This window comes from Limanda limanda, chromosome 15 (genome assembly GCF_963576545.1).
Source record: "Limanda limanda chromosome 15, fLimLim1.1, whole genome shotgun sequence".
Taxonomy (NCBI): domain Eukaryota; kingdom Metazoa; phylum Chordata; class Actinopteri; order Pleuronectiformes; family Pleuronectidae; genus Limanda; species Limanda limanda.
Genome location: NC_083650.1, coordinates 11,021,038 through 11,272,166, shown reverse-complemented (window position 1 = coordinate 11,272,166; position 251,129 = coordinate 11,021,038). Strand labels below are relative to the sequence as shown.

Sequence of the window (251,129 nt, the reverse complement as noted above, 5' to 3'; positions counted from 1 at the left end):
CGGCTGTTTTTTCGTGAAGGCGTCCACCATCATCACAAAGATCTTCTCCTCACAGGAACTGTTTTGCCAGCGGCCTCATTAGAAAGCAAAAACAGCGACAGGACTGCAGACTGTTGGATTTTAACAAGATGTCTAAAAATTGCCAACCCCTTCTGTCGCCGGTAATGCCGTGAAGAAAAGGACAAAATATCCAAAGACAAGGAGTCGTTTGGCATTTTCTCTTTGCATCATGACTGTTTGGATGACTAATTACACGGACTCTCTCCAGCCCTGGTGCATTCACAATAGAAGCGGTGTCTGTGTGTGTTGATATCACAGTCAGGGGCCATGAGTGTGCCATGAGTCACATATTTTAGCAGATGTTACATAATATATGACAGAGATGTATCTATGGGTAGGAATTGTGTGATACGAGGCTTGTGGGTGGGTGTCTGTGTATGTGAAGCTGTCAGCTGCACTGGCAGTGGGAGCCTCGCTGTGAGCTGTGTACTGTGAGCACATTTGTAAACACACCTGATGATGAATACAACCAAGATGACAACTATATCTATTTTCTCTTTGCAAAAATCCAGACCTGTGTTTTTTTCTTTTTCTGTCCGTCTGCGTCACCGCGTAGATAAAGAGGGGAATTTGCTTTTAATGGCAGTGATCATCTGTTACTACACATAACAATTTAGAAGTGAAAGGACAAATAAGGGATACCAAATGGGAGCAACGTCTCGCTGTGAAAGATACAAAACTGCACACACAAAAAAATCAAGCCATTCTGATGTTTCAGAGTTTTGAAATAAATCTGATCGTGTCACTTTTATATTTCTAATGATAATTATAATTTCTATATTAACAATTTAATGAAAAGTGCCCATAATGCATTACTGATGTCAGAACACTTTAAAAATATAGAATATAAAGCTTCACAAGCAGAGGCTTTACTTCACATGTGCTACTGTTGAATGTGAGAGCTGGATGTTTTAACAGTCAACTAGTGTTTAAATTGATGCTAAAACAAGATGAATCAAGATTTGTCTCAATCAGCGCAGCAGATGACCGACATTGATTCATTATATAAAATACTTGCTTTGCAGTGTATGAAAGTTAAGCTACGTGTGCATGCACTTTACAATTTGAACCCGTTCTTGACCAGATTCCTCGTATGACTCACTTCCAACCAGGACGAGAAACGATGGTCCAACAGAAACCTGCCTGTTGGACATTTCCTCCTCCTCCTCCCCCTCCTATGAAAGGCAGTGTGTTTCTCTCTCATTTGCATCGTGAAAGCAAACAAACTTTGACTTCTTCTTCGACAATAACCAGAGCAGACTGGAGGGGCTGACGGGTAAATGCAGTTTGGAAAGAGAAGAGCTTGGGTTTCCGATCATTGGCAGTTTCCTTGTACAACAACGCCTCTAAAATTGCACAGTGTACGCCAAGCTTTAGGGGAAATAGAGACATTATAAAACCTCTTCGTTATTCATATTTTATTAAGATTTCATTAGAAAGGTTATTTACTTGTCGATTTCTAATGGAGAGTCCATGTGATGTTTCTAAATATACATAACTACCAGCACTGGTATATTTGAAACAAGCTAAAAACACTAAGATACGTTTCTTTCTGGCTGTTGCCTCCGGCTCCAAATCCCCATCACCAACCTCCAGGTTCACAACTCACACAGAGTAAAGCAGCAGAACACTGGAGTGTCTCATACACACTCATAATACAGACCTTCACCATGGTGACAACTCATCACTTATTCATACTGAAAAGAACGAGACACGTGAAAAGCAAAGAGCGTTGAGGTGAGAACTGAACTGTGTGTGTGTGTGTTCCTGTACTTATCCCTTTGTAGGGACCACTTAAAGCATAGACCCAACAGAGTGCAGACATTTTGACGGGTCCTCACTTTTTCAATGGACTGTTTGAGGGTTAAGACTTGGTTTAGGTTAAGTGTTAGAATAAGGTTTAGGTTAAGGATTCAGTTTGGATGGTTAAGGTGAGGGTAATGGGCTAGGGAAGGTATTATGTTTACCAGTGTCCTCACCCAGATATACAAATGTGTGTGTGTGCTGTTCTGGGAACCCTGTGCTGACCTGGAGACATAAAAAGTGGATGAAAAAATGTGATGGAGAACTTCTTAAGCTTAAGTTCCCTCTGTAACATTGGTGATTCTGCTTGAAAATGAAAGAGAGAGGCAGAAAGTCACAGCAACACACACAGACACACACACAAACCCAAACACGCGAACACCTTCAATAATATCTGAAATAAATGAGGATAATATCCCACTAACTTCCAACATGAGCACAGTTACACTGAGCAGCATGAAATCGCCGCAATAGAGCAAAATGTTTCTTTGCTTTCCTGTAATTTCCCTGAGTGGAAACTAGAGACGGTCCAATAACAACCAAGCATCAGGAATGCCCTAGATTCTGCGGAAAAGATTGGGCAGGGTATCGGCGAGTATGCTAATTGTTGAAGATTAAAGAATAATGGCTTTAATTCTTCTTTACTGCTCCAAAACAGCAAATTTGTCGTATCCGAACATCTCTAGTGAAAATCACATGTGCAGAAAATCACATGTGCGGATGCGAAAATCGCATCCTTATGTGCAGTTCACCAAATCAGACATTGACGTTTCTTTCTTTCCGTTGCCGAAGGATCCGAGTCACAACCAGCATCAGCGACCTACAGGTCCACCCCTTGTATAGATGTAGGGTAAATACATCAAAACACGAGTACGGTAAAGGGAGGAGAGAGCAGCAGGAGTCAGAGGAAATCAGTGCCAACTGGAGATGCTGTGTGACTCTTAATGGGCCGCTGTAGTCAACAGGAGATGAGCTAAATAAAACATTAAAGCCAGTATTATGTCGTTTCCACCGCGCCTTCCAACCCCTCCGTACCATAAGTCAGTGGGTGTGAGGATACTAGGCCACCGCTCCACTTAGCCCACAGTAGGGCAGATATCTCGGCTCATCCATATTCATGACCCTATCACTGTAACCCCACATTCTGCTGGGATGTGTTTCTGCAAAGGTAATGTCTCTATAGTAGGTGCAGTTAACAACTGGGCTCCTTGAACTCGTTCTTTTGTAAACGGCCTCGCTGTGGAGTTCACACCAAATTAGCTGCGATAAGTGATTGTGTAATCATCCCCAAAACACACGCGAAGGAGAATCCGTAAATCACAGTAATTGTAATGAGAGAGCGAGTAGATTGGATGTTACGGTTTTCTGTGTGTGACCCTCGCACAACCGCATCATTATGAGAAGCATTTGTTGAAAATGTCAGCAAAGGAGATTCGTCTTCAGCTGACATTTTAAAAAGGACAGAAGGGGGCTCAGGGGTCGCACAAAGCAAAATCTCTTCCACAGGAGATAGTGTGTTGTGATGATTTCATACTGTTCGGCACGGTCTCTAAGTGAGTACGAGGCACTTGTACATATCCTGACTCACCCCTCCTTACAACTGGTAAATTAACAAACAGGACCGGCTTTCAGAGGAGAAACAACACAGGCTGTTCAATGTTCTAAACTTCTCTATGATTCAATTGTGCTTTCATTTAGTAGAATAACAACAATGTGTGTGTGTGTGATGGAAAAGGTTACAGCAGAGTGGATGTAGAGAGAGATATTCATTTAGAAAAAACAAAAAACCTCTTGCACTGATCACAAAGAACAAAGAGACAATGAGGCACAGCACAATGTCTCTTTTTGTCTCTTACCAGGGGCGTACAGTAAAACATCCGGGGCTCAGCCCAGAGCCCAGAGTTATGTATCATAACAATACATCATGATATACGTTTAGAGAAACACAAAATACCCTACAAAGAGTCTCAGTTTCACTACATTCCAATGTAAAATAGCCATATATTGGTCCAAACTATATGCATATACATATATATCCAGAAGTAAACCTTGATATTTGGCACACGTATATTGATAATGGTATTTCTATGAGTCAGAATGTGGATATGTTGCAGTATTGATACTTTGTCCCACCCCTACTTGTTACATAAATACATAGTTCTGAGATTGAAGGACAAAAGACGTATAGTTTAAACTTCCCTAACTTCACCTGTCACATCCTGTGTGTTCTCGCTCCTAACCCGACTGTCACGCAGCAGTGGGGATTTGACCGCAGTCAGCCCCGGTAGCGACGAGTTTCCACTGCACCGCTCTGCTCCGTGCAGCAGGATGTTCATTGTCAGAGACTGTCAAAGCGTCACTGTCAGAAATCGTTGTCGCCATCACAATATTCAGCCCCACAGCCCCTGCTGGCATTTGAGGCAGTGGATCGCAAGCTGCTGGGTGGAGACACAAGCAGCTGTAGACGCACAATGCAGCACTGAATGCATCTTAGTTCCCAAACGAACATCATCTTATTAACACAAAGTCGTGATCGGAATGGATCAGAATCTTTCTTCCCGATTTTGTTGAGATTATCCAAATTTGAACCAGACTATGGAAGATTTATTGCGTTGAGGACACTGGCAGATATCATGCATTTGATACAACACTACATCCTCAATCAAATAGAATGTGTCCACCTCAGTCACCTCTTTCAAAGGATGATACGTTTTTATCTGCATTTTGTGGAGATACGGGCAATGACTCGCGTAAGAGGCCATTCAATTTTGAAGCACATCAAGGTTTTGAATATTGGAGCTTTTTCACTTTTTTCTAACGCGGTGAGATAAAGCTTTGGCCTTGACGGGAGGTATACACTCTCTGGTCACCCTTCAATTGATTTGTCTCATTTTGTATTCCTGTAATGTGTCGGTCAAGGATAAACTGGATATTTCACAGTCATCAGGTTCAGCTATTTTCTAAAGTTAATGACAAAATACTGTTACATTTCCTGACAGTTCAGAAATTCAGAAACAAATAATACGTTAACAATTAGTAAAACATCACTTATATTGTTCAACCGTGTGTACTTGGACATCTCTGTTGTAAATTGTCACACTATCCGCTTCTGTGACCGAGACCAGTGGTTATGTAATAATGAAATTAAACCATGAGTAACCCTGGCAGATTACACCATTATTTTTAACCTTGTTTTAGGCTAAAAACAACGAGGCCGTAGCTCCGTCAAGCAGACACAGTTTGGCTTCAGCTCTAATCCAAATATGTCTCTTGCCGTTTTTCCAAATGAGGGAGCTTTGCCAAGTGCCAAACACTCTTTCGGTAAAAAGCCTTTTGCTGTTTATGCTCCACGGCCGAAGATTTAATTAAAAACTCTGATCCGACACGTTCGTTGTTTCAGCCCCTGACTGCACCAACATACAGAGGGGAGTGTGTGTGTGTGTGTGTGAGTCTGTGTGTGTGTGTGTAAGTGTGTGTGTAAGTTGTGTGTGTGTGTGTGAGTGGGTGCACTTACAGGTGGGTGTTTTGCAAACCGTAGTGTATATCTAGATTTATATCTGTGTGCATTTATGTTTGAGAGATTTATGTGAGTGTTTTAGCAAATAGTGTTTTACGGTGTGAAGGAAACCAAAAAGATTCATTACACCTTAAAATCTATTTCACCATCTGGAAACATTCACGGCAAATCAATCAAAAACGGTCATTCCATTTAAATAAAATGGTTTCTCTTCACAAACTGCCGGCAGGTTGACACTTCATTTAAAAACATGACATTTAATTTGTGATTTATCTGATGTAGTTGCTCTATTGCCCCATTTTGTAGAAGAAACATTCCTACGTAAAGTGGATTGGGAGTGTGAAGGGAAGTGAAAGGGATGTCCCACAATCTCTACACTGTTCTAAACTAGGCTACACATAAACTGGGCCAGTGAGGCAACATTTGGCCTAATACCGTATGTATCTGGGCCTCAGCTCAGGAGGGGGACAGAGAACACATTAAGTCTATCTGTCCGCTGACGGCTACATCTGATGCTTCCCCCCTCTGCGACGGCTGTCATCTCCACATCCTGCTCCCTTCCTGCAGAGCACACTCCCAACCACCGATCTAAATCTGGAACCATGCACACAAACACATGCACGGACAGCCTGTCTGCAGCTGGAATTGGGTTGCCAGAGGCAGCAGGTAGCTAATCTGCTGTGAGTTTTCCCTCTCCTGTCAACCAACTGCCCTTCATGTCCATTTGTAATGAAGAATCAATAGCTACCACTGCTGAGGCCAGTGTGCATCGGCCTTATGTCTGTGAATGTAAAGGAGCAAATCGAAGTTGTGATGGAATTAATTTTCTATAGGTCTAATCTCCTGGGCAACAAATCCAGACTCTACTATTCTGTACATATCACTTACTAATCTTTATATTATGATTTATGGAAGATATGTTTTAGGATCTGTGCTTTTAATTACACTTATTTCAAAAATACCATGTTTTTGAGTCTTGATGATGCCGTATCTGAAATACTGCTATATTGCAGCCTGTCTTCATTTTTCAACAAGAAGCCGCTGCTCCATTTCCAGTCTTAATTGCATCTTGAGAGAATAGCGTCAATCAACACCAGCCTCTAGAGCCTGAGTATGCATATAAGCACATCTTTAAGTATGCTTCATTCTTTCAATGTTCTAGTGTTGGCACAATAAATGCTAAAATGTCCAGCTTGAATTGGGACACAGCTTTAAATGTTGAATATCCTATTTTTGAAAAATGTTTTTTTTAACTTTTGCACATGCAAGATCTACCTAATATATGTAATTAAGATCATATCACTTGGAGCCTCCTCTGACTCACAGGATGGGTATAAGCCTGCCAGCGCCTCTTCTTCCACTTCTGACTTGTTTTCACACTTAGCAACAACTTTGATACTGATAACGGCAAGTTTTAATCAAAATTTGAATTGAGAAATGACACAAAAACAAATGGAAATGAGTCTTTTAATGTTCTTTTAGGTTCTGTGCAGATATTTAGCAACTGCTTTGTCATTCCCATTTGCATTTGGCATCCCCAAATGCAAATGATCAACCGTAACAACCCCTACTCCTGTCTCCATACTATCTTGCAGAGGCTTTTTTTTTTTAATCCTAGATTTAGCATTGCCCAGGACAGCTGTGATTGGTTAAAGCCACAGCCTTTATTGCTTAAAAAAGCAGTGTGATTATGGATGCAGCCAGACCGCTGCCGCCAAAGCGCTGAGGAGATCAAAACTCTTTTCTGCAGATCATGTTTAATATCCGAGAAATCAAATGTAAAAAAACTGATCCTCGAGCGGAAACAAGAAATATAATGTCTCAATTAAGAGTTTCAGCTAAGCAGAAAATTACCTTACATGAAGCAACACAGACCAAACCAAAGGCGAGCTCAGTAACAGAACATGACTGCAACTTTTGAATGTATCAGCATAAAGGGAGTGTGTTAGAGAAAGAGAGAAAAGGACAATGTGTAGAGAGAGAAGGTCTAATTGTATAAGTATAATTTGAAAACCTTTTATTTTCAAAAGCTTTTAACACTTTTTACAAACAAATACAGTGCACTCAATAATAATTCAGATAGTGGCATATTTTCTCTTGTTTTCAATTTTGCATCATAACATAAATTGAGTATAAATATTTGATGTTCTGGATCAGGACTCTGAATTAAAGAGAAAGCAGAACGTGTGCACTTTAACCGAAGACTAGTATAATTAAATTTGACGTAGAGAGCCATCGGAATAAAAACTGTGTCATTGTCTCTTCTCCTTTAATGGGCATTTTTACCATGACTGCAGCAACAGCTCTGTTTTATATTTTCGTTCTTTATTTGTGCGTCTTTGTATCGACTGTTTTGAAAGGTGCTATATAAATAAATGTATTTTTAAAAAGCTATTCTATGAAGCATAGTGTAGAGTCCATAAAAGATTTAGTCAAATAAATCATTGCAGTAAGTCAGTGTGACGCCCTATACTATGTGGCCCATATGTTTAAGGCCTTAAAAGTTGCATGACATGAATAATTAAAGAGTAAAATGGATGAACCCTACTCACCTCCTCTAACGATACACAACCCCTCTCCTGTTTACAGGAGAATATCAATGGGTCTTGGCCTTAATCAGTCACTGTTGTGTAAGTGAACAGGATGAAGGGATGAGTACAATACAGATACATTACAACACTAAAACGCACTTAGCCTTCATTAGAGGAGGAGAAAGTGGGAATGAGTGCCTGCAGAGCAAACTCGTCTTTTGTGCTGTTGAATGTAAAAAGGCCGGGGAGTTAAGTTGGGCTGCGGAGCGATATATAATCTTTTAGGTCACAAACCAGAGGGCGGCTGTCATCCCAGCTACTGTGGAGTGAAAAACACTGCGAGGGTTGGAATGGGCTGCTAATATATCTCAGATCCCAAGGGGGGATGATGCCATTCGTCCTAAAACTCGGCGAGTGCTTTGACGTCCGTGCGAGCCAGTTGACAGTTTGCACATGTGACTCAGCACCACAAACCAAGCCAAGATGATGATTCCATTTGGGACTCCATTAGGCAAGAAGTCTGCAAAATATCTTCTTTCGAAATAATGGCAAATGATATCAGCAAACTTGTCCGTGCACTGGCACACACATACTGTCCCCAATGCACACATGCAAACACAAACACACACAAACTCACACTGACAGGTGCCCTCTTTCTTAGTAAAAAGATCCTCAGAGACCAAATCTGACCGCGTCAGCTTAGAGGTGTTATGGCAACCTCGCTGTTCAAAGCTCCGGCAAGGTCACTCCCACCTTGAACAGCAGCTGCACTAACATTAAAGGAAGTCTCATTTGTCACGTATTCTAAATCCTCTTGTGACACAAAAGAGCACTCGTGTAATTTCTCGATTAAAATTTGTACAATAGCCATGTCACTGACAGCATGTTGATGTGATTAGATCCTACTTCCAGCACACACAGGACTAATGGCAGGTATGTTTGGCCAGTGAGCTCTCATTTAAAAGATATCCGTTTGCCAGGGGGCAGTAAACAGATACATTAATCTGGATAGAAACACGGCCTCTAATCTGCTTCCCAGTCCAAACCTGCATAAGAGGCTGATCACACAATTGGGGGTAGTTGCACCACTCCTGAAAGCTTGACAGGTGACAGAGAGACACGGAGTCAGACGGGTGGACGTGGACGGCAGCGAGCCGTCAGTGATTGGACCGGTTGTCCTGCGGGCACCAACAGTAGCCGAGAGCGAGCCTGCGAAGGGAAAAGGAAAGTATGTTTCCGCATTTCGGTCTTGGGCCACACGCCGGTTTTCTATTAGAGGACAGATGACACGCTTCACACCCTGCATACCACAGATATCACTCAGCAAAGCCTTCACCTCCTCCTCCTCCCTCCTCTACCTCACTTCTCCATCTGGCTACTGCCTCATCCTAATTTTACCCCCTACCCACCACCGCCGCCTATACACCACCCCCTATACATGCATCCATACATAGTGTGTTTCTTGTGTCTCCCTTTCTGGCAGTGAAGCTCCTGCCAGGTATATTAATGAAAGTAACCGGATTGTCGCCTGAAGGGAAGCAGCACAACTTTCAGTCAGTTCCCAGTTAATTTTACCTTAATTCAATCAGCAGCTGCCTGTCTCCCTGCACTGTGTGTGAGTGTGAGTGTGAGTGTGAGTGTGAGTGTGAGTGTGTGTGTGTGTGTGTGTGTGTGTGTGTGTGTGCATGGCAGAGCACACGGTGTCTGAGTGCTCGTGTCTATGCATTTGGACGCGTTTCTCTCCCTAAGCCATCTTACCAGCAGTTTGGCAGAAATTAGCGATAATCATATTAGCCGCTCTCCCTCCTCATGTGCCGCGAGCATCAATATGGGACAGAATTAGCAGCAAGTTTTCCTTCCCAGTTATCTCACGGCCGTGATCGACTCTCCTGACAGACACAGCAGCTTAGCTGAGACCTCTCTCTCAAAAGGTTGTGTAAGCGCTGAATTTTGATACTGGATTTTAATGCCACTGAATTGGCACTCAAGACATTTGAGATCTCCGATGAGATGACCTTGTCTGTGCCTGTCACCACAGCCAGTCGGTAATGACACCAAGATGTCAGAGGTGACGAGACGGCGACATTAACTCCGACACGCTGCCATACATCGCTATGAGGGGACAGAACCCTCATGAGGATAATGTGGCCCTGAGAAATGGGTGTCACATATTTCAGTCAGTCACAGGTCACCAACACATCCACACAGCATACCATTGTCTCACCATGGTCCTTCACCCTGTGGCCTTGGATTACTGTGTGTGTGTGTGTGTGTGTGTGTGTGTGTGTGTGTGTGTGTGTGTGTGTGCATAACTGAGGGAGTTCACAGCTTGCCACAGATTAGAAGCAGAAGCAGGTCTCCCCATATTTATTCTCCGCTGATGGTGACCTTGCTGCGCAGCCTCCACACTGTCTCCGCCTCTGAAGTGTGAATGCCAGCGCTGTCGGGCACACACACTCCTCACCGTCCCCCGGCGCCACCTTAGGGATCATTCTAACGAGCTCCGTTTTGGCAATATGGGACGAAAGACTGTCTATAATACTGTTCTGCACCGGGGCAATCATAACCATGTGAAAATAGACAGTGATAGATAGCAACTTCAGTTCAGCTGTTCCGTAGATGAGCCAAGAAAGAAAATATGTTTTTTCGGGGTGGTACAATGGCACTCAGAAGAACACATACCTCCACCAGGGCCCAACAGTCCCCTTGACCTCAATCCAGCTGCACCGAATTGTACTCACTGAAAAAAATCAGTTACCTAAATATGGCTTGTATTCATGGAAAAACAGCCATCAATGCTATAGAAAATGAAATAAATGTCCCTGGGTTGAGCCCCTGATCCAGATTCGCTCCATTATTTAATGGGTTCGTCCTTGACCAGGTGCATTTCTGTCAGTACTAAGGAAGAAGCAAGGTTTGATATCAAGTCCAGTGCTGCAGATAAACATTCCCCTTATCTGTCCACTTTTAACTGAAGTTTAATTTGTTGTGTCCTTTATGACTCAGAGTTTTGCTTCCCAAAGATGTTCGGAGAGACTTGGCATTCGAGCATGTTCATGGATCTGCAGCAACAGTGAGATAGTTGTGCCAGCTGTTTGCAGTCCAGGCATACTGAAAGACAAGCTTTCAGGGAATTAGTGGTCACGCTGGTATAAAACGCACACGCACGTACATACACACACACACACACACACACACACACAGAAACATTCCTCACAGCAAAGTCTGAGACACTCAAAGAGGATTAACTGTTGCAGTGTCAGACCTGCTTCCCTTTCCCCTGAACTTTCTACAATCTCACACATGAACACACACAAATATCACGCATTCTCACACACACACACACACACACACACACACACACACACACAAATACACTATAAACTGCATCTTAAAGGTGGTCGATCAAACATTTAATTTTCCTCCAGTGCTGACAAAGGCCTCTCACTGGAGAACAGAGACAAGCTGCTTTTATCGACTGGCGTCCAGAGGGCCACAGCAGCTATAATAGCAGCAATGAGTGACTGGCCCAGTCAATAGACTTTCTATTAGCGGACTGTTCCCTCAGTCCCATGCCAGCACGCACACACGGAGAGTGAGAGAGAGAGAGAGAGAGAGGGAAGGGAAGAGAGACTTGGGAGCTGTATGAAGGTCAGGAAGGAGCAGCGTGCGCCCTGAGGGAAATACGTTGTGTGTGAGAGAGAGAGAGAGAGAGGAGCGGGAGTGAATCAATAGGAGGAATAAATAGGCACCAACACAAGGCTCAGATATCAGAGACACGGATTCTTGCACCTGCTAAATACGTGGTTAGTCCTTACTCATCACACATGCATTTAAAAACACTGATTATTCAGTTCTGATATATTAATAGAGGATAAATATATTCATCCACAATATCATGTTTAGAGTTCCGCAACAGCAACGGCCTCAGCTCGTATATGTACTGTATATATAGCACACAGTATGCAAATGTGATGGCAAGGCTTCAGTGACCTTGGTCTCGCCAGAGGCAAATTTAGACGGATCTCGACTCGCTGTGGGGTGCTCGTGCTGCTCCGCTCTAACAGAGGGAGTAATAGTGGAGGCAAACACCCTCATTCATCTGTGAGCATCTCAGTACCACCTATCATCGATGACGCTACACGGCTTAAACAGACCGAGATTAATCTGACAGCACCGGAGAGAGAGGGAGTCATTGGGAAAAAAAGGAAGGAACAGAAAAACTTCAGACTTTGACTTTGCAGAAGTGTTCAAGATGTTTTCTGTTTTTTGGGGATAATTCAAGCCGTAGTGTTTCAGTCCACGTGGAGAGGAGTTGGCTGCAAGCATTTGTTTACTAATCCAAAGAAACGCTGATAGTTCAGCATCAAGCTTCATCCCTTCACTCCACACGCCAAGAGCTGGCTCCGGCTGTGGAAAGCAACATCATTTGTTTTGCTTCATATTCTATCAGTTCTCTTGTATTTGTATTTATTTTTGGGCCATTTCCATGCCTGCAGTGAAGGACAGAAAGGAAATGAGATCAAATAGTCTGGCCGGCCAGGAGTTGAAAACCAGATTCCTGCTGCTCAAGGCGAATGTGCCCATATGGTCTACGCCCTAACCCTTTGGCCTTCGGGTCGCCCCATCAACTCATTTCATTGTTGCCAAACATGCTTTCTTGCCGGGACCAGGTGGTGATGGTGGTGGTGCCAATGGTCGCTTGCCAAGCGCTTCAACCATCATTGCATTTACAAGCAACGGGTTAGAGCACGGCCTCTAGGCAAAGCTTTGTCTTCCTCCTCTCATGTTGGACTGAAGCCAGGCTGTCAATAATGACTTTTCATCGTGTTTTTAATTAATTTTGCATCCAACGACTAATTACAGCCAAACACCCCCACAAAATTAACACTTGATCATACATCAGTGCAACAAGAATTGCCCTAAAATGACCATCATGAGATAAATTCGTTTTGACATGCATTTTGACTTTGTAATGTGGTCCACGTCCCATCCACTGGCATGGAGGAGGCAATACTGCAGCCAGCCAGCAGGGGGCTTCATATTTGGGAAGCAGTCATGTTGTCATCTTAACCAGCTCAAACACATAACAAACACTATAATATACAGTTTGAACTTTAACTAACATAAAAAAGCTAATCTAAGTATGAGAGGCACTAAAACAAGACAACGTTTGGACTTGTGATACCAAGTACATGTGAACATTTGGAAAAGCACAGATCGGCTGAATCCTTGTGACACTGCCGTCTCTCTGTAGCTTCTTGATCTCTCTGTGTTCAAGACAGATGACCAAAGTCTGACCAACGCTTTTAGTCTCTAGCTTTAAAATGTCGAGGGGATTAAGATACAAAGACACAAGCGTCTTGATCTTCTTGTAGTTCCCTTCCTCTCTGAAGCCTGAAGCAGCCGCTCAGAGCAACGAGCATTGAGACGTCACAAAAAGCACGTTTCTTATCATTTTTTTATACATTTTAACCGCTGCTTACTTCTGTGTGCAGCGATCCGTCTAGTGCTGAAAATGGGAACACCACAACGATGTTGTTCTTGATGTAATAACAATGAATATGCATTTACTTTCAAATGCCATGTGTGTTCCTTTCACGCATAATCGGTTGGGGCAGCAGTGTGGCTGAACACAAGGACAAAGTAAAAACGAGTGAAATTAGGAAAGACGTGGAGGGGAAAGCTTTCACTTCCATTTAAATTTGTTGCGACAGCCTCCAAGAGCTGTGAGGCTGTGCATGTACAGCTCCACTCAGGACTCGCTCTATTCTCAAAGAGCCGTTCACCATCAAAATAAAAGGCAGTCATCCGTTTGCTAACTATCCACAGTGAATTCGAGTCCACTGAACTTTATAAAATCAATAAATAGTGCCTTGACCCACAACATTTGATCGCATGCTCTGAAACTCAAGCTGTAATGAGGAAACATATAGAGCTCATAAATATTACATGATATGTTTGTTTTCGTTGTCAAAATATGAGTTGTCTGAATAAATCAAATCATCTTTTTTTGGGGCTTATTTGGGAAAATAAAACAAAACCCCCGGAGAAAACATTGGATTCAGCTTCTGCAGCATCGACTAGTATACATTTCTACAGGTACATTTTGAAAAACTTGTGTGCCCGTCAGTGTCTGTCAGATAGTGAAACCACAAACTCCACATTTGCGCAGCGCCTGAGGGGAGCTGGGGGGGGGCAGGAAAAACACGGCCAAAGGTGGCAGAGACCTGTCAAGTCTGTCACAACCCAAATGCTTGGTTTTTTTTTTTAAACAAAACATTTCAAGGGCGCCACAAAGTCATTCATTAATAACGTGTTAGTGCCATCTGACTGAATTTTTCCCAGTTGAAAAACTAAATGCCATTGATTGTTTTTCTGGAGATATTCCACATCCCTGTTGCCAGGGGAGCTCAGTTTGGGTTCAGAGAAAGTTCAACACGAGATCACAGACTCCCAGAGGAAGAAGTGAGTCTGTTTATCGAACTAAGCTAGAATCCCCAAAACAAACACGGAGACAAGCTTGTATAATGACTTTCCTGCACATGGTGATTTGGCTCCGACTTAGGGACGGCCGAAGAGTGGATATTAGATACGTGTCTAATTATCCAGTCAAACTATTAAGCATTGCTACTATTGATAGTTGGCAATGGAAATATGTCCATAATGTTTTTACCATCCCTGAGTGTCTCTCTACATCTACCTCTCCATCTCCTGCATATAACCAACACTCACAACACTGGCACATGCATGTACACAAACACACACTCCAACCCAAATTATTCAGACTAAAATGGAGCGTAGACACACAGACAGAACATAATCAGCCTGCTTGCTTTTCATTTCTCATCGTTGTAAATATTGTTTTGGGTCCTGATTGCGAATGAATGGGCAATAAACAAGACAGAGAGACAGAAGCCATGAACAGCCTTTTAATATTCTCCACCACTGAGCGAAACAGAGACAAGCGATAATATCAGCTATTTGCAGTGTGATGATAGGAGGATCGGACTATTGAGAACATTGCTTTTAGTGGAACTGTATCACAGGGTAATTCCGCATTAGCTCCAAGCTTGTCCCAGTTCAGGAGCTAAGTCTTTTTTTTTTCAGTTTGTCTTTTACTTTCAAAGCTACGTTTCAAGACAACTGTGAAGTCAACACATAATGACATAATAGGGACAACTATATCTTATATTTTCATTTTATTTTTAACTTCTTTTTCCATCCCTTTGTATGTTGCACTGCCAGGATTTTTTTCTGGCACCAAAAAGGCTAAATACAGCAAAGAGAAATGTGGAACTGGGTATTCAGCTAATCACAGAGGTGCCAGTTGGACCGCTCTGCTCTGATTGGCTCAGGTTTAAAAGGAAAAGGCAACATAGGAAAAGGACGGATGAAGATGGCTGACGAACACAATGATGTCCTCCAGGTTTTGTTCATTCAAGTCACATTACTCTGACGGATACGATGGTAAACACACACACACATCCGTACCCGTGAGAAAAGTACAACCTTGGGGAAAGTGGTGCCGTTGTCAAGACATCAAATATTCACATTCAAATGTTTTTCACATCAATTCACAAGAATAAATCGCAATGTTTCAAACACTCACAAACACAATGTAGCTCCAAAATGATTGTGATGCTGTCGTTAAAGAGCAGAAAGCCCAAACTCCCACTCCATTTCCTCTTTTCTCAAATAAACTCACTTTCACTCCTCCGTCTCTCTCTTACCCACGTTGGCGTTTCTCTGTGTGCACATTCCTCCGGGCGGAGACACTGGCAGCAACTTTCTGACAGTCAAGTCGTGTGCACACAAAATCTGACAGACTCAAATTACAAGGACAAGCCAGGAACACGGGACTTCTCAACACGTCAGTTGCTTGCGCTTCATTAACACAAGCACTTTGGCACATGACGTTCACACACTTGCACCACTCGCTCTGTCTTTGGACGTTTACAGCATTTGTCTTGTCACATCAAGGACGCTGAATGGAGTCTTTTTGTCCTGAGGTGGTTTAGACAGCTCAGGGTAAGGATTTGGGTTTAGACTTATTGTATTTTAGAGGATTATTATGATTGTCTAGTACGGAGACGGTGATTTCTGACCAGGACGCAATTCAGTGACAAATTATATCGAACGTACCCATGCAGAAAAATGAAGAAAAACGTATTTATTTTCTATATATGAAATAAAGGAAATTCATAAACGCCCAGGGGGTGAAGACGAGTTCCCGATGTTCTTGCTAGCACAATGTCAAGTCATAGCACACCTCATTACTTTCTCCTGCCTTAAGGTTTTTTGCAAAGTCATCATTACAAGTGCAAAGTCAGCACATGGAAATAACGCAGAGCAGGCAGTTTGGAAATAAAATTCAGGGATGGAACATTTTCGGTTACTTATTGAAATAATTTTGAACAATTGCAGACAGTGCAATGCAATATTTCTCCCATCTTAAATAAGTTCTTAACCGAAAAACAATGAGTGAGGTGGTTTATATCTCGGGGTTTCGACATCCGCTCGTCCAAACATCTTTGTTTCCCTGACTGTCATTTGTTTCAGGTGATTGGTTCTCGAGACCCCAAACCCATTTATTTTAAGCTGAGGTCATTTCTGCTCCGCATGCACGAGTACGATCCTGCAAGCACAGTATTGATTAATGTAAGTCCAAGCGATCATATGCGCTTACAACAGCTGAACACTCAATCGCTCGTGAAATTGACTTTTGAGACTTCAGGGACAGTGCTTGACATCTCCGCACCTGTGATTGGTCACTTTCAACAACCACCTATCCTATTTTTACTGCTGATTATATCTATTTTGTGGCTATTAGTAATGGCATTTTTAATGGTAGATATATTGAGTGTTTTTTCAGTTTACATTACCAATATCAAAATCCAAAAATCAAAAGACAAGTGGATAAACAGCTGGATTGCAGATATTTGAGAGAATATTTCCTCTGCAATATTTTGCTAATGCAGATATTAAAAATGTTCTAAAAAATGAAGCTGACGAGAAGGAGTTGATTTAAATCTGCAGTATACTTTATATCTAGTCCAGCTATTAAATGTTAAACAGCCACTCAGGATCTTTAGATATTTTTATATATAATTTAGAAGAGAGTGGTCGTTCATAACCTGCAATAAGATTTATACTAGTAATTCAATTATTGTGGATTATCTTAAACCACCTCTGTGGTGAGTAAACACACAGTTTTGATTGGAGAAAGTCTATCATGGTTTTCTAAAATGTATCATAAAGAGGAGTGAGGTTCAATTAAATGATAAAAAAATCTTGAAATAACCGCATCAACTGGGCTGAGCGAACTGGAGACTGTGCAGTGGCAGTAATCAAATTAAACAGCCATCAAAGGTAACGATCAGTATTCAAAGTGACCAACTAAAAGATCAGAGATGTCGGCTGTCCCCCAATCCAGAGTCTCACAAACCAACTTGGCAAGAAGATGAGCGTTGAGCAGTCACGAGCGCATTGGGTGGGTCGATCATTGCCCCGTTCTTGTGGGATCACATTTGAGTTTTGACAACAATAATGCCATAAAAATAAGTAGAAATGTTCATACGGTTAAATGGTTTTGTATTGATATAGGGCTTTTCTAGTCTTGATGACCACTCAAAGCGCTTTACAGTACAGTTTTACATTCACCCATTCACACATACATTCATACAGTGCATCTTTTTGCAGCACTTTGTTATTCTATGGGGGGGGGGGGGCATTCAGGGTTCAGCATCTTGCCCAAGGACACTTCGGCACGCAAGTGGGTCAGACTGGGGACCCCCCCCCCGGAGCTCAGCTTTGACTGCGGCACATTTAACAGAGGTAGCCCTGCGCTGCTCGAAGAGGCAGAAAACACCATCGCTAATCATAAGTCCCTCCTCAGCAGCTCAGCAGCTCTCTCATTATGGGACACTAGCAGATTTTGTGCCCTGCTCGGGGAAAGTTGGGGGTAATAGCTGGGGGTGTGGGGGTAATCCTCGCACTTTGGAGCCAGTTTCCAAACCATGATTGGCTTGGCAAAGAGACAGAGACACTGCGAGCGGCAGGGTTTGTGTACGAGTCTGAAAGTGAAGGCGAGGAAGGCAAGGGCAGGGAGGGAGAGAGAGACGGGAGGAGTATGAAGCCCGGGCTCCAGAAGAGAGAGAGAGAGAATCTTAGAGAGGTGGAATAATGGAGGGATGAAGCATCAGCCAGATGGAGGGGGAGAAAGAAAGATATGAATAGGCAGGGAGAGCATGTGCCACACGCGTACGTGCCAGTGCATGTGAAGTGTGTTCATCTGCGCTCGCTCGCCCGCTCTAGTGTGTGTGTGCAGCAGACTGAGTAAACCTCCCTTTATTTGCTGTAAGGATTAAGGATTCGGACAGCTCCAACACATGCACATTCTCGGGTTTAACGCCGCGCCAGACTCACAAGCCGGGGTGTGTGTGTGTGTGTGTGTGAAAAAATAAATAAAAAACTGTGCACACACACACACACACACAGCAGCAGAAATGATGAGCACATTTAAAAGCTCTTGTTAAAGGCCGCGGCACAGGATCAGAAACGAGAACAAAGGGCAGTTTAATCCTCAGCGGGCGGCTTTGAAGGCCGAGACATACTGTTAACATTTCAAGAAGACTGATGTGATTAACAGCGGTGTCCGGCGGAAATTTCCTATCTCTGATTTTGAAAGTGGCGGCTGCCTGAACAAAGTTTCTTTCATCGTCTCTGGTAATTTCGGTGTTTCCCTGAGGCAGACCTGTGTGCTGCCGCTGTGGAGATGGAGCTTAACCCACTGTGGTCACGCGGGTCAAACGCTATCATATCAATTCCCTGGGCTTGAGTAGCTGCTAATCTCAGATAGCTCGGGACTGGATTATCCAATTAAAAAACCCTGACCCCTGAAAGGACCCATGCAGCACGCAGAGCCCAGCCCAGCGCCACATGTGACTGCCGCCACGAGCGATAAAAAGGGATAACAAGTGGATGTCGGGGAGATTTTCGGTAATTACTTTCAGACAAAGTGGGTGAAATTGCACCTAAATTAGTTTTATTTTAATTCTTGTCTTTAATCTCAATCAGTTCAGTGCCCCCATTTTTAATCTACACCCCCTGGTCTCAGTTCAGTTAAATGTCATTTAAAAAAGTATCCATTTCAAAATAGCACAGATTGGTTGTTTAACTATTACTTCGCCAATAATTTTGACAAATTATGAATTTCAAGATTGCTGGTTCCAATTTGGCCAGATTGTTTTTCCGTCTTTTTTAATTCTATCATTTTAAATTGCACTAAAACTTAATATCTATGGACCAGTAAAACTAAGAATATGAAGATGTCACTCTAAGCTCCAGTCCTCTTCAATTTAAACTGCACCAAATTACACAAACTCATACATATCAGTTCCCAAAATGTGCCTGACTGTTTTCATCAAGATGATGAATTATTCCCTGGGAAATTGATGAAAATGTCTGAAAAAGTTATATTAAACAATCCTGGAAATGCTCCTTTATGTTGATTCACACCACACAAACCATCCAACAAACAGGAAATAATAAAACATAAACTTATTGGCAGATGTTCTGTGCATGCGTTACATCTGCGTCCTGAACTTGAACTCGAAATGCAAAAAAGCCCAAACATTACCCTGCACTAGATCTGTGAAGACACAAGTTGAAAATGTGGCCAAAGATGGAGGCTGAGTTCTTTCTTGAATGTTGCTCACAAATCATAAGCAGCAAACGCAATCAAAGAAAACAAATTCCGACACAAAAATACAATCTAATTCTTATTGAACACATTTAGAAACTTAAATATCTGTGAAAGTTACTTCAACTTATTTATTTGAACAATTTCAAATTCCATCTCTTCTTCAGTTTTTTTTCTTTTTAGTGGACAGCATCAGTCATCAGCTCTCACTGATTTGATCAGAGGAAATTGTTTTTCCATTTAATAATTAAAAAACTAATTTCTGAAGCTATCAACAGATTCACAGCGACGCTGCTGCACATCCTCACTGAGCACTGATGTTTGTTTACTGCGCTCACATCACAACAGAGGAGATTCACCCCACTCCGTCAGTCACACACACACACACACACACACACACACACACACACACACACACACACACACACACACACACACACACACACACACACACACACACACACACACACACACACACACACACACACACACACACACACACACACACACACACACACACACACACACACACGTTATTCATATATAAACACAAACTCATGTCCCTGACCTACATATGAGTGATTTGGCGATGCAGCAACTCTTTTACTTAAGATTCCAAACAGACTGAAGCAACAGCATCTGTATTTCTGATAGTAACTTAAAAAGAATCGGGAATACACACGAGTAAAAGAGAGTGGTAAACACTATCAGTGTTTCCCATTAATTACCAAAACTGTGGCCATCTGCCAAGTCTCATTTGTCCCACCAGTTTCATAATGGCCCAAAAATGCTTTTTAGAACTCTCATAATAAAATATCTCCAGCTAAGTGTTTTGTCCCATTGATTCTTTGTCGAGTTGATTTTAGCATTATTTTCCCCTCTCTCTCTGTTTCTCTCTTTCTCTCTCTCTCTGAGCAGCACCAGGAGAAATCATGCCATGTCTGTGGGCTGTCAAGTAAAAGTTTTTACCATCAATCTAAACACGGCACAACAATCATCAGATCTATAGTAGTAAATTATTGAAACTTGATTTTTGGAAAAAGCGACAGCCCTTGCCCAGGGTATACCACACGCTCCCTGCAAGTGGTATAGATAATGGATGAATGGACACAGACCAACAACATCTGATACACGATGCGAATACAATAAAATACCAACTTACTTACGCCCCCCCCCCCCTATCTGTTATTTAAAAATCTCATGATTATGTACAAATATGATAACATTTATTTTGCAAATTCCATTGTTAACGGAAAGGTCCTGTCATCCCTTCCATGGCATCTTCAACCGCACAGGAAGTGGCGGTGGACAAAAACTCTTGAGGCGTTCATTACATTACATTCCTTCCTGACAGTAGAGAAGCGGACACCCCAGGATACCATATTAGCACCCAACTCTACCTACTTCCTCTCATCACACATGCAAATATCAACGCCCACATGATGTTCACTCAGCCCACATATGCAAATAAAGTTAGAAGGCAGTAGGGAGAGCGCAGGCCTGCCAAGACTGAACAATTCTCCAGCACAACATCCCATAACTATTCATGTGTGTTCACCGTGTGTTTCAGCAGCAGCCGAGATATTCACTGATGTCAAACGTTTTCCCCGGCAACACCAGCACAAATAAAAAGATAAGTGGGATCTTAAACCATCAAATCTGGTCTGTTACTCTTTTACACCAGCGCTAACCGATGTTAATGTATTTATGTATCTATTGCCCAAATAGAAACACAACTGAGAAAAGGGTGCGCACACAAAGTCTGACCTCTTTGCTGTGGGAGACTGAGCGAGTGTGTGCGAGTGCGTGATGCAAGCGGGATGTAACCGGATCGGAGAAGTTTGCTTTAACTCCAAGTATCATGCTGGCTTCTTGTCCCGCACCTTCTTGCATCAAAGACGAGCCAAAGAGAACAGACGCACGAGCGAACGGGGACGAGAGCCAAGCTGCAGAAAGACAAAGAAAAAAAGAGCGCTTTTTTCCCTGTGATGGATAGCTTAACCTCCTCCTGTCACTTCTGCCAATTTTAGAGACAGACAATGTAAATACAGCTTCACTTCATCCTCAAGGTCGATGCAACGGCTGCTCCATAACAGATGCGAAAGAACAGATATGGATAGTTCATTGAAGAACAGCTAAAGTCGACCATAAAGGATGGAAACATTTTCTCCGAGCTGCTTTCAGACACGCACTGAACTCGAGATATTTGCCTGATAGTTTCTAGAGGGGCTGAGTGTGAGATTGCAAATGTCAGCGCTAGTTGATCCGAACATTTATCGTAACCTTTCACGCCAGCCGCCCCAAGTAAAATATCCAGAGATTATCAGAGTGAGCCCATGTGAAAATAAAGCAGAAAAACATCTGGGAAAATTCAAAATGGAGCAAGTTGGCCTGTCGATGAAGTTTGTATCAGTGGAAAATGTGAAATGTACCTTTCAGACACTCCATGTTGCCTAGATACGAGAGACGCAACGTCTCTATATTACCAATAAATATAACAATTAGGGATGGGCATAATTAATCGACGATTGATTAATTGATCATTAAGAATTTCGTCGAGGAAATAATTTTTTCATCGATAAATTCGGTAATTACACATTTGACCACGGGGGGCAGTGTTTGAAAAAAACGCCACAGACCTACTCGTTACCTGCGAGTTACCGTTTTACCATTTCCAAAGTAAACACGAAGAAGTCACGGCGAAGTTTAGCTTGGGACCATTTTGAATTAAAAAGTGACTTGGTTCACTGCAAACACTGCGAAGCTGTGTTTAAGTACAATTCGGCCACGACTCAAATGATGTACCACTTGAAGAACGCACATCCGACGCTGGTTAATGGCGGCGCATCCTGCTCTCGGTCTCACTCTCAACCTAGCATCCACTCGGTGTTAGCACGGAGGAGCTGCGATGCACAACGAGCAGAGACAATGACACAACAGGTGGAAAGTGAATGGAATAAGGTTCCCCAGGCTAGCCAAGTTAGCACGGAGCTACCTGTGTATCACGGCGACGTCAGTCCCCTCAGAGCGAGTTGTTTCGGCAGCTGGACTGACGGTCACCAGGCTGCGTTCGCGTCTGACTCCAGAGCATGTTAACATGTCATCTTTCTCAACACAAGTCAGTAGGCTGGTGCGGAAGTTGTATGTGAGTTACTAGTTATTTTTATGAAGCTTTCTCGACTCGGTGCCTTGTTTGATAGTTTTAGTTACATGTGGCAAAACCTGTCAGACCAAAGTATTATATATTTGTGGTTAAGTTATTGTTTAACATGATTTTTTTTATATTATTAGTGTTTAGTAGCACCGGCTTCTGGCTGTCGGCTCCGCTGCTTGAGATTACGGCAGCGCATATTTTGTTCATCTTGTAATAAAGATCTGAATGAGGAAACACGCTTTGTTTTTTTTATTTTCACTGCATTTTAATATAGCCTATAAATAGTGAATTTTTGAATATAAAAATATTAATGATTAATCGAAAATTCGTCATTAATTCTCCCAACGATCGATTAAGACAATTTAATCGAATGCCCATCCCTAATAACAATTAATTGGTTAAGATGAAAGGCAGGAGCCATGTGCGTAGAAGATGCCAACATAAACTTTAAATTGGAAAGACGAAACCATAAAAAAATAAGACCTGATGCCATTGTTGATGCGTTATCCACAAAAACATGAAATTTCCACAGCAGAATTTATACGTCATGTTGGGCCTCCTGACATTTTACTGTTATTGTGAATGCGGCTGATCCCATCAATGTCCTGCTGCGTTTTTCATACGTGAAAGGCAAACTCAAACATACGGCCGACGAGAAGCACAAACAGAATTTTTGATTAAAGAGCAAGGCCCAAAACTCACAGGGCTCTCGCCTTCTCTCTAAAGGTCCTGCCATGCCTTTGAATTTGGACCTCTATAATAGATTATTATTGTCCTGAATGGAGCTCGTCACTTGGTTTGAAACCTCTGGTCACAGCTGGATGATTCCTCCCAGTGCTTATGCCTTTAACTCGCCGACTTTCAGTGAAGGTCACAGCGCTCAGAATGAGTTTCCACCACCTCACAAAGCACTCAAATTAAGTTATGGTTTCTCTATTTTTGGGGTCAGCGCTTTTATGAGCGCAGGTTTTTGGCCTGGAGAGAGAGCCAGGCAGTTGGTGGACGGGGAACAAAGGGATGGGAGAACAAATGAACAGAGGAGCTGAATAATTTAATTTGGAGAGCAGAAATGTCATCTCAATTAGACCGTGAGATGAACTCGCCACCTCGCGCACAAGTGCTGGATGGCGTGCGGTGGGAAATAGAGGTGACCTGAGAAGGAGGAAGAGATGGAAACGGAGCGAGCCATCTGCCTCCAATTTTAGTGCATTAGAAACTGCAGACTGGCCCCAAGAGAGCGGCGCTCAAAGATAAAACAAACTTTACACACTCATCACTCTCCTCTGAGCCCCCCGTCCAAATCAGGGAACACACACAGACACACACACACACACACACACACACACACACTCACACACACACCAGACACAAACACATTGAATGACCCATGAAAGCATGTCTAGCCCTCCAGTAATAAGCCTCTATTTGACAGCTCGAAAACCACATTTACACCATCTCAGTCACTCCCTGCCTCCCTGCCCGGCTCACAGGGCTCGGTGCTGTATATTTAGTCGGAGGGATGAGAGGAGCGGCCGAGGCTGAATCCTCTGATTAATGCAACTCTCATCCGCACTCTAATCCCCGATTCAAGCACCTGTCAAAACAGGAGCTTTCACATGCACTTGTGAGAACCTCCACTTGATTGCACACATAGGAGGCGCACGAAGGCCACGGCAGAGTTACTCAACCGAGACACAGGGTTGCACAGAAGGCCCGAGATTAAAGGCTTTGTAGAACAGAGAGGAAGACGACATCGGATCCACATCTCGAGGCTACAGAGTTGAATCCAGATGTCTGATCCAGCTGTTTCTCCCCCGACCCCTCCGACCCATGGTCTTTCTGTGGAGCGTTGCTTCGTGAGTAGGTTCTGACACCTTCGCTTCCGTCTCACTCAAGATCAGGGGGTTGCATGTGCAGAGCCCTGTGTAAGAGCGGGGTAACTCCCGAGCTCAGCGGCTGGTTGTGTTGGCACGTTAGGGAGAAGACACAGAAAATCTGAGGCATCCACAGCCCAGCTGGCACATGTCATATCAGCCAGGGCCTTGCACGAGATATAGTCTGTCATCCACGGGTGAATCACCGCCTGGCATCCCAACAAGCGACAGCCGCCCGCCTCCCACGTGAAGGCGAAGCTCATGGGGACGAGAGCAGGAGAGGGAACCGAAAGAGGTTTGGAAGTACGAAAAACCTGCAGTGCATCAAATTGTTATTATCTCTTAAATGTCATGTGGAATTCAGTTTCATTTGTTCAGGTTAAAGGATCAAGAGATCAACTTTGGATTTCTGCTGGATAAACCCCGCTCTCCAAAGAGCAGGTTTACCAAGTTATCCATGTAACTCCCTACACAGCTGGAGCCTAAACTGGTATTTGAAGTCTAAAGTCAGGGCTTCATGGTGACAGGGTGGACTGAGAACATCCCACTGCCCCCACTGCATGAAAAGAAGCGTTTGTGTCAATCTGTGTCGCAGAGAAGTGTTGGCACATCCTTCGGTTAACGACTTTCACACGTATCTGCAGGCAGCAAAGGAAACGCTCAGGGTTCCTGCAGTTGTCAAGCCTGTGAGCTGTTGAGATTTGACCCCCCCTGCTCCAACTCCTAGAGGACGCTTTCACATGCAAATGACAATGCTCTGAGCTTCACAAATGCAAATCAGTTTCCCTGAGAGCAGATAACACCAATGTGTAAGAGGCACCAACAAACTATCTGGCTGAGTAAACCAGGCTTAAAATAAATATTAAACCTGAAATTTTAAATTGTTCTTAAGTAAGTAAGTGTGCTATAATGAATTATATTGTATACCACGAACAAAGGTCAATGCAGTCAAAAGAAATGAAACAATGCACTTTATTTCAAATTTGTATTGTCATCCAATCCTAAATCTCAACAACAGTACAGAGTGGCATGATTACAGTCACTTTTTCAATTGTGCTGGTTAAATGCACAGAGGAAGTGTAAACCACACCTCTACCAGCAAATAAATGATGCTGGGTATGATCATCTGTGTCCTGTAAGCTCCAAACTTCTACTGGCTTTCCATAAAAATATCTGTCCTCCCAAAATACTGGCATCAAATTCACATGTCAATGGCAAACTAAGCTGTTCCATGAATTATAAATGGTACCTTTTCACCACTACTTTCAAAATTGCTATGAAACATTCATTGATTTAATGATTTAATAATAAAAATAGTAATATTTAATCCCCCATGGACTGCACAGTGACAAAACACAGCAGCCGGCTGTTTGGATACAACATACATCTCCACTCAGTTTGATTATTATTTTAAATATAAAGGAGACACAATATAGAGCTTAAATTCCTTCATAATTTGAACTTCAATTGTCTCATTGTTGTTATTAAACTTTCTCAGTATTCCATTAAAACAGTCAACACTTTTATCCAAAGCGACTTACGATAAGTGCATTCAACTATAAGGTTACGAACACAGAACAGCGTGAATCATGTGTGTAAATGTACTAAACACCACAAAAAATAAACCTGGCCTCAGTCAAATACTTATCCCATATGAATTAACCGCTGCTCACGTCACCCGCTCGCGTCATCAGCTGATGGACTCGTCCAATCAGAGCCTCGTAAACGCCGTGCAGCAGCGTCGAGTGTCCCGCAGACAGGAAGCGGGTCGTGTTTAGCTTGTCCCGTACGAGTGACTCTGTCTTCGGGGTAAATAACTTGCTGAAGTCGACACGACGCTGTTCCCTGGAGGAGAAGATGAGTGCGTGTGGAGGCAGAGCCGCGGGCCCGGTGTGGACGAGTCGAGGCGGAGAAGACGGGCGCACAGTCCCTGAGTTACGGTGAGCTAGAGCCGCCATGCTAACCACTAAGCTAACTGGTACATCTGAAAGCATGTCCGCCACTCTTTGGGATAGCGAGAAAGTTGCTAAAATACGAATACAGCATCGAGTGCTGGAGCAGATCTAGTGCATGTGTAAATATGTATGAATTACTTAGATGTAACAGTTTGTTCTCGTTAAGTTTTTTCATCAACGTGACTTTTTTCTGTATGTTTTCACAGCCTCAGCCCCCCCCCCCCACACACACACACACGCACACACACACAAACAAAGAGGCGTTAGGCTGAGACGCTGAAAGTCCGGATTTAAAGTGCAGAAAAGGAAGCCATTGAATGTAAGTAACTGTTTATGAATTGTTTTGGTGTTTTTTTGCTGTGGATCTTCCAACGGTGATGCAGCGCGGCTATTTCCGTTTATTAATAATAAAGTCATGTTACATGTGTTGTTTTCCAGCTGCCTGTCCATGACGTACAAAGACACACTATGAGCCAGTATGATCCGACCAGACCTTACATCAGCATTGAGGAGTTGTCGGAGAAGAAAGAGAGTAAGGTTATATTCATTAAATAATTTTCCAGTTACATGTAAAGGTGTATGTTGTAATTGAACTGTGCTAATTTTACTGAATGTGTTTACAGCTGATTGAAGCGGGACAGATGACATGGATCCATCCTTCCACAGCCAGGAGTGCACCGACCTGTGTCCCACACTTCATATAAGACTGGAAGCTACACTGATCTCACAGCTACACACCACAGACGTCTACACACTGGAGAAGAGTCCCACAAAGAAGTCATGACCCAGAGGCTGCAGAGAAACATTTCAAGCCTCATCTGAGTTTTTGTACAATATTTTTGCTGTATGTAAATAAAGCTTTCACTCCACATATACCTTGTTCACATTTGTTCCCTGTACAATATGTTCACCTATAACATCAAGCATCACATGAATGTTTAGTTTTAATTAACTGCAGTGCTTTTGGTAAAGGCTTACTTATAAATAATAATAAATATTAATATATACATTTTTATTATAAATATTGTGTGGGAGGGGCTTACCCCACGTGCGGAATGCTGTGACCCCACGTGTGCACTGCAATGACCCATAAGGTGACCAATAGCAACACTTCTACCAACCAATCACGAGTGACATTAGTTTCAAGGGTCTGTGGTTTCCTCCAATGGTGAGTAGAGAGAGGTTCTAGCCAGCGGCTGGACTCCGATTCATATGCTAATTAGATCACACGTCGCGATCGGTCCGCGAGGCTCAGCGAGCCCCCCCGCGGCTCTCTCCTTTGTTCTCCAAATCCCCCTTAAGGTCCGCAAACGCCGATAGACCCACCTTGTCTTCACTGGCGAACGCCAAGGTAACATCATGGAAACAGTTGGTTACAGCAGGGGATTAGGCCTGTCCGTAGAGGTTCACTGTGACAATAATACTGCTTTTCGTCTAGTGCCCACCTTACAACATGTGCAACTCAGCGTTGGACTGACAGACTGACACACATCACCCCGATCAACAGCAGTGCGGACTTGTAAGGATTTAGTTTTACACTTAAAAATAACAATAATTAGAGTACTCAAATAGCAAAGAACATCACAGAAAATAGTTAATAGAATTGCAATTTCTGCTAAGAGTCAAGAAGAAAACTCATTTATTAGTTGTACAAACCCAGAAGTAGTATATATTTATTTTGCAGGCAACAAACAGAATGCTCGGATTACACAAAGGACAGAGATAGACTGAATCTCAAGAAAAGTATGACTCATTTGATTCTCAAAACTTCTGTTGTGGGTATTTTTGTTTGTTGTTGTTTGGGGGGTGGGGGGGGTGGTTGTTTTTTCAGATTGGAGCTACAGAGATTTCAATCCGGATGTTGAGAGCGAGGGGTTCTTCAGGGAGGGGGATGAAGAGTAGAGGGGTTTTATTTCATGACTTAAACAAGCCCCCCGGCCTCTCCAGATGCCTCATCTGAATAAATGAGTATTAATAAATAAGTAATCTACCCTCTGTGAAGAGTACTGAGGCTACACAATCATCCAAGATAAACACACAACACATCCATGGACACGCCTGCATTTAGACACATCCACACTCGTGAGAGAAACGGGCGAGAGAGAAACGCTGATTGGCAAAAACAGTGAAAAACAAATGATTTTATCACGTCCAAAGCCTCAAAGATAAGGCTCCTATTCTCTCCTCTCTTTTATCTTTCCTCACGAGAAAAAACAAATCTTCAAATGATTTTAATTACAATCAAACTTTGTACAGAGCGTAACAATGGGCTCTGTTTATTTCAGCTGGATTTAGACTGTGTTTATGTTGTGCCCTGAAAAGGGGAGATGTTAATAACGTCACTCAGACACGGTGCTTCTGCTTCAGTAGCTGCATCAAGAATCGTTTATAATTCACAAAATCAATTTACAACATTACAACAAATGAACAGGTAACAATATATATATATATGGCCTATTAATCTTTGAACAGTAACTTAAATTATTGATAATTAACAAAATACCTTATCTCTTATTATTTACAAACATAACATACTGAACATTAATCATACACATAGACATCAGCAATATAATACTTTCTTTTAGCTGTCTTGCTAAATTAAACATGTGAACAATGCACACAACATGTGGTGCACTCATGCTCACCACGTGGTGCTACCTGCCTACACTACACAGAGCAGAGCTACATAAAAAGTGTGAACTAACTGCACAAACAGGACACAATCACAAATTCAACCATACAAACATTATAATCTTGTTGCTAAACAGGTCAATAATGTATTCACAGCACATAAACATTAATTTCCTACCTGAAAAGGGGAGATGTTAATAACGTCACTCAGACACGGTGCTTCTGCTTCAGTAGCTGCATCAAGAATGACACCCGTGCTCAGAGCTCCCCTAATCCGGCCTCTGCAGGTAAAACTAATCGATCAGCAGATCATTCAACCAGGCTATACTAATAGAGTGCAGATGGAAATCATTCATTCATTTTAACTTTATTCATACATTTTAACTATCTATCACACACTCCCCTGCAACATTAGATGTCGTCCCGACATCACAGCAGTTATGAAATAAGGGTTCCCAGCTTGGTATGTCTTAGTTATCTTCACTGTGTCTTGAGAGCGATAGCAATATAGTGACTGTTTTTTGGCCTAACGATAAATATGACTGTACTGCCTATACATGACTCTACTATATGTAGTGATCTTTTATTTTTAGTCAAACAGACCCCTTATGTACCGAACAGCCTAGATCTATTTTATACTTAGTATCACTGCATGAATAAAGGTTGGTAAACGTGCAATGGGTTTGTCCACATGGTCACTGGTTGAACTTCTCTATATAGTAGAGGTTGGTACTGGTAGAGCGTTTCATTTGCACCTGCTACACTATAACATGCTGGAGTTCCAAGTTGATCATAGGTAAAGTATTTAGGGGCTCGTCTTTCTCTCCTCTGTAAGTAATGTTCTTGTTCCCTGTCATCCTCGCCTGAATCCGAATACTGAGGATTCTGGATCTCGTCCTGTGCTTCTCCAACTGGTAGGGAATTTTCACTCTGATTATCCTCTTCCAGTAGCTCATCCTCTTGCTGTGTCTCAGACTCATTTGTGTCCGTTGTAGACCTTTCTTCAACCACTTGCTCGTCAGAGTTTAACAATGGTGTCCCTCGATCCTCGTCCTCCTGTGCGTCAGCATACTCAATGTATCCACATTCGTCTTCGTCATCTTCCTCTTCTTGATTTGCATTTTCTGCAGCTGCTTCCGGCATCCTTTTCTTTTGCTTAGATGTTGTTTTTGGCTGCAATTCTAAAGGTAAGTGATCACAGGGTAGCAACAGGTTGCGATGTAAGGTTCTTGATCTTCCTCTTCCCTGCTCAGGCTTGACTTCATAGACTGGAATGTCTTCTCCAACCTGGCGGATCACAACATGGATGTTCTCTTCCCAATGATTACGAAGCTTTCCAGTGCCTCCTCTAGGTGTCATATTTCTCACAAGGACACGATCACCAGCATGCAGAACTGAGCTTCTCACTTTTCCATCATAATGTCTCTTACTTCTCTCTGTTGACTTGTTTGCATTCTCTTGCACTATGCCATATGCCTCCTGCATTTCTCGTTTCCATTTCTCCATGTATGTTCGATGGTCTGCTTTTCCTGTCTCAGATGTGATGCCAAACAGGAGATCAATGGGTAACCTTGGTGACCTTCCGAATAAAAGGTAAAAAGGGGAGAAACCTGTTACTTCGCATCGTGTGCAGTTATATGCATAGAGCAGCTTGTTCAAAGATTCTTTCCAGTTTGTCTTCTGTTTAGTGGTCAGTGTCTTTAGCATTTGTAGCAATGTTCGGTTGAAGCGCTCAACCTGTCCATTTCCTTGTGGGTGATAAGGTGTTGTTCGTGATCCCAATACACCACAGTTCTTTTTCAGCTGGGCGAAGAGCTGGTTCTCAAATTCGCCGCCTTGATCGTGGTGTATCCGTGTCGGCAGTCCAAACTTCAGGGCGTAATCATTGAAAATGCGATCAGCAACTGTTTTGGCAGACTTTGAGGTGGTGGCGTAAGCCTGAGCAAAACGAGTGAAGTGGTCAACGATTACCAATATATACTCATATCCACCTTTACACTTGTCCAAGTGAAGAAAATCTATCGACACAAGTTCAAAGGGTTGTGTTGTGACAATACTGGTAAGAGGTGCCCGCGTTTCTTTACATGGTGTCTTTTGTTTCAGGCAAGTACAAGTCCTTGCCACATAATGCTCAATTTCTTTTTGCATGTAAGGCCAAAAGAATCTGTCTCTGATCAGCGATGTTGTTCGATCAATGCCTTGATGGCCCATCTCATCATGCAACTCTTTGAGTACAGTGGTCTTATACCTCTCAGGTAATACAAGCTGGGTTTTGTTTGTCGTCTTCCTGCGGAGAATGCCATCTTCATCAATATGAAGTCTTTCCCATCCACGCAGTAGACACTTGCTTTGTACACTGAAGCTGTTAAGTCCATGTCCGGTTGGTTTTTGGTTCCTCATCTTGCACTGCATTACTGGACCAATGTTCTTGTCGTCTTGCTGTGCTTGTCGAATCTCAGCCCCTGACAATGGTTTGTGCGTCTCTTCACTCACTGCTGTACATTGGAGAGAGGTAAATACTGGACAGACCCATGGTGAACTGGAGTCTTGAGTCTCAACAGCTTGGGTTGTTGCTGCCACACAATCTGATGCCAACTCTTCTGTACACTGTCCCATTATCATCTCGATATCTAAAGGCATTCTTGACAGACTGTCAGCATCCACATTTTCTTTCCCTGGCCGATATCGAATGGTAAAATGGAAATCTGCAAGCTCTGCTACCCATCTGCATCCAGTTGCGTTTAACTTGGCACTTGACAGGACATAAGTGAGCGGATTATTATCGCTAAACACAGTGAAAGTCGGTGCATAATATAGGTAATCTCTGAATTTTTCTGTGACTGCCCACTTTAAAGCGAGGAATTCAAGTTTTCCTGAGTGGAGATGGTAATTCCGTTCAGATGCTGTCAGTGTTCGGGAACCGTAGGCTATCACGCGAAGTTTATCATCCTGTTGTTGATATAAAACTGCCCCGAGCCCTTGGTTTGAGGCATCGGTATGGAGAATAAATGGCAATGAAAAGTCTGGAAACCCGAGGACTGGTGGTACGACCAGACAGTCTAAAAGTCGTTCCAATATGTGTTGATGCTCTTCAGTCCACACAATTGGTTTGTTTGATGGCACGCCTTTACTCTTCAATGTAACTCGTCTAGTGTTTATCCTATTCTGTGGCACATTGTTATCTTCTGTTGCCCCTTTCAGCAGGTTGTACAATGGCACCGCGATACGGGAGAAGTCCTGTATGTATTGTCTGTAATAGCTTAACAAGCCCATAATAGCTCTTAGTTCTCCTACGTTGCTAGGTCTCTTTTCTTTCAAAGCTCTCACAGCTATGGTGTCGGCTGGATCGATTTTGCTGCCTTCAGCTGACACAACTCTTCCCAGATAGCGGACCTCATGTTTGAATAATGAACACTTGCTGGGTTTTAGTTTAATTCCGTATTTCCTCAACAGCTGAAGCACTTTTCTGACATGGTTAACATGATTTTCAAATGACTGACTATACACTAGTGTGTCATCCAGGTAGGGGATACAGATGTTGTCTCGCACGTCTTCCAAACACTCCTCCATACAGCGTTGAAAGGCTGCAGGTGCGTTCATTAATCCAAATGGAATCCTTATCCATTCATACAAGCCCCATGGAGTCACAAATGCAGTCAAAGGTCGGCTGTCTTCATCCATAAAGCCCTGATGATAGGCCTTTCCTTGGTCTAGTAACGAAAACCACGAGTTGCCACCAAGACTGTCAAGGATGTCCTGCACTCGAGGAATCGGTTGTCTATCAGGATGAGTCTTTTTGTTTAGGAGTCTGTAATCTATGCAAAGGCGTAGGCTGCCATCTTTTTTCCTAACACACACAACCGGTGAAGCATAAGGTGAATACGATTTCGTCACCCATCCTTGCGCAATAAGATTGTGCAGATAATCTTTCATCTCCTTATATAACGGTTTCGGCACCGACAGGTAAGTGCGCGCTACAGGATCCATATCCTTCAACGATACGCTTAACTTCAGCTTTTTGATACATCCGATATCATCATCTGATTTAGAAAAAGAGGAGCATTCTTCACGAAGCATTTTCTGCACTACTACTCTCTCAAGTTCATTTAGATGGCTCAGGTCAATTGGTGGATTCCATGGAGTTTCAGTAACTTGCTCACTCTCTGCATTAACTTGACTCACTGACACGGGAGGGCTATGACTGGGTTTCTCAAACATGTTAGCTGGGTACACAGCCTGAACTTGCTGTAACGTACCCACAACAGTTCTTCCTGACAACTCAATATCATGATCAGTGGGATTTTGCACATCCAGCACAATGTAAGGTGAAACACCACTGCTGAGCTTCACCAACGTCTCACAAAACTCAAGGCCTTCAGCCCACTGTGGGTTTATGTCCGGCTCAAAGAGAAGGGTAATGTCTTTCTTCAGTGGCAGTGTCTGCGCTTTACAATCAATCTGAACAGAGGTGTGTTTAGGTACAATTACCTTCTCTTTTATCGTTTTCACAACATAGCCACATGACTGCTCGACAGTTACCAGATCAATGAAGCCGGTAACATCTTTTTTCTCAAGGCTAGGGAAAGCTACTCTTAATGTCTCATGCAACTGCTCTCTTCCTGTAGCACTGTTTTTTAATATTTGCTCAATAACATTAAAGCCTAGGATTGGCTGTGAGAGACTTCCACCTCTCATCACTAGCATGGGAACAACAAGTTCTTTAGGGTCGGCTCCCTCTGCAGCTAATCCAAAAGTGACCTCAATGAAACCCTTATAAGGCATGCTCTGTCCGTTAGCTGCTGTGATTTTCAAATCGTCGGTGGCATCAAGTAACTCAGAGACATCTCTTAATTTTTCACATGGCAAATGTCTCCTTTTCCACTTTTCATCCACAATACAGACTTGAGAGCCTGTGTCCCATAATGCTTGAGTCCTACGGCCTTGTATATAGCACTCAACCATACATCGTTTCCCTACCAGAGCAACAAGGCTGGAATGACTGTCCTTCTTGGTGTGGCTGGCATTTGTTCTTGGGTGGGAGAGCTGGTTTATTTGTGGGTGAGGGTGCTGGTTGCATCGTTTTCTATGTTTTGGCCAATGTTCAGCCTGACAGCTTTTAGAACAATAAGTGTCTTTTTTACAGGATGCACATGCTCTTAGTCTTTGGTCTTTTCCATGGACACCACAGTGGGAGCAATGCTGTTGGGACATTCCACTGTTGACGGTTACTCCATGTCCCGTGGGGGTAACCCTCTTCCGTTTAACGGAACATCATTTTCTTGTCTGGTTCCTCTCACTCTGCAACCTGCGAGAAAGTGTTCGCTGCTACCACATCTGTAGCAATGAGTGCAATATTCACTTCCACTTTGCTGACAGCCATTACATCTTCTCAGGCGTGCACGATACGGAGCAGGATACTGGTGCTGTGGTAAGAAGCTTTGTTGATATTGGGCTGCATCTCCTCTTCGTCCTGGTCCTGGGGGAGGCCAGTATCTTTGTGGTGCATTCTGGAACTGGGGAGGGGGAATGCATTCATCGATCACAGGTGAGGCAAGATACTGTGGCTGTGAGGGGTTCGGCTGTCGAATTGACTCTCTGATTTGTGCAACCTCAACGCTTAAATTTTTCAATAATGCCATATCAGAACGCATTTCTTTTAATTTATTTAGTACATCAGCCTGGATTTTGCTGGTGTGTTCTGAATTAGGGTTTTTTCCTTTTTTATCTTCAGGTTCTTCATTAGACTGAGCTGAGTGCACAGTGGTTGGCCGCTGTTGAATAAAAAGCTTCTTTTTATTTTGTCTCTCTGCTTCGTTTGCGAAAGCAATGTTGAGTTTCTCTAGGAGCAGCTCATCACTTGTTGTTGTCTGTTGCAGGTACGGTTGGAGGTCGCTTCTAATGCTATCATTTTGCAGGCCTGTTAGAACAGAATGGAGAAACATACTCTGTACGAGGACGGGATCATATCTTAGACCAGATTCTGTTTCCTGTGAAGCAAACAAGATTTTTTGTCTCAAATCTAACGCACGGATCAGAAAGTTTTGTGGGGTTTCCTTACTATTTTGGACCTCTGAGGTGAGCTGTTTATACAGATCTGTTGCACCCTTTTCTTGGTAATGGGATCTGAGAATCCTCCTCAAGATAGGTAAGGTAAGGTTGTTTTTTCCCTCCAGGTAGCTGCGTAACTGCAAGCCTGGTGCTATTGCCCGAATCACTGCATCAACTATTTCTATTTCAGGAAATCCCTTGTTGATGCCTTGCTCGATTTGGTGTGCTAAACTAGAGAAGGTAAGTTTGTCCTTTTGCCCTGGGTCACCAACCTGACCTGATATTTTGAATTCTCTACTCCACTGTAAGGAGACACGAGGTTGTGGGGTCTGTTGAGCTGAGTCATGTTCTTGTTTAGCATTATTACCTTCCCCACTCACTGACGTTTTGACTCCACCGGTTTGAGTTGGTCTCTCCTGTTGTGATAATGCTAATGCTAATTGTAATTTCTCGATCTCTTTTCGCAACCGCTCTCCTTCAGAAGGCTGAATGACTTGCTCTTGCGCCCTATCTATCTGCTTTGCCTCTGAGGCTGCCTTTTCTAGTGCAGCATTTTGTGCAGCCTGTTGCAACTCGATAATTTTATCTCTCAAAATCAGTAGCTGTGCCATACCCTCATCCTCAAGTTCATCCAACTCTTCTCTATCTAAGTGGCTTGTGACATGTAAAATGAGAGAGGAGCGATTTTTGCCTGATACCTCTTCAAATTCTGGACCAGCAATAGTTAGAAAATCACAAACTTCAATCAATGCATCTCTTGTCAATGTGTACAGAGCACCACCAACTTCTATCTTCAAGTTCTCTCGCTGTGATGAATCCATTTCAGTCTCTGATCTGTGGACAATGTCTATGTGATGTGGAACCTTCTCCTTGCAGAGTAGACAACGCAGTTCTCCTGGCACCAGTGGTTGACCTCAGATCGCATGCAAGTCTCTCTACGCAGTTGTTGAACCACCACACGTTACTGTCCACCCTGGCTGTAGATGTGATGGGTTGAATGATGATCGGGGACGTCTATCCGGGACAGCTGGTCCTCGTCATATTCTTCCCAGCGGTGCCTCCAAATGTTGTGCCCTGAAAAGGGGAGATGTTAATAACGTCACTCAGACACGGTGCTTCTGCTTCAGTAGCTGCATCAAGAATCGTTTATAATTCACAAAATCAATTTACAACATTACAACAAATGAACAGGTAACAATATATATATATATGGCCTATTAATCTTTGAACAGTAACTTAAATTATTGATAATTAACAAAATACCTTATCTCTTATTATTTACAAACATAACATACTGAACATTAATCATACACATAGACATCAGCAATATAATACTTTCTTTTAGCTGTCTTGCTAAATTAAACATGTGAACAATGCACACAACATGTGGTGCACTCATGCTCACCACGTGGTGCTACCTGCCTACACTACACAGAGCAGAGCTACATAAAAAGTGTGAACTAACTGCACAAACAGGACACAATCACAAATTCAACCATACAAACATTATAATCTTGTTGCTAAACAGGTCAATAATGTATTCACAGCACATAAACATTAATTTCCTACCTGAAAAGGGGAGATGTTAATAACGTCACTCAGACACGGTGCTTCTGCTTCAGTAGCTGCATCAAGAATGACACCCGTGCTCAGAGCTCCCCTAATCCGGCCTCTGCAGGTAAAACTAATCGATCAGCAGATCATTCAACCAGGCTATACTAATAGAGTGCAGATGGAAATCATTCATTCATTTTAACTTTATTCATACATTTTAACTATCTATCACATTTATCTACAGAATTATTTCACTGCCCCATGAAAAGGTTCACATGGGTCGTTTACAGGCGAGTTCGAGCTGTGTCCGAAATCATAACCTCAGTCACAATATCTCGTATTTAACAGACACACAATCCACAAGGGAAACTCATTTTCACATCTATAAAATAATTGCATTACACTGTGGAATTGTTAGTAGAAAGAATTAATTTCAGTGAATCTACTTTTTAGAGGACATTGTAAAATAATAAATTACCAATATGTTTGTGTCAGTTCTTCATTGAGATTATAAAGTACTATGTTAAAGTTATTGATCAGCAGTAAAGAGATTATTCTAAGTCAAATTAAACTCAACTTTAAGTTTTAATTTGACTTTAACTTTACATTGATTCCACTTTAAAAGTGAGAATACAACAAGAAATCTTGAGCTGAAAGTTCTCCTGAATATAGTTAGTTTTAATCGGACTTCAGGGACAAACAGGTGAAACACAAGGCTCTGAATGATCCCAGCAACAAACAGTAGCCAATCGCTGCCGGCCTGCAGGAAGCTACAATCAGGCTAATTAAAAGCAATGTGGAGATATTTACAAGGACTAACGAAACATTAAAATTAAAAGCCACAGAGGATAAGAAGGTCTGTGAGAAACGAAGGTTTGGAGATAATGCAGTTGTATGAGGCTGGATACAGTTTATCATGCAGGCGATGAGAATTTATTTATTGAATTATTTTTATCAGCCAGTAAAAAATATGCTTAGCCCATGAATCTTTTTAAGCCAAAGCTCTTTGGCATTTTATTCACCTTCAGTTTGTCTGCCAAGTCTTTTTCTCTCACTGCCATAGAGAGATCACCAGCAGGGCTAAAGCGACAGTCGGCAAAGGAACAACGGAAAGAGGGGAAGAGGAGGAGAGAAAGGACAGAAGAGACAGTTTGAAAAAGGAGGAGGGGAACGAAGAGCTGGTCTGTCACTCGTGTTGTTAAAGACGCCAACTGGTATAAGAAGAGTCCGGCAGTCCTGAAACATCACAGACGGATGGAAGCTCGTGTCAAAATGACAACTGTTCTCTTCTACGTCCTCATCTCTCTCACTCAGAGACAGCTCTCCATCGTCATGAATATTTCATTTTCATACTTCTGTGCCGTTTGTACTTCCGCTGCTCTGCATACTAATGAGAAGCTCTTCCCCTTTCCGGGAATAAAAAATGATCTTGTGAAGTAAATGGACGTGATGAGGGAGGAGTATGAGGGATAGAGTACAGAAGAGCAAGCAGGAGCCTCATCTGTGAAAACAAATCTGCACGTCGCACCGCTGATTGAACATCTTTGCGGTATTAATCTCACTTTATTATAAAGGGTTAGAAAGTTTCAAAGGGAAACTAGCACCTCATAAATCTCCCAGACTAAGAACAGTCTAAAAAAAAGAACATCCAAAAAAAATTGACCATGTATGTATTTAAATATGCGTAAATCTCACGTTTTAAAACTCTATTGCAGCCATAATTTATTTGAGTTTGTTTAGGCCTAAAAAATCCAAAAAGTGTTAAATTATCATTAAGTGTTTGTTTGTCACATTGTCACAGCGCTTTCTGCAATAATTCAAAAGACAATGCATAATTCTGCAGGCAGATGACCGGACATGTTTTAATGTACGTCATCTGCATTCAGAATTATTAAACTACCTACACCTCCAAAAGTTGTCCAAGGGATCAGATCTGAAAGTGACCTCAGTGAGTCTCGGACGCAATGACACCTGCACTTATCAACGCCAAAGATGCCTTGAACACAATTGACTAGAGCAACAATTCACCATTATTGTCATCATTGATTGAACGTCTTTTCTCGGAGTCCCAAGACCAAAGAGAAAGTTAGAGAAAAGCAACACATCCTAATTTTTGAGAAGGAGAAGGCAGAGAATGTATGGCATTGATAATCAATCATATAAAAAAAATGGCAGAAACTAGAACTGGGTGGTAGATTCATTGTGATTTAACCAATGCAAGTGGAGTGATTGGCAAAGCTACCCTGTCATACTCAAATGTATGTCAAGTGCACAGTAATCTAAAGCTTGGGCTGCAACAACATACAGTTCCTTTCAGAACTATTGGAAAGGCATGGCCAGTTCCTTTGTTCCTGGGTTCAAGATCAAAAGACGAATAAGAAAAGTTCACAATCTCAGTTTTAGTTTCCTTACATTTGCATTTAGTTAAAGGTTCAGTGTGTAGAATGAAGAGACATCTATGTAGTGGTGAAGTTGCATGTTGCAGCTGCTCCCAATGTAACTATAAAGTATTTACAACAAAGGGCCCATTCTACGGTTAAGAAAACAACACTTTAGATGAAACACACTAGTGAAAACATCACAAAGCTTGTTACATCTTCAATTTCTGCCAAAAATCCCTTTCACCTTCATCTTATACACTGCACCTTTAATGCACTTTCTCAAGACTGAGGAAATTGCACATAAAAAGGAGAAAAAATAAAAAGTAAATGTCAAGTGCCAAGCATTGTGCCTTGAATGTTTGATTAAATTTTTAAAAGCCAGTCCCAAAATATGCATAACTCCTGAATTTCAATTACATGAGAGACCAAAGGGCTTGAGAGTCTGGTGTAAGAGGAGCAGCTTTTATTTTGGCTTTATTCTGCACTCTTAGCTCTGCAATTTGTTCTGTGTTCTTACTTTGATCCCCACATTTTACCTCCTTTATTGCTTTAGAAAAAAGAAAAGGTGGAATGGGAGAACACCATAAATATCTACCCAAAAAGAGGCATCGGAGTGAAGATAGAGTATTTTTCCACATGCACAGAAAAACTACTTTATTTTTTTTTTAATGTATAGTGCATGTCTCAGGCCTCCAGCTGTGGCCAAGATTAATAAATGTAGTGCCAACTTTATCGGGTCCGACATAGCTCTGCTCCACTCGCCTCTTTCATTGCAGACTATTGATGTGATTTCACATTTCATCCCCACTTTTTTCATTCTCTCGCTCACTAGTCTTGGAGTTTGTTCTGGACCTTAACTCGTGTTTTTCTTTTTAAAAGTCTGTCATTTTGCTTCTGCATTTGTAATTTATCTCCAAGATCTACGTCTTTTCTCTGCACACTTTTCTTGCCAGGCACCCAGTTTATTTGAGATATTCAGTATGATTTATAAAACCTCCAAGGACATCACTGATCCTGCAGAGTGTGTGTGTGTTTGTGTGTGTGTGTGTGTGTGTGTGTGTTTGTATGTGTGTGTGTGTGTGCGTGTCCAAGGAGAGGACCAGCATGGTGCTGCTGAGGCCTAAATCTGTCTCTAACTCTTAATTAAACCCTGGGCTCCAGTGGCCCCAACTTATTAAAGATCCAGAGTATGTAGCAGCCACAAACACACAGCGAGATCCAACACAGCGAGATCCCACACAGCGAGACTCACACAGCACCATGTGCTCACACACTTCCTTTAAGCTCACAACAGCCCACCTTTAAGCTACCAATGATTTAATGCATCTCAATATGTCACCTTCTGCGGCTGCTTAGTGACCCACTTGCAGAGAAGTAAATTATTTCCCACACTCTTTTAGCACTTGCTCGAAAGTACTCGGGGAGATCTGGCAGGATGGGCACCGAGTGGAATTTACAGTTTAAAAAGTAGATTTAATGGAATCTGTGCTTTATCACTTGACAGTATACACAGCTAGAAAAGGGGCCAAGAAGTTTGAAAGAAAGAAAGCAGAACTGCTGAGTATACAACAACTGAAGGAAAACAGCAAACTATGTTGAGGCAGAAGGAGATTTGGAAGAAGATGGGGGGGGGGGGGGCTAAACCAAAAATGTATAAAAGTAAACTGAATGGTATCAAAAGGAACAGGAGTACAACCCTCTTTGCTCTGCCTCTCTCTCACAAACACAAGGACCATCTTTCACAAGATTTACAATCAGCAACACTAGGAGGAATCCTACCAATGTCAGTGGCGGTTAAAACATCCATAAAGATCTTTCTGTCCTGGGCACTGTGAGCAGGCTGGCGTGATTCAGCATAAACTTGGTAGACATCACTGGTGCAGTGCTCTTCCACGAGGGTTTACAACACTTCTCATGTTTCTGTATGATGAATTTCCCTCTGCGCCTCGATTTGAAAGTGAATTATGCAGTTAAGGTAAATACGTGTGTCTGACCACAACTCACAGGAGACAGCTGCACAGTTATACAGTGTCCTCTTTAATCAACCTACAGAAAACCCACATAACTACTGTCATACGCAGCATGTTATATTAATTTTCTCTCTGGGGCCACAGTGACGCAACACGTCAAAACAACGCCAGCCTTACATAGATCATCAATTCCCAAGAGCGAGGCATCAATAGCCATTTAAATATCATAGATCACGACAATCGGTAAACACTGATTCCCTCATGATGTATCCTCCGTGTGCTTCTTGAATATCTCTACCAGCTGCAGTCCTGAAGAAACCTCTTCAGACACCTGATATGTTTCCCTGGGAAATGTTTAAACGCTGGCGAACCGGGACTGAGAACCATTCAACATTTGGCTCATCCTGCGACATTGTTCGAAAGTGAACCAAGAGAGAAGGTTATATATCAAAAGAAAAACTATATGAAACAAAAACAAATATTTATTCAGTCACTTGGAGATCTGAGTACCAAAGTGTGAAATTCATAAAAACAGCAGTTATACAAATGTCAATATTTTAATTGGTATCAGGAATCACTTGCCCAAACTTACTGCTTGTATCATTATTGTTTTGTCACAAAGACAAATTAATTAGCTGTGTATCAGAGACATAATTCAATACAGTTTTCGTGATTCATAACACTGAAATAAAAGATGCCGATCACAGACTGTATTTGAAAATGGACGACGCGTCTCCACGTCCTTCATTGTCCAACAAGAAAACACACACTCTAGATGTCTGGTGTCGAATCACACAGTGTGTATTTTATACTGGGGAAGCTTCACTCATGAACACAGGATGTAAATGATAACTAGCTCCATGTTATATCCACATCCATCAGTGTGACACCTGTAAACCTCAGGGACACAGACACCTGTAAACTATTTATCAGAGTTCATTACAGAGACAGATTCTCCAGGACTCATAAAGCAGTAATGTGGCTGAAACTCAGAGTGAGAGAAGAGGCTCTTACCTGAGATCAGGTGTTGGCTCAGTCTGACTCTTCATCCATCGCTAATGTGCACATGGTTGTTTCTTCACGTCTCTCATCTGAAATCAACCGGAACATGAGGGTTACTGCTCAGCAGCGCCATCGTGTGGTGGCGGGAGGAGAAGCAAACACAGGTGGAAATAATAAATGAGGCCTGAACATTAATAATCCACTTTATCATCTGTTCGAAGAAGAAGAAGAAGAAGAAGAAGAAGAAGAAGAAGAAGAAGAAGAAGAAGAAGAAGAAGAAGAAGAAGAAGAAGAAGAAGAAGAAGAAGAAGAAGAAGAAAACATTTTACTGGAGGAAGGTTTTTAGTTCCATTTCTTTAATCCACAGACATCATCTGACAAACAGGTGTTGTCCTGCTACATTAAACAGTAAGTTTCAAAATGACTCCTGATGGCTGCATGCACTATATGTTATAAACCCACCTCCTCCATGTTAACTTGACAAGGACCAAACTAAAAAGTAAAAAATAATTTAAAATAAATTTGTCTTAAAGATGATGACTCTAATTCCCCAGATTTTGTGTAATTCAGCATCATCAATACTATTATACTGTGAAACCCCATAGGGCTCATACAAAGCTAATTGTGTTTGACAGCACATAGACATCGTTCGCTCAAAGAAAATTCCAATCTCTATTCCAGGAAGACAGACACATTTTAGATCCCATTTAACTTCAAACAGATTTGCAGTTTTCCTGTTGAATTCCACTTTCTCAGTTAAAAATCCGAGAGCCCAGAGAGAGCCGAGCAGCAGGAGGGAGCACAGAGTCAAAGGCAGAGGAGGAGACAGACACACGAGAGACGAGTCCAGAGGGGAAATTGACAGACACCCAGAGACGAATCATCTTTGCGCTCAGAATGAATTGACCATTTAGCTCTGTGTATGTGTATGTGTATGTGTGTGTGTGTGCGTGTGAATGTGAGGGGGGAGGTCGTTTCTATCTTGATGTGTGTGTATATGTGTGTCATGGCAGTGCCAGAGGAGACAGCAGCATTTGCCCTGTGACGAGACAGTGCAGATTGGTGTGAAGTGAGAAGCCAGTTCGGATCTGCATAGCAGCACTGTGCATGTCACATTGGATCTGATGGCGGCGAGTTAAAGGGGAAACGGCGGCGGGCCATCACATTTAACAGCCCCTCTGTTCTGCTGATGATGAGGGAAGGACGAGTGCCCCCCCCCCACCACCAGGACTAGCCAGAGGTATCGACTCCAGGTTCTGCACAGCACAAGGTCACGGCCATGGTATGAATGAGGCCAAAGTCATATAAATCTAGAATGGCTTGCAGTAAAGCCAGTACCTCTGCCAAGGCTCAACAATCCAGCTGCTCCACACACTAACGGATACAATTCCTGTAAATATGCCAGATTTTAATAATCAGGATCCATTAATTATTCCTTGAGAAATTTGTAAAATGTCTAAATTAAATCTTGCAATGTGAAACGTTAAATTTTACTGGTTTCTTCCTTCGCGTTTGTCACATCACCAGGTTTCGCGGAAATCCCCAATTTTTGCATAATCTTACTGAAAACAAACAAAAGCATTAAACAATAAAACTGATGTAAAGTGACTAAACTAAAGTTCATTTAGATGTGTTTGCACTTTTGTAATTTTAGTATTTCCCTTTTTATTTTAAACTATAGGAGAGTATAATTATCTGTGTGATGCTCACTATACACGTCTTCAACAATGATCCAGTGAAGTATTTGTCTGAAATGTGGCGATAAAGTGAAAATTTGCATTAACACAATTGGAGCAAATCACCCATGTTATTCAGTGTATAAAGTGATTCATGTCTTATCTTTGGATCTAGTTTTGTTAGATCCAAAGATAAGACATCTTTGGATGTGACAGATTCTGATATAAGAGTTGGACGTTTGAAGAAAAACGCAGATAAAGACGGGTAAATGAATATCTACGGTATTTATTTAAAGCTTAGCAGTCGGTGGTGCTGGGCTGGGAAATTATGATGCAATTATTTGAAAGCTCAGAGCTGTCAATCAAACCCGCTGACAGCGAGAAGACGAGTTTGAGCTGGAGTCAGAGAGAAAGAGAGAAAGACGGAGAGAAACGGATCAAAGGGGCGTAATGGAAGGTGGAGGGGTAGAGGAGAGCAGCAGTTGTTGTGATGACCATTCAAACAAGGAAAGTAATAGAATGTGAGGATCTGAAATGAGGCAATGAGGCCTGGAGTGATGTTATGAAGGTAAAGCAGCGGCGCCGCTCTGCTGGTGTCGGGGATCAGAGTTTGAGAGTTTAAGATCTTTCAAGATAAACTGACATCACAGACAACACGGGCAGACAGACTGTGGCTGCCAATGCTTCCCTTCGTCTTTTCTTTCTTTACCGCTGTTGTTTGTCTGACATCTAGCTGGTTACATTTGCTGTTTAGACCCATCATCAAATACTGCTTGGTTGAGATTCTCGATTTCACCGCTTCATGTTGAGTTTTTTCTTCAAGCACACTGACGTGAATAATAAAGCAGTGGGGGGGGCAGGAGGGCACAAACCCGGTCAAAGTACCCACCCATACAGGACTCACAAAGAAGTAAAGCTAAAAAATGTATTTGTTATCACTGGTTGGGGGGGATTTTGACAGATTTGTTGTACAAAAAACTTCCCAGCGCAGAGGAAAAAAACCAAGAGCAGATGTTTCACACAAGCAGCGTTAGGGCGAGGGGGGGGGCTGAAGCTGGAAATCTGTTAGGCAACAAAATACCTGAGTGTAGGGGAACTGTTTGTCCACATCTGCACATATTGCACTATTTGCATTATTTTAGTGCAAGTGCAGAGTTTTGTGTGAAAGCACGACAAAATCTGAACGTTTAATCGATAAGTCCTGCACTCAAACTGAAAGATGACGCCTTTTGAATGAAAACAAGAAAATACTCAACATCATCATATTTGTCGGAAATGCACAAGCAAAGTAATCAATGAATGAAACCAGCTCATGACTGGTTTTCATGACTTCATTTCTGTGTGAGGGGGACCCATGATGATGCGTGCCCTTCATCCATCATTTGAAAACATCAGAGCCACTACCCAGACAGGCAGGGGGGGGGGGGTCACTGAGATTTCCTGCTCTGCCAACAAATGTCATCGAAACCCCGGAGATTTAATTAAGCCTCATTTCCCTCCTGCTGCTTGGTGCCGTGTCCCCGTCTCTCTCTCTCCGTCTCTGTCTGCAGCAGAGCATCTCTCCATCTCTGCGATGAGGAGCCACGTCCTGCTGAGTGAGGCCGACACTGTGTGCGTGTTTGTGTGAAAACGAAACCAGCCTCCGTGCACGCATGAGCAAACCGGTGGGTTCACAATCACTGAGGTTGTGAGCATGAGCCACGACGAGTGGGAAGGAGGCAATTGAACCGATGTCTCCGACATAGTCACTTTACAAAGAACTTTGTCTGCTCACAAGAGGAGAAATAAACAAACCTGTTTGGACGCTATTTAGTCCTTGCTAACATAAATTGCACCTGTCATCTGAGCACAGGAGTTTAGACGTGACTAGGGTTGCAAAATTCCGGGAATATTCATAGTTGGAAACTTTCCATGGGAATTAAAGGGAATTAACGGGAATATACGGGAATTAACGGGAATTAACGGGAATAAACTGGAAATGTTCCCTGAAAACTTACCTGACTAGTCCTTCACACTAGGGGTGCAACGATTAGTCGACGTCGTCGACAAAAATCGATGACCAAAATAGTCGGTGACGAATTTACTAGTCGATGAATCGTTGGTGACGTCATAGCGCGTGTTTCTCGTGCCGCGCAGCGGAACTAAACGTCGTTTTACCGGAGGTGCTGATGAAAGCACCTGAGGAGTGAGCCATCTCGCTCCCTTCTTATCTCTGAAAGTCGCGCATGTGCAATAGCGACAAAACACGGTCCAATGTCGGCGTCCGCTGCCGCGCGCAGTCGCGCACCAGGAAGTAAAAAGTTCGGGAGAACTTCACCCGTAACATGGCCCGATAAAAACTACCTGCAGTATCTGTACAGAGGACCTGTTCTCCATGGAAGCAGGACACGCGCATGTGAGGAGGAGTCACGTGTGACTTCGTAACGGAGACGATGCGGACTCGCCTCTGTCAGATGTTATATATAAACATAATATATAAGTTATATATACACGTACATACCTGCGCGCAGGATTCTAGCATCCATTACAAAAATATGGTTTAAACTTTTTATTAACGAGTTTAAAAGCGAAATATTATCCTATTGCCTGACAAACGTCTTGTTTTAATCAAAATGATTTAGTCTGAAGAAGACTGTAGTTTCGTTTGTTGATGTTTTTATTAATGTTATTTTCCCTGTCCTTTTTTGTTAACACGAAAAATGGATACTTGAATTTTAATTTATTTTTAGTACCAGCACTTGGCCTGTTCTTGGTTCACAGTAAAAAGGGAAACTTTAATTTAAATTAATATTTTTTATTAGCACTTTGCCTGTCCTTGGTTTTAAATGAACAAAAACTTGATTTTTCTTTGCTTTTGTGTCAACAGTACCCTTATATGCAGCAAAGTTTATTAAAAGACATTTTTGTTAATGAAGTCACAATCTTTATTGCCTTTATTTTCAGTCATCACATGCCTTGAACAACCTCAAGCTAAATTTAAAAGCTGCTTGCTAAATAATAGCAATTGAGAATTTGTGTCATTCATAATCCGATTAGTCGATTAATCGTTTCAATAATCGGTGACTAATCGACTATCAGAATAGTCGTTAGTTGCAGCCCTACTTCACACTACAGCAGGCCTCAGTACCCCTGCTGTAGTGTGCAGGATGCTGGGAATTATCTGTGCATGTGATGGAAGAATGCACAGTGGAGGGTTGAAATGCAACGTGCAGCGTGTACTGCATTCCATACATCTTTAAAATAGAGTTTTGAATGATGTTTTTATTGCTCAGCATTTAATTTGCATAGTTTTTTTTTTTTTCAAAATTCCCAAAATTCCCGAGCTTAATATTCCCGTGGAAAGTTTCCGGAAAGTTTCCGTAAATTTACCAAAAACTTTCCGCCCCTTTGCAACCCTAGACGTGACAGTAATATGCATGTAGCACTCAAAGCTCTCAGGGCTTCCCATCACATTACAAGAAGAGGAGAAGAAGACGTGCAGGAAACTTTTACTTTTACCATAAGTTACCTCAGTTGCTTCGGTGCCTGCTGACCTCTCAGCTGCACTTTTCTCTCCAGCACCTGAGATACTGAAATATCCACCGTGTGTGATTTACAGTAAACTGCACGATGGCTTCTCCCCTGCACCCGTCTCTCTCCAGCCTCTTGGCCTGTCGCTGCCGTCTCCCGCGTGGAGCCAGACTGAATAATTGAACGAGTGAGCGAAAGATTCATGCAAAAGTTTGGCTGCCAGAGCACTCCGGGGGCCTGCTGCTCGACACAAATCTGCAGAAACTGTGAGGAAAAGCAATAAACTCATCCATTTTTACTGTCTCCTCGCATCCCTGTACACTCGGAGGGGGGGGGGGGGGCGTCCTGCGCTTCAGTGGCTAGATGAACACGCAGGTGTTCCCAAACACAAAACAAGGCTGTGGTTGCTTTCGACTGCTGCTGGGATAAGGATAAAACTGCTCACTTTACAAACAGCGGGCCAATGGTGTTGAGAAAATGGAAATTTGATAGGCGACATGAGAGCAGCATGTTCAGGAGAATGAGAGACAAGAGACAAGAATGGCTCTTTAAAAACACTACATGTTCAATCAATGTAGTGAATCCAAGCATCTTCCTCTATATTATAAATTGTCTGTGGACCTAAATAATGTCTCATTTACAGAATTTACTTAAATAAAAGCAATTAAGTTAATTAAACTGGTGTAGATGTGCCCCACTGGTAAAAGGAGGTACAACATAATCACTGCAGACAATGGTGCATGGAGAAAGTTTGAAGATCTGATGTCAGCTATATTGTTTTTGTTTGCACCACTGCTGTGGTGATACGATGGAGAGATCATAGGAAAAGGAGAGGAAGGGACTGCATGTGGAGCGAGAGAAGGCGTTATATATATTTATCATCTGAGTTCTCCTCCTTCAACCCCTCTCTCTCTCCTCCCCTCAGTTTACACCCCACTGTACTCTGCATAGAGCCCTGTGATCAAAGTTCGGCCCCCTGAGTCACACACACACACACACACACACACACACACACACACACACACACACACACACACACACACACACACACACACACACACACACACACACACACACACACACACACACACACACACACACACACACACACACACACACACACACACACACACACACACACACACACACACACACACAACCAGATAAAGGCCCTGAGCTTCAGCCAGTTTCTTCTGAAAACTCTGGTCTGATGAAGCACAGTTGGTCACACTTAGTCACTCACAACACACTGGCTCACACACACTAGTGTCGCTCTGTTTCATTAGAGCAGATCTGGTTTGTAATTCCAAGGTAAAGTGAAGGTGTCTGAAATGGGGACACAGTTATTTAATCATGGCGTTGAATCTGCAACATTGTAAAACATCCTAAACTCTGTGTGTGTGTGTCCGTGCAGTGAGGACGTAGTGTAATGGTTATTGTAGTCCATAAAGGGAGGGTCATGAAATGCTAGACCAGTATATTTGTATGAATGCAATATTGCTAATATTGCTAAGAAGAAAATCTTGAGTGAAAAAGCTGTTAAAATTCTCGAGCAGTGATAATATGGACCTTTTATTTTTTACAAAAAAATACATAAGGTATGTGAATACACCATGCTGCAGTTGAGTGTATGTCCATGAGGACAAATAGAGGTTGAAATAAATAACAGAATAGAAGAATTAAAGTGTCCAGCTTCTGCCACACTCTGTGGAATGTGCACAAATGGAAATTTAAAAAAAAACTTTCTGAAAAAATAGAACAGCATAAGCCCAGACAAGATCATCATGTCTTATGTGACAAAATATCGACATTTATAAAATTAACACTGTTAAAAAGGCTCCAGTTTAAATTTATTTTAAGTATTCTGAAAGTGATATATATAAGAGGTGAATGAGGCTGCACCAGAGAAATCCAGTTCTTTCAAATGATGTGCAGATCAGTGTCAACAGATATTTCTAATATTTCCAATCAACCGTCAGTGAGTGAGCACATTCAGCGTTGCTCAGCTCAAGGACACTTCGTCTGAACTGATCGGCCTGAATCCCATTGTGTTATTGTTAATTCTCTTTCAGGCAAATAGCAGCCAGTCCCCTCGCTTCATTTGCGTTCTTTTTTTGTGTGAAGTGGTGCGTGAAAATCAACAATTATGAAGCCACAAAGGTGCTATTAACCAATCAAAACCACTTTAATTTAGGTGCTCGCGTCCTGCTCTTCAGCCGCCCACTTGTTACCGTGTGAACGAGGGCATCAGTCGCACACTATTATGTTTCATACGGCGATTCAACGGCATTCAGGAACCATCACAAAAGCTTCTCCCTGGAGGTTTCGACAGAATGAATTAAACGTGATTGTTTTTTTGCTTTTTCAATGTCTGTAAAATAGAGGAATCTGATTACTTTTCAGCAGGGGGGGGGGGCACAGTTATTGCTTGAGTTGGTATGAACACAACAAAGAATAATTTTCACAATGAGGTCAAATAGATGCTGCAAACTGGAAGTGAATAGAGATGAGAGACGCTGATAAATGCATATGGAGAAAATCTGTGAGCCGTGACCCCACTGTGAGACCACCCACCCCCCACCACCCACCAAACTCTTCAGTCCTCGTCTCACTCTGTACTCATTACTAATGTCCTGATCAAGTTTAATATTGATGTCACTAAGAGCTACAGAAAGAGTAAGTAATAGTCATAATTAATGCACAGATCCATTGGGGCCGTCTGAAGGTGTCATGGCACATCATGACAGTCCGGAGATCTGAGGCATTAAACCGGGTGACGCAGGTTGAAGCACGACATGACTTCCTGTCTGTTTCCCACTGATTCTCTAAAGCTTTCCTCGAGCTCCCCCGCTGATCCACATTCAGAGTAAACCAGCCGCTGACGCACAGACTTTCTAACAAGGCTTCTCACTTCAGGTCGAGCCCTTGTCCGTCAGTCATTTACTACAACCACCGCTTTTTTTTTTCTCCTCGCACCCCATCACACCACTCACAACCGATTACCACTCTCCAGTATAATACGTGACATTCTGCAAAGCGCTGCCTTTTTTTTACCGTTGCTAAAAAGCCATTTTTGGCCACCAACAGCCACCCACTTGTGTCGTGCGCTGCGTCTCAAATAAATTCCCTTTCCCCAAAGTGACAATGTCTGTGGGGAGCCGTGCTCAGACATATTTGCATCTGTAGCATTTGAATTAGCCCCTTTTTGAAGAGACTGGTGGGGATGCAAAGTGATGGGATGAGGGAGACGTCCGCAAAGGTGCCGGGTGTTTTATCTGCCACACGCACGTTCTTTGTGTCCTCACATCGGATCAGGGAGAGGAAAGAGGGCTGCAGGGGCCTTTTTCCATTAAGGATCTTAGTCGGTTAAACCCTCTGTCGTGTCCTCCCAGACAGATAGGAACCGACTTCAAAGGTGTTGCTGGAAACAGCTTTAACAGAGTGCTTTTCTCCCTCCTCTTAAGAGCTGGCTGAGCATTTAATACGAAACACACACACGTACACAAATACACACGTCTGTGAGTCTGTGGCGGGTCTAATTTATTAAATTAGTGGACAAGTATATGAAGCTACCTGCCCTGGAATTTATTTACAACAAGAAAAAATCTACAGGGTCATGTTAGCAGCTATGACAGGTTGTATTTAGGTACAGTGGAGATAGATGGTAGCATTTGCATGTTAATATTTAAGTTTTATAGATATTGTGTTTATGTCATGATTCTGCCTGTGCTGTGCTTTTGAAGAGACTCTTAGGACCTTGTAAGATTTGTCTTTGTGAAACTTTTTGTTGGACAATTTTGTGTTGGACAAATTGATGGTATTGTGATATTGAGCTGGACTTATAATTTTTGTGTTTAGACTTGGGTTAAGTATGTTTGGATATTTGAATTTAAATCTTCATCAGTCTGTCCTTGTGCGTGTCTTGTACTTTACTTCCTGTCTCTGTGTAATTTCCCTCCTTTGGGGCTGTGCATCTGCCCTCATTCCTGATTAATTTATCCCTGCCTCCTTCTGAGTGTATATAGTCTGTGAGCTCCACACTATCTTCTGTAGTTTGGTTCTCAATTTCCCAATGTTTCAACCTCCCTGCATTGATTGAATAGGTAACTGGTTTTCTTCATTTTGCCTTTGATCCAGTAAAACCAAAGGATTAAAAGTCAGGGGTTATTACAATTCATCCAGAGAGGAGCACATTTGTTTGTTTGTACTAATACTGGAAATACATCAAGTGATAATTAAATGATTGGTTCATTCGTTTATTCATATTATACAGTTCCAGACTAGTGTCAGCTTTGCTCCTTTTGCTGCACTTGTTTTGTCTCTTGATGTTTTTTTTGCTCTACTTTATTTGAGCAGTTTTTAAGTTTGGTTTAAACAGTCATTTCTGTTTCCATGTTTGAGGATCATTGGCCGAGAATGGAAACCTGTGATAGAATGGGGTTAAGTGATAGAAAAAATATTTGAGGAACTGCTCTTTGTGCCCTCCTTTCTTTTTGTTCAATAAAGTTAGATTGCAAAAAATGAAGTAGAAGACAAGGCAATGAAAATGAGCCACACCAATATATCGCTTGGGACGGCCAGTAAGCACTTTGAGTTTCAATTATTCAGCACCACTTTTCCCTCTGAAAAAGACCTAAATTCTTACACCCTCTTAAGTACTGCAGAGATCTTTTTGTACTTGTGTGTTTAGGTCAGTGCGAAAGCGTTCTCATATATTCACTTTTGTATATTTAGTGTTACAAAGTGTCCCCAGCCCCGAGGATCTGTGGCTGTGACCAAGTCACGGTATTCAAAAAGGTCAGTGAACAGCCCGTGCGGTGTTGTCTCACATGCTGCTCTACAGGAGAAATCAAAGCTTGAGCAGGACTGAACCCTCACATGCAGCGTGGGGCATTGGCTGCATAAATTTAAGGCTGTGCACCCGTGCATGCTGCTGCATGCGTGCAGGCAAAGCACAGATTTTGCATACATGGATGCGTGTCTTCTCGCCACCTTCTTCATTAACTCTAGGTTATTCCGAAATTTGTTTTCAACTGAATTATTCAGATGTGCTTCCCCTCTTAGTTCCAACCCAGTGGTACATGTAAATGTGCAATTAGTCCCACTTTATCCCGCTGATCTTTATGTGTACATGCTATTACACATCACAATAAACCAACCCCTGCAACCGGATCTCTGAATAAATCAAAGTTGCATCAAGTCAAGTTGTGCGAGTCAGCGGGATACTTCTCCTGATGTCGCTCAACACAATTTGCACTGATTGTGCTGCATCAGCTCTGTGTGCACACACACGGTGAAGTATGTTAACTGTGGTTGAAATGACCACAAACACATTAATGCATACATTAAACCAGAATAATACTGGGTACCGCTGCACTGCACCCTGCACTGCTGTATTATTATAACCAACTGAATACATTACAGTGTGCACAGACAGACTCGCTGCCAGCTCCTTTTAAGTTTAGCTAAAACTAAAGGTGATAGGACGCTGGCACAATGTGACTGAATGTTTGTTCTGCCATTTTGCCACTTGAGCAGTGACATCAAAACCATTAAACACCTTCACCTAGAACTATCAGCAGCACGGAGTGTTTACAGCCAATTCGGAGGAAGACGTGTTTACACAGTACAAAAAACAGAGAAAGCTAACATAGCAATGGTACAAAAATGGTCATATATCCCTTTTTATTCTTTACTGTATCTTACACATGTTGATGTTTCAGTTCGGAAGTACGGAAACTTTGCCTATTGCTACCAGAACCATGTATACTGTGGTGGTTAATTTACAGCTCTGGTTTTGTTACATGTCGTTGTTGTTGTGATCAACCTCTAGCTCTGGTGTGGATCTGAAGTTTTTCTGCACTGGACGTGTCCTTCAGGCGGCACAAACTATATGCAAACCTCCATAGTTATTCTTCGTTTAAGGAATATTTCCTGTCCCAAGTGATGCCAGAGGCTAAGAATAATGAATGTGACATACATTTGCACATCTGCACATTGTCACGCCATTGTTTCGTTTAAATTTTCCAGTCATTGTACTTTGCACATATGTAATTTAACGCATCGGCACTTTGGACGTGAATATCTATACCCTGTTCTAATCTTATGTTTTTAGTGTTTTTAGTGTGTTGCTGTTACAGTTGATGTTGTGTATTTGATAGATGTTAAACCCTGGCTTCAAATATATTACAGAAAGAAAACGGGCCCTTTAAAGTATCCATTTGCCATAAAAAGGAGGAAAAGCGTAGCTGATTCAGCTCCCAGTCTGTTAGTTATTTTAAAACTGTGTATAAACCAGGGCATGACACATTAATTGACAGTCAGGGATCTGACAAAAACAAACTAGGTTGCTAACCACCAAGAAAAATTAGGATTCTCTAATGTCGGTTGAGTTAAAGGACAGAGAACAAAGGAGTGACATGATCTGACATCTATTTACTCTAATCTAGATCTATTTGATGTGGTGTTTAAAGTCCTTTCCTCTCCTGCCTGTGTGAATGGTCCAGGCTCCCGCTGGTGTTGCCCTCGTATTATGATGTGATGTGAAGTTGGCTCAACGTGTGTTTCTCCGCAGCCCAGAACAACCCTGAAGGCAGCGAAGCCTGTCAGCCAACAGAAAGGTCTCAGATGTGGAAGGTAGTTTGACCTTGTGTGTGTATACGGATTAAAGGCACCAGGGGTTGGTGTCCATTTTTATATTACTAACCCCAGAGAAGGGTTCAACTTTCATTTCATGACCGGCGCCACTAATTCATCTTGCAGCCGAAGTCTTCTCATAGTCTCGAAGAAAATGATCTGTCTTCCACATCAATGGGGCAGTTTTCATTTTCTAAAGGCTCACTAAAAATAAAGAGCTTTTTGTACTCGAGTGCCTTTAGATAAAGTAAATGGAAAGGTGCTGGCCCCGTGCAGCTCAGTGGGACGCTCTCGTTAAATCGTGTTTGATGTTCAGCGATCACCTCAAAGGGGGGGGGCAGGGAGGCAGCGGCGGGCCTGTGTTTGGAGACTGCAGAAGCAAGCGAGCGCAGGAGCTGTACAGTACTGAGACGAAGAACAAAGGCACACAATGACACAGAAGAAGGAATAACAATGAGTGCTGTGCCGCAGTGTTGTGATTCTACAGCAGGATTATTATCAGCAAGAGAAGCATGAACTGCATATATTATTTCACTAATTACAATTCCCTGCTCTAATTACAATGCAACAAGGAGACATTCAGCTCGCAGATCCTCGCTCATGTAAAATGTCTGTAAGTCAATCATACTCAGCTCCAGAGGCTGGGAAGAGAAAGTTTGCTTCTTCAGTCTGTCTCCTCTTTGAAACTCTGATCTGAACCCTGTCGCTCGTCTCTTGCTTCATCTGCTGTCAGCTTTCGCTTGACTTATTCTCAGTAAAATGCCTGGAAAGATATACCCCAAAAAAATAAAATCCAGAAAGCTGATTTGAAATAAGTTTCTGCTGAAACGGCATCATAAAGAAAGTTGACGTCCATCCAAACGACACTCATGAGGCTGATTTAGGAGACAGGCGGCAGAGTTAATCTACTTTACGATCGCCACAGAGGAGGATCTGATCAAGATGCAGAGTAGATCTAAAGTCGATGGCTGACTGAAGTTTATAAGGGATGATATGTAAAGCAGGCCGCCGTCTGACCAGAGAAATGGGGCTACATATAGTGATAACAAACACCATGAAAGGTCCTAGCTCTGCTCAGAACGACACAGTTCTGAGCACAGCTTGCTAATTTGTAGCAGATTCTGGATAGATCAGATATGCGATATGCAACTTTGTACATTTACATTTAACCATCTTTTAAAGGGCCGCTGTGGCTCAGTAGATAGAGAGGGTCATGCACTAACCAGAATGCCGGTGGTTCAATCCCCAAAACCTCCAGTCTGCAATCTGAAGGGACTTTGGAAAAGATACTGAATACCCAGATACCCAAGTTTCCCCTGACGACTCTGAACGGTGTGTGATACAGAAGGTGCTGTGTAAATTTGTATTATCAAAGCACTGTATGAATATGTGTGTGACTTGTGCTGTTAAGCGCTTTGGAACTATTTACTTCAAAGGATACAAATTGTGACATCCCGAAATCCCCTAAAACTAAGAAAAGCCTACCTCTGTCATATTCCTTAACTAATATCCGTCACGGTTTGGGTGGAGAGATGGACCCAAATGCAGAAATAGTTAAATAAAAGGGTAATTTAATAAAAGAAGTTCTTTAACTAACAAACAAAACCTTAACACTAACACTAAACAGGTAACAAACAAAACAAAAGGAGTAGCAAACTGGAAAGACAAGAACAGGAGGAACAAAACACAAGTAAGCTTACACTAGGTTCAGGAGACCAGGACAGCAACCAGAAACGCCGCAGGAAAAACAGGACAGACAACACCGCAGGAAAAACAGACAATCCGACCGAGGACAAAGGGAAGACAGAGGCTTAAATACACAGGGAAGGCAGGGGCAATTGAACACAGGTGAAACACATGAGGGCAGAGCTGACAATCACAGACAGGAAGTGAAGACGGAAACAACACACAAGGAACACAGACTACAAAATAAAACAGGAAACAGAAACAGGGTGTGCAAACATGAAAACAACTAGAACACACACACAACAGAGACTTACTAAACAGAAAACACCTATACAATTAAACATGCACTAAAGTGCCAGATCCTGACAATATCAACGGAAACGAGTTTGGGGAAGTATAAAGAGGATGATTTATATGCATATAACTTAGAAAACTGCTATGATGTGCATGTTTTCTCAAAGGCAACAATACATCAGCACATTACCATTGTTCCCAGAACTAAAAGATGATAGCTTCAAGTACAGCAGTCAGCGTGATTACATTTTTCTGCAACTCTGTTATAATTTGACCTAGATTTAGATGCTAGCTTTGAAATTCAGATGTCTTAATGCAAGGTTTTCATTTGCTCCTGACCAATAATGTGATTACTAGCAAGCACCACCAGGTCTAAAGATGATGATTCTACAAGGTATATGTCCAGTTTTACACATCCAGGCTCAACCCAGGGTCATCCAGCAGTCAGGTACACACCTTTAGACTGTTTATAAAAATGTATATTGACTCCAGGTTCAGAATGTGAAGCCAATGCAGAAGTGCCCTGAGACCTACGATCTCTTGAATGACCGTGAGAGGCTGACTCGGCTATTCTCTAAAAAAGCCTGTTTGAAAATGGACCTTCATCTCACTTCATTTATAACATCAGTGAACATACAGAGATCATAGTCTATCTTTAGGTTCAAGTCTTCTCCAATACAGCAAGATGTTCAAATTTCCATTTGTGGTCCAATCTATAATAAAATAGACGATAAGTCATGGTATGCATCGGGGCTTAGTAACCATGTGGTATGTATGTCGGTATGTTTACTTCTGGTTTCAAAAAACCAAGATGGCGCCGGCCAAATGCCAAACTGGAAGCAATTCACAAACCAATGGGTGATGTTACTGTGGGTGTCCACTTGGTTCCCAGGAAACCAGTTCAGGGGTCCCTATCGTGTCCAGACTGACTGAAGCCCTCCCCTCAAGCCAATCTGCCATAACCAGTTGTGGTGGAAGTATTAAGATTAACTTGAGTAAAATGAATTCCTAGCAAAAATAAAAATACTCCATAACAGTATTTTAATTTTGTAAACATACCTCAGAATAAATGTTCTGATCTATTCCCACCTCTGATAATAATGGTGAGGAGTGAGCGCAGCCGCAGGCCAAACCATTAAATCTGGCTGCAGATGAATTATTGCTGGATCATCTCTTTGCATCTCATCTGTAGTCATACGATTCATGGAGTGAATGAGCGGTCCAGATAATGCATAGCCTATAGACTCTGTAATGAGGTTTTCTGTGCGGCGGGTTTACTTTAACACAAGGTGAGACGCTCAGCGAATTGAGGATTACCTCAGAGTCAATCTGACGCTTCCTCTGTATTGAGCAGATCAGCCCGGGTTTCAGCACGCACCCCCCGTCAAGCTGCCCTACAGGTGCCATGCTTTTTCTATCGCACACCCAGGCAGGCACTGCTGAGCACATCCAGGAAACACAGGCAGGGACTTTGTCTGCAAGGTGACCTGTCAATTCCTTGGCATCACCCAGGAGCTGGAGGGAATTGATGGGTAGGAGGGAACCTGGAGGAAGGGCAAAGCTGGTCCACACATTCCACTTTAAATGTCATCAGGAAAATAAAAAAAGACTGTCCTGTCCATCCTGATGTACTCAGCGGTGTCTGGCGTCATAGTAATCTCACTGAACCGTAAGGAACGTGAGTGGAGAATGGATCAAGTTACATTCATGGTGTAGCTATACTGCAAGTGTGCAGACAGCACCTCTGTGAAGTCTGATGAGTTTCTCTGTTACACTGTGACACTGCCAGGGAAACTTTACAAGTCATCAGGCTTCACAATATATTCAGGTAACTTGGCAGAAAATAAAAGTTTATGTTGATATGAGTCTGCATAGAGCATATAAATATATGGCATATTCTGAATAAAAGACTGTATTGGTCTGTGGTAAAAATCTGTCAAGTGTGATTTCTGCACTGACTCTTTCAAAATAAAACCCATGGTGCCATCTAGTGACCGCACGCAGGGCCACAGCTGATGGGCTCATGTATATAAATGGCCACTGGAGGGCAGCATTTGTTTCTCAGACAGCTCTACCAAGCTTTATCGGTGTATGTGAAAAGTAAAATGTGTGGAATATATGTGGAGAGGTGTCATTAACATTTTATTCAAACATAAATTTACAACCACACAAAGAGGGAAATGACACCAGGCTCCTGTGGACTCATCCTGCAGCCGGTCTTTACTCGGCTCAATTACTGCAGTTCACTTTTACAATTCTAGAAATAAAGCTGCTACCAGCATCAGCACAGACTAAGTAACCAGCCCCGTCCAAACAGATGTGTTTTGTTTAAATTATTGTTGAATAATGAAAACATGTTTAATTTTTGTTAGTTTATTTAAAAAACATAATTCATGTTAAAACCTTTTCAGCAGGTCTACTGTGCCGTTCTGTGCATCAAAATCTTTACTAACCTAACATGGTCATTGTGTTGTCGTGACTATATAGAAAAAAAACAATAAAATACAAAGACTCTTGTTTACTTTACTTAATGAGCATAAGTCTACATATGACACATCAAACATTATACTATCAAAAACATTTCATCAAGTTTTCTGCAATCTGATGAAGTTGGTGACATAGAGTCTATCCTAGGCACAGTGGCTTTGCACACTGACACCATGTACATACAACAACAGCACTTGGATTTCCAGTTCTTTCTTTCCCTGAACAAGTGAAGCTCACTTTGACTTTTAGGGTTTGGTCTCAAGACAAAGTTGATGTTTTACTTTCACCTGATGAGAAACAGCATGAGAAACAGATGTCAATCAACATCTCTAAATGAGGAGTAGTGTATATAATTGGACGAATATCTCGTTCTTATTGCGGTCTTCCCCTTGTATAGTGTTGTGTAACATACCACAGACATAGCCAGGGACACAGTGGCTAAAAGTTAAATATCAGATTTGGTACTTTTTGTGACTCTAGCTAGTGTGAATACAAAAAAATCAAGAAGATAACAATCTTTTAAAGCTACAGTACATCATCTCAGTCATGTATGCACACATACATATGGCTTTGTGTATGGTACAGGACATGAAAAAGTACAGGATATATCCACAGTTTAGCCATATAGGACATTATTACCTCCACAGAGGAGGTTGTGTTTTCATTAGTGTGTGTCTGACTTTTAGCAGGATTACTCCATAGCTACTGAACTGCAATGACATTTTGTGATGAACCCCAGGAAACACCTGCACATTTGGAAGCAGAAGGGGCCCAATCCAGGAATGTTTTTTTCTCATTTTCTTTAGCATGACGAGATAGGGTGAGTGTTGGAAAGCACATAAGGCCATTTTTGAGAGCAGCAACAAGAGTGTAAAGTTGTGCAACACCAGATTCTCATGTTGTCTACATTACGTAGGTGGAGATGTGTTTGTGCAGCATCGGTACTATCTGAATTGAGCCGTTTAAAAGCCAGAGTTTGTGGCAGTATTCTATTCTTTCAAACTGCAACCGTTTCTCTGCTGAGAGCGATGTCGCTGCTCACAGGAGTTACTGACCCTCGCTCGAGCATCTGGACACTTCAGAACAGCGGTGACACAATCAGGTTGTTAATCGCTGGTTAATACTCAGACACAATCAGTGCAGTATTCGATGGAGGTATTTCTCTGGGTCCCTCTCTCCTCCTCTTCTCAGTCCTGAGCCGACCCTGACTGGTCTCCCAGAAGTCCCAGCTGGGCTGTGGCCCTCACTGAGTGCCCCTGTGGCCCCCGCGGCTCTTCCTGTGGTCCCTACAGGGGAGTGTCGATGTTGCTCTGGACTGCTGTCTGCTCCTGCCTCAGAATCAATCTCCTCTCCTGCGTCCTTCCCCTGGCTGCTTGCCGAGCTCTCCCCAATCCTTAACAACAATGATGGGTTTGTTAAAACAATATACGAATTGGGAATGTGAAAGAAATACGTGTTAGAAAGCAGTTTTTACCTGAGGTGATTGAAGGAGCGTAGCCAGCGTGACTCCAGAGCATCCCTCCCACTGCTCCTTAGCCCTCTGCGGTGGCTTCGGGACCTCAGTCCCATCAAGGCCTGAGCCAGCTCAGCCTCATCCCTTTGGCCCCAAACCAGCTGGGCCCTCTGCTCCGCATCCTGGTCCCCTGCTGCCCTGAACAGTCTCTGCAGCTGCCACAGATTCACGTTGCTGAAGATGTTCCCTGAACCGGCCTTCCTGGTCCTCCTCTCAGCCAGCCGCCACAGTGGGGGGGGGCCCGCCACCCTGGAGGACGGTGGGGAGGCGGATCCAGGATCCATCCGGAGTAACACAGGGGGAAAGTGGCATATACTGACTCGACTCTGTGCAGAAGAAGGAAGAGTTTCAGCTTGTTAGGATTGGTTTGTGAAGGTGAAAATCACAAAAACAACAACAGAAGCCAACAGGCAGTGAAGAGAACAGCACTGGGGGGGTGCGTCACCACACCAGCAGGAAACTGTCACAAGGAAACAAGGCCAATCAGCCGCAGGTCCTCTGCTCTGATTCTTTAATCCCACTTTAGGAGCTGTGCTTCAAAGCCCATTACGCTGCAGATGGGGAACTTCATCCCTCTTCTCCCCTCATAAGAGTTTAAGTGAGACATGAACAGAGAGACTGAGTGACCATCATCACACTTAGAACATTTACACAGTCGAGGACGAGCACGCTATTCACATGAAATAAAATAAAACGAGACACTGAGGATGTAAAGCCATTGATTAACAGTAATGAATCTTATCATGGGATCAGCTTGACATGAAGCCAGAAGTGTTCCCATGACTCAGTTGAATTTCCCCCGTTATTATTTCTACCAAATGTGTTCTGAACCATTTCATTAACCCAAACTTCTGCCTTGGGATTCCTCCAGTTTTACAATAGGAGCCGTGGTAAGGCCAACTTTAAAAAACACTGACTTTTCTATTCATTGTATTAGGTATTATCATCAGTGTATCAATGTCACATAATTGTTATTTTAAGTTTAAAGACAGGTATTTGATGCAGAGTGAAGGTTGCTTGCAGTTCTAAACTCGTCTGTGTGAGCAGAGAATCACAAACACTTGATAAACCTGAGATCAGTCATGTGTTATCTTTCCTCACTGTGCTCACACAATGCAAAGGCATTAAACCAATGTATATACTGGACTTTTGTTATCCTTCTATTGATTAAAATAATACTGCAATAATTTCTGATGTTGTTTTATCGCTCGGTCCAAGCAGAAATTCTGCTATGTCCAGGTTAAATACTCTTTGCTAGATAAGCTTCAGCCCCTACTTTATACATTAGCCTCATTTGTACAAGTTTCATAACTGTTATGTTAACATCCCAGAATGATGTGAACACACTTCTAATATATATCTATCCAGCAATGTGAGGGAAAACATTACAATGAACCTAAAGGCAGGAATCCTCACGCTGAACAGGTTATTAGAGGACACAGTCTGTGCTGGTTTTGTTATAGCACAACCTATAGTAGGTTAGGTTAACACTAAGTGAACGTCACGTGCTTCTCCATTCCCCCCCTCCCGCTGTTGTTTGCTCAGTCAGCTGTTTGCTGTGAGAACTACACAAACCCGATCCCCTGCAAAAACAAGAAAGTCTAAACAGCTCTGGAATGTTGCAGATCGTTGCATTTCCGACGAAGAGCAATGCACCGATAGGAACAACTCACAGTAACCTGGATACTGTGAGTTCCATTGTTCTGCGGGTGAAAGGCAGAGAATAGAAATGACGTGGGGGGTCATGTGAAGAATGAAACTCACCCGAGGATCGAGCGCTGTCTCCGGCCAGCTTGGGTCCTATCGCATCGCCGCTTCTTCTCCGACACGAACCCACAGAGGAGACTCAGCAGATCCGTGTGTTTACCTGCAAACACTTTCTGTCCTTGAGTCCTCGGTCGATCACAAACCAGGGTCATCGAATCACCAATCAGGAGACGGCTGCCCTCTGGTCCCGCCCCCTGAGCCTGGGAGAGACGCTTCATTTCGACCAACCACGGACAGGGATTGGAGGAGGCGGGGTTTGTGTTTACCGAGCAGCCGCTGAAATCCACTGACGTCACTGAGCCCGAGCTTCCGTCAATAATATGGGAGGGGAACATCACGTGACTATCCTGCGCTCACAGGATGACGCACGGTGGGCCCTGAACCTTATATATACAGTCTATGCCCTGAACGCACCACTGCTGGAACAGAGATCATTGTCTATTCAAAACAGCCATTACAAGGATGACGGATAAATACATGTAAACAAAAAACCAAGAAGCAAATCAATACAATGTTGTTTGTCCAAAAAAGACACAGATTATATTATAGAAATTACAGAAAACAATGTTTAATTGATTTGATTTGAATTATGAAAATAACTGGGCCCTCTCTGTGAATTGTGACCCTGTTTTCCCCCCCTAGGTGCGCCACTGATATTCAGATATTGTTGCAATTTGAAATCTCAATGTTTGAATTGTATCAAATAAAGTTAGATCTATATATATATATTTACCACAGGCCTCATGTTATTAGGACACTGGGCGGATGTCAAAGTCACTTCCCCTCTACATGCAAATGAACATGTATGTCATTAAGACCAAACAATGTTGGTTTGTGCCAGGCACAAACCAACATTGCAGGTGTGTGTGTGTGTGTGTGTGTGTGTGTGTGTGTGTGTGTGTGTGTGTGTGTGTGTGTGTGTGTGTGCGTGTGTGTGTGTGTGTGTCTGTGTGTGTGTGTGTGCATGTGTGTGGTAGGGAGACTTATTGAATCTTGTTCAGCATTGAAGAATGATTTGACCAATTTAATAAAGTACCGATCATCATGTGGTGATCAGTGTTATTGTGAAGGTAATCACAAAAAAATCGTGGGAATATGGGGAATTAGATTGACCCCTGAAGTTTCCCTGGCAGTTGTCTTTTCTTTTCTTTTTTTGAAATAAGCTTGTCACTTACTAACAATAAATGTGATAATTGTTAAGAATTACAATTTTCTGAGCTTTTATCAGGGAATATTTTCTGTAAATATATTGATATTGTGTGGCTTTGCTCTAAGCTGTAGGGCTAACAATGAATGACAAATGTGCACCTAATGGAATTGTGAGTGGATGTTGGACATTTCATTGGCTGCTCTGTATAAATTGTGGCCCCTTTACGGCCCCTGATCTAGAAAAATCCTAGATCCGCCCCTGATATTCATATATTTTCTTTTCTCTTTAATAACAATATATATTACAGATTTCATGTTATCTTGACTCTTCGTTGTGTTTTCACTGTGAAGTGTGAAAATCATCAACCAAAATCCAAATCTTCTGTCTTGGTCATAGGTCTTGATAGACTTCCCCCATCACTTCTTACTTATTTACATAAAGCTCAGGAGGAGGGTCAGCCCAGCAGCAGAGGAGGAGGAGGGTCAGCCCAGCAGCAGAGGAGGAGGGTCAGCACAGCAGCAGAGGAGGAGGAGGGTCAGCCCAGCAGCAGAGGAGGAGGAGGAGGAGGTGCAGGCTTCAAATTACAGGCCGTCCCCTCTCTCTCTCCTTGTGACCCAGCCCCCCCCAGCACACATCCAACAGAGGAAACGGAAAAGACGAAACACACAAGAGGCTTTTTCATTTCAAAATCCCGGGGCTGTGGAAGGAACAGAGAGTTCATCCTTTTTTTTTTTCAAACCCAAACGTGTCCACTTTTGAGGAGTGGGGGGGGGGCTTCATCGTCAGACCTCAACCCGGACCCTTCCTCTGCCTTATTTATTTCCCCCTACATCTGTTTGTTTTTCCTCCAGCTGTTTGCAGCTGGCAGAGCACCCGCCCTGTTTGGGAGGAAAAAAAGAGTGATCGGAGGAGGAGAGAGAGAGAGAGAGAGAGAGAGAGAGAGAGAGAGAGAGAGAGAGAGAGAGAGAGAGAGAGAGAGAGAGAGAGAGAGAGAGAGAGAGAGAGAGAGACAGATGGCACCCCAAACTTCCCAGCCTCCGCAGGTGAGGAAGAACATGCTGAAGTTCCTCCGGAGCTTCCTGGGGATCAGCCGCATCCTGCAGATCGTGTTCGGCGCCGGGCTGTGGGTCACCATCGCCGCCAACAAGTACGAGGGCTCCATCCACTTCGTGCTCTTCGTGGCCGTGCTCTTCTGGCTCCTCACCCTCGGCCTCTTCTTCATCACGCTGCTGGAGAAGCAGGACCTGGTGCCCCTGCTGGGGGGGGAGCGCTGGCTGTGCACCAGCCTGGCGCACGACGTGGCCGCCGCCGCGCTCTACCTGCCGGCCATCGGCGTCATGATCTACAAGACGGACCGCACGTCGTACTGCAACCTGGACGTGTACAAGGAGTTCTGTCTGTACAAGGTCTACCTGACGGCCGCCGTGTTCTCCTGCCTGTGCTGCGTCTCCTACCTCCTGTCCCTGGGACACGGGGCGAGCAGGAGGTGCCGCGGCGAGCAGACGGTCCTCTGAGGCTGGGGCAGGAGAGGTGTGATGGAGGAGGGATCCACACCAAGATGAGGAATAGTTCACTTCACTGTAATTCCAACCCAACGGCATCTCCATAACTCAGATCCATCCCTGTTGTCTCCTCGCAGCTCAGTGATGAGGTAGCGTCACTCTGTGGCCTTGTGTGTTTCTGTGTTGCTCACATGATAACAATCCAACATCTTCTGGTCAATGGGGCCTAGATTCCCAGGATGAGAGTCTGACTGGAGTTAGGTGGACAAAGTTTAACGGCTCTTGAAATGTTTGTGTCCCCTCTTGCGTTTTATCATGTCTTCCCCCTCCCACAGAATCATTAGAATGTTCCTGTGGGGATTTATTAAAGTGTTTATGCAGTGAGTTTACAGTACAGCGCCTTAACATGATGTGTTTCGTAGATAACTTGTGTAATCACAGGTTTCACACCAAACCTTTATACTTAGTGATGTGATAGCATCACTCACAATCACTCTGTGGCCTTATAGTCAGTGTGTTTATGGGTTCGTTGAGTTGTAAACAGCCCAGCAGCTTCTGGTGAAGAGGCCTCGATACCCAGGATGGGTTTATGTTAGGAGGGCAAAGTATTCCTCTTCTCTGTTAAGGCACATGTCTTTGTCTCCCAGTCGTTTATCATTACTTTTATCGACTAATCTAATCCTTATCCCCTCTTACAGAATCATTATGATATCCCTGTTGGGACCTATTATAATGTGTATGCTGTAAGTCTACAGTACAAAGCCTTAACATGATGAGTTTTGCAGAGTTGTGTTGGTACTCAGTAGTTTTCGCAAGGGGACTATTTTCATTATCTTTTTTTAAAGTATCTAAATATATTTTTTATCTGTTTATATGTTTTGTGTGAAGGCAAACTGAAGCGCGATGGACTAATTTGCCAACATCCTGTTGACCATGCAGCTCTGTTTTTGTTTGGTGTCACACTCTTGCCTACAGTTTTATCTTCTGTCAGAATGCTGTTTATCAACAAGGTTGTGATGACAACAGGCCGATAACATGGATGTGACTGGTGCTACGATGTGTATGCTGATCCCAAAGTATTTATCATGTAAAGCCAAAGAGCCAAAATGAGCAAGAATAAAAAGCAGTAAGTCAGAGACAGTGAGATTTTTCTTTGGCCATGACTGTGTTTTTATTCTTATACGTGTTTAAGACAAGGAAAATGTTTATGGAATCCTTATATAATCATTTTATTTGACTTGAATTTAAACAAAGAGCTGGGCCGTGTGCACAGATTGTGCGTTTGGTGGCTTTTCCCAAATGAGACACAGATTTAGAGCGACGGAAGCCCTCAAACCCTTCCTGTTGGGAGATAAAAGCCCTGGCCAATCAACACAGATCGTTTATAAGATTTACCACGTAACCACATGAAAGACACAGATCCTTTCAAATAACCTGGGCTGCAGACAAGGGAGTCGCTCACACGTGCACGTGCACATGCACAGACAACGTGTACGCATGTGCTGTATGGTAGAATATGTGTCGCTTGAGAGTAATCAAACTTGTGTGTGTGTGTGTGTGTGTGTGTGTGTGTAATCTGGGAAAAGGCTTGTTCTTACCGGAACAGTCTGTTGGGATTCTGGAGGTGGTCTAACTTGCAGCCAATGAAAGCAAAGCCAAGCAGCGGAAGATGATTCAGTGTCTCATCTATTCCAGGCAGCGTGCAGCTCTGAAGAACATACAGCCGGACACGTTGCTGTGCAAGCCCCACGGTGAAGACTCTGTTTGATCACCTTCAAGAAAGTACCATTAATGTGTGTGAACGGCTGTGTGACATTGTGTATCTCTGCTCTGCACACTTGTTGCTGGCATAGGAACAGGATTGTGGTGAAACAGGATGCTGATTACAATAATAACAAGTGAGCACACATTTCCTTTTCGGGGCATTTGTCAGTTGTCTTTGAAATGGAGTCACGGGTTAAAGAGTTGCTTCATCACTGCTCCAGAAACACACACAAGAATCATAGCCGGGAGAACAAGTGAGCAGAAATGATATTTTAGAAACAGCAACAATAATACAAATATATGCAAGATTAGTGGTTAAGTATCAGTATGATTACAGATGCCAGACAGGAAAAATAGGTAATTTTATTGCGAGGTGTAGGGAAATAAAAACAAAATACAGGCTTTGATGCTTCCAAAAATATTTGCTGTTACCTAACGTAAATAGATATCATTGACGTATTTAGTTCCGACATTTCAGCTCTAAAAATGACCAAATATAGACAGATTTAAGTTTTTTATTCAGTTTGTGCTTCAGTGATAAATCGTGCTGAACTGTACATTATGTCATCCTTTATAGATAATTGATGTTTCAATGCAGTGACGATAGTAGGGAAGTATTTGTGTGTATGTGTGTGTGTGTGTGTGTGTGTGTGTGTGTGAGTGTGTGTGTTGAGAGCAAAGTGACATCTGTGCCTGGAGTTACAGGAGTGGAAGGGTTAATGTTAACCAGCTGCAGCTCCACGATATAAATCTAGCATGTCTAAAGGAGGAAAGCAGCCGTCCCCCCCAAAAGTCTGACACACACACACACACACACACACACACACACCCTTTCCCCTTCTGAGATTTCCACAGAAGTGTTGTCCGTGTCCACGTGTCGGTGTCTGCAGAGACAGTGCTGTATACAGCCAGATGGAGACGGCTCCCTGTGTGCCGAATTAAGACAGCACTGGATCCAGAGAGTTTGATATTGAAAGTAGCCACGGGGGCTGAATCATTTTTAAAATGTTTGGAAAGCGCACAACAATAGCATGTGCTGACAATTAAGACCAGAAAATGATTCTCCACATTAAACCTGAAAGTCCCTCTGAGCGTGCAGGCTCCTCTATGACCACAGATGCCCTGTCTGATCAGGTTTGTCAGTTTCTCAAATTGAACTCTTGAATTTCACATCAATAAGAAACTTTCACGTGGGGGTGAAATCTCCTGTTGCCTTCTCACTCCATAAGAAGGGTGTGGGCTGAAAGTGAGTCTGTTTTTCCCCTCAGCGAAACACACACAGTAAAGAACACTGTGATACTCTAAATTGGTATTAGGACATATATATAGGCAGGCGGTTCTCTGCAGTGCCCACTGTGTCATATTTACTTTGGTTACTCAACCAAAGAGACATTTCCTGTGTGAGCTCTCCCACCCGTCTGCCAGAGCCCAAACGTCCAGCAGTCGTTGTAACTTCTTCAAATGCTCTCACTGGCTCTCAAAGAGAATATAGATGGATACTGTTGCCATGGATTGATGGGAATCCTCAAGGAAAAGTCAATTCAATTCAAATGTCCCTGGCAGAAAATCTAAAAGTCAGTTACGAGGCGTAAATGGACAATGACATGACTGTGACTCACTGCGTTAATTAAATGACTGGCGAGGTGGAGAAATGGCAAGAATGTCTCTGCTTCTTCTCCCGAAAAAGAAGTTGTGAAAAATATTTTTCTTTTCTTGCTTCTTCCTCCCGAAATAGTACACAACAGAGTATGAGCTGGAGAACAGCATCAACAGAGCTGGCAGACACAACATGTCTGGCTCAGGTTTGTTTTTCTTTTCCGAAGACAGAGGGTAGCTGGGAAAAACTTAAATAATAATGTCATAACCATTTACGCTGGAAGGGTGATTGACTGCTGTGAATTAATCTTTTTCTAAGTGATTCCAGTCTAAGGGATGAGAAACAAAATCCATTGCTTTTGTGCCAAATAATCTCTGTTCCTCCCAAAGATAATATGAGGCTCACACAGTCTGAATTAGTCAAATCCACTTGGTTCTGATTTATAGCATTAATTTGTGCAAGATTTCCTTTTTCTTTTTCTGTCTCTCCACTGAGTCCAACAAGAAAACACTGTGTGAAGACACAGGGAGATTTGATTTAAAAACAACTTACACTCTCTTGGTTTAACAAATTGCTAAAGCCTTGTATGTTTTAATGCACAGAACCAGGACTTTGGGTTTTATTCCCAATCGCTTACATTGTGTCAATGACGGCATTATTATAAGAATTTTTTTTATTGTGCATTTAACAATTTAAACTAAAGAAATCTCCTTACATGTGAAGCTTTACAATATATATATATATAACTGTATTACCCAAATGTATTACTTAAACTACAAGTTAAAGACAGGGTAAAAAATAAGAGTCTGGTGTTTACTGAACCAGGTGAGTTAGTTGGTGAGAGTCCACTCAGCCATTTTGAACTGGAACAGCTTGGCCTTCTTTAGGATAGAGCACTTCCACTGGAAAATACCCACCAGGAATTTGTGTGGGTAATTCCCAGAGGAAGTGCCCCATCCTTCCCCAGAGCGTCTGGCTGTTTCCCTGCTGACAGTCCTTTGTCTCTCATCTCGTTTTTTGGGAGGCCAACATGTAGGCACATGAAACATGAAAACACAGACGGGCTCACGCAGCAGAGCTCTGTTAACCACACTTTGGTCCCATACTGCTGAGATGCACATTCCATGAGAGAAGAGAGGGGCTGCATGGGAAAACAGATGCAGACTGGCAGAGCAAGTGAGGGGAAGATGTACAGAAATGCTTCATCCCAGCAGGAGCTTGAGACATTTCCTGTCTGTGTAAAGGCATAAATGGGTACAGTGTTCCAGTAGTTTGGCTCTGACACTGGTCGTTTTATAGTTTCCTAACACGGTTACTGGGATTACACCCCATATGCTCGGATGATACTTCTGAATGGGCACAGTGTTTAAAGGCCGAGGCTGCTTTAGTGGTGAGAAATCATGATAGCTATTTATAGAGCCTTGAAAACACCACAGCTTCCCTCACTCTGATCATAGCCAACATGTTGAGAGTGTGTGAGTGGGTGAAAGAGTCTGAGAGAGTTGGAGAGAGAGTCCGTGGAGGGAGGGTGTGTGTTTGTTAATTCACTCAATTCCTGTCTGACATTTAAGGATTGTTGCCGTGTAATTACAACCTACGTTAGCAACACCTCTGTTATTCATCACCTGTGAGTTATACCTCACTACATCATGATTCTAAAGAGGGAATTTGAAGTGATGTGTAAAACACAAGATGAGGCGCATGTCAAAAAGGGAAAAGTCTTTATGTTGCAGACAGTGCATCTTCAGTTCAGTGCAGACAGACACACACTGGGAAGTAAAACACTGTCTTCCCCAGCCTCATTGTGCAACTTCTGATAAAATCTCGCATGGCTCTGAACTCGTTCCCAGCAACCCTTTCTCTCACTCTTTTGACACACAGGAGCCCAATTCCTATGTTACACCACACTGCTGTTGTAAAGCAAAACAGACAAAGGTATATTTTCTCATGTGTATGTCCCCTTAGTTTAATCTGGCAATAAAATAAGACAATGTGTCCAAGACCACGATACTGTAGATGATTGGGGGGAAAAGCCTCTGTCAGGTGAAATAAATCAATCAATCATTTCTCAATACCGTAACAACAGTTGCCTAGTATTTAGGGCCAGAGCACTGACAGGCACTAACAGACAGTGAGGCCCTATTGAAATTGTAAGGATTATAATTATTATTTTTTTCAGGCACATTAATTGGCCTTTTGAGGGCTTTAACATGCTCAAATTCTTACCAAAATTTGCAGAAAATTATAAAGTGGTGGAAATTTACTTTTCATTTATTTGCTGTTATTTTTATTTTTTTTTATTTATAATTTTGTGTAGTTTTTATTTAAATAAAACAATTTTTTTTATATTTTTCGTCACATTCTTATTTTATTTTTAGTCATATTTCTCTATTTTTTATTTGCAGAAAGTTAGAAAGTTGTGAAAATTTACGTATTCTGAAGGAATTTTCAATGGGCGTCGCAAAATGGCTCAACGGTGCCCCCCGAGACCCCTGGAACGTGTTCACATTGGAAAAACTCAACAGGAAGCCTGCTATTTTACATTTAGTGGCCATTTTGGCCATATTCCACATTTTTACTTTGATGTACTTGTACCAGGGTTTTCATCAGATCAACTTCAAATTGAGAGGAGTGTCATCACAACAAGATGGAGATAAAAACTGACTGACGATTTTTTTTTTAGTCACACGGTGTGACCGTGGCGTGGCGTCAAAGTTTGATTACACGCCATTAAAACACGATGTTCTGTAACGCGGTCATACATGGACCATGAATCCTTTGATTTCAGTCTTCCTAGTTCAAAGGAAACTTTATGTCTTGCAAATGTCATGGCTCTTTCTCTCTCAGAACTGGTTATTTTTGTTTTTTCAGACAAAAATCAAAGGTCAGGTGAGACCCTATTGAAATTGTAAGGATTATTATTATTCAGGCAAATTAATTGACTTTTTGAGGGCTTTACCATGCTCAAATTCTTACCAAAATTTGCAGAACGTTAGAAAGTGGTGAAAATTGACGTATTCTGAAGGAATTTTCAATGGGCGTCACAAAATGGCTCAACGGTGCCCCCGAGACCCCTGGAACGTGTTCACATTGACCGGTCTTCACAAAAATCAATATACAGGTGTATCATGACCAGACAAACAAAAAAGTCTTTAGGTGCAAGTGGAAAAACACAACAGGAAGCCTGCTATTTTGCATTTAGTGGCCATTTTGGCCATATTCCACATTTTTACTTTGATGTACTTGTACCAGGGTTTTCATCGGATCAACTTCAAATTGAGATGAGTGTCATCACAACAAGATGGAGATAAAAACTTATTGACGGACTTTTTTTTTTAGTCACACGGTGTGACCGTGGCGTGGCGTCAAAGTTTGATTACATTAATTTCATATTGCACCTTATTCCAGTGTCTCAGGGCTGCAAACTGTGTAGCATTGACTGTGTACTATGAATATTGTACCTCTGTTTTTTTCTGCTCAAGCTTGTGAACTATTGTTTTTTTACCCACTAGGTGGCGGAATAGAGTGAGGTTTGGATTCACTGACAAAGCAGAAAGTTTGTTATTCTATTTTAACTAACACTATGATAGGTATTCATGATGACTAGATTCACCATTCAGGTTATATCATACTGTATTGAGTAAAATGACAATGCTAATTATTTTCATACTTTATAAGTATATTGATATTAAAAGTATATCAGTTAAATTATACATTCACTATTTCTCATATCATATTATAAGGTATTATATATAATTCTGATAATGACAGCATGGTTTATTGTTATTTATTGATTTACATACGATATATTGTTATTACTAGTAGCAGTAGTATTATTGTTAAATAGATAGATAGATAGATAGATAGATAGATAGATAGATAGATAGATAGATAGATAGATAGATAGATAGATAGATAGATAGATAGATAGATAGATAGATAGATAGATAGATAGATAGATAGATAGATAGATAGATAGATAGAAAGATAGATAGATAGATAGATAGATTGATTGATTGATTGAATATTTTATTTAAGCCTCGGAAGACACATTGAGGGATAAGACCCTCATTTACAATGGTGCCGAGGGTACAATAAAAAAGTTGATACATTAAAAGTGAATACATTGAATAAATAGATGTGTTTCTCTATCTATAGATAGATAGAGAAACACAAAGAAAGTCAATAAAAAACAACCACAGTGTGAAGGTCGAGAGCGGTCCGGGAGGTGACACCCACCGCTCTCATTGGTAGACCAATACAAATTTGCCCGAACCTCATTGGATGTAAAACCAGGAAGTGAGAAAGCAACCAATCCACTTTATAAAGCTCTTGACGGTCTGACAGCAGCGAGTGGACCTGCCTGCTTCTCTCACCGGGAAGTTGAGAGTTTAAGAGTTTAAGAGTTACTCAGATCATTCCTCACAGGATCAGGATCCATCATGGCTGCCTACAAACTGGTGCTGATCCGCCACGGAGAGAGCACCTGGAACCAGGAGAACCGGTTCAGCGGCTGGTTCGATGCCGACCTGAGCGAGACCGGGGAGAAGGAGGCGACGAGAGGTGGCCAGGCCCTGAAAGGTGAGCTGGACTCGGGTCACTTTTCATCCCGTTCTCCGCTGTGATATCCCTGACAAGCTGCGGACCATGCTCACGTCTGTGGTTACATAACCGACCCTGCATGAGACCACAGACCGCCCCCCCAGCCTGTAGGATCATGAGGGACATGTGGAAACGTGCAGAAGTGATGATGTTATAGGGATTCACTGGTGCACTGTTCAACCAGCACAGGAATCTTACACAACAAATCTTTAAACTGTATTTGTTCGATGCTGATAGATCACTCACCTGCTTGTTGTTAATCAGCAGAACAGGGAGGAATCAGTGAAGAAAATATACCACACAGGCCCATGTTATATATAAACCTCAATAAACCAAACTGCAATGTAGCCAGAGGTGCAAAGAATAGGTGAGAGTTCGATTCGCGGATTGGAGGAAAATGAAGCAGCAACTATTATGTCGCACTCTACAAAAAAGTTCCGCAAATATTATTGACATTTCAGTTGTTTATTTATTTTCTGTCTCTGATCTTACTGACTATTTTGATAATTTCGATTTTATTATGATCTGTTTTTTATTTATCATATCTCGGATCAGCTATTTTACTGTTAAACAAGCATATATGAAGATATCAAACCTTATGATTGCTGTTTTTCACTATTCTCTTCTTTATTTCATTGACTGATATACAAATAATAATAATATAAGGTATCTGCAAATTAATCAAAAACTAAAACTCTTGTTATCTGCAGCACCAAGTGTTATCTGTTTTTTAAGGGTTTATTCTTTACCATCTTCATGGCATGATTTATATATTATTTTTAATCCAACATGTTAATGCTCGTTGTTCCCAGAAGGCGTGGTGTGGAGGAATTTACCAACCAAAGAAGTCTGAAAAAACTTGCTACAGAAATTAAGTCTATTTATCTTTTATCAGTTACAGTCTAGGTGCTTTCAACCCCTGTGTCCCCCTCTCTCACAGATGCTGGCTTTGAGTTTGACATTTGCTACACCTCCGTGCTGAAGCGGGCCATCAGGACCCTGTGGCTGGTCCTGGACGGCATTGACCAGATGTGGCTGCCGGTGCACAGGACCTGGCGGCTCAACGAGCGCCACTACGGAGGCCTGACGGGTCTGAACAAGGCAGAGACCGCTGCCAAGCACGGAGACGCTCAGGTGAAGATCTGGAGACGCTCCTTCGATATTCCTCCTCCAGTCATGGGCCCAGACCATGACTACTACCCTATCATCAGCAAGGTAAGATTAGATATGCTATCTGCAGCACATACACACAAACAAGGAGCTTTGTTCACCTGTGGGGAAACAAATGGTTTTGGACACATTGACCGACTGGATCAACTAAGTCCACATGTACAGAACAAAGAGGAGTCATCACGACAACAGATCCCTGCAACCAGGGGCCATGAATGAATGAGACCTGAAGAATGAGAGATTTAAGGTGACTGGCACGGTTACCATATATAAACAAATGTGTTACACCGATGAAATCTCACAGCCACAGTAAAGATTCAGCCGCATACTATATGCTGATGCTGTTACCTAATAGTGCATGCAAGGTTGGTTAATATACGACTGGCAAGAATGAGTTCTGCAAGGTTCAAGTTCAAAGTTCACATAGTAGAGCTCAACTGATGACATGACAATCTCCCCTCACAGGGGCAGCAGACCTTAAGGTGTAATACCCTGTAGTGGAGGTAGTGGTTGTCTATCAGTGGTCGTGATGTGTTAATATTGTCATAAGCTGATTCTGTCAAGCCTCCAAATGACAATGAATGAAAAAAATGTCCCCAGCATGGACTGTGCGTCTCCACTTCCTCCTGTTACACAAGAATAAAGCTAAAATATCCCTGATATGGGTGCGATTGTGGAGCAGATTCAAAGCATTCAGGTCCTGCTGATACAAGCACTCGACCAATAGTGAGTCAGTAGCTGTCCATCATTACGTTTAATAGGATCAAATTTATAGCATCCAATTACTAATTAAAACCGAACCTAATCAAAACAATTGCTTCACATGTTATTTAACATTTTCCTTAGGTCCACTTTCTATCAGCTAACATAGACCAAGATGATTTGGCTTTACCTTTGAGAAGCTGTCATAGTGTACATCTTTATATTGTGTCTATGGTCCCCAGATTTAACATTGAAACTATTTGCTGTTTACACAATATCTTATACACAGCTTTACTTTTGTCTCAAATACACCTCACATTTGAACATTTATTTATCTTCAGAATCCCTAACAGGACACAAATCAATAGATTTCAGCAGAGCATCTCTGTTCCCAAATAGGTGTACAATAACTTTCTTGAGAAGAATACAATTATATATTTTACAAACTGATTGTCGTCCTTGCAGGATCGTCGCTATGCAGACCTGACTGACGAGCAGCTTCCGTCCTGCGAGAGCCTGAAGGACACAATTGCACGGGCGCTTCCATTCTGGAACAACGAGATTGCCCCTCAGATCAAACAGGGCAAGAGGGTGCTCATCGCCGCCCATGGAAACAGCCTGAGGGGGATTGTTAAGCATCTGGAGGGTGGGTGGCACTCTGATTCCACTCATCACTTTTCTTGAGATGGTGATGGAGTTCTGTTATTTCCAGAGCTGGCACAGAGATGTTATATTGTAAAGAAAATGGTTAATGCCACCAACTGCTGTGGTGTTCTAGTGACATCAGCTCGATGGAGCTCAACAATGTGTAACTGTTGTGTTTGTGTGCTGCCACCTGCAGGCATGTCGGATGAGGCCATCATGGAACTGAACCTGCCCACAGGCATCCCCATCCTCTACGAGCTCGACAAAAACCTGAAACCTGTGAAGCCGATGCAGTTCCTGGGAGACGAGGAGACCGTACGTAAGGCCATGGAGGCCGTGGCTGCTCAGGGGAAGGCCAAGAAGTAAAGTAGTGGGAGAACAAACACCGTTCTCTGTGGGTTAGAGTACCGACTGGCCTCAGATCAGTGTTTCTGTTTCCAAGCCCTAATTTATTTTTGGATGATCTACCGTAGATTGTTGTCAGAGACGACCTCACTCTACAAGCACAGTGCAGCAAGAGTATACGGTGAAGGGTTAGGATATATTAGAGAGCCACAGTTCTTAAAAGATTGTAAGTAATTTTTGCCAAAATAGATGATCGTTGTTCTAACCTTAAATGAGGTAGCGTTGAACTGAAATCAACAGTATAACTGAAAAGAAAAAAGAAAGTTTCTTAATTTGAATACTTGAATATTTAACTAATGGCCTTTCTTAGTAAGTTAAACATTCCTGTTTGAATTGGATTATATAGTTTTAATGTCTTGTTAGATGAGAAGAGTTAAATCCTTGCTGTGAACAAAGACTGGGAAACGTTTACAGAATCATTTGGGAGAAATGACTCATGAATCTAACTTTTCTAAGCATGTTATTGATGCATTCCAGTGATAAAGGGACGTAATTTTCACAACCTCTTGAAAGCAAGGTCTGTTTTTTACAGCTGTTTGTGTAATGTCCTTGCGTGTTGTCACTGCCTGTGTTGTGACAATTTGTGCTCTTCTTTCTATGTCTCACCAAGTTTAGTCATTTTGAACCACTATTTCACGATCAGCATTCCACCGCACAAGTGTTACATTTATTTGGATTATTCTCCACCTGTTAAAATCATAATTAACTGATGATTTAAAAAGTCTAGATTTACCCAATCCTCTTTTACCACCTTTGGTGTCCTTGCCTCTTGGTGTCATGGCATGTTTTCCTCTGCCTCCTCATGTAAATGACTGCATCTGGCCTCACAGCATTGTGAAGCAGCAGAGGTGGGTTTAGGCGGCTGTGAATGGAGCAGCCAATTACTGTGTGTCTTACAATATTTTTCTTTTTCTTTAGGAAATGTACTTCCCTCTCTGTTTGGTTAAATGAACCCTGGAAGCTCTAATGTAATAAATGTGCACTTGTGCAAATCCAAATCCACATCCTTGTGTTTATTTTCTTATTTGTTATTTGGTAATGCCCCCCCCCCCCCCCCCCCCCCCCCCACTGTCTGTTCAAGCAAGATAAAGAAAAAAAAACTGCTGAACAGATTTCCAACCAAACCTGGTAGAAGGATGTGTATTGGGTCAGGGAAGAAACCAACGACTGTAACAAAGATATTGAGCAAATAAGGGAATTTATATTTTGATGAAAAGTATGAAAAGCAAAATATAACTTTAGAAAATGTGTTAGGAAAGATATCAGGGAATATACATCACCTTCTTATAAACTACTTAAGAGAAACAGGACTAAAGAAAATAATTTAATTTTTGTTTCGTTATGATCACTGCCAATACACTGCGCCACACTCCAGTCTAGAAGGTGGCGGTAATGATAAGAAGAAGAAGTAAACTGAGAGAAGAAGAAGAAAAAGAAGTAAACCGAGAGAAGAAGAAGAGGCTGGACTCCAGGTTCCATGATTCCTAGCGACTGTCGGTTGGTCAGTGCGGTTGCAGGCGGGAGCAGGTTCCTGTCGGTTATTTAGATTCTAACGTTGGAGCTCTTCCTCAGTCTGTTGTGGTGTCTTGTCTGTGGTTATGGACGGACTTCCGGCTCCTCACCATGAGAAAAACCACAGAAAACCACGGGAACTGTCGGTGAGAAGAAACACGGACTCTGTTAGCGCGGTGTTAAACTGTTAGCGTGTTAGCCTGCTAGCTAAACACCGGACTTCCTGAAACCACGTCCTGCTAACAACACATTCTGTTTAGTGAAGTAAAGGCCGTTCTCTCTCCTGAATCTGCGAGCAGGGCTGCTGCTGTTAGTTCCTAGAACCAGACGGGCGCGGCGAAATTAAAAAAGTACAAACACATCCTTTATTTTACAAACACAAACAAACAACAATGTAAACACGTCCTTAACGCCAGCTCGGTTGCTAGCATCACCTAGCTACTTTTGTTCTCAGTAGAACAAGCGATGCTAACACTCGCCGGTACCATTGATAGTTTGTTATTTATTGTGGTTTTTAAACGGACACAGCTGAACAGTGGTGCCACCTTAACACTGACTGATCTCCTGTTGTTGAAGTGACGTTACGTGCTGTGACTGGTGGGCACTTGAGAGGCAGGTGTCGGCTTTTTGTTGGCTGCGATCAGACGACACCTGCGTCCAGGTTTCACGTCCCCGCCACATGTGTGTTTGATTCTGCTGCTGATACATCGCATGCTGACACAAATACACAATGAACGCTTCCTCCTTTTCTTGCAGGACACCTGCAGAATACATCTCCCCGAGGAGTAAAGGTGAGTCAAGTGTTTCTTTAGAATTAACCACACAGTATGTTTAGTTAAAGTCATGGTGATGATCAGCTGCATTTGATCTCGAAGTAAGAGTACGAGAAACCACTGATAGAAAGCTGCACTACAAATACAACAACCATGCTCGTTATTCCACCTGCATGACTGTTGCCATGTTTGAAACTGTCATACAGAAGCATAGTAATAGTAGTTTCATCCATGCTATTTCTATCATTGCGTGCAAACAAAATATGAGAATTGTATTTATCTGAATAAATATTTTAAAACATTGACAAACTTATTTGCGATGTCAAAATATTTAATTTAAATTGTTTTGAATTCTCTGATGTACCTAACTAAAACCCTAAACGAACGCAACACATATAATATATAAACAAATATGTATTTGCTCACTATATTTGGCAATTTTACCCTCTAAGGTCGTAGAGTTGGCAGATCTGCCTGGACCTTTCCAGAAAGATTTGGTTGTATGATAGTGTTGTATAAGTATGTTTGGTAGTAGGAGGGAAATCTGTCACCTCCATCCTCACACATTACATCTGTACAGCACCATTAGGAGAATAGAGCCTGTGTCATTCATTCCACACATAATCCCTTCTCCAAGCAAAACCCAATGTCGGGCAATAGATAAAGGGCCAACTAGCAGTCCAGTGTAGCGTCTACACTCGTGATCTTTCATACTTAATTCAGATGCCACAAACACAGGCTCCAACTCGTTTGCATATTTCACTAGTGGCAAAACGTAAGGACACAATGGGATTCAGGAATTTGCATATTTAGACTTAACTATCCAATAGGATGCGAACACCTACAGGTAACATAGAGAGTGACAGCAGTTGTAGCCGTTAATGGATGTGCTGTTGCAATGGGTGACGCAGGGTGAGGGAGATATATTGGGATGCTGTGTGAGACATCTTCAGACTTGACAGTTGCTCATGTTACTTTTTTAATGTTGGTATATTGTTCCCCCTTCTTGTCTCCTTGATGCATCAAGTCAACGTTAAACTCTTGCTGCTGCCATAGTTCTCCTTTCACCAGCTTCCAGAAAACCTCCCGTCACATTTTTGAACTGAAACATTCAGTGCTAAATAGATTCCATCAATCCACCATGATCCTTGTCCCAGACTTTGCACTGCAACTACTTGAATTTGTTATTGTAAAAGGTTTTGGAACATTGTGTGCTAAAATAATGAATGAGGATTTATTTGTAGTGACGGCATATAGCCCCAAGTAATGCTGGAAGCGTTTCAGCTGCATCAATTTAACAGGAGTAATATCTTTGTGTCGTGCAGAACTACAAAGAAATGTGTCAAGTGCGCTATAGATAAGCCATAGCTGAAGTCATAATAGGCCCTGTAATGACAATCTGTTTCACTTTTTGTCACGTTGTGTCTGTCTTTCAGTGAAGGACCTCAGACTTCAGCAACATTCCCTACCCCATGACACGTCTTTTCACCAGGAGACTCCAATGAAGCCCTCTCAGATGCCTAACCAGCTTTCTCACCAACCACCCAAGAGAGTGTTGTCACTTCAGAGCCCTGAGCTGTACCAAAGGGACAGATTGGGTCCACGTCAGCCCTCTTCTCATCACCTGGGACAAATCCATTCATCAGACAGCCCAGCTAATGTTGGAAACCCAACAATTAGGCCCCATCACACGCCAAGGGACCGACTGGGTCCACCACAGCACTCTGCCCAACCCCCAGGGCCCTTCTGCTCATCACATTGTGTTCCAGTCAGCCCACCTGACAGTGACACGTCAGCAACTAGTTCACAGCCCTCGCCTCCTGGTATCTTTCTCCATGGTTCCCCTCAATTTATGAGAGATTTAAGCAATTACACTCTGTCCTTCCACATCAGGAGAGATGAATTATCTGAAGCCAAGGCCAGGTTGACACATTCAGGAATCAGAAATGTCAAGAATCAAGAATCAAACAAGGTATTGTTTTTCCTTCTATGTGGCCACTAAAACCTGGTCTTGCCAAGTGCCTTATTTGTGATCTGTACATTCATGTGATGATGCATTGTTTTGAACTCTTTTAGGCTCAATCCAGTGACATGAAGAGTCCCGTAGCAACTATCCAGCTGCACAGGCCCCCAATGACCCCATTACGTAATACCCGAACAGCTGAAGAAGTTCTCCCACAGCCCCTCTCAGACTCAGTGCCCCAGAGTCCTGCTTACAGCCACTCAACTCCACATGGCTACCAGCCTTCTCAGAATACCCACTCTTGTGAAAGAAGTAGTTCCAGTCTATCCATCACGCACAGCCCTGCAGCCCCTTGCCAGGTTGAGTGTTTTACATGTTCAGTGAGCGTCTGGAATCAGTGTCATGTTGGTTTTCTGTTTGGGATGTGTCGTCATTTAGCAATTTCACAATCAGAAGGGATGATTCTATTCATTCCATTATCACAGATGCTGCAATGTTGTTTGCTTGGAACAGTTTACTTAATGTCATGGGGATCGAAGAAAGTCTTATACAAGCAAGCAGTTCGCATTGATGTAGATTCTGAAATAGGCTGGTTGAGCACTCTGATACAAGTTTAAAGGCAGTTAAAGACTTATTTCAGTTTACTAATACTTATTTAACTGGTGTCTTGAAAACATGCCAGTGTGAACAGTATCTGTTGTTTTTAAATTGTCCGGTAAGCCAGATGTAACTGTACATAGTATTGGATGCAAGTTAGAGGTTTTATAGTTGTTGAAAACTTACCAAAGGAAACCAGCTTCTGAGCTCTAAGACTTTGTTTTCTATTTTAGGACCAGCAACATAAAGAAATGCCTTCACGTATGAAGTTCATTCCAGGTAAATTACTCATCATCTTATTTATACACAAATTTGATAATGTGCATTTTTCTCCTTTGGTAATTGTAGGTCTGTACACATTGCCTTCTACAATGTAGATCTTACAGCTCATTTCCCTACTTGTTTTTGTGTCTAAAACAGGACACTCAATTTACTAAAACAGCCAGCCCTTCATCAAAGGTTATTCCTTCTTCACTTGAATAATTCATAAAAGTGTTGTCTCGTGCTCTTTTTCTGTCTTTAGTATTCTACTGCTCATCATTGAAGAGGTGCAGAGAGCGTGAGGGCTGTGACCACAACGCCAAGAAACTGTGTCTTCCGGATGGAAAATCTGAAAAAGCACACACACCAAAACCCACTGATAACAGCTCAGTCCGAACTGTGTCCCTATCGAGGCCGTCTCCCGCCATAGAACTGCCAGTTGAGACCACAGATAACCATCGGTTATCAGAGCTGGCATCTGAAGAGCCATCTTGTTTGGAACTGTCGTCGACATTAACAACCACCCAGTCATCCTGTGCATCACTGTCACTCAAACGTCCATCAATCGGGGCAAAGCAGGCTTATATAAGTTCCACTCAGGATCCTATTTTGACGTTAAAAGAGTTTACGTCGTCTTCAAATCCCGCTGAAGAGAGTTTGCAAAAAAATGGAGAGGAAAACAATGATACAAATAAATTGGGCTTTTTATTATCCCCTGAGGTCCCCCAAAAGCTCACTCATAGTTTACCTCACGTGAACCGCAGCAACTCAGTTTCACCATTCAAGACCGGGAGAAGCAAGATGCACAGGAGCTCTCCCAAATCAGAATCAAGACAAAATTCAGGTTATGGTCGCTCGGTAGAACGAAATAAAATTGCCCGCTCGCGAAGGCCTGTCGTAACCCCTGATGATATAGTTGAGCTCTTTACCCCCGATCCCATGACGTATGTAGTCGGTGCTGCTCCTAAGAGTGCAAAGCCCAAGAAAGATGGGGGAAAGATTCAATCACCCACCTCAGAGAAAAGTTGTTCATCCAGCTCTGCAGTAACTGGATCCTTGTGTCACAAGACTCCAGAAAGTAGTTTTACTCGTGCACTCAAAGCCAAAATCTCTTCTTCAGGAGGTAATGCACAATTCGCCGTGCCCACTGTAACTTTAGAGCGATTAAAACTTGAAAATATAGTCCCCTCTTGTTCTAAAGACAGGGAACTCAAAAACGGTTTTATCACTTCCTCGGGTAAGAGGCTCAAGGAAGAGCCTGTTAAATCTGGTGGGAAACGCACCGTCAAGACTGAAACTACTGCTTCCGAACGAACGTCTATTTCCCATTGTTCTCAGCCTCCACCACTGGAGAGGCAGGAAAGTGATGGGAATAGTAAGCAGGAAAATGAAGAGGATGCCGTAGATATGGAACTGGACCTCGACCTGAGCTTTGCATTAGATTTGGATGCGACCCAGAGCTCTCATAGCAGTGAGGAGGGGTCGCTGCTTTCCCTGCAGGAGATGATGAAGCATGCTACCAAGCCTCAAGATACGCCAGAGAAGGGAGCCTTCTTAGAGCTGAGTACACCCAGACACCACAGCAGCAAGTTAAAAGCCGTAAGCTCCAAATGCATACATACAATACATGTCTTTATTGTACATCAATTTATGAAGGTGTGATTATCAGCTCTACTGTCTCTGTTTGGAGCTTAAATGTCATCTGTTGTGTTTCCCACTACAGCCATTACCATCCTCCACAAAGCCAGGGCTCTACAAAAACAATCTTGATCAAATGCTGAAAGAAATAAACACCAATAAAAAGTATATTATTCTGTTGTTTTTACACCCATTACCTTTTCATTTTGAAATATAGTTGCTGTGCGGATTTAAATGTCTCCATGTTCTTTTTATTTATCAGAGCTAAAGAGATTGAGGTACAGCTCCTGACTGAATGTCAAGAGGACCTGTTGAGAATAGCTGAATATGAGACCGAAGAGAAACGGGAGGAGGGAATCTCCACTGAACAACAGTTAGACCACGTTTTACCTTGTCATCAAAACACAGTCCTCATACAGTAAACGCCTGTAATTTGCATTTCATGCTCATCATTTGTTTTCCAGGGAATTTCTGCAGCGCTACTCACTGACGTCCAGTGCAATCAGGGATGTTCCCCCTGGAGAAACAGTGTTCAACGTGGAGAAATTTGGTCAGATTTTCAACCAGGACACACTGCAGCTCCGACAATGCATGGTCACCCCGCAGGGGACAGCAAAGTACACTCTTCTCTGGTGAGCCATGTGTACACGTGACGGGTCAGAGCAACATATTCTATCCTGACAACGAAATATTTAATTTGATTCGCGTTCTCATTGTCCCAATGGAGATATTCTTTATAATTTTAGTAACCCTCGGGCCTCGTCTCGTGTCAGCTAAAACTTTGAACAATATTTTGGTCCAAATAAGTCTTTAAAATGAGAGGACATTTTTGGTGATTCCGAGACCTTTCTTCGAGTTTTCACGCCACTGTCCGTCCCCTATTTCCACATAATTAATGTTAGAACAAACAATTGGCAGAGCACATTAATGCTCCCAATAGGATGAACCCATTTGGATTGACACTTGGCCTCGCCTTTTGGCAACCCTCAGCACAAATTATATATTTTTAACGTCCATATTGGAAACACAAGTCAACAAACATGTTAGCTCCCTCCAGAACTGTACAGTGGTGAATTTTTTTGGCATATTTTGTAGCATTTACTAAGTAATTTATTGTTTGTGTTTTTCTCTCTCGACTAACATTCCCCTCCTTCCTATCAGGTCCAGTCCTGCTCAACTGAGATTGCATGTGATGATTGGATTGTTCCAAGAAGCCTACAACTGTTCCTCGCCCTGTCCAGCTCAGATCACCCGTTTCCTGTTCAAGGTGGGCCCCACACACCTGTAGCCTTCATCAGTAGTGATTATTGTCTGAATGTTTGAGCAGTGATAATGATCATTTGTTCAATGTTTTCAGATGATGTCAGTCCATAGTGAGAGGCTGGTATCCAAAAAGATACTACAGGCCCTCTGTGACATCGCCTGCACTGCTGTTAATCAGATAGGTCAGTGTTCCCATCACCATCATGCTTTTTGTATGTCTTCACTATAGCTTGATTAGACATGTTAACATTTTTTTTTCTATATGCATAATTCCTCAGTGAAAAATGGAAGCCAGCAGTTTAAACTGTGGATTCCCAGTTTGGCTGATGTGACGCTGGTCCTAATGAATATGGGAGTTGCTTTTGTGACTCTCTTCCCATTCGAGAATCTGCAACCTCCATTTACAGAAGGAGATTTGCTGTAAGTAGCACTCTTGTGAATTTATTTGAAATAAGTTGTAGGTCATGAATTCTGACTTTTTGAATGTCATACAATTAACAAAATACATTCGTCTATTGTCGAGTAGTTCCCATATATTTTCAAATTGGGTTTTTGCCTGAAATGCCTGCTCCAAAAGTGTTTACATCAGTTTAATTTCATGCAGCTGAATTTCTGTGTGTTTATGTAGGGAGGACCTTTCTATCCAATGTGACATTGCTTCCAGCGACAAGGAACAGAGAACTGTCCCCGAGCACAACTACAACAACGTCTTGAAGGTAAGAAAATAGTTTAACTGTAATTTATGTCAGAGTTTGATGGAGAACCCAAAAATAAACTTTAACTCTGATCATTCACTACTTGTTTCTTCCCCTGTGCTCTTGTCTGCAGTACTTGTCTTTCTGTATGGGCCTGAATCCACGAGCGTACAGCGACGACGAGCTGCTGCTGCTGCTCACTGTGGTGGGAAAGGTCTGCCTCGACACGCAGCTCATCCTCCAGTCCAGTGTGGAGCTGTTTTCTCTACAGTATAAAATTGTCAACAACATCAGGGACTGGGACACTATGGTTAGTGCTTAAGTCCCACTGATTCTTTTGATATGTTGAAATTTCCAGCAGATTGTGAGAATCAGCCTTCATATTGCCATTGGAGTACAAGAATGTTTATGTCTGCTACAGTAATGGCCTGCGTTATATTGCTGTTGCCTCTTGTGAATTTATTTAACAGAGTTACTGACTTAATATTTATTTAAAATCTCTAAAGCTGCCCAGAATCTGTCAGGCCCTTACTGATCTGACGAAAGACCACCACAACATGTGCCTGCTCGTCCAACTGCTGCCTGACAACACGCGTGGAAAGTAAGTCTTTATATCCTTGTCCTTTCTGATCACCTTGTCTCTTTTCCTTTTAGGGAGTAGACTTTATTGCACTTTATTTATAACAGTGCACCATTAAAAGTAAATATGTGTGTTTTATTTGTGAAGGCAGCTGCGTCAACATCTGAGCCTGTCTATGATCTCTAAGCTGTTGGGTGGAAAATGCACTTCCAGACCTAAAGGAAAATACTTTCAGGTAATTTGTGACAGTTTTGTTTAGATCCCAGCACTTGAAATTTGTGACGTTACTTTTACAGTTCCTTGAAATCACTAAATGACTATTGCAAGGTAATGAATGTCTGGTGTTGTGCGCAGCTCTCCATGCTGAGGCCATACCTTCCATCAATGCAACCATCCGCCCTTTTCCGAAGAATGCTGAGCTCCACCAGCATGACTCAGAATGAAAAGGTGGACAAGGTCACACTTGACCAACAGGTGAGCACAGGGTTAATGCCTTAAGATTCAAAATTTATGAAATTTGTTTGTCTTGTCTAAATATATTTTTCTTATGTATAAATGAAGGATCTTATTTCACACAATCTTTTCTCATGCAAATGTATTTCTGTTTTATGAATGTGTTTCAGTCCTACTACCTCTGCTTTAGCCTTCTGACATTGACAAGTGAAGCCTCCAACTTTCAGTTCTTCCCAGCCAATCAGAAGGTAAAATCCTTCCATATAATCTTCCATATTCTGTCTGATCTCTGTTGTTGGTAGAGCTGAAGGTTTAAATGTTGACTTATCTTTTTATTTTTCTGTCTATCAGGGGCAGCTCCTCGCTCTGTGCTCTGAGCTTGAAACGCATATTAAGTGTGACATCAGAGAGAGCGAGAAATGTCTTTACCGGAGCAAAGTGAGTATGATTTCCAAAGGAACTTAAGAGTATTCCAATGTAGATCCAGATGTAATATAGACACATTTTCAATGGCTAAATTGATAGTTTCAGACTTCTGGGTAAAAACAACAGAATTTGTACAGTAAACTTGGTCAATGTTTGAAGGGTCGGAGGAGATGCGAGGGTTCGATAGGTTTGGCTCAGTTCGGTTGGCATTGCCAATGCTTAATCGCTTTGTAAATCACAATGGGTGTGCTAAAGGAAAGTATTTGCATCTACTCCTCACAATATTTTGCACACTCGGGTAAAAACGCCCCATATTGTATATGAATAATCCCTAGCTTTTTGATCCATATAAAAGGTTGATCACCATATCTGTGATCACTATCTGGTTGCCACTGTACATAAAAATGATTTCATGTGTGGGCAGTGGATGTTTAAATGACCCTTTGCTTTCGAGATGTAGTGTGCTACATTAATCTGTCTGACAACCTCTACCTTCCTGTTCCTACTCAAGGTAAAGGATCTAGTGGCCAGGATCTACACCAAGTGGCAGATGTTGCTTCAGAAGATCAGGCCTCTCCATGTACAGTAACATTATTGTAGTCACATATACACTTATACTTTATTTCTATCTTACAATACTTAAAAGCAGACTATTTAAAGTCTTCCAATAAAAAACAATTGGTTTTCTTATTTGCTATGCTGTTTTTGTCCATTAGGGCAAGCTGTATGACTACTGGCAACCTCCGGCTGTGGATACATTGGTCTGTAGTCAAGAAGAGCGCAACAGTGATGATGTAGAGGGAGTCGTGATTTTGGAGAATAAACTAGTGGAGGAAACGAACAGAGCTGAAGAGAGTGAGGCCGTACTGATCGCTGAGGAGGAGGAGGCCGTACTGATCGCTGAGGAGGAGGAGGCCGTACTGATCGCTGAGAAGGAGGAAGCCGTACTGATCGCTGAGGAGGAGGAAGCCGTACTGATCGCTGAGGAGGAGCAGGACATGGAACTGGCTGAAACACATGGAGGACCTGAAGGACTCGAGCGCATGGAGGAAAAAAATGAAACAACAGATGCAATAGGACCCGTTCCTGAGGATTTGAACCAAGAGGTAGAAGTTGACAATCTGGTTCATACAAGGCAAACTTCTGACTATAACCTGGTCTCAGCTTGTGATAAAGTATAGAAGTTATTTTAAAATTTTCCAGGCTTTAATAGCCAGTTTCTTAACAATATGCTCAATTGCACTAGTACCTGTTCCTCTGTTTAGTTGATTGTTAATAATAAACATTTATTGTACATTTTTGAAGTAAACATTTTTAAGAGAGCTCACAATGTTTCATCTGCATTTGGCAAATGCTGCACAATACAATTTTTTTTACATTTGATGTATGTTTTTGTTAAATAATTCGGTACAGTGCTGCTGTTGTCAGATATTTAGCTATTTATATTAATGTGTATAGTGTGTGGGGGGGGGGCGAGGGCTTACAACAACATGTGTTTATGCGGAGAAACCCTGTTTTCCGCCAGCATTGTTAACTTGTTAAAATTCTGTAATGTCTCCAAAACAGTGTATGTATGAGTGTCAATGTTTGTGTCTCCCAGTCTGAGTAATTAACTGAAGTTACTCTGTGCTGGAAATCAGCTGGAAACCAAAAATATTTACAATGCAATGAAAAGCATTCATGTTTCCGTTGTTACAAAGTCTGTGATGTTCAACACTGGCATGTTACAGTTATTTGTGGAGTGTTCAAAAATCTTCTCGACCAAGTAGTCCTTTGACTTAAAAACAGCAGCTAGTGAGGTTCTCAGGTGTTATTTTTAAATTACCTCCAGTGATTATCATAAAGCTGCAGTTGGCCTTATTAGCAGCAGACTGGTCATAATTGTAGAAACAGACATTTCTAATAATATTAATGACTGTTCTGTAAGCCACAGGGTTCAGATGACCAACTTCATTTACAATTTGTATAATTGACACATTTTGTTGAATTATTTTCATGTTTACCGTGTTGAATGTGTGTGCCTGTGGTTTTTTTTAATTGATTAAAAATATTTTTATATCTTTTGCCAAATGAAGAAAATAAACTTTATTTACATGTAACAGAATTCTGTTAGAAGTTCTTATTGTATTCAGAAGTTCTTATTGTATTCAGAAATCTCAACACAATTACAATGAAAACACAGGTATATTTGTTGAAGCATCCACACAAATCCAGAGGGCTACATAGTCATTCAGTGAGTTCATACCTCTGCTGAGGCCCAACAGTCCCTTCATGGAGCCACTATTAAATTCTCTAGATCCAGAAATTGATCTGTACCAAATTGCACACACTCGTAAATATCAGTCCTTTAAATATGCCCCATTTTAGAATCAAGATCAATCTTCCCACAATGTTAAAGAGAGTGAGGAAAAATCCTTGCTGTGCCCCCTGATCCTGATCTGCACCAAACTTGTTTGGGGTCTTCTCCGGGTCATGCTTTACCTCTGCTACCAAGAAATGCAGACAAGACATAACCAACTCAGTGTTATACGCCACAGTCGTTCCTTGAGCAAGCACTGAGACATTTTCTTATGTACAAATACTTTTGAAACACTTTTCCATTATGGGACAAACTGCTTCCTCTAATCAATGATGTTAATATTGCTATTTTGTTGGTGTGTTCAGTTACTCGCCGCATCTATATCACTTCTGTCCGTCCTGGGAGAGGGATTCCTCACATTTGGCTCTCTCTTATGTTTTCTCCCCTGTTCATGTGTTTTTGTTGTTAGTGTTTCCTTCATCTTGTTGAGGCATAACAGCAGATTATTACGCACCTAATCCCTATGAGACAAATTGTGATTTGTGAATATGGGCTATACAAATAAAATGTGATTGATTGAATGATAAAAAACAGACTGAGATTGGCATTAAGGCATTTTCTCACACAAGCTGTAGTCTGCTAAATTAAATGCTTTTTAAAGAAATAGCACAATGTAAAAATGGTGATTTGCTTCAGGCAGTTTATGGACTTGGGTACAACTCATTTGCAGATATTATTGGATATTTATGAAATATATATCTGGGTTTATAGCTAATTTAAGTGCTTACAATCTGGTTAAACATGTGTATCAGTAATTGATGGGTCTCTTATCAGACACAATGTCTTGTTGGAAAGTCAATCGTCTTTTAGAATTCCATTAATTTACATTAGATGAGGTCCATTCATCTCGATTTTAGATTCATTAGATTGTGTTTGGTTTGATGAAACAACACGTGGTTGTGTTTGTTCCACATCTGTCTCCTCCAAAAGGAATCCAGGGTTAAAGTGGCTGATTTCAAACGGTCCCTCTCAGATCTGATCGATGGTCACAGGGGGGTTAGTGTGAAGGAGGAACTCTCTCAGACGAACAGAGGACGGCTGTTCCCTCATCCTCCCTCACACCATCCTGTCTTCAACCAGGTCCGTTCTCTCTTTCTTTTTTTTGTAATCCTCTCGTTGTTGGTTCGTTCCACTCCGCCCCGACCTCCCTGGGTTGCTAGGCGACGGTAGTCAGGTGACTGTCTGCAGACAGAACATGGCTGACCTGTCAGAAGACCAATGAGGGAAAGGCCACATTTAGCATAATCGATCTGGTTTCTCTACGGCGTGTGTGAACCCAGTCGAGCTTCGCGGGCAGCAGTCGATTCAAGGTAAGAATGAGCACTGCGCTGGATTTATTATCCTGCGTTAACTCTCAGCAGCCGGAGCTTATGTCGGGGTCGGCTAGCTAAGTGAAGCTAGCTGCTAGCTAAGAGGAGCTAGCTGCTAGCCAAACAGTCCCCCGCTCTCTCCTTTCAGACGCAGCTCTGTTCGAATGCTAAAGCTAAAGGGAGGACATCGCATCCCGGTAACTTTTCACGGACTCAACAAGTTGTCCTCCGCTTATGTGTCAGCGTGTGTGGTACAAAGCCCACGCTAGCTTGTTGTGTATGGCAGGGAAACAACGTTAGCTTGGTGGAAGTGAAACCTATCTTGTGGTATTCACTATCTACAGAGAGAGGGAGAGAAGAGAAGAGAGAGAGAGAGTCTTTCCATGAGAGCAGGAAGTCAGAGGATTAGATCTGAATGTATTCTGTCACCAGTTGGTCCAGTGACCTACAATCTGGTTTTGAAGGAAGCCAAGTTTGTTTGTTTATCACATTTCAACACCAGGGTAATTTAAAGTGCTTTACAATATATATCAAAGGCATGATGACAACTTGAGAGATCACATACACTTCTATTAAGAATGAGACACTAACATACACAGTATTGCAAACTTATTGTACAACAACACATGATATATTCTCATAGTGGCAGGGAAGCTCCACAAATGTTTGCTCTCTCCAGAAACACTGAGGTGAAGGATCTTCTGCCTGGTTTATTTATTGGAAGAGAGGGCAGCAGGTCGCACAGATTGTTCTTTAGTTGGAGGCTAATATGTCTCTTATTTGGCCTTGTTCATGTCCCAGAATCTATGGAGAAATGTCACCGTCCCTTCCCAGAGTAATTTCAGTTTCTGGAGCAGCTCCATGACAACGTTTAATGGTTTGGCCCTTTGGCAATAACTTTGTGATTTAATATTGCAGAAGACAGCTTGTTGTGTCCACGTAATGTTTTCTATATGTTCTCCAATTCATTCAGTACAATTCAGTCTCTCAGCTAAAGCAGAAACTGGTATTTGGGCAACATCAGAAGAAGTTTAAAAGCCGTTTCGAATCGTTCATGCCATTAATGACACCATGTGATTTGATTGCAGATGAGTGGGTTGCCACAGGGAATGGCAAATGGCCCAAGCCGGAGTGAACACTTCGGGGAAGATGCTCAGGTTTGGGAGAGACCCTGGACTCTCGAAGAAATGCGACAGAGCAGTGCAAGTTGGTCTTTAGCAGCTGACTCAGGGGTAAGTCTGAACATCGTCCCCAGCTTTGATGGAAGCCAAGTCAAATTGATTGTCTCTCGCATGGTCAGAGAAATGCTGCAGGATGTGTATTTTTAGAAATCAGAGTAGCTGAGGGGATTGTGAAATTGTATCCTGCTCTGGTGTGATGAAAGTAACTGTGAAAATGATACTGTCTCAATAGCAGTTTTTTTCTTTCTTCACAGCTCTTCCTGTTTCTTCAAGACTTTTCCCAGAGAATGCTGTCAAAGACTCATGAGATTGAAAAGCAGCTGGACAGTCTGATCCGAGACACCAAGGCCACAGACAGCTGCCTGAACTCTGTCTTTAATGACTTCCTCATGCTCTCCAACACGCAGTTTATAGAAAATGTAATGTATTTGATTAAAATAAGTTATTGTACTTTGCTTTTAAAGTACTTAAAAAGTACTGTAAAACATTGACAGTTTGCACAGAAAATAGGGGCGATCAAAAAAATCGAACATCTCTCTTGTTTGTGTCCTGTTGCAGAGAGTTTATGATGAAGAGGTGGAGGACAGTGGGCCGAAGCCTGATGCTTTGGAGAAACAGCCTGAGCAGGTACGGATAATTCATTCTACCTGCTCTAAACATTTACCGGCATAAAAACACAGACAGCTATCACTGAATATTGCATTTTGGTATTATTATTACCAGGAAACCAATTATGTCACAGTACCCCCCAGTCTTGCATTGCCCTGTGACTGTCATTTATCTTTTCCCCTCAGGAGAAGACTCGAGAGCAGAAAGAGGCAGAGTTGATTCCTAAGATGCAGGAAGCTGTGAATTATGGTCTTAAAGTCCTGGAGTCAGCCTTCGAGCATCTGGACATTAAAGCAGGAAACTCTGACTCCGAGGACGAGGAGGCCACCGACAGAGTGGAGGCCATCCTTGAGCCCAAGGTGTGCTCCCATGCTTAAAGCAGCACAGATTACTGCAGAAATACACGTGGTAATGCATCTTTCTATGAGTGTACTTCAAATTCTTTGTCTGTTGTTTTTGTTTTTAGGATCTTTATGCGGACAGGCCTCTTCCATACCTGATTGGTTCCCAGGCTTTCATGGAACAAGAAGACGTTGGACTTGGTGACCTCTCAAGTGATGGTAATATACTTATTGCAGCCTCCTCGACTTCGCTGTACCTCACCATCAGCACTCACACAACATAGTGTTAATTTGTAAATGTGTGTGTGTGATTCTTTCCAGAAATGTCAGTTGACAGTGACAGAGACAGTGTGATCGAGAGTGAAGACGGCAAAGAAGCAGTTGTAAGACCATGCTTCTTATTCTTTCACAATATAAGATTTTGATATCTGCATCTTAATCAAGAAAATGTCCAACCTAATTAGTTTTTTATTTATTTGTTTTACAGCATTCAGATGAGGATTTCGATCAGCAGGAAGTTGAAGTTCACAATAATATTAAGAAGGTAAGCCTGATACCAGCACACCAATGAAAACATCTAAACTGAAAAAGTTTCTAATTTAGTTTCTCCTCACAAACTCTGCTAGAAATCGTCCATGTTGAGTTACGACGATGATGATGATGAGGAGGAGGAAGAGGACGAGGACTCTGACATATTTGGAGACTCGGACAAGGAGGAGGATGAGGATAATGATGATGCCACAAAGGTATTTATTTAGACATATTCTTCTCAGGGGTGTATTTGTCATTTAAGCCTGAAAACATTCAGATTAACGCTGCGAAACAAATAAACTGTGGTTGTTTTTATCACATTCAGAACACAGGCCCATCATCCTTTGCTGATGAGCTGGCAGCTCGAATCAAAGGTGAACCAATCAAAAAACCGGAGGGAGATCGTGCATGTAAGTCCCCATCATCATAAAACAACTTGTGGTTTATCATGTTATTTCACTGTGATTTTTCATTTTTTGTTCCTCCCACTCCTCATATGTAGTCTAAGTTAAAGTCGAACCACAGATTTTTACGTTTGGGATTTACACTGAAAGCATTTCAGGTCTGTGTGCCATCACTGCATGTGCATGTTTATGGATATTTTCTTTCCACCATGTCATGGAAGCACTGGCATCTAAGAAGAAAAGTAAAGTCAGAAAAGAAGCCAAGCCTTCAAAGTCACAGGGTAGGACTTTCATTCATCACCAGTGCTATTCACACTTCTTTTTCAACTTTGCATCAGTTATCTCCACAACGTGCCTGTGTTCCTTAGCGTGCTGCTCAATACTGTTTATGTGCATTTTAACAGCAGCTGAAGACGACAGTGATGACATGTTCAAACCACCAAAGATGGATTACGATGATGATGACGACGACGATGACGAGTTCTCTCCATTTGGAGCAAAGAGTGGCCTCTTCAGTGGAGGGAAAGGCCTGTTTGACGATGAGGATGAGGTAAATTAATTTAAATGACTTTCAGTGCTTCCTCTGATTCTGTCTTAATTCAACACCACATACACTCTTTAGACTGCAGCCAGATTTGAATTGATGTTGTGTTATGTTCTGCCATGCAGGGTGATCTTTTTGGTGAGGCACCAAAACCTTTTGTGCCTGAAGAGACAAAGGTGATGAATGAAAGCACAAAAAGCAAATCTCAAACTGCAGGTAAGACAGCATTAAAGATAACATGTGTACAGGCATACAGAGAAAAGTGGACTTGCAGATTGTCACCTAACTTTTCTTTACTCTCTAAGAATCTGCCAAACCTGGAAAGAAGATTCCAGCAGGTGCCGTTCAAATATTCCCAGGTAGCAGCAGCAGTCTCTTGTGTGTCAGCTAATGTCACTTTTTTAAATTTGCCGTGTCTTCCTGAAACAAATCAAATGATTTCCTCTCAACAGATAACAGCCTGTTCAGTTCAGCGAAGGACTCTGATTCTGTGGAGAGCAAGGAGAACGGAACTCCAGCTCCTAAGACCAGTGCTCCTTCCAAAGCAGTTCCTGCAGGAGCTGGTGTTGGTGGTGGAGGACTGTTTGATGATGAGGAGGATGACTTTTTCAATGGTAAAAGTTTGTAAGAATGACCTCAACCAGGTAAAAATCCAGGTTCAGGTGGGATCCTCACCCTTATTATTTCATGTTTTTCCTTGTTTTTTAGCTGGAAAGGAGAAACCCAAACCCAAGACGGCTATTGACCTTTTCGATGAAGATGACGAAGATGTTGACATATTCGGTAATAAGCTCAGTGCACCAGTTCCAGCTCCGAGCAAGAAGGAGGCTGTCGTAGAGCAGGCCAAACCTCCCGAGAAGAAGGTAAAGAGCAACATAATAACATTTAATTTGGTTTATTTACAATGTTCTGTGGCTTGTTGAAGATTCCCTATGTTCATAATCCATTGTTATGTTTAGATGCCAGCTGGGGCTGTCTCCATGTTTGGTCCTGGGACTAAAAGATTGATGAGCGAGGGCCGGAAAAAGCGACAGCAATCGACCAGCGAGGAGTCTGAGAAGTCTGAGGTCTGAATGCATCATTGTGTAACAATATGCTCCTCACAAAATCCCATTTGGTTTGTCTTTTGACCAAACAGGACTCCACTGGGGTTCAGTAATTGGCAGTGTGTGCAGGCTATCAAGCTTAAGGTTTTGCTCTATTCAGCTGGCACCCGCATTAACATAGTTACACAAGTAGTAGTGTAACTGTGTTTATCTTTTGGTTTTTGAGGTTGTGCTTGTTCAAACAGTTACTCACAAGATAATTTATCAAGCGTGGATGCCGATAAACAACCTAGTCGCAGTCAGTTCATGATGATGTTGGCTCATAGTCAAGTGTAGCCTGAGAAAAAGCCTGATTTGTTTTTGGAGTACACTGCTAGACTTGATTCCTGTTGACACTTACTCTACACCAGAACTAAATCTGTAAATTGGATTTTAGGAAGATGTTTATATTAAATTAGATTTTCATTAAATCTTCTCTCCTTTTTTTCAGAATGGGCCCACACCGGATGTTGGGAAAACTACTGTCAAGCCTTTTCTGAACCCCAAGACCAGAGGTCTCTTCTCTGATGATGAGGAAGATACACAAGTAAGGCTTCTGAACTTTACTGGGAGAAAATGTATAACTGAAAATCATGATTTTATTTACACTATAAATGTGTTTGTCTTCTGCAGGTCTTTCCAACAATTCCTAGAAGTCAATCTAAACCTGAACCTACAAGTCAGAGCAAAACCAACAAGACCACTTTGTCATTTTTTGATGACGAGGAAGAAGAGGTAAAAAAAAACGTATCAACATTTCAAACACAAAACTGAATTAGGTTTGACTTTTTTTCTGCAAGTATGTTACTAAAATCTGGTTCCCCATCTTGCAGGATCTGTTTGCATCTGCAACTAAATCTAAACCAAAACCGAATCAAGCTAAAGCCCCCCCACTGCAGCCCACTAATACTGTGTCCAGCTCCCTCTTCAGCGATGATGAGGTATGACATTAAGAAAATATTTTTTCTCCGCTTCTTGAATTTTATTGGTAAAACATGATTGATGATTTGTTTGAATGACAGGACCAGTGGATGAGTTCCAAAAGTAATGCTACAAAGCCCGAGTCCAACACAGCAGGGTTAAAGCCCAGTGCCAGCGCCCCCTCCAGTCTCCCAGGTTCCAAAACATCTCATAAGGGCAGCCTCTTTGACCACGATGAGGAAGATGATCTGTTTGCTCCAACAAAAGAGTCAAGGTATTTACAGTATTAATGATTTTGTTCATTCGGATGGCCAAACACATGTTTATTTTGTTATCAATCCTCCGGTTCTCTCTTTTCATATAGTCAGAAAAAGCCTCACAGAGTTGCGCTCTTGTTTGAAGATGAGGTCGATGATAATAAGGAAGATAAAGGATCCTTCTTTCGCAATAAACCTACTGTCAACACAAATACTGCAACACCAGCTGCTGCTAAAGTGAGTGCACCATTTTATGTTTTCTGGTTCACATTTGTCATGGAAAACCATGATGGTTTGAAGATTGCATAGAGAACTGATTTGATATTTTTTAATAGACAGAAAAATACCAAATTCAGACTTTGTCACGCCACTTTATTATCTAAATAGTGATAATTCATTCTTTAAATGATTATTTTCACATTATCTCCCACACTGAAGTTCAGTTCTTTTAATACTTTTAATCATTTTGCAGACACCTGAGGTTCCCTCTCAGTCATCCTCCCAATCACAGAAATCGGAGGAGGTCCCAGTTTCTCGGACGGTGGCAGAGGACAAATCTCCACAGCCCGAGAAGCCAGATGCAAAGACTCCTGAGCGACTCCCATCATCAGCAGCGGTGTTGGTGAATAGTGAAGTTAAAAAGAAGCCCGCTGGAGCCGTCAGTCTCTTTGGAGGCATTAACGTTCTCGACCACAAGAAGACAAAGAACCTGTTAGATGAAGATGAAGGTGATGACGACTTCCTCTCTAGAGACAGCCCGCCACCACTCGTTAAGAAGGAGGAAGAGAAAGTCATTACAAAAACTTTTAGTCTGTTTGAAGACGAGAATGAAGATGAATCCAGTTGGAGCGATCCCATTTTCACTAAACCTACGGGCGGAAACACACAAAAGGTTTGTATTTACAATGAACTTGACAATGGTATGCAGGGTTGAATAGTTTCTCCCATAGACGAGATATTAAAATATGTGTCACATTTGTACAGCCCCCAGAAGAGCGACCACAGACGCAGAGCACGGGTGTGTTCCAGGACGAGGAGCTGCTGTTCAGTCACACGCAGCAGAAGGACAATGACCCAGATGTTGACCTCTTTGCCACCTCAGGGAAAGTCAGTATATCAGACAGTCATACCTGTTTGTTTCTTTTCTCTTTACACGTTACATGTTTAACTCGACGTCATCACTTGTAGGTAAGAATATGGGACTGTATTTACCTTTCAGAGCTCCAAGCCCAGCTCAGGGAAGACAGCAGCAGAAAGTCTGTTTGCAGACGAGGATGAGGATGACCTCTTCAGCTCCACCAAGCCAAAAGCTCCACCTCCGGTAGCAATTTGATTATTTTTGGTTCTTAGAATTGGATGGAAATTTTGTTTCCCAGCTCCATATATAAACATCATCTTTGTCATGTTTTTCCTCTACATTTTTATTAACTGAAGATTGCAGAGAAACCCGGTAAACCTACTGACAGAGCTCCGCTGGCAAGCCCAGAATCTGTGTTAGAGATTCAGGTAAGTCTGCTGTCACCACATAAGGTCTTCAGAAGTGCTTTATTTTGACGCCATGAACAAACTTGCCTCTGTGGTCTTGTGGATTTGATAAAAAAATATTTTGCTTTGGTAAACACATCTACATTATAAATTACTGCCATTTAAAACGTGGTTATGTTTGTTGATTAACCCAAACAATGCCTTTTATTGGATTGAATTCTGATCCTGCTGTAATGTGTGACTACACAGAAACCTGCTCCAAGCCCTGTAAAACCTAAAGATTCCTCATCAAGGATTGGGAAACTTCAAGTAATTTTTTAATTTCATTGAATCCATAGTCTTCCTTCTCTAACATTTTACTCTGATTCCTCCTGAGGACAGACTTTCCTAATCCCTCATTCAATATTTCTCTCAGAAGGTTTCTTTTCACGTTCCACTTTAAAACCTTTGAGAGATGACTATCAAAATGAAGATAACAATTTTGCTTCAGAGGAATAACTTTCTCGCTCTTTCTTTCAGTTTCAGTAGATGTTACTCTTGCATCTTGGTCTTGCCTCATTTCTCTCTGTAGTTCTGGTTTCTACATTTTTCTCTGAATGATCTGCTCCATGGATCTACATTGAGAATCTTTATGAACAGAGAGTAGCTGAAAAGTAGTTTTGAGAGATAGAAATGTATAAATGTAAGATATCTTGATTAGAAAATTGATTTAATCAGTCTTTATAGTCCACACTCAGGATCCATGGTGTCTTTTTCGTCTTGATAAATACTTATACTGGTGCTTCTGTGCATTTTACATTCAGGCAAATCTGAAGATCAACCCTGCTGCTTTGCTTCCTGGTGCTGCCCCCATCAAGCCAGGCGCCCTAAATGTCCTCCCTGGCATGGGCCCCAGCTCCTCCTCTGGGGTGTCCAGCTCCAGCCTGAGTCCCAGTCCTGCCACGACTCCTGTAGGACCCCGGATGGACAGTGAGGCAGGAGTGAGCTTTGAAGCCCCGATCCAGGTTACAATGCTGCAGAGCGCACATAAGGTAGACCTCTGATTCCTAGTGTACAATATCTGTTTTCTTGGATTCTTTCTGTTGAATTTCATCTCTTGCAAATCTTCCGTCACGCAGGGTCGTGCCAAAGGTGCGGTTCAACGCAGACCCCAGTCCAGAACGGCGAGACAGCAAGCTGCCCAGAGATCTGTGGGGGATGAAGAGGAGACCAAGAGTGGAGATGTTCCTGCACCAAACCCCCGTCCATCTGGCTCAGCCTTACCACACAAATCCAGCCAGAAGCGAGCCAGTCCGACTCTACCTGACTCATCTGCACTTCCAGCCTTGCTCACCTCCTCATCTTCTCAACCTTCACTCGCTGAAATCCCCCCCAGACCCTCTGTTCTCACGCTGCCAGTATCTACAGACACTGGAAAGAAAGACTCTGGTAAGCGCAGCCTCAGTACCAAGGTGTTGCCGTTGTCTGACGTGGACGACCTTTTTGTCTCCGACAATCTGTTTGCGGTCCCTTCAGTCACTAACACACCCTCCACCAGAGAAACCACCAAGATGATACAACCTCAGGCCAGTAGTGGGGTGGGACAGAAGAAGGACAACGACAAAAGCACATTCCCATCCATTTTTGATGGAAATACAAATGACCTTTTTCAAAAAGTCAAACCTAGGTCGACTACTAAGAAAGCCCAGGCGTCGTCCTTCTTAGAAGATGACGATGACGATGACATCTTTGGAGCGAGCAGCAGCTCCACGCCCTCGTCCACCAGCAGTAAAGAAATCAAGAGCAGCATTAGTTTTTTGAAGCAGGACATCTTCCAGGTATCTTTGTTTTACATCGACAGTAATACGATCAAGTTTTATCTGCGCCATGATAATTTGTTCTGTTACGTTTCCTAATTGGCTGATTTTACCTCTTTTTTTTTTGTCCTCAGGATGAAGTAGCCACTGTGCCTAAAGTTCACAATAAGCACAAAGAGAATCCCCTTGATGCCAGCTTGTTCGACGACGACATAGACATTTTTGCTGACCTTATGGACACTCACAAACCAAAACAGAAATCCAAGACAAAGGGAGAGGCCAAGTCGATATTTGATGATAAAATGGGTAAGAAATAATAAAATGCATGCAGGCTTTTGAGTATTTTAATGCACACTTTTCATACTGTTTATCCTGTGGTCTACCTTTTTTAAGCCTGCTGTAATTAACCAACTATTGTCTCTCTGTTCTTAAAGATGACATTTTCTCGCCAAGCACAGCAAAACCAGTGACAAAGGCTCCCAATAAATCAAAGAAGACGTCCCCATCACAGGAGACCAGTGCAGCCGCAGATTCTAGCGACATATTTGATGATCCACTTAATGCTCTTGGTGGGAACTGAACTGTTGTTTCCGAGTAGCCCAATTTTTACCCTTGTGGAATGTGGATACATCTTTTTGTCATTTGGATCGCTTACAGATTGGAAAATCAATATACTGTTCATAGAGTATTTATTCATATAAATCCATATAAATACTGTGGCTTATCTTTTTGGCAGACAAATGAAAAAAAGATTCCAGTCATCTTCTGGCAGCATTTAGAAAAATCCTTGTGGAATCAGATCATGTTATGTAAGAGTTATTATATACTGTTAATCTTTATTTTATATGATAGCACTTTATAAGCATACTGTATGCTTAGCCTCAAAGCCTGCAGAAATTAACAGTAAATTGTTTTGTTTTTTGATTGTTTATCCTTTGGCTCCGCCTTGTTGAGATTCCATGTCATTGGGTTTGTGCCATATCATGGTTCTGAGAAATCAATGTGTTTACTTACTGTCTTAGGCATTTTGACAATGTTTTTATTAATAAGAAATTCATCAGTTTCTTAACTTTGGCTGTGATGAGAAAGGAAATTCAGTTTTAATAACTAAAAAGGAAACATATTTTATGCTTTTTTGAAATGTGTGTGATTATTTCTGATTCAGACTTGTTTTCATGCGCACTCTGTCTAGACTTGAATATTGATCAGTGTTTGATATGCGCAGGGAGCTAGATTCAAAGATATAGAATTTTAGATCTGAGTCAGTAGCACATCGTCTGTTTCCTTCTTTTTGCTGTGGTTAGTCGTAATACTTTTCTCACATATAGGATTGAAACTTGTTGTTGACAGAGCTTTACAAATTGACAACAGAAATTTTGGACAGAGGCATTATTTGATTTAGAGTTTATGTGTTAGTCTGCGTTTGTCGCTGTGTTAGTTCATTATGAAGATTATGCAAAAACTGTTCGATGGATTACCACGAAGATTGGTGGAAGGATGCCATCAAATTCTTTGCAAATCCAGATCAGGGGACAGATCCAATTGACTTTGAAGTCACTTGACTTAGGAAACACAGCAGTAACAAAAGTTTTCTAAGAGATAATTCGAAGTTTTAATTTTACATTTGTTAAATACTTCTACACAGAACGTGATGTAGATGTATTAAGTCAAATAATTGGACCCTGAAGCCTTTTAATGAGGGACTATTTGTTGTACCAATTAAGCCACAGATTCTTTGAGGTTTTGTTAAGCCTGATATATATAGACAGAATGACAGATGAATGCAACATTGTATATGTGTGCATCATATGTTATATCGTCCGACTTCCTGTAACTCAGCTTTGTCAACAAACACTTCCCTGTCCCGCCCACCTCGCCTCCTCCGCGATGCCGGTTGGCTGCTGCGCCTGTCGATCACCCGGCGTCACAGAGGTGTTGTTCGGCAGGTACGATGAATTGATGATGTCGCCAACAATGGAGCAGCGGAGACCGACGGTGACAGACGGTCCGGTCCGCTCCGGGAGCAGGTTCTGAGGGGATGAGTTCAGCTTTGGCCGCAGCGTTTCTCTGGACAGCTGCACCGCACGGGACGGGACTGAGACGCCTTCTGGATGTAGCCTAGCAGCCTGCTAGCAAACCCACCGAGAAGCCTAGCCATTGTTTCGGTTGTCGGCTAACATGGCAACGAAAGCTAGCGCTAGCAGCGTCGGCTAAACGGGCTCCTCCGCCGCCGTATCACCGCAGAAGTTCTCGGTAAGCAGGCTCCAGTAGTCACTGAGCAGCTAGCGTCGAGTGTCTCGGTTAAAGTGTGACGTTTGAATACTGAGTGTGTGAGTCTGCCTGTGCTAACGTTAGCCGCTGGAAGTGTGTGGAGACATTTGTCAACTCCATTCATCCCCGTTGTCAGGCAGCTGGCGGCTAACCTCTGTAGCTTTTGTGCGGTTAGGGTTAGTTTGTTGTGTGGTTATACGAAGCTACAGGCTAACTGCACGTAGCTTCGTCTTTTACTCGACCAGCTAACCGTCTTCTCCAGGGAATGGCCTGTTCTCTCATCTCCTCGGTCTCTGGATGGGTTCACCTCAGGCCTCCTTCACTAACATTACAAAGCAAACAATCACCAACTTGATCTTCAGTGCTGTGCAGCTCGGTTGTGTGTTTTTAATGAGTTCTTACAGATCCGCCAGGACCCCGGTGAGGTGATATATCTCTGTTCGGAGGAACAGTGTGTTCCCAGTGTCCTGGACTCAAAGACACTGGGAGTCAGGGTGACATAGAGTAACCATCAGAAAATACACACTGGCTCCAAGGAGGAACACAGGACCACAACTGCACATCTGTTGTTTCTGTGTTTAAGTGATAGAAGCTCATGTGCACTTAAATCAAACAGTCCAGGTTTCAATCAATCAATCAAATTTTATTTGTATAGCCCATATTCACAAATCACAATTCGTCTCATAGGGCTTTAACATGGTGTGACATCCTCTGTCCTTAACAATCAGCAAGAGGTTTAAATGACCCAACATGAATTGAGATCTTGAATCCATATTGGCTTCCTCCTTCAAGAAGAATCACAATCAGGGTTGATTTCCTGCTGTACTGTCTTTGTAAATAAGCAGATGTATAAAAGTAGACAACAGCATATAAATTCTATAACAACCACACAAAGATATTTACTATTTTAACTATAGAAATGTACAATTTGAATGTATGCATTGAATGACTGTTCCCAGGCCTCGTAGCTGAGGTCAGAAAAAGACTGTTCTTGTCATTCTGAGTTTCGGTCGATTGGAGGAATTGCCTCTCTTTCAGATTATATGTTATATGAAGTTGGTGAGTGAAGTGACACAGTCGGTGATCTGTCAGACACAGGACACCTCAAACCACTGTTGGGCTTATGTAACACACCTGATCTTGAATTTTGGCCGGGGCCTTGAACGCTGTGCTGAATGTTTCATTAGATGGTTGCACATGTCCGCAGCAGCCGATGCATGTCCCGGTTCCAAGCAGTTTCTTGTAAATTTTAAGTTTCCTGTATAAACTCAATCTCAAGGACAGCTTTTATTGCCCTAATCAATACTAACAGAACTACATCCTCAGGTACATGCCTCAATTGTTATATTAGTTATAAAAATGAATATTCCCCACAGATGGTTCCTGTATTTGGAAGTTGTACGGTCCATCTAATTAGAATATTCACCCTCCCTAAAATAAAAAAATGTCTTCAATTATTTCGCACTTTTCACACACACATTCATACAGTGCATCTATGTGCAGCATTTTCTCTGTCATACTCTGCTCATACTTCTGGCCCAGCAGTCGGGGGGGAGTTTAGGGTTCACTGTCTTGCCTGAGGATACTTTAGTGTCACAGAATTAGTTTGTGTCTGCAGTTGAATACATGGTTTGATTGAAGTGTCAAAATGATAGTACATAGTTAATGATAATCATGGATTGCCTCTGTTTCTACTCAACAGCTGTGGTCGCCCTGCAGGATGTGTGACAGTCGTGAGGCCAGTGAGCAGTGCCTGTCCCTATCGTCTTCATCCTGGGCCAGTCCTCCCATTTCACCGTCTCCCTGAATCTGTCCCCCAGTCCACCAAGATGACCGACAGGAAGGAGCCGCCCTTCTTTAATGACGACAGTGCTGGAGCTTTCCATTACAAGATCCCTTTCTATGACGATATGGAGCTCTTCATAGAGACGTTGACGGGGACCTGCTTTGAGCTGCGCGTGCTGCCCTTTGAGGCTGTCATTTCAGTCAAGGCAAAGATCCAGAGGCTGGAAGGTACAAAGCACACGGATTTGTTGTTTCCATGTTTTTGCATGCTGTTGCTTGCAAGCTGTTCAGTAATAGTGACCATATTTTTAAAGCAAGGATATTGCACTGACTATGACAAACTATATTAATGATTTGATAGACTTAGAAGATGGGGGTTACATAGAGACCTCCCGTGGAATACTAAATATTATGTTCAGCCTGTCGTACTATTGGTTTTGACGCTTTCTTTGGGTTATTCAGTATCCTGAGGTTTGCTGCGTTGCATACATCTGCTCTCAAAGGTTTTTATGTCTGCACTGTTGACTTGGATCAGAGTGTCTTTCCTGGTTGAATTTAAGGAAAAAAAATCAGAAATAAAACTTATTTGCATCGTCACTCACCGCTTTGGTCAGTGAGTGGGTGAGAGTTTCTTTTTTTATTAAAACTATTATCTTTTGTTAAATGTTATATTCCATCTATGAATGGTATGTCCTAATTAAAATTCAGTGGTGAATCACTACAGGACATGTTTTGTGCTCAAGCAGTGGGTGCTTGTAAAATTGATCAAAATGACTCTGACCCATAGCACACATTGCTATTGTTGTTCTCTTGGTTCATACAAAATGGAGGAAACTGGAGAGCCATGCTGAATCACAGTCTGAAGTAATATGTTGGTGCATAACTCACAGAATTATGGAAAAAGATATGTTTGCTGTAATGTGAAATGCAGCTGCCTTGGAAGAGAACGACCACAACTAGTAAAATCTGTGGACTGGCATGTTGGCTTGTCTCCCAAAGGAGTCACCGGAGGCAAAATCTCTTGCACAGTTTAGTCTAGGGTTGGGGTGTGTGGGTTGTGTTGGAAATCAAAAACCTTTTCTTGTTTATTTTGACCTTGGTAGTCCTCTTAGGTTGTTTTGTTGAGGACCAAGATGACCTTTCACTTCTCCGTTCTGTGCAGCTGTTTTTGGTTTTGGTCAGAACGGCCTCTCTGTGCTCTCTGTGCGGATGTGTGTCAGCCAAGTGTGTGTGTGTTTGTGATGGAGCATACCACTCTGCGATGAATGGACCACTGCTCACTCACCAACACTGGCTCACCTCCAGAGCCGGGTCGGAGAGTTCACTCACTGTAGGCACAGAGAGCTTCCTGACTATGCATACACTCCATCTCATTCCAAGGAGGAGCTGTTGAGAGCCTTTGTGTTCATTAGGCTGTCTGCTCTCTCTAGTAGTCCACATTGTTTCCGTCTGATTTGCAATGTTAAATACAATAGATGGCGTAGTCCAATCAACCTCGTTTATTTGACACTTTTAGCTGGATTAAATGTACTTAATCAACACATTTTTATTAATTTTAGCTGTCAGTGCATGTCTTCTGTGATTTGCCGTTTTCCAGCAGTAACATATTTCTGTCTTTAGGGGGCAGACATGAATCATCTTTAGCAGCTGTTTCTGTTGTCAACATTCTCCTCTCGCCTGTCTGTCAGATCAGAGAAGGTAGTCAATGAAATATGAACAGCTCCTTGTCAACTTTGGTTGTTTTCTTTCTCCCTCTCACTGTCTGTTAAGGAATCCCTGTTGCCCAGCAACATCTTATCTGGAACAATCTGGAGCTCGATGATGAACAATGTCTCCATGACTATGGGTAAATCTATTCCTCTGACCTTTTCTGTCCTTCAGAGCATTGACACCAAGGCGAAATCACACATGGCTTGTTTGAGCAGTTATCAGCGACGTTTAAAACCAAGTTCAACACATCTAGCGTCATTTTCATGTGATCTTTTAAAGCCTTCCTCCATTGATGGGGACTCAGCCTTAATTTAATTCAGCAAGCTGTAAATGAGGCAGACATTTAGAGATGGATAATCCAAGTGACACACTGATCACATTTAGAGAGCTCGTCCCTCCACTCCTGTCACCTACTGAGATGCAGACCTCACCCTCCGGTGCACCGCCGGCTACAGCTGCTGGTATTGTTGTGAATGCTTGTCACTTAATTTTCCACATGAAAAGCCCCGGTTACATCTCGCCTATCTCTACGCAGCATGCTTTTGAAGTTTTAGAAGCAGAGGGGTAGAGTAGGCAATGAAACATCTGCTCGGATGAAACTAATGTTGCAGTGGAATTCCCAGTCGTGCACAAGTTCATCTAGAAATCATCCTGACCCTCAGAGAGCTGTTTGCTTTAGATCATTGCCTCTCAGAAGCAAAGAAATTTACCATAAATGTAAATATGTGCTGTATGTCGCCTACTGATACTTCCTTTGCCCCTTTTAGAATATATTTGCGGTTGAGTGGGTTGCAATACCGCTCACTCATTCTGCTTTTTGTGTTTGCAGCATTGCAGAAGGCTGCACCTTGAAACTGGTCTTAGCTATGAGGGGAGGGCCAATCAACACCAGGAGAGGTAACTAAGACGCCTGCACAGTCACATTATCACAAGGCATTTGTGGTTTAACATCATATCAAAATCTAATCTTTTGTCCAAATCTCCAAACACATTTGGAAATTTAAATAGATTGCTTCTTGTTTTAACCAACAGTAACGATAGAAGATCCTATCAAAGAGGTGGCTGACTTGATGGAGAGCACCAAGGAGGAGGGTTGGGAGAGGAGCACGGCCAACAAGCAGGTCACGTTCGTGGTTTATCGAGAGGGCGACCAGCTAAGTTTCTTCAGAGTGGTCGACAGGGGGGATGGCACGCTGACCCCTTTGTCTGAATCGCTGAGGTAAGGATATTTTCGGACTTTTCTGCCATATCTAGGGATGTCACGACACCAAAAATGTTTTCGTCGTATCAATACCATGAAATTTCGACGATTCTCCATAGCCAATAAAATACCATGTGCAAAATCTAAACAATGAGTCCCATTTACTTCATCCTTTTATAAAAATATTTGAACATACAAAAAACAACAGTGGCTATGTAGCCTTCAAGTAATACATTAAAAGAAAAGACTATTAACATTATAAAACAGAAAAGTGGCGTGTAGAAAATTTGGACTTTTCAGTTATCAGGTTTAAGTCAATGACTGTAAGAAAACAGCACAGGCTGCACATGCAATGTACTAACACACACACACACACCCTCTGACCAGTGAAGGTGGTATAAATACGTTTGTTAATATAATTTAGCAATCAGTGTTGATTATTCAGTGATGGCTATGGATCGCTGCTGCTGCTGAGTTTTTGGAGAACATTTTTTAAGTTTGCTAATTGAGTGTTTTTCTCTCTCTCATACTTTCCAGTGGTGGATCAGTGTACAATGTGTACGCAGAGGAGGAGGAGGATGGAGAGAACTCTTCAGCTGCAAAGCAGAGCCTCGAGAACTCCATCACGATGAACAAAATGAAGCTTCTCAAAGCCAAGATGGAGGACATGAACCTGAACAAGAAAGTAAGAGGCTGCTGGCGTCGAGGAATTCGTTTTACTGCCTGTCAGAGAGCAACTGTGGCCCAGACGCACTATTCGTTTTTCTACCCCACTTTTAAGATGTAGACACATAGAATACTGCTCCTAATAATAATCGAGTAAAATGATAGTTTGCAACCATTTTACATTATGCATGTGTACTTCAAAGAACACTTATTTGCATGTGTTTGTTCGCGGCGAGAACTTTCATTACATTAAACTTCACTGGCTCTGTAGTGTTTTTATGCTCATCATTTATTTATACAAGCATCTTAATTCAAGAGATGAGACAACCACTATCATTTCAGATCTTTTAAAGGATGAGGAAAATGTGAAAAATCTCGAGTACATTTGATCTGGTTATAATATGAACGCCTGTGTCTCTGTTCTCCAGCCGAAGAAGTCAGCGAAGGCGAAGCCGCGCCCCCCTGTCGGCCCACACCCCTGCGGCGGCTCCCTAGGACCTTCCAGCTCACGACACCATCATCGCCTCTTTCGCTCGATCCCCCAGACCAACCAGCCTCGGCAGTCAAATGCACAACTACCTCCAATTGCTGACCATGAAACCACAGACCCCTCGCCCTCTGCTGCAGCAACCTCCGTCCACTTACCCATCCCTAGACGACCACCTCCCTCTTTCTCCTCGTCCTCTTGTTATATGCTTCAGGAGGAAGAGCCGTGGGAGACGTGCCCACCATTTGCAAAAATACGGCCCCCTCCCAAAGTTTCCCGGCTGGACATTGGCAGCACCAGATTGATGAGGGACTGTGTGTACCCTCAGCTGCCTCCACTGTGTACAAGGGGGGCACCTGACACCATCTTTGACCCAGCTGAGGCGGCAGGGGAGGCAGTAAGGCTGGGCTTGTTGGATGAAGCGACTGGGCTGGTGATGCCACCACACCTTGGAGCTCCATTTGGGGAATTGTCAGATCCTCTGAGTCTGGATGTGTCCGCCCAGCCGGAGGGAGGTTGTATGCCCCTCGAGGTTGGCGCTCAGCACCAGTTACCCCTCTCACCCTCCCCACTTAGTACCTGGACACTTGGGACAAGTGATACTCTCACCAGCAGAGCTGATAGGACACAGCGCAGCACGTCTTTTCATATCAGCCCCCCCTCTCCATTACCCACATCCCCTTCTACCAGGCCTCAGCCTTTCGATTCCACTCTCTCCTGTTTACAGCCCAGCCTTCAAGCACAATCCTCTGCACATGTGAAGACCGGGGACACGTCCCCTCACGCCTCCACCACCTTGTCAGCTCATCCCCCGCTCCTTCGTGGTGTTAAAGTGGAGACAGCTGGAAAGAGGCCTGAGTTGCTCTCAAAAAGGGAAGCAAGAAGCATCACTAAGTTGGCCAACCAAGCCTACAAGGAGCCCCTGGGACCTCTGAACAACTCTGAGCTCTTGGCCTCTCTCTCCACAAGGGCCCCAGACAGCAGCAGCGGCAGGGACGACCGAGGAGAGAGTGAGGGACTTGCACTGCCCTCTGCTTCTGACTCAGGACAGGGCAGTCATGGCTCCAGGCTGCCATCCATCCCGACTAACCGGCTCCTTCAGGATGATTTCATCAGACAAATGTCACCGTTGCCCCGAGCAGCTGCCTCTTACATGGTGACATTGTGTGCTGTTATTATTTGGGAAAATGTGTTTTTGTGTTGCTCAATTTTGTCTTTGAGCTTTTTGAAGTGTGCAATTTCCTACAAATGGTTGTCACTTTAACTTTAACTTATTGTATCACAACCTGCAAATATAGCAAAGGCTTTAAAACAAAGTAGAGGGAAGCTTAGTTAAATATGATCTTACAATGTTATCTTTTTTATGATAACAGTTATAATTCTCATGTAGGATATCAGATTTCATCACATGAACTCTAATAACTGTTATTTATTTTGTTGGACCAAAATAATAGATATTCAGTTAGTGTATAGAATTAAATGATTTCTAGTGAATTTTACTAAATTAAACTTGTAAACGGGTAAGATACGCAAAGTAAATAAAATGAAATATTAGTCTTCATAGTTCTGGATATTTAGCTATGGACTCCCACACACTGTCGGACTTGCCATCCCATGATTTATCTGCCACGTTTCGGTTTCTGACAGAGAGAAGCCATCTTAAGTGGGGAGTGGCTGTTGTTTTGCAACCAATGGCATTTCTCATGCACACCAGTTAAGATCAAATATCAATTGGCTATATAACATTATCTTGTGCAATACAGAAAAATAGCTAAATACTGTGTATAGCATGTAGCTGAATATAGAAAACAGCTCTAATATCAGAAATCCGAGGTAGTGACTTTCAATCATTTTTAAATCAGTCTTTGTTTTGTTGTTTCCTTATACTGAGCATAGAGCTTCGCCTTTACCATATCAGTACTTTCACCATCTCTTTGGCTCTTCCAACTGTTTATATGTAGAGTTAATGAAAATAATGTACAGACTTTTCTTACTTGGCCAGTTAAAAGGCACTACGCTCTTTTCCACTACATCAAATGTAATTTTCTTGAGAGTTCAGCACTACAGGTCGTTATATTGATTTGTTCTGAAAACATTTCATGTTGTTGTTTTCACAGACCACCAACACTATTGAATCATCTGGAGGAGTCATGGCCTCATTCGGGAGAATAGGTGAGGGAGACACACGTACACCTCCATGTTAGGACTAGAATACACTTTGAGGAAAGTGTTGCATTGTGGTGGTTGGTTTGGATATTTGAGTTGTGGGAGTGAGTTATTGTATAGCACTGTGATTCTAAAGTGCCGTTAACCATGCCAGAGTGCATACATTACAGCCATACAGTGCCATGATGCGCTTGTTGAGATGTTGTCATGTGAAAAGCCTAAAGTACATGTTGTATGAAGAATACAACAAACCACCAGGGTTTTAAATATTCATTATTTCTACCACTGCAGAAGCAGCACAAACAACAGAAGGCGGTGAGCCTACACACCAGCACTCTCATTTATTAATGTGAGCCACTGATACGCTCCGACTGCTCACAGGGAATATAGATAAATACACACGGATCAATACATGAAGTCATGAGTCATGGCTCTCCATGTTCCTCTATTACCACACATTTGTTTATCAGCAGCAGTGTTTGTTGGTGGTGCTCCAAATTTACAATCATTTCCATTCAAAACTGAATGACCCAACTTATACCTCTTTTAAACCAAAGGTTTTTTAAACAACTAAAACATGGTGATTGACTCCCTTCTCATTGGCAGTAGAAGAGTTTGCCTCTGTGTTTTTTTCAACCAGTGCATAATGATCTACGTCCCTGCACTGAAAACGGAGGCGCTCTCACATCACTGTCTTGCCAAATTAGTGCGTTCAGCCATGTGTCATGTTTCCATCATTGCAGATGGAAGCTGGAGCCCATTAAACTTGTGTCCACTGCAGAGTCATTTGACCCGGGAGTGAATGACCTGTATCGATTCCAATAGCAGACAAAAGGCAGCTTGGCTGGCAAGGCCCTGAATTAAATGCGATCAGATTCAACTGAAGTCCATTCCACAGCAGAATGTGGGAACATGTGAATGGTTCTGAATATATTTGAATCCACTGCCTGCCTGTGTGGCAGCAGATTAAAGTGCAAAAAACAAATAAAAAATCCAATCCCACGCCCAGCTGCTTGACAGAGAGCGCCGTGTACCGTCATCACAGAGCTGTCAATTTGATCTGTGTTCCTGTTTCCTCGCGGATCACAAACCTGGGCTGAGCCGCGTGCTTCCACAGACACGATTATCATGGGTATGAGCTGACAAAAAACAGTGTTCCCTAAGTTAGGAAATAAACTTGAGTGCTTTTTCTGACATGTTTTCAAACTGACAACAGGGCACTGGTGCGTTTGGCCAAGCTGTTTTCCTGAACACTAACGTACATGACTGACAACTTTTGGGAAATGTTCCAGAGTGTCACCAATATGCTACAGTTGTATCCAGTATAATTGACTGCTGCTATTAAAAAAAAAAAAAAAAAAAAAACGGTTATAAACCAAGCTTGAACTGTCAGAGTTCACAAAGAAGCTCTAGATAATAAGACATGAATCTGACAGATCTAAACTCTGGGTTTCACCAGATGGACGTTAATCAGACAGAGTACATAGTATGAAATCTCCCTGAAGTGACAATGAGGTAGAAACATGGACACGCTGAAGTAATACGGTGAAGACCGACAGGTTTCAGAGAACTGCCGAGAAACTTTAAAGCAACAAGGATCACTCCAGTTCATAAATGCCTGAACATTTTTCACATTTTCACAGTGGGAGAAAATGCCTCTGCTCAAAGAGAAATAGAACATGACTCTAAGTGCTCGACGGAGAGAAATGCTGTTCTACCTCCCTTAAGTGGTTCGGTGTTGATATGTCCCTGATTTCTCCTCGGCTGTGTGCAGACACCACAAATACATAAACGTATTAACTGTATCATTTAAAGAAGAGAACCTGCTACAGGACGATGAAGATTCTTTCCAGACATTAGTAGAAACCTTTCATCCCATCAGTTATTCCACACTGGCTCCTGTAAAGAGACTAAAAATGTTTCCTCTCTTCTCTCAGGCACTTCAACCTACCACCTACCTCCAGTCAAGGCTCCCAATGGCGGCAAGAAGAAGAGCTCTAAGCACTGCTTCCTCTGTGGCAAGAAGACCGGCCTGGCCTCCAGCTACGAGTGCAGGTACAACTGCCTCCAGCGTTTCCACCCGCACTCACTCTCTCATTCCCTTTCTATTTGTCTGTCTATTTGTCCTTGGAGCAGGAGTAAGAAGTGGTTTTTACCCGGCTCATCATTTTGTCTCTCGGTGAAAACACCCCTTTGTTCACTGCTTGTTCTGCCACAAGTTATTAGCTTCATCAGAGTTTCTCTCCACCGCATCAATCCAGATCACCTCCCTCTCTGGGGTCCTGTCCAGGGCAATACACTTAGAATCTGATGCAACAGTGTGTAAATCTAGTCTCTTAACATTGGCCACAAGAAGAGGTTGAGGCATTTAAAGGATGAAGCTTCTATTGTGTTACCTAAAAGATGAACAGATACCAGATTAGTCAAATGTTTTTTGTGTTTTTGTGTATGTAAAAGTTCTGCAAACTTAAAAAGCTGAAAGTCTACAATAGAGATGCCGCACTAGTCAGTATTACACAGTGTTCAGACAAAGACCAATTATACAACTTGCCCGCCGCAAACTCTGTCTCTTTCACTTTTATAGACATAAATTATGATTGGTTCGTTTTTGTGTTTCGGTGGTAGTGCCCACGTCCCCAGTTATCAGTACCTAGTCTGATGCTGCAGTCTGCAAGTTAGAGTGTCTGTGCTGCACAGCAGCAGCGCCTGTCTGCCCGACGGCTGTTTACATTTTTCTGTCTGAACCCGGTCCGACTCGTCACGTCAGTTTCAGGTCAGGTAGTTATCATCTGCAGCAAAGTCACATCACAGAGTCACCAACTTTTCACATGAGGGGAAAGGGTTGACCGATGAATTTGGTGTCAAAATATATATTGAACACATCTTTTCTGGTTTAATCATTAACACTAGTGTTGTCATACGTTTATTAACCGGTGTGACATTTTCCAGACCATAGCATCCCAGGTCTGTGGTAGAGGGAGCCCTTCTCCCACACAGAAAACAGTGCTCTGTCGCACCTAGCGGCTTATCTGGCACACACCTTTACAAAGCCAGGTTAAGCATCAGTGGAGACCGGCGTTTCCTACATCTTGTAAGTGGTTGCCCAATCACAACAGAGTGGGCTAGCTGGCCAATCAGAGCAGACTGGGCTTTACCGGGAGGGGGGCCTTAAAGAGACAGGGCTGAAGAACCTGCAGAAGTGGACAGTGTGAAGAAAGTGATGTGTTTTCTGAACATTAGAGCATGTAAAGCTTTCCAAGGAATAACCTACATTAAATTATGAACCTGAATATGAGCAGAATATATCTCATCTAAATTTCTAAATTTCCCATGGAGGATATGACTCAGCTGAATAACCACATGATTGAGCAGGTGATGTTTGCTGATAGAGACATTTAATCATTCATTTGCTGACTGTTAAGTTTTGAGAGGAGTATTATTTCCACAGCAGATTTCTTTATATACTTACCATAGCGAAATGTGTGTTAAATCTTTTAGGTGCAGTCACAACTTCTGTGCCGCCCACCGCTACGCAGAGACTCACGACTGCACGTACGACTACAAGAGCTCTGGACGGCGATTCCTGCAAGAGACCAACCCGCTCATCAGTGCTCCCAAGCTGCCCAAGATCTAGAACCCACAACCCAAACCTCTAACCAGGGGACGACCAAAACAACCACAGGCTAAAATGACTGAACGGAGGAGAATTTACAGACATTTTAAACAGAAACGAGGCGCTCATTCACCACCGTGTGCTTTTCTTTTTTCAACAGCCAAGTTTGCTTTAAAATGAAAAGAAGATATTCTGTAAAGCCAAGTGTGAACAAACAAGAGGAGACTGAAGTGGCACAGAACTCATTATCACCTCTTGACAATGTGAACTGTTTATCCTTTTAATCTGTTACCTTATTCTTATTTCCACTGTGTGAAAACAAAACAACAAAAAAAACCTGTGCATGTAAGTAGGTAGTTTTTTTTGTTTGGGCTAAATATATCTGCTGCACGTTCAGACATATCTATTTTTAGTTTTGTAAACCTTTTTTTAAACGAAATAGGACCACTGATGACTTCTCATTCGACAAGTCTTTGACAGATGCACTTTAGAACTATCATATTTATACATTTACTTTTCCTTATTGTGAGGGGGAAGGATACTTATATCTCCGTTTGTCTTATGAAGGTGTTGTCATCACCAAGATTTTTATATTCTGCGTTTTTTCTTACACAGGCACATATACATACCAACATCACTTTCTTAAAAGAGTACAAGACACCGACTTAATAATGAAATGCTTAATATTTATCAATGAGTTCTACTTATTTAAATTCCAGAATGGTTTTGAAATAGTAAGTATGCAATGTGTGTAGGTGTGAATGTCAGTTGTAATCCACATGCCTATCACGTGAACTGTATTAGGATTTGGGGGCATGGTTATGGTATTTATGATGTGTCAGCAGTACAGTGGTTGCCATAAAAAAAAATCTTTTGTAAGTCTTTTTTATTGCTCAGCTGTTGCTAAAACTTAAAATGCTGTTAAAGTATCTACAGGGGTTTGATCTAATAAAGTTTCTTTTAAGCGTTTGAATCCAACACTTGTCTGAGATAATATTTCCACCTGATTTATTCCTGATAAGGAAAAAATTGAGTTCACAGTACTCTTGGTTGTGCTCTAATTTCCTCTCGCTCTGCAGCGTCCTGTCCTCCAGGCTTCTCATGCGCGTCTTCATTATTTGCTCACTGAGGGTTTGACTTCTCCTGCTGCTCGACCCTTAATGGCTCTCATCTCATTGCTGTGAAGAAGATGAGAAACAGATCCTGTTTGCTATCACAAGCTCATTCTCTGCACTTTGAGCATCAGGTCCCCCCCCCGACACAGACCCTTGGCCAGTTCCTTAGCAACAAGCAGAAAACATTAGACCCCCACTTACCGCCAAGGAGGTTATGTGTTCATTGCTGTTTATTTGTCAGCAGGATAACACAGAAACTACTGAACTGAATTTATTGAAACTTGGTGGATCGGCCAAGAATGAGCCCATATGTTTTTTTGGGGATCCAGGAAGTTTTCTCACTTTCTTAACCTTGCGAGGTGGTGTGTTTTGTTTTGTTTGTTTACATCAAACTGATTTCATGGATCTTGATGGGGAAAATCTGGCATATTTCGGGGTCTGATATCTACGTTTGTGTTCAATTTGTTGTGGATCCAATTAAAGGAGATGTAGATCCAGATGTAGTCTATTTTAGTGTTTCATAATGGGAATGTTGGGCTTCGGTGGAGGTTTGTGCTTATTGTTTGTGAGCAAGATTACACAGAAACTTGGTGGAAGGATGCAGAATAGATCGGGGAAGAACCTACTACCCGGATCAGAAAAGGATAAACCTGTGTTCTTCTTACTTAGCTACTTATCTGCTGATATGTTACTGGGTGTGTGTGTTTTTTTCACTCAACATTACAAAAACATCTCTAACTGGAAAACATGAGCGAATGTGTGAACTGGTAAATTGCTCTCTGAGTTTATTGCTTGAATGCAAATGTTAAGATATTGCTTAAGAAAAACAAAAGGCCTGCTTTCTGCTACTGGTTCACATTTTCAAATGCACATTAATAATTTTGTCGGGGAGAGCAATTCAAAGCTGCGGTTTGTTTATTTACACACAGACAACAACAAAGTAATCCTGGAGACTTGAGTGCAAAAAACACATAAACACACACTAAACACGTTCGACTTTCTTTGCTGGTGAGTCACTGAGAGGAGAGTTTCAAAAGTGGAGGCAGCGATTATTATTATTCACTTTGCTTTGACCATGGATGCTCTTCCTGTGCAGCAGACAGACCCTGACTCGACTCACGTCTCAGTGTTTTCCACACTTTTCCTCCTTCATGTTATCTGGCTTTGATCCAAGATAATTGGGCTGTGCAGCAGATACAGCTCCAACACTTCTTAGACTCTCTTGACAGAGAAATGATCCACAACATGGAGACGGATGAATTTAAATACGTAGTGTTAAGTTAATGGGCATTGGTTGAAAAATACATTTAATTGAAGTCTTCAGTGAAGCAGCAGGATATGCTACATCTGTGTTTGTTTTTGTCAAAATAGGTTTTAGATATTTGGGTCATGTAACCTATAAAGCTCAACAGGCGATATATATACTTTTAATTATAGTGGGAGCACTCAAAGGTAGCGCCAGGTGGTAACCATGGAGACCATAGACTAAAGCCTAGTGACTCAGACTAGACTCTATATAAAGAAGGACAATACAACTACACCTCTTCACACTATCTAGAAATTAATCAAAATATACATATGTATATCATCAAATAATCAAAACCAAATTTATAAGAAAAATGTACACTTGTACAAACATCAGTGTTGTAGGAAATACCTACAATGACCGATCCATCTTTGACATTTACGTTGACTTTTTAGTTTGGTCCATGTCTCACTTGCTCACACGGAGGAAGCAGTATTTATTACCTACACTGCAGCAGGCCACCAGGTGGCGCTCAGGTTGCTTTGGCTTCACTTTTGAGGAGCTGTCATTGTCATCATCTTTAAATTCAGTCCTAGTGCACAACAACACCAGTTCCAGTTTGTCCGGTATTTTTGCCTTTGTGTTGATCATCACATGTTACAACTGGTTAAGTGCACAGTGTCATATAGTGTTTGTTGAGTGTTGTACTGATTTCCATGTTATACTTAGAGTTCTTCCTTTCTCACTTTTTTGCCTACTGCATTATATACTTTTAAAACAGTTGCTTGACATTGTTTGATCTATTGAGGGATTTAAACTATAACTCCATAACACCCTACAGTGAGCACTCATTTAAAACTGCTGCCTGCATTAGTATCTTAGAGAGTGACCGAGAATGTATGAAAGTGCCCAACTGGATCTCTTTCAAGAGTGGATTCTTTTCATTTTCATAACCGTGATCCTTGTGGGATTTAGTATTTGATTCGGTTTCCTTCAGTCGATTCTGCAGTGGAACAGTCTTCCACTGCGGCTGTGCTCCATATCACATAAACACACCAGCCAAAGGCCTATTTTCTGTCTCAGGATTATTCAGCTCGCCTCTTGCAAACTCTGCCAAAGACTGCAAGTCTATATTTTGCACAGGCTGGAAAAACAATGCTTTTCCTTTCTTCCTTTTTTTTCTAAACATGTCTTCTGGAGGGAGAAATCCTGCTCAGGCAAAGTGGCAGTGGACAAGAAAGGGACACTTTAAAACGTGAATTACAACTTTCTGACAACTGTGCGATACAGTCTGACATTTATGGGTGGTTTTTCAGTGCTTCTAAACCACACAGCTACATTTTCTGTTCCAGTATATACGCTGGGGTTTTTTCTCTTGTGTTGTAATTGATGTCTGCAGCCATTACCAGACAGTTTCTTACTAAAAAAAACACCTTCTCTCAAACTTGTTCACCTTTGCATGTGCTGGCATAATGAGGAACCATGATCACAAGATGACACCGCAGAAATGTGAACACATTTACAGAACGTGGACTGAAATGTGCTAATGCAACAGAATACGATACCTCAAAGTCATTCATTGTGTATTCATGGTAATTGTTCCAAAGGTATCTGCACACCTTTCATCCCCGCTCTGGGGGCGTGTTGTTCTGAATATCTTGTATCTGAATCTTAAATAACACCATCATCAACACAACATGCTGAACCATATGTCCTGGGGTCTACTGATGCCAAGGATTAAGCACAAGATGATCAGGCACAACCACCTTGACAGGTTCATTGTGTCAGGTAAGACAAAAGGAACTATCCTAACTATTTGCATATATACCTCCAAGGCCCAACAGTCACTTTAAATTCTGTCACGCTGCACCAAATTTCACAAACTCGTAGATCCCAATTCCCTCAATGATCTTTGAATTATTCCCTGGGAAAACAGCGAAAGTGTTGAATAAAGAAACAATTCCTGGATCTTTTCCTTGATCCAGATCTGTTCCAAAGTTTAATGGCCAAATCCTTCCGCCAAGTTATGGTAATCTGTTCAATTGTTTTACAGACGAACCAAACAAACAGTGGTGAAAACATGACCTCCCTGGTGGAGGTATAATCAGATCATTTACCAATTCCTGACCTCCTGCAATGACTCATCTTCTTCTACCTCCCTCTGATTCCAGCTTTGTTTTTCACCTGATTCTCCTTCCTGCCTCCTCTTTGCGAAACATGTCTCGTTTACTTAAGGAAATTTTTCATGTTGACTAACTCTGCTCCCATTTAAACAAACACACCCTTTTCTTATCTGTTCAAGTGCAACAGGAGAAGTTTATCCGCAGTGCTGCGTAGCCCAGTCAGACCCAGAGTAAACCCTTCTCTCCGGCTGCCATCCCCCCTGTTGTGAAGACCAAATTTCTGATTTCTAAAGTCCCGTAAACGTTGCGAAAAGGCCGCCTCGTCGAACATTTCAACACACGTCGTAATCTCTCCACGCCAGGCGACAAGATGGCCTGTATCTCTCCAACGCACGCGTGACAAGTTGGCAGCCTCACTTCTGAGGTGCCCACTTTGTCCAGACAGAGCACAGAGGCTCCGTTGTCTGACCGCCATGGCCCAGTGGCAGACTGTGAATCAGTAATAAGCTCAAACACAATGACAGGTTTCACAGAGAAGGAGCCGAGGCTTCAAGGCAGCGGAGGATTCAGTCCCTCGTTTAGCAAGTGATCCTCTCCTAACTGACTGTCCTGTGATTGATGCGGAGCTGCGGTACATGAGTGATTCAGCCCAGCGTCATGTACAGTACACTGCAGGCCATTCATAATCTGAAATAATGACCTCTGCATCAGAATATATGAATACAGGCAGACTGGAGCTATTTTCTACCAGTTGTATTGTATTGGCTAACAAGAAATCATATAATAGCTGACGGTATAAAACAATTATAGAATAATAAATAACAGAAATGTTTTATCTATATGTCGTTTGGGGGAAATTTTTGTAATCATCTTCTGTCAGAGAGTTTGGTAAGAAGATTGATGTCATTCTCTTATCTGTACGTCACAGCAACAGCCAACACTCTGTTAGCTTAGCTTAGCACAAACACTGGATACAAGCAGGATATACCTTTGGAATTAATGAGCTTTTGAGACGCTGGTTAAGGTGGATAATTGTCACCCGAGGGCAAAACCAGGCAAGAACCCATTCTCCAGTTTTTGTGCCCTGCTAAGCTAGAGCCTCAGATATTAGGAAAATATATGAAACACAATGAGAGTGATATTAGTCTAATCATCTAACTCCCCAACAGCAAGCAAATAAACTATTTCCCACATAAACTTTGGCTTTAAAGCTGCAGAGATTGATTCGCCATTGTAAATCAAGATGGCTGCTCTGAATGGAAGCTAACATGAGACTAATGCCACGTTCCACTAAACCTCACCACCCCAGACTTCGAAATCCGAGATGTCTATTAGCACTTCAGTCGTTAAACGTATACCGTACACATAGCACTGTCCAATTACTCAGGTTATTCTGGGTGTGAGGGCCCAGGTGTAATGGAACCTTAGTCCAGTGAGTGGTTCAGGATGCGGCTGCTAAACTGAGACACGGCCCAGTCCCTGCAGGAGGCACCTTTAATTCTAAACCACACATGGGTTCAATTTGAATTGAAAAACACTGATGAGTGCAGCGTTAATATCACATTCATCTGTCACTATCACCATCATCCTCCTATAAGCAGAGTGGGCTCCATTTGCCATCAACATCATCATCATCATCATCATCATCATCATCATCATCATCATCATCATCATCAACTTCTTCATCACCCTATTAGCAGAGTGGGCTCCATTTGCCATCATCATCATCATCATCTCCTCATCATCATCATCATCATCATCAACGTCTTCATCACCCTATAAGCAGAGTGGGCTCCATTTGCCATCATCATCATCATAATCATCATCAAAATCATCAACTTCTTCATCATCCTATAAGAAGAGTGGGCTCCATTTTGATTGATTGATTGATTGAATATTTATTTAAGCCTCGGAAGACACATTGAGGGATAAGACCCTCATTTTCAATGGTGCCGAGGGTACAATAAAAAAGTTGATACATTAAAAGTTAATACATTGAATAAATAGGAATGAAATAAATGGGGTACACAGTAATACAAGGTATAAAACAATTCGTCAATAAAATACTATGGCAAAGTCAACTAGCAGTTACAGTCATTGCAGGAGAAGTCAGCTGTACATGAGATTCCATCTTCATCATCATCATCAAAATTATCATAATCATCATCAAGTTCCTCATCATCCTATAAGCAGAGTGGGCTCCATTTGCCATCATCATCATCATCATCATCATCATCATCATCATCATCATCATCATCATCATCATCATCATCATCATCATCATCAAAATCATCAACTTCTTCATCACCCTATAAGCAGAGTGGGCTCCATTTTCCATCATCATCATCATCATCATCATCATCATCATCATCATCATCATCATCATCATCATCATCATCATCATCATCATCATCATCATCATCATCATCCTCATCCTCATCATCATCAAAATCATCAACTTCTTCATCACCCTGTAAGCAGAGTGGGCTCGATATGCCATCATCATCATCAAAATCATCATCATCATCCACTTCTTCCTCATCATCATCCTCATCATCCTCATCATCATTTTCATCATCCTCATCATCAAAAGCATCAACTTCATCATCCTATAAGCAGAGTGGGCTCCATTTTCCATCATCTTCATCATCCTCATCCTCATCATCATCATCAACTTCTTCATCATCATCATCATCCTCCACTTCTTCCTCATCCTCGTGCACAGCCCTCTCTGTGCACGCGTGCGCCGCCTGTCCTTCTCCTTCTCTCCATCACGCGGAAGTCGGTGACGCAGCATCGCGCACAGCTGCAGCCGCTCAGCGGAATCAACACGGCGGCGTCACTCGGCGTCAGACAGCGGTGCGAGCCGGTGAGTGTGTTCCCAGTCACATACAGTCACTGGTCCCAGTCACATACAGTCACTGGTCCCAGTGGGTCGGTTCTGTCAGCGGCAACATGGAGCAGCCCTCGGTCCTCTGCAGTGGTGCGTCCGTCCACACCGGGACTCCCGTGTCTCCGCGGCTTCAGTGAGTCCGACCGGAGGCGGCTGGTGGACGGAGGGACAGACAGAGGGACGGAAGGACAGACAGAGGGACAGAGGGACAGACCGACGGACTGCCTGGACTGAAGCTGTGTGACAATTTGTTTCTTCCCCCATCGTGCGAACCGACGGTGGACAGACGTAGACCGCAGCCTGTGGTGATCCAAGGTATGGAAATTCATTTTTGGTGCTGCAGCAAAAAACCTGTGTGTATGTGTTTTTGTGTGTGTGTGTGTGTGTGATTCAATGATGCCCCCCCCCCATGTGTTTGTCACTGGTGGCTGTGGTTGCGTGTGGTAGTTTGCTCCTCAGCCAGCTCGCAGTGATGGGACACCCCGGGTCATGATGAACATCCAGCCACAGAATGAGATCTTTCCCCCTCTGCTCCTCCGGGAGGTTTTCTCCTGATGTCAGCAGCTGATCCATCACCTCCCATCTTATCTCAATGGATCCCTATTGATCGGGATGTTAATGGTCTAATGTGCTTGATGCAGACTCCACACACAGCCGGCTTTGTGTCACCACAGATTTCCAGGTTTGGCTCCAGGTGTGAGGTGCACTGTCCTGCAGATGTTTCCTTATCATGAATCAGAGTAAATCCAGGCGGAGAAGCCTACATGGCCTCACTGGTTCGACTGGCTACAACCAGAGCCTGCCTGATGTATTGTTTGGCCGATATTGTTGCATGTGTTTGGGACAAATAAATGTATCTTAATCTATATCAGCCTTTCACGTGACATATCGATTTGCCGATATGATTTTTGGAACATATGACAATATGGCGAATAAGATGATGAGTTGTCAACCACTAGCAGGTATTAGCGACCACCAGCAGATTTTAAAGACACATCTTCAGTTGTGTACCTCAGCGTCAACGTGTGTTTAATCACAAGTCCCCCTCTGTGAAGACAGGCCCACCACAGAGGGATCAGACCTGTGAGTGTGTTCCTCTAAAACCTTTGGGCCCATTCGGGTTCTCTCTCTCTCTCTCTCTCTCCTCCTGAGCCAGTGGCTGCAGCTTTCTGCCATTTGTCATGTTTCTTTAATTTATAGAGAAAACAATGCAGAAAAAAACATTTAGCTTTCTAAATATCAAGAAGTTCTAAATATTTGAATGTTTCTTGGTTAAACTGTAAAATATCAGTACTCCCCTACATTTTCTTTGTCGTTATGGTTTATTACAGACCTTGAGAATCATTTCTGCTTTTTTAAATATGTATCTGCATCCTGATCATCAGCTGATTAGCCCCCTTAAACAGCAAAGTGCTGCTTTGCCCTACATAGTGTTGTTGTTCTCGTTGTAACGATGGATCTCACATTACACTGTCTCCTATAGCTGCAGGATCAGCTTTCCTTTCCTTGCTGGAGCCTCCTCTCCAGCAGTCCTGTTATGTGTCATCAAACCTGCTTCACAACATTACATGTGCAGTTTTGTGTACGTGTTTTTAAAAAGATGCCAACAATGTGTGTGTTTGTGCGGGTGTGTGAAAGCTTTCAGTTCTTATTTCCTGCCTGCTGTGGTATTTGGTTTGTCACACGGAGGGTAAACCTCTCACTCATCTTCATTTTGAGGAAGCGGGTCCTAGTTTCTTGTCAAACACAGCTTCTCATAATACCACATGCATGATGATGATGATGATGAAGCTGGCTTTGCCGTGGTGCTCAGCTGTTGTTGGGGCGAGATGCAGAAGCAGCTGCGTTGGTCTGTGCCCGTTACATCACTGTAGCCTTTAGTTATGTCTTAGCCCAGTGTTGCAGAATAGTGAGGGCTTGTTGCGATAAGGAGCCTCATTGTGTTGCTGCTATCTGTGGAGAGTGCATGCATTAACGTGCAGATAACACAATGTGTATTCTCTTCTGCTGTCCTGCTGTGGAACTAATCCTGCCTCCTCACATGGGTTTACTGCGTATGGTTTCCTTCTTCTCCACACGGACACTGAAGGCGTCTGACGCAGCCGAGTGTTTGAACAGTGGCGACGGACGGTGGCCGTTCCGTGGGCCGGCAGCCTGAGCACTAATCTTGGTTTCGTATTCGAGTGGAACAAAGGAAAAATCTTGGCTTGGGGGGGGGGGGGGGGGCAACATTTTCCTGCAGTGAGTTTGCAGATGTTATATGATTAGTTGAATTATAGCAATGATATCAAGTGTTCAGGGTTGAAGTGAATACAAAAACTAGGACACCACATCGGATAATTGTATGTGTTGACTTTGAAAAAGGGGCTAGGTGTCTTTCTCTAAATCCTTTTTCTAGTGTCAACCTGGTCGGGGAGACAAAAGTCTGGTTTGTGATGTCTTCCCAGGCAGCTCTCTCATTGGCTGTTGCGGGTTTCCACTCAAATACCAAAGATGTTTGATTACCGGGGACGCTAGAATTCATTCAGTGAAGTTGAGGGTGCTTTTCAGACTTTTCATTTTACCCCGAACCAAAATAAAAGGTGTGAAAGGTGACCAATATTGAGCCTGACCAAAAGAGGCAGTCTCCAGCCAGATAAAACAAAATTGTCGCTTGCTTCATTTGCATCGGTGATAATTCAGAAATTGGACCATTTGCAGAAAGTGGGACAAGGCAGTAGAAGAAGAAACAGCAGCGGCTCCCAGGATTATTTGAAGTCTTTGTCTTCCTCATTCAAAATGAAAAGACAACCTTTTTTCTGTTCACTTAATTCAAAAAGGTCGGCGAATACAACCATCCGAACTGACGCCACACTGACATCAGACACACGGCTCTCCGCAAACCACTCAATTTGAAGTACAGGTAGATGCCTCCCAAGTAGATGACGACAGGACTTATATCATATGAAATTCTTTAAATCCCACCCTAAATTGCAATGAGAAATGTGCCCTGTTATCGTCCAGCGTGCAGGAGATATTACTTGGTATTTTCCAGTATAAAGTCCTTTGGTGGTCGTCTGATAACGTCACACACTTACGCACCGTCTGCTCCTCTCCCTCTGCTCTCCTCTCCCCGTCCTGGTCTTCCTTCATGACCGGCTGACTCTGTGCCCGCTGACAATGAGGGATTTTGCCGGTAGCAACAAGCAATCTGCAGTTATGAGAAATTTCATCTCTCCCAGAGTCTGGGCTGTCAGCGGACTCTGAAGTCGTCAGTCGTCCTGACAGGAAAAGGCTACAGGAAGAAATGAGAAAGTAAAGCTTTAATCATGATTCCAGACGGGAGGGAGAGGGCGACTGAGTCCAGACACTGTTAAGCTGCTGAAGCTGCCAGCGACGGAGCCTTCGGTCTTAATGAACTGGGCCATTGTGCACTTGCAAATGAACTCGTACTTTGAATCTTCAGAGATGAGTTCTGATGAGACTAATTTTGGGGGCGAAGAAAATTTAATCAAAAGCATCTGAAGGCTCTGATAGTAGAGTTGCGCCAATTAACTCCCATCATTGTTTGACACCATCGGCTGCGACTGTGATATTTGCCTGGAACAGAGGACGGGTTTGACAGCATCTATTGTGCTGATATCACATTTTCAAAGAAATCCTTTTAACAAACATCTTGACTTGTGAAGGAGTTTCCGAACAAGGTTTTGTATTTGTGCGTAACATTGTCCTCATAACTAGTTTGTTCCAAGAGTACAACAGATGCTCTTGCGCATCTCACACTGCATGTTTCAAAAGGCATACAGCTGAAAATAAAAATGGCCAATATGGCTTTTTGTAGCCTCGTACAAATACCATTATTATGCAATAAAACATTTTTGATTTCAGCGCATATCTAACATGAATGCAGTAACTAATACTTCTGTGGAAGGCTCACATCTGCCAATTAAAAAAATGAATAAATAATTCAAATTTGTATGGGTTGTGATAATGTTCTTGCTAACCACTCCACTTGTGATCAAGTCTAACCAGAATTTATCTTCATCCCAACATATTTCGGTTTTAGACATCCACCGGTTTTAAAATGGCAGAATGTTGTTCTGTGACTCGCGCTGCATCTGGGTGTCTGCTGTTTACCCCTGTGTCCTCACGCTGGGGGTTAATCCTGAAAATCCTATTGACTGCGTTCTGCAACAAAACGAGAAAAGAATCCCGGAAATCAGTCCAAACGTGTATCCTGTTCAGTTTGACAGGAGCACGTACACATGCATTATTCAGGATGTGGATTTTTCTGGACTCCTGTAACTGTGAGGAGGCTGTCAGTCCTCACCTCTGTTTACCAGACCTCTACTTTTGCAAGTTTCACTTTTAATGGATCTTCTGCTGAACTAATTAAAAGTATATTAACAACCCTTCCACCATATGGCAGCTGCAAATGCACAACAAGCTTCCCAGTCCCTTGTAGACTGTGTGCACCTGGCTCAGGCTGCCTTTGTTATCTGATCCGATCATATGACCGTGTCCCCTGCTGGTCTTGTTGCATTAGCTTCAGCCGGGCTGTAATATAATGACTTAATAAAGGTATCACACTGTGTCGTTGCTCTTTGCCTCCCGTGCACTAACTCAGCCCTGGCCTGCGCTGCTCCGGTGTGCCACTGTGGCTCGCCTTCATCCTGGGGGAATAGAGTATTGATCCAATCTAATGACTTCCTCCTATGGATGATGTCATACCCCCTCGTGAATTCAACCTGGCTGGACGGATCCTTGTATGACAGTAGTTGAATAATGTAGATGATGGGACAACAGGATGTTGCCTGCAGATCTTAACCAGCCCTCTTCACTCACGCTTATAACCCATCCGCATGTGCAGCGGCATATTGGTATGATGTGTGGGTGCAATGAAATTATAATGTATGGGATGAGAGGGGGGGAGAGCTGGACAGCTGCTATACATCAACCGAGCAGAAGTGCTGGCTCAGCTGAACGGGCCGTGGGACGGCACCGCTGCAGGTGGCAGGCAGTGGTTGATGATGTCATTAGGGATTTCATGATCTCACAAGGTTTCTGTCGGCTTGTCCAACGAAACAGGGAGAGGGCAGTGCTTTGTGTGACTATAAACAACACACGTCTGCGTCTAATTCAACAGTAATACAGTAAGTTATAGCTCCATGGGTGTTACCGTGATATTTCTTTTGGTTGAAACTGTCGGCCATTTTGGACGCTGCAATTTGTGGCACTGTTTAACTGTAATGTCTTAACGCTTATTTATGCTCAACGCTAGATATGTTTCCATAACACGTGTTCCATTTGTTTGCTTATTATGAAATGTGTTGGTGATACTAAGGAAATGATCAATGGGGACTGCAAAGGCCATAGAACAAAACTCTCTAGTTCATATGAATCCTCTCTACGACCCTGTGTGTTCTTCAATATAGAAAAAACTGCATTTAGCTGCATTCATCAGTTTATGGATGAAAAGTGTCTCAAGCTGCTACGTTAAGGACAAAGGTTCAGTGTGTTTCATTCATATGGATGTCTTTCAGAAGTGTCTGTCCACTGTCTTGCCAAAGGCAGTGTGACTACAGTATATTTAGATGTGCTGTGAGTAACCTTCTTCCTTTTATAAGCCATTACAATTTGCCTAACGTCCATCATAAGCTATATACTTAATGACTGAACACACACAGACCTCTCTAATGCGATGGCTACTTGCAATAAAACGTGCAAAATCTTCAATATCTCGTGCCATATGTCATCTACTTTGGTTAGGTTCCCCAAGACCAACATACACTTTATAATAATTCTACTTTGTCCAGTTCCAGGCAACAGAACACTTCCTTCTTCTGAGTAAGGTTTCATTTTCTTAGCTCACTGATAACAAATTTTGCCTGTGTGATCTTGTGAAAGCTCGTTTAACATGTTTCCAACTGTGATGACTCATGAGAGTTTTCTTTGTCCGCAGTGCAACCTTGTCCTCACAAACTAGACACAACTGCTTGTCTTATATTACAACAAAAATAAATTTCTCCATTTCATCCATTTCTCCTGGAAAGCCCCAACGTTTTGCATTTACTTTCATTTTTCCTTTTCTTCTCTTGACGGTGATGACATGCAACGTCTCTGTGTAAATTTTCTTCACCCTGACCTTAACCTGACAAGTAAACAGCCAGAAGGATCAATACAGAGGTTCCTCACAGTCAATCACTTTAATGCAGACTGTTTGCATGACAGCAAATCAAATTATACTTGATGTAGTTTATTTTAAAGTTGTTGCATTGTAATGAATCATGCATGGCAAACCAGAAACCATACATTTTTAAGTCTGTACAGTTTATTTTTTTCAGGTTCTGCTAATTGGGTTTTTACAGTTGTTGAAAACTTTTTGAACCTGACTTGTTTTCTTTAACTTTAAAATCTAAAATGAAAACATATTATAGCTCTTTTAAAGTAAAGCAGTGCTTTAAGTCACTATCTGCAGTTTTTTTTTCTGAAGTTTAGTCAGCTGTCCGTTTTCATTACTTTTGCTGGAGGGAAAAAAGTCAAGTTGCAGAAACTAGTTTGGTAGGTAATCCATCACAGCACATGCTTCCAAATCAATTTCTGTCAAAACCTCAACTTTATTGATCCATGAATTGATTGCAACAGTGTTTACGCCTACTGGTGCGTTCATGTGGTGGTGATACCCTGACAAGTGTCATGTGCACATGACACATGTTTGTCAGGAAGTCTTTTGAGCGAATAAGAATCAACATAGTAGTGATGGTGTATTATCAGAAACTACATCCTGCATCAAATCACATTGAGTTTGAAACCTGTCAGAAATGCAAGAGAAGTAGAGTGCAATAAAAATGCCTAATTTGTACATGCTAGCAAAGATATCTTTACTTTTGTATTTATGTAAACTTATTATATAACTATTATTATTACTACTGTCCTGTTTTGTTGTCTTTCATCAGAACCTGACTGCGAGCCAAGTTTCCCACCAGGGATAATAAAAGACTGAATACTGAATATAGAAACTGAAGCACTGTATTTAATATTCTGTTGAAGTATAAAGTATTATTATGTTTAATATAATTTATAATCTAATGCAAGCAAGTTTCTGATCCGTGCAAGTTCAGTTGCAGAAACCAATATCTATCTTTCTAAATCCAAACAATCTGAACAAGTCTGATACGATAAATAATTATCTGTGACCTTTCTGGTTAAATGGAAGTTTTTTTATTTTTTTTTTTACTATTTTCTCCCTGATATATTTAGCAGCAGTGACTAACTCTGTCTGCATCTCATGACAGATTCTTTATTTCCTTTTTAAATGTGCAGTACCCGTAGCTGTGTTAAATCTGGAATTACAAGAGTATAAACCAGTGCAAATTGTCATGCAATTTTCCATTTGTGTGTGTAATGTAAATAATATGGCTGTAATCAACACTGTTTAACGTGGAGACAACCGCAAAGAAAGTTCCCATCAGCAGAATGAGATTCTACTGTCATATTGAAAATGAAATGACTATTGCGCTTGACTTTTCCCCTGTTCCCAGTCTTGCTGCTGTTTGCATTATTACTGGAAGAGGTTTGCAGCTTGTAATCTTTACTTAATTGTATTCATGCTTTAAATCTCATCAATAAAAACATCCATGTCTGAGCGTCCCCCCCCCTTACAGCAGCAGCAGCTCCGCAGTAAATCCCCTTTCTGCCTAAGAATACCCTACGACTCTTTGATCATTTCCATTCAGTCCTGACTGTGTTGCTATTAATAATAGTGATTTATTTTAATAATCCATCCCTCCTGCCATCGCCTGTACAGATTGGCCTTGTAGACAGTAAATTAGGTTTGAATTGGTTTTTGAAGCACTAAATGTGTTTGTTTGACAAATTAATTAATCTGTTTGGAATGGTTTGGATGGTGACATGAATTGTTGTGGTCGGGTAGGCTAACTGGATTTTACTCCAGCATTTTGCATAATCTGCTGTGCAGGGAGGGATTAAGATACTGTAGCTGTTCTGAACATGAAGTAAACATGACTCTACCTGCTGTTTGTGTCACGATCAGGACTGTACACAGGCAAATGTGTTAAGTAGGGTTATGGAACTAGTTTTAGTTTGAAAGGTTTTGAGCTAGATATTTGGAGTGAAAAGTCTTGTCACTTCAGTGCTTGTTAACCAACACCTTTGTGTGGGTCACATGCAACTTGTGCAGATGTTGACAGTCACGCATGTTGAGTTTTGTCAGCAGGTGAACAAACTCAAAGGGTTATTCTGGATCCTTGTACTTTAAGTCCGATTACAAAGAGATGAAGAGTGTATGAGGAGCAGGCTGGGTCTCTGTCAAAGCAACACGACATCTTTATTTGTTCCATTACCTTGGATATGAGGGATGTGAGGGATGAGGCTCTAAATCACGACGTGTCTTTGTATTTTATAGATTGTATGATTAATAACCCACTCTCCATATGTGCACTGTGATTCCTCATCCACAGCAACCGTCTCTGGAGACGTTTTCACTCAGAACCCACATACTATAAAACAGTGTCAAAACAATGGTGTCTAATTGTGTAACTGTTTGGAGGATGTGGGTGCAACAATTTTGAAAACAATTAAATTTTTACAAATTAATAATCGCAGGCTGCATCCACGCTAACATGTTTTCATTATATATAGACAAAGATGGATGACGTCTTCACTTCATGCCAGTATCCAGTCTAGTCTGCACAGTAATGGGTGATTGATCAGCACTAGTAAGATCCCCTCGATAAACAGTTAGTATCAGCTGTCTGTCATGATGTTTCAGCCCATTTGTATAATCAAATAACTGATTCAAACCAAACTTGCTGGAAAAATAGGCCATTGAACAAACATCAGTGTGATGGCAACAACCCAAACCAACAGAAACTGTCATTGTAGTTTGCTGCTAAAGGGGAATAAAACGTTAATACTTGACGTCATGTGTGTGCACAGTGTGCAAGGAAGCCTCAGGCGCAGGTGGAGCCTGCCCGGGTGCAGATCTTGGTTGAAGCAAATATTCCAACGAGAATGTTTTATTGTTTGAATTGAGAGACCTATAATTGCCAAGGTTACAAATATGGGGGGGGTGATGCGAGGATTTGGTGCTTTGCATTTGCGTTCATAATTGTGAAGTTAATATTTTGTTGTTTGGAGAAAACAAGTAATTTGAAATTGTCGCCCTAGCACATGAGAAATGGTTAAATATTTGTGTTATCACTGATATAGAAAATAGTAAAGTTATTCAAGAAAATAATAAGGGTTTAATTGTTGATTCAAATAAATGCTCTTTTTCAGTGTGGTGTTGTTCTCAAAGCATTGAAAACTACTCGGAGGCAACTTGAAACCACCAGGACATATTTTCCTTTTATTAGATCGAGAAGAATCATGAGTTGACAGGAAATGAGGAGAGGGAGGGGATGGGGGGTTGGATATCATGGAACAAGTTCCCCGGCTGCACTTGAAGCTCGAACATTGCAATTACACGATTTGCCTTTAAACCCCTGGGCCATGAGGATGCACTGAAATTGTCACGGGTATGGTGAGGACCCAAATGCAGCACAGGCAGACGAGATCTTAATTGGTAATGAACTTTATTTTTCACTGCAGTCTAAAACAGTTCTTAACAGTGGCAGGGTGAAAAGTCTTTGTTCCCAGTGATCTTCAGCGAGATCCGGCAAGGAGTGAGTCTGGTGTTGCTGAGTGGAGGCAAGGTCCACAGCAGGAGGATTACCTAGATGCAGACAGGTTCAGTGGTGAGCTGTGTAGCAGGCCGGAGCAGGTAGCAAGCAGGTAGCAAGCAGGTGGCAGGCAGGTAGCAGGCAGATAGCAGGCAGGTAGCAGGCCGGAGCAGGTAGCAGGCAGGTAGCAGGCAGATAGCAGGTAGCAGGCCGGAGCAGGTAGCAGGCAGGTAGCTAGCAGGTAGCAGGCCGGAGCAGGTAGCAGGCAGATAACAGGTAGCAGGCCGGAGAGAGAAATGCTGGAGGTCAGGCATTTACGCAAGACAATCTGGCACTGAAGCAGAGACAGGAGCAGGCTTATTTGCAGCCAGGGCTGTCACAGGTGTGGAGAGTTGGCCTGATGAGGGGGCGTGGCTAACAGGTAGAGTGGAGCAGAGACAGAGGAGTGGAAAAATACCAGCAGACAGGAGATGAGCAGACTGTGACAGAAATGTATTTCTAACATATCAGACGTCAATGGGAAAATACATCTCAAGTGCTTTGTTTTTAATGTAACACAGGCGAAGAGACCTTTCAAGATTAGGATTGATTCTCTTTCCACCAGTTGCCTCATTACGTTTTCCTGACTCAGATTTAGTGTCGGCAGTTGTTTGTATTTTTGGTTGAGTGTATTAGCTGGTTAACTGCTGTGTGATTGATTGCTGGAGGCCACTTCTCCTACTGTCCTCCACCCTGTCACACACTCATTTGGCTGCTTTCTGCTGCTGCTGCTGCTGAGCCAACCACCGGCCAGACCAGCAGCTGCTCCCGCTGCCTCTCAGTGTGGGGCTCGCTGTAGCGTCCACACACGAAGCATGCACACACAACCACATAATGTCTGCTGCAGCTCACAGACTTGGGTTATTCCCTGAGGTGTTGGGAACATGAACACTTCCCTGAGTGGCGGTGTGGTCACTTTGTTGAGGAAACGCACACTAACCAGTAACAGGAGCGTTTACTGGTACAATGAGAACAGATGTAATGAAAACAGTCAGTTTCTGTTCTGCTGCTGAGCACAGTTTTCATTTCCTCATTCCTGGACCAGCGCACAGCACAATACCTGTCAGCAGCAGCGTGTGCCATTGTCTGTGAGTTGCACGTTTGTCAACCTTGACAACATTAACCAGCTTCACTGTCTGGAGGGGCGGAGACGCTGCAGCCTGTTTATGAGCCGTTAGTTCTGTGTAATTTATGGTGAAACTGAGCGTTTACAGTTTGGGTTACAGGAATGAAATGAGGGAATTCTTCAAGACATGATCATCTATAACTGTAGGAACATTAAAATGTGAACATATTGGTCGATATTATTGACTAGACAGTTATTGGCCATATACTAAAATTGAAAATAAATGTGCATCTGTACTTGTACAGCTACTAAGTTTGTAGCTGTATCTGCGTATATTTGTCCCAACTATTTAACAACCTTGATGCTGGTGTTTCTCCTTCGGATGCTACAGCTCACTGTAAAGCCTCAGACTGTAAATGTGTTCGCTTTATCTTAAGATATAGTATATCTAGGATTTGGTTGTGTGCATGAGAGAGAACTCTTTTAAGAACTAGGCATTCTTCGTCTGCAATCCCTGCATAAATTAAAATCTAAAGGCTTTGAGTTCCTCTATTCTGTGTTTTACTTCCCTCTCACAGTATCTACTGTAGCAGAGAGATTACAAGAAAGCTGCACAGTCAGTGTGTGTGTGTGTGTGTGTGTGTGTATTTCGTGAAGTGTCTCAACATTGTAAATTACTGCCCTGTTTAACAATTTCACTTCCTGTCTCCACTTTCTGAAGTTTTGATGTGTTTGCACTTTTCTCCCTGCTCCTGTTCTCCAGACACTGAATATAATTCTGCTCTACCAGCTAAATTAGCATTTTATCCACCGTCTGTTTACTCCATCTTTCTCTTACCTTCCCATCACACATCAAAGAACTCGACAGCGTCTCGTGCAGCTTTTGAAGCTATCAGACAGAGAAGAGAAGAAGATTCCTCTCTGGACAGAACAGATTATTTTCCCGGAAAAATAACAGAGTCCTGCTTTTCATCTTGACTTGCAGCCGTACAGTCGTCTGGCAGAAACATTTCTGAAAACTGTATTTACCTGTAATGGTAAGGAATGGCTGCTGAGCCTGAATCTATTTAGGTTCAACGTTCGCCATTTGTTCTACTTAACAAAATTTCAAACACTCATCTGAGACCTGTGATCACCTTTTGTTGGATGAGGAGGCAAAAACAGCCCAGTGTTGAATTCATAACAACAGTTCATGTTCAGTTTTGCCTGTGGGTGAGGTACTAAGGGAATTGCCATTAATTAACAACAGGCTACTTCTGATATAATCTGCTGATGGCAATGTTACTGATTTCAACCTCTAAAACTTTAATTAGTGAAAAAATAAATGCAAGGCCTGTTACCTGCTTTGATATTAAAAAGAGAGATTAAAGATTTAAAAAGAGATTTGTTTGACCTATATTTAAGTTTGAATTGGATGTTTTATTTGCATAGTAACATCAAGTGGGGTCAACCACACAAACGTTGTTGCTATTGGCCGAGACTACAGATTTGCTTCGCCACACTTAGGGAATGTTTTATTCGCTTGAATAGAATTAAAGTGCTTAGCATTGCCACATTCGCTTATGTGTGACTGTGCCCAAATACCACTTTCACATAAATGGAGGTGGTCCAGATGTCTCCACTTCCTCCCATTGTACAGAAAGGAAGTTAAAATATCCTGGTTACATGTCATTTTACGTCATTTGGAGCCAGAGTCATTTGGGACCCCAATCATTCCAGTTTTTTTCAACATCGAATAACTAAGTAAAGCAAATTTACTGGAAAACAAGCACTTGAACAAACATTAGTGTGAAAAGAACTATCTAGAAATGACAGAAACAACCTCTTACGAAAAATCTACAAACTTTTACTTTAATCAGTTAATCAGTTTGGACTATGTCCCATCCACTAACATGAAGGAGGCAGGGTTTATGACCAATACTACAGCTAGCCACAAGGGGGCAATCAAGATACTTTGGCTTCACTTCACTCACTACTCGCTACACTTTTAAAAATCAAATTGAAGCGTACAAATTACTTGTAGTGGCTTTTATGAGAACGGGAAGCAGCGTCTCTGCAGGTTGTCACTGTCAAACGGATCCTCCATGAGTCAAAACGTTTTACACATTGTGACATCACAAGCTGTCACAATGTCATTCAAACTCACTTCCAACCAACTAGATGAAACATATTTTTCAGGTTTTAACACTCAGAGGCATCACATAATTTTAGGGCTCAGTCTTGGTTTGGTGATAACCAGAATTTTTATTCCGAAAGTGATTTCTGCAAAGGGTAAAATAAGAGTTTGATGTTAAAATAGTCTAAAAAGAAATTTATTCTCTACCACGTTAACTTTAGCAACAAGGTGAGAACCTGCTCTTCTCGGGGCCTGTTGGGAAATCGATGGCAAGTGGGAAGGTTAAAGGGAGTTCAATATATTTCTTTTTCCATTTAATTTTTTTGTCATTTTGATGCATCTGACATTTTAGTGATAAGAGTTTCTTCACATCGCTGCTCTGAGCCTAAATTAAGAGTTTGACTGAAGATTAAATGTTTCACTTCTGCGTATCCAGGGCAGAAACTATTCTTCCGGCGCTACAGAAAATGAGACATTTACTGTAAATGAACAGATCCTTCTTCATTTGTTTTAGGCCGGTGAGATTTACTGGAGAGGAAGTTTCATATGGTGTTCATTTGTGTGTTAGCATCTTTCTTATTCAGTCTCTTTTAGCGCTGGTCTATTCTCGCCTCGTTAAAAGTGCAAAAGTTGTTAAAATTTAGGGTAATTTTTAGTAAACGTGGACAAAATCCCAGATAATTTTTTATGTTTTGTTTGTTTATATGAAGCATTAGGTCTTTGCATTTCCCAGACAAACACGTCTGTTTATCCCAGATGTCTGTTCAGAGCTCATTTCACCAACCACCCAATTAATCACATCCAAACTGGGACTCATTAGCATATAATCAAATGAGACAGCTTATGTGACGCTTGAATATCATGGATGCTTTTGATTAATCCAACAGGGAGGTTACACTCGCAATGTACTGATACTGATAAGTACTGAGGCAAAGTTTGTTTTTAAAAAAACATGATATTTTACTCGGATCATGGTAAATTTCAGGAGAATATTATCAGTTCAGTGCTTGTCTCAAGGCAGCATTAGTTCAAACCTTTATTAAATCTTACAAACAGTGCAGTGCAAGGTCTTGCTCATATGTGTGTGGGTGTGTGTGTGAGAGGAAATAAGCTGGAGCAGGTTTTATCAGAGGAGTCCATCAGGTTTTACTGACGCTCTGTTAATCTGTGTGTCTGTGAGTTCTGGCAGGGTTTAAAGCCCAATCCTCGCTGCCAAAACGGCTATGGCATCTGTGCCTTCTCTGCTCTGACTCGTACCTTTCAGCAGAGGCACCAGTCGAATACACAGACCTACTGTTTGTGTCACTTTGTCATTTGCATAAAGGTGTGTCCTTCATAAAAAGGATTTAGTGACTGTAATTGCAGGTAGGAACTAGTTGGGCAGTAGCAGAGTGCATACCTCCTTTGAGGCTAAAGCCCTACCCCACCAGGTTAAAGAAAAAAACCTGATTATCTAGATTTGCTCCAAAATATAACGGCTTCGTCCTTGGATCATTCTCCACCCTTCCGCAAAATTTCATGAAAAATCAGGTCAGTAGTTTCTGAGTGATATTACTGAGACAATAAAAACATAACATCCTTGGCGGAGGTACTAATTACATGCAAGCATTACTGTGTACCTGCCAAATTAACACTGTGGAAGAACAACTTCTGTTTTAATGAGCAACACCTCGCAGTCAACAATTACTGCATCTTCCATCTTCACGTTTTTTGACCAAATTATACACACTCATAGGTATCAGCTCCCTTAATATGTCAGTTTTTAGATATGAAGGTCCATGAATTATTCCTTTTTAAATTGGTAAAAATGCCAAACGGCATATTTGGATTTTGATATTTATTCATATAAAATTCTGAGCAGCAATCCTCTCAAATGGATTTCTTCACTCCATGGAGTATGCAATGTGCAGGTCAAAACTATAAAGCTATATTGTTTTTAAGATCTGAGGTCTCTTTCATAACCCAATAGTCCTCGTGGAAGGACTGTAGCTGTAGTACAGTAATGTTGGGACTGATTGATACAACACCTAGTTTTTCTGCCTGGTTGAACATCAGAAGTGAAGAACGGGCTCTCAGCCTCGTGTCAGGTCGGATTTGACAGCAGGGACACCGAGGGGCCTCTTTGCAAACGGAGTAAGAGCAGAGCTCAGCTGAGCAGAACGTGGAGGAGACAGGCCTGTGATTTACCTGGAGCACGAGCAGAGAAGCGTACTGTCTCTGATTTTTCTTTGACATAAATGGACTTCATTGGGATAATGGAGCTGGATTAATGAAACAACTGTCTTGTCTCTACACAGAGCCTCTACTGGCATTATATATTAAAAATAACAACTTCAAAGTTAACAGTCAAAAACTCTTCGTTAGATTTTAAATACTAAGATTATTAATTTATGTCACAGGATTTTTGTTAAACATTTATCTGTTCAGGGCGGCATTGTGGAGCAGTGGTTAGCACTGTCGTCTCACAAGGAGACAGGGGTCTGAATCCTGGGTTTCAGCCGGGGTCTTTCTTTGTAGAGTTTGCATGTTCTCTCTGTACCTGTGTGGGTTTTCATCAGGTGCTCCAGGCTCCTCTCCCAGTCCAGAGACATGCAGATTGGGATGAGGTTAATTGTCTGTTTATGTTTGCCCTGTGATGGGCTGCTGACCTGTCCCGGGTGTACCCCACCTCTCGCCCCATGTTATCAGATGGGATTGGCTCCACGCTCCCTGTCAGGATCAGAGGTGTAGATGTTTAATGGATGGATCATAGTAATGCATAAAAATGATTTAAATAAAGGATAAAAATAGTGATGACTTCAGCACCAGAACCGGTTGCATCAAGAAAGTTCAAACTCAGCCTTGTACTAAAGTGAGTCTTTACTAAGTGGAGTTTTACAACTTAAAAAATGCCTGCTACTCAAACCAGTTTTTATGTAGCGGTTAGTTACATGTTTACACAGTCTGATGTAACTGTGTAATGAACGGGAACACCTGACAAGAAGCAATTGCTAGCTCTTGGAGGGACAGTAGACATATCCAACTGCTGCTTGATTGTTTTTTTTCTCTTTATTCAGTTTTTACTCCGTTCTGCTTTTCCAGCAGAATCTCTGGTCCTCCAGCTTGAACTGTATCCTGTTTACCCAGTCTGCTATCTTCCCATTACACACCCTTACTAAGAATTCAACCGGCATTGCCCAATGCCGTTTTTTCCTTTTACACAGATGTCGATCCAGTTTAGTAACTGCCTTGCCCTCTGGCTTAAAGGCGGATCAACAATGCCATTTCCCTCCTCTTTTGTGTTAGTTCCTTCATAAAGAATGGCTAGGCAGTTAGGAGGCGCAAAATTCTATCCCTGAACAGTCTCACTGTCGCTGTCTCTAAACTATCTCAGTACCTCACTGGAGATAATATTCCTTCTTGCACATCCTGATTTGTATGCGGTAAATATAAACAAATGGCGACATTCGAGATGATCGACAGTTGTCTATGATTAAGACAGAAAAAGCCACGATCACATTCGCAGGTGGTATATCAGACAAGTTGTGAAAATTGCGAGGTTAAATCTGTTATTTTGCCCACTTGCCCACCCAAAGACTGCTGCCCTGACCTTTATGTGGCTATCGACAAAGAAGATGTCAACTTGGAAAGACAATGAGATTTCAAGGATTTTGGTGATACGGGTCGACACCGGTGTTGATATGCCGTAAAAACAAAAGTGGAATGTATACGTATACATATCCTGCCTCCTGCATGCTCTACCCAGATTCAACCCCAGACCTGAAATCTCCCAAGATTTCCCTGTGAGCGTTCGTCATATCAGAAGCACAAATTCGTCACCTTTTTGGGAGTTAATGTCAGCAATAGCGTTTGCTGTAATTGCTTATTTTATAAATGAAGCCTAAAGTGCAGTACAATGAAGAAAAAACACTTTTAGGGATTCTGTAGACGTTTGGGTGTGGGTGGTTGGGTGGGTGTATGTGATGGTATAATCCCGCCTGTCAATCCAGCAGATCTCTTGACCCATTAGTGCGGCCTCTCAGTCCATCAAAGACCTTGGGCTTGAAACACACAACCAATTAAGAGAGGAGAGGAGAATCTTACTGCAGTTGTTATTCTTTGGTTGTCCACTAATGAGCCGGCTGCTGCAGCTCTGTTGTGGCTACAGTGATGGATGCTGCTTGTTGTTTCATCTGACTGCCGGAAAAAAACAAAAAACTCTTGAGCGAACGAAGGCCCTGGAAAAGTAGCGCACAAAACCAAACAAATGACACAGGCCATCTCTTATTTACTTCCTATCATAGCTCGGGGAGTGACGCGAGAACGCCTGCTGTGTTATTTATACAAACATTTGTGACTGAAATGTAACAAGGCTTTAATGATACCATGTGATGATGCCCTCCAGCGGGTAACGCTGTCTCCTGACTCGCGCTCATTAGCTGGAGCTCAGTAGCCTCACATGCTCACAGTGACCTGCGTTCTGCAGCCGCAGCTCAGCGACACAGCGATGTCACATAACAGAGGATGATACAGATGCATTGACTGAAAGGGTTTAAATGACTTAAATGCTACATTCAAGTCACAAAATCCTCTTGACTTGGCTTCAGAATGAAGAAGTGCACACAGGCGACCGGTGGCCCTGGGTTCTTTAATAATGTCATCCACAGCCATAACAGGCTTTTTTAAAATGCAAAATGGAGGTCCACGTTTGGGTTGAACGCGCGTTGTAAAGATGAATCATCTTTGAGCAGACATCCGAGGAACTCACCATCTCCTTGACCGACTTGACCTCTCCGCGTAGCTCAGTAAAGTGTGCAGTGAAATATAAATTGTTTTTTTTCCGTCTCGGGAGCCGGTGATGTGTAACTCTTTTTATGATTCACCACACACACACACACACACACACACACACACACACACACACACACACACACGCACAAGCACAAGCACACGCACACTCTCTCTCTCTCTCTCTTTGGGTGTGAATCGGCAGTTAAAGACAGAAATATCACTCCTGAGTGAACTCTGCTTCTGTGAGTATTTTCTTTTCACACTCTGGTGTTGAGTCAATCTTATTACTGTAAAAACTCATTTAAATGATCAAGCTCCTCAGGGCTGATGGTTGACAAATCAAGGAAAACACCACCAGGCTCCAGTAAACGACTTCAGTCTTCTTGAACATGATATTTCATCTTGCTGTGGTATGATGATGATAGTGAAGAGAGCTGCCTGATGCAGGCCTCCCATCAATGTTAAATTGGGTTGCGATCTGGTGATTGTGAAGACCTTGTTTATCAATCCATTCAGGATATATGGAAACATCCACATTTGTTATGTTTTACTCATTTCTTCAGGTTTCTCTTTTTATTTATCTACAGTTAGATCAAGGGACAAAAATAGAACGTTATAAATATTTTAATTATCAACCTGAATATGAGAATAATGTCTCCTTTTAATGAATTGTTATCATTTTCAAGTGTTTGTCATTATTATGGCTGCACCTGTTGGTCAATCAATCAATAGTCAAGTAACATAATAAATAAACTGCAACTATTTCTATAATCGATAAATTGTAAATGTAAAGGGTAAAGTCAATTTTGAGGAAATAAGTTCTGTTTTTTCCTGCTTCACATCTTTAGGTTTTGGATTGTACGTTAACAATCATAACTTCTCCTATGAGAACATTCATATCAATACTATTATACCAATGAGTAGTAATACAATCAATAGTATTTTAACCAATGAGGAAATAATAGGATGTAGCATAAGGCATAAATGTAGATGTACACCAATAGTGTTGTATTTTTAATTTAGAGTTAGAATAGTTAGATGTCAATATATAAATAAAAGCCTCATCAAGTAGGAGCGGTTAAATCTCACTGTGTGAGATCAAATTAGGAAGATTGTCTGCGTGGATAAACAGCAGGCGTGCAAACCTGGTGACATACAATATTTATCATATGACCATAAGGCACTGCCTCCTATAGTAAATCAGATTTTCAAAGAGAAACTTTTGACAGTTGTTGTGGAGATATGATGCAAAGTTCCTGTCTGAGGTCAAAGAGCCAGGTGCATGCTGGGGAATCTAAAATGAGGGGAAGTAAAATATTGAAGTTTGGCAGCTTGTCAACACAGTCGGTGTTTGGAGCAGCAGCAGCGACTGTGACACACAGCTCATGGGGAAGGGCTGAACAAAAAATACAAAATATTAGAAGTAATCGAGGTAGTAAAGGTAAAATGTGTCACAACATACCATTTTATAAATAAAGCATCACAGGGACCAGATAAAATCACATAATCATTTAAATATTTTTTTCAGCAAAAATAAAATGCAAAAGTTACCACGTCTCCATAGCAGTTGCAGTAATAGCCTATCCGCCCCTTTCATGGAGGCAATCAATTTGTTTTCACATCTGAAATTCATTTGACATTTTACTTCCCTTTGTAGTCATAACACAGTCGAATCTGAACAGACAGATTTTCTGTAACCTTCACTGCCTGCTATTAATATTTCAAAGTCAATCTTGAGTATATGAAAGTAAATACGTTTGAAGAAAATGCTCTTTATTCTTTTATATTTTTTTTAGAATAATTTTTCTTCAGTTACAAAGATGTGAAGTGATATTTATTTGTAAATCTGGACGAACATTGCAACAAGGGGTGTTAATGGCTGATTTTGTTTCCTCTCTATGGTGCCACAAAATTAAAGCAAATAAAAACGGGGCCCAAGTTGTTGTCCATAGCAACCATTAACTAAGTGACTCCATGTGGTTCTTCCCGTTTACTGCCCCCAAATTCACAAAGCTACTGATCCAAAAAATACACCATGATTATCCCCATACTAAAGATGGAGAAAGAATACTAATGACAACGAGTGATGAAGGAAACGATTATAATATTAAGTTGAAACAATAAAAAAAGTGGACGAAGATGTGTGTGTGTCATGACCCTCCTGTTTGTGAGTTCATACTAGTTAAATCACCACTAACAGACACAGTGAAGTGATGAGCTGACGGAGCGGCTCTGCTTATGTGCTGGTGTGTGTCTAAATCTCCTCTCCTCCCTAAACCCGTGTGGCATTCTCAGTCAACACCCCCACCCCCCCACCCTTTTCAACACTGGTTTTTCATTACTGGCATTTAACTGACCTTCCATCTGTCTCCTTGCCTTTTGGTTCCTTAATCCTGTCATTTTCTTACTTTAGACTGTGAGGGATTGCTTGGCAGACCGACAGGCGGTGTAAAAAACTACATGCGGCCCAGGGATGAGAAGGAGTTGATGCTTAAAGGCTGTCGGCGGCTGTGCAGATGGCTGCATTAACCGAAGTTAAAATTACCCATTTGTTAAAACCTCTTGTGTAACTTGTGGTCGAACTCTGGAAATAGAGAGCAAACAAAGAAAATGTCTTTGTATATTTATTAAGAAGAAGCTTTTTTACAAAAGGATCCACCCAAATCTTTGCACAGCTCACTGTCAGAGTCGATAAGAAACAGTCCCTAATAAGACTTACAATGAGAGAAATGACCTTGGATAAAGAAGGAGGTTTCACTACATGTCACAGGGATGGGAGACCAGATAAGAGCTTACTGGAATAAACAAGTTGTACCAGAATTGTATTTGAGAGTAGGTGAAAGAGTTACGTCGGGGGGAAATTTCCATGACAAACTCCACAGGATGAGGTCCTGTCCATCATGATCTGTCAGAGAAACACACATCCAACCACTCGGTCTTAAGTGGAAATCTTTGTCCAGGTCTTTGTGGGGTTGGAAAATAAGTGAAATCTCGCACACAATGGATCATCTGTAGTGATTTATAGCACTGTGTGCTGGTGCTATTCTGAGACAACCTCCTGCTCCTGTGAAGAATCATCACCTGTGCTTTGAGAATAGACCAAAGTTTTTCTTAGAGTGCAGTGTAGGTCAGCGAAGACAAAGTCAGGAGACTGCTGTTTAAATCGGATCGGACAAATTCAGCTTCAGTATAACTCTTTTAGTTTGACGGCATGATAAGTGAAAATACAAAGCTGTCAAGCCACAAGAAAAATAATATTATAGTTAATATAGCAGTATATATAGCAGTTTATGGTTGTGAATTTTTTTATTGCAGACGTCCTTATTAGAATCTGACTTCAATTCAACCCGGGGCTCTGAAAAAGTTTGAAGTGGCTGAAGAGGTCAGTCAAGTGTAAACACACTTCAAAATGCAGCTGTAATGCTTCAGCACGTCCATTTCTTTTTTTTCATCGTGGCCTCCCCGCTCCAGTGGTTTCAATGATTTTTGTACCTTGCTGTGGCCGGAGGCCTTTATAGGTTTACTGTCCGTCATTCCCATATTTGTAATAATAACAATGATGTGTTCATATAGCACATTGCTAATATAATGTCATTGAAAATCCAAGACAGCAAACCATATGTAGGTCGACAATTTATAACGCCTTCACAGAATTTCTATTAATTTGGTATAAATATTCAGTGAGACTAGGAATTAGAATTGGGTGGTTGAAGGTCAAAGGTCAAGGTCACAGTGACCTTACAAAGCAGATTCTTTGTGTTATGAATGCAACATCTCAGGAACACCTTGAGGTGTTTGCTTCAAATGGGGTTAAAAAATTTACTTGGACTCAAAGATTAATTGATTCGATTTGGGTGATTGATGGTCAAAGGTCAATGTTACTTCACTAATCCCTTTGTTGCCTTGTGAATGTGTTCCCTAAAGAACGGCTCGAGAGAATCCCTTCAAATTTTGAACGAATGTTTACTTAGACTCACCGTTGAACTTCAAATTTCAGTTGACAAAGGTCAAAATGAAAAAAAATGTAATGTTGTTGACCTAAACTGCACTAGTTGTCAAAGGCATACAACCAGAGGGCAGTAGCTCTTGCTCTACTTAATAATGTTGTATTCCCTTGTAGCTAATCTCCATGTGTCCTCTGTGTGTCCTCTGCAGGGCGCTGTGGGCCAGGTGTCGCAATTCAGACCATCATGCCCCTTGCTCTGGCAGCGGGACAGGACGTGTGTGTGTGAGCTTCCCTGGTCGGCTCTGCTGGGATGAACATGCCACTGCATCAAATCTCTGTCATCCCCCGTGATGTCACCTCATCACGGGTGTCGGGCAGCGGTAAAGCGAAGGACAAGGACAAGCAGGTATGTGATGAGTTAAAAGGCCAATTCAGGTCATGCTGCTTCAGGCTTAGCACACAGCTGAGGATTATGGGGAAGTTTTTATCCAACAAAGTGTAGTTTTGAATCCTACATTAGCAGGGCTGAATTCTCATCTCAGCACCATAAACAGATTTTCAGACTAATATCCCACATATATGATATTTAAGGCAGTGCATTTACACAGTTTGGTTTTATTACAGCGTGTTTTATCATTGATTCAGCTATCTTGGTTGATGTTTATTTATTTTATTTCAGCACTGTATAAGGTTGTTTTCCATCACACACACCCAAAGGAAGTAATGTTTGCCAGAAGCCTTAAAACATTTAATATATATATATCTGTTCCGATATTGTATTAATTGCATTATTGTTTTTGTGCTGAATCTATTGAAAAGACGTCTGGATGCAGAAAATAAGCTCAGTGGGTTTTATTTTCTAATTGAGAGTGAAAGTAATTCGAGGTGGCCGGTGGAGAAAAGGATCCCGCAGGTTCCCCAAAGTTATTCATCAAGAACAATCAGGACGTTTTTTAATGCCAGACGTGTCAATCCCAGCCCAACACAACAAACTTCTGCATTACAACATTTCTACTCAAACAAATGATTTCTTGGCTGCCTGTGGGTTGAGCTGAGGTTTTGCATCTAATGAGTTTGTTCAGAGTTTGTTATGCTTTTCCATTTGTTGTTACACCCGCCTGTGGGCCATCTGCGTGTGCAGTTATGTGGTCAATTCCCAAAGGTACCACATTTATGGTGATTCATTTATTCACGGTGTATTGTAAAGGGTGGTGCAATGTCATAGCAAGAAGGTTTCCGGTTTGAATCCCTGCTTGGCTGGGGCCTATCTTTGTGAACTATGTGTGCGGTCATAAAGGCTTGTTTTTCTCTGTATAGTTGCATTCAGACGTCCACTGAACTCTGGATAATCTCCTGACATTCTCCATAGGGGCTCTATATGACAATGAGTCGGAGGCTCTAGATATTCTCTGGAGTTTCTCCTGCAATCGCTGAGAAAAGACTCTGGATGATGACAGAGTGTGATAAAACAGGATTTTTCTTATATCTGAGTTTTTTTTAAAATTCAATTTGTCAGCAATAAAGCAGAAAATCAGTTTTCAATAAGAGCTGTTCTCAGTTCCACATCTTCCCTCCTCTCGGTATCTGTACGGCAGCAGCAACAAACACGTCAACAGTGAAGTGCTCTTAGAGGGCAGTAGCTTTTTTGTTGTTGTTGAGCTGTTGTTGAACTCAACCAAGTGAGTTGCTAACACAATATGTCCGTCATGTGTCTATCTCCTCGGCCTCGTCTGATCACAATAGAGTCCTGTAAGTGCAGCAGCACAGGTGTTCTTGAGAGGCTTCTTCACACTGCATATGACGCTGTGTTTCTATGGAGTTTCTTTTCTGTCTGTGTTCAAGAACCTGCACTCGTTCATTTTTAATTATTTATTTATTCATGTTCAGATTTTGAAAAGCCTACCCTCGAAATTCGGGACTCTTTCAATCGTCACTTCTCATCTGTACTCAGATATTCTGTTGCTTCAGTTTGAGTCTCTCTCAGATTTCGGCTCTTTATGCCGTGACAGCCGGAAGCAGAAGGTATTATGTTTTCATGTTTTCTTTCTGTCTGTCCCACTATTGTGAATGCAGTAACTCAAGAACACCTTGAGGGAATACCTTCAGAATTGGAAAGAACATTCAGTCCGACTCAGAGATGAACTGATTAGATTTAGACAACCTTGCAAATCATTTTGTTTCCTTCTGAACGCATTATCATAAGAACGCCACTAGAGAATGCTTTCAAATTCAGAAGTTTACTTGGACAAACAGAGTAACTGGTTAGATTTGGGTGACCTCACTAAACATCTTTTTCCTCATGATCAGGATATCAAATCTGCCGTTAGGAATGGAAATCTCATCAAATTTCCACCAGTCGATGCAAAGATGAACTCATTCGATTTTAGTAGTCAAAGGTGCTCAATAACCTCATAATGAATCTTAGAATTTTTGTTTCTGTAGAAACAGCTCTGTGTAGCGGAGGTGTACAACTGCAGGGAGGTTTTTCTAGCTGTGAAACGACCCTGTAATAATCCCCCAACCAATGGAATCCCGGATAGGACATTGACAACATCTTGTAGATTAATGTTAAACCAGGGTCACCGGGTCAATCACCAACAAAGTCAAAGACCTCAAACATGTGTTTTTATTTGAATGGTGCTTTTGCTTTATTCAAATTTAATTGGTAAATCTAAACCTTAATGACCATGCTCTTGACTATAGATCGAAAAACCTCCATTAGTTTCACCATCTGTGTTGTACAAGTTATAGCACACAAGCTGAAAATCGACAGTGGTATATGTGTTATTACTTGCGCACACACACACACACACACACACACACAAACACACATTCACACCTGATGATTATTTTTTAAGCCTCACCGTGAAGCTCAAAATCCGGCCTTGTTATTGCAGAAGCGAAAGTAAAAGCTGTTTTCACGTTGTGTTGTTAAATAAAGGTGTGGGTTTATTTTAGATACATGCACCTTTTCAAACAATGCATGCTTAACAGGATAAAGGGGTTTAAACTCTGAGAGCAGTCATAGCAAGGTTACATTTGTCTGCTGGGGAATAAAAATGTAAGCTTTAGCATGTCCATGGGGGGAATCTGGTCCCCTTTGCTCCCAAGAGTGCAGAGATCCAGCCCTGCACCTCTGCGGTCAACACCACTCTGTCTCTCTGTCCGTCTCCTCCTGGCTAAGGCCCCCCCCCACCCCCTAACCCTAACCCTAACCCTAACCCCCCCCCCCCCCGGGAATAAGTGGATAACAGAGGCGAGTCCCGTCCTCCCTGTGGGACCATCAGCACATAACCGAGTGGAGGAACAGGGAGAGGAGCGTTTACTGTGAATGCTGATCAGCTTGAGGGGCTGGGAGGTGTGTGTATGTATGTATATATGTGTGTTTGTGTGTGTATGTGCGTGTGTGTGTGTGTGTGTGTGTGTGTGTGTGTGTGTGCCCAAAGCTTAGTCACAGAGCACAGGCCCATCTGGCCCTCTCGACAACACAACTGGTCTTTTTGCACCTCCAGAAAAAAAAAAAAAAATCCAAACTTTCCTTCTACTTAGAATTCCGAGTTAGTCAGCTGCTCCCGTAGAGAGCAACACATCTTTAACTGTTGCCGGCCCCTCGCTGGCCTCTCTCCTCCGAGCTCCACTCAAGTTCATTTGTCGTCCTCGAAATCCTCTTTGGACATGTGCTTGTGGGCATTTTGTCAACGCGCTGCCCACCTGAGGACTCTAAATTGAGGTATAGGAAATATTTATGGAGAGGAAGACTTTGATTCCTTGGGGGGAAAAAGGAAAGAAAATTAAAATTCCCTCACAGTTCTCGGCTGTGGAAAATAATACGGTCAGATTTGCTTGAGTCTGGGCTTTTTGATAAGGCGTGCAGCGTATGGATTATGCATGAGTTTACAATAAAATAAGGTAGGTAGCGAAAGAGAAAAGGCCTAACTTATTTAGCTGTTTGAGGTTTATTGGTCTTGTGTAGTTTCTGAAATGAGCCGTCGGTGTTTGTTTGCTGATTATCGTGTTTCTTTAATCCCTCTGCATTGTCACTAGCTGCTGTTATTTACACGAGCAGCTTGTGATAACACCCAGCTTTTCACAGTAAAGCTTTGGCGGACGCAGCTGCAGCAGCTTCCCTTTTCACAGGCGCACACACCAACGACCAGGGCCTTGCTCACGCTAGTATTATATTTAGCAGTGTACATGTGTGACCGTGTGCACACTGAACACTGTGATACTTGATATCCACCGCTTTTGATGCTGCATGTATTTTTTATGAAAGCACAGAACCTTGGGAGCTTTGTCCTTCAGTAAGTGTGTGTGTGGGAGTACAGGAGGACAGAGAAGACTACCTGTCTCCACTCTGATGTTGGGCGGTTCGAGCTCCTGGACTCTGATAGAGCATCTCTGGGCTTTGTAGAGGCCGAGATCAAACACTGACCGCCACAGTGAAAAGTCCCAGTCGAGCTTCCGGGCGAAACAGGGGATGTTTTGTGTGTCTGTCTGTGCTGATTTAACAAAGCAGTTCTAATACGGTGACACAACCTTTGCTTGTTAGTGCTTCTCCACCAATGAATCTGCATTCTTGCAGGTTTGCTGTATTTTGAAGTATTTTGGCTGAAATGACAGGTAGCGTCCTGTTTAGCACTCAACGTAAAAATGTTAACTCTATATACAAATGTGCTTTAAAAAAATGCTAGAAAATATGTTCCTCAGCCTTGAGGCAGGGAGACATTTTCCAGACATTTGGTGGATCTAAACTGTTCAAATCCTTCCCCTCCAGATTGTGCTGCCCTGGGGCAAGCAAATGGAAATACCATGATAACTACCCAGAAAGCCTCGAGGCTGGGTAAACTAGGCATGAAATGCTGAATTATCAGGAAAAGGGAGTGTTGGAGTGTTGTGTGACTGAAATCTATAAGGATTTAACCGAAGCTGGTCACAACATGTTGGAAACAGAGAATGTGATTGGTTTCCTCTGCATGGATTACAGGTGCAAGTCTGTCATTTTCCACATTTGTGTTTCCTCTGGGATGTACATACATGCACAAATTATCTCCTTGTGACACAGACACTGTACACATGCTAATCCAGTTAATATATAGGTCACACAAATGTAGACGTGTGCACATGTTTTCACTCACGTACATCACATGTAACCACACATACAAGCAGGAGCCCCTGCGTTCAGCCTGATACACACAGCAGAGGCTGGGCAGAGAAGATAACTCACAGCCTGAATTCTCACCATATTGGTTGCAGTTTTTATAGAGATAGAAATAATGTGCGTCGGCAAAGTGACCTACTTCACATTTGCCACTGGTGGAATCCAGAAAAATGTCACAAATCCGTGAACATCTAGATTGAAATTCTAATTACTGTCGGAGAAGTGTTGCCTCTGTGTAGTGGTAGTAATAATTAGCTCTTTTATACCAGAGTTGGCGTATTTTAAATGCGAGTAAACCTTTCCCATTACCAGAAGAGGAGTTTGCCTCTCAGTTTTTCCCACTGGATGTCACAAACGTGCCAGAAGCTGAGCAGCTTTCTCCCCTTTCACATGTCCATCACAGAGCCGGGACTGAATCCTTATCGTTAGTGGCTTTTTTGAACAGTGGAAAAAGAGGCTTAAGTTGATTTGATTGATTCTATTTAAAGCGTCTGAAGGATCTGCTATATTTTTTTAATCATATTTTAGTACATTTTATGTCAAAACATAATGAAAACACAAGTTCTCAAAGTCACACGTCCCTGTTTTAATCCAAAGCCCAAAGATATTCATGACAGATAACGGAAAAAAGCAGCAATTTATTATATCTGAGAGTCTGAAACCATTTGTCATTTTTTGCTTGATAAATGATTTAAACTCCGGACTTTTTAGTTTTTATGTATGACTCACTACCCACAATGTCTTTGGCTGTAAAGCTGCTGCTGTTATTTCTCCTTCTCTCTTACTATCCGAGTCTCTCTTGTGGATGTGCACTCATCTAGCAGGTACACAAACACACACACACACAGGCCAGAATCTGGTGTTGTTAGCAAGCGTCTCCCAGAGGACCCCACTGTGCTGCGTCACTTGAGGTCGAAGTGCTGAAAATCATAATTAAATGTGGAAGAGCCGACATGGTGCCAAGGCCTTTTGAGGGCCTCGACTGCTGTGAGGAAGGACTTTGCCTCACTTTGTTGAAGATTACATTTCATTAGCTCCTGTGACGGCTCCATGGGTTATTTTACTTTCTTTTGATAGCTGTGACACCCTGTGCTATATAAAGTTTTATATACCGTGTGCTATTACAGTTGACCCATAGCAGGAGGAAATAATTAGCCCCCCTCAGCTGCTCTGTATGCGAGCAAGTGCGGAATGGAAAGACTTTGCTTTGTCTCTGGTGTGAGGGGGCGCGCTCCTCATTGTGTGGATATCAGCTATTAGCAGAGAGACGTTCAGAGGAGACCATCTTTACTAATGCACCCCCGGCTCATCACCTTCCACTACCTCCACCCACACACACACGCAGCTATATCCTTGTTAGGACTTTGCACTTTGCACTCATTATGGACAACCTAAAACATTATTCCGTACCTTAATTGTTTCCAATCCATCCTTAACCTAACCACAATTCACAACTTGCCCCGATTCTTAACCAGGACCATTAGAAATTAGGTGTTTTCCGTCATTAGGATCAATTGTTTTTTTGCCTTATGGTTTTACCAGCAGCAAAATAATCATCCTCATTGTTAAAACATTACATCGTCCGAGGCGAAAGCTACAAGCAATCCTGTGAGCCTTCTTTTTCTAATATTTAATGCTGTCTCAACTTCATGCCATCGGTGTGAAAGTCTGAACCATAAGAAAAACTTTTTTCACACTGCAGATGGTCTGGTCTGAGGTCTGTCGGACCATTTATACTCTGGTATACTTTGGTGTGAACTACACTGAACAGTCTGAAGGTCAGGAACAAACAATGCAGGTGTGAAAGCAGGTGTTTTATACTGGGAACAAAATAGGGTATTAATGAGTGTACACACATGCTTACATACTAAAACTTAACTGTTAGATTCAGCAAGTAAATATATCTTTATCTCTCTTTGCGGATGTCCCCTGTTGAAAAACACATTTTCAGATGATATGATTTACATATTCTGTGGGCTGTTGTGTAACCTGCTTTTACAGATATATGGCTATTAACCCACTAGCCTATGGGGATTTGCTCAGCCTGTCACAAGCTACAGGAACAGAAAGTGCACCTGAACTCGAAAAGCTCTCAGCTGTAAACCACCAATTTCGCCAGAATGCATTTTAAGGAACTGATGTAATACTTTTTTTGTTTCGATATTTGAGATTTTGAATATCTTTGTTATTGGAGTGACTGTGCACAAAGACTCAAGTGAAGAGCCAGTAGATAACCAGAAGCAGACAAACAGAGATGAGATGATTCCCTGGAGGGAAACGTGAAATCAACACAAGACATGTTTAAAGCTCGTTGGCTCTGTGGCTCCAGTCTCTGCTCTGTTCTCCATCCAGAGCTTTCCGTCGCTCTTCTGTTCTTCGTTGGGTGCATCCGAGGACGCTGTTTAATTGCCTGTGACACCTTTGACTTGACTCCTGTGACTGACACGCCCCCGAGTATTCAGCCACTTCCGGCCAGATCGATGGTGGATGCTCTCCCACAGAGCCCAGATTAATCTTCCTGAGGAGATGCTCCAGATGTTTCCCTCGCTGGTGCAACCCGTGCTCTGGTTCTGTGGAGGCTGATGCTGCCTGATGGAAAGTCTTCATTTGGAGCCACACGACCCCAGGTGTATAATGAAAGTGCGATAGCACTCACAGCTCGGTCATACTCCATCATGGTGACCAGTATGTGGTGTGCACGGCCCCATAATAAGTCTCCTGTGCACTAAGTATATGACGGTGAGCAGTCAGATGCTCGCCTGTCACAGAGGATATAGTAATGACAAAAGATGTTGGTCATTTGGAGGGATCGTTTATTTCATCGTCTTCCACACTGCGAGGCTGTGTCTTATTCTTCTCCATTCCCGATTCTCTCATCCTCTTGATGCAACTTCCTCCACCCCCCCTTTTATTTTCATACTCCTCCATCATCCTCTCATGGTGTTATTCAGTGGCAGATTAGTGTAGTTAAGCTCTGGGCCTATGGATTCATACTTGTGACCACACAGTGATCTCCTCTTTGTTGGTGTCTGGCTGTCTGGGGAGGTAGACAACTGCAGACTTGTAAAAGACAAAAGCTACGACTGCTCATACTGTAAATCAGCACCTCAGAAAGGTCAGAAGGGGTTAGAGGTAATAAGAGTCAGTCTGAGACACATTGCCTCAAAACATGTGTCAGAAGGATGAATGTTTTAAAAAGTTAAGGTACAGGTAAAATCTGCTGTATGGAGATATTTTTTAAATGAACCCATTTGTTATATTTGAATACCCAGTTTTTTAGAGATGGTGATGAAGCTACTTACATCAAGTCTTCATCTGTCACTGAGGAAGAAAATCTGTTGTTGCATACATGGAAGAAAGGAAATCAAAGATTAACAATTTGTACCTGTTTTTGTTTTAGGATGTGTTTTACTCTAAGTCAGCGTTTTGATATAGGTGACATTTTGATGGTTTATGCTGTTTAAGAAAAAATGAAAACATCAGAGCTGCAAAAACTGCAAAACTCATTGAAGCACATCTTCAATAAACTGAATTTCTTGCATTCTCATTAAAGTGTGCACATTGCAGCTGTGTGTTGGGGGAAATGGAAATCAAATGAAAACATGGTATTGGAAGTTGTTACAGAATGAAATGATCTAGATCAGAATTTATGTAATTTCTCACCTTAACTGCCTGCATGTACTGTATAAGCAAACAAATAATTTCCATTTATTTACTAAATCTTGTATTATAAAGCACTGATTATTTTATACCTTTGATTATATTTTATATTTCTATTTATTGTTATTGGTCTGCATATATTTCAATTCTTGGCTGGAGCGACTGCAACAAAACCCAATTTCCCCCATTGGATCAATACAGTATTTCTGATTCTATTCAAATCAATGATGAAAAATCTCTTCTCAGATATTTGCTGCCCACTGGTGCTGCAGTGATTCTGTGTCAAGTAACAAAAGGTTAAAACCTTGTGAGATCATCACTTATCGTCAGAGAAGAGCTGCAGCGGAGCCAAATTAGGTCAGAAATGCTGTTATGAATCAAACGCTGGAAACATCAGTGTAAACCCACCAGCTTTGTTTCTAAATCAGAGGTTGGAGTCTTGGGGGGCAAATCTGCTGTTTTAGCCTTATTATGCTTTACTGCTGGGGGAAGAATCTGTGCTTGTTAATGTTTTAAAAGAAGTGCAGGATATACAAACAGCTTCTATAGGCAGAGTGAAATACCAGATGTTTGCTGCTTGTTAATATTTACAGTCTGAAAGTATTTTTAAAATCTTGCAGTCAATCTTAAGTAGACATCCAGCTCCTCAAAGTATCTCAACAAAGCTTCATCCTGTACAGCTTGTGCAAATCTACTCGATCTCCAAGTTGTGTCTTAGCCTGAAGGTTGAGGAAATTTTTTTGACACACGGAAAACATTTTATATCGGCTATGAGAAGTCTTTCTTGAAGGATTAAGGACACTTGGTACGTTGTAAATAACACTCTATTATGCCTTTGCATATATTGCCCACTATCTACTAATTATTATTTCTTTGCTACTATTTTATTACACTTTTTGTACAGTGTAAACATAAAGAGCAGCTGATTTGCACTCCCTAGAGTCATGGTGAATTAATTTACCAACTGTCAATATTTGTGTATATTGTCTATTGTTTAGTTTGTTTGCACTATTCTTTACTTAAGTTCATTGTTAGCTAAACCAGAGTCACATTCCCTGTATGTGCACAGATACTTGGCCAATAAAGCCGACTCTGATTCTGAACACATGTTGCCTCTTGATGATTCCGTTTATGGACGACTGGATCAGTTTCGAATGAGAGCAGCTAACAGCTAATAGGCAGCGTGAGTCTTAATGACTCATGGGTCATCTGCCACTTTTAAATCTGTGAAATCATGTTCTCATTGCTCATTTTGTTAATCCCCTGCCTGTAAATGATTCAGCTGCATGAAGGCAGAAGTACCTGGTTTCCTGATGAGGCATCGTAATGGAATTTGTAGTGTCCTGTTCTCGTTCTGCTTACTTAAGAGAGAGAAACTGCCGGGGTCTGCCACAGAGTTGACCAATCCTTTGTAAGTACAAACAATCATTAAATCATTGTTTGAGTGGCCGTATCAATGCTGAGGACATTTGGTTTATCTCCTAGAGCATAACAACCTGAGAGAGATGTTGTCCATCTCTGAAAAACTGTTTCTTTATTGATTCCTTTGCAAAGGTTTTAAGCTTCTCATAAGGATGGGGTACATTACATACAGCACATCTAATGCAGTCTTAGAGCACTCAAAGACGGATGCATTGAGTGCACAGCTACATTCACACACATCTCCAAACGACAGATGTTCAGCTATTTTCTATTGCACACACACATAATTGAGTACATTCAAATAACAGCCAAATGCATAACACCGACAGCTCGAGTGTCAATGTTCCAGTGACCATTCGGGCCTCTATCAAAATCTTTCAGTAAGTGGGCAACTCTTTCCATATTTATCCTAAATAATCTCCCAGCCATGTCCTCCCTTAAGAAGCAAGTTGGTTTCTGTTCCTTCCAGTTGAGAAACATTAAAGTTTTTTATTAACTTTCCAGCAATGTGCTACACTAACTAGTCAGTAATTTACCATGAAGACACTGGTTGCCTCCGCACCATCGTCTGCTCAGCTGTGATGCTACTCTGCTATGTGTGCTTCAGTATTGTATTGTAAACAGAAGAGTTGGATGCTCTCTGCTGGACAAACAATGTGATGCCAAACCTTTTGATATCAGACAACATATATGCCAACACCAATATATCTGATAGGCCAGTATGACCTGATGAAGTCTGCTGTCTCATTTATCGGTCGGGCTCGATGCCCTGTGGTCTGGCACTGACTTTAACCAGAGGAGAAATGTAGTGCAGGTTCAACACGTACTGAGCAAGGCACAGAGACCGGCCAGGTACGAGAATAAAAAGATAAGGGGGAATGAGAGTACAATTATAGTCCGTTGTATACACGAAGAAAGCAAGAGAGATAGGAGCATGCTGTTGCCGTAGAAACGGAACAAGGCCTGAATAAGAGCACATTAGCAGGAGCAAAGCAGCAGAGCCAGAATGTGGAGGAACATTCGTCTGTCGCTCACCGCAAACATGCTTCAGCTTCTATCAGAGCTGTCAAATGTTGTATGTGCCAGCAGTGCTCAGAGTATTATGGGTAGCGGGCTCTGCGAGGAAGGATGGCATCCGCTGTCTAACTCCACGTTACTCACCTCAAGACTTTTGCAAGAGCCCCGTGAATCAGAAAAAAAGTGTCTCCTCTGTGAAATCGAGGTGAAGCATGTGTGTAAGAGCAGGAGGAGTGGATCCTCACTGTCACTCCTCTGTCGTTTTGATTGATGTGTTTATTCGAACTCTCGGCACCTGACACACGAGCCCAATGAGGCTGGTGGCTGCTCCGTTATCCATCGGCACAGGTCACGCTGCCAGCGGTGACGCCAATCAGGCTGTTTCTTTTGAATGATTGTGTGTATGAAGGCAGCTTTTCCCCACTCTCCTCCGTCCTCTGTCAGGACTGTAGCCTTCCTCTGGCTTTTGAATAGATTATGATGCTGCTGTATGTGAAACGTGAAAATCTCAGGCCAGTGAAACAAGACGAGCATTGGGGGACAGTCAGGAAGATGAGCCATCACCATGGAAACCACCTCCCAAGGACTTTGAGCTCCTTTCAGGGTTGTTTTTGTCTCTTCACGTCACTGCACAAGGACTCCTTATGTGAGTGTTGAAGGATCAGACCCTCCTGTCGGAAACACCATTATCCAGTTTAAGGTTAACAAACTGAAATGGACACCAACCATCAATGTTGTTTGTTTCAACACAGTATAAGGGCCATGTTGAAGAAAGGAAAAACTAAGCTAACAACAATGGAGTAGTTCTTTAACAAATTTGTAATATCTGAATAAGTTTATAAGGAGCTAAAGTTTCTGATTGGCACTAGAAACTTTTCCGCATGCGCACATGATATCTGTCAGACCACAGTGCATATCGGCTTCCTAGGTTTCCTAATCCGAAGTGAAGGAAAACGATTGGTCTCTATGCAAAGCAGGTGAGACAATTTATGATACTATGGTTATGATGTGACAAAAGTTGAAATATGAGTAATATGAAAGGTCAAAGGTCACATTGGACTCTTGAATGTGATATCTCAAGACCAACTGGAGGGATTTCCTTCAACTTTTTATCAGTTGTCACTCAATTCGGATCAACTGATCAGATTTCAGTGGTCAAAGGTCACGGACACCTTATATGACTCTGGAAAAAGAAATGATGAAGAGAGAAACTACACTGGCTGTTGGCGGGATACAACTGCAGTGCAGCATTTAGTTGTTTGTAGTCACTGATTTTTTAATTGTATATTCGATTTGGGAGAGATGAGTCACCACAGTTATTGACGCACAGAGCAGAGGCTGCTGCGTTTACGGCTGCACACACGGACAATTGGAAATGTGCAGATCTGGGAAAGAGAACGGGTTTAAACTTCTACTGGCAGCAAACCTTTAGAGTGAACTTGCAGTATCGAAGTACATACGGTTCGTAGGAGCAAATCAACCACATGACTGAAAGCTGAAACTACTACAATGCGACACACAAAGATGTGATGACACAGGGCTGGGCCAAGACAATGGTGTATTAGTGGCATGTGGAAGAGGATCTGATGCGTTTCTCCTCTTGAACCACTCAAAGTACTGAATACAAAACATATAGGCCACAGCTGATCTCCCAGGGAGCGGGATCACTCCGCTGAACAAACGGCTGAAACTCGAGCTGCGTAAAAAGGGAGCGCTTTGTGTTTATCAGGAGAACTAGTGCAGTGTGTGTTGTAAAGATGCCTGTTTGGAATGGGCTGTTTACTTGGTCTGTGGTGATGCTGGCTGCAGCTTTGAAACTGTAAAAGTAACTTGCAGTAATTGAGGCGAGCAAAGAATTAAATCTGCAGAACCCCGAAGCTGCACCAATGCTGCTGCACTAAGAGCTGTTCACCTGTTTATTCAAAGTTTCAAAGAAGTTCGACTCAGTGGACAAAACCCTGAACCTGTTACTGGTGCTGTGAGTACTCTGTTGCTGTGATCGAAGAATTCAATTACCTTAATGAGCCCCTGCTGTCGCTGCTACAGAGCACTGCTGACCTTTTTATTCAAAGTTCATTATAATTGAACGGATCGCGGGTCTAAATTTGCATCAAATTCAATACTACACTTTATTGGTCCCTTGACGATACGCATGCCAAGTGTGAAACCGATAAGATAAACAGTTCTTGAGATATGCGAGTCACATGGAGAAGGACAAACAGAGATTTCTGGAATTATCAAATAGATATAAATGATGATGTCACGTCTTATTTTGACAAAACAGCTGCCCCTCTCCCTGAGATGCCTCACACACCTAAATAGGGTGTTATGTCTCTGAAATGTGCAATAAAAACACACATTTCAAAGAGGAATGAATATCTAATCACCAGCTAATGATGGTGATGTTTGCGCTTGCCAGAGACTTCCCTGTATAGACGCTATACGACTATAGGCTGAGATAAAGGAGCGAGCAGCTCATTAGCTATAAAAACTTTAAGGAAAGGTTGTTGTTGTAAAAGAGAGAAGGAGGAGAAATGAGCGGTGGAGAATTGGTGTTTAAGCCAAAAGATGTCATCAGGAAAGCTTCACCATCTGCTCCCTGTTTGAGAGTTGATTTCAGTCCCATTTCGTGTGGAAACTCTGCTCTTTACCGATGACATTTGCCTAAAAGCTGCCGACACACAGACTCGGAGCTGATTGGGCTAATATTGACAGGGTGGAGGGGCGATCGGAGCAGCGAATGGAAGGAGGTTTGACTTAATGGTGCGTTGGTGGAAAATGTTGATGAAGAGAGAGGAGGTAGAGGCGGATGGGGAATAGCAGAACACGTTGCAGATGGGGGAGCTGAGTGTGAGCCAGCTGGGAGCGATGGGATTTTAACTCCATGTTTATCATCTCAGAAGTTATTCACTTCACGCTGACTCTCCTCCTAACCTGAGGTGGAGCAGATGATTTCAGAGAAAGCAAGGCCTAAAAGTTGCGGTGTGATATGCTTGGCAGTTTCCTTTCACAGAGGCAACCTTTGTGTCCTGAGGAGTTGGAACGCTGCATGTAGGCCTCGCTCTGCCTCCCTCTCTGCTTCATGTGAGCGGCAGCGGTTTTGTAGTGTGACATTGTTGCTGTTACAGTAGAAACAGCCCTCCAGGGGGAGAGCAGTCAATCAAAAATACGTTTTATGTAAATATCACTTTGTTGTTTCGAATCTTCTTTTTTTACGCTGTGATGCGCCTCTTGTCCATCTTGTCTCGTTGTGTCGTAAAAAATGATCTGAAGCAAGTCACATCAGCTTCCCGTCGCCTCATTGTGAGTCCTTCGCAGCTGTGTCTTGTGACATGGAACAATCCTGTGCCATTACGTCCACATGGAGATGAAATGGAGCAAACACGTTGACGAGCAAAGGGCTAGTTAGCGATGGAAACCGCGACCTTGTTCTCTGTTGATCCAGCATCACGTCGGAGGTGACGATCTTGATGAGAAGGTGGAAGGATTTTTGAGGCTGCGTTCTGCATTAGCGGGAGTGCAGTGAGGGATGTTTGCAGCTGAGCAGAATAGGGGAGGGACCTGTGACCTTGAGGTCGAGGTCACTGTGTGCAGGGGACCGTCACATCTCATGTGTTGTAAAGATGTCCCCATGACTCACCAGAAACCCCCGCTGCTGCATTCAAACTGAAATACCTGAATAACACTGTGTTAATCATTGCATTGCACTGTTTTGCTTGGCCGTGTTATTGCTGCTCATACTTTGATTAATTCCCAATAATTAGTTCTGAGGAGCAAACTTTTTAATTTGGTAGTAATTATAAGGGAAATAGAGGCACTGTAATTACTACAGATGCTACACTTCCAGTTCATTTCCAATTGCTAAGATAATATAACCATTAAAAAGAGTTTAACTATTCTAGGCAGCCAGTGCAGAGCAGTTATTAGTCAGTGTTTAAAGAACACACACAGTGTCTACGTTATTAGGTACACCAGTAAAAAATGCGACCTATTTAAATTACTATGCTTCAAAAATATGTTTTCTACTGATAATGATCAAAATACACGTCTTTCATCCGCTGTTACCTTTTATAGGAAAGAAGGATCCAGTCCTTGGGTCTCTTGAAAGGCATTATATAAATTCAAGCTGTTATTATTCACTACATAATGTGAAATATTCACTAAATCACATTTGATGGTTGATCATTATTATGATGGAGGTTGTTATACATTTTGATATACTGCATGTCTACCCTGGTAGGAGAATTTGTGACTGTTTAATGAAAAGAGCAATATAATAGTAATGCATTATCATAATAAAGATTATGATTATTGTTCAGGGTGTTTACTGAATGAGTATCAAAGGCCTCTGGCATGCGAGAGAGTTATTGCTATGCGACATATGGAGCGAACTTTAACATAATGCATTTAGAAATGTATTGAATATACAGTTTGCACTAGAGAAAAATGCATCCTTTAGATTTTACAAGGATATTGTAAAATGAAGTGTTTACCCCAAGAAAAGCTTTTGTTTTGAACTTGAGTTTAGGGTACGTGCAGGAGTATGTCAGCAGGGGGCAGTAGAGATGAGACTCGCTGTCCCTTATTGCAAATGGATTTATTGCTTCTGATGTGTCACAACATTAATATTAATTGAATCTGTGTTGTCTCTCAAACTTTTGGGTAAAAATAGATAGAAACCTGCCTTTAAATCAGTTCTTCAGTCCTCACAAAGGTATTTTGTGAGCTTAAATGATCACCTAAATGTGACTTGTTTCCTCCAATAATTGATAATAAGTGGTCTTCAATCTAACTAGTTATTTTTTGTCATTGCAAACAACTGTATCAGTTATATCCTAATATATCTAAGCTCCCTGTTTTCTCCCTCTCATTGAAATTTCAAGCTTGTGGGTTTGAGCCTTCTCAGCTATTCAGAATGCAAATGTGAACCTCTCAATGAATTGCTGGCACAAGCCAAGTTAAGACGAACAGCCTTTAAATGCAAATTGCTGCCGCTACTGCTCCGGACCGTGTTTATCCGGGAGCCAAATGAGACTGGACCTTTAAAATGTGGATTGAAGTGGGAGGGGAGGACAGATTCATGGCTGCATCCTTCATCCATCATCAGTGCGTGCAGGTGGGTGTAGAAGAGGCTGCACATAAATCCAAGGTTACTCGCTCCAGGTAGCTGCAGTGGAGTGAATAGCTGTGAATTCCACTGGTGCTTGGAGCGTCAAAGCTTCTAATGCTACAAAGAGGCTGGGTTGAAGAAATGAAACTGTTTGAGGAGTTTGTGTTGTTCTGTATCGCCTTTTGCTCACTGGCACCACACCACACCGCTGAGGAAGCTGTCCCCTGATGGTCGGACTTAAAGGAACCATTCATACTTTCATATGAAGCTACATCAGAGTGAAATCAGGTTTGAGTCTGTGCCATGTCCACGTTACATCACCACTGTCGATAAGATGGGCTGATGCTTTTTCTCTGCATTCTCACTGAGGTTGCTGGCCCATGGTTCGAAGGCATGGACAGAAGGTTGAGATGCAGGAGAGTTGGCCCTTGTGACCTAGGGGGTGTTTGTTTGCCAGGAGCGCCCCCCTACCACCGCTGAGAGCTCTCTTCCTGCAGAGAAGCTGTTCACGACCTGATCAGATCTCTGAGGGGAAGGTAGATTTATAGGTGCAGCTGCGGCTGAAGAGGATATTTTTGCATTTCAAGTGTTTGCATGTGTTTCTAATACCGCCCCAGTGTATTTGTATCAGTGTATTTGCAATGCAGACCTCTCCACCTGTCTGGAGGTCACTAATGGGGCGCCATCTGTTCAGCAGCAGGTGATGACTGATGATGTCATAGCTAGTGGCCTGAAGGGAGCGAGGCGGGTGGAAGAAGGGATGCATTAGTGTGCATTTGTTTTTATATGAAATACTGAGATCCTCTCTGCAGGGATGCACATGGGAAGCATAAATTCAACATAGATCTAAGGAGAGTTTTTAAAGAGATGGCTGAATGTTGGTGCAGCCTTTGAAAAATCCTCCGTTCTGCTTTCCAGCAAAGGCTGAGAAAGTCTGGCCTCAAAACAGTGGGAACGACATGATCGTAATCTTAATTACCCTCTTCTGGCTGCTGATGCTTGTAGGAGACAGCTTAGACTCTGCATTGATTTTTACTAAAGACAATGCATGCTGCTGTTGTAATTACTCCTCATGTCAGGAAGCCAAATTAACAGGTTATATTTGTGGTCGTTAAGTTTACATTTGAACAAAAGCGGAAGCTAGAATGGCCAAGAGTTACCCCGACATTCATTTAGGCATTCACTCAACCTTTATTTTAACTTGGGAATAACTCATTAACAGTCAAGGAAACGTGAATAAAAAACAGAACGCAAAAGAATCAAGGAAAAAAAATGGACCAATGCAGTAAAATAAGATTAGATTAATAACTTAAATCGCCTCAAGGATATAAATGTGTTGAATTTATGATGTGTACGTTCCATGCGGCAACACTGACCTCACTGGAGACTGGTATAAACATGCAGATTCTACTTTGATCCATATGTTTTGATCATCACTCTATTTTCTACATCCATTTTGGCTACAAATACAGCCTGAGCAAAGTTTTCAGCACAGCTATCGACCCAAATCCTTTAATCGCTGTATTTGATGTCAGACCTGAAATGTGTGATCGGCCTCTGCTGCCCTATTGGCCCAACTTTTAATACTTTTAAATAGAAAGAGTTTAATCCTCAGTTCCATATCGGGTGAATCAGGGATTTTATGTTACATCCCAAAATTTACTTTGAAGGGGGGGGGGAGTTTAGTGGAAAGTGAAAGATAAGTTCACAAAGTTCTGGATGTCTCTTCTTATTTAATGTTGATACTGCCCAAACTCTAGTAGCCGTAGGGTCAGAGTATATATGGTGAACATTGTTGAAGCTGTTTATTTGTGTTATGTATCTTTTTTCTACTGGTCTAGCACTTACTTTTCTCTGTTAGATCCATAGGACCTGGGAGTATTGGGTGGGAATGAGAGGATTTGCCAGGTGAAAGAATTCAAGATGCGATGTATACACAATAACTGGATATTTGAATTAAATAAAAAGTCGATGTTGCTCAGGCTAATCGTCTGATGCCAGAGATGTCAGATAGTCCAGGTCGAGCTCGGCCGCCGTGACTCTGTGCCGCTGTCTGCATCAGCTTCATGATAATAAGCTAAAAACAGGCTTAATAGCTTCAGATGACTCATCTCGTCCAGCGCACACTCGCATGGAGGTTTGACGAAATTAAGGAATTTTCTCATACTTAATCCTGAGAAGCATTCAGGATTTATTCATCCACCCTGAGTCTGTCATCAGCTTCTTGTGTCGTCTGCCCTGCTGAAATACTTATCTAATTTAGAAGGTTATCTCTGGCCCCAGGTGCTGATGTGGATACAGATACAGTTAATGCTTAAGCCTGTACTGTAATTGCTGCAGGTGCTTTTCTTTTGGTCCATTTGTCCAAAGGCTGATAAAACCAGACTGAACAGACATTAAAAGCAGACATGAAAGAGGAGAGCTGTTTGGCTGCTGGCCCGCACATTTCTTCAAGGTGAGGTGTGTGTGTAGGACTGTGGATGTTTTTTGCACGTGATAACAAACATGAGCTCGCATCGCAACGAGTGAGGAAATCGCTTAAGCCTATAATTCATGGTTTGACCATTTATCCATGGCTTCAGCCTCCATTGTCTTATTTGTTAGAGAAGCAGGTTTGTGATGGGAGAGGTCCACATTTTTATCCCTGAAGCAGCAGAATCATTTTTGAAGTTTGCTGCTAATGTGGAAAATAAACTAGCACTGCAACTATGATTCTCACCAACTGCAGTTAAAGTAATGAGCCTTGATCGGTGCTTGATGTACCAGAATGAGATGAACTGAAAAAATAGACTGGAGAAGAACGAGGACATTTATGATTTACGCTTCATTAGGGGAGTTTTCAAACATTGTTGTGTCATTTTCAGAGAAGGGACTTTTCCCTTGGTTATTCTTTACGTATAATTAAATTCCTTTTTAGACATGCAAAATGTTACGGATTAGATGTGTGTAAGAGCACAGTTGTCCGAGTCAGTTGCTCCATACATTTTTGGGGACTTTACATAAACACAAACTCTTCTCGGATGAATATATTCTTCTGTATTAAAATAGCCAAACACTGTGAACTTCCTTACTTTAGTGAATACTGTCATTTTTGCTCATTTAGATTTCATTAACAGTTTTTACAGCTCAGTCAAACACAGTTTCTACTCTGTTGCATTGTGCTGTAACTGTTGTTCTAAAAAAGGCGCCGTGACCCCGTCTATTACCATATTTACTCCAAGTACAATGTGTTCTTCGCTGTGCCATAACAGTGAGTGACTCACTTTAGTGATACAGAGCTTTTTCTTCTCTGCACTGAAGTCTGCAGCCGGAAAAAAGGATTCTGCATCACGACTGACATTTGTAGATCACGCCGCTTCAGAGATGAACACTGTGTTCATGTTTTCATCAGCGTGGACAGATTGGTTGAGAATTCAGTGAATAAAATTAAACGTGTCTGACAAAAGTGGCAGCCCAGACTTGTTTAAAGGAGACATTAAGCTTTTTTCCGTTTTTCTTCTTCCCTATAGGTTTTTTTGTTTATGTAAAAAGTAATGCAAGGTTAAAAACCCCAAAGTAAATAAAACACTGTACTTGAAGTTCATGAAACGCAATGAAATTAAAAATAGGGACATGTAAACACTTTCAAGTAAAAACCCCACTAAAATGATGAACTGAATGAGAAGAACATGTCTCCTTACCGTAAACACAACTCGGTGTTTGGATGCTAGTCCAATTTTTGACATCCATTCTCATCCACGTGCTATAAGTTCAAGCAAGTCAGTTTTATTTATTAAGCCTAAAATCACAAATTTATAAAGGAAAAACCTCACATCGTTTAAAATGGCAAATTATAAAACCTCAGTAAAGGACAGTGCTTTTTTCTGTCTGTTTGTTTGTTTTTTAGCAGGATTATGCAAAAACTACTCAACCGATTTCCATGAAACTTTTTCAAATGGTTTGAGATGACCTTAGAAAGAACTCAGTATATTTTGATGCGGATCAGGGTTTGGATCTAGATATTCTTTTTCACTTTTTTTAACATTGCAAGCCTTTTCTTAACGTTTTGGTGGATTTCTAAGGGAATCATTCATGAATCTTATTGGAAGAGTATCAGGCATGTTTAGGGGACTGATATTTATGAGTATTTGCAGATCTAAATCTAGTGAATTTAAGTGAAGTTTCAAAAGGAGACTGTTGGGCCTTAGTGGCGATATGCATTCTTAATAATGCATTTATTTTCAGTCATCCATGGGGACTTGTAAGTGTGCAGCTCAGAGTTGTTGTTGTCACCAGTGTGAAAGTCATAAGAAAGAGTTTAGTATGTCAAACACAGCCGTCCACATCCCTGTTGGCAGCCTCACAGATAACTAGAGATAAGAGATAACTGTTGCCCCCAGAAAGAGGTCACTTTAAGTCTGACCCCACTCTCCGCTTCTGCTTGAGGGCCCTGTTGATGGCAGCATGTGCTCCCAGCAGGAGCCTCCCCTCACAAATCTCCATCATCTCTCACAGGTCGAGATAGATGAGCTCCATTGGGTGTCGGAATTGAAGGGATGGCGAGATAGGGGGCAAGAGGACAGTGGGTGTTTTCAGGGAGCTACAGATCAATGAAACTGCTTCAGTCAGCCACAGAACAGTGAATTGATGGTGTTATAGCGCGGACGTGCTGCCGCAGTGACGGCCCACTTAATGTTTGTGTTTGTGTGTTCTGCTCTGAAGCACAAATATACGAGTCTCGGGATGCCGTCCTCCAGTGCATTACAGAGATGCAAATGACAAGGCAAAGCTCCAGATCAAAGCTGATGTGCTCACACTTACAGCAGATAAGCAGCGAATGATTCCAGTGTAGGTAATGGAAATAAATTCTCAAGAGGGTCTTTAATTTTGCTTTGAAGCCATCTCTCTTCTTCTTCCTCCTCCATTTTTTGCTTCCTTCTTTTCATCCCTCCCTTCCTTCTAATCCATCTCTAGTCTCCTACATCTCTCCCCTCCTTCTTCTCCATCTCTCTTCCTCCTTCTCCATCTCTTTTCCTCCTTTTCCATCTCTTCCCTCCTTTTTCTCATCTCTACCCTCCTCCTTTTTCTCCATCACTCTCTCCACTCACCATTTCTCTTTAATTTGAAGTAGATTTGATTTAAAAGTGCAGCAGGCAGAAAAGCTGGAGTTGTACTTATCAGTATGCATGACTGTATTTGAATATAAACTGAAAAGGCTATTACAGCTCAATTTCACGCCCATGGGATATCTAACATCTCTCTCAGACTGTCAGGTCTCTCTTTCCTCCGTCTGTCTCTGTCCCTTCACATTTTGCCTCAAATTTCTGGTTTCACCCACCTACCAATCCTGCAACAAATTCTTTGTCCTCTCAGGAGACGTAGCCCCACTTTTTGCATTTAATCAGGACAACTGATATTTTTCCAGTCTTTCGCTTTCCTCAAGTGTGATATATGATTTTTGTAAAAGTTCTGCAAAGTTAAAAACCCTAAGGTCCACAGTTAAAGGAGCTCCTCACCTCTACAGAAAACTCTGAAGCTCTGGAAACGCCTCGTCATTTGTCTGGCTGAAGGTTCTGCATCATTGTTATGTCATGTGACATTACATTTGCATAATACACACCTAGCCACTATTTCCGCTGCATTTCGTTATACAAATATAAATAAGTGCAAAATACTTAACAAATTTACATTATAAAATCATATAATAAATAAAACTACAATTATTTTCAGTGCTTGAATTAGTTGACCAATCACAACAGAGTAGTCCAGTTTGGCTATCAGAGTAGACTGTGCTTTATCGAGTGGACAGCCTTAAAGTGTAGTGGGGTACAAGTATAAAGTAATCTACTGGCTTAACTATTGTACTTATTTACACCGGTGAACGTTGGATAAACCTTGTGTCAGGTGATGAATGTTGTTGCTGTGGTGGTGTTATGATAAGTCCATGAGCCGGGCTAGTGGACCTGCTCTTAGTCTTTATTTAGATGCTAAAGATGTTAAGCAGTGTTTCTCAATGAAAGTAAAGTGCTGCTCAGCTCATTATCCAATGGAAAGGACCTGATGTGTCCTCGGTCTGTAGTCAGAGAACACTGTGTCTCAGTGCTTTATCATAGTTTTCCTCTGTGACTTTAACAACACTAACACACTCATACACACTCTCACACCACAAAGATGGTGCTAGTTGTAAGAAAAACAGCAAAATATCCACAGATATATCTCTCTGATACTGCTCCCTTTTTAAGCGTTTGGTCTCAAAGAGATATGACCGATATACACTGAACATAGAGCCTGTCACTTGGATAGATTTTATAATAGAAACGTATAAAAGAAAAAAGGAAGTGGTCTGATAACAAATGATTTATCTGCTAAATTAAATGGGTTCTTCCAGGTCCAGGCTCCATCCCTCTACCAAGTTTGGTGGAAATTGATTTTTAATAAACAGGTGAAAGCATAATTTGCTTGGCAGAAGTAAAAAAGAAAAACAACAAAACGACATACATATCAGTAAAAGATCACCCATTGTTACTACAGAACTTTGACTCTGTATAAAGATTGATGACATGACAGCCCACAAAACTGAAGCCAGTGTCTCAATCACCACCTGGTGGCTGGTTCCAGTATAGGTCATACACCTGCTCTTCCAGCTCCATGTTAGTGGATTGGACTTGTTAAGTAAGTTTTCCTAAAATATCGTTTCTGTTAATTCGTACATCCATGGGTGTATAAGTGCTCATGCTTGTCTTACTTGTTTTAAATTAGTTATTTGAAGGTGTAAAACACGGTATAAACCCCCAAAGTTCCCTTAATTAATATTATTATTAGCATTAGCATTTATCTCTGAAGGCCGACTGATGAGGGATTGGTCACATACAGTAAATGTACAAACCATTTGCCGATTACAGGCCACTCTCTTGCTCCGTGTTGTCATATTTTTAACAAACAGGCGTCATTGCTGTGAGTGAATCACAGCCTCGTTAAAAGTTTTAAATGCTGTGTTTATTAGTGAACCTCAGCCTGCAGTCATCTGGAGTGTTGTCCAGCACTTGAGTGATCGTAGCTTTGCAGCTTTGTCCTTGAATACAGTTGTGTGGATGTGTGCAATAAATAACCCTCTTGTCAGTTCTGCTCAACCTCACATCCCTCAGAGTCTGCAGGGGATTGGTGGAGACTGCAGTAATGTCCTCTCGGATTGGTGGACGATGTGAGTGGGTTAGAAGAGGTTCCGCGGCTGCCTCTTTGTCCTGAAACAGTCTCAAATCCAGAGCGAGGGGCCTGTGTGTGGTGTGTAGTCATTGCAGGACAGGCTTAGATAGGGTTAGGAGGAGGTACTTTGAGGTTAAGCCGGGTGTGCAGAGCAGAGTGAGTCTATTTAAAGGACACCACCTCCATCTAATGAATGATTCAACAACATGCAGTTTGCCCCTCCCCCCACATCTCATCAAGATCAGCTGGAGGAAGTTGTAGCTCGGCCAATGGGATTACAGCACCGGATTGACACTGTGTGTGTATCTGTGTGTGTGTCTGTGTGTGTGTAAGCCTGGACAAGCAGCAGCAGCAGTTCTCTGTGTGTGTGTGTGTGTGTGTGTGTGTGTGTGTGTATGAAGAAAATGTAGGGCAGTCGCTTGCTCTCCCTCCCTCTGCCATCTCTCTCTCTATCTTCTCCACTGTCTGTCTTTGTTTCTGTGCTGCGCTGCCGAAGCTGCAGTCGCCACGGTGACGGCTGCCTCTTGCTCTGCTTCCGTATTTGCAGAGGCTCGGCTCTCTCCCTCTCTCTCTCTTCCTCTCTCCTTCTGTCTCTCTGTCTCGGCCGACATCAAGGATTTACAGAGGGGGCATGTAGCCTCCCTGAGGAACCATTGTCTGTGTGACGGTGCATGTGTGGGTCTATGTGTGTGTGATTGTGTGTGTGTGAAGGAGAGGTGGAGGTGGCCTCAGGATCCAGACATGAATTCCTGCTGGAAAATGAAGATTCAGGTACAGAATTACCGCTCTCGATTGTTGTTGCTGTGCTGTCTCGCTTGTGTTGTGCCTCATTGATGGTGCTGTTGTTGATGTTGTGGTTATTTAAAGCGTTGCAGCCCGCACCCACCCAGAGGTGTTACTCTACATCCTGGTTTAAAAAAATACCCAAGCCTCGCATTCTATCTACATGCATAGATGATCGCATTCAAGACGTGTGCAAGGAAAAGAGGACGATATTAAAAGGGAACAGGCGGCTCATCGTAGTTTCCATTCAGTGGTTGTTATGGTGAGGCCTTCTGTCTCCGTGGTGATGGCAGTGAGCTTCTGCTGCAGTAGCCGAAAGATAAAAGAGTTGCCAGGAATGTGTGGTTTTGTCTTTTAATGTGTGTGTGTGAGTCTGAGAGCGAGCTGCCGATAAACGGAGAGCGAAATGATGCGTCTGTACATCCTGTCAAGCAGACAGTATTAGAAAGTCCCAGACATTACTCTATGTGTGTGTGTGTGTGTATGTTTTGTTTGTTCTGCAAGGCTTTTCGTTTGTTTTCCTGTTATCTCCCTTGCATTCTGCACCTTTCACATTCAGTGCATGTGCCATGTTATGTGCATGCATGACATTTTCCGTGCAATGTTTGTTTGTGTGGTTCAGAGAAGCATGTGCCACCTCTTCAGTGTGAAAGGTTGACCCACTTTCTCCTGTGCCTCTGCCCTTTGTTCAGAATGAGTGGGGGGGGCGGGGTGCAGAACTACTGTACATCATAGGCAAACATAAGCTTGAACTTCATACAAACAATGTTATCGTGAGTCATTTCCTCTTTAAATGAGCCCTCTGTGTTTCCTCTCTTCAGGCGTGTGGTCACAGCGTTTGGGTATAGATCACCGGCACTGCACGAGATGGTAATATACCATATCTCATCAGATTAAGTGCATGTAAACTCATTCACCCCCTCCGCTCCGAGATCTGTCTGTTTTTCTCCTTGCTCGCTCGCTGAGCCTCTTTGGTGCGAAAGTGCAAATGGAAGCAGCAGCTCCTGCACAGGGCTGCTGGTGCTCTGTTTGTTTACCAACAGATGCACATAGACTCATATAGAAACACACATTTTGACCACTCTCAGTCCACGGCTTAGCATATCGCATCATCGACTGATGCACCAAATCACAGAGCTTTGTGTCAAATCTGCAGCTGGGAGGGAGGGAGGGGGAGATTAATGCAGTCACATGTCATGGAGAAGCTTAAAAACTGTTGGACAGGGGGGACGAGGAGTGGACGGAGGGACGAGGTAGAAATGAGGGACAGACATGGAAGAGTGAGATGATGGCAGTTGCACTCATAAGCATCATCGTCTCTCCTCCTGTTTCTTGTTCCCATGTGAAAAGGTCGGTTTTTAACCTATTAAGACCCAAGGTGCTGAATAAAGCACATTCCTAAACCTAAGTGTCATTAGAATACCACAGATAAAGCCCTAAGGCTCTTCTGAAGAGCTAACAGAAATGCAAACGTTAACAAAAACTTTAATATCTCAGCCTGACATTAAATCAAAACATTTGGCTTTCATCGCCCAGACCCCCTTCTTCTCCTCCTGCCTAAATATCTGTCCTACCACTTAGACTGTTAGTCATAATCTAAAATGCTACTTTAAAAACTTTTCTTCGGTTAAAAAAACATTCTCCATAATGTATCAGTGAATAATTAAGTACTTTATTAGTCACATGTCCTGCATGACATTATTGACACAGGGAAAAGCTTGTAAATGTAAAGCTATATACGCATTTATGTCGCCTCTAAGTATTCGACAGAGCTGATAGCTGAGGGCTCAAGGTTCTTATATACTACTACGTGTCCGTTTCTCGGAGAGTTCTCAGCAGGGGGCAAAGACTCTTTTTGATTTTTACTTCTCCGTCAGTCTACGTCCGGAAAAAATTCACCGCCAAACCCATAGGTGGCGCAACGGAAGACGAGCTCAGAGAAGCCTACCCCATTTGGGAAGAAGAAGTCCACGTGTCTCTGTTTACATGTTAGCTTGCGTCCCACACACTGAACCATGGCAACTAACAGAACTAAATAAAGTGACACCCAGCGGGTCAAAATGCTGATGTAATCGTTTCTTAGCGCAGCGGTTCCCCGGTCCTATTTTCCGAACTGTATTGCTGATTCCACAGCTTGAATCTGCTTGAGGCTACATGTAGCTAAAAGCTACACGGACCTAGCTCCCCCCAGCTTCCACACACAGTCAGCAGGGACTCCCGACACTAACTACTACTATCCAGTGTTTGCTTCTAACCTGACGGTATTATAGAAACAGTGTCATGATAGAAGTGGAATTAAAGTCGTGACGGCGGGTTCTTGCACTGTTACCACCGCAGTTAGCATGGTGGCTAGCCTAGCCCGCTAGCCTAGCCTGCTAGCGCCGTTTTGAAAGCTCGTTATAACCGTCTGTGACCGTGCACACATGCCCTCAGTGCTCGAACGAGCCACCGTCAGCCGGACAACTCCGCTGGCTTAACACACACGTCACATTAATTGTAGAATCATAGTTGTGTTTGGGTTTGATGCTACATGGAAGTAAACAGGAAGTAAACAGGAAGTTTGAGGTCCGGAAATACGGAAATGACGTCATACGGAAATGATGTCGTTCGCGGACCAATCACAGCCAAGAGCGGTCCGTCGGGTCTCCAACATGAAGACGGATAGTTAGAAAAATCCGACGTGTACGAAAAGCTGTCCGAAGCCCTCGGAGAGGGCGTTTCACGACGGATAGGGCGGTCTTATCTGTCCGTAATAGAAAAAACGGAGAGGCATAAATTGGCCTTCATGCAGCAACTATTCATTTCTTACTAGATATTTTGTTTCAAATGTTGAGATAGTGTTTTTTAATTCCCAAATGGCACAAAAGCTAATGCTCCCTCAAGCAGCTGCTAAGTGCTACCAGCTATAAAGAAGCTTTTTGCTGGACTCAGGCATCAAGCTGTTATTGGACTCTAGTCTTCAGAGTCGGCACTACAGTCTGAGTTTCCCCATCTTGACTAGAGTTTCGCTGGATTAATATTTTTTCCAGTCCTTCAATAAAAGCGCTGGTCAGTATTTTTCTTGTTTCCTTCGCTGAGGCGACGTCTTGGTTTCTGCGAGCATGCGTCAGCTCCTGTGAGCCTGCGATTGAAGGATTACATCACAAGGGACCAAGGGTTCACACACACTAATGACACTGCTAATTAGAAGGCACTGTGCCGTACTAATTATCTATAGCTTGACTTATTTCACACAAAGCGTATATAAAACCTTGTGTCATGTTGAAGATTGAAGCTAAAGAGAAAGTCTTGGTTGCACAGTCAGAACAAATATATCAGCGTATCTTTGGATCTCCTGCCTGTGTGGTAACTCTCCATCATGTTTGACTTTTCCTTAATCATGGTCCAGGACTGACCTCTAGTGCCTCTCTGTGTAGGTCTCATTGATCACTTTATTAGACACAAGTCAGAATATGATGATGCCATGCAAATGGTCCTGAATTGAACATGATGGTCACTGTCGCTCCTGGCCATATCCTGTTTGGACATGTTGATGTAATTATGGCCAAGATGAAGAGATATGAGGGACAGACGGAGAGGAGGATGACTAGGATGGTGATGAGGAGGAGCAGGATGAGGAGGAGGAGGAAGAGGAAGAAGAGTGGAAACCACGAGCTCACATCCTGTTGATGAGAGCATGGAGAGACATGCCTGTTCACACAGAGGCTCATGTAAAAGCTCGACTTGTGCACAACCACAGACTCTGCAGGTTTCCTTTCTCTCCTGAGGTCTCATTTTACATGCCACCCACACACACACACACATATACACACACACATAGACAGTCTTCCCTATTTGGATTCTGCATTGACTTCCATTCATTGTGGACAGTCTAATTGAAACCTTAGCCCGAACCTTAACCATGACCAAATACGATGGCTTCTGCAACAGATGGTGAACAATGCAAAATACCCTTTTAAAATCCAGTGTTTGGTTTGTCCCTTCTGAGCTATTGTAGAAACATGGAGATGCAACATGGTGGGCTTACAGGTCGGGGATCCGCTCTGTCTATAAACATAAAGGGCTCATTTTACAGTAATGAAATTATAAATATATTATCAGCTGATTATATATGAATGAAAACATGCCCATAGATATTCCATTTCTGCTAATACATTTTGTGCTAATTATTACACACTTCACCTTTTAACATAACCAGTTTTCCCATCTTACCCCTCTAACCTTAACTAGTAGCTGGTTTGCCTCAGGCTTTGGTTCCCATGAAATGTTACGGGCTGACATTGTGGGGCTGCACCATTTCTAATGCCTATTGTGTAAAGGAATTTACCCTCAAATAAGACACAATGCTTTGTTGGACAAAACTCTATCTCAAAAGAATCTCAAAAAGGTGGTTTAGTCTTAACACTTTTTTTTGCCCATTAGTTTAAGGCATGACCTTTCTGTGTAGCATCAACCTCTTCCTCTCCACTGAACAGTTTTCCTCTAGGTCTGGTGAGATGTCTGTGGTCGGCCCAGCTCTCAACTGATTGATCTTTTCGTGCATAGTTGAGATTTCTCATCTGGTTCTGGTCTCCTCCTGCTCAGCTGCCCACTCACACGCTGCCTGCATTTCCTTCTCAAGTGGCCACTGGATGCTGACAGGGACAGGAAACCACTTACAGGCTAACTTCCTCTCCTGACAGTGGCCTTTTGATATTGCTTTCTTAACACGGATGTCTGGCTGTCACCTCTGAGGAAGGAGGAGCCAGTAGATGCATCCTTTCCTCTGACATCTGACATCAATATCCCTGTGTGAGCATGTTTCTGAACGGCAGCTGTATTTCTCATGTTAACAAGTGTGTTTGTAATGACCCACTTGACATCGCTGGCACTTGATTTGTGTGATTCGAGAGACATTTCTCTGAGGAGTTGAGGCTGTGCAGAGGAATCTCAGTCATCTCTGTCAGGAAAGGAAATGTTGTGTCAGTTTGTCTGCAGCAACTTGTGCATTTGAAAAAAGAACACACAAAAAAACAGTGGCCTCATTTTTAGATCTGAAGGATCAGCCCTAAGCAGATCATGGGACGCTTATGCCATTTATTTCAGGGAAAGCTCTTCACATGTAAACACTGTCCTCTGCAATCTTCCGCAGGCTAAAGCCTCGCTCTCTGTTGGTGTACCTCGAGATTCTCAAGATTTCATTCCCCTTTTTGTTGCTGTATGGTTGTTAGCTGAAGACAAAGTGGTTATGGCTGCTCTCTCCTTCTCTCCTCCTTTCCTTTCTATTTGTCCACCCGTGCTGTCAGGAATGGCAAAAATATTCTCATAAGCACTTCAATCATGCTGCTCATTTAAGAGTAAAGCCTTGAATTAAAGATGTGGGCTCTGAGTGCATGCTTGCATATGTTGTCCTGACACGAGAGAACATAAAATGCAGCAAGCGGTCTGAAAGTGAAATCTGGCGTGCAATGTAAAGCCGTATTAATGGTTTCATACCAAGTAAAAGCCGACATGATTTTGCATTCAACTGTGTCGAAAAGCACTCGCCCCTCACCAGAGAATAAGAGTTTCCTGAAAGTTACACATTGATTTCCAGCAAATGATCATAGAAGTACAACTTTCGACCTCTGTCACTACAGAAATAGCTCAAAGGCTCTGTGCACCTCACAGAGGATTGTCACTTGCCCCGGATGATTAGATGTCTCTCAGGTTGAGAGAGGGAAGAGCTAACGGTGGTCATTATATAAGGTCACCAGACTCCATGCACTGATAAAAATGACAAACGTGGAACAGGTCCCAGCCTGGCAGGTGCAGCAAAGCTAAAAGGAGAGTGAGGACAGAGTGTGCACAGGGCCCACACACTCCTGGAAGAGCTTTAATCATCCAACATTAATAAAATCATGTGTGTGGGTGTGCAGAGGCTTTATCACAGACATGTTTCAGCTTTCCATGCTTCCAGATGCTCTTAATGTTTCATCGAAAACGTGTATAGGCAGGTCTCGCTATTTGGCAACTATACTGTGGGTAGTTATTTTGAACCACAACAGCACTTTTAATGGTCACCAGGCATTTCAAACTACATATTTTAAATCCCTATTCAAATCTAATAATAGCAGTTTACAAAGTTTGTTGAATTTGTCCCTAAATAAGATTTAAAACACAGTTTCTTCTTCCACTGTGCTCACACAATTGTCCATATTGACACCAGTGCAACAACATGATTATTGGGTGCAGCTCGGTTGTCACAAAGCAGAGTATTGATTTATTGGGGGAAGGGGCTGGATATGTGTCATCCAACTGCCCCCTTTTTTAGGTTACAGACTTTTCTATTCAGGATTGACATAGATTCTCATATAACTGATCTGGTTGCCTGTACATGCACAGTATGAATGTTTTTATGTATATTTATTCTGTTTTTCAAGTTTTCAACAAAGTGTATCACTCTGTTCAACTGTCCGACTTGTCCTAAGGTAGAAAGACAGTTTATTTTGTGTTTCAGTGGTATTCTGTAGTCTCAATTGTTTCACCATTATTTGTATGATAGGCAATCAAGAAACTGATCAATTAATTGAACTATATAATAACACTTTCGTATTAATGCAACTTCTCGGAGCAATAGACATCTCTGAAGGCTGTGTTTGCAACGCAGTAAAACTTGGGTAAAGTATCCATCCCTTGTTATCTAAACTATTTATCCTTTAATAGTTGCACGGGGTTTGCTGAGACAAATCCAGCTGACATTGGGCGAGAGGTGGGGTAAACCTTGGACACAGACAAACCATGAACATCTGCAGCATAAGGAAACCATGAATACAACAAACAGCCCTTGATTCTGCAGAAGCTCTTAGAGACGAAGGTGTAGTTAAGCTGCCGTACGGTCAGCTGTGATGATTAGGGAAAGAAAAAGCTTCTGTTTGATGGAAGAGTTGTAGTATGTAATGGAGTTACAGAGAATAAGCAAGAGAGGAAAATGGAGAGGGGGGAGTTACACAAACACACAGAGACCCAGTCCTATGTTCATTAATTTCACTGATTTAATTCCTGCGACAGTCACCTCATTACCACTGTCTGATAGCCATCGTTCATTGGCTCGTCGGTCTCTTGCTTTGTGTCTGTGTGAGCCTCTGCAGACTAGGAGATGATACAGTGAAATTTGAGCCTTTTTTTTCAACAGAGTCAATGCCATATAAAACAAATCTGTCTCGGTGTTCAGTAAACACAGCAGAGGGCTTCTCACTGTAGAAAACACCTGAATGTATCTTATAGCTCAGTGAAGATTTGTGTGTTTTGCATTGACTCTACACAGGAGCCAATGCTTCACATCATTTGTGTTGGACTGAAGCCGTTCTACCAAAGTCTCTGTTAAAAAGCTGTTTATTGCCCTGAATTTATTTTGACTGGTTCTACCCGTCCTTGGCCCTGCTTCTGTTCTTCCTCCTCCTCTCCTGCATGATTTACCCAGTTGTCATCAGCTTAATATACTGGAATCTTTCCTGTTGTTGTGAACAGACAATCTGCTGCTGGGTTCTGTAAAAGATAAACTCTTAAATGTCTAGACCCAATTTTTCCAGGCATTTTCCAGTGTTTATGTCTAAAAACAGCTCATCACTGTAAACATAAACATCTTAAACATGTACATGCATATATAATACAAATGAGACATATTTATTACACTGAGCAATCTGTCATAAGTTTGTTAAAACTCTCAACCTCATGAGAAGAAAATGTTCCAGGTGAGGGGTTGCAGTCTTGACAAGCAGCTCTCGTTTGCGTCCCTGACCCTTTGTGTGAAATCCAATTTCATGTCTGCCGGGACACGGAGTGCTGCTGGTACAGGCGAGCACAGATGGTGCTCTGAGCGGCCATGTCTGACGAAGAGTCTCAGGTTCATACTCTGAGAAGCTCTTGTCCTTAAAACACAAATATATCTTTATGCTCGGCCTCTGGCATGACGCTGGTGTGAAATGCTGCAAAGACCGGGAGAAAGCATCTGTTAACAAGAATTCACTTCACTAATACAGAATGAGTAAACAAAATAGGGCTTATTTAATTGAAATAAAACATACATTGTACATTATATGTGGTAACATTAAGTGTTTGTATGTATAATCACATAAATAATATTAGTGTCCCGGCTATGAGTCAATTAATCAGTTCGTTGATTGGCAGAAAATTTATAATTTCTCAGTTTTAACGGGTAAATGCCGAACATTGAACATTTTCAAAAGTTTGCCTTTCACGTATGAGGAACATAGCAGAGGATTGATCGGGTCAGGTGCATTCACAACAACAGGGAATTTGTCGGGAACGTTCAGGCGAGGAGTGGCATCTGGGTAGAGCATGCAGGAGGCAGAGCATAAAATCTGCTTCATGCAAAAAGCTCTGGGGTCTTGTTGTCTTTCCAAGTTTACGTCATTGTCTGCACCTGCTATAAGTCTCTTTCATTCTGAGAAATCATTTTATTCTTTTTCAGTTTTGCATTGCATCTTTCAAACATCATCAACACACCCCCTCATTCGCTGTGAACCTTCTAAACATTTTCCTCCTGTTTTCTCGTATGGGTTGTGGTGGAAATCTGAGAATGAAGAGCAAACAACCAAATTGTTATAGTAAATTTATCAAGAAGAAGCTTTTGCAAAAGGATCGACCCAGAACTCTGCACAGCTCACTCTCAGAGTGTTGATAAAGATGTTGATGACAAACAAAGTCTTTTTTTCCGACTTATAATGAGAGAAATGACCTTGGATGAAGCAGGTGGTTTCACTACCCGTCAAAGGGGGGGAAGGGACACCAGATAAGGGACGAAGAATCTCTACCAAAGAGCTTTTTGAGACCAGCTGATAGAGAGAGGTTACGTGAGGGTGAAATTTCCACGACTTGGACATGTTACCAGGAGTCTGGCAGGAAAAGTTTCCGAAAATATCCAGCACAACTGACTTGGACATTTGCTTTTTTACATACAGCACCCAGGAAAAAGGATTTAAGTGCAAGTCAAAGCATTTTTCCAAAACCAACATACATTTGTGGATTATACAGAGAAGATACTGCACAGTCCAGTAGATAGAAGTGATATGAAGAACAGACACATTTCAAAGAGTTGAGGTTCAATTTCACAAAGGTTTTATCTTTTGAGATTCTTTCCATGAAAGTAATGGTCCCTGTGGGCCGAGAACAGAGCCCTGAAGGACAGAGGAATCCCTCTCACTGTGACCTCTCCTCCTCTATCTAAACCTCAGGTCTTCAGAGTCCAGTCTCAAAGTTGTGTTATCCAAGGCTAGGGCTCTTAACAGACCCTCAGAGGAGGTGGAGAATAGCGGACTGTGAAACCAGAGCCCTTCTTTATCAGAATTATGCAAGAGCCCAGAGAAAAATACAGGTCCTTTATAGTTTACAGTCACGGTGGCAGCGAAGGTGACTTCTAGACCTCTTACTGTCGTTAACGCCCTTCTGGAGAGAGGATTTTTAGAAAAATGGGGTTAGAATGAAAGAGAGGACACATGGAAATGGTGTTGATCTATAGTCGCGCCTTATCTCCTGTAATCTGTCTTCAGCCTCTGTGCTCTAATCACTAGTATCTATGAAAGTCATCGGCCCATTTGCGACCTTGTTATTTTCAGAAACCCTCAGTCTGGGCAAATCTGCTTGTTACTCAAAATTTTTTTTAATTCATTTTTCCAAGAAGGAAGGAGTAAGGGCAAGGATCATCAATTTGGTATATTCTTTAGTTGAGCCTGTTATCCCCGGCAGTCATCTCCTGTGAAAAGTCACTTTTCATCCTCTTTTGCAAACTGACAATTGGTTTGCTGCACAAATTGCACCCATTGGGAGCTGCATTTACCATTTTGTGACATTGTACTGAAGACATTGAAGATACAATGGCAGATATCTGATTCATATTAATCCAATATAGAACGAGGCAGGGATTTGCTTCTCCTTGCTGTCTGTGAAAGTACGAGTGACAAACTTCAGTGGTCTTTATGCCTCAGGCATAATTTTTCCTTCCATTCTTAAACACAATATCTCAGAAACGCCTTGGGCGAATTTCTTCCAATGTCGCACAAATGTTCTAGGATAAACTAATTAGAATTTGGTTGTAAAGGTCACAGTGACTGCAGCCTCACAAAGCATGTTTTGGGCCAGTACCCAAGAATTTATATGCCAATTATAAATAAATTGATACAAATGTCTGAAATGGATAAAATTATGATTTGGTGACATTTTATATCCAAACAATCAAAGGTCAGATTTACTGTGACATCATAATGATCTGCAAAAATAATTTTCCAGATGTTATTCAACAACCTTACTCAGAAATGATGATTACCAAATTTCCTGCAACTTGACTGGTTGATAGAGACATAGAAGCACAAGGCAGTATTCAAAAGTTTATTTTCTATTCACATTTATATACTTTTAAAGTAGGGCTGCTCAATTGATCGAAATATAATCGTGATTACGATTATTGGGTCAAACGATCTCCAAACTACTATAATCGAGTTGAAACGATTATTTGGCATTTTTTTCTAAAGAGACGCGCATTCGCAAATCAGTCCCTCCCCCAAAGCATTCAGCACGGCCCGCTGACTGGCACTCACTCTCAAGCAGCTGTGAAGTGAAGGAAGCGAGTTGTGCGGAGGTATTTAAAAAACAGCGCGAGTGGAAAATAGCAGAGGGAGGGCAGCCCCGTCTGATCGACAAAAAGTGTAGAGAAAGTTACGTTGCATGGGAACACGTCAGAATCTTCAAATCCGACGAGCAGCAGCAGCACACAGTGTAGCGGTCGCGCCGCGCAGCGCCCATTCTCCAGCACGCAGCCGCCCGGCTGTTCACACCGGACCCGCGCGAGTAAGCTCGCGATTCTCCGCTTGTTGTTGTATGGAACCCGTTCAATGTCGGTGTTCGGGGGTAAATGATGATGGTCCTCATAGCCCCCCCCACCCTTCTCTTTTTCTCTCTCTCTCTCTCTCTCTCTCTCTGTGCTTGTAGTGGGGGGGCAGATGGGGACATTTAATATTGAGAGGAAATTTCAAAGTTCTCAGTTACATGTGTTTTTATGGAGAGTGTTAATGTTGCCATCATTAAGGGTTTAAATAACCAGGCACCGATATCCTGCATGGTTTCACGGAGGAATAAGACATGCAGCCGTAATCGGTGTTTATCGGAACCGGAAGTGACTGGCACTTTCGGTTAGTCATTTAAAAAAAAAAAGGGCACATATTAATAATCGTTTGAATAATCGTGTTTTTGTCCAAAATAATCGTGATTATGATTTTTTCCATAATCGAGCAGCCCTATTTTAAAGACAAATTCATGTTTCATTCAGAAGGTGTACCTTATAAGACGTTGGCAGATTCAAACATGAGAAGAATATAGTTTGTGACTGAAGAATATGTCCTTGCATCTGAAATTTTATTTAATCTAAGTGGCGGGGAATTGCATACAGAGATTTATTCAGAGATTTGATTTCCTCTGATAAAATGTCAGTGCTTCACCTCATCAGATGCTGGAAACTTTTACTTGTTGAGCAAGCTGAGGTGAGGCATAAGAGATGTCTGATGTGTGCACACGTAAACAAACATGCATGCACATATTTATCGCACTGAAACTCAGAGCCCTTTTGTGAGCGCTTCCTGTGAACTTGAATCCTCTTGTGTCTCGCGTCTTGATTTCCCAGTACTGAAATAACTGATTGGCTATTGGATGGATGATCACAAAACTTTAGCACAGATATTCCTGCCTCCCTTGGGGAATGAATTTCAATTCTTTAGATGATCAGTTGAAAGTTTTAACTTGTTTTTGCTTTAAGACAAAATAACTGAAGTTTTCTAGCATTGAATTCCTAGCAGCTCCAGGCTGCAGGGGCAATTAGCAAATGTTAGCATGCGGACACATTAAACTTGGATGTTTACATTGCCACTGTGAGTGTGTTAGAATGCTTTGCACTTTATGAAGAGGTGAAAGCCCCAACAGTTAATTTATGCCCCATCCATGCCTTAATCTGTATACAGTTAAATCACTGTCCCGATTTCCATCTGTAAGGCCTGGTTTGACCCCAGCATTATGTAATTAGGATTGATCAGTCATTAAGGAACCACACACGGCTTTAATACCAGCGCTGGATGTATCAAAACACACCAGTGACTGTTTGCAGAGAGCACTGATTGTGAATTGAGGATCATCACAGCCTCACAAATAAACTTGACTTTGCTGAGTGCTGGAAGTGTTGGCCTGTTTAACTCCTTGGGTAATCACACAAATATTGCGACACCATTGGATTTGGAGTTTGGTCGGATGTGTTATGTAATCAGCTTGTCCTCATTTCGTCTTGCGCCAGAAAATACAAAGACTTTATCTCTTTAAGATGCCAAATGGCTCAGACTCGCTGCTCCCTGAGATATGATGTGCTCATTAGACGGCATGAATCAGTCCTACCTTTCCCTCCTAAAGCCTTTATCCAGATTCCTTCATTTGTATTCACATTTTGACACTGTTACGAGACAAACTGAACTTTATTTGACTCACTAGGTCGATTCTTAGGTAGACTCGGTGACGAGGGAGATAATGGATCACTCAAGTTTTCGGTCGACTTCCTGACCTCTTCCCCCAGCAGGTCTGCGAGTCATGGTGCCTCCTGCAACCATGCCAGGCTCAGAGCTTGGCCAGCTGAGACGCAGGGTTTCAGTTCAGAAGTCATGGGGGAAGTGTCCCTGTGCAAAGTGACTTAGTGTAGTGAGAAGAGTCCGTGCTCCATGGCTGGATCCTAAGTCATTGGATCGCTACCCATCGTCAGCTGCACCTCTAGACTGTATAGACTCTCAGTCTTGTTAAACACTATCTATGAATGTCTGCTTTGTTCCCAGTGGTCAAATGTGAATTATATATTTGTGTCAAGCAGCTAGTAATTGATCAGGACCAATCGTTACAAATAAAATGCAATGCAGATGATAATTATAGGGCATATGTCAGCATTTACTGTGGAGGACGCATGTGCAGATTTCCAGCAATTCTCTTGTGCGTCTGAATGTTTTCACTCACTGGAGCTTTGGTTTTTTTTCTCTTTTACAGAATGAAAAGCCTCTGGGTCATTCTGCAAGCAGGTCCAGCAATATATCCAAGGTGAGCAAAGCACAAACACAACACAAGTGGAAAAACTACGATCTATGTTTACTGTGGAGGAAGATAAACAGATAGAAGTGCAGCTGATAGACCCGCCTGTCTTGCATCAGAACACCTCCTCTTTGATCGACCTCCAGAGAACAGACTTGCCTTTATACCTCAGCTCTTCAGCTCAACACTCGCTCTCAGACACACTGTACAAACCGCTGTTCTCTCTCACTCCTGTCTTCCTCCATCTTTCTCCCTCCAGGAAGTAAAGCTGGTGCCTGTGTCAAATCTAGCTTCAGGGTTTCAGTCCTTGTTCTCCTGAGCCTCTTACAGGATAAACCCTTTACTTGTGCTAATAGAAGTCAGGGTCACTTCATCACCATGAAGCGCTTGCACAATAATGTTTTATCCACAAGCCCGTCGCACTTAAATAATAGATGTGTAGAAAAAGTGATGACACTAAGAATGGCATTAATTTGTTGACTGAAGACATTAATGTCATTTACAATGGGATCCAAAATCCAATAATCTTAAGTTGTATGTCCCTGCTTGTGGACTGAGACATTTAATATACAACATTTAATTCAATATTAAAACTAAGATTTACAACTGAATGAACAATAAATTACTTTACAGGAATAGTCTTTACATTTTGTAATCTACTACTGCTTTTTATTAGAAAAACAAGAGGAGGAAGCAACTAGTCTGGATCTGTCTAAAAGTATAAACATGTTACTCTCACAAACTCTAAGGCTCATGAATTTAGCGATTCTATTTTGTAATATAGAAATGATCCAGAACATAGCATAGCAAAACTTTGATTAAACAGATCATATTTGAAGAGAGGCTCCTTTGAAGAGATAGAAGTTGAGTTTTCTATCTCTACACAGGATCTACACTATGTTGTACAGGAAGGATCAAAGCTTGAGTTAATGGTTTGTCTTAGAATCCAGCTCTCCTGGATGAAGAAGGCTCCTTTGAAGAGATAGAAGTTGAGTTTTCTATCTCTAGGAGATAGAAGTTGAGTTTTCTATTTCTATTAATGGTTTGTCTTAGAATCCAGCTCTCCTGGATGAAGAAGGCTCCTTTGAAGAGATAGAAGTTGAGTTTTCTATCTCTAGGAGATAGAAGTTGAGTTTTCTATCTCTTTAAAGGAGCCTTCTTCATCCAAGAGAGCTGGATTCTAAGACAAACCATTAACTCAAGCTTTGATCCTTCCTGTACAACATAGTGTAGATCCTCAGCATCAGAGATTTCAGACTCAGAATCCCCCTCCTCCTCAACCTGTTCTTCCTGCAGCATCCTTATGACCGTTCTAACTGTAAGTCTGAAATGACTGGGACCAGCCATACGAACACTCTGGTTAAAGAATATCAAAAGCACATCTCAGATGCATATCAATCAGTGCATTGAGTATAAACTGTCATATTTCGAGTTTTATTTAGGTGATCTAGCTATCGTAAGCTAGCCAGAAAACAAGCTAGCTAACTTATATTGCTCTTTCTCACTAGTAATGGTTTGTAAAATAAGACTTGCATGCATCAGATGTGCAAAGCAGCTGTGCGAAATTAATGGTAGGTGTTCCATAGTGAATACATACTGGTCATTTTTAGCCCAAGTGTGTAAAAGTGATGTAGAAATTCAAAATTTACCTTTGTTTATAACATAAGGAAGGAAAAGGGAAAATATTGATTTGTGGTAATCAAAAACAAGATATTTAATGAATACTTAAATAGACATACACAGAAATAAACAGAATATTAAATGATAAAATACATTTATTTCAAACACATAGCAAAGAAACACTCATGCATGAAATAGCACAGGAAATTAATATGGGTCATTTTTGACCCATGTTTTGCATTAGAGGGGTAGTTATACAAAAAATATTTTTATTCAAAAAGTAACAAAGGAAAAATTTTAATATGGATTTGTGATGATCAAAGATGAGTTAATTGGGGATTACCTGAAAAACTGAATGATGAAATTCATTCACTGCAAAGATATAGAAACTAAAATCTGAGCCTGGTCACTTTTGACCCATGTTGTGTATCAAAGGGTTAAGTTTGACAGCTTTAATTAATAATCCACAGTCTGCCTGTCGGCTGGTGTTTCCTGCTACTTCCTAAAGGGAAATACCTTCCACTGACAGGTTTAAATCTGAAGTAATTCCCTGCATGCAACAAGTCTGTGGGGAGTCTGAGGTTAAAGAGAGATTTGAAGCAAGTGAGACAATAACAGTGAATATGTCACATGTGTAATATATTTCCAGGAACGCACCATCTTCCACTTTCACTGGAACCTGCTTGATTTTGAATGTGATCTGTGAGACTACAGGAGATGATATGCATATGCAATACATCTATAAGTTTCTCTGCCGCATCGGCAGAATGAGACGGAAGATTTTCATATTTCCAGCAGTGACTAAAATATTCATTTTTTGCTGAAAGAATATCAAATGTAGGTCAAGTTCATTAATTTTCCAAAGCTGAAAAATGAAAGATAAAAGACACTTTATGGATCATAGTAAAATGCACATCTGATAAGAAATTCACTTGATGTGTGTGTGCACAGCTGATGACTGTTTTAATGGATCATCTTCTCTGATTGTTTTCATTTATTTTCACATGAAAAGGAGGACACTAAAACAAACCCACCGCTACACGTAGCACAGATTCAAGCTGATTCACATCGGCTCGAGTCAGATCAGATAAAAAATGAAAGTGCACGTATCCAATTGTTGACCTATTTAAAAGATATCTCTCCAAATAAATAACCGAAGCATCAGCCCGAGAGGAATATTTCATATCGTCGGCAGCTTGGCAGAGCGTGTGCGTGTGCGTGTGCGTGTGCGTGTGCGTGTGCGTGTGTGTGTGTGTGTGTGTGTGTGTGTGTGCGAGCTCAAACCATTGAAGAGTTTGTTCATTCTGTCAAAGAACCTGCTCTAGTTTTCTCTGAGATCCTGGCAGGATACTTGTCATCCCTTCTTCTTCTCTCTCTTTCTAGCTTCTGTCTTTTTTCGTGTAGACTGTTGCTGAGCTGACGTTTGTTCTTTAATTTAACAGAGCTGTTCTTTTCTGAGTACGACTCAGAAAGAGACATCCACTTTCTAGGTATCCACTCCACCTTGGACACCTGTCATGAGACACACACCAGTCATATGGTATAATAAGAGGAAAACAAGCTGCAGAATTTAGCCAGTGGGTAGATTGTTTTATAAAGTGCTTTGTCAGGGGTTTAGTAGTATGGTCTTAAATAGAAATCTATTTGTGAATCCAAAGTAAAAAAAATGTCTTAATCTGTTGTCTGCTATGTTGGTTAATTTCTGAAGAAAGTCTTTTATCACCGGCTTAGAGAGATGTCGTGTGATTTATGAAAGAGAGGTGGAATTCAGGCCAAGTAATTAGCATTTGTTTGCGCTGAAAATTGAAAAGCAAAAAGCAGTTGTGTTTATCTGAGTGCAGAGTGTGTGCGAGGATCGCCTGTTGATTTGGTGCGAGTCAAGTTTCCACTCGCAGAGGTCAGGAGGCTTAGCTGGAGCTGTGTCTCTCCGAACCACGGTGCCAGGGAGCCGTGAGATAGATGCCTCCCACACTGTCTGGGGAGGAATTAAAGTATTAAGAGTCCTCACAAAGACCAGTAGCAGTGACCTGTCTCTCGGTGTGCTTCATTTTGGTTTTCGGCCAAACATCTGGCACTCTCAAATTCAAGATGCTGCCGTTTTGCAGCGTCTGCCTCAGAGCAGAGCCCGGGTCTGTCCTCCACATCTGAGCAGGATCAGCTCCATTCAGCTCTTCAGCTTTGGCAGACAGCTGATGCTAAAACCAGGCACAGAGCCAAACCACTATTCAACAGAAAGTGAAGTTAATTGTTAATTTCTTGGAACACACCATATTTTTATGGTTTTCTTTGTTAGATTACTCAATCTGCCAGCATTGCTCTTTTTCCTTCTGCTGAAGTTGGCTCTGGACCTCGGAGAAACAAGACTTGTTGGTTTCATTGTAAAATGCGTTTTGGTGGAACGTGCCATTATATAGATTTTTCTGTGCAAAGTTATAAAACAACACCTATGGAGAGAAGGCAAAACAATTAGAGAAAAATAAATATTGAAATATACCCTGTATAATTTCTTAGAGATCAAGACGATTATGATAAAATTAAAAACTTGCTCCTGTAAGGCCTTTAAGCAACAAGTCTGCATTCTTCAGCCCAAATTGTTGCACATTTAAATATAGATATGTTCTTGTGTGGTGTCCATCAGTTTTAAACACAACCACTCTGACACTTTCATTCGTCATTCAATGTTTTTCAGTGTGCTTTCACTTTACAAGGTTTCTGTTTAGTCCTTAAGTCTGACCAACATCCAAACAAATTCAGTTTAATTCATACGTAGTCCCTCAATATGTTAAACTATATTGTAGTGTTTGACTTTTTCAACTCTTGTTTGACTCTTTTTCGATCTATAATCAAAGAAACTTTCCTCTCGAAGCTGATCCTCTCTATATGTCTTATTAGACTTGAAACAAGTGAAGTGTCTTTCAGCTGCTGATTGTTGGAACGTCCTTAAGCTATGATGAAATGCTTGCAGCTGAATTGTAATGCTGCGGCAATCAGGAGATATACATTATCAGTACGATGTGATGGTGCTGTGGGCTGTTTCAAAATAGTTTAGTTTCAAAATGTGAAAATATTCCTTTAAAGTGCATTATTGATTTTGGAAATAGTTTTGGACAAGACTGTCCTAACTCAAGGATCTCTCTGACAGAGCAAAATATCTTAAAATCATAAGTGATGTTGACGAGGAAACTGTTTCAGTTTTCAAGGTTTACTACAACCTTGGATGTTTATTTTCCGTGCTGCTTTATTGTCAACATCTGGCCTGTCCTCGCCGTCTGTTCAGAAATGTGTCCATCTTGTTAGAGGCTTCTCACCAGGAGCAGGTGATTCATTGCTCCTGTTAGATGTTGAAGGTTATTCCTTGATTGGCCCCGGTGGCTAAAAAAAACAAGAGCCTTATTTCTCCCCCCTGGTAGAGGAGGTAGAAGATGAATAGAGGCCGAGGTGATGACAGATGTGAGAAAATAGGTGTTAGAGAGAGACGAGGAAGGTAAAAACGTGGATAAGAGTATAATTTATGCACCGATGAAGAATGTGTGTGGTCGATGGTAGTGCTCAAGGAGAGCGGTTAAATAAGTGTTTATAAGAATGATAGATTGTGAGACAGTTTAACTGAGCACAATAAAAAGGTTATTACAGTGACAATATGCTGTGAGGGTTGAAGACAGCAGCTGGGATTTATCAGTTCTCCAGTTGAAGGTTCTGGGTGCTGAGTGACGCTTCACTGAACTTTGGATACACAGGTGAACAGCGGTGGTGCAGCTTCTGGGCTCTGTGGCCTGAATCAGCAGGTTTCTGATCGTTCAATTACTTCTAGTTCATTTAACAGTTTCAGTAAGAGCTGCAACAAGCTGTCCACCTGTCAAGCAAGTAGCCAATTACATACAAAAGGGTTTAGGACAGGCGCTACAATAGAATGTAGCAATTCTTAATACAGATGTCTAAAAACAACTTGACCCCCATATTTCGTCGACTTCAAAATGTTACATTACATTACATGTGATGAAGGAAAAACACACTTGGAGCCGGTTAGCCAATCAGCTGTTTTGTCCTTCCACTGTTTGTATGGGTCACTCGTAATGAATCACAATCATTCATTCCCATTTTGCTGCGTAACACGAAACGAAGTTAAATAAATGACCATCTGTGTTTTTTAATGTTTCCCACGATCCCACGCGGCTTCACAACATCATCAAACTGGGTCTTTTGTTAATGTTTTGATTGAGAGACCGTTAGAGGCTGAAGTTGCAAATGTCGACCGTATTTTGTATAAAACATTCAGATTTATATACGTATTAATAGAGTGTGCTGTGAGAACATTGCAGCCCTCTTCAACCCCTGATGTCTAATTAGCAGCTCATGATATGCTTCTTAACACAGTCGATAGTTTCTAAAGTAAAAGGCAAAAAGTGTTGAAGCATCTAACTCGAATCATCATCATCAGCAGTCGTTGAAATGAAAACAGCTTAAATTGTTTCAGGTTATCCATTAAACTCAGAGACTCATTTAGGTCAATCAAAGGTCCTCGTCGCAGGCGAGGCTGCATTTAAAAGCGGCTGTTTGATTGAAATCTGAAGAGTCACACAGGCTTTTAGGAAGTTAATCAGTACGGTTACGACTCCGTTATCATCGTGTCTCTCAGAGCCGGGGGGGGGTTCTCTGTTGGCCAGCTCTCATCAGATGATTAACAGAGGCACGGGAACATCATAGTTACACAGCTATAATATAATATAAGGAATAAAGATGCTGACCAGTGACATGAGTGCAGTCACGTCTGATTTTATCCAACTATTCAGGTTCAGGTTTCACTCACTTTAGCTTGTGTGACATAAATTTCTTTTGTTTTTACTTGAGCTGGGGGATACAGCCAACAATTATATCAAGAGCCAAAAACGTCATATTAGCCGTCAATTCATGTCAAGTTTAATTGTGTTTTTATTATCCGTCCATAAAGTTTATGACTGAATGACCACAGGGGAAAACAACAGTGCAACATAAAATACAATCACACAAACACAGATGTCTGTTATGTTTAAGTTTGCTCCTGAGTGAAGGTTGTGTTTTTAAACTGTTCTTTAAACGCATTAGCAAGATATCGATACATATTGGATTTTTGTTATTGCTATCAAGGAAAATTATATTATATAATTATATTGCCAATATGACTGATATAGCTTTATTGCCCAGTCCTAGTTGTTGCTGTGTAACTGTAGCGCTCGAGCAGCAAGTTTCACCTCAGTTGTGCTCCTTGCAAAATAATAATGTCTTTTTCCTGTGATCTTATCTCTCACTTCTCCGAGCTGTCTCTTCTTATTACATTTATATCCCAGGCTCTTGCAGCAGCTGCCACCTTAAATGTGAACTATAAGAGAAAAGAAAATGAACTAATATACTTTAGAGAAATGTGTGTAAACTCAGGTTATGAAGAGCAGAGAGAAACTTTGTGTGAGACAGAATCTCTGCTGTTCATGTAGAGTCGGGAAAACCAGGCTGAGGGGGAACAGCAGAACATTGAATTCTCCATCGATTTCTGTCTGGCCATGAGCAATACATTTCCCCATAGTTAGAAATGAAATCGATAGATAATTAGTTTCTCATTGGAATTGCCAGCCTGCGCTGTGTCTTTACGTTAGCAATCCAAACACGATCTGATCCCATTCTTTATGTCCCCGTCCAGTCTGTAGCCATCACTGAGGGGAACAGCAATGGGACGACATGATGGGAGAGTTTGACATTTAGGAAATAAGCTTATTCACTATCTTTTTGTGAATTAGCTGAGAAGAGTGATTTTATTCTTTATATGAAGCTAGAATCACATGAGGATTTGCTTCTGCGTCATTTTCTTCTAAGTGTGACCATCATTCCCATTGGTACTGATAGCAGTGTATGCACCATGTTAACTGCTGAGATCTGGAAAAGGGCAAGTGGTCAGACGATTGTACCAGAGCGCTGCAGAGACCTTTAGAGCGGCAGATGCTCAACTTTAAAGAGGCACATGGAACAAGATTTTAAATCACCTTACATCAAAAAACACATTATTCCTGACATCAGAACTGAAAGACGGATAGACAGCCTTTGTTAATTATGCCACAAAAGTCCCTAAAGGGCTCAAATAAAACTGTAACACACATGATGATTTTATTTTTTAGCATTTTACCTGATTTCCTTTAGCTGAATTTGCTATTTCTATTGAATCTTATTTGTATTTCTTTTATGTGAAGCACTTTGTGTTGCATTGAATGGATTTATTGTGTTCTATAAATTAAGTTTATTATTGTTATTGTAGTCATTTTCAGCATAACCTTTTGAATTATAGATGCCCATATTAAATAATTAAACATGAAATCTTACAACAAACCACATCATACATACATACTTAAGCTGCAACAGAATTTCCCCAGGAACGAACAACGTACTTCTCTTTCCCGCTCTGAGCTCATGAAAGATCATGATGTGACGTAAATGGGCCGACGGCAATCAGGTAATTTTATTTACAGCTAAATTGTTAAATGATCTCATAGATGAAGGCTGCGTGCAGGCTCCCAAAGCCCCAATCTGCATGTACCTGGATAATTGTCACAGTTTAAATCAGATTCAGGCCAAGGGGGGACATAGCACTTTATACTTGTAATTCCAATTTGGAAATATCTCCACTGGTTAAAAACAAACAACGACACTAAATGAAACACCAACTCGATGGTAAAACAGGCTGAAAATCCACCATCGCTGGCACTTAAATCCAGTTAAATCCAATATTAACACTTAATCCAATTTGTTTCAGCTAATTTAAAAGGAGCTGTGCAGTTTGGATCTTCGTTCACTTACAGATTCAAACACGGCAAAAAGATAAATATAGTGTTATTAAGTGATTTGACTACAAGTCTACATAACATTAGTATCATGCATGAACGTGTGAGTTGCAATAATAGGAGGTTTTCACTTTCATCACTGTGTGCTCCAGCCCCTGTTGAATATTGCACTTAAAAACTGTAACTGGGTTTGGGTATTCCTCATCAGACGTTGTCATAGCAAAGTGGTCCTGTGGCATGATTCCAGCAGGAAATTTGGCGAGTAAAATATGATATAATTTACAGTCATAGGTTTTGTAAATAAAAACCCAAGTGGCAAAAAACCCTACCGTGTCCCTTCATCTCATCCTTTGCTCATGGTATTTGTTTCATAACGGCCTTGTACCTGCAGGAGCATCTGTAGTTCTCCTTGGAGGTTGAACGGGTTTCAGGCCTCACCTCCTCCAGCTGTGCCTTTCTTAGCGCCTCATTCTTCATAACTTGTCCCCATGTCTCGCCGCCTGCCCCCCCCCTCCTCTGCAGTCTTGGTGTTTTCGGCTGCTCCACCGCACGCTGACAGATTTCGCCCTGCACTACTTTAACCAGATAGATTAACCACCAGTGCTGTGGTCCTCCTTTTTATCTCCCGCTGAATCGGTCTGTGACATGTTTTCTCTCTGTCTGTGAAGATCACATTCAGATGTTGACAGCCTGATAGTTCTCACTGCAAACAACCTTTTCCTGGCAACAATGTGCCTGGATGCTGTTTGTTGAGAATAGCACTGGGTTTATTTCACCTCAGGGTTTCACTTGCATGTCTCGTTTTGTTTTCCATCCTAACCGTAATCTTTTTGTGCTTTTGTTGTGTTCCTCAGGCGGGTAGCCCGACTTCTGTCAACGCGCCGTGCAGTTTCTCCAGGACATCTGTTTCCCCCTCCAGCCAGGACATCTGCAGGTACGACCCCCTGCAACATCATTTCCCTCTGAGCGACACATTGACATGTACACCCGAGGACAAAAACTGTTATTTATCAGTCCTTTAGTGAAGAAGCTTATCAGTGGTTAATGTCGGTTTACCCTCTGGCAGCTCGCTGTCACTGTGTGGAGGAGCCTCAGTTGCGTGAAATCTGCTGTAAAATGGATTTGATTGTAACATGGTTCATCCAGTGTTTAGTTTTTTTCAGGCAGAGCCTCTGAAATCATTCTTTCCTCTAAATTTATTTTGGTTTCAAACACATGATGTCTTTTCCATTTTTCTTTCTTTGCTCTTTCCCGTTCCTCCTTCTTCTCCTTCACCGCCGTCATCGGTCACATGATCCTGTCATAAACGCACACTCTCGCACCAGCAGTCGTGATCAGGACTGTCAGAAGCAGACCGCTGTGGTCCTGTTGAATTCTAATGGTAAAACCTGTCAAGGCTCTGGAGGTATTTCAGTGACCACCCTCTGTGCAGACGCCAGTCAGGCCTGCAAACATGCTAAGCAACGCGACTGGCTCTCTCTGCTCCGCCCCTCCTCCGTCAACATCCGACCCGCCGGCTCGCTCAGGTTCTCCATGTCTCTGAACGACGTGGGCCAACGCGTGGACAGTCTCTGCCGCGGCCTGCACTTCATCGATCGCACCTGCTCGGAGGGAGAGCTGGAGCTGAAGCCCGTGGCCGCCCAGCCGGCCAGCTTGAATCGAAAGGGGCACACGCTCAACGGCAAGCTGGCTGCATCACCCCCACCCCCACCACCAAATCCCTCGTCCTTCTCCACATGCACCCACCCCCACCTGGTCCCTTCCTTCACCAACAACTACAAATACATGCAGGGAATCCCTCCCGCCGATTGTTTTACATCTGATCCTGCCATCGTTGCACCTCCTCCTCCTCCTACTCTTTCCAACGACCACCTCCTCCCGCATCACTCCCCGAGCGCCAACTTCCTCCGTCTCCTCCTCCCGTTTTCTCGATCCTCTACCTCGGCCAGCCTGCAGTGCTCCGAGTTAGGCAGCTATGGCTCTCACCTCCACATCACCAAGTCCTCCAGCGTCATGCTGGAAGCCAGCGAGACAGGGTTTCCCCCCGAGACACAGTTTCCCCCCGAGGATGCACTGGGAGCTGACAGCATGTTGGAGGAGGCCTGGTCCAGTCCTGCTCTAAAGGGAACAGGCAGGCTGGCTCCCCAAGATACAGTCACAATGACTGGCCCGGCCGCACTGCTCGCCCCGCTGTGCTACATGGATATGGATGAGGACAGTGACTTGGACCGCTGCTCGTCCCCTTTGTCGGACAAAACTGGGCCACTGTCAGGCTATTCGCTATCTGGGGACCTCTGCAGGTGGGTGACCGTCTGAATGGTGTGCTCCACACCCACCCTTACTTTGACTTGGTAGAGCCCAGACCACTCCCTGACCGTTAACATGGCAGTCAACCCCCCAGAGCCCTGCGGAGTAGTGGAGAGCTTCTCATCCTGTAGTGTAAACACCCAGCAAAAATCTTACACCCCAGCCATGTTTGTCTTGAAAACCCAGCTCTCAGTGGAACCATTAATCAGAAGAACCTGAAACGTAGACGCAACCCAATAAACCTCCCCCCAGCTGCCCTGATTCAACCCCTCATTGTGTCTAGAGCCGAAATCTGGCTTCATTTAATTTCATAGTATTTCCCTTGTATCTCTACCCTGTTTTTCACTGGGTTTTACAGCTGTGTAGTTTTATTTTTTTTTTGATCGATGAGGAATGCAAGTGTCTTTAACATATGCTGCTGAGATTTATCATTGATTTCTGGCTACAAGCCTTTAAACTTTGCAGTAAACGCAGGTACAGAGTGTGTCTCTGTCTGAGAGTGAGTGGAGCAAAGGCAGACCAGGGCTAATAAATGGAAAAGGCCACAGTCTGTGAGATTGGGTCAACAGAGCCATCACCAGTGTTTTTTTTACTTGACAGTGCGTGTACAATCAGAGCCATGGTGCGTTAGGACGGACTGATAGTGAGTAATGTTTGATTATAGACTGTCATGGCTGCGTATGATGCTTGATAGCGGTAGATTGCCAAGAAAAGGAACGTTAAGATCTCTCAGATCACTTGTCCCCTTTTGGTCTCAGTTAAGTATAAAACACAAAATATGATCAGTTCCATAGGTCTGCCCCCGCTGTCTCCTCGGCTTTGGTCTGTGCTCGTACTCTGCTCCAGATTATGCATCTTACATGCGTCAGCTGTGAGCTGATAGAGAAACATGAGCTTAGAAATGGCAAGGTGAAGGCCAGAGATCAGGAGGGAGATTATTGGCTTCAAATAGCTTGTGTAGTCTCTGACTGTAAACACACACACACACACACCCACACACACACACATCACGTCAGGTGGCTAGAAACGTGAGCTGTGCACAGTAGTAGTTGACCTCACCTGTGACAGTGCGTGTGTGTTGGCAGTTGTTGTTTTCACAGACAAATGACGTGTTAATTATCTTCCAGCTCGTTTATTGAAATCACTTCAGAGTGTAATGGTAAAACGTCTGATACCATGTGACCTGCTCTACTTCCTTATCAGAAATGTGACCTTTGAGAAAAACACAGAGGCACCGTTTCCAGATGCTCTATGTTGTTTGACACATAACTGCTATATGGTTTTGATCAGGAGAAAGCAAGATACATGATGAGGAGATGCCATTTAGTGACAAATTGCAGTTACTGTCAGGCTTGTGTCTCTTTTCTTTGCCTTTTCACCTTCTCCGGTTCTTGATTTGCCCCTTCTAATAATTTTTTTGTGCTCTGATTGCTTGAACGCTTTACAAATTTGCACTGTCCTTCTCATGAGTGTACTTGTAGAGTATTAGCTCCAAACCAAATATTGCTCCAAAGAGCCTCTCGTATTGGAACACCTCCACAGGGACCCTTTTGAAGCTTCAATATGCAGTGTATCGTTGGTGTATATTTAATACAACCAACTGGAGTCCATGTAATTTCTTAACATTTCTTCAAAAGTGAAGGGAAGTTCCTCTCAGGAAATTCAATATTCTTTTGAACAGTTTCGCCCACACACAGAGACAAGTAACCTCCTCAGACATGCAGAGAGGGGTGAGGAGGAACAAGGTAGACGGCTCCCGGTCCTGCTGCTGTTGCGGCTAATTCAATCGTGTTCCTCTGTGATCAGCGTGTCTCTGGCGTGAGTGTCGAGCTTAAACTGTTCCGATTGAAAGCAGGCTGGGAACAGGAGGGAACAAAACGCCTCAAATGTCCCACTCTGCCCCATATTACCCCTCTGAAAATCTGTTTAGCAGAAATACCCAGGAAAAAAAAGCAGATTGGTGCTAAAAAATTCATTTGAAAATTAATATCCGAGCATCTCCGGATGAGGGCAGAACAAGGAATAGCTGGAGGGGAAGGGGTTTAATGTGACACGCTGCGAGAGAGAAGCGAGGCCACCGGAGAAAAGTATGAGGAAACAGAAACAAACATGATAACAGGGATAAAGTGAACGTGTCAGCCAGGCGAGCATGTTTCCCTCTCAGCTTGTGATTTTCCCCGACTCTTGTTTTGCTTCCCACATTTTAATGGTGATAGACTCTAACGGCGCCTTTTACCATCTTAAAATGACTGTGAAACATGGGAGTGTTTTGGCTGCGATGCAAATTAAATTTTAATTTCAGCCTAACAGTGCTGACACGGATACACTTGATTTAGCTGTAAATTTGCATTCATTTGTTTAATATATGGATGTCTGTTATGTTGAATTTTCTGTTTGCAGGATTTCTGTCATGAAAGTGCATTTTCAAGCTATATCCAGGCTGTTATTGCAGAAAAAAAAAAAAACATTTCATGACAGAGGAACAGTCTCTTGCAGTCATATTGTTCTCTGATCATACTTTATTTCCACCCTGGCTCCATGTGGAGGTGTAGGGATTTTTCTGTGGTTATCCCGTCCTACGCCTAAAGAAAAAAACACATTAGCATTAGAATAATTAGTTAAATCTGTCCATTTCCCCAGGCACCCGTTGTTGATGCGAGCGTCGAGAGAGTTCAGATCCTGAGGCTGATTTTTAGAGCGGGATACAGGACATAATGTGGGATGAGAATCTGCAGTTCATCTTCAGATCCATGCAAACAAACAAAACAACCCAGCCATAAACAAACCAGACGAAAAAAACACCCTCTTCTCAAGATGTTAATTGTGCCTTGTCTATCCTTTAATCCCCCAATTCTCCTTCCATTCCCTCTACCTCCTCCTACTTTTTGAGCAACGCATAGAAAACGTCCTATTTTTATCATCCTCTCCTCACTGGGTCTCTTAATCTTGTTAAGCTTTGGCCAGATCAGCGAAGTCTGAAAATAGACGTTATCACGCTTGCTTACTTTCTGACACGTCTTGTGTCCTCACCCCTACACACCTGAACTGTGATAAAGACAATCCCATTTGAAAAGCCTGCTCTCTTGTCCACCACAGCCACCGCTGTCTGTTCTGCACTCTGGGGAAAAGTCTTTGCTGGTTGGAAAGTCATAGAAAAAGTGGATTTGAAGATACAGGTTGAAATACTCACCCCCCCTCCGCTGTGCTTCATTTATCTGTGGAGCCTCTGCAGGGAAATCATGTGCACTTTGTTTTACACTGCAACCAATTCTCCTCCCAGAGACATGAGCCTGAACTTTCATCAAAGTTTAGTTGTGGTGAAGCACACAGCAGCTGATTTTTGGGGCTTATTGCTCATTTACTCAGGACCTGAACATCAACAACAATGTCAAAGACCTGATACTTTATTCTCAGCCTCTGCTTCCTCTAAGTACGGGTGTGTGCGCGTGATATTTATTTTGTGGTTTACATCATTTCCCTTTCCTCTGAAACTAACTGTACTGAGTCTCACTCTCTTACTGATGGATGTGTGTGTATCTTCAGCAGCAGCTACACAGACACACACTCACTCACACTGAACAGGCCAACGCCGACAAATATAGTCGTCCTTTGTGTGGGTGACTAATAGCTGCTGTCCACCACTCTGTCAGACAGTGTCCGATATTTGTCATCGTTTGGACGAGAGGGGGGGTCTGCTTCACTCTGATATTAAAAATCTCTCACTGAGGAAAAAAACTGTCCAACAGACACCTCATAAAATGTCCCAGTTTTCTGCAGCTGTGCCCAGAATACCAAACAGAGCAAACTACATTACACAGTGTTACACTATGCATCCTTTTCATTCATCCATTATCTTATATAAGGGTGACAGAGGAGCTGGAGCCAATCCAATTAGACGAGAGGCCGGGTTCAGGACACGTTGCCAGCGTATCACGGAGCTGACAAACACACACAAACAACCATTACATGCACTCGTTAAAGCTCCTGCACTTGCAACAGATAACCGATTTAAGCCTGGAAAATTCACAGAGCTAATGTTTTGAATGCAACTCTTTCTTTAACTGATTGTTCTAGTTACAATTAGCGATCAACTAACACAATGATCATTACCGGCAATCAGTTCTATCAGTTCCCCCGGCGCTGAACCACAGACTGCTGCTGCCATGTCCTGCAAAGTATCTGAATTTAGATGTGCTGTGTAAAATTTTATACTGAAACGCTGCCAGAACTTGGAAGATTGGTTTCTGTAAATGTTATTTTCATAAGTAAATTAAACACTTAATTAATTTGTCTAAATTGAGTTTATTCATGGGACATGTATTGAGTCTAATACAGCAGATTCCCATCGGCCACTCTTTCTGTAGCTTCAACATCTGCAATGTGTGTGAGCATTTCCTAAACGCCAGCTATTCCCATTTCTAGCTTGGGGAAATATGTGTCAGCTTTTCTCCGCCAACTCGTCTCTTTCTGATATCTCCTCTCCCCTTGTATTTCTTCTGTTAAAGCTGTCTTGCCTCTAGCTTAGTATTGACTGTATCTTTTTTGTGGGGGTGCTCCCGTAGGATTTGTCACTGTGAAGGGGACGAGGACAGCCCCTTGATCACACCATGCCACTGCACAGGGAGCCTGCGCTTCGTCCACCAGTCCTGTCTACAGCAGTGGATCAAGAGCTCTGACACTCGCTGCTGTGAGCTCTGTAAATATGAGTTCATCATGGAGACCAAGCTCAAGCCGCTGCGCAAGGTGAGACACAGTCTGTGTGGGAACATATTTGTCTGAAGCTAGTGTTAAGCAGTTACACATATTACTTAAAGGAAGGGTTGGTAATTTGTTTCTGAAAACAATTTTTTTTCCCTTATTTATAGAAATCCTCCTTATAAATAGCATTTAATAAATAAAGTTGTCAGGAAAGAAAGTGTGCATTACGCAGTATTAAAAGTACTTGCAAAGTGTAACTTATTCTCTAATGTGACGGACTACTACTTCAGTATGGCTGAGTCTCTGCAGGGACCTCTTCCTCTTTCAGGTGTTTCTTCATCTGTGCTGCAGGAGGCGAAGTCTAATTGGTGCAGTGGACCAATCCCACTCTAATTATTGAGAACATAAAGAACGTCGACATGAAACGCTATGCATTGTACAAAATGTAGCTGAGTGGAATGTACAGATAATTGCTGATAGAAGTAGTGGATGAATTTTAAAAGAAACATGCGAAAATGTACTTAAGCTCTCTGTATAATGTATTTGTTACAGCGCTGGTTACTTTGTTACAGTTCAGCTTCAGTTAATTAATGCAGGCCGTCGCTGTCACTCTTTAGTTTATGAAGCTGTTTGTTCCAGAAGCTTTATCTGATCCATCTTAACCGAAGCATGACACTGAGCTCTGAAGCTGTTTTTATAAGCAAGATTTTTTTGGGGGGGGTGGGGGGGATGCGATTCATTTCAAATGGTTTAGAGGCAATTTGCTGTTATTTAAAGCTCTTATCAATCATTGTGGCCTGGAGATAGCAGGACACTCTAATTAAAATCCCTCCACCCTTCATTAGCTGCACAAAAGGCCTTAAACAAATGCTGCGCCGTTAATAGCCTCTGAATCCCACGGGGGAACATCGGCGGTTGCTCGTGTGTGAGCGTGCGGCCGTAGCGTTGATCAACATCGTTTCATGTCACACCAGCTCGTTCTCACCTTCTCTTAACCCTGCGATCAGAGCTGAACACACGAGTGATGTTTGGATGTTGGGAGAGACGGTACAACTTGTATATGCTGATGTTGGGTTTTCTGTGTTTTGTTGAGCTCATTTCCTGGTGTGTTGTGTCGTGCAGCCAGCGGCAGACAAGGTGCTACAGTGCGTTAGCTGAGCTGGCTGGCAGGCGGCTGTCCTCTGTGTCCGGTGCTGTGCACCACTTTTCTTTTCTATCTTACTACCAGGAAGCGCTTTGTGGCACTGGATCCTGATCACAGTGGCCCATTAAATATTTAGCTCACGCTCAGAGCTTTTCCCGGAATCGCTCGAGACAGCCAAGAGTGTTAAGTTTTCTGTATTCATGTGTTTGGTGTTGACCTCTCGACCTCCTCAAACATCCTTCCTGTGTCCCCTCTGCCTCAGTGGGAGAAGCTGCAGATGACGGCGAGCGAGAGGAGGAAGATCATGTGCTCTGTCACCTTCCACGTCATCGCCATCACCTGCGTGGTGTGGTCGCTCTACGTCCTCATCGACAGGACAGCCGAGGAAATCAGACAAGGTCAGCGCAGACTCGCACATGCACACACACAACCACTCACGTGAGGATGGTCATGACAACATCGTCCTGTGTGTGATGTGCCGTTCGTCCATTCATCCACAGTTTCCTGCCGTCTCCGGATCATTCATGCATCGTGTTTAGTGACAAATCTGCATACGTGAAGTGTTATGTGAGTGGCGAGTGTGAAATGTTCCCTTGGATTGGAATATACCTGGGTGTGATTCACATGCAGCAGCAGCAAAGTCACGGCTGAGTTTTTCAGTCTGTGAAGATTTTCAGACTTTTTCGTTCAATTCAGTTCACTTTGAAAGCGAAGGTTAAGAGATGAAAGAGATGAAGGAAAGAGATTAAAACAGACTTTTTATCTTAATCAGATCCAGTTTTAGATTGAAATCTCCACAGAGGTTTTAATTGCAAAGTGAGGTGTTGTTGGTTCACTCTTACATCTTGAAAGGGGGTTAGATCAGGTTGCTTGTGTGTGCTGTGAATTTCAATGACAGTCAGTTCATGGTAAGTCTTATTGTTAAAGAATAACTTATCCGCACAAAGTTGTCTTGTCTGTGTGCTTGTGTACTTGTGCACGTGGGCCATGTGACGGCAGCAGTCTGGGACATGGACACAGCAGCCAAAAGATAAAGATTTCAAGACACAATGATCCTGAGTATCTTATTTCCATGAAGCTATTTAGAGGAATAGTTTGAGTCTTGTTTTTTTTCTTCAGATAAAAAGAAGAAAAGAAAAGATTGGTACCGCTGTTATGTCTGAATATGAGACAGCCTTCACTTTCTCGGTCGAGTAAAGTTAAGTTGGGCTAGCAGTTAATTAAAGCTGCAGTATCTAGATTTTCAATTATGCGAGAATTTAAAGGACAAAAAATGTCAGTCCCTTCCTCCACTTTCAGCTGCGCAGAAGTAACCACAAACCACCAGAAATAAAAAACACACAGACTGGGCATTTCAAAACGACAATTCAGCAATTGTGCAAATGCAATAACTTGACACTAACCGCCAGTAACAGTTATGGTTAAAAACAAACATTTCAACTGCCTAATCACAGTCATGCAAAGAACTGCTGCTAACTGGGATATTTGTGTGTTTAAATTTAGTCCCTTTTTACCGTTATTGATGCTAAAAGACTTGACTGTGATTAAATTCACAAGTTCTGCCATGAGGTGTTTTTTGTTAATATAACCGGCTTCTCGCTGTGGCTTTGTGTTTAGTTAATATCTCATGATAGTGGTATCAATCTCCTTTAACACAAGGACAGAGCCCATTTCAACAGATTCCAGAAGTGACAAAGTGTTCTTTGAGGAGGTTGTGGCCACTTTTTGATGAACATATAGCCTGCAGGGTCACGGACAAGACGGCTGCTTTGTCCCATGATAAGCTTCCAGATTTATTTTTTTTAAAGTAATTTTCACATTTTATATTTGCCAACCTGTTGCTGAGCATGGATTGTAAAAGCCAGAGGCAAAACCAGTCAGTAGGTCATTGTGATCTTTAAAACCTCCAAATAAAAAGAACATTTACGCCGAGGAGTTTAAAGGCCTCTGTAGCGGCCCCTAGAGGCTGTGCTGCTTCTCACAAAGGGGTCAGAATCACTTTGCCACAGAACGATTGACACCACTGTCGTCTTAAGGGCCCTGTGGTCTCGCTCTCCGGCTGAAATCAGACGCTGCAGTTTGAACGATGAGCTGCTGTGACACCCGATGGCTCGTCGGCCGCTGCCACTCTTTCCTCTCTGACATATTCGCTGCTTCTGAGACAGTGTGCAGATGGAAGAACAGCCTGTGCCTGTTTAGCCCAACCTGATGATTCAGACTTGTTAGCATCCCTCAGGGCTGTCGGGTTCAATCACCATGGTGATGCCAAATCGCTCCTCACCAGTACCGGTCGTCCGTCTGCCAAATCACACACAACCACAGATCTGTTCTTTGTTTTCCTTGCCGACGACGACAGATTGCTGGAATACACCTTGAAATGTATATGCTATTGTCTTCTTTGATGGAATGTGTGTGATTGTATGATGTATGATCTGTAATATCTGACTTCTGGCTTTTCTATCAGTCTCTTTGTGTGTCTTTGGTAATACATGATACTAACACTCTCTTTACTCATGCAGCCGGAAGAATCCCAGGTAAACATTTCACGTTTGACCTTTTGACTTTCAAATTGTGTTTTCCCTGTCAGCCGTGTCCAGTTCTTTCCCAACCGCACTTTACACCCTTTTTACTTTACCCTTTTCTGCCATGATGTCAGGACAGAACCAATATTCACACCACCTCACTGAATGTTCCAACCCAGCGAACGCAGACATATACACGGGCGAGGGGCACACTGTGATTTTCTACGTATTATTTAAAGTTATATAGTCTTTTAAAACTTCATTAAATTCAATTAAAATTTAAATCGCTCAGACATATTCGAGTACATAAAAGGAAACGGGTGGAATGGTACTGTCGGATGCCGTTAAATAAAAAAAAACGGTGAGGAAATCAGGATCGAAGGAAGTGAAAAGAATCACATGTATTCAGCTTCAAATTCATTTATTCACAGTGGATACATGCTGAGAAATTAACGGACATATAAGACACATTCAACTCTTTCATTCACACATGAATCCACTTGATATATAAAAGCCAGAGTTGCAGCTGTTCAGCCTTCTAACTTTTTTCTGTTTATTTTTTGAAGATCCCTTTCCTGCCTCTTTGTTTTTGTTTTGGACGAGGCTGCCGCTTGTTGCAAATATTTACACTTGCTAAATTTGCTAATTTTTTTTTTTTACAACCCTTGCTTGAAGCCTCATATTTCAGGGGTTAGCAATTTGCAAATGCTGGAACTGCCTCAGGGGCCGTGGAAATGTTTTTGCACTATTAAGCAAATTAATGAAAAATCACACACTGCACATTACTGCTAATCACTTTGTAATGCTTGCTGTTGTACTGTGTTTTTTATTCATCTTGTTCCCTTATTTCTTATATTCAGTTAGTTTGGGGGCATTTTGTTCCTTTATCCAACTGTGACATTAGAGACATGTCGTTTCTATTCATGTCATTTAAACCTACTTATGTTAGATCACTGCACACTTAACACCCTGAATGATCTGACATACGGTGATTGTTTTGCTCTGCACAATATAGATGAAATCCTCCAACACAATAATTGAAAACTTTTGATCTGGATTCTAACAATTAGCACTTTATATGTGCCTGATATTTTTCATGAAGATATTTGCATAATTGTTTTAGAAATTCACAAAACTGTCAAAAGCTCTATCGCGCGAAGAAAAACTAAATCCCGTTTCCCCCGCCTTAAGTGAATTAGCTCCAAAGGTTAATGAGTTCTTCCTTAGCTCGTACCCCCCCACCCCCTTCCAGGAAGTTTTAATCAAATCAGTTGTGTAGTTTTTGTATAATCCTGCTTAAAGTTAGAAAAACCAACAGCAATGAGGAGGAAACTAATTCATATTTCTCTTATGGCCCAATGTGCTACAGTAACGCAGAATAATAGTAAGTGTCAAATCTCAATCTGAAAATACTGCAGAGATTTCTAATGAAAAAAAGTTCTATATCATTAAGAGAATAGTATAGTGAAAAAGGGGTTTTCTATAATATAAAATATACTGTGAAATATGCAGCACATTGAAACACTGTCCATTTGTCCTCCATTGAACGTGTGTAGTGTATTGTGTGATAGTACCTCCCAGCCACATACCTTCCTTGTTAAAGTAAAATGTAGTTCAAGGTTAATCTGTTCAATGATTGACTGAATCACCTTTTAAACTCGCAGCAGCTTAATGAGCGATTCTTGTCATTCCTGTTTTTGTTCTGACCTCCTGAACCTAGCAAACAAAACGTTCACGTACGAGACTGTAGACTTTCCTTCACAGGCTGGTCACTGATTGACTTGTGCCCATGTGTCCCTCTGTGTTTTCCTCAGGGATCCTGGAATGGCCGTTCTGGACCAAGCTGGTGGTCGTGGCCATCGGCTTCACGGGTGGACTGGTGTTCATGTACGTCCAGTGCAAAGTCTACATACATCTATGGAAGAGACTCAAGGCCTACAACCGGGTCATATACGTGCAGAACCGGCCGGAAACGTGTAAAAAGGTGGCGCTGGAGAAGCCGCCGCTCATGGAGCCGAGTCTGGAGAACAAGGAGGCGCTGGTCCCCACCCAGTCGGACACAAACTCCTCCCAGTACACAGAGACAGAGGACTACAGTATGGAGGTGCTCCATGTCTGACCGCTCAGACGACGCCATTGGTTGTCCCTCGAATGACACACACACACAAACATGCCCACGTGACGGTGGAAGGACCTGATCCCAGACTGACCCGCTGTCGTCTTCTGGTCATCTTATGTTTCTGTAGAGACAGACAGACAGACTGTGACTGTCCTCCTTTATCCTCACCCCTCCATCCTCCTGCACCCTTACTCCACACTCATTTCCCAGGACTGGACTGTTTTTAATCAGTCCTGTAAATGTCTGGAGAGGCCTGGAGCGTACCAATCTACACACACACACACACGCACGCACGCACATACACACACACATTCTTGTATGTACCTCTGGAGGAGCAGGACTGAGACAGATGGACTCACAAACGGCTCCGGAGGTTTACACATCTCTGACCCGTGGTTTCTTCGCTCGTGGGTTTGTTAGATTTGTTCGTTTTCTCCTCCTGTCTGTGATTCTACTCGGGCTCACCCTCTGTGGATCAGGATGTAGCGCCACGCATCGGATCTCTGGAACATTCCAGCCACTGCCGTCCCTGTCGCCGTGGTCTGTCAAGCTCACTCTGGTCCGACCAGCGTCTTGACCTGGACACACATTGCAGCACTTTTCTTTTTTCTTTTTTTTTTGTTTCCCTTTCTTTAGTTCCTCTTTATTTGTTTTTCTTTCATTTTCAAGTCTTATACGTGGGGGAGAACATACTCAGACAACCTTGAAAATGTTTCCTGTGTTATTTGACGTTGCATTTCTTTATACGCACATACACGTATATATATATTAAAGCTCCTGTGGATGATAAAAAGGAATTGGGGTTGAAAAATGGAACCAAGCTGAAAGAATCATGTGAGTGTTTTAGTCGAACCTGAAAAACGGGTTTTCATTATGACACGTCAGGCTCAGAGCTCTAAAGGAGATTATGGAAAAATCCAGCCACATGACTTCTCTGACCCAACAGCAACTTTGTGAAGGCTTTGAGAATGTAAACTTTTTAAATAATGGTTAAAATATAATATAAAACATTTCAAAAAACAATTTTTTTACCGGCCACAGGAAATTGTGGGATAATTCCCACATCCCTCACAATATAATGTCCCTGTGGGCAAAACCAACGTCGCTCATTTTAGTTTTTTTTATCATGTGAATGAGACCGTATTTACCTTGTGATATTCCATGTGCAGATTTTGAAATGTTTGTTTAGTCATGGGATTTGCTTTGAGAAATTTGCAGCTGCCTGTTTTCAGTCTGTTTCGCTTAAATTTTAAATACTTATGACTGCTCTAAATGAGCTGTTTGCTCTGCAGATCTGGACACACACACACACACACACACACACACACACACACACACACACACACACATCCACATCTAATCCATCTCGTCACTTGTGTTAACACACTTCAGCTCAGAAGGTGCCAGATCTGATGTTTCACCATGACGTTCAGGATCATTACCAGCGCATGTGGGATGAGCAGGAATCTCATTTTCAGTGAAAGTGTCTCTTCTTCTTGGTGTCTCTCAAACTGCGGAGGACGTCTATTTTAGTACTAATCACACGGCGGCCGGCATGTTCCTGTTCATTTGATTGTTTTTCTCACTTCTGGCCTTATGCGGTTCAAATGAGACAAGTTGTTCCAACACCTTTTTTTTATTCCTCTGCAGAAGCACAGCTTAAACAGTGTCGCTGTGTAGGTCCACCATTCTTTACAGCAGTGTAACATTTTCACTGTAGACATTTATTTTGCAGTAAAAAGCCATTATAAAACAGGCTTAGGTTTTCTTCCTGAGCACAGCCAGCCTCATCTTTCATTGATGAGCTGACTGCAGCGCCACCTGCTGGTGCGCAGCTGGAGGCGCAGTCTGGTGCAGGCGGCTGCTGGTTTCTGAGGGAGTGACGGTTCATGTCAGTGCTTTTGTGTACGTGGGAGCACAGTGATGCCAGGGCTCATGTTGAGCCTCATAGCCATTCCAGCAATACACACACACACTCGCACACATTTTTAAAAACTGTCTTTGATACCTGTGAACTGTCCATGAACAACGAAGGTCCAACTATACCTGACGATTACTGCTCAGCAGCAATAAAGGAAATCAGCGCTTTTTGTTTTTTCAGACAGTTCATACTGTACCTCTGTATATGCCCCAAGATGACTTGAGATCTGGAGTCTCATATAATTCTGATATTAATACGAGCCACAAGAGCTGTTGTATGTCAAGTTGGATTAAGACCGAGGAATGAGACGCTCCTCTGAAACTTCATTACCCGCGAGGCTCAGTGCAATTAGACAGATAAAAAGTGCAATTACCCCTTTTCTTGTTCTTCTCTTCTATAGTTCTGTACTGGTGTTTAATGTCCAGGGAGTCCTCTGGGTATGAAAAGATTAATTTCTTCATTTTGTGTTGTATTTATTTTTAAAAGAAACAGAGTACAATTTGTTCATTTAAAAAAAACCCCTTCATTAGTAATTTTATGCAACTTACACTTCATTTTTTCCTCCCAGGCATAAATACCAGAAAGTCACTTGCACTCTTTGTTTAGTCATTTTGATATGAGGGTTGTACAAAGCTTAACGTTGGTATCTGCCCCAACATGTTTTGCTTTTTAAAATTGCTTGTTGAAATTTGTTTTTAAAATGCAGAATAGAGACGTTTAACCACAGCATCATATTTGAAATTTCCACAACAACAAAAAAGAAACAACATTGGATATTTAAACATATAATTTCCTTGATCTGGACGGTTAAAGGGTTGACTGTATATTGTGCATTTTTTATTTACCACTCATAGGAGCTGGCTCCTCTCATGAAGTCTGACACAGAAGTTTGGATGTTAGTCCTGATGAAGATCGAAGCCTCTAAAGGGCACTCGAACAAGCAGACGCGTTTCTCTCAGAGCAGCTTTTTCTTTCAAAGTGTCTCTATCACCATGAAATGATTCTTTTTTTCCACTTTACGATCCCACTGAGCAGGAAATCGACTGAGAAGAAAATGTACTTCTATTTTTCTGTTTTTCTTCCTCCTCTCTCTTCGATTCTCTTATGTCTGGGAATAGTGTAACTTGCATAAAGCTACATTTGTTTACTACTGTCTGGACTTGAACATATATGACTGTTCCCCTGTCTTATAATATCATTCCACGAGTTTGTCTGTGAATTTACTTTGGAATAGTAACTGTAAAGAATTTGGTAAAAGTACATATGTTTTTAAAAGAAATATTGATGTGTTTTCAGTTGAAGTTCCCATGTTTGAACAAGTATGTAGAGTTAAAAAGAACAACCAAATAAAAATTAAGTTACTTTTAACGCTCCGTGTCGTCAGTGTTCAGATATTTGTGTTCTGGATTTGAATGTAATGGTCACAATATTTGTGACACTGTTACAAACTGTTAATTTTGCATTAATGTAATCAGTAGCACAACATATTAGTTTCGTATAATGCCTCTGCACTGATGACAGCCAGCGGTCGGAAGCATTATGTTTTCTGATTGTCTGTACGTCCGTGTAAACGCGATATCTCACAACACCTTCAGGAAATTTCTTCAAATGTCTTGCAAACATTAAAATCATTTTAATTTTGGTACAAATGTTCATTTACACTCATGAAGTAACTGATACACTCTGGGTGGTAGAAAATCAAAGGTCAAGATCACAGTGGCCACACAAAACGCTAATTTGGCATTTTGAACATGATATATTCAAGCCTGTCGGAAATGTACGGAAACTTCACTGGTTGGTGGAGTGATGCAACTATAGTGAAGTAATTCTAGTTCTCTCTGTTTTGCTCTCCTGAAAAGGAGCAGGTAGTTGTGCACACTCTGTAGATAAACAATTTTAACCTGAAATAACATTTTAACCAAATTTAACCCAAAATAAATGAAGAGGTTTGAAAACCTGGGTTTATGTTATCTTATATGCATTTAGATATACAGTATCATTCAACTCATATGCTCTGGTGACAAAAGCATATTTGTACAGTGCAATAACATCAGCAGAACCTCAATGTGCTACAAATGTACAAATATAACACAGAGACGTGTGTTTTTTCCCCTCAAACAGCGACACTGTTGGGGATTTTGTTGGGGGACATGTTGTAGTACGGCAGCTTCTTTCCCTCGTTCCTCCTCTTGATGGAGCTGGTGATCTCTGCCAGCCGCGTCCTGAACTTCTCCATCGCCTCCTTCACCGGCTTCTCTATGAAGTGCTCGTCGGGAAACGTGCCCAGGTAGAGCTGTGGAGGGCGAGAGAGGAGAAGGGTCATTCAGCCCGGAGGCACAGAGCAAGGTCACGAAAACATGTCAAAGCAGAGAGAAGCTTCAAAGTGATCATTGGTTTGTTTGGTCCTCAAAGCATCACAGTCTGTAATGAGACCTGTGTGTGTTTGTGTTTTGTGTGTTTGGACCTGTGGCCCCTTTCGTACCTCGCTCTCCTGGTACTGGCTGAGGGCCCAAACGGCGCCCAGGTGCCAGCTGGAGCGTCCGCGGTCAGGAAGGCTGTCCAGGATCAGGTTCACATCTGCCACGCCCTTCTGGGTGGGCGGAGGCTTCCTCATGGTAGAAGGAGCGTTGGGGATCCAGGAACACCAGTCAAACTACACAACACACAGTGAAACCATATGTGTGTGTCCTCGACTTACAATTCTGAGGAGCATGTACTTTTCCTTCTCCTACAAAAATCTACTTCGCAACAGTTTTGTCATTGTACTTAAAAAGTATTTGTTTGTTTCTTATCTCCTTCAGAGGAACTGAAGGTTCTGGTGAATCTGAAGTGTTCCACAACATCTTTACTGAGAAAAGCCTTTTCTCAGTAAAGATGTTGAAATACACCCTAATCCTCAACTTATAAGGAAGTTTAAGATTAGCCTCCTGATCCAGATCCACACCAACTTTTAAGGGGTTATTTTTTTACCAATACCAGAAGCTTCCACTAAGTTTCCTGATCATCTGTCCAGTAGTTTTTTGCATATTCTTTCTCACAAACAAACATACAATCCAATTAAAAACAAATTCAGAGGGAAAACATAACCTCCTTGTTGGTGGTAAAAACAAACCAGTCACAGGATATTTCCAATACATTTTAATTTGACATGTGTAGTATAGTTTAGCTTGTTGTGGTTATTTTTAAGTCCAGGAGGAGTCCTCCCTCTATCGCTTAGAGCATAACACATGACAACTAATCTATAAGAATCCATCCAAAAAGGACGTGTATTTCTGTTTAAATCAGTTCTATAGGATGAAGACATTGAGTGACAAGTTCTTTTATATACGGTGTATTTATCTATCACTCACTTGTCCAAAGTTGACAGCCGCGTGCTGCGATGAGGCGGAGAACACCACGACAGTCAGGTACTCTGCCAGCTCCTCACGTGTCTTCAGGGACTTGGGAAACTCTGGGCACAGACAGATATCACAGATTAAAGTCGTTAAAACAACAAACCGTGTGAGGACCCTTACACAACAGATTCAGATATCATTGGTGAAATGCAGGAAAGATATTAGAACACAGGGCCTCGGTCAGTGACACCTTCAAACCACTCGTCTGTGTCAGATTTGAATTCATAAAGCTGTCTGAACCCAGTCGTACCTGTTTTCTGCAGAGGAACCTGGAACTAATGAAATATTGACGGTCTCCACGAAAGAGGAAACTCGTTGGTTAGCTGCTGCAAGTGGTTGTGCCAGAGTTAAGAAGAAAAATGTTGCAAAGAGACAAGTGGTGTAACGTTCGCACCCACCACAGTGATCGAAGTCCTGCATCCCGAAGCTGCTCGCGTCTTTGATGAAGGCCTGGATCTCCACGTCTTTCTGCACCGTCTCGTCGCTGGTGTAATAAATATGCACCACATCAGACAGGAAGCTGCCAGAGGAGAGAGAGGAAACGGGACAGCAGTCACGTACAGAGGAAACATGAAATGCTCCAACTTCCACTACCTTTGAACTTCGGCCTCTCTCAGGGCACACACCAGCCGATCATCTACACAAACCTCTTGGTGGCCTCCCACACGCTGTTGCCGTCGTCCCTGTAGAAGTAGGTGGGCAGCTCCTCCTTGCTGTCCATTCCACGGGACTTGATCATGTCGGGGAAGCACAGAGACCTGAAGGTCAGAGTCTTTGTGGCCTTCTGAATCAGCTGCACGTGGCCTCCTCCGCCTGTCGCGTTGGCCTGGATGAGGACGGGGAAGAAGCAGCATCATAACCCATTGTTCCGGCAGCATGTGGTCTTCACCTCTTATTTGCATGTGGTGTCAAAAAACTGAAATACATGCATATACAACTATTTGTTTTTGGAGCTGTTCTCCCTAGAACATTATTTCTATGTGATACTAAAAGGAGCAGTGTATAGAGGGGTCTATTGGCAGAAACCGAATATAAAATGATCTTAATGATTTTTTCACTAGTGTTTAATCATCTAAATTGTACAAATTGTTGGTTTATTTACCCTAGAATTATATTTAAATGCTTTAAACTTACATTGTGAGCGCGTCCTCTCTATGGAGGCCACCATGTTATTTACAGAAGTCCAAACTAGACAAGCAAAACACCTTTTGAGTTTTAATGACAACTGAAGGTTCTCTTTCATGTCTGGATGAGTAGGGTGAGGTGAGGGGTATTCAAATGTAACATCCAACTTCACCACTAGGTGTCACTACATTCTACACACTGAACCTTTAATGTCATTTATTTGAAAGTGCAATACAGATAAGCAGGTTTCTCTCTGCTTTTCATTTCCTCGGTCATTTCCATGTGTTCCTATTTATTTGCATCTTTTTTTCCTCTCCCATTAAAATCCTTTTTCTTTTTCCTCCCTCTCCACTGCTCTCCTCTCCATCCACGGACTCACCTTGTCAAAGATGCCGTGCTCATTGATGAGCTGGTCTCTGGCCTTGGTGTTGATGGCGATAGTGAAACGAATGTGCGGGATAAGAAGCTGGGAGGAAGGAACATCCGCCAGTGAGCTCACCGGTCAATCCACTTAATCAATTTGCCAATAACTCAGCAGGAGTTTTACCTTATAAACCGGGTGAACCGCTGGCAGCTGCCTGAACATGGCGATCGCAAACACCTCTGTTATGAGATGTGTCCTGAGCAGGTGCGTGATGTTCTGGTGGTACTGGAAATCAGCCGAGCGCACCCAGATCTTTGCCAGCAGCCAGTCATACTTAGCGTCAGTGGGCAGGAAGATTGGGGTGTCTTCACCTGGAGTCTGCCCAAGCTGGAAAAAAAATTGATTTGTGCTGATTTGTAAATTGTAAAAGGGAACATTAACGAATTAACAAAATAATACCTGCTCAGCATCACTGTACCTGTATGGCTATTGGCATGATCTTGTTCAGAGTGTTCTTGTAGAGCAGACAGAGGGGAGCGGCCAGGTACTGCAGCGTGCACGGGTCTGTGCAGTTCGCTTTGATGCCGTCTAACACCTCAAAGTCCACGATGTAGACGTTACCTGCCTGGAGCCAGAGCATTGCTTTGTGCATCAGAGGGAGCGTTAAAGAGAGACACAGCATTGACACAACAAAGACAACAAGACATCAGCATGTCTGTACCTTTATTTCCTCGTCCAGAGTCAGCTCCCTCTCCAGGCTGGAGGAAACCATCTCGTGGGTGACGGGGAAATTGTCGGGAAGTTTGGTGCATTTCCGGATCACTACCGGGTTGCAGCCGTTCAGAAACTGGTATCCAAACATGAAGTCCTCCTTCCAGTGCTGCATCACATACTCTAAATAATACAATATTACTTAATATCAATATTATATTATATGAGATATAATACGACACGAAACGAAATACCATAACATGCTAATAATAATAATATATGAGGCTGACCTGAGATTGTGTTTTTGATTCTTACAAAGATCTTCTCAAAGTCAGCAAATTCGGTCCAGGAGGACTGGAACATGTGCATGAACTGGTTCACACACAGATTCTCTATCCTGGAAAACCAAAGTTAACACCATCATAATCATATTTGTAACAGGTGTGTCATCAAAAAAGGTCAAAAACGCAAACATTTGGTGCTTTTTTGTGTAATCTGTCAATTAAACACTGCAGACATAATGCATTCTGGGAAACAAAATGTAAATATGTATCTGCAATCATTTATTCAGCAAGAAACTGAATTATACATCATTTGCCTTCTTTCGCAAGAACTACTGCATCATCCAAACTGTCCTGCTCAGTATCTGTTTTGCATCGTTGTAGGTTTCCCGTCTGCCTGAAGGTCGGATGCAAATGCCCCTGGCGCCAAACAATTACACTTCTGTCTTTCCAGGTAATCCACAGGTGCAGAAAATAACTGCATGTTTCCAGCCTGAAGCTCAACATCTGATCACGGCTTCATGACGACTTTCCACTGAAGCAGTGCACGTCTCCACTGACTCACTCCACTCTTTCCTGAGGTGCCTCAGTTTTACTCAGGCAGCCTGTTAGAGGGAGCACTTACGCTTTAACGTAGTTCAGCACAAAGTCCACTCCCTTCTCACTGTCGAACTGGATGTCTCGAGGCAAATCCCGGTGTCTTTCGGCATCTATGCTCATAGGAAAGCCCGGCTGCCACTCCTTCCATCTAGGGAAGACAGCAGGGTTATTACTGAGCCGTCTCAGGGAGGGCCAAAGAGAAATTGCACGTGTAGAGTGAACTCGCCTGTAGGTTTTTTTCCTCATGTCCAGCTCTTTCTGTCTGTGCTGTTTGACCAGGCTGATCTTATCGTCCTGAGGCAGATGTGCTACAACACACACAAGACAGGTGCTGCAGACTCGGACTGATGAACATGAGGAGTCAGGAAGACTGGGAGGCAAACTAACAGATGAGCCGAAGTCTACTGATGTTTACTTACTGGGTTTTATTTCCATCTTATTTCCCATTTAATGTTCATTGTATATCAATTGCACCGGCTAATCTCTGATTGAGGCCTGATGTGCTCCTGTCCTGTCAGTAGTTTGTTTTCAAAGAAACTTACTGACGATACTAACAATAAATGTGACAATTTGTTTATATTTTAAATTTCAATAATGTGTGGTTTGCTCAAAGTTATAGAACAAGGAGTGAATTAAATGTACAACTTGGACATTTAATCGGCGCCTCTGTGTAAAATGTGGCCCCTTTAACGGCCCCCGATCAGCCACTGTGTAAAGCGCTTGGAGCTGCATCTTATTTATAAAATTCAAAAAGTCACATAAAATCATGTTTATTCTCATTCTTATTCTTACCTCGTCCATCCCGCAGCACCACCTCCTTGTCGCCCACCAGCCAGCGGAAGCAGGGAAACTCTAGATAGTCTCCAGAGGAGGTCTTGACTGTGATGTACCTGCAGTACCAGTCGTCCTGCACCCAGTACTTCCTCTTCTCAATCTTCACCAGCACCAGCTCCCCAAGGTTCTCCTCAACTCTCACCTCATAAGAGTCTACCTGCAATTTAGTTAGTGGCTAAATAAAGAGATCGATACTGGGGGAGAAATGTGTCATTTACTGAATCGGGTCCGTGACATTATTTCTATTTCGCCTGTAAGTTTGGGTTTGAGTGATACCACATAACAAAGAACATGAATTTCACAAGTATTATTTGATTGATTTTAAAGGGCTGGCTTTTTGTAAGTCACATGGAATGATGTATACGTTGTAAAAATCTAAATTATACATAACATTTTTTGTCAGAAGTAGTTTCTTACTGATGGATGTACAGAACTGGTGTGTGTGTGTGTGTCTGTGCGTTGTTCGGTGTTTCTGTTCCTCTTTTTGTGAATTGCTTACATATCGTGTGGTTTGTGTTTGCATAAATTGTCGTTGATATATATAATGATACTTTTATTATATTTAGTTTATGTAAATTGTATAAAGACTAGTAAGGGGATGCAACATTTTATTTAGAAAACTCATCCCTTTTAAAAAGCAGTTATGGACAAATACTTTTTACTAGACCTTTGATTTACTTTATCTCCAAAGTATTTTACTTTTATAGTGTGTATATTCAATGTGTTTCACTTTACTGTGAAACCCTGAGGTGTGATCTAGAAAAAGTTTTATGTAAGTTAACTCAAATTTCATTTCATTAACTTCTAGCTGATTATCATTGGACAATATTTGTAATTTGGCATCAGTTTGAGAATGAGGGTAGAAAGACCTTTGATTCATTTCCACAACACCGAACAGTGCACATTCTATTGAACAGGACAACGAAGGGCGTCATTGACTGTTACTTTTCTTAAAATTCTATGTAGGTGTCTATTTGCAGGTATTGATGCTCATCATTCATCATAAGATGAAGACGACCTCCTCACAGCTCTGCAGCAGCAGCATAGCATCACTTACCGCCCCCCTCTCAAAGTCATTGTACAGAGGTTTGTCCAGCAGCGTTCTGTTGCTGCACTTCTCCGTGCCCACCAAGGTGATGTAGATGTAGTCGTCCGTCCCTGCGAACCACTGGTCCCCTGTGGCAACAGTCACCGTATAAGAAGGCATGTCGAGGTCAGAGAAATGTCCCACTGAGGACCAAGAAATCTGCAGAAAAACTGTTCTGCTCCAAGCCACGAAAAGTTCAGGTTGCAGCTGAGGCAAGTTCCCTCCTCTTGCTCAAAACTGTTTCACCAACTGTGTAGAGGACATATAACCCGATGATGTGTAATCAGGCAGAAGTGGGCGGTCCCGGAAGTACAGCAGTCAGTCTTCCATCAGCGATATGAGGGATTTCAAGCGTTACGCTGTGAATGAGGTCAGAGTACAATACGTCCATCCTTCATAGGTGTGTTATCAGTACAGACATGAATGAAGGAACAGGAAAAGAGATCATATTCGTGAAAATGATATCAAATGAACAGAGGGATGTTTTATAAAAGAAACAATAGAAAGAATCCCAGTGATAAAGACAAAAACAGAGAACAGCGTTTTCATTCCGGTTAACTGTATTTCACAGATGATGTGGTGATGAAATTCATCAAAGAACATTTGTAAGTACATTGTTTTGTATTTTTTACACATCACATTTACCAGTCAAATATGTGTGTGACATCAGGCAACAAAAGGTAGTGTTGTCCGGCTGCAGTGAAATTAATGCAAATGCTTTATCGTCCGTTCGTGGTTTTAGAGTCCACCGACATTAACAGGGGTTTGAGACACAAAGTGTGAAATGCTTCACTATGTTTTTCTCTCGGATATTATTTTATAAAATCCAAGTTACTGCACCTTCACGTTTAGTAAAAACAAAAACGACGGTAAGATCATTCTCATACACATTGACAACATAAAGATGCAAGGCTTGAAGTTGTTTCTACACATCTAAAGTCACTGAAACAAAAACTGGCAATTTATCAGACAGATAATGAAGCTGTAGAGCGACATATCGCACATTTCTACGTGTGAATGTATTGAATATCCCTCGTCTTATGAATCAATCTGTTTGCAGGAACGGAGCTGTCTGATACGAGAATTTAAAATTACAATTACAATGAAACACCATGTATTTGAAACCAAACACACAAAGTGGAAGCTGGTGTATACAGCACTGACATTCATTTGAATGGTTTGAAAGGTCATTCGTGCCAGTTGCATCAAAATGTGAGTATAGATGTTACATTTCTAATTCTCATCCTGAGTGACCTTTGGACTGAGGAGGGCCTGAAGCCTTTTTCACACTAAACCTCTTCTACAGAAAAAAGCTTTCAATGTATGTCTGTGTGAATTATCTTTGTATTTGTATGATCTAAGGTAGTAGTTTCCCACCTGGAGGTCTCGACCCCTTTCAGTGGGTCACACAATGATACTGAGTGGTCACAATATGATTGAACAGCAACTAAACTGACCATTTGAGCTGCTGTGGCTCAGGGGGGAGAGTGGGTCGTCCACTAACCCCGAGGTCTTCGGTTCAATCCACAGGTCCCCCATGCATGCCAACGGAACTCCAGATTGTCCCCAGCAGCTGTGCAGACAGTGTATGAGTGGTGTGTTAATGGGTGAATGTGGCTTGTGTCGTAAAATTGCTTTGATTGGTCGATAAGAAGGGATATGTGCTAGATAAATAGAGTCCAGGCACCATTTACCATTCGAGCTCGAACACACCCTCTTCACACGTTTAAAAAAACCTTTCAAATGTTGCTTTGTAATTCAGGGTCCTGGTCGAGTCAAGTGATGGAATTACTGGATATTCTATGGATAAAGGAAAATTAAATGGATCCACTTGAACAAACACTTTTAAAGTGTCACAGGCCATACAGGTTGGAAACCACAGTTCTAAGGCATGTACACCATACAGCCATCTGAAGGCTGAAGCAGCAACTTCATGAAGCATGAGGAAAAACTCAATCTCAATCACTCCGGTGAAGTAAGAGGTCAAACGCATAAGAAGGCAAGAGGCTCAAAAAATGAGGCTGCTTGTTCAGCAAACTGATGTGAATACACAACACTTTCAATCAGTTAATGTTCAGCCTTCCGAAATGCAAACACTGTTTTAGCTGCAAATATAATGTTCAATATCTGACAACCTTCTTTAGTTAAGCAAAACCAAAAAAAAACTAAATGAATCTCAAAGAAACTAAAGTGTATTTTATAAGAGAAGAGGGAAATATGTGTGAGTGTTCTATCAGCTCTGATGGTAAAAAATTCAATTTATAATCAATACTGCCACCCGGTGGCAACAAGTCCCTAGTGAATAAATAGACAAAGAAACAGTTAAAGCCATGAAGGGCAAATTTCTCCTGAGATCCCTCGAGACATGTCGAAGCTACATCCATGTCATGTCAAAACATCTGAAACACTCTCAAACAAAACAAACTCATTCTGAACACAACTACACACTAAACATCTGAGAGCAGCAAAGTAAAACACTTACACTAAGTGCCCAATGCAATGTTTGGCTGGGAAGTTGCCTCGAGAATAAAAACTGAGATCATGTGCAACACAGGAAACTGCATCTTTAGCATCTTTAACCTGCAACTAGTAATTTATATTAATCTTGTTGAAGACAAAGGCAAAGACTCACAAACAGAAACTTCGCCAAACGTTACAGTTATCTCAAATTCAAAAATATAACAAACCACAAATAAACAAAACATTATGGCACATCTGATTATAATTACTGTCACTGTTATTATGAATGATCATAGCAACCTTTCAACAAGAGCCAGGTCCGTAAAAATGAAGACACATTAAACAATAAAGACAACGTGTAGCTTTAGAACTGAAGTGTTTACTATTTAAATAAATACAAATGACTAAACTTTGGGGTGAGGTGAAACCGATGGAAAAAATGATGGTCAATAAGCCATTTAAGCAGGCGTCCATCTTAAAATTAGAGCGAGAGGTGGTGTGTGTGTGTGTGTGTGTGTGTGTGTGTGTGTGTGTGTGTTTGTGTGTTTGTCTGATGTCTGAATGAGGAGGGGGCTGCTACACAATCAGAGGGATGCTTCTGTGTTGTTGGCAACAGAGTTGAAGAGCAAATCACTCCCTCAACCCGCCCGACCAAATTCAAGCCACTTGTCGTGTGGTTGAGTTAATCAACTCTTAAGAGCCGGCAAGTCACAGGAAGTTAGAGGGACTGGAGCAGGACAGACACGGAGTACCTTATCGTTTGATATCCGGTTTCCTTTGTCGGCATTAAGTGGCTTCCCTGGTGCCTTCAGTGAACTCAAGGAAAAAAGGCAAAGCCCACGATGAAGAGTTTAAGACATAGCGAGCGAGTCTCGGATCACTCTCTGAAGGAAGCATTGAGGCTGAGCTGCTTAATGTCTCGGTGAGGGCCCGGGTGTAGGGTCTGCAGAGCTGGACGGTTTTAAAAACAGAGTTTAGTTCAGGTGGAGAGTCTGCTTCATGAACTCATAGGTGGTGAAGGCCACAGCTTGGGAGGGGACACAGCGGATGTAGTTGAGAGAAAGGCCTCGGTACAATCCCTTCTTGACCCCATACTCATTGTACACGTACTTCAGGGTCTTGCTCAGTGATCTGTGCGGGACAAGATATTACACATGCCTTAGAAGGACAGAGGAAAACATTTAGAGAAATATTTTGGTTAAATAATAAAATGATGATCCGGAATATGAGCATAATATGTCTCCTTTAAAAGAAAGTCATATTTTGTTGTTTTTATGATCAAATCAAATTTCTATTAACTGTGTTCAGATAAAGTATTAAATATACAGGACAGTTCTTATTGACATAATCGGTCTTGTTTGTTGTTGATGCCTGTCTGTGCTATGAGGAACTAAAACCTGTTTGTGGACAGAAGCCATACTAACAAGAAAAAGTCTCTTGGACATGAAACAAATTACCTTGTATGGCGTTGATGTAGTGACTGAACACATTCTTTGAAAGAATCTTGAATGTTTAGGGAAAGCAGGTAATGCAGGAAATGAGAGATGCCTGGACTGGTTTAATGTGAACTGTATATAACATACAGCTGGCCTCCTCCTCTTCTCCTTAAAGGCTTTAGTATTTTATCTAATGTAAACAGCTCTCTTAGCTCAGGAATTTGTTGTTCCTTACTTCCAAGCAAAATATTCATCAAACTCTGCTTTCACATCCAAAAGTGGAATCGACTATTTTAAGTGGAAACTTGGACAAAAACTTTTAGAGAGGAGCAGGGAGCAACCATGACTTATTAAGGAACCAGATTGTGCAGACCAACTTGCCTGAGGCAACTATAAACAGGTCAGTATATTGTTAACAACTCCGCCATTTAGAGACACACAGGCCTGAATACTAACTGATTCTTTAGCTTGATGAGCACTTTGCCTGTTACTTTTAAAATGGAGTTCATCAGCACTGTGTTATCTGAGCTGTTTCCATCCCTATAATAACCCTCAGTTTAACAGTTCTCAAAATGTCACTGTCAAAGCCATAAATCAACTATACGAAGAACTCTAAAAGTCTCTATAAGCCAAAAATGAGTCTAGTCCTTATTTTATGACATACACTGCACAAACTGATACATGTAATTGAAAGCAGAGCATCATTGTATAACACAACATTCAGAGGGAGAACATAGGTTCTACTTACGTGCATTTCTCAGAGTCAGGAAGCACGGCTCCTAACTGCATTCTTCTCCTAGCCACATCCAACGGGTACCTGGTGAGAAGAAACACAATACGACACGTCAACTGCCAAATAAATCACACCAGTTAATAACACGCCCGAGCTGTGAGCCACAAATTAAGCAGCCACATTGTCATCTCATTATTCATGGATCAGAGCTCGTTCTTTGCCAAGTCAGCGGTGTGCACACTTACGATATTGTCTGAGCGATGGCACCGGCCACGCCTCCGCAGAGCAGGTTGACGTGGGTCTTCAGGACGAGGACGTCGGGGTTGTCTGAGGACGGGCGTCCCAGCCGCTCTGGGAAATGCTTCAAGCCGAGGGTCTTCAGGGTGCCGTAGGTGAAGAACGAGAACCCTGGAGGAGAGAAGGCAAAGAGTAAAACTACATGACGCGACATGAGGTCAATGTAAAACAAACACTACCATCAGTCTATGCAAAACAATCTCAATGGTCACCTGCATAAGGGGCCATTCCGATAAGTGTTGGAGTAAGTCCCCTGTAGAAACCCATTACGCCCCCCTCCTGTATGAAGGAAAGGAAAAAGAAATGGCATTGCAATTAAAATCTGAATATTTTATCTTTTTCTTTTTTTTTTCAAGCCATCAATGCCTGCAAAGATCACCTTAAGGTAGATGGTGTGGAAGGCGTTGGCAATGCCGGTGTAGCGATGGTCTCCTGTGACCTGGAAGGCCAGTCGGGCTCGGATCACATCCAGAGGGTAAGTGAATATCACAGCAGTCATCCCTGAAAACACAGTAAAGAGTTTCCCTTTTAAATTGGAAGAATACACAATACTTCAAGTTGATTTGTCCGCCTTTTCTCCATTTGTATGGGTCATTCCATGTCAATCTTCAAACCTTTGGGCTGCACAGTATTAAATATGAAATTTGGCGTGCTGATTTGTTCACATGAGAAACTTCAAATCGAAATTTGAAGTGTCACTTCTCTATCTCTATTACGGGAGATAGCGCCTAATGAAGTTTGTTTGCTTGGGGGGACTTTGACCTTATCTCAGAGAAATGGTTCCCATATCGTTGTTAAGTTCTTTTCCAGCTTCTATTTGTCTAAACAGTATGCTATCCTTAATTAAAAAAACAACCACACTATGAGTGATTATAACAGTTAGGAGGAATTGCAAAACACCCTCTATTTAAAAGCTGCTCAAAGTTTTACCAAAGTTAGTTTCTAATGTCACAAAGACCTGCAGAAAGTTTGGTGTTTGGTCTTTGAGTCGTTGCTGAGATATCATCACCTATTAGAAATTATTCTTAACAATGTAACTGAACAGCAGGTACTGATCAGTGTTTGGTCACACACATTCAAAATACCAATGCACAACTCTGTTGCCACTAGATAGTGTGTTTGAAGAAATACAAGATGTGAGGAATCGGAATTTTAAAAAGGTAAATGTTAATTAATTTTATTGCAAAACTACACTTACTCACTGTGTGACTGTTGAGAAATGAGAACATATGACAAATGTAAACAGTTTGTGCTCACTTAACAATCAAATGGGTGGAAAAGTTGCTGGTGCAGTACATGACCTCCAGCCGTAATGGAGTGAAAAAGGGAATCTTATCACTCTGGAAGATGAATTACCTGCCATAGAGCCGGCCATGAGGCGGTGGATGTGTCCAGAGATTCCCATCTGTTTACGTAGCAGCTGTAAATCAACAGGGAGGAGACAAGGGTCAAGAGGTTCACAAATAATTCAAAATAATAAAATCCACTGCATTTCACTACAGATGTAGCAAAATGTTTCTAGAACCAAAAACACACCCAGTGACGACTTTAAAGCAAATCACGTTTCTATAAACAACCTCTAATGTCATTTTTGACACTGTACCTTTTTGTATTTGTCAAAGGCCATGAACTGGATGGCTCCATACGGAAATATCCTGACCATCATCGCCCCGTTACCCTTGTACAAGCCAAGGAAGCCTTCTTTCTTTGGCACAGCCTTGATAGTGGACCACACTCCTGCAAAGACACAACCAGACGTTCCGCTCATGTGGCACAGACGTGTGGAAACTCACTGGCTTCTCCATGTTTGCCTGCTGATCTTTTACCTAGATGTTTGTAATGGGGGTTGTGGGCTTGGAGAAGGATTTTGACCCTGTCCAGAGGAGCGATGGTGCTTTTGGCACAGCATCCTGCCACACCTGGACAAAAACAAAAACAGGAACACACTTATTATTAAATGTGTTGTGCAGATATCATTGGCATTATTTATACGTCAAGGTAACATGATGCCAAGTGCTGCTTACAACTGCATTACATTGGAGAAACCATTGACACTGACTTAAGTCGACATGAACTCTGGAGAATGTCCCCCCCAGTCGGGTGCAGACATGTTTTGAAGTTTGCATTTCACATATAAGGAACACAGCAGGTTATTGCCCAGTTTGGATGCATTTACAACAGAAAACTATCTGGAGTGTTCAGGTGAGGTGTGGCGCCCAGGTAGAGCAGACAGGAGGCAGGACATGGCGTTAAAATTCCTCTGTGGAAATCAGGTGTTTTTGTTTGAAGCATTTCACCACTGCCTTCAGCCCCAATCACCAGAAGCTCTCGGATCTCGTTGTCTTTCTTCCACAAGTATAGTACCTCTTTTTCATCTTGAGATAATTGTATTTAATATTATATATATTTGTATTTGTATTTTTGAATCCGAGTTAGGCAAGCGTGTCGTCATCATTTGCTCTCAGTGAATCTCCAGACATAGTCCAGCTGTATTCTGACTGGGAGAATATCCAGTGTTTTTTATAGGGGGCTGCCCGCAGGAAAAACTCTGGAGAATGTCTATAGCAACTGACTCGAACCTTTGTGTTCTCACATACAGTCCCTGCAGATCCTTTCAGGAGAATATCCACAGTTCAGTGCATATCTAAAAGCAGCTAAAGACATGAAGCATCTAACCTCCTGGCTCAATCAGCCTGGCTTACATGTGGGGTGAAGTGCTGCAGGTAAACAATCTGAATTTCTTCCTTTTTACAAATAAAGCTTCTATCAAGGCAGACATCCGATTCTAGGTCACACGGGAAAGCAGCGGACAGAGAAGCAAAGGAGAAAGTGTCTCCACAATAAAATGATTCAGTCCTGCAGACAGAGTATCAAATTCCACAGTTGTGTAAATCCCTGCAGGCGTGACAGTGATAGTACAGAGTGATGAGTCACATCATACCTCCAGCTACAAAGGAGCGAAGCCAGTAGTAGTCCCTCTTGGCCGGTGTGCTGCTAATGACAGCAGGTGTGGAGACCGCGGCCTCTGATGTCATCCTCTCTGCTCAGGAATCTGCCACATGACTGCACAGTGTGGGGGAAAGAGACAGTTAGTGCACATTTGAACATGTAGGCTATGTATTAATACATGTATCCAGATCATTGAAGAAACGTACTAATAGTACTAATTATAAGTATTAACATATTACATGTACTTGATCACATATAGATTCATTATTACAATTACATTAATTTGTAAGCAGCATTCTACATGTTCCAACTCATGTTGACACTATTTGATATGGTGCTGCAACTAATTACAGCTTTCATTGTGGTTTAATCTAATAAATCTGGAAAGCACTTGACAAACCAAGTGGTTTTAAATGGGCTATAGAAATAAAGGTGACACTGACATTAATCTGATGACTATTGTCTTAATAATTAGTGCTTTTGTTTATTTATTGATTTATTTTAAAAAAACAAAAAGGGAGAAAAATGAATCAGCGTTTTTCTGTTGATTGGTTATCTAATCAAAGTAATCACTTCAGCTGTAACTTCACATACTGTTCTATCGCTCATACCAGTATAATGAATACGCTATGGATGTGTGTATAATCTTAACTAGTAAAGTAAGAGCTGTGCAGTGTTTCCCTCTGTAGTGAAACAGAGTAGAGGTATAAAGCTAATGAAAATACTAGAGTCAAAGCTAAAGTACCTCAGACCAGTAAGTAAATGTAGTTCAGAGACAGCATGTACCCCAGGCTGTGTGTGGACAGCAGATACTCACAGTACAATGTGACCGGTGTGGGGATGAAGAGGAGGTGAAATCTGTTCCTCCTTCGCTCCTCCGCTGCAGCTCCTCTCGCTTCCTTCCTGCTTGTCTGTGCCAACGTGTCCTCGTGGACTCCGGACCAGACCCTGTGTCCTCTGAGGGACAGACCGACAGACAGAGGAGTTTGGACTCAGTGTGTATCTGAAGAGGCTGTGAGGTTCATGCTCTTACATCACTGTCCTTCGCCCGGAGTCGACTGAACTGACGGCTGCAAACAGTCGCGTCGTACTGACGTAGGACCACGTCATCAATGTGGGTGTGGGCGCATGTCTTTCTACAGTTGGGGCCAATTTTGCGTCAATTTTAGGACATTTTGTCCGTTAGAGGGTTAAGCCTTGGTTTTAGGGTTAGAATTAGATTGAGGTTTTAGGTTAGGCATTTAGTTGTGATGGTTAGGATTAGTGTAAAGGGCTGGTAAATGCTTTGTGCCAATGAGTTCCTCACAACCAGAGAGTGTGTGTGAGAATAAATTACACAAATATATAATATATGCGTATATTAAGGCAAGTATATATATATATATATATATATATATATATATATATATATATATATATATATATATATCATCTGTCAAATACTTCAATATATAACTTTATATATCTATCACCAAAAATTACATGGAACATTTTTGTAGACAGAAGGAAGGACAAATTGGTTCTATTAATACCGTTTACAACAGATATTACTGTATTTTGTTCTGGATATGATCTTTATAATTCTGAATTTTGTTATATATGATCTGTATTATTCTGTATTTTCTTCTGTATATGATCTGTATTTGTTCATTATATGATCTGTATTATTCTGTATTAATATCACTGTCATTCTGTTTTCCCCTCTGGAATTTATCTCAATTGATTGTATGTAGAATGCCTTTATCTTGTCTATTTTTTTTCTATTCTTTCAAGTTTGCCACTGATTCTAACAGTGATCATAAATTGTCTTAATTACGACCTTTGTATTCTAATTGTTTTTACTACGGTACATAATACATTTTTTTATACACTTGACACACTTTTTACAAATTATGAAATCGATGTTTGAACTGTATCAAGTGTCACAATTCTGTCAAAAAAAACCTATTCACATTGTTAATATATAAGTATACCATTTTGTGACTATAACGTTCAATTAAAGCTGAATGATCTTTGATTACCAGTTCTTTCTGAGTGTGTTGTCACGGAGTTGAGAGAAAACGACATAAATGATCTAGTTAAACCGCCTCCACTTTAAGAAACACAGCCTAGCTGGCGCCCGAGTTGTGTGGAGTCAGGTATACACCAGTCATTACGGTAACAGCGCGTAAGAAGAGATTTCACAATAAAAGCAGCATCCACTCAATTGTTGGACATTCTAATGTAGAATTTCAAATGTAAAGCTCTATAGCATGTCATATTGACCTTCTGTTTCCTTCTTAATTCAATTAGAATCAAGATGAATTTTTTCACTTTAGATTGGTGATTATTATTTACTTATCTTTACCTACTTATGGAAGAAATGTTTTTTACACCGCATAAAAGTTAGAATATTAGGAAAGCATTTGTGCAATTATTTCAATGCAAGTACTTAGTGGAGCAGTATAAGTTACTTGAACTACTACAAGAAATGGGATCTTTGTAGCAATTGTGCAAGTTTTCCAGTGTCTTGAACTACTAATGGGAAAAAAACTCTATAATTCTTAATCTTGAACCGTCTTGAACTAGTATCAGACTTTAAATCACCAAGTTAAGGTTTTGGGACTTCAAAATTGCAATTTTCCAAATGAATGCGGTAATAACGCTCATGTTGTATATCTGGAAAATGGTTGAGCCGCTTTTATACTTAAAAACGTGAAGCTCATGTGAATATAATCCAATTTCATACTATGCACTTTGTCTATATCAGAGGTCTTCAAAAGGGGGTCCGCGACCTCTAGGAGGCCGCTGAGGTACTGCAAAAAAACAATTTTATTTCCACAAATTTAAATATCTTTAAATACACATTAACATGAATCCAACATATTGTAGAACAGATAAATGGAGGCAGAAGACGTTATCTTTCTCTTAGCAATGCAATGCAATGGGCACTGGATCACGCACAGCATGAGGCTAGCCTACACCTGTCACTCCAAGCCTCCTGTGAGCAAAGAGGAGGACCTCTTAAAATTGTGTGTAAAAATACAATTTTATATAATATATATAGTAGGGGTCCATGCTCCATATCTCCATCAGTTTGGGGGTCCTTGGCCTGAAAAACGTTGAAGACCCCTGGTATATATCATATATTGTTTTATTTTGAAAGCCGGAAGCAGTCGTTTTCGTATCCTATGGCTGAAATGTATTTACAGTTCAGTGAACTTGTCTTTGTTGTGTTCGGGGGACGTACATATCGCTGTTACTTCTTTTCAGAGGAGTTTCCTCATTTAGCGACACGTGTTTTCAAAGAGTGAGACAAATGAATAGCGGCTAAAGCAGTGCTGTCAACCTGTACCGTAGAACTCAGAACAAGGGCGCAGCCGGGATCCAGGGGGCGGCTGGTTTTGGACCACGCAGGGAGGACGGCTCTTCTGACCGCAGTCCGGGTTTTCCAGCGCACCCTCCTCCCTCCCTCCCTCACTCCCTCCCTCCGCTGCAGCCGAGGGGTTCGTGTCCAGCGGAGACCGAGGGCTTGCGTCTCGTGGAGGGAGAGAGAGAGTGAGCGGGGGGGGCTGGCCCTGGGTGGATTTGACACAAGAGGGATTTGCGTGTTGAACGGGTGCCTCGCGCTACGCTATTAACACAACGAGCTGGGGGGGGTGCGTGAGGCTGTTCTGTGCCATGTCCGTGCGTCGAGGGAACAGCGAGCTCGGTCTATATTCGCCGCGGAGGGAAGCGGATCCACGGGGTCGCGGGGGTCCGGCCGCAGCGGAGTATTATTAGCAGCTCCGTGCGTCTGGCGCTGGCATGTCGAGCATTCGAGCCGTCACCGTGTGTGTGTGCGGAGAAAAGCTCCCGGGAAACAACACGACACGCACCGAACTCAGGTTCCCGCTGGTTTGTGTCCACGCGGAGCTTTGAACGACAGCGGTCAAGTGCAACAACAACAACAACAAGATAATAACAACAAGCAGCAGCCGCGGTGGTTATTACACGGTAATAAGCTTCTTCTTCTTCTTCTTCCGCCAGGCAGAGACAGGAGAGCAGGATCCGGACCGAGCCCGCTCCTCAGCGCGTTTGCCCTTTAAACCGATGCAGCCACGCGCTTATTAGCGTTTTATAGATACATTTACTGTTATTATTTTCTTTACAGACATATTAGGTTGTGTTTTCGACGGTAAACCTGCAGCACTTGCCCGAGGATATTTCAGGCGGGGCGAAAGTGTCATTCACCAGCAAAGTCAAGAGACATTGTGTATACTCAGCGTTTTAGCTTCTACTACAATGTTGTCAAACCTCAAATTGTACTTCATGTTTTGGAGTAGGATTATTACCCTGAAAACACGTTTTGAAGTTGATTCATGTGTTCATTTTGAGTAAACTACAGTTATTATGGTTATTACTCCAAATTTTAGAGTCTAAAATACATTTAAAGGTGCTGCAGCTATTTGTATTTGAAAATTTTGTCATATCTATTCATTCTTAGTAATGTAGTTTTTGTTATTATTAATCTAAATCTACATTTTAAGCAGCCATGGCTATTTGTAGCTATTGTGTGTTATTATTTATCTGTTAATACATTCAAAGGTGCTGCGGCTATTTGTATTTTTGATTGTTGTCTTTTCCCCCCTTCCTTTATAGGTCATGCACTGCAATTACACACAAACAGAACCATCCTGTTCTTCAGCTCAGGAATAAAACACACAAAAAAGGAAAAATAACTTGTGTGCTGACAAAAAGATAAACATTCACTTGGCTCCCATGCTGGCTACCAGGAATCCTCTCCTCCTCACCCTCAGCCATGCCTGCCACCACCAAAACCGCCAGGAGGCAGACACCTGCTCAGAGAAAAAATGCCCAGAAAGTGATCAGCACTAAGAGGAGAACCTGTAACTCAAATAAACCCCAGGGAGCAGCGGCAGAGAGACCCCCGAAAGCACCTGCAGAACCCAAAAGGTCAACACCAAGAACACAGGCAAAGTCAGGCCAAAGCACCCGTGGAAGAGGAGTCAGTGGGCCTGCTGGCCGAGGCCCTGGGGGGTCCCCTGGCAGAGTTAACTATGCCCTGAATAAAACAGGATCTGCAAGGCTTAGACAGCAGAACAATCTGCCCGACCTGTGTGCTGAGTTACAGCACCCCCCAGGGCGACGGGCATCCCTGCGGGGCGCGCGGCTGTCCGTCCCCCCCTGCCAGCCTCCTAAACCTCGTGGAAAAGGGAGGAAGACCAGGGGGGGTGCTGGGAGAGGAGCACCGGCACAGCTGAGGAGCACAAGAAGCCGGCCCTCAATCACCAGCATCACCGATTCAACTCCAGACGAGGATGAGGAGGAAAATTTGAAACCGGACACATGTGATGTCGATGAAATCCTTCCAGTGTCTCTAAAGACGAGTTTTGAAGTTCCTGTGAGTACCAAAGATCCGGGTCCAGGGGTCAACAATGTAAAAGAGGGCAGCCCTCTTAAAGCCGACTCGCCACCGTGTCCTGACACACTGGAGGATTGTGTGCAGGGCAGCTGTGACAGTACTAAAACCCAGCAAGACAAAGAGACTGCGGATGAGGGCGACCTGCTGTCTATGACTGGAGAACCTGTGTGTGAAGATGTTGACGGACAGCTGAAACGCTGCGATGACGGAAGTAAAGACAGCACCTCCGAGCCCTCTGTGCTAACAAGTACTGGCTCACCAGGGGGGCGGGGGGGCAGTGACGGAAACGACACCTCACCCGTCGTTGGACACACGCTGGATAATCTTGGCTGCGATGGTGAGCAAGATGACGCGTTTACCATCCAAGAGGAAAGTAACACGTTGGACTTGAAAGAGAACAGGGCAGGGGAAAGAACGATAGCTGTCACAGAGAGAAAAGAGGAGAGAAGAGAGAACCTCCAGGCAGATGAAGCCTTCAAGAGACTTGACGAGACTGTGGAAGAGATGGAGGAGGTCGTTGAGAGGCTGGGGAATGGTGAGGGAGAAGAGAGCGGGAATAAAGAAAAGGAGAATGATGTATCTGTCAAAGCTACTGACCTCCACTCCGGCACTCCAGCCTCTCAACCTGTAGATCCTCCTTGTTCTAACAAAGGCCCGACAGCGCTGTCAGAATCACCTGCAAGTGTGCTACGAGTCCCCAACACAGCTACCTCAAATCCCTCCAAAGCCCCCTCCTCCACCTCAGACTCCCTTGATTTAGAAGCTCTGAACGAGGGAAAGATAGACACGCAACCTACCACTTGTGGTGCTAAACCTTACATCCCAGAGTCCTCGGCGGTCCCTGAAACTGCCCTGATGTCGCAGACTGTTGTTGTGAAGAGAAACACGCCGGTTATTATCCATAGTGACTCCCTTAAACCTAGAAGCATAAGGGATTTGAGTCAGGGGGAACCACATCGACTGCAGAGCCTAGACACCCCTCTTCCTCAGGGAGAACGACGAGTGTGCACACCAGCGGAGACGAAGACCAAAGATGGTGAATCCAATCCGGAGCCATTGGATTTCCGCAGCCAGAAAGGGACATCCTTGCTGTCATTGTCCATGGTTCCTCAGTCGAGCCCGGGTGCCCTCACGGCTGAGTGTGAATCAAACCTTAGCAAGGGCGGCGTTGTGGCAGCAGCGATGGAGCCGGACCCGGTGCCAAAGATCTCAACTCCCCCTGTGGACAGTAGCTCCACCTTGTCCTGCAGCTCGGAAAGCACTCGTTCCTCTTTTTCATTTGACACCGAATCGGACGCAGGGTACGGAGAGCCCAGCCCCTCGGTTCTACCCAGATCGTGGGGGCCGGATGGGGCCTGCCTGCCCTCCTGGAAAGCTCCTAAACAGCACAGGAAAGAGCGGCAGAAGCGCAGCAGGTGTGGGATGTGCGAGCCGTGCCTGAGGAAGATCAACTGTGGCCAGTGCAGCTGCTGCCTCAACCGCAGGACCGGCCACCAGATCTGCAAGCTGAGGAAGTGTGTGGAACTGAGGAAGAGGAAACCTTCACCTCCGCTCACTCTCTCTGCTGCACAGGTGAGGCATAAAGTTATCTGCACCGGTGATTGTGAATTTCACTTAACAGAAAGAGTCAGAACCTTGGTTGTTTCCCACAAAGGGGTACATTTAGTCAACAGTCTGAGTATGACTACACTGGAGCTCCTTTGTGCGTGTGCAAACAGCTGATCTGAAGCAACTGAAAAGAAGAGCAATTGTTACTGTCTGACATCATTGCTTTTGAAGTTTTCCCAGTTGTTTGGTGTTAGCAGCTATAATCGAGTGAGTCAGAGTCGAAACAGAGGATTTCACTTTCAGGTCGTGAGTCCTCTCGGTTGGTTTGAACAGAGGCTGCATACTTTACTTCATGGTGCCTTCCTGTTATATGTTGATATATGTTGTACGAGTGGAGTCATGAAAGGGGAAGTTCTTAAGTCTTTGTGTGTGTGTGTGGAGAAAAGAGATCAGGTATGAATGCATGCGCGACTTGTGCCCCATGTGAGATTGGAAGCCGCTGTCACATGACCGGCAGCAGGTCAGCATGTGTTGAGAGTGAGAGTCTGTTTGTGTTAGTGTGGATGGGCTTGGCCATGTAAGCAAATTTGAGCCTGATGCTTTTGCTCGGTGGCACTGAATGTCTTTGTGAATGCATATTTTACGAGACAATTAACCTCCATGACCGTGGTTTAGTTTTTTCCTGAGTCAATTTTAAATCTGCTCCACTTTTTTCTATCAAATGACAGTGTGACCGTGTAAAAGGGGACGTTTGTAGTAATGAACCCAAAGAGAATTATCACGTGAATCTGCAGCTTCCCTTGGTTTTAGCTGTTTGAATTAATATTATTGGTTCACTGTCACTTCTCCCAAGCACCAGGTTTCAGAGAATAACGTCCATAAACCCAACATAAGCAGAAGTAGCATCTAGCTCGTAAACACTGTGGAACATTTAGTAGCTAAAAAAATGATATTCAGTTAGGTAAGAATGCTGCTCCCTGTAGGCAACATGTGTAAGATGGCAACTGTTTGCTTTTTAAATATTTTTAAAAGACAGAATATTGTTTTGAAATGTTTTTTTGGGACTCTGTGATTGTCAGCTTGGAGTTCTGTCTGGTTTTTGTATGTTTGTTGGTCTGTATCTTTGGCATTTTTCACTGATTTCCCAGAGAATAATTAACTGATCTAGATGCAAATTATTTTACATACATATTTAGGGGACTGATTTCAAGTGTATGCAATTTGGTGCAGCTTGATCGAATTTAAGGGGACTGTTGTCACATTTCATGATGCATCAAACTAAAGGAAATAGTTTTTACATTTTTTAGTAGCTTAAAGCATGTGAAGTTTCTGGTTCTTTATCTATTACATACTTGTGTAAAGACATTCAGGCCAAAAGAGATTTTTCAATCATTTTGGTCAGTGGGAATAAGTGTTTCTCAGGCAGCTGCATGGCAACTCGAGCTACATAACCATGTACATGTGTTCACTGGTGTCCATGTGGCTGGGGGAGGTATGTGTGAGTGAGGGTCCATGTGGCTCTGCAGCCTTGCGTGTGCAATTGTGCATGCATCCACTGGCAGAGCGCTCCGAGTGGTAGCAGTGGCAGTAGCAGATTAGGGTTGATCGACCTTTGCGCACTATTTCTGAGCATGCAAGGGGGCGAGGAGGGAGAGATCAGGCCGGCCAGAGATTTACAAACATATTATTTGGAATAGCCTGGAATGTGGGTCAGTGTGTGTGTGTGTGTGTGTGTGTGTGGCTCAGACTCAGACACTTTAACACTGCACGGCATGTGGTTGTGACTTTAGAGAGGGAGTGTGTAGGCTGCTGTTAGAAAGACAGACAGGGTAATAACAACTAAACTTCTAATCCACTATCATTCACACAACAGAGCCTGCTGTTACTTCCTCATTTGTCTTAACTGACATCACGTTGGCCTACACAAATATGTAGCAATAACATATTTGTGGTTTGAGAACAGGTTTTTTGGTTGGATTCTGTCTGTGTAAGTGCAGGTTTAAAGCAGGTGCTGTCAAGACAGATGGCACGATGCTGTCTGGCAAATCCTCAACTTCATCCTTTGCTTAATTCTCTGATGCAGAACAGGTAGAGCAAGGTTGCCTTTTGTCTTGTGTTTAAATATATAAGTTAAGACAGCATGCTGTCAGTGTATCTGGGTTAACCTTTTGTGTAGTGTGTGTAATACGTTGAAATACTTGCAGGCCGGTCTTGCTGATCAAGCTCACACACCCTTCAGCGAATGTTTATAGCTCTAGTAGGATTTTTTTTCTTCAAAAAGGTGCAAAGGCCAATGAGGAGTTTACGTAGTGACACATGAGTTGTGTTTCTGCTTTGGTTGGGCCATTAAACACATGCATTTTAGATTCAGCAATGCGTGAGTATGGGCGAAGCCGAATTCCAAAACCACTCAGAACTGTTTTGATTGTGTCTATGTAAGAAAGTGAGTGTCAAACACACTGTGATTGGAGCTTTCCCTTGAAAAATGTCTGGTTTCACTCATGCTTAAGGCCCCCCTCATAAACGCGCATTGCATAGGGGCCAGGACGACAAGGCTGGGATGTAGCCCTGAACACACACAAACACTAGTGTTGTAGTGGACATGATACACAAGTATACACCGTATACCCACAAAGAAAGGTTCTGGATTTCTGTATATCCACTTAAATACTGGGCAAGGGACGACATTGTTTTACTTCCATTAATAAAATTCTCCCTGTGTACTTCAATGTTGCGAATCATTGACCTTGGTGTACCACAATACTAGAATAAATTAGCCTGCTAAAACACACACACACCCAGAACGCACACATGCACAAACCCTAACAGTTCACAGACTGCAAAAGCTCCTGTATTTGTCGAGTGAATTTGACTTGACATGTTTAGAGCTCAAGGCTGAATAACTCACTCTATTTTTAATGGACTCACTATGGTTATGTTAGGATTCATAGACAATCTGTCGACAATCTAATTAACACGTCTAGGGGTAAAAACAAACATATCAAACAACACGCAACAATTATTAGTGTTTGAACACTGAACACTGTGACCCGTTGTTGCCCCTCAGTCAGCCGGCAGCTCATTTGACTTCTATAACCAGTCAAGGGTTAGGGTTATATATATATATTTGGAAAATGCAAAAGGTTTAGCACTCAGAGGTAGCATTGTGAACCATTATCTGTGCATGCTGCTGTCTCCTTATCACTGTATTTTATCAAGAACTAGTGAGGTGAACTTAAGGTGAGGTTGAGGTGCACCATAATTACAAAGCAAAGCTCAGTTCAGGACAACATAACTGCAGGTGCAGTCTACTTCTTACAAATAGTCCCATGCATACTTAGGTCAGCTCAGCTCAGCTCCTCCTGCGAACTCATTTATCTTCCGCACTTCTTGCTCTATTACCTTTTTTCTGCTGCAGTGTGTTCACCAGAGGAGTAGCCAGCTGAGATCACACATGTATCAGGAAAGAACTTGTGGGTCCCTCAGAGAGAGCTCTGGTAGCCAGGACCGGCAGCCGGCAGCACCCAGCAGTGACTGCTTACTTTGGCAGTACCGCAGATATTCAAAGCGATGTGTGTGTGTGTCTGTGCCTTGATTCATACTCGTGTGTTTTTGTGGAAGTGGGTTGTTCACTTATATGGCTCTATATATGTGGGCGGCTGTGGCTGAGGGGTAGAGTGGTCGTCCTCCAACCTGAAGGTTGGCGGTTCGATTCCCAGTCTGAACCATCTGCATGCCGAAGTGTCCTTGGGCAAGATGCTGAACCCTGAACGGCCCCCCATAGAATAACAAAGTGCTGCAAGTAGATGCACTGTATGAATGTGTGTATGAATGGGTGAATGTGAAACTGTACTGTAAAGCGCTTTGAGTGGTCTTCATCAGACTAGAAAAGCGCTATATAAATACAAATCCATTTACCATATGTCTTTTTTTGTAGTCTGTAGTTGAGACAATCATGCAGCAAAAACACCCTCATTGTTCTTAAATGGATCCAACTTAACATAAAGTGAGCGTGATTTTTTCCCTTTAGACGTCCCTTGTCAACTCTGAACTCCTCTTCCCTCTCTCGCACACAAAAGTGGAGGTCGTAAGTGCCCGCGGTTGCCATAGTGACCTCATTGTCTGCAGCTGACCTTTGACCTGCCTCGGTTGTCTGATGGAGTATTCTCAGGGTCGTAATGAGGATTAGTGGAGATAACCAACGGACACACACTCTTGTGGGTTTAAGGCTCTGAATTTGGTAACCTGCATCCAGGTAATAAGGTTAAACTGTGCAGGCTGTCCTGCTCATGGTGGCTCAGCAGGAAGCCGTCTGCCCCAAACGTGACATTCAGTGACATAATTGCTAATTGCCCTAATACTCTGTGATTAAAAAGTACACATGAAGACACATGAATATTTTGATGTTCTGCTTTTTGATATTCGCAATGCTCTACTTTTACATTTGTTTTGCAGTTGCATTGTCACTATGTTATCATGTTGTGTTTTGCTGCAGTGTGAGCAGCTTTATCCCAAACAACAAACTGAGCAATGACATTTAACGATCTTGAACATTGATTGATGGTGTTAATCCAAATTATTTCAAGATGCTGTAGCGATGTTCTCAAACAAACATACAAATCAAGTCTTTCACTGAACATAACAAATAGGCGCCCAGAATAATATCACTGCAACATCAACACTTATAAAAGAAGACATTGTTTTTGGTTTGATGCAATATCTTGCTTAATCATGATTCTATTCTCTTTGGGATGATTATCATTCTATACTGAAGGGAAATGGGACACTTGGAACATAAAAAACTTCCAAAAAAATAACTCTTTCTAAAGCGTGATAGAGTTTTGTGCGTCACTCTGTATTCTGTTTGTCATTGAAAGAGAAATCATATCCTTTCACAAGAAGGAGTCCAGGATCCCCCACATACGCACGTGGGCACATTGGCAATGAGCTGAAGGACGGCTGCACATCTACGTTTTCAACCCTCTTCATTACATAAATGTGTGGGACAGAAGGGGGCCGAGGTAGCGAGGAAGATTCGTGAAATGTCAGAGATGCTGCCAGCATTTGAACAGAGCTAACTCATTATGACTGAGGGGAGTGTTTGTTGTGTTTCTGCCTCCTCTCCCTCTCCTCGGACTTCTCCTCTTCTTTGGCACAAACACGTGTTTTATGACATGAGCCTGCCTCTGATGAGGGCTGCTTTGTATTTTCTGTTAACCTGGTCCACACCAAATGAAAGTAAAAAGACCCTGTGTGGTAGTTATCTGTCATGGCTGCAGGGTTAGCTGGGGATTGGCCCCGAAAAAAAAGGAGAAATGTCTCTTTTATTTGATTTATTGCTCAGATGCATTGCCAGAGCCCACTACACATCAGAGCAGATCTAAGACCCAGACTGTGCCCAGCTGAAGTTTTACATCCAACCAGACACAGTCATTTAATAACATGGGAAGTCACGAAGATGCTACTTTCTTTAATGTTTAAAAAAATTAATTTGAACACATGGCAGTTTGTGTGTGTTATGCTCTGCAAAATGTGTAACCCTACAGATGTTTACAGAGTTAAACTTTTAAACTGCTAGTGGTCTGCTCCTAAGACTTTGGGTTTGTTCTCTCTGTTGTAAGGCTTTAAGTCCCCGGATAAGCTTTGAAGTCGTGCCACTTGGTTTCTCTGGGTGAAAAAAATCCTCATTTTGCCCCCTAAAAGAAATACCACTCAAATCCTAGCAAGGGCACACAATGGCCTCCATCTGGAGAAACCAGAGGTTATTCATGCATCACCCTGACTTAGCCTGTGCTCTTGAAGAGGATATACAAACTCTCATTGCCTTGTTCCTTCCTGTCAGTACATCCAAAGGATCTGCCCCAGAATGCCACTCAGTCATAAGTGATTATTGTCTCTATGTTGCACGCACTGTAGCTTCCAAACAGTCTGCAGACAAGTATGCCGACGTGTGCGTGCATACACACGTGTCAACATGCTTACTCAGCATGTTGCTGTAGCACAAACCCAAGTACTGGAGTAGTGCAGCAAGCCTGACTCTTCGTAATGCTGGGCATACATTGTATGGTTTTTGAAATACTGTTGTATAATTTCTAACTCATACTGTAGGTAAATCGTCCGGTATGTGACGCCGAAGCACATTTTGTGCAATAAAGGTTTTAAGTTCATCCCTCCCCTCCTCGATGGGTTAGGGTTGTCAAAGTTGGAGTGACACAATTTCCTTACATATTGACCATCAGTGCTGGTCCCTAAATCAAGTCCATGTGGTTTTTGGGTGTGGTGTTGAATGGTGCACATTTCCTGCCAAGAGTGGGACTGTAGTATGTTACATAACGGGTCTGTGTTTATGTGTGTGAAATGGAATTTTGAATGTGAATCCATTGTGTCCTTAAAATAGCCTCATCTGTGGGCTACACGCTATCCATACAGGAAGTATGTGTGGGTGTGTGGGTGTGTGTTTGTTTAAAGAGGCAGAGAGTGTGCAGAAGAGAGTGCGGAAAGCTATGTTGTGGACATGTCGATGTTTTGTTGGAAAAGAAAGTTGTAGCCTCGAAAGTTTGCTGAATATGACCCTCAGTGCTGCCTCCTCTCAGGTAATACAGACCTTATGGTTCCAAGGTTCTCCTCAAGGCCCACATGACCTCAGTCTGGGTTCATTAGATCCAAATGTAAATGTGGGTGTTTGCATGTAGATTAGTACCCATAGTCTCTAACCATTGGTGTGTATTTGGTCTTTAACCTGTACAAAGAGGTGTTTGAGTGTGAGATTGTCTGAGAGGTTGTGCATGCATGGGCTGGATGTGCACCATGAGGAAAGCTTCACGAGTCATGTTTTCCCATAGTTATCATCACTCACTTCAGCAACCAATTTCATTCACACATTTCACACTCAAACTAAAAGTTTGCCATTAATTATCTGGGCTGTGGTGACCTGCCATATTCCTTCATCCATCTACAGTATTAGAATGAACCATAACATTTATTTTGACACTTATCATGATAACCTAAGAGGTCTTTAACTTGGCATGTTGCTGTGTTGCTGCTTTGTAAAGCTTGTTTGTGCTATAGTCCGTAATTTGTTTACCATCCACACAGACAGTCAAACCACATACTGCAGAGTTTTACATTAAGAACTATGTGAGTTCTCATTCAGAGCGCTACCTACTGGACTGAGTAGTTTAAACTGTAATAAACGTCTATCTTTGGCTTATAATTACCTATATTCTTTGTTGCTTATTGGCTGTTATTAAATGTTAATACTGATTTATCGGCAAGCAGCCTAAATTGGGCAATAAAATCATCCCACAAGTCCCCCCTCACACGCACACACGCACACACCTCTTCTCTGAATAATGCAGCTTGCGTTTTCCTTATTTGACGTTTGCAGTATCATCATCAGCTACCTTTAACTGACCATGAGCGGTAGAGAGTTACAACTTTACTAGAAAATAAATAACACCTGTAACTCACGCCAACTAACTGCCAGAGATCTGTAGCTTGACTATGCAAATGGGGGACAATTTTTCATTAGCGTTGGCAGTAAAGTCAATTATTGGCAACATTTGTATTTGGCACCGCTCCATCACTGGAGCCGGTCTCCAGTAGGTCAGCCTCCAGATGTGTCAGAGACAGTTTACGACTGTGTTGCAGAGTGACTCTCTTTACCTCTTTGACTGCACGCCCGTGTACTGTACAGCCTCAGGTGATTAATGCTCAGACTACTTGTTTCTAACGAAAGCTGGGAAACTCGTTTAAGGGGTAAAACATATAGGACACTTAAAGAGCAAATTAGGGTGTGGTGAAATATTGTTGGTAATTGGTTGTAGAGTATTTTCGGATAAAGGAATGGAGTGGCTTCAGGAGGAGGAATATTGAAGCGTTTGCACTTTATATATATTTACATTTGAAACAATATTTTCATTCTGTAATGCAGGTTTTTTCAATGTGATAAAGGTAGTTTAACATTGTAGAATAATATTTTTTAATAATTGATTTGATAAACTGCAAATTATTTGTTTTATGTATGTTTTGTTATATATTGATATTATATATTTCATATGGCTGTTGTGTAATCCAAGTCCTTTACCCTATTAATGCCTCAGCAGCATACTCGTAGTTGACATGACAGCGGTTGGTAGGTGTGTATACACAAGGTTTGTGGTTATTGTTATAGTGGTGTAACCTGTTTAACAGTAGTGTGTAGCCTCCATAAATGTCCAACCTGTAAGGCTGCCTGTGTCATGACCATTAAGAGAATATATTCCTATTAAATGCCATAATGAATCTGAAAACATTTATGACAACTCAGGAAACCTTCTCCTGAAGTTGGTAAAGCCTGGAGAATGTCCACACAATTGTTTCCGGATATTTTCCGGACTTTGCCTTAGATATATGAAAAGTGTGTTGAAATAAATACATATTGCATCTGTGTTTGTTTTACAATGTGTCAGGGAAATTACTTAACGTTGAATATTAGCATTATTAGATGCAAACTACATCTTCACCTACCTGCTTTACAAACGAAGTGAAATCTTTGAACCTTTACGTTCAACAAAATCAATCGGCCTGAATTAGAGACAGACAGTTTTACTCTTCATAAATGCTGGGCATATGTCCAAGGCACATTTGTATGAAGCCACACCATGCAGGAGTTTGACTGAGATAAGCTTGAAGTGTCTAACTGAACAACTGACTGTTGAACTCAGTCGTTTGATAAAGACAGTTGTGCACAAATGGGAGTAAGAACACTAATCTTTAACATACTTTAAAAAAACTGCAACATAGTGTTTCAAAACAATGTGGTTCAGATTGTGACATACAGGAAATTCTCATGAACTGCATCTCCCACCATGAAAACATGTATCTGTGTGGTTTGCTTGCTGGACAAAATACACAGATACATGTTTTCATTGTTGTGTCTGCACTAAGCCCCACGCTCCCTGCTTCCACAATCAAACACACGGTTGACGTTGGTTACTAGAACAGGCACTGGCTTGGGCTGCCTTCATGTTTTTGTGTCCTGGCGTGACCTCAACGTCTTGGCCACATGGTTGCCTTTAAAACAGGGGGAGTGTTTTACTCCCGCTTAACATTTCTCTCTATTGCTTTTTCTCTTCTTGTTTTCTCTCTAACCGCAGCTTTTCTGCTTAGAACAAGAGGAAAAGGCTTTTTTTTGGGGGGGGGGGGGGGGGGGGTAGGCGAGAGATGGGTGATGTGAGAATCCATCCATACTGCTCGATCATGTGGGTGCTGCAGAAAATCATGGAGCCACGCGGATGACAGTGTTTGTAATTGTTTATAAGGCGGGGGCATGATGTAACACGCTTCTTACTGTGTCCAGCTGTGCACCGCTTCCTTATAATGTAATAGATCACATGCCCTACAACTGTGGGGGGGAGACACACTCACAAGCATCTGCAAACTGGCTAGTGTCACCGTCATGTGATGTGTTGGCCTCTGCTTTAACAGAGTAAGTGACTCGTGGCTTTAAAATTAGTTTATATTATTTATTAATCTGTTGTTTTTTTATTAGCTGATGAATAGTTTTTTCTGTAAAATGGATTTGTAAAAATTTATGTATTTCTTTTGTTTATGTCTGAACAGCAGTCTAAACCCCAAAGACATGGGATTTACGTTGATATAAATAGAGATTTTTTATTTATTTATGGGATTTATACAGTTTGTGTCAGTTGTGTATGTATAGTTTTCAGTGAAAATCTCCAAGTGCTTGGAATACGTGCTGGTGAGCAGCTTCAGGGGTTAATATCTCAGTGGTGACGGATTTGTTTTCCTCTGATCCCGATCCAGCAAGTGTGCAGTATCCGCTCCACAGCTTGCCTCCTGTCCATGTGCATAGGGCTGGAGTAAAAAGCCCACATAGGGGATCCTTTGTTTAGGAGAGTCTAGGCATGGAAGATAATTTACAAGCCGCTGAGGTCCTCACGCCATTGGCTGATGGGGCTCTGTCTGCGTCTGCAAAAGGCATCCCGTATGTGTGTGTGTGTATGTGGGTCTACATGTGTGTGTGTGTGTATGCACGTCTGCTGTAGCAGCACTTTGCTACAGCGGCTCACAGTCTCCCTAGTCATGACACCAAGGATCTTGCCCTGCACACGGCTACTGTAGCCAGCGTTTTCTTTTGAGACTAAAGGAAGCCACAGCAAGATGGCCACCAGCACCTTTTAGGGATATACTGCCCTAAACCAGAGGTGGAGGGGGGGGCTTCCTCTGAGGACAGACAAGGTAATAGCAGCCGGAGCATTCACCCTGGGGTCTTTTGTCTCGCTGCAGATGGGTCAGCTTTAGCAGAGCTCATCTCGAGGTTATCATCTGTTGTCTGTCTCTCTCTCTCTCCTCTCCCCCCCCCCCCCCCTCTCTCTCTCTCTCTCTCTCTCTCTCTCTTTCTCTCTCTCATTCACTACCTCCCTGGATTTAGCTGATTGGAGCGCTTCATTTGGAGGCTGGTGTTGTTATAGTTACTACTGAACCACTGAGGAACCGGGCTTCTGTGTGTGTTTGTGTCTTCTGTGAGTGTTTGGCTTGTCTTTTCGAGGTGGGATTAGTGGATGTGACAACAAAGTCATCAACAAAGAGGTCAGTCAGTTTCCACGGTAACAGACATCCCTCTTCCATTTTCCCGTGGCAGATCCTTTCTTGGCTGTTGTGTTGTGTGAAGAGCCCCTTCGCGCCCCCTTCTCGTCCTTGCAGTGTTTTGGACAGCCATATTTTTACACCTGCTGTTTTCTGCCTCACAGAGAAGTGGAGCGCGCGTAAGCCTTGGATCCTAACTTGTAATTTGGCCGGCTTTACTTGTTTGGCTGCAGTAGTGAAGGTGTTATTGTTATTGTGCAGTTTGTGTAGAGAAGTTCCCGCTAGCACTGATGCCGTCTTTATCTGTGTAATTTTATAGTTGACTAAGCTCTAAATCGTGAGCCAGCTCCTGCAAGTTTGTTAGGTGTACGCTGTTGTGTATGTTTTGTGTTGTTGGACTACTCTGTGTTACGTTGAGCGCGATGCACACAGGAAACGCTCTCTGAATGAATGAAGGAAATGTTCACGTGTTGAGAGAAACAGATATAAACCACTACTTACACTCAGCCAGGAAGGAAGCATGTGCCTATTCAGTCTTTCACTGTGAGGAGACGCAGATAAAGGTCGTGCATGAATAAGTGGTCTCTCTATTTTCAGTTTTTGCACACACTGTGTGTGCAGATGTTTTTATTTACTCAATACGAGCGTGTGTCTGCTTTGAGAGTGGTTACACACTTCTTCAAACCTCCCCGGAGATTTATCTCCTGAGAGAAGGTTGTTAGGATTCAAGTGACGGTCACACTTGTGTTGCCATGGCAGGTCTCTGAACGCTGAGCTACACTTTCAAGCATATGTTTTGTTTGATTTCTTTCAAAGCTTTGACGGGCGCTACAGACGAGCACGTGTTTGACTCGCACAAAAGCAAAGGACAGCGTTTGCATTTTAAAAACGCCATGGTGCAAGCGTGAGTGACTCGAGACGCCCTGAGGCAGACACAGCGCGCACAAACACAAAGACACAGCCCTAACACATCACAGGCCCAGCGTCCTCTCCCCCCAGAGACCCGGGGACTAAATCAGATCACATGACTTTGCATTTACATTTTGCATTAGGCTTTTTGCTGCCACAAGATTAAACGAAATGCATTCAAAGAGGGGCTGCGTTTTGACGTCGACCTCAGATCATGAACACTTGAAAGGATGCGCAGTCAGTCACACGCGTACGCATGCATAGAGACACGCGTGTGTCTGGTGCAGTGCTGGAAGGCGGCCAGTGGCGCTTTGTCACTGAAAGCAGTTTATTGTGACAGACACACTGCCCTCCCCCCCCCCCCCCCCCCCTCTCTCTCTCTCACACTCTCTGCTCCCCAACTTATTCCCTCATTATCTCTCTGCCTTGAACTTTACGGTGTTTCATTTCCACGTGTTTTGCAAAGCAGGTATCTTGATGCCTGGTTGCATTGGTAACCCCAGTATTGCTTCAGTCTGAGCTTTAGATATCTGTTGCATCAGCAATGTGTTTCTAGTAGTAAGTCTCTGTCCTGGCAGTCATGGATAGACAGTCGAGTGGGGAGAACGAGCCATGGATCAGAGACAGATCAGATCAGTGAAAAGAACCTTAAAGTAGTAATTGTTTTATTGATCATGAACAGCTCTGTGGTCGCTGCAACTCTCGCTTGTATTGTCAAACAAGAACTTAGACCAAAAATACTCCCTTCTGCTTTTTAATATTCTTCTTGTAAATACTATGCAGTGCATTCCTGTGAATAAGTACAGCTACACTGTAGGTTAATTACATTTTCAGCAACATATCTCCTGCAGAAGGCAAAAATATGCTTTTTTTCCTGTGGCTATTATCAGTTTAACAACATATTGTTTTTTGTTCTCTTTCCTTTACTATGAAACATCGCTTTTTGCTCACTTTTTTGTCTCTCCATTTGTATTCACTGAATTCACACTACAGCTTCTTGGGTGTTAAATCTCCTTGTATTATACAGTCTGGGATCTAGAGTCAGGAGATTGTTCGGTATTAATCCTCTTAGAACTCAGCTCTGCCTTTGACACCTTTTATTCTCCTAATTCAGTTAAGTGTTTTTTGCTCTGAACTACTTTACCTCTTATGTTTCAGTAGCTATTTTCCTCACAGAGACCAGAGTTTATTCCTCTGCTTCACAGGCCTTGATTATTTTCTCTTTGCATTTGATGTACTACACATCTATCTACTAATTCCAGAAATCCCCGTCTGTCTGTCTTAAGAACCGCTCATCCTATCGGCTTCACACCTGGCATGTGTATTGTTAAGGGACCATAGTATTGCATTGTCAAATTTTGTGCGATTAGGCACAAAGCACAACGTGTGTTTTGTCGCTGCATTGCTTTATATTGAGCTTAATTACAGAGCTTTTATTTTGAAAAGTTGTAAATATAGGTTTGAAGACCTCTGAAATAGCCGACATACATGCTTTTATGAAAAAAAAGGTAAATACCTCAAACTTATAACGTATATAAGCCACACACGTCAACAGTAGAAAAGCTATTTCAGTTTTCGGCTTGTGAAACACATTGGCTATATCTGAAGTAGCTGTGGATCGTTACCACAGGCAAAGCAAACAGCCCATTCAAAACAGTCATGTTTATAACGGGCACTGTTCTACTGCTTGAAATTCTAAAATATTTTGTCTGAGATACGTCAGATCTCACAGAACTGAGTTGGTCAGGTTGATTTATTATTTAGCAGCAATGTGACTTGGTAGTTTTAATTTATTATATCACAGTAATACATGTCCAGCTGTGGCTCAGGAGGCAGAGGAGCCCTGTCAGTAGCTGCAGGGTTCATAGTTCACTTTCACAGGTGTCCTTGCTCCCAAAGTTTTGGCCTCTGCCTTGCATGTGCACTCTGCTGCCATGTTTGTGTGCATTGGTAAATTAGACACTTTGGATAAAAGCTACTGTTCTGCCGCTGTAAAAGATACTTTTCTTCAGTCAGTACAAACAGCGTAGTGTTATTATTCCAGTGTAACCTAGTTCATGTCTGATGGAAACAGAGAGAACAAAGTGACCAGGGCACATGTTACTGATAAACTCCAGTGTTTTCTGTTTGGTCTGTGGCTTCACTGGAGTCTGGCTTATAATGAAGTGCTTTTGCTGCTCTTGATCTGTGAAGTCCACATCTCCTGCTGTACAGTGCATTAAAAGCAGTGTCAGTGATGGAGTTTAATGAATGCTTCTGTAAGGTAAACAGCGATAAAGAATGTATCTCAAGCTCCCCTGCGGTCACGTTTGTTCATTAGAGGGAAAAATTGGTTGCCTCTCAGACACACACATGCAGTCTCAGTCATAAACATACAGTACACACAGCTCACATTAATGCACACATGTCCTGCAGGTCGTGCAAACAAGCTTGAGATCCATTTGTCAGCCATTTGAGTCCTGGCACAAAGCGCTGTGCTCCATTGCCATGGGGGGAGGCGTTATGTATTCCAGGTTGTCCATTCATTGGTACTTATATCTGTGGTGAGCTCGATTTCTCAGCAACACTTTGAGAATATTCCTTCAGTTTATTATATATATATATATATTCAGAAATTCCCTTTCTCACAATGTTAAAGGAAGTAAAAAGAACAAACATTATCCACTTGATTATGACAAAAATTCACGCAAATATAAGGGTAAAGTAATGACATCTTATATTCAACTTCCATAATGTTCAACACAAACAGTTTTCTGTCCATTACCATAAACAAAGAACAGATTGGGATCATATTCCCCATCATCACATTTTGCTGACACTAATCTTTGGTGCCCACCATGAAACTGTGTTGACTTTGTTCAACTACTGTTCTGCCAGGTTGAAGATTTCTGTGTCTCCATGTATTCAAGGTTGTAGCTTCTCTGCTGCAACATCTATATTTGAAGCATTGACTATTCATTGTGAATCAGCTTTATTGTCCAAGCATATGAACACATACAATACATTTGACTGCTTTATTTCCATCAGGATAAAAAAAAGTATTAAATACCTTTTATATAATTCAATCAGAGTCTTCATCACACATGAGTTGGTGATTCTACTTTATGTTTGTTCCGTTGCAACAAGTCCACAGCTGAAGGCTTTAGTTCTGATTATGACGTGGGGTGAAATCCTAAAATAAGGAACAGCTTGACTTGACTCCAGTTGATCATATGATTTCCTATGATTTTTTATTCTTATCAGAATAGCTGTCCTTAAGTGCCCCTTTAGTTTCTAAGATATGTGAACTGCAAAAAGACTTTGTCTTGATCAAACTGCCTTCACTTCTATTTTTACCCTAATGGCTATGATTGTCAGTGGGGCTGAATGATTTGGACAATATCATGTCAGTCGATATTATTATTTATTAATTGTCAACACTTAAAATCACCAAGGAGTGTGTCACTGATGGGGTGATGGGGTTCTATCACTATGTCACTAGTCATGAGGACCGTTGGATGGTCGTAGCTCGACCGACAGCCAGAATCCGTATTAGCCTAAAGGTCAGGCAATGCTGTAGCGCAGCTCTGAGTGGATAAGAACCCTAGTAGGTTAATCACTGAGGCAGCTGTGTGAATAATCACATGTGCTTGCATGCACACACACGTATGCCAAGGAACACACCTACAAAACCAGCACAAACACAACATGTATATGCACGTTGCACTAATGCCCTCAGTGACCCACCGGCAGTGACGCAATATTGAACTGTGCATGACTCTAAATGTTTACTCGCTCTCGGCTACCTGTGGGTCTGCGGCTCTCCACGCTCCACAGCACAGGCAGTAATATGCTCCTTATTGAAGCCTTGACCAAACTAACACTGTATTTTTTTTATTAGCTCTGTTTAGAGATCAGTTTCTGCAAGATTTATAGAAAGCAGATTCTTTATTTTCACATGTCATAATATTTTCCACAGCCTCTGCAGTGGCTGCGGCAGATGCTCAAGCCACGCTGGGAGGCAATCTGTTGTGCTGTATGCCGTGACTGCTTAGAACAAGCTGAAGAAGCTGTATACTGCCAAAGCTTGTTGAGTCACCTCTCTCTTCTTGTTTCTCTTTCTGTCTCTCCGTCTCAGGTGGTTCCAGAAAGTGGGTCGTTAAATGGCAAAGGCACAGCACAGATGGATGATACCCACACGGCAGCAGAGGAGGATGAGGGGGAAGAAGGCCACATACCTAATACACAATCTCCACCCGTCAACCACCTGCTCACCCACAACCTGGCCTCGGACCAATTTGGACGGCCGGCTGTTATTAAACAAGAGCCCGGGGTGGAGCTGCCCAGCTTTGCACTTCACCAACACGTATGCTCTTCTGTGACTTTTCAGAATGGTTCTGCTGAGAACCTGTCGAAACCTAACGGTGCTAATATGACCACTGGGTCAAACTCTGTTCTGAAGCCTGCATTTAAAAGAACTATAATGGCACCAGAGGCTCAAAGAACTATAATAGCCTCAATTCCTAAGGTCTGCTCTGAAAACTGGCCCAAGACGCCTCCAGATGCCATGTCAGTTCCGCTAAAGAAGATCAAGCTGAATGAGCCATGGATGTGGATCACTGAACAGGCCACCACGCAGCTGAGGGATGAAGAAGAGGTCTGTGAAGACCCGCTGTCCACGCTGGCAGCTGTGGTGTGTCTGTCTGTAACAGAGAGGAAGGGACTGGAGGAGAAACTCTTCTGCTCGCGTTCGTCCATTCTTCGCACCATCAAAACAGAGCCACCGGATTTGCACTTTGTCAAAAAGGAGCCAGAGGACTTGAAGAACGACTTGTGTCAGAAAAGCACTCCTGTTTCCCTGCAAAGGACTCTACAACCTATGAAAAGTGAACCTTCTTCTAGTGTCTTGCTACCGAGTGTCCAGTCTTTGGCAGAGAGGAAAAATCTAAGTTTTGATCAGGCAATTGCTATTGAGGCCTTGACTCAACTGGCAGCTATACCTGACAGCCCCCTGAGGTCCATTAAAACTGAAAGTAAGTGTGAACATCCCATTTCTACTGTTGCCCCATTTTCAACCCCTTTTACAAATACAACCTCGCAAGACGCCAAACCCACTGGGGCTATCCACTACAACAAAGTCTCGGTCATAAGCTCACCACTACACCAGACGTCAGTCATCCGCCCCCCAGTGGCCAGACAAGGGAATGTCATCCAGTGCTCTTGGGGGACAAACTCTTACTCAAAGCTGTCTCTGCAGGATCTTTTAGAGGCCAGCTCAGACAACGATAAAGCGCCCTGCGGGAGGACAGAGCAACGTTTTGGTTCTCACATTAAGTCTGAATGTAGCTATAAAGATCCCTGTGAGATGAAGTTTAGTAAAGAGCGCTTGTTTGGGGAGGACAGAGACAGGGTTGGTAAAGCAGGTAGAAACAGAGATGAAGAGGAGGTGGCAGCTCAGCTGGCAGACCTGGCCTTCATCATCCAGGCCCGACACAGCCAGCGGTCAGAGAACAACCCCCCGAAAGGAACACCTGTGTCAGCAATCAAATACAACTACAACTCCCAGATGACCCCCACTCAGAAAAAGACCCCCATAAAAAAACCAAGGGCCACACCCGCCAAACCCAGAAAGAAGAAAGTAGCTGACGGACAAAATGAGGGAGTCAGTCGCAGGACCCCCCTCTCAAAACGCATGGCCAACGGAGAGACTCCCCAGAAGGGCAGAGGCCAGAAGATTCTGCCACAAGGGAAATCAGGCCTTCACCATAAGAGAAACCTGTTTCTGCCTCAGACTCAAATTGACCTGAAGAGATACTTGGCTGAGGCTCAAGAGGAAAGGAGGCAACTCATCCATCACAGTAACCCACACAGTACAGCCCTCATAGGGCCACAGACCCCGAGCTACAGTAATCTCACAAGGATCATGCACACTAGTGTTCAAGAAAACCAGCCGTGGTCCCACTCAAATGGGTCATTCCCCCAACATCATCCATGCAACGGTCACGCTGCAGGACCAGAGTGCGAAAGGCATTTGTTATCTCAGGTAGCGCAGCCCTGTGGTGGGCTGCAGCACGGTGCTCATCCTAACAACAGCCCAGCCAATAATGCTTTCCTCAGCAACAGCACTGGGCACCATGGTCTGGTTAATGGCTTCTCAGGGGCGCCGCAGTCGCCTCCTCCAAGCCAGCAGGGCTACTACAAGCTGGAGAGGTCAGGACCTGTCACTGTCCTGTCCACGTCTACTGAAGCTGATATGGGCCACTCTGCGGAGTCGACTCCATCCAAGAACAGCATCAACAGCTTCCTGGAGTCTCCAGTGAGTTTTATGGATACCCCGATCAAGAACCTGCTCAATACACCTTCCAAAAAACTGGCTGATCTCCCATCCTGTCAATGCATGGGTGAGTTGACTCCCTAAGTTTTTACATGTGAAAGCAGATCAAATCTGGTCTCATCCGGGCCCATAACTATATGACCAACGACCCTAACCATCACCTGTGGTTAAACACACATGTTACCTACACACTCACTGACATCAAAAAGCTTGTGGCCTCTTTGTCCTCCTGTTTTAGAGGTTTATTTTTGTCTTTGGAAAATTAGGAGTCAATTGTTGCAGCACCTTTGCTCCTGCAACTGTCAGTGTGTTTCCTCAATGATGACAGCTTGTGGCTATCAAAAGCTAAAATTTGGCCCTTTTCACAAGCAGCAGAGCCAGACTTTGTCCTTATGCTATTCATTCTACCCAACTAGTCAGAGGTGGTATTGTAGGATTGCACAACTTTTATGCATGTACCCAACCTGGTGCAGGACTCATCTGCAGTGGTTGCACACTGGATGTAGGCCACATAGTGACTAAATCAGCTCTTATACGACCTCAAACTGACTTTCATTTTCCATTTTTGTCTTTGTGATGGAATCATACACACACAAACGCATAATCACACACACACAGACACTAGCTGCGTCCTAATTCAAGGGCCAATTCATGCAAAAGGAGGTTGAAATTCTTTGCCATATTTGTGAAGCCTTGTTAACTTGTTATGATCTATTTGGTCTTGAAATGTGGACTTTAAAGCTAGACTTACTGCCAAAATGTACAATAATCTGACTTGTGAAGAAATATGTGTAATCTGGGTTCATTTTGGTCATTGTGCTATTAGTCATAAACCCTATATCTAATATATCTTTTTGTTTTTTTCCTCAGAACAAATTATTGAAAAAGAGGAAGGCCCTTACTACACTCACCTTGGGGCAGGACCTAGTGTTGCTGCAGTGAGAGAACTGATGGAGAACAGGTAGAGTGACTACTACCCCTGTATGTGTGTTTACTACCAAACATGAGAGCCTGCTTGTCAAGCACAGGCTTGGTGGAATGGGGTGGGTCATAGCCCGAGAGCCTGTCATTAAAAGGAGGCATTGCTGAGCTAGCTCAACACGTGCACACACACTGTCTCAGCTACACGCATGAACACTCACACACACTCACACACACAGACACACACACACACACACACACACACACACACACACACACACACACACACACAGCATGTTGAAACAGGAAACCCCTCTAGCTGAGACGAGGGGCCCGTAAACCCGAGATGACAGCCTGTTTAAAACAACTGGAGGACCATCACAGTCCCTCTGACAGCCGATCTTAACGGAACAATTCCATTCTGCAGTTAATGGTTTGCCATTTATGCATTTATACTGTACGGGACAGTGTGGACTACCATGCTGTGCTGTGGTGCATCTTAAGCACTTATTACACCACTACAGTTTGTGCATTTAGTAAATATCTGTTGTGGGCACAAATGTTGGCAAAGTTAGTAACAGTTTAGATTAAGTTCACCCTTTTAGCACATACATAAACATTTAATACATGGTTTAGAACACACTTACGCACTTTAAAGTAGTTGTAATCAGCTTTCAAATCAACTTTTTAATTAATATAATTACAACAACTGTGTTTTACTATTTTTTGTTTTCATGATCTATTTAAAGCCTCCACATATGAGTGAAGCTGAACGTTTTACTGTTGTTGCTAAATACATGAAAACATAAAAACTAAATTATAGTGTGTTGGAAACCACATCTTTATTATTTCCTGCTGATAAATGCTACATAAGGGAACATTAAATACAGGATTGCTCATTTGTTAATGCACCAGGATGTGTGTTGCCATTAGGTATGTCTAGAATGAAAAACTGTAAGATTTGTGTTGTCGGTGATGTGTTCTCTGTGTCACTGGCACAAATTAATGCTTTGTCTTGTATGTGTTGTCACAGGTACGGCGCCAAAGGAAGTGCAGTGAGGGTGGAAGTTGTTTCTTATACTGGGAGAGAAGGAAAGAGCACCCAGGGGTGTCCAATCGCTAAATGGGTATGTGGCTGCTCTTTGTGCTAGAATCCAAGATATACATTTCTCTATATTGTTGTTGATCCCACCACAGTGTATTTAAGGGCAGAATTCAGATTCTCACCCTTATTCCAACCCCAGTAAACTCTTACCTGCCCCTCGACGATGTTATCATAACTCCAATATACTGATTTCCAATATCACAACTCAACGAAGATGTCAAGGTCTTATGATTATTTTGACAAATGCTTGTTTTACTGTATTTGTTAAACATGTATATTCATACAGTGCTGTCATTCATCTTTAATAACCTGCTCATATTCTGTGTGTGTGTGTGTGTGTTCCAACAGGTGATCCGACGTGGCAGTGAGGAGGAGAAGCTGCTGTGTTTGGTCCGCAGGAGGCCCGGGCACTTCTGTGACGCTGCCGTGTTGGTGATCCTCATCCTGGCTTGGGAGGGAGTCCCCCGGCCGGTGGCGGACCACCTCTACCGGGACCTCACCGACTCGCTTTTCAAGCATGGCTCCCCCACCAGCCGTCGCTGTGCCCTCAATGAAGAGTGAGCAATTCTTGTTGTGCAGTGAAATTACCTCTTCCCTTAGCTTTGTTCGCTTTCTTTATCTTTCTCCCTCCTCTTCCTCTCCACAGTCGGACTTGTGCCTGCCAGGGTCTGGACCCAGACACATGTGGAGCTTCGTTTTCCTTTGGCTGCTCCTGGAGCATGTATTTCAACGGCTGTAAGTTTGCCCGCAGCAAAGTGCCACGCAAGTTTCGACTGCTCGGAGACTGCAAAGAAGAGGTGAGGGGGGGTCAGCGTGTAGAAATGCTCAGTAGCAATCAATCAAATTATGCTTTGTTTAAAATCAGGGCATTGTATGAAACATTGTGTATTGTATTGGCAAATATTTTCCTTGTGGCATTTGTTGGATCACTGTCTATAAAATCAACTATTCTCCACCCCAAAACTCTAAAATCCATCTTTTAATTCTAGGAGGAGAAAATAGAGAACAACCTACAGAGTCTCGCCACCGACCTGGCACCTCTCTACAAACGACTGGCTCCTGAGGCCTTCCAGAACCAGGTATGAAGCATTAAACAGCCACACTTACCTCTGCTTTCTTAGGCTAGTATTAATAGAATTCAAATAAAATTCCCTCTGACTGACGTTTTCTGTCAGGTGAAGCTTTACTCAGTTCTTCTCATGAGTTCTGTTCAAGTATTTGTCCTTTTTACTTGTCACAGGTGGATTTCGAGGAGGCAGGGGACGGATGCCGGCTGGGAATGAGGACGGGACGTCCGTTTTCCGGAGTCACTGCCTGTGTGGATTTCTGCGCTCATGCTCACAAGGACACTCACAACATGAATAACGGCAGCACTGTGGTAAGCCAGTGATGAATGTGACACCATGTGGTCTACTTCTTGTTTAAACGCACCCCCCACCAATTTCAAAGGTCATTGCTTCTAGTTTAGGTTCAGTCTCTTGATTTATTGATTGAAGGCGGCCTTCTGTTTGCTTGAACAACTTTCCCTTTGTCCCTGCCGTTTTTTCAGGTTTGCACTTTAACCAGGGAAGATAACCGTGCAGTGCGCAGCATACCAGAAGATGAGCAGCTCCATGTTCTGCCACTCTACAAGATCTCTGACAGGGATGAGTTCGGTCAGGCTTATGGCCAGTGGGCCAAAGTCCAAAGTGGGGCTCTGCAAGTTCTGTCTTCCTTTCCCAGAGAGGTGAGGGAACAGGAAAGCGGCTGAGGGCTATTTGTTATGTTATTTTTCTCTGTTACAGAGAAATGCAGAAAAAAAACAAGAATTTTTATCATGTTTTAAATCATTGACTTTTGTTATTTTTGTATTTATCAGGTGCGTCTACTGGCCGAACCAGTGAAATCAGCCCGTAAGATAAGACAAGAAGCTAAATTGAAGTCTCAAGCAGATAAACTGAACAAGAAGCTCGGGCTGACTCCCCTCACTCCTGGGAAAGTGAAAAGCGAAACCCCCAACAAAGGTAGTAAATCTAGTTAAATTATTTATGCAATGCTAGAATGGCAATCGATAGAGTGCATACCTCCACCAAGCTCCCCTGAGACTACATCCATACGACGTTTAAAAACGACTCAGGTTTTGAAATGCTTCTGGCACCATTTGAGTCTGGTGTTGCTCACCCTGTAGTCTTTGCTAACAGCTGCTGTGCAGTTCAATTCTGCATTTTTTCTTTTGGTGAATATGCAGAAAAACGCCCCATCTTGCAATATTAATTAAAATGAAAAATCTGCACCCTAATTCTGCACCAAAATGTTATAGTTCTTCCCTGACCCATAATGCATCCTTCCACCAGGTTCTGTGGTAATTCATCCAGTAGTTTTTGTATAATTTTGCTTACAATCAAATAAACCAACCAACTGGACAGGGGTGAAAACATAACCTCCTATTTTCTTCCTCCACAGAGCCACAGGGCTACTTCAGCTCTTACAGACAACCACCCAGACCGGCCAGCGTTGGAAGATATCTACCGGAGGGTAGCCAACCCAGCACTTACAACCAGAGCACCAGCAACTACCCTGCTCCAGGTGCAGGGGTCACCCCACAGAGGGAGGTTATCCCCCCCAGCCACCCCGGCCTGCCTGGGCTCCGGTTTGGACAGAATGGCCAAGCTCTCAATTATAAGACAATGAGTGATGGCATGAACGGTTACTCCCAGACAGCTGGTGACCAGAGTGTCCAGTCAGAACGTATACCTCTACATAATGCCCTTAGTGACTACCCCTCTACCTTTAAAACTGAGCCCAACGATGTGCACTGCTCTCCTCTGCGCAGACCCTCCCCCAGCGGGAGTGCTCCTCCTGCCTCCTCCTTCTCGCCGAGACCTACCTCTGAGGGCCTCTTCAGCAGGCTCAACGGACTCCACAGGGCTGCGGGAGATGTCGCGGCAGAGGTCAGGGGTCATGGCTTCCCTGCCCTCTCAACTCTCCCCCTCCCCCTACAACCTCCCCAAATTGAAGCAGAGGAAATTAAGCAGGAGGAGGTGTGGTCAGACAGCGAGCACAACTTCCTGGACAACGACATAGGCGGAGTCGCCGTGGCACCGTCGCACGGCTCCATCCTGATAGAGTGTGCACGGCGGGAGCTCCACGCCACCACCCCTATCCTCCGGCCAGACCGCAGCCACCCCACCCGCATCTCCCTGGTCTTCTACCAGCACAAGTCTCTGAACGAGCCAGGCCACGGGATGGCCATGTGGGACGCCAAAATGGCCAAGAGGGATCGGGAAAGGGAGGAGGAGGCGGAGAGATTAAGGATGGAGGAAAGTCTGGGGCAGAATGGCCAAGGAGGTGGGGAGCTGGAGGAGGAGACGGGGGAGGAGGCAGAGGAGACGAGGAGGACAATAAATGTCCCCACACGCCGAGCAGTGACTATCCCGAGGGACGGCGTCGTCACCGTGTCCCCCTATGCTCTTACTCAAGTGACAGGGCCGTACAGCCACTGGACTTAGTCGACATGTTTTAAAACACACACACACACACACAGAAAACTCCCTGTGCTTCTGCCTTACCTCAACCAACTTCAAACTGCTACTCTCATTTTTACGTTGTTTTCATTGTGCTTTTTCTAATCTCCGTTTGTTCACTTTGTCCTTCTTCTTCTTTGCATCCAGAGTGATGGAGAAGACCAAAGTCTGTCGGCTTTTTAACTGTGAGTTTCGGTGTCGGTTTTTATTATAAAGGAAATGGTGCTTTGAAGCATTTTAAAGGCGTTTTTAAAAATGGTTTTATATACACGACTAAGAACAAAAAAAAAAGATGTGATTATTTATTGTGATCATAACGATTTCTATTTAATTCCTGGTGTAAGCCTGTTTACTGCAAGATGATAACCTGCATTATTATGTGTTGGCGCTCAGATTTTATGTTTTCACAGTAGGACTACGCTCTTTATTTCAGCCAGTAGTTCTCTTCCTCTGGCTTTTACATCGGTGCCATGTTCACTGTTACCTTTGTTAAACAAAATCATTACACCACATAATGTAGAGAACTAATATTGTGCATATATTTACTACAGAGTGTCACATGTAGCATCATGCTTTTCCCTCCACTGCCGCCGACGTCTGCCAGCAGCGGAGGAAGGAAATGTACTTGTTTGGTTTGTTGTTTTTGTTTATTTTCTCTACGTCTGGATGGTTTGTCTTTTATTCACAGACATGTATGGCATATTAAGAAGCACTTTTTTTATTTTCTTAACTTGAAAAAGGTCCCAATTCATAGGCCTGAATATGTATGTACAGATAGAGATATATTGACACTTACGCATGAACCCTGTTTCATTTTCACAGTTTTCCTGTATCCATTCGTTTTTTTAATTAATTTGGCTGAAAATGGCATTTAGGACATTTTAAACTTAGCAGAACGAGGAATCATGTAATGCTGCAACAATGAGGTGCTTATCATTACTGGCACTTATGTTTAAAGTTCTTTCATAGAGCACGAGTATGATTATAGGATTTTTAAAAACTGTACATTTGAATGGTGCTAAACAGACCTCCATATCTTCTTCACCAGATTCTCAGATGTGTTAACAGAATATTCTTCTGTCCATCCTCTGGATTTGAATTTTCAAAACTGTGTTAGCCAACGCTGATACATCAAACTATTTTTTTTCTCTGTTTTGTTAACCACTCAAACATCACGATCCCACACGGACACTTACCTAAGACGATTTCGGGTGCTCGGCCCTCATGAAGACTTTGTTTACAGATATCTTTTTGACAGGGTCTGAAAAAGGGGGGTTGGTGTCAACTCCTCGTGAATCAGGTGGTTTTTTTACCCATGAATCTTGTCATCAGTGAAATTTCAGCACAAGAGATGAAGAACTTTTCACTCATTGTCACGCTGGAAAGCTGTGGGCTTTTAAACACTTTGACTTCTTATTGGTGCTAATCGGACAAGATGTCAAGGTACATGCATTTAACCTGGTTCTATTCTGAACAGTGGTGGCGCGGTGCTTTTTAAAATAACTCGGCACTCACTGATTTGATATTTTAATCAATACAAATGTAGTTTTGTCATTTCTCTGGATGGATTCTCAACATTAATCCTGTTTTACAAGTATCAGTAAAAAATATATTTTGCAGATTTGCATCTAGAGCTCAAATGTCTTCCACAGATAAAAGCGACCCTCCAGCAAATATCAGAACTCACAACACAAATGAAAATGAATGTAAACACTTTTTTAAGATCAGTTTATTTAGAAGGAATATTTTGGCAAAGTTACTCTTTGTATCGGCAAGAAACTAACAACTAGCACCAGCATTCAGAAATCTGAAAAAAACAACAAGTTTTAATGAGTAGAAAATGTGCAAATATGTAGGTGAACCATATTGTTTTTACTGTATTGTTAATGGTGTTTAGACAATGGATGATCTTGCTTATTTTCAAATGGAAATACTGTATGTTACTGAAAAGTATATCCAGTTTAGACTTGAGAAGAGACTCAATTTAGCATTCCTTCTACGGATGGCTGATCTCTTTTGGGATTGTGAAATAAAGTCATATTTATATTTTGGACCTGATCATGATTTTCTCTGTCCTGATTTTTCGGTTTACAAACAGCATGAGTGTGTGAATGATGAATAGCCAGGTAACGATTGACTTCAAGTACAGTATATGTGTGGGCTTTTTTAAAGGGCTGTTCTTCTCTGACAGCTGAAGTCTGTTTTTATCCACCTGAAGATGTTTAATTGTTTATTCTATTTTCGATTATTCATCCGCCAAGGGTGTTTTATTTTCGTCTGAGTTGTTTGAAAGTCTGTTTCCAGGATTACGCAAAAACTACAGAATGGATTACCACGTGGGAGGATATGGAATGAGTCAGGAGAGAATCCGTTAAAGTTTGGTGTGGATCCAGATCAGGGGGCGAATCAAGGAGTTTTCTTTCACCTTCTTTAACATTGGGTGATGAGGCAGATTTCAACATCTTCGTTGATTTCTCAGAGAATATTGAATTGACCTTGATAGAAATCAAAAATCTGGTATTATTTAGGGCTCTGGTACATATGAGTGTGTGCTATTTATTGCAGCTTGATTGAATTTAAGGAGACCGTTGAGCCTTGGGTAGGTATTTGCCATTCTAGTTTAAATTTATATTCTTTTTTATTTCTCAACATCCCATAATATGCACTGTACGAGTCACTTCGGGGATTTCTGTTTAGTAATGTAATCTTAGCCCTGAGGATTCACTGCTTTTTCACAATTTCCATCCAGATCTATTAACATGGTTGTGTTGTTTTTCTCTCAGATGACATAGAGGGTGTCAGAAAATAACTCACTCTGCAAGATGACTCACTTAAGTTAAACAAACACAACAGAGCATTAGAT

General features: G+C 42.3%; 9 protein-coding genes and 1 long non-coding RNA gene across 18 annotated transcripts; 8 read left to right on the top strand and 2 right to left on the bottom strand.

Annotated features, from left to right (window-relative positions):
* Positions 1-25,681: 25,681 nt before the first annotated feature.
* LOC133020810 (uncharacterized) lies at positions 25,682-27,467 on the top strand. Its single transcript, XR_009682943.1, has 3 exons — positions 25,682-26,917; positions 27,037-27,130; positions 27,222-27,467. It is a non-coding gene; the product is annotated as an uncharacterized LOC133020810 (long non-coding RNA).
* Positions 27,468-62,113: 34,646 nt separating this feature from the next.
* On the top strand, positions 62,114-65,541 carry marveld1 (MARVEL domain containing 1). The gene is given in 5 exon segments (XM_061087773.1): positions 62,114-62,123; positions 63,522-63,565; positions 63,568-63,770; positions 63,772-63,818; positions 63,906-65,541. Coding segments are annotated over 5 exon segments (816 nt in total). The 3' UTR covers positions 64,418-65,541.
* Positions 65,542-72,097: 6,556 nt separating this feature from the next.
* On the top strand, positions 72,098-76,292 carry LOC133020324 (phosphoglycerate mutase 1). Its single transcript, XM_061086841.1, has 4 exons — positions 72,098-72,347; positions 73,309-73,583; positions 74,706-74,886; positions 75,082-76,292. Exons 1-4 carry the CDS (start codon positions 72,209-72,211, stop codon positions 75,249-75,251), a joined length of 765 nt encoding a protein of 254 aa, XP_060942824.1. The 5' UTR covers positions 72,098-72,208; the 3' UTR covers positions 75,252-76,292.
* Positions 76,293-76,799: 507 nt separating this feature from the next.
* On the top strand, positions 76,800-86,913 carry slf2 (SMC5-SMC6 complex localization factor 2). Of its 2 annotated transcripts, none has more exons than XM_061087447.1 (21): positions 76,800-76,948; positions 77,559-77,593; positions 79,012-79,547; positions 79,652-79,897; positions 80,369-80,414; positions 80,659-81,995; positions 82,120-82,199; positions 82,297-82,407; positions 82,499-82,651; positions 83,196-83,301; positions 83,392-83,479; positions 83,576-83,717; positions 83,926-84,013; positions 84,126-84,302; positions 84,499-84,593; positions 84,720-84,807; positions 84,927-85,046; positions 85,196-85,273; positions 85,377-85,463; positions 85,963-86,031; positions 86,168-86,913. In XM_061087447.1, exons 1-21 carry the CDS (start codon positions 76,914-76,916, stop codon positions 86,630-86,632), a joined length of 4,182 nt encoding a protein of 1,393 aa, XP_060943430.1. In that variant the 5' UTR covers positions 76,800-76,913; the 3' UTR covers positions 86,633-86,913. The 2 variants fall into 2 exon arrangements, with proteins under 2 accessions (XP_060943430.1, XP_060943429.1); XM_061087446.1 differs by having other exon boundaries at positions 82,499-82,666.
* Positions 86,914-89,003: 2,090 nt separating this feature from the next.
* Positions 89,004-99,402, top strand: washc2c (WASH complex subunit 2C). 3 transcript variants are annotated; one of them, XM_061087114.1, is made up of 31 exons: positions 89,004-89,120; positions 90,209-90,352; positions 90,556-90,720; positions 90,860-90,928; positions 91,096-91,269; positions 91,377-91,470; positions 91,573-91,634; positions 91,739-91,795; positions 91,878-91,997; positions 92,108-92,192; positions 92,408-92,467; positions 92,594-92,736; positions 92,856-92,946; positions 93,036-93,089; positions 93,183-93,344; positions 93,439-93,593; positions 93,690-93,797; positions 94,267-94,362; positions 94,449-94,550; positions 94,649-94,756; positions 94,838-95,010; positions 95,101-95,230; positions 95,466-95,885; positions 95,978-96,100; positions 96,213-96,314; positions 96,428-96,499; positions 96,728-96,787; positions 97,282-97,509; positions 97,597-98,295; positions 98,409-98,580; positions 98,709-99,402. In XM_061087114.1, the coding sequence occupies exons 2-31, from the start codon at positions 90,209-90,211 to the stop codon at positions 98,852-98,854; spliced, it is 4,374 nt and encodes a 1,457-aa protein (XP_060943097.1). In that variant the 5' UTR covers positions 89,004-89,120; the 3' UTR covers positions 98,855-99,402. The 3 variants fall into 3 exon arrangements, with proteins under 3 accessions (XP_060943097.1, XP_060943096.1, XP_060943098.1); XM_061087113.1 differs by having other exon boundaries at positions 92,591-92,736; XM_061087115.1 differs by lacking the exon at positions 96,728-96,787 and having other exon boundaries at positions 92,591-92,736.
* A 1,019-nt stretch (positions 99,403-100,421) lies between these two features.
* Positions 100,422-113,151, top strand: zfand4 (zinc finger, AN1-type domain 4). The gene is made up of 10 exons (XM_061087183.1): positions 100,422-100,527; positions 102,248-102,558; positions 104,101-104,176; positions 104,870-104,937; positions 105,073-105,259; positions 105,779-105,926; positions 106,336-107,550; positions 108,512-108,566; positions 110,498-110,615; positions 112,059-113,151. Exons 2-10 carry the CDS (start codon positions 102,375-102,377, stop codon positions 112,192-112,194), a joined length of 2,187 nt encoding a protein of 728 aa, XP_060943166.1. The 5' UTR covers positions 100,422-100,527; positions 102,248-102,374; the 3' UTR covers positions 112,195-113,151.
* A 6,389-nt stretch (positions 113,152-119,540) lies between these two features.
* On the top strand, positions 119,541-201,115 carry marchf8 (membrane-associated ring finger (C3HC4) 8). 2 transcript variants are annotated; one of them, XM_061087109.1, is made up of 7 exons: positions 119,541-119,865; positions 141,359-141,555; positions 178,526-178,576; positions 187,845-187,924; positions 193,860-194,040; positions 195,402-195,537; positions 199,476-201,115. In XM_061087109.1, exons 2-7 carry the CDS (start codon positions 141,460-141,462, stop codon positions 199,778-199,780), a joined length of 849 nt encoding a protein of 282 aa, XP_060943092.1. In that variant the 5' UTR covers positions 119,541-119,865; positions 141,359-141,459; the 3' UTR covers positions 199,781-201,115. The 2 variants fall into 2 exon arrangements, with proteins under 2 accessions (XP_060943092.1, XP_060943093.1); XM_061087110.1 differs by lacking the exons at positions 119,541-119,865; positions 141,359-141,555 and adding an exon at positions 165,099-165,469.
* Positions 201,116-203,318: 2,203 nt separating this feature from the next.
* On the bottom strand, positions 203,319-210,218 carry alox5a (arachidonate 5-lipoxygenase a). 4 transcript variants are annotated; one of them, XM_061087479.1, is made up of 14 exons: positions 210,069-210,218; positions 208,970-209,168; positions 208,404-208,485; positions 208,203-208,325; positions 207,587-207,693; positions 207,307-207,479; positions 207,064-207,210; positions 206,769-206,972; positions 206,593-206,687; positions 205,744-205,854; positions 205,495-205,616; positions 205,052-205,152; positions 204,184-204,354; positions 203,319-203,994 (listed from the first exon to the last, which is right to left on the bottom strand). In XM_061087479.1, exons 1-14 carry the CDS (start codon positions 210,216-210,218, stop codon positions 203,815-203,817), a joined length of 1,965 nt encoding a protein of 654 aa, XP_060943462.1. In that variant the 3' UTR covers positions 203,319-203,814. The 4 variants fall into 4 exon arrangements, with proteins under 4 accessions (XP_060943462.1, XP_060943461.1, XP_060943463.1 ...); XM_061087478.1 differs by having other exon boundaries at positions 205,744-205,922; positions 206,601-206,687; XM_061087480.1 differs by having other exon boundaries at positions 205,744-205,826; positions 206,601-206,687.
* Positions 210,219-210,640: 422 nt separating this feature from the next.
* On the bottom strand, positions 210,641-219,031 carry slc25a16 (solute carrier family 25 member 16). The gene is made up of 10 exons (XM_061087053.1): positions 218,791-219,031; positions 217,966-218,087; positions 216,851-216,943; positions 216,628-216,761; positions 216,381-216,444; positions 215,404-215,525; positions 215,237-215,303; positions 214,973-215,135; positions 214,743-214,811; positions 210,641-213,689 (listed from the first exon to the last, which is right to left on the bottom strand). Exons 2-10 carry the CDS (start codon positions 218,057-218,059, stop codon positions 213,533-213,535), a joined length of 963 nt encoding a protein of 320 aa, XP_060943036.1. The 5' UTR covers positions 218,060-218,087; positions 218,791-219,031; the 3' UTR covers positions 210,641-213,532.
* Positions 219,032-222,663: 3,632 nt separating this feature from the next.
* On the top strand, positions 222,664-250,324 carry tet1 (tet methylcytosine dioxygenase 1). 2 transcript variants are annotated; one of them, XM_061087173.1, is made up of 11 exons: positions 222,664-224,949; positions 240,542-242,804; positions 243,608-243,698; positions 244,692-244,785; positions 245,112-245,320; positions 245,410-245,560; positions 245,753-245,842; positions 246,004-246,141; positions 246,313-246,489; positions 246,622-246,766; positions 247,206-250,324. In XM_061087173.1, exons 1-11 carry the CDS (start codon positions 222,754-222,756, stop codon positions 248,249-248,251), a joined length of 6,600 nt encoding a protein of 2,199 aa, XP_060943156.1. In that variant the 5' UTR covers positions 222,664-222,753; the 3' UTR covers positions 248,252-250,324. The 2 variants fall into 2 exon arrangements, with proteins under 2 accessions (XP_060943156.1, XP_060943157.1); XM_061087174.1 differs by lacking the exon at positions 222,664-224,949 and adding an exon at positions 231,487-231,518.
* Positions 250,325-251,129: the final 805 nt, after the last annotated feature.

Coding starts and splice junctions, on each gene's coding strand:
- LOC133020324 (XM_061086841.1), top strand. CDS start 72,209: ATGGCTGCCTACAAACTGGTGCTGATCCGCCACGGAGAGAGCACCTGG. Junction 72,348..73,308: donor AGGTGGCCAGGCCCTGAAAG/GTGAGCTGGACT, acceptor CCTCTCTCACAG/ATGCTGGCTTTGAGTTTGAC. Junction 73,584..74,705: donor ACTACCCTATCATCAGCAAG/GTAAGATTAGAT, acceptor TCGTCCTTGCAG/GATCGTCGCTATGCAGACCT.
- slf2 (XM_061087446.1), top strand. CDS start 76,914: ATGAGAAAAACCACAGAAAACCACGGGAACTGTCG. Junction 84,808..84,926: donor CTAAAGGAAAATACTTTCAG/GTAATTTGTGAC, acceptor TGTTGTGCGCAG/CTCTCCATGCTGAGGCCATA. Junction 85,047..85,195: donor AGGTCACACTTGACCAACAG/GTGAGCACAGGG, acceptor AATGTGTTTCAG/TCCTACTACCTCTGCTTTAG.
- washc2c (XM_061087113.1), top strand. CDS start 90,209: ATGAGTGGGTTGCCACAGGGAATGGCAAATGGCCCAAGCCGGAGTGAA. Junction 92,468..92,590: donor CAAGCCTTCAAAGTCACAGG/GTAGGACTTTCA, acceptor GCATTTTAACAG/CAGCTGAAGACGACAGTGAT. Junction 96,500..96,727: donor AATCTGTGTTAGAGATTCAG/GTAAGTCTGCTG, acceptor GTGACTACACAG/AAACCTGCTCCAAGCCCTGT.
- zfand4 (XM_061087183.1), top strand. CDS start 102,375: ATGACCGACAGGAAGGAGCCGCCCTTCTTTAATGACGACAGTGCTGGA. Junction 104,177..104,869: donor CAATGTCTCCATGACTATGG/GTAAATCTATTC, acceptor TTGTGTTTGCAG/CATTGCAGAAGGCTGCACCT. Junction 104,938..105,072: donor GCCAATCAACACCAGGAGAG/GTAACTAAGACG, acceptor TTTAACCAACAG/TAACGATAGAAGATCCTATC.
- marchf8 (XM_061087109.1), top strand. CDS start 141,460: ATGAACATGCCACTGCATCAAATCTCTGTCATCCCCCGTGATGTCACC. Junction 178,577..187,844: donor GGTCCAGCAATATATCCAAG/GTGAGCAAAGCA, acceptor TGTGTTCCTCAG/GCGGGTAGCCCGACTTCTGT. Junction 187,925..193,859: donor TCCAGCCAGGACATCTGCAG/GTACGACCCCCT, acceptor GTGCTCCCGTAG/GATTTGTCACTGTGAAGGGG.
- alox5a (XM_061087478.1), bottom strand. CDS start 210,218: ATGCCTTCTTATACGGTGACTGTTGCCACAGGGGACCAGTGGTTCGCA. Junction 208,486..208,969: donor GGTGCTGCGGGATGGACGAG/GTAAGAATAAGA, acceptor TGTGTGTTGTAG/CACATCTGCCTCAGGACGAT. Junction 205,153..205,494: donor GCAGGACTTCGATCACTGTG/GTGGGTGCGAAC, acceptor GTCTGTGCCCAG/AGTTTCCCAAGTCCCTGAAG.
- slc25a16 (XM_061087053.1), bottom strand. CDS start 218,059: ATGACATCAGAGGCCGCGGTCTCCACACCTGCTGTCATTAGCAGCACA. Junction 216,944..217,965: donor TCGCTCCTTTGTAGCTGGAG/GTATGATGTGAC, acceptor GTTTTTGTCCAG/GTGTGGCAGGATGCTGTGCC. Junction 215,136..215,236: donor CGGAATGGCCCCTTATGCAG/GTGACCATTGAG, acceptor TCTCTCCTCCAG/GGTTCTCGTTCTTCACCTAC.
- tet1 (XM_061087173.1), top strand. CDS start 222,754: ATGCCTGCCACCACCAAAACCGCCAGGAGGCAGACACCTGCTCAGAGA. Junction 244,786..245,111: donor GGTGTCCAATCGCTAAATGG/GTATGTGGCTGC, acceptor GTGTTCCAACAG/GTGATCCGACGTGGCAGTGA. Junction 245,561..245,752: donor TCGGAGACTGCAAAGAAGAG/GTGAGGGGGGGT, acceptor TTTTAATTCTAG/GAGGAGAAAATAGAGAACAA.